This window comes from Antedon mediterranea, chromosome 3 (genome assembly GCF_964355755.1).
Source record: "Antedon mediterranea chromosome 3, ecAntMedi1.1, whole genome shotgun sequence".
NCBI classification, from domain to species: Eukaryota; Metazoa; Echinodermata; class Crinoidea; order Comatulida; family Antedonidae; genus Antedon; species Antedon mediterranea.
In genome coordinates this window covers 31628194-31862630 of record NC_092672.1, presented here as the reverse complement: position 1 = coordinate 31862630, position 234437 = coordinate 31628194, and the positions used below count along the sequence as shown (strand labels likewise).

General features: G+C 33.2%; 14 protein-coding genes and 1 non-coding gene across 22 annotated transcripts; 11 read left to right on the top strand and 4 right to left on the bottom strand.

Annotated features, from left to right (window-relative positions):
• The first annotated feature begins 955 nt into the window (after positions 1–955).
• LOC140045227 (nucleolar complex protein 2 homolog) lies at positions 956–11987 on the top strand. The gene is made up of 17 exons (XM_072090049.1): positions 956–1086; positions 1543–1659; positions 2011–2191; positions 2322–2447; positions 2778–2898; positions 3904–3991; positions 5125–5203; positions 5301–5411; positions 5565–5678; positions 6004–6192; positions 7953–8092; positions 8405–8516; positions 9160–9273; positions 9836–9937; positions 10065–10208; positions 10750–10863; positions 11232–11987. The coding sequence occupies exons 1-17, from the start codon at positions 1064–1066 to the stop codon at positions 11697–11699; spliced, it is 2343 nt and encodes a 780-aa protein (XP_071946150.1). The 5' UTR covers positions 956–1063; the 3' UTR covers positions 11700–11987.
• Positions 11988–12026: 39 nt separating this feature from the next.
• On the bottom strand, positions 12027–20631 carry LOC140045226 (uncharacterized). The gene is made up of 11 exons (XM_072090048.1): positions 20508–20631; positions 20066–20220; positions 19525–19633; positions 18750–18907; positions 17634–17963; positions 16472–16598; positions 16147–16222; positions 15955–16056; positions 15521–15601; positions 15259–15334; positions 12027–14678 (listed from the first exon to the last, which is right to left on the bottom strand). The coding sequence occupies exons 2-11, from the start codon at positions 20172–20174 to the stop codon at positions 12694–12696; spliced, it is 3153 nt and encodes a 1050-aa protein (XP_071946149.1). The 5' UTR covers positions 20175–20220; positions 20508–20631; the 3' UTR covers positions 12027–12693.
• A 119-nt stretch (positions 20632–20750) lies between these two features.
• On the top strand, positions 20751–33591 carry LOC140045224 (7SK snRNA methylphosphate capping enzyme-like). 4 transcript variants are annotated; one of them, XM_072090045.1, is made up of 6 exons: positions 20751–20797; positions 20924–22529; positions 23780–23998; positions 29210–29333; positions 30883–30984; positions 33004–33591. In XM_072090045.1, exons 2-5 carry the CDS (start codon positions 21120–21122, stop codon positions 30972–30974), a joined length of 1845 nt encoding a protein of 614 aa, XP_071946146.1. In that variant the 5' UTR covers positions 20751–20797; positions 20924–21119; the 3' UTR covers positions 30975–30984; positions 33004–33591. The 4 variants fall into 4 exon arrangements, with proteins under 4 accessions (XP_071946146.1, XP_071946147.1, XP_071946144.1 ...); XM_072090046.1 differs by having other exon boundaries at positions 23780–23992; positions 30883–33591; XM_072090043.1 differs by having other exon boundaries at positions 30883–33591.
• Positions 33592–33687: 96 nt separating this feature from the next.
• LOC140045225 (beta-1,3-galactosyltransferase 6-like) lies at positions 33688–36728 on the bottom strand. Its single transcript, XM_072090047.1, has 2 exons — positions 36591–36728; positions 33688–36278 (listed from the first exon to the last, which is right to left on the bottom strand). Exon 2 carries the CDS (start codon positions 36182–36184, stop codon positions 35183–35185), a length of 1002 nt encoding a protein of 333 aa, XP_071946148.1. The 5' UTR covers positions 36185–36278; positions 36591–36728; the 3' UTR covers positions 33688–35182.
• A 323-nt stretch (positions 36729–37051) lies between these two features.
• Positions 37052–48399, top strand: LOC140045223 (ubiquitin-conjugating enzyme E2 J2-like). Of its 2 annotated transcripts, XM_072090042.1 has the most exons (7): positions 37052–37178; positions 37634–37815; positions 42933–43076; positions 44028–44166; positions 44462–44542; positions 45258–45396; positions 46616–48399. In XM_072090042.1, the coding sequence occupies exons 2-7, from the start codon at positions 37697–37699 to the stop codon at positions 46639–46641; spliced, it is 648 nt and encodes a 215-aa protein (XP_071946143.1). In that variant the 5' UTR covers positions 37052–37178; positions 37634–37696; the 3' UTR covers positions 46642–48399. The 2 variants fall into 2 exon arrangements, with proteins under 2 accessions (XP_071946143.1, XP_071946142.1); XM_072090041.1 differs by having other exon boundaries at positions 45258–48399.
• Positions 48400–53718: 5319 nt separating this feature from the next.
• LOC140045221 (uncharacterized) lies at positions 53719–174960 on the top strand. 4 transcript variants are annotated; one of them, XM_072090036.1, is made up of 39 exons: positions 53719–54381; positions 55540–55677; positions 56731–56840; positions 110902–111006; positions 130398–130520; positions 131031–131153; positions 132848–132973; positions 133701–133823; positions 134252–134374; positions 135648–135815; positions 137734–137865; positions 138636–138758; positions 139239–139361; positions 140083–140226; positions 140785–140913; positions 146089–146217; positions 155872–156006; positions 156518–156652; positions 159451–159576; positions 160145–160273; positions 160795–160923; positions 161446–161574; positions 161690–161818; positions 162082–162210; positions 162741–162869; positions 163119–163247; positions 163615–163743; positions 163887–164015; positions 164232–164360; positions 164667–164795; positions 164918–165046; positions 165430–165558; positions 165868–165996; positions 168278–168406; positions 169191–169319; positions 169661–169789; positions 170215–170343; positions 170584–170649; positions 171660–174960. In XM_072090036.1, exons 1-39 carry the CDS (start codon positions 53936–53938, stop codon positions 171773–171775), a joined length of 5265 nt encoding a protein of 1754 aa, XP_071946137.1. In that variant the 5' UTR covers positions 53719–53935; the 3' UTR covers positions 171776–174960. The 4 variants fall into 4 exon arrangements, with proteins under 4 accessions (XP_071946137.1, XP_071946138.1, XP_071946140.1 ...); XM_072090037.1 differs by lacking the exon at positions 135648–135815 and adding an exon at positions 135272–135433; XM_072090039.1 differs by lacking the exon at positions 132848–132973.
• Positions 148257–150472, bottom strand: LOC140045222 (uncharacterized). Its single transcript, XM_072090040.1, has one exon. The coding sequence runs from the start codon at positions 150443–150445 to the stop codon at positions 148625–148627; it is 1821 nt and encodes a 606-aa protein (XP_071946141.1). The 5' UTR covers positions 150446–150472; the 3' UTR covers positions 148257–148624.
• Positions 150455–152421, bottom strand: LOC140043347 (E3 ubiquitin-protein ligase TRIM45-like; the record flags this gene model as incomplete). Its single annotated transcript, XM_072087850.1, has 1 exon — positions 150455–152421. A coding segment is annotated over exon 1 (1059 nt), but the record flags the coding sequence as incomplete, so codon positions are not given.
• A 1964-nt stretch (positions 174961–176924) lies between the features above and the next one.
• On the top strand, positions 176925–185645 carry LOC140045220 (WD repeat-containing protein WRAP73-like). Its single transcript, XM_072090035.1, has 13 exons — positions 176925–177102; positions 177456–177551; positions 177957–178013; positions 178589–178778; positions 179399–179502; positions 179587–179673; positions 180000–180134; positions 180513–180590; positions 180734–180827; positions 181136–181261; positions 181658–181741; positions 182087–182194; positions 182732–185645. The coding sequence occupies exons 1-13, from the start codon at positions 177034–177036 to the stop codon at positions 182836–182838; spliced, it is 1335 nt and encodes a 444-aa protein (XP_071946136.1). The 5' UTR covers positions 176925–177033; the 3' UTR covers positions 182839–185645.
• Positions 185646–193042: 7397 nt separating this feature from the next.
• Positions 193043–204105, top strand: LOC140045219 (uncharacterized). Its single transcript, XM_072090034.1, has 3 exons — positions 193043–193052; positions 199325–200712; positions 200962–204105. Exons 2-3 carry the CDS (start codon positions 199325–199327, stop codon positions 201065–201067), a joined length of 1494 nt encoding a protein of 497 aa, XP_071946135.1. The 5' UTR covers positions 193043–193052; the 3' UTR covers positions 201068–204105.
• Trnad-auc (transfer RNA aspartic acid (anticodon AUC)) lies at positions 197510–197581 on the top strand. The gene has a single exon. It is a non-coding gene; the product is annotated as a tRNA-Asp (tRNA).
• Positions 204106–207893: 3788 nt separating the features above from the next.
• On the top strand, positions 207894–209791 carry LOC140043857 (histamine H3 receptor-like). Its single transcript, XM_072088333.1, has 2 exons — positions 207894–207989; positions 208398–209791. The coding sequence occupies exon 2, from the start codon at positions 208408–208410 to the stop codon at positions 209431–209433; it is 1026 nt and encodes a 341-aa protein (XP_071944434.1). The 5' UTR covers positions 207894–207989; positions 208398–208407; the 3' UTR covers positions 209434–209791.
• Positions 209792–217959: 8168 nt separating this feature from the next.
• LOC140044308 (histamine H3 receptor-like) lies at positions 217960–219009 on the top strand. Its single transcript, XM_072088786.1, has one exon. The coding sequence runs from the start codon at positions 217960–217962 to the stop codon at positions 219007–219009; it is 1050 nt and encodes a 349-aa protein (XP_071944887.1).
• A 4528-nt stretch (positions 219010–223537) lies between these two features.
• LOC140044307 (histamine H2 receptor-like) lies at positions 223538–224538 on the top strand. Its single transcript, XM_072088785.1, has 2 exons — positions 223538–224004; positions 224250–224538. Exons 1-2 carry the CDS (start codon positions 223538–223540, stop codon positions 224536–224538), a joined length of 756 nt encoding a protein of 251 aa, XP_071944886.1.
• A 2975-nt stretch (positions 224539–227513) lies between these two features.
• On the top strand, positions 227514–229434 carry LOC140044306 (5-hydroxytryptamine receptor 1B-like). Its single transcript, XM_072088783.1, has 2 exons — positions 227514–228487; positions 229401–229434. The coding sequence occupies exons 1-2, from the start codon at positions 227514–227516 to the stop codon at positions 229432–229434; spliced, it is 1008 nt and encodes a 335-aa protein (XP_071944884.1).
• The last annotated feature ends 5003 nt before the right edge of the window (positions 229435–234437 follow it).

The window sequence follows — 234437 nt, the reverse complement described above, 5'->3', positions numbered from 1 at the left end:
CTAAACATTATTACCGAAAATTCAGTTACGGACTCCTCGACTGGCTTTATCAATTTTTTGATGGAAACCAAGATAGTTAATATCAAGATTTATAAAAGAAAACATAAAAAATATTTTGCTTAAGGTTATTTTGAAAACGGACTGAAGCAAAAGATCATTTGAAATAGGCCCCGCTAAGATGATTTTTTTTATCTTGCCAACCTTTTGATAAATCCCTTATTAGACGCAGGTAGAAATATTTTCATATCTTAATAATTTTCAGACGTCTTGTTGCTAATTTAATAACATAAACACCACAGACCCTGAATAAACTGGATTCAGTCAAGCTTCAATTAATTGTAACGAAGTTTTAGCTTAAATAACTTAAAATTGTAATTTTTTTTCTCACTCGCTGGATTATCCAAGTGTTTCACTGGTGTGAATTATGTATCAATTGCACGGAGATAATACTTCTTCAAACAACGTTATTTGTAATAAAACTCGTTCGTTATTAGTTTCCATCCAAGCGCAACGAAATAACTTTATTTTTATTGACCCGCGCTCCTGGAACTACGTCCGGTAGCGCCCGGAATGGTTATCGAAATACATGCTTAGGGCCTAGTCATTGTTAATGTTATTTTTGGATATTTAATTGTTCTTTTTATGCAGTTATTGCATTAATCTTTTTTTTAAATTAAAAATCCGTCAGATCATAGAGATGGTCAGATTAATTCCCAAACGCCAAGTCGCGTCATATTCAATGTGTGTAACGCGTTCCTGATTTACAATGTCACAACTTAAAATATTTCAATGGATCTTAACTTAATTCTGATAGATAAAATAAATATAATTGACACTTACAATTAACATTAGCTTGATTAACATTAATTCAGTCATTAGTAATTTTTTATTGGGTAAATTTGCATAAAAGAAACGGTTTAACCTGGCAACCTTTTCTACCTCGTTATCGAATTCACACATGGAAAATTGAGGGCCAAGAAATAACACATGTTGTGTTGTTGACGTTTGCTTTACTCTACCTTTTTGTTCGTGTTTTTGTGCTTACTCTCAATTATTTATTAAAATGGCGTCTGCTAAAAAGAAACAGTAAGACATAGTTATTCATATCTATACATTTTCTATTTTATTGAATATATAAGTTTAGCCTAGGTAATCGCAATTCACCAAGTTCATGCCATATCGCGACGCTAGCTAGGGCTAGGGCCAGGCCCTAAGCCTAGCTTGGACGAGCTAGGGCAGGCAGCTAGCCAGTGCGTGGTCGTTTCGTCTATCTCCTTGCTTCCATATTGGTTGAAGAAGAAGGTTGCTGGAAAGGCTTGAATTTCTTGAAGTTATTGTATACATCTAGCCTAGGCCTACTACTACTAGTACTAGCTAGTACTAGTAGGCTCAACCTATTTTATTTAAATATAGGTAGTAGATATATTTTTTAAATAAATAAATGTTATAAAAAAAATGTATTTTCTATTCCTAATTCTATTTCAATTCAGTTTTTCTTGTAAATTTGTAAAGCAATTTTTTTAAATTTTTTCAACCACACAGAAAACTAGAGGAAATGAGTGTCGATGAATTTCTTGAGAATGACTTAGACTCCAGTGACTTTGAACAGGATGATGGAACAGAAGAGAAAGCATCACACAAAACGACCAAGAAAAAGAAGTAAATTAAATCTCAAAAATACATTTTTTAAAATGTATTGTGTCCCCCCAAAAACATGAAAAATGAAGATTAGTAAAAAAAGACATTGAATAGACCATTTCGTAGGTTTTAATAATCATCACTCCTGTAAAAAAAAAAAAACTAAAAAAATGTTTTCAATTCAAGGCAAAATAAATGGTTAAATTCAACCAAAAACCCATTGACTTCCAGTCAATTTGACTACAGTATTTGTTGCTTTAAACTACAGATTTTTCAGGTAAATAATTTTTATTATGTGATATTAAAATTGCATATTCAAAATTAATCATTGTTATTTATCAATATGAACATTTTTGTTCTCATTATATTTAGGCCTAATACTGAGAAATTGTCTGTGGCACATAAGCACAAAAATTCCTTGGAAAACCTCAAGAAGTCTGACCCTGAGTTTTATCAGTTTCTTCAAGAAAATGATGAAGAGCTTTTGAACTTTGACCCAAATGATTTAAGCTCAGACGATGAAGAAATTCATAAACCGCCAACAACCTTAGAGGTAAATAAAACATTTTTTTTAAATTTTAATACCATGACTTATTTATCTGTGACTTACATTCAATTTAAAAATGATTGTTGTTGTTGTTATTATTATTGTTATTAAATTATTTTGTTCATTTCTTGTGTAGGAAGCAAGTGAGAGTGAAGAGGAGGAAACAGAAGTGGAAGATAAACCGAAATCAAACAAGAAAGATCGCAACCGTGGCAAACCTGTTACGTTGACTATGATAAGTAAATGGACACGCGCATTTAAGGTGAGCTTTTACGTTCCTATGCAACCAAACCCAGCGCCCTCGCCACCATGCATAACAATATTTGGAGTTTTAAATGACTCTTAAGGTTAAAACTTTTTTATTGGAATTTGGTAAATATTGTCCAAAAATAGAGGACAGTTAGTGATTGCACTCTGAAATGGCAGCGCCCTCAATACTACGTACAACCAAAAAATGTATTCATCTTTTTAATCATATTGTGGTAATTGTTCCATTTATATAGGGAACAGTTAGTGCAGTTTGTTGCTTTTTTTGGTTCAAACCCACAACTATAAATAGTTTTATGATAATCTAAGACTGGTCTTTTTGCAGGAGTCTCACTCTCTTAAAGCATTCCATGAAGTCACTCGTGCCTTCAAAGCAGCTGTGCAACAGACTAGTTCCGAGAAAGTTAAAAGAGGATTTGCCCGATATAGAGTTCAAGGAAGTGAAGGTTGGTTAATAGCTCTATCTACACTATCAAATTAGTTTGACAAAAAAAGTGTGACATGCTCAAATATGGTTGTCATATGTCCAAATATGGTAGTGATATGACATATATGGGCATATCACATTTTTTTCCACATAAAGTTTGATAGTGTAGACATTCTGTAAACTATTTGTTTAGTATGTTATTTCTCCCTTTAGCTATTCCTTTTTAATGACTACATTAATTACTGTATAATATACTTGGTTATTAAATGATTGATTGAACATTTAAGTTTTATTGATTGTTCTAAATCCCACAATGCTCTCTAAAAACATTGGGGAGCAATTTAACAAGTGGCCTCTCCAAGTATGCCTAAGAAAATTATATGGAACTCTTAAGTTGCCCTATCATTTTTTCAACTATATTTTATGAGGGTGGTCCATCTAGCTACTAGCTGAAGCTGATTATTAGACTCAATAAAGGTTATATAATTTAGATTAGAAATCATTATAACCTTTCAGCATTGTAGTGTTTCTTAAAATGACTGAATTATTCATTATTATTTAATATATTTTCAATAACACCATTCATGATATAATCCCTTAATAAGGGATTTCTTGATCATTTATTCTTTTTTGTAAAAGAATGAATATTTATAATTTGTAAGATTTGTTAACGTTTATTTTCAAGAATGATAAAGTTTTGAAATTTGGAACCAGTTTCTCATGAGGACAATCTCTTTTAAGCTCTGTTATCAAACTTGATTTGACAAAAAGATGATCTCATATCACTACCATATTTCGGCACATTACACTTTTTTTCAAACTAGTTTGATAGTGCAGATAGAGCTTTAGAAATTTGGCAACTACAGTGTAGTAACTGCACAGCCATTATGCTTATATTGTGTACCAACTGCTAGCCACCATGTAAATTTTATTTTAGTGAGAATATTTTACTCTTTATGGTTTATTTGCATTCAGTTATGAAATTGCCTTATTGTTTTAACTTAAAAAATGATTCTTTTGGCAGTTTTTAATGCTCTGATTAATTTGTGTGTTCGTCATGTTGCAAGAACTCTACAGAAAGCTTTAGATCTAAAAGAAACAAAGGAGAAAAAGTAAGTGAAATTTTATTGTGTGGTTAGACACAGAATAGGTTTTTTTTTTCTATAAAAATATACTATGTACGGTGCAGCCAACAACTTATAGCCCCATCTGAAGGACAAGACAATTAGTAAACCATCTTTCCTTATATTATTATAAGCCCTTCTACATAGCAGTCCAACTATTTACCATTGCGCCATATTGCTCAAATTACTATCTAGCTATGAGAGTCAGCACAGTTACTAGTTACTAATTCAGATAAAAATCTGCTAGTATAGTTAATCTATACATTAATTATATGTATTTATAATATAATCTAAATGGTTATTATGATAATTCCTAATATGTTATTATTGTATATGATTTAATACTAATATTGCATTCGATTATAAATCAATATTATAATATACTCTAATTTATTGTTAAGTGATGTTAATACAGAAAAATTATTATGATTATTTCTTAATTCAGTGTTTATGTAAAATTGTGTGTATCCTTGGCCGTAGATAATTTAACAAATGCCTTTCAAAGTGTCAGTATAATTAGGTTCTATTGCACTGTAAAAGTTCTATTGAATGGTTCTATTGCATGCTCAACATTTTGAGAATTTGAAATGCAATGTACATACAAAAATCAACATGTAGTTTAATAAAAAATAACTTTTTGAATATCGGACCGCTACCTTTTTTAATCAATACATAACTGTTCTTTACCTGATTTGTTTATATATTACGTGACTGTTAGTTATAAACTTTAAATGAAAAAGTCAGCAGAATATTCCTTCTTTGCAGGAGTAACAAAAAATTATTTATGAGCACAGACTTTATATAATATTTCTCTAAAGAATAATGAAAATTAATAGGAATATTTTAGAACTGATTTTTTCATTCGTTTTTTTTTAATTAAAAACGTTTTTCTTTGATATAACAAGCAATACTAAGCATTATATAAATCATTTTTGTTATTCTCTAAGTTTAATATTGGCAAATAAATTTTGGAAAAAATAGTTCAGCTTTAAATAGCATTCTCATCATCATGATTAGTTGCATTTTACTGTTATTTTAAAACACCATTTGTTTTCTTTACTCTACTTGTCTCATAAATCTGAAAGTCATTAGTAGAATTTTTGTTATTTTTGTTGTAATAGATTACTCCGTCCAGCTTTGTCACCAAAATGGAAAAAAGTCGAAGATGATGTTAAAACATATTTATCAGATCTAATAAAGGTATTTGATTCTTATAATAAAAACCTCATCACTATACAAACTTGTACAACGACTGTTGCGTACACAATTTCAACCTATAACCTTGTATTTATTTTAGCTGGTCAGCCAAATGACGGAGCCCTCTATTGTCAGCGTTGTTTTACGACACATCAACGCGATGATTCCGTATGTCGCCTGTTTTTCCAAAGTAGCAACAACACTCATAAAGGTAATTTTTTTGACAAAATCTCATTTTATGTTAGTGCCAGAATTATACTATAATTCTCTGTTCCTTAAAACATTGTGCTCTAAAGGCTTTTAAATTGATTAGCTAAATATAGAAATCAAACTAATGTATTTAAATATGCCTTTTTGTACTTAGAAACTAGTGATTATCTGGAGCACTGGTGAGGAATCTGTACGTATTTTAGCGTTCCTAGCGTTGTACAAAATTACAAGGTATATGCCAAAAGCGAGGCTAGAATTTATTTTGAAGGTGAGGACTTTTATTTCTATTTTATTAGGTATCTTGTCCAAAGTTGTTGAGTAACCGAGTGGTTAGAACACTTGGCTGTCATACAGAGAGACCGGGGTTAAATTCCCGATAACTCCCAGTCTACTCGGCTGTAAATGAGTACCTGGTTGAAGATAAGGCGGCATGGAAAAGAACTGGCCACCCTACCACATAATGCCGAGGCTTAGTACAATGAGCTCCTAACAGCTCATTCCCCTACCTTCAGAATGAACGGGGACTCGCCTTTACCATGTCCAAAATAATTTAAAGTTTTAAAAAAATAATTGTTTTTATATTACTGTTACAGCAAATGTACCTGGCGTTTGTACGCAACTCTAAATTCACGTCCGTCACCACTTTGCCACTGATCAACTTCATGCAGCGCTCGATAACCGAGATGTTTGCCGTAAACGTAGCAGTGACCTACCAGCACGGTTTTGTTTATATACGACAACTGGCAATTCATTTGCGCAATGCTATTACAGTGAAAGAAAAGGTAAAGTTCTTGATGTGACAAAAAAATGTGATGTGCACATATATGGACATGGTGATGTCATATCACTACCATATTCGGGCATATCAATACCTTATTTGGGTACATCTTTTTTTTTTTTGTCAAATTAGTTTCACAGTGTAGATATTGTTAATTAATTTCTTTCGTAGGTTAAATTAAGCCATATTTGAAAACGGCCATTGTCTGTACTGCACAGTCATGCCTGGTAAAAGTTATATATATTACAGTCGACGCCGCCTAAGTCGAATCTAATGGGACCGGTATAAAAATTTGAGTTACGTGACCTTCGACTTACAGATTTGCAAAAAAAAAATGCTAGGCCTAGGCCTAGGTTCACTCACTAGCCGCGCTATGGCTAGGCCTGGTAGGCCCTGTCGCGATCGCGGCCCACGCGATGAGTCTTCTTGACTTGAGTTTGCTTAGCTAGCTAGGCCTAATAAATGATAAACTGTATTTTCTTTTATGGTTTAAACCCGAAACAATACGAAAACGTATAATAAATACATTTCGGTTCTTATTCGAAATCGGTATCCATTGTTTATTGCCATCTGTCTAGCACAAAATGGGTACCCACAAAACGCTGCTCAAGTTCTCAACTCTGAAACTCATACACTATACACTAGCGCGAGTTGTAGGACGCCGCCTATACTATACAACCTGCTTGAGAGAACCGATATGGTCCCACATTATCTCCTCTGTCGTTTTTTTTTTTTACGTACGTTTCATCGGCTTTTTTAGCGCGTTGTTGCCGCGTGATTTGTGACTTCGACTTATACGATATAAATCACTAAAGAATGTGTGTATTCGGACCGCAAAAAGACGTCGACTTAGACGAATTTCGACTTAGAAAAATTCGACTTACAAATAAAAATTACACAGTAATGTATAGGAAAGAATTGGGACTTTCATAAAAATTCGACTTTCGCGATTTTTCGACTTACGCGAATTCGACTTAGGCGGAGTCGACTGTATATATAATAAGATTTAAAGCATGGCCTTTTTTTGTTGTGCTAAATATTACTATAGACTATTTGTTTTCACAACTCACCAACAGACTATGCTCCTATTGAAAATAAATTAATTCTATGCATGCTTATAAACTTTTAAGCGTGTGTAGAGCGACTGTTTGACTCAATAGTTTGTATCTACTTGGTGTGTCTCAAAACGAACTGTCACTACTATTCAACTATATTCAAGAAAAAATTAAGTTATCCAAAAATAAGTGCAAGAAATCAGGACATGTTGATGTGTATTGTGGTGCATTGTCTACACTATAAAACTATTTTGACAAAAAAGGGTGATGAGCCTAAATAAATATAATAGTGATATGACATCATCATGTCCATTATATGGGCACAACACATTTTTTTGTAACATAAAGTTTGATAGTGTAGACAGAGCTGAAGAGTTACTGAGATTGTGTTGGAATAAAGTGGAGTTGTGGCTTGGTGGTTATGATGCTTGGCTACCAATCCAAGGGTCCTGGGTTGAAGTCCTGTCATATGTCAGGATTTTTTCTCATGACAATTTACAACTCCACTCCCAAAGACTTGTAATTAAGTCTTTGTTTATGTAGAGCATCTTGTGTATATGTTTGTGTTGTGTATATGTTTGTGTTGTGAACAGTTTTGCCACCTTTGAGAGAAGGACAGTGATTGAGTTCACTTGTGGTCTTCCTTGGCTATAAAATGCCTAAAAAGAATAAATAAAATAAACAAAGACTTTGTGGTTTGTTCTTATAGGATACGCACCAGTCTGTCTACAACTGGCAGTACATCCATTGCTTGACCCTCTGGTGTCGCGTACTTGGAACCATTCAACCGTGTGATGCCTTACAACCTCTTATCTATCCATTGGTACAGACTGCTATTGGTATTATGAAGTAAGCTTTTGTATTGTAGATATATTGAATTGGCTCAGCTTAAAACTACTTTCACATCGACAAAATATCTGTCTGTCTAACCCTCTGAACATGTTTTTTCTTTAAGCATATCTTAAAGATATATTGTCCACCTAAACAATAAAAACAATGTTATTAAGTGTTCAATTTCAATAAAACTACTAAATGGCTAATAAAATTTCATTCATCTACATTTTTCATGTTTTTGGGTGACAATACATCTTTAATATGTTTAAACTGACTAATAACAAGGGCACAAAATACAGCTAATTTAAACTAATTATTTTTTAATAGGTTGATACCATCAGAACGTTACTACCCTCTTAGATTCCATGTGGTAAGGGCGCTCAATCTTCTGTCGGAGTCGTCCGGAACATTTATACCACTTCTACCATTCATATTAGAGGTAATTTTGAAACTGTTGGATAAATAGGAGTAGATGATTATTGTTTGTTTTTTGGTTGGAATGTTGATTGGGACAGCTGAATATTTTTCTTCTCGCAGATGCTTTTCTCATTTGTCGCTTTGTTTTACTTTCAGCATTATTTGCTGGAAAGTTTCTGCATGTAACGTTAACGGTAACGTACGAACATTGCCTAGCCCGACGCTGTTTAGTTAGTTTCTGCATTTAACGTTAACGGTAACGTACGAACATTGCCTAGCCCGACACTGTTTAGTTGCTACAATAATTGTCTTTCTGTTTTTGACAGAATCTGTAATACAAATTCGGGGGAAACCCAGTATTTTCGCTGAAATATTACAATTCTTGCATTTTTTTCACCTTTGTGAGTGAATCACAGAAAAAACCAAAATAAAATAAATCTGTGTGCAATGCATCCGGTTAATTATAGCGGGCTTATATTTCACATTCTTTACCGTTTAAAGACGAAACAAATTATCGCAATAGGCCCATATATTGATAAAGTATTTTATTTTACATAAATGCAGTTTGAGACCTTAAATTAGATTGAAAAAAAACCCGTAGGAAACATGTCTTTAAAATGTATATTCTAGTACTATGTTTTTAACATAAATGTGTGTTTGTTTAGATTCTAGAACACACTAATTTCAATAAGAAGAACTCGGCAGTCAGCATGAAACCCATTAACTTTACTGTTATCCTGAAACTATCCAAACCACAGATAAAGGAGAGAGCATTTACAGTAAGTGGGAACAGACATTTAGTGGTAATGTAGAGACTTTTTGTGTTACTAAAGCTTGGTTCCCACTAGGATAAAATGCAATGCAAGTAATTTGAAAAATCACAACACGATGGATCATACCAGCTGTTGCTTGTGATTGGTCAACTCACCTTCGTTGCATGTACGTCCTTGCGTTACGTTCTAAGTGGGAATCAAGATTAAGTCTTGGAAGTCTTCAGCACAGTTTGTGACTGATGCGCAATTCACACATACAGAGTACAGATATAACAATACTGTCAGTACAAACATATGAGTACTTTTATATTTTGCCACGATGTAATGTCTCAAAACTGGTGAACCTGAATGAAACCAGTAAAAATGTCCAGTCACATGATCAAGTTTTTTAATTTTGTGTTCGAGGGAGTAGATGAGGGAGACTGTAATTTTTATATTTTGACATTGTAACACAAATTCCGCTCGTCACGGTCTTGAATTACAGTCTCCATCCTACAACGGAAGCTTGCCAATGACTTTTAATTAAGTTGACTAATATAGCCACCATTTATATTCTTTTGTCGTTCAGGATGGTGTTATTGAACAAGTGTGTGACTTGTTACTGGATCACATGCAGATTCACAGTCAGTGTATAGGTTTCCCAGAGCTTGCTTTGCCAGCCATTATCCAGGTAATTATACGACAAAGATCTTATACTGACCAGATAGGACGTTCACCTATCAAAATGCATAATACTGCTCACATTTTATGGAAAAATGGTAATAAATTTATATTTAATCTGATTTCTTTTTTTATAGCTCAAGAAGTTTTTAAAATCTTGTAAAGTAACCAATCACAGCAAGCCAATCAAACTTATTCTTGACAAAATTCAAGAAAACTTTGCCATGATAACGAGGAAGCGAGAGACGGTCGCCTTCAGCATTGCTGATAGCCAAGCTGTGGTGAGACTACACGGTTGTATTCAAATAACACCTTAATGATTCGTTGAAATATTTTTAATGAAAATATTTTATTTATACTGAGTGACATCTTCACTTAAAGACTGTTCTCCCAGAGGACCCAGTTGTGATCAGTGACTGTGATGTACTAACACACCGGGGTAGCCCCCCCTACTCGTCTAGAAAGATGTACTAGGTTGTACATGAGCTAGATGTGTACACTGAACCTATGGTTTATAGTCCTTATCAAAAAGACTTATTCTACCACCAGAACCATGGAGCGATTGAGCCTCGAACCCTTGCCGATGTTATGGCTACATGGTCTTAACCACTCATTAGTTAGCTCAGTCTGCCATAGTGGCACTGTAAGCTTGAGTGTTAATATGGTTGCCTGTCAATCCCAGTGTTATTTGTTCAAATCCAACCAACATCATTATCTTATCATCTTGTCCCTCTGGCAAAATCTCTTTATATTGAGAGGCTTGTTAAGTCTTTCTGAAGGAACTATGTGTAGGTAATTTACTTGAATAATTTGTTTTTATAGTCTAAATGGGAAAAGAATTTGAAAGAGCAGTCAACGCCATTGATAAAGCATTATGTATCGTACAAGAAAAAGAGACAAGAGGAACTATTGAGAGAAGAAGCTGGTAAAGAAAGGGTAAGTAATTCTTGCTATCTATTTTTGACATAGCTCTTTCCTGTAAAATGAATGGCAATCTATATTGTAAATTCTATGGCAAACCTCTATTCAGGGGACACCCTATGAGGAAAGCACTTTCCTGTGAAATGAATATATTATATATATTTAACACTACAGCAAACCCCTATTTACAGAACACCCTATTAAGGGGACACTTTACTGTCAAATGAATGATGAGCAATATATATTTTAACACTACAGCAAACCTTCATTCAATCAGGTATTTGCTATTCTATGGTCCAACAGTGTGGTGCTCATCTTATACAAGAAATCATCTGTGCCAGATTCAATTTTGTTTTTAATCCAGTTTTAATTTGTCTTTATAGCTTATTGATGATGAGCTGCCGACAATTGAAAAGCAACGAAAGCAGAAGAAACAGGACAAGGTGGAGTTCAGTGACCTCTTCAACTCAACTGGTAGTGATTCTGAAGATGACATATTAGAAAGAGCCGAAAGAAAACTTCAAAAGAAGAACACACAGCATGATTCAGATGAAGATGATTATCTGAGTGATTTGGATATTGGATCTTCGGAAGATGACATGTCGGGTGATGAGGAGGATGGAGAAAGTGATGAGGGAGGAGAAAGTGATGAAGATGGAGGAGAAATTGATGAAGATGAGGGAAGTGATGAAGAAGAAAAGGGAACTGGTAAAAATAAAAACAGAAGTAAATCATTAACAAATGGAAAAATGAAAGGAAAGAAAGAACAAAGAAAGCCAATTGATGTTGGTGGTGATGATGAAGATGTTGTGGAAGATTTCCATTTTTCTTCAGATTCAGACGAAAATTAACATAAAATATTTTTTCAAGATTCTTCAATCATTTAATAAACTAAACTGGGAGACACATACTTAAACATTTTTCTTGTGTAGATAGAAGGATGCAATTGTGGCTGAACTGTAGATTTAGTTTGGCCGCAAGCTGCTGTAGTAGGATGGAGAATAACCTACTGTTAAACTGAATGCAAAATCTTCATCAAATTTTACTTCTTATAGAATCAAATTACAATTTTATTGTAAAAAGAAATTTTACATGACTGTTTAAACCATGAATTTTAAATATAGAATTCACCAAAAAGTGTCGTAATTTTCTCTTCTCTCTGTCTTAGTTCATCTTGCACAAAGATAATGGTTTATGTTCTGTGTTTGTGGCTGGAAGTCCTCCATCAAACTCTTTCCTATTTTAAAAATGACTTATAATTCAATAGAAAATGTATTTTGAAAAGTTCATAAGACAATCAATATCAAAACTGTTTAGATAATTTATTTAAACTAACATTTTCATTTTCCAGAACAACAACTATAACAACATTATTGATGTTTAATATCTAAGGCTCAAATTATCAGAACCTTTGGAAAAACAGTACACTATATATAAAGTATTTTAATGATTAAATCTAAATGAAATTTTAAATTGCACACGTTTTCTTTTCCTAATTAACATTGCTACTGATTAACTAAATATAATAAGTTATGAATATTATTATAATTAATAAACCAATTTTTTTGGGTTAATTCTTCATTAAAATTAAATTGTATTTTCAATTCATACAAAACTTTATTTTAAACAAAAAACCACAACTATATTTTTTTCCTAATTAACATTGCTAATAAATAAATAAGTTACGAATATGATAATAAATTTTAATAAACCCATTTTTTGGGGGTTCATTCTTCATTAAAATGAAATTGTATTTACAATACATTTCATACAAAACCTCAACTATATCAACTAAACTACTTGCTTTTCCCCATTATATAAAATGTGTAGAATTTACTTTTTGAGTTATTCTTCAATCTCAAATGGTTGTGAGTTGTCATCCTCGTCCAGCACCTCTAGATTATGCTTTCTAATCTCGCATGGTGTTAATTGATCCCATGAATCTATGTCAGTATCCAACGTAAGATCCATATCATTGTCGGTTGATGGCACCAACTGATCTTCAGCTCTTGGAAAGATGTTGCACTTTTCTTCTCTCAGGAGATCTGCAGTAACTTCTTTCTTATTGGCTTTGGTATCTTTCTGTACTTTCTCTTCTGCTGCTGTATTTAGGACATCAGAAGATTTGTCAATTAATTTCTCGCTCTCATGTTTACTCTTGCTAACCATATTAATGGAAGTTTCATCTTCTTTAGTTTCTTGCTCTTTATCTGTTCTTTTAGTCTGGTCTATTTCTTTTCCTTCACTCTTGTTTCCAATGTTATCTTGGGTAATATTCACTTTGTGAGTGTTTCCATTCTCTTCTCCTAAACTGTTTTCTTTCTTGTTACTGTTGTCTTTCACAGTAGGTGGCTTAAAGGGTTTGTTTGCAGTAACACTGTCTTTCTTCCGTGGTGCCTTGAAACTTGGTTTTAGCTTACTTGGTTTAGAAACTTCTTTTGTGATTTCTTTCGATTCTGCAACTTTCTTATTTAGGTTTGTCGTTTTAGTACCAAGAGGTTTGACTTTCTTTTCTTTACTCGTTCCTTCCACATCTTTAGCAGCCTTCTTTAATCCATTTGAGTTTTTCTTCTCTTTATCTTTTTTCGATAAGTCTGTTTCAACAGATTCTTTTGGTTTTCTTGGCTTCTTTATTTTCTTTTTCTTGCTATCTTTCTCTTCATCCTCCTTTGTCTTACTGTTATCTAGATTCTCTACACTATCGACAGAATCTGCATTTCCAGTTGTATCTTTCACTTTTTTCTGTTTCTTTATTTTCTTTTTCTTGCTATCTTTCTCTTCATCCTCCTTTGTCTTACTGTTATCTACATTCTCTACACTATCGACAGAATCTGCATTTCCAGTTGTATCTTTCACTTTTTTCTGTTTCTTTATTTTCTTTTTCTTGCCGTCTTTCTCTTCATCTCTTGTTTTACTGGTATTTAGATTTTCTAATCTATCATCATTTCCAGTTGTGGTGTTCACTTTTTTCTGTTTCTTTTTCTTCTGTTGGATGCTCATTCCATCATTTTCTACATTAGCATGATCATCAACTTCACTGTCTTTACTTAAAGTGTCTTCATCTGCCTGTTTGTCGTCACTATCTTTTTTATTTTCAGTTGTCTTCATTTCTTTCATCATCTTCTTTGATTTATCTTTCTTTGTATTACATTCTTCTAATTCTGTATTTTCAAATGTGACTTTTGACTTTTTCATCATCTTTTTCTGTTTACACCCTTCTTCCATATTTTGATCACTTTCCACATTTTTATCCTCAACTGCATTTGTTATTTCTGGTTCAGTTATATCATCCTTGTGTGTATTTTCTTCACCAGTACCATTTTGTTTTGTATCCACTTCAATCGTTTCAGTGTTTTCAGGTGTATCTTCAGTTATTTGTTGCTTCTCTTTCTGTTCTTTATCCAGATCATCTTTCTCATGTTCATTCATGCCTACATCACTTTTATCATTCGACTTGTCTACAGTTAAGCAGTTATCTAAATTATTATCATCAGTCTGCTTTTCTACATCCTCTTCATTTAATGAGTTATCAGCAAACTCGTACACATCATTTGGTTTGTCTATTTCATCCAGTTTACTGTTCCCTTCGTTTGTTTTTTCATTATCCGTTTTACTCTTTTTTGGTTTGATACCATCACTTCTGGCACGCTTTCTTTTTCTCTGTTTTTCCATTTTCATTGTGTTGTCCTTTTTATGTTTCACTCTTTGACTAGGAGCAATCTCCTCTTCCGTCTCAACGTCCTCCTCATCGTCTTCCTCCTCATCTTCTTTCTCCTCTAATGTATCAATTGTACCCACCTTTCCATGACCAGGCCACTTGCGCTCAAATTCTAAAAATAGAAAATTTAAAAAGACAATTATTAAACCTATTAATACAAAAAACAATAATGCTATGTGAAATTGAACTCTAGGTTGTACATATACACTTGTTTTTATTACTGTCTGGAATCAGCTTCCATGTTACATCCGTCATTTCCAAGTCACAATTTAAGTTCCTTCTTTAAACTTAAAGATATATTGTCCCCCTAAAAAAATATTTTTTTGTTGAATATGTTATTTTAATGTCACATAATAGTTATTCACTCTCACAAAAAATTGGGTCTGAAAAAAATTTATTTACCTGAGAAAAATGTAATTTAAAGCAAAAAATTGTCAAATTGTCTGGAAGACAATGAGTTTTTGGGTAATTTAACTGTTTATTTTGTCTTTTTATAGGTGAAATAATTTTCCCCCCCGTTTTTTTTTCTTATGGAAGTGAACAACTTCATTAAAACTGCAAAATGGCCTATTCAAAGTCCGATTTTAAACATCTTTATTTTTCATGATTTTGGGGGACAATACATCTTTAAAAGTTGTTCAAATAGACTTTGGTCTTATAGCGCTGTAAGATTGTCTTTAAAAACAAAATACCTTTTACAAGTGAGCGATCGGCTCCACCCCATCTGCCTGTGTAATGAGAACTGAATCCGTAAGCTGCGATACGTTCCTAAAATACAAGATAAGATACTTAGGAATTAAAATGTGAAGATCTTATGGTTATATTTCAAGATATATAAATAGGGCCTGTTTCCCTGAAAACTATACAGGATTGTGTATTGTAAAGTATAATACCACATGTATTTTGGTATTGGTACAGTGTGATTCTCAATCTCTGTTTTTAAAGATCTTTTACCTTTATTGGAAGAGTCTTGGCCTTTACTGCTGTCAATTTAGCTTCTTCTAGTTGATGGAATAGCTTTCCTTTCACTTTCACCTGAAAATAGTATATATTCATGGTATCATATCGATGCATCTTATTGATGCAACATTCATGGATATGCATGGTGGACACATCCACAAACTTTATGTAACAAAAAAAAGATGTGCCCATATATGGACATGATGACATCATATCACTACCATATTTGGGCACATCAAACTAGTTTGATAGTGTAGACAGAACTTTATACAGTCTAAAGCAAGACCAGCATAGAATTTTAAAACATATCACCCACCCATACTTTATCTTCAACTTACTTGCGTATTATAACAAATCACTATATTATACAGGAATGCCAGTATTTTACAAAAGTCTGAACAGACTGTGAATTAGTGTAGTGTACTTACACATCTTAAATTCTGGTTTGGACCAGAGAATATTTTAATGAATGATCTATTGACCCAAGCACGAGAAATGTTCTTGTCAAGAAACACCACATGATAGTCGGTCTGAAAAAGAATAGCGAGATATTATAGTAACAATAATTAATTTCTACTAAAATGTATTTTTGCATATGTATTTTGGCCGGCAAAACTTACTGGATTGGTTCTCCATGTATCAACGAGCCAAAAATATTCTCCAACATTTGGGTCTTCCTCTACCATAGCTGGCCACCTGAAAGATATATATATATATTCTTACAAAGAGTTTCTAAAAACAACAATATCATTTATCAGTGGTTAAATCTATGATTTTGAAATAGAGCCTGCAAATTGCAATTTGAGTGTAGTGCTGAACTATTATGTCCTATCTTTTACATTGTATTTTGATCCATGTTTCCCACCTTGAATCTATCTCTATTCTGTATTAGTGTATAAATATTGCTTACAGGATTTGCAGACAAACTTAAGGTAATGTTTTTACCATGGATATCCAGCAAGCTTAGCCCAAACAATCGTTCCAACAGTGAATTTAGTATCAACAAATCCCTGCTGCTGCTCCACATTTTTCCAATCAACTTCAGGCTTATCGCATGTATTGTACATGACATCTGGCGTAAAATAAAACATTTTCATATGTAAAAACTATTCAAATTATACGTTTTTTTAGCCCAATATGTAGGGGTTACACACAGGGCAGTCTTACTCCAAAAGATGTATTATTGGCCTCAAAAAACATGAAAAATGAAGGTTAATAAATCAGATTTTGAATAGGTTATTTTGTAGTTTTAATCAGGTTAATAACTTTCACCGAAAAAAACAAACAGTTAAATTCAGCCAAAACCCACTGACATGATAGCCAATTTTATAATTTTTTGCTTTAAAGGCCAGGTGCGGGCAAAAAATTTCTATTGATCATACATTCCAATAATTGTCGATCTATAGTTTTATATGTTTCATAATTTTTGGAATTTTATTTATGTTACACAAGCTTGTTGAAAATAAGCACTTTCTTATCAGTGGGGGGATAGTTCAAATTACACAGTAAAATCTCTATTCTTTTGTACACAAATTTTGTAAATAGAGAGGCATTTTAAAAAGCTATGAAAAATAAACGGTGTGGTAAAAAATGTTATCAGATGACTAAAATAGGTAATATAACTTGAATATTACATTTCTGATATTTTTATTTAACTTCAGATTTTTATTTTCATGCTATAGCAAAAAGTATCCACCCTATATCCACCATCTTTTTTCACCTTCTAGGGAGTCACCAGACATGTTATTACATTAAGTTAACTACCTAACTACTGAAAAAAGGTCTTGGTTTTTATAGAAGAATTTTGTCAAATTTTGTATTTGACCATATTAAGGGAAATTCATATTTTTTCATCTTGATTTCTGTTACAAATATTTTATTTATGTACAATTAACCAAATATTATATTTAAAATTCATGTCTGTACCTGAGCTTTAAATTAGAGTTTTTTCAGGTAAATATTTTTTCGATCCAGTTTTTATTATTATTTATTATCCATTCTATTATGGAATATCATGTTCAACAAATATATTTAAAAAAATATTTTTTCCAGGAGACAATGTATCTTTAATATACAAATTCATTTATAGTACATGAACTTTCTATACCTGAATTTTGGTCACAAGACCACAACTCCGGTACGGTTGATGGGTCTGTGACATCAGATAGGTAACGCCATTTGTTGCAGCCTGTACGCATACACTGAACCCATACACCACGCTCTGGGATCACTCGCTGCTTGAACGCATCTAGCATGGATTGAAACTTCTCCTTGGGTCTTTTAAATTCTTGTGTTTTGCTGGTGTTTTGCCTCTTTTGCTGCTTTGATCTTTGGATGTGGTTGTTAATTAGTTCCTGTTTGGATGGTCTTGGCATTGAGCTGGTAGAGTGTTTCATCTTTTTGTTCTTTGGAGGGTTGAATGTTTTGTTTGACTTTCCTAATAAAAAGGATGTATGTATACACATAATGTACACTTGTAATACTTTTAAGCTCTGTCAATACTATCAAACTTTATGTGACAAAAAAATGTGATGTGCCCATATATGGATACGATGGCATCATATCACTACCATATTTGGGGACATCACATTTTGTTTGTCAAAATAGCTTGATAGTGTACACAGAGCTTTACAGCTCAAATGAAGCTATACTGAGATTGTGTGCAGGTTAATCCTGATAGAAACAGCAGGCCCCATAACTGCTATTAACATCATTAGGGGATGAATTTCAACCATAACACCTACTCATCATAAAATATGTCCTGGGTTCTTTAAAGTGCACCCAAGCCATATGTGTACACTGTGTTCCACCACCAGAACTATGGACGAGGACAGCCGTTAACCTGCACCAATTTTATGGATGTAGGCTGCAGTGTGCCTGCTTTAATCACTCATACACTTAACTCATCCACACATTAACAACCTGAAGGTGAGAGAGAGATTATCAAGAATTTGGAGGTAGAAAAGTTAAGTTCCGCCTACACTATCAAAAAAGTGTGACGTGCCAAATATGGTAGTGATATAGCCAAATATGGTAGTAATATGACATCATCATGTCCATATATGGGCACATGAAATTTTTTGTCGCATAAAGTTTGATAGTGCAGACAGAGCTTAATGAAGTGGAGAGATGACGTAGCAGCTTGGAATGAGTGAAAGTCCCTAACTCATTGGAAGAGGAAGTCAATTGATTTAATAAAAGTATGTATTAATTAAATTGTTACCATTTGGTTGATGCACCTTGGCTACCTTGGTAGGGTAGTTCATCATCTGTGGTGGTCTCATATTAGTTTCCTTGTATGATATCAACTTAGGGAATGACATGTCCCCCATATCATCATCGTCATCACTCATTAAAGGTGTTTCAAGTTCTGCAGCAATTCTAAAGATTTATAAAAATAACATTGCAGGGCATTGGCTTGCAATTGTTACTAGGCCTAGCTTTTGTGTGTGTTAAAACTAAATTTATACAATTGGATATGTTTATATTAATTAGCAATGATTATGACAATAAAGAGGTACTATGCTTTACACTTATTTGCCAGCTAATTAGTTGTAAATAATTAGAGCTATTTGGTACATATTTGATAGAAGCCTTATTAGCTGCTTTTGAATGGAAAATTATCTTGTATTGTAAAGAGCATATACAATAGAACCGCTAAAGCTTGGTTCCCACTAGAACGTAACGCAAGGACGTAAACGCAACGCAAGCGTTTTAACCAATGACAAGCGAAGTTATAGACAGTTAGCAATCACAAGCGAATAAGCCATCGCTTGTGATTGGTCAATTCACTTGCGTTGCGTTACGTCCTTGCGTTGCGTCGCTAGTGGGAACCACGCTTTAAGGAGACCTAACAAGTATGTCCTTAAATTAGTGTTTTCTGAAAATGGTGTAATTGTGTAATATAATAATTAACAATCAAAATTTATAAAGTATACATTAGGCCTAAAATAAGGAGTAAATGTATCGATCAAAATGTACATGACACGAACACTTACAGCTGGCTTAGGTCCATGTTGTTAACATCTTCATAATACTCTGTGACGTCTATGGATTTCTTCATGACTACTGGATTATTAACATTATTCTTAACATCAGAATCTGCCTCTAAAATAAAATAGTCTACAATTTCTATTATGTTGATGGCATGTTTCTTCAAAATCCATTTCTCTCAAATGCCCAATTTGATTAAATGACATTTTTATTTGACAATCCCTTTTTTTTAAAGATTTTTATTTTATAAATTTAGTTAAAGATATTAATAATTATTATCATGAAAAATAAATGTGTAAGATTTCTTTTGTTGAATAGGCCTAGGCTATGCCAATTTATAATGTCGCAATAGTTTTTCAAGTTTACTAAAAATTGGATCAAAAAAAAAATATATATATTATTATTAATAAAAAAAAATTAGTATGTTTTTACATCTTCAATTTGACACAAACCCTCCAACATACAATCTATCCTAGGTCTAGGGCCAGGCCCTAGTCTAGAGCCTTTTTAGGCCTAGGCCTAATAATACTAGTAGCCTAGTACTACCTCTACTGGTGGTAGTACTTTGCTCGCCGCAATCCCATTCAGCCAGATCCTTTCTTGCACTTTCGACAGCTTTTTTGGCAAGACTTGCATATTGTTCAGTTGACAGCATTTTGTAATAGGCCTAGGCTAGGCCCTTGCAGTTCATTAATTGAAAACTGAAAGACAATGAATATAATATTTTAACGACAAAGCGACAAATTAATGCCACACCCCTGTTCCCCAACCACAGGAGGCCTAGGGCTAGGCCTATATTTAGAGAAAAAAAAACGGAGTTGCTCTCCGATCCATCGATCCGCCTCTTCTCTCCTCCCCCCGAGTCAGGTCCCAGCCCTCTCCTCCTCCCTCTCTTCCTGTTCTGATGGTTTGGCCTGGGTGGTGACCTCCACGCGGCCCAGTAAATAAAGTAAATAAAGTACAGTAAATCATTTTGTAATCAACTTACACGTGACAGTCGGTATACAGTATTCTTTTAAAAAAAGAGATTGAAGTTGAAAGTGCTTATAGACTCTGGTCTCTTGTATAAATCGCCTTTTTTACCGAAAGTTTCTGTTGCAGTCTGCCGTATGCGTACGACGTCTGCTGCTCTGAAAAAAAAAGAGTGAAAAAAGTTGAATCTCCCACGTGAATATAGAGGGCGCTTAAAAAACTGGAGATGACAAAACGATTATTTTTCGTCAAAAGAAAGCGAGACGAGAACGGTCTCAGAGAACAGAGCGTGTTGAGAGTAGCGAGGTAGTGAGTAGGTTCCAAAGGCAAAGTTTTCATACTTTCCCTAGTTTTTAGATCAAGATATTACACTAACAGAAAAACGAGTATCACAACTTTTATTTCAATAATAATTCTTGTGTATATTTTCAGAATCATAGCGAGACTGTAAGCCTGTGTGGCGCAGAGCTTCTGGAACAGATTGGGCTCGATCTGGGCAGCTGCTGTCACACATTGCATATTTTATGCAAATAAGTGGGACGTGACCTTTTTCGTCAACAAGAACCTCGTGTGTTTACATTTTTCAATCGGTGATTATGAACTATATTTTAAGATAATGTAAATAGTTATGTTAGAAATGGCTTCCGTAGAAACTCAAAGTTCCCTAAACGGAATTAGGGCTGTTGACTCATGTTCAAAAAGTGATCATTTTTCTGGAGAAGTGATCAGTTGTTCGAGAGAGACGACGAGGCAGAGACACTCTTCAGAAGTTGGTCCAGGGATGGTCTCTGATTCTTTGCCAAGGCAGTTATGCGAGAAATTAAAAGGTTTAGAGGAGAATGCCTCCGAAATTACAAACCATGATTCACGAACAAAATGTGATAATAAAGATGTGCGTTTAAAGAAACACGACGAGAATACAAAAGGAAATGTTCCGTATAATAACAACACGAACAGGGTTCGGTCAAAACGGCAAAGTTTGCACTACCCTTCCAAAAACCCAGGTTTTATTAGAAAAAGACGAAGAACAACAGAAAAGATTTGTCCAACAAAATTTCTTCTTGGTGGAAATCTTCACGATCCGTTAAATTTAAATAGTTTAGCCAATCAGGTTGATGAGAAGACACCAGCCACTTCACCGTTACCCCAGTTGAACAAAGATCCCGATCCAGTTATCATCCCACGCGATATTACGGACCCATTAAAATTGAACTCTGTTACAGCTGAGGATGAAGAACCGCAATTAACTACAACAATATTTTCTCGTAAATTTGGATCGGGAAAGAAAAAGAAGAGATTATCAAGAGATAAAAACGACGATGAAATATCTGACCGCTCGAAACGAAGAATGTTAGAACTAAATTTAGACACTGCATCAAGAATTTATGTTGTACCAAACAGAGTTATCGACAAAATAGTTTCACCTGTTCTTCCAGAGACTGTAAAAAGTAGAAAACGAAAACGAGTTGAGCCTACGAATAAAATAGCCAAAGCTTTATTGATAGAAACCGATGATGTTACTTCAAAAACTGATAATAAACGAAGAAAAATTTCACCAGAGAAATCAAAATACCGCCGACAGAACAGTAAAGATAAACAACAACAACCCAAAAAAAATCAAAAATTTAAAGAACAGAACAAGAAATTTCAATATGGTAATTATACGCGCTATTATGGATACCGAAATGCGGAAGAAGAGGATGTGAGGTTGGTACTTTTCCGCAAGGAATGGTTTGAAGGGAAAGCGTGTTTAGACATTGGATGCAACACGGGGCACGTAACGCTGTATATCGCGAAAAATTTATCTCCATCAAAAATCACCGGTATTGACATTGATAGTAATTTGATAGGCATCGCACGAAAAAACATAAAACAGTGTCTACTAATTGACAAAGAAAAAAACGAAATGAAGACGAAAGATGGCGGACAATTTCCTGATGCTTTGACGTCGACATTGGGTCCTGTGAAAGAGTTACCGAACGTTTCTGTTGGGGATGCATCAAGTCCGCGTTTTCCAGCAAATGTTATGTTTAGATGTGTAAGTATTTCACGGCAGTTTGCTAACAGCTTTTTTTATATTGTTGAATTTTTCTATATGTAGTATTTCTTGACTGATCATATGTTTTTAATTATTACCTTGGTATTACAGTATTATACTTTAACATTTAAGCACTTAACCATATTATTGTTCTATAATTGATTAGTGTGTCCCTATAAACACATTCAGGGACACCTTGTTTTTCGGAAAGCTGCTGTGCTAGAGAGGATCCCTTATTGATTAGGTTCATAGTTCACTACTATTATTAACTATTATAAACAAGCCCTAACCTGCCTTGCTATTGGTGGAAGAGAAAGACCCATCATTGAGCCTCCTTGATTGGAGAACGCCTATTGAAGTTTTATTGACCTGGCTAATACAGAAGAAATATTGGATTGATTTTGTATAGATATTGTTATAAGTTTTTATTTTGTTAGTGAGATTCTAGAAATTGAAACCCACTTTTCTTATACTATAGTACCTTGTAGTCAGGCTGCTTGTAGTGATTACATGCAATATATTACTGTACTAACATTCCTTAAAGCCCCATTCCCTACGTTTTTTAGATCTAATTTAAGATCACAAACTATATTTAATGTAAAAATAATACTATATGGTCCTATTGCGATAACTTTTTTCGTCTTTAAACGGTTAAAAATGTGAAAAATAAGTCGATTCTAATAATTATAGCGGCCCGCTATAAATCCCAAAATGCATTGCGCGCGGATTGATATTTTTGTTTTTCACCTGTAATTCGCCCACTTTTCGATCGATCGTGAGGCCAAAACAAATGGAAGACTCCTAACTTTTCAGCGAAAATACCGGGTTTTCCCCAATTTGTATCAACTGAGTCTGGCAAAAATAGAAAGACAATTAATGCAGCAACTATACAACGCCAGGCTAGGTATATAGCTCGCGTACGATGTTCGTACGTTACCGATGTTTACCAGCTAGGCCTACAAAACTAAGCCTAGCTAGGCTAGGCCTAAGACCGTCCACGAGAGGTCGATCGCCGCGAGCTACTTAGGTAGTGCATTGTTTCTCACTTTTTATCATAATTTACCATAAAACGTACATTTAAGACAAGGAATGACATGGTTTAATGTTTTTAAAGTGATATATATGTATTATTTTCCAAAAAACGTCCAAAATTGCAGGGAAGGGGTCTTTAAGCTATAAAATATTATTATTTCATTGAAACAACAAGTGGTTTATATTTTATTCATATAGATGTTTCAATTATTTTTTAGGCAAATTTTGTTTTGGAGAAAGATGAATATTTGTCGACGCAAAAGCCAGAGTATGATGTCATCATGTGTCTCAGTATGACAAAGTGGGTTCACTTAAATTGGGGAGACGCTGGTCTAAAGAGGATGTTCAGGCGTATCTTTCTTGCCCTTCGACCTGGGGGTCAACTGATTCTCGAACCACAGTCTTGGTCATCTTACTGCAAGAAGAAAAAAGTGACGGTTTGTATTGTTGTTATCACGCGCTTAGCTGCACAAGGGCGTAGGAAAATAGCGCACGTTTGCGTGTTACACTCTATTCATGTTGGTGTAATTTCTATAATTGATCATCATTTCCATACATTTTTATGGAATTTTAACATTTACACTACAAGCTATCATATCCCACAGTTGGCTAGTACTGTAATAATTTTATTTGTGAAGTTAGTTAGAATTTCTATGTTGTTTGAACTAGTTTTTGTTTGCAACAATGCAATGTGTTTAAACAAAAGTTTTTCTGGGTGTGTTGGTAGTAAGATGGCAATAGATAAGGATAGATAGGTTAACCAACCTGACGTTCAAATCAATTGTTGTAAGAATCTGGTTTTAGGTAATAGGTGTATGGAGTAGTGTTTTTGTGTGGCAGGGAGTCTTTTGAAGTGGTATCAAATTCAGGTGTGGCAGTATATCTTTTGCAGTGGCGCCAATTTTAGTTGTGACCGGAAGTCTTCTGGAGTGGCATCAATTTTGGGTGTGACATGATATCTTCTGGAATGGCATCATTTTCAGTTGTGACTGGTAGTCTTCTGGAATGGCATCAAATTCAGGTGTGGCAGGATATCTTCTGGAGTGGCGTCAATTTGGGTGTGGCATGATATCTTCTGGAGTGCCATCAATTTTGGGTGTGGCAGGATAACTTCTGGAGTGACGTTAATTTGGGTGTTGCAGGATATCTTCTTGACATCAATTTTAGGTGTGGCCGGAAATTATGTTATTCAAACATACAGTACACTGGGACAGCAATCATCAGAATGTTTATTAACTTTAAGACACTTTGAAAAAAATGCAAAATTTATTGTATAAATGGGCATAGTTGTATAAGTTTTATCGGACTCTCTTAGTACTGTATAATCACAAAGAAACTATTCATGATCATCATGTTCTCGTACAAAACTTAGTCTCTGCACATCTGAAAGTTTTTTACGTTAGATCTCGTTGTGCGATTCCACTGGGGTTTGTGATGATTGTTGACTTCCTGATCAAGCACAGGGACCTTCTCAAATTTCAGTTTCTTGCGTACAAAACATTCCACGAGTTATCCTGATTGCTTTCCTGTACAATTACTCATGCCTTTCATAATTAAGACGTTAGTAAACAAAGGAGGTAACAATTTGGCTTGCCAAGTGCATAATTTATTTTATTAATCTTTTCTAGGCCTAACTTAATTTTTTACAAGAAGCTAGTTAAATTGGATGATCCGTTTCTCACCTGGTTCCTCCTGGGAGCTGCTAATCTGATTTATTTAATTTTAACAAAAATTACAGAAAAATAAAAAACAATACAAAGTACTGTATATCCTCGGTTATAATCCCACTTCGGTTGTAAATCCCTACTTTATGTCTGATTTCACAAACAGGCATTGCCCGGGTATTAGTTCCAGAATTGACTTATGATCCCGATGTAAGCTTCTCTCTAGCCAGTTCAGATGAGTTTTTACAGAAATGCTTACCAATCTTTGTTTTCCCTGAACCAGACTTTCCCTGGGTATAGTCTAACCCCCCAGTCGGCCTAATTTTGTGTTTTAGGTGGTGGGATTATACCAGAGGATATACGGTAATCGAAAAGTGACGTAACCACTGCAAGAAGACCCTCCTTTATGAATTGCAATTTGCACAAATTGAATGGGCACAACTTTGCTCTCCCACATTTTTACTGTGCTCCCGACCAGTACTAAATGTAGCCATAATTGGTCTATAAATCTATATCGGTAGTAGCTCTATCTTGTACAATTTTTAGCTAGTGGTTGTATTATGTTTACTGTGTATTGTTATTTTTAGTAATTTTGTTCAGCATTGTATGTCAATCTAAAAACTCACACTTTTCCCTAATAACTTTGCTCCAGATAAAACTTGCATAGAGTCATGCATCAATTTACACTTTCACATAATAACAATATTATGCTGCTTGTCTGAAGCAGTTGCCGATGATTTTAGCCATAAGGGAACAGTGTGGTCAACAGCCTAATGTGTAGCCATAAGGGAACAGTGTGGTCAACAGCCTAATGTGTACTTTTGATCATTCTGCATGAGCCCTGGCTACCAGCAGTCTATTTGTTTTGTGTTCGTTTCGTTTATTTACTCAACCAGTATAACATCAACACCACAACATACAAATGAATAATGCTGGGTAAGAGCAAATGTAATGGATTGGGAGATTAGGGAATGAAGGCAATGCATTATGGGTTAACTTTACTGTAGTAGACAGGATCTTATGATTGATGTATCTGTATACAACTAAAGCAAAATACATTCAGTGTAAAGCTCTGTCTACACTATCAAACTAGTTTGACAAAAAAGTGTGATGTGCACAAATATGGTAGTGATATAACATCATTAGGACCATATATGGGCACATCACATTTTTATGTTGCATAAAGTTTGATAGTGTAGACAAGGCTTAACTCAATTGAGCAAGCTACCCCCTCTGAAATTGGGTAAATTAGACAGGAAATAAGTCAATGCAGACGTTGCATATCCCTCCGAAATAAAACACTGTAAAGGGACCACTGAGTAAATATGGTTCAGCAATAACAAGGCAGTCCTCTCCCCAGACCTAGATGAGTAATACGGTTTACATTATCTAAGAGTTTCTTGCACATAGTACGGATACAATCAATCACTTGACATTAATGTTCAATTTCGTATCCAATGTAGACCGAAGTAACCTATCTGCATAACAAATTGAATACATCCATAAATAACAATCATTCTGATGGGCATGAACTGGGAATGTTTTATTCCAGGCCAACTTCAATCAATTTTATCATCTTGAAGAAAGGCAATTGTATTTCCATCCACTCAAGGTTGTTAAATTTATTTGATACAAGTTGAAAAGATAAAAAAGGATAGATCCAATATAATTACAGGATCCAACAAAGTGTCCCATAAAAATATTTGTTTGTTTCATGGGCAGTGTCCCCTTAATAGGGTGTCCTTGAATATGGGTTGGCCACAGTGTTAAAACTTATTTTTCCCTTCATGCTTTTCCAAAAAATGTTCCCGTAATAGGGATGTTCCTTGAATAGAGATATACCCTAATTGAGATGTTCCAAAGAAGGGGTTGTATAACAAAGTTACAGAATTGCAAATATGGGATTTGAATGTACATTAATTTAAACAATTATTATTGCATGGAGTTTACTCCATGGTTATTGCAAGGATGATGCAGGAAAATATTATAATAGAGAGATTTTCACATCTCCCTTATTATTCTGATGGTGCAAGAAATAATTTAGGAGATTGGTTTTGTTTTTAAACAATACGTTAATTATGACCTTGTAGTAGGCTCCTTTAGGCATGTTGAACTGAGTTTGATAAAACCTTTATCCAAATGATTTTTGTGGGTAAACAACCTGAAAACAACATGCAATCGCCAATGTACAGGGAGCACTGTATTAATAAAATATGCTAAAACTTTTCTAATGGCATTCAGGAATCATGTGACTGAAATTCAATTCTTCAACTTTCTTGCCCCTAGTAAATTTATCCAAAAGAGTTCATTTCCAGTTTTCATTATGGTAATAGCGTTCAACCGTATTACGCAGCATTTCCTGTCTTCAGGCTATTTTAGATCATCAGTGATGATGATACAATAGACAGATATATCCTTGAAGATGTATTGTTCTTTCTTGTAACTGTACAACTGCCATAGACAACCTATAATTGTACAACCAAAGGTCAAATACTAAAGTTTTGCTTCTTTTTTTTTTTTTTTTTTTTTTTTCATTTCATTTATTTCAATATCATTATCGCAGCCTTAGCTGAATTACAAAGATATTTACATTTGTTCAATATTAAAATTTGTATAAAAGTATAAAAACAATGATAATTATATAAAAAAAGGAGGCAATTTACACAAGAAATACAATACAGGAACATTCAAAAAGTTTAGCTTAAAATATTAAAATTGAAAAAAAAAAAACACCTAAAAGCATCAATAAGAATCGCAAAGCTGTACAGGGTGATATATACTGATTATTCATTTAGAAGCGAGATAAGGTATGGTATTGCACTTTTTCTATATCTTTCAACTCTGCATTTGGGTATTCTAAAAATAGCGACGGACTGGTCATTTGATTTTGAATTTTTTTAGAAATAATTTTGTTAGTGAGGAGGTGGAAATTTAATTTAACTTTATAAAATGTACATTTTAAATAGAATATTGCTGGTACTGGTGGATATTTTTGTTCATTATCAAACGAAACTAGGCATTTTTGACAGCATCTAATTTTTGCTATTTCCATAAATTAGTTTACTTAAAAATTGCATTTACATTTGAAACACAGATTTTTTTGGTTTATTTTTTTTTCATATTCTATCTTTGCAACTCTTTGATAAGGTTATCATTGTATAGTAGTACATTAAAATGTTCAATTTCTGCTACATTTATATTCAAAATTTAATAAGTAAAGTCTGACATAAAAAATCTGATTCTCAGAGCATTGACATAATGAAAAATCCTACTGTATTAATGCACTGTTTAAAAATTATAAGACAGAGCTTAAGTGCGATGTTTCTTGTATGGATATTGGTTCGGGAAAACTTTTTTAATTTATATTTCAAAAAAAAAACTTGATATATTCTGTTCCAATTATAATAGATATTTCTAACATTTTTTTCTTGTTATGTCATAATATATATATTTTTTTTAATCCATTCAGAGGAAATGACCAATTTATTTCTGATAGGATGCTTCATGTTTATTTCTTTGTTTTCGTTGCTATCTAACTTGAGACTAAGCCTTTACATCCTGCTAAACTTGACTATCAATTTATATATTTTGTTTCAATTAATGAAAATAGATTAGTAAGAGGCCCTTCCCAAACCATAGGAGGGGCTAATACATACACCCTTCAAAAGCTGATACAACAATATAAACGAAATATAAGCAGGAGCGAACGAACTACAGTACATTGTTTATTGTACGTACATAACCCTTACCCTGATCTCTTCCAAAACTTGGCGGATTTTAGAAATGGTACACAATGTAGAAGGTGGGTGGGGGGGGGGGGGGGGGGCTGTTATCAAAATGGAAAGATTTATAAATAATTATTAAAGAATAATAAATCAATTCTTTCTATTATACTTTCTGTATGAAATGCAATATTCTTTAATATTTGTTGTCATTTCCTTCTGTAAATATTTACATTTGATGATTGTTTTGTTTTATATTCAGGAAACGACATACAAGAATTTTTACCAGCTTCAACTGCGCCCCGAACATTTCAAAGACTATCTGTTAAGAGACGTTGGGTTCATCAAATGTGAATGCCTAGGCACTCCTCTCAACCCATCTAAAGGTATTTTTTAATATAACTGAGCACTCGGGAAGCAATACTGTGTAACAAATATGCACTTGTCAATTGTATGACCCACCACACATCCCCAGGGATAGGTATCTGGTGTGCGTCATATTTTATGTATGTCATGACATGCCCTTGCATCACAAAATTGAGTGAAAATGTTGCACCCAGATTAAAATTAGTAAAGGACATTTTAGAGAACAAGGACGCACCATGACTGTCCTTTTGTGGTAAAGTGACAGACATTTACTCACCATTGAGGTAACGACGTACCACTTAGGTTTTTTGACGCACCCCTGTGTCAATGACACGCCCATAAAGCACCTCTCCCGGGGGTCGTATAGTGTCATACAATTGACAAGTGCATTATATAGGAAGGTTTTGATTTGTATTAATCTAGGGCTTACGCATTAATATCTTGCCGGTCATTGCAGAGTGCCAAAAATGTGTCAAGGAATAGAGTAAAGCTATATCAACACTATCAAAAAAAAAGTGTGATATACCCAAATATGGTAGTGATATATCCAAATATGGTAATAATATATCCAAATATGGTAATAATATATCCAAATGTGGTAGTGATGTCCATACATAAAGTTTCATAGTGTAGACAGAGCTTTAGGGAGAACGTCCCAACTTTGCAGCATGCAGACAATAAATGACCATGCCTAACTTGTTCTTGAGTCATTGCAAATGAAAGCTCTCTGTTGCTACTTATTATTGACTCGTTGGTACTGCTGATCTTTTAATATCATGTATTGAGAGATTTGAGCCGATGACCCTGTAAATGGTAATGTGTTTACCATTTTTAAGGTATGTGTCCAACAGCCCCTCTTTGGTGCAATCACAAAACCTGACACTCTGGTTAAAAGAAATTCTGGTTTTCTGAATTTGGGATAATAGAAAAATTGTATTTACTGTATTTTGAGGTGTCTTAACTTGTAATTAACTTTATGAAAAAGCATGGCTAAACTATAGAGTGCGCTGTATAAATGGAAACTATTTAAAAAAATCTAATGCATCAGCTTCTAACCTATTGTAAATCATATTTTGTCGATGTATTTTTTACCTTTGGTTATCCAAATTAAGGGGCTAGCCTAAATTTGTAATTACTGTATTGTATATCCAAAACTGAAAGAGAAAATGCCCTTTTTTTAGAGGTCTGGTATAATATTCCAACCAATCAGAATCCAAAGTTATCCTTGTTTTTGCAGCAGCTACTTTCATGTGAATGAACAGATTTATAGAATTCAATTTTTTTTTTAACAGTAGACTCCTTTGGGATACCTCTACTCAGGGACACATTTTTTGTTAAGTCAACATTTTCCAGTGAAAAATCAACCAGAATAAACAGTGTTTTAACACTACAGCCAATCACTCTTTAAGGGGCACATCTAATAATTGGACAATTTGTTGGATCCTGGATGTATCCCATTCAATAGAGCTCTACTGTACAGCCTTTACTTCATTTTCATTTCACTTGCTTTCATTTGTTCACTTTATTGAGATTTTATACTTAACTTTCTCCATTTCTTTTTGCCATCAGGTTTCCGAAGGCCGATTCTGATGTTCACTAAGGCGTCACAGGGACAAGAAGAAACAGAAGACATAAAGGCTGCGAGTACTTCAAGAATATGAATAATATAAAGTATTTACCACCCAAATTGTAGTTAAGATTTGTTAAAAGAACCACTATATATATGGTATACATATCAAGGGCAGGGTCGGTTAACTGTATGGGAAGAAAGATGAAACAAGTTTTCAATTGTTCATGGCAACGTTTGCTTTGTCGGACATGCGGCAGCGATTATTGTTTCTGGTCATTCCATTATGTTGATTGTTATGTTGTAGCGCCGAACTTCGTCCATTTTGGTATTCTGAAATAAATGCTGATATTTCGATCGAGGTTAGGTCTGAAATGTCTAACCTTACTGACCTTTGACCGACTTGCTGGGTTGCCGAATGTTTTGTATGTTCTTTCACAATCACATGACCATCTACATAGCCATGTCCATTTGATTGTTTGTTTTTTGTTTACTCCATCACCAAATAAAACGGGTGTTTTTGGTTCTTAAAAAGCATTTTGAAAATACACTGCCAAATAAAATGAAAACAATTTTCTTTCCCTACAAAATTATGTTTATTTTATGTTTAGAAAATAATATTAAAATGAAGATGCAAGCCACTAATTTCCAGATTAAACAATATATTTTGGTGCCATTAATAATTGTATTAAATTGTGTGTTTATTTTTAAATATCAGTACTTTTAATTATACAATTATCAATCAAAAATGAAATTAATCAAAATAACTGCAAATGAGTCGACTGCATAATTTTAAAAATGGGTTCGATAAATTTTATTTTGTTACACCAAAATATTAAGTTGGATATTTTTAATTAATTATCAGTACTTTTAAGTTAATATTTTCAGATCTTTGTTGGTGTTTTATTTACATATTGCATGTAACAATGCAAATGGCTATCAAAATTAATATTACAATTGAATGCTTTTCCCTTGTCTACTGTATGATTGAATTCTAAAATGGCTCAAATAAGTTTAGGTGATAGTAATGATCTGGTGCTTTGTTTCATTTGGCGTCATATTATCCATATTGTGAACTTATAATATACCATACTGTTCAGGCTAATTTACACAGACGAGCGGCAACGGTAAGCAGACAAGCGTGTAGGTTGTCCCGCGTATTATCTATGGCTATCCTGAGCAGGTTTCAGCTCAATCCACTTGATGTTTTGTGTAAGAAATAACAATTTAATATAGATTCTCTTTTGTTTTCCGCTTACCGTTACCGCTGATCTGTGTAAATTCGTCTTTACCAGAAATAGTGTAATGTTAAATAGAGAGTGGTATGTAATTAAGAGGTTCTTCTCCATGGACCTATAAATTAGATAGGTCCATGCTTTCTCTATTGGTACAGTAGTACCTTTTGCTCTTATTGTTAAGTATCCCACAATGCAAATCTCAAAATACAACCATTGGCGGTGTTTTGCGAAACAATACAATCAGGGGACGTCACTTATTATATTATGACGTCCTCATTATTAATAATAATAAAAAAACAATTTATAAAGCAACAAATTTTAAAGCTGAAATGTTCCAAAGATAAATATTTTTTTTATTTTAAGTCATAATTTCTGGAATAAAGATTCTGTAAATATTTCAAAATAATAGAAATTATAAAATTATAAGAAAACCTGGTGCTGCGCTCTGGGTTATTTTAGTATGTATTAATATGTTGACCTCTGGGTCAAAGTTCAAATGTCATCTCATTTGAATTTTTTTTACCAATTTGGCCACTACTGTAATGATAGTGTCTCAGATTTATTTTGCTATTGAAAGATATCATTTTAATTTAGTGTCTTTTTTAAAAACAATTCTCCAATAATAAATTATATCATTTTTATTGTGGGAAATTCCCTCAAATAAACAATATAATTTGAAACTGCCATTTTGTTTTTCCATATTAAAAATATTGTGATCAAACATGATAAAACTCCAGATCCAGATACAGTTTTTGATTTGAGTAAATTAAACACTGTATCATATTGAGTTGTAGACACTGTTACTGTATTCTTTCTTACCATTTATAATAAAGTAGAATTTCAATTACCTATCTAAAGTTTATTTTGTGTTTCATGTTCCTACAGGTGTGGAGGTGGGCTTATACCAACGGTGGGCTTAGACTGACCAAGGTAATCTAACAGGATGCTAAGCTATAGAGATCAAAAAAGTTCATCTGTGGCTGTGACATCATCAGTTCCACATCCCTTAACAGGAACCATGCGACACGAAGAATATGAACATAGTACAGTACTGTTGATATATGTCGCAGCCAGACATAAGATCAAAAGACTATATTAAGAATCTCTATCTTGGCAAGGCGAGCTCTGTGTCCTGTTGTTAGATTGCCTTGGACTGACGGTGGGCTTATACCCAAGGTTGACATCATAATTTGCATGGACTATGGTGAATGTTGGGGCCTAATTGCTATGCAGGAAAACAGGGATATTTTGATTTGCGATAACTAAAGCTCTGTCTACACTATCAAACTAGTTTGACAAAAAAGTGTGATGTGCCCAAATATGGTAGTGATATGCCCAAACACAGTGATATGACATCATCATACCCATACGTATATGGGCACATCACATATTTTTTTCACATATAGTTTGATAGTGTAGACAGAGCTTTAGGAATTAGTTAAGTCATGTCAATTCATTGTAAACTCCCCAGGATTCTTCTCTAGGTCCAGGTTACAACCAATGACACAATATGTGCAGGTCATAGGTCATCACAATTAAAAGCTCCCTATTTGATTAATAATGGTAGTCTTATATAGCACCTAATAAAATGTTTATACGCACTTTACACACAAAAATGATCCATAAAATAAATAAGATAACCAAGATATGAAGAGGAACCATTATGCCTGGTTAAAGTTGTGTACAGTAGCTTATCCATTGACTATAGTAAAAAAAGTCACCATTTCCTACAGAACTAGACAATACTTGATGTTACTGATACTTTAAACAAGTGCATAGAATCAATCTTTACCTCTTTATTTTCCCCAATCTTTAAATAAAAACATTTTTAAATCCCCCTTTTTTAATTTGGTTAATTCCCCTTTTTTTATTTGGTGAATTTGTTCATTGTGCCTTTGATGTTGGCAAATTATAAATGTCTGTATTTTAATATTTAAAAAACTATAAATAACTGATAAAAAACAGTTGTAAAATATTAATACTACTGTTTTCTGTTTAAATAGTGATTATAAATTATGCAATACTAAAAAAAATTCATTGTAATTTTAAAAAGATTTTTTAATAATCTGTTCAGAATTGTAACACTTGATTTTATTGGGCTGAGGGAGAAGGCAAACATTTTAATCACAATGCTTGAATTTATTTTAAATATCTCCATGAGAAACACCAGTTGTTTGTAGTAATAATAATACAGTTATATTGTATTGTTCTAAATGTGAATTGTATTGCAAAACTATAATTCAATTGTTATTTCAAACAGATTACAAATACTTTTATTGCTTGATTTATTAGATTTGGAAAAACATGTATTTTAATCTGTTTTTTAAATAAAAAGCTATGATTTAATTTATTTGTAACGTCCATTCCTCTCTCTTGAACTTGGAAAATGTTATTTTTGGTGGGAAAGTGGAGAGGATGATACAGAAATATAATATAAAAAAACAATACATTTTACAACAATAAAATTTATAAGTTGAAAATGGTTACATACTCCCATCCCAAATTAAAATGCACATTAAAGTATATTTTAGATAGCTAGCACACACGAGGATAGACAGGCTACAGAAATATAGATATAAAAACAGTACATTACAATAAAATTTATAAGTTGAAAATGATTACATACTCCCATCCCATATTAAAATGCACATTAAAATATATTTTAGATAGCTAGCACACAACATAACTTTGATTTTATAAAAAACTTTCTTATCCCAAATATAAATAACCTTAAAAAAAATAGAATACCAAAGCATAGCACCATTTAAATAAAAAGGGAAAACATAGGGCTTGTTTAGACTTAGTTTGTTACCTGAGTAATCTGGTGACCCAACCACTAAAGTTAGCGATAATTGACCTATGAAACCAGCTTACCTAGGTACATAACTTAAGTTTGAACTGGCCTTTTATTAAGCTCTGTCTAAACTATCAAACTAGTTTGACAAAAAAAAGTGTGATGTGCCCAAATATGGTAGTGATATGACATCATCATGTCCATATGTGGGCACATCACATTTTTTTGTCACATAAAGTTTGATAGGGTAGACAGAGCTTTATAAACAGTTTATGGCGTTCCTTCTGCCTTTTTACAACACAACGAAGGTAAAACGTCCCAATCATAAACATAGGATAATCTTGTTTGCACTTCAGTTTCACACAATTTTCCCGTCGTTAAAAGATTAAAATGTTTATTTCGCATATCATCTTGACTTTGTTTATGCGTGATGAGATATTGATTATTACAACCCCGTGTTTTATATTCGGTGTCGAACCTAACATCATGGATTCTGTTCACTTTTATGGCCGCGACCCACGAACCAAGCGAAACATCTTCCGCATTATAAACATTTAATTGCTTTGAATTCTGCGCAACAAAACTAACAATATCTTTTGATAGTATGTAACCGCCTCCAAGCGCATACGGTAGATAACGATCGCAGAGTTTAAAATCTTTTTCGGCATACTTTCCAGCTTTATGTACGTGCGCGCGCCCGTCGAAGTAACCCCAGTACAGCTGTTCTCGTTGTTTGTTTTTTAGCTCATCCACGAGTAAATTTAATTGAACAAATGTATCATCATCTGCTTTTAAAACATATGAATATTCAACATTTTTGTCTAACCATTCGTACATTTTTATAAGTTTGTACGTTAGCGAATTATAAGAATCTTCATGATTTTTTAAAAGCAACAAATCGTGATATTGTTCATTTTCAGCAGTTAATTCCATAACTTGATCATCTGGTAGGTTTGCAGTTCCAATCACGAATCGCGGGAGAACATCGTCCGAAGAAATACTCAACCACGTTTCTCTTATAACCTGTCGGTTCTCAACAAAATTTGGTCCTGTCATTATAAGCACCACAAGAAATGCACTTAGTTTTTTAATGTTATTTTCTTTTATTTTAAGTGATTCTGAACAACTGCAGTCGGTGGCGTTAAATGAGTTATTATTGATGTACAACATTAACACAACGAATGTTATGATTGGTGGGGCTAACAGAATTAGTTGCCATTTCCGTTGGCTCTTGGAGGTGCCTTGCCAAAAGGGTTTTTGTCTTCTCCTCATCTTTAGTGCGAGTGTGTACTGTCGTCACTGTACATCAATGTTTGGTTTCATTCTTTCAGCAGAAATTCAAATTTTGTGACCAAGCTCCGTACTCCTGAAAATAAAAGTTTATAAACCAAGTATTTTTAAAAATAATTAATTAATATTATATTATTATGATGATCATCTTGTGGCAAAATTACTTGCATCAACTGTTAAAAAAAAGAAAAAAACTGAAGTTACAATGAATAACAATTTAAATTGATAGGGTTTAGGTTTTTTAAATGTGTTCTTTCGGAACGAAACGACTCAGGAATGCCAGCATTCGTTTCTGTATCGCGAAATCGGACACCCAACTGTAAATATCATTAGCCTAGCATACGCACGGCATTTGCAGCCAATAATTTAAAGACGACGGAATGCATACCAAGTCGCATTACATTCTGAATGTTTTTATTTTATTTTTGTAGAGCTAATAATTTACAGAGATCCGTGTTCAAAAAACACAAAAAAACAGAGGTTTTATACGTCCCACGACGACAACTCCTGATGTACGACGTGTGTGTATACGTTGTGTGATGTGGATTTTTTTTAGCTGCGATGCAATGATAATGTATTGTAAATCGTCACATCGACACGACAAAACGTTTATAACGGATTTCTTCACACGCCCTATTGAAAACTATCTAACCTTGTTTTTTTTTTGGCGTAAGGTAAGTATTTCTTTTGTAATTTTCAAAGTGTTATATAATACAACTATACTTATTGTTTACTCTTCTAACGTTTAACTGATTTGGAATTCTACATTTTCTTATAATATACTTATGAAACGCATCTACAACAGATGCGACGCGATATGCCGTAAAATTGAATTCGACGTTAGTTAGCAGCTAGCTGGCTGAACGTTGACATTTCGGGCGAGACAGCTATGATTTTGTTCACAAATATTGAAAAAAACAACCAACTTATGCCATTCTGTTAACCTGGTCGTTGATATCATATTTGTCTGTCGAACGTAGGTATTATTGACATGGTTTTTTTGTTAAGGAATTAATCAATAAACTGTTATTAAAACTGTTTAAAACCAGTGGCTTTCTAAGCTTACCGGCCTACTTCCTTATCACCGGTTGTTTAATGGTTTACGAACGTGGGCGGTACGTGGCTGCGACCTGCTCCGGAGGCCTAACCATGGATACCTCCATGGCCTAACTTAACACTAAAGAGCCTTACTTAATTATGATGGTCGGGTATTGTTGAATATTAATTTTTGTTGTATTTAAAATTTGAATAATATTAATAATTAATATTTTTAATATTTCCATTTGTTGGTGCAATGGAATGGTGAATCATATTTATTTATGATAGAAAAAAAAAACAGAAAAATTAATTTATTGATTGAAACACCAACAAATAATAATTAATAATAAATGTTTAATATTATCCTAATTAAAAATTATGTTCTTGTTTCAGAGTCAAAATCGTCCACGAAATCATTTAAGTGGTAGATTTGCTGTATGATTGCAAAGTTGTAGCATGAGTCGGCGCCAACAAACCACCGCCACTGCGCGTCTCAAGCAGGACTATGCCCGCATCATTAAGGATCCTGTTCCTTACATCACAGCAGCTCCGATGTCAACAAATATTTTAGAATGGTAGGCCAGTGTCTTTAGGTTTCAGTATACAGGAGAACCCCTTGGAACATGACAAAGTGTCCCTTAAGCACTTTACGACCCCCGGGAGAGGTGCGTCATTTGTATGAGCCACTATACGACCCTCTTGAGATGACTGTCATACCTTATGAATACCATGTCGCACCTCTCCTAGGGGTCTTATATTATAGCGTGTCATACAATTAACAACTGCGTTGTATACTAGTGTCTCCTGAATATGGATTGGTAATTGTTAAAGCATATATTTAGTTATCCGCTTAGTAGCGGATAACTCCTTGTAATCGTCCTGTTTCATCATATTTTTTTTTTTTTTGGTTATCCGCACTTGGCGGATAACCCCTTGTTATTGTCAGGATCTTTTTTTTTTTTTTCTATGTTATTAGTTATCCGCTTAGTAGCGGATAACTCCTTGTAATCGTCCTGTTTCATCAAATTTTTTTTCTGTATTATACTTCTTTCTTTCTGTCATTTTTGTGCGTCGCGTTTCTCTAAAACGTGTGGACAGAACATATCGTAACTTTGTCAACATATCGACATTTACGTGAACTTGTGCACCTCCTATTTTTGAATGACGTCAGAGTTGCGCAACGTGACTTACGTGCGATTTTATGAATTTCAATGATTGATCATAGACTAAAAACCAAACATAATTTTGTTTTGAAACTTTGTGAAAATTTAAGTCATATCAAGCGCAAACTTTCTATGGATTAAAAATAGCATGTTTCACAAAAAGTTACGCGCGCACGCGCGTTTAAAATTTTAACGTGCGAAATATAAACTTCTAATCAACTTTCTATGCGTTTCATGTCATTTTGAGCATGTCAAAAATTCCCACGCGCGCGAACATTTTTACGCACGCGGTGCACACGTAGCGTTAAAAACATATTTTTTTCGCGTGATTTATGTTTTTTCAGCCTTTTCTAGTAATGTTACCAAATTTTAAACAATTTCGACTTAAAATTACGTCATACGAGCACGTCGAATTAGATAATTTGCACGCGTATTTGGTGAAAAAGTTCAAAAATTCGTCAAAATTATGCCTATTTTTAAACAGTCATAGATTCTAAACTACATGGAGAACTTTTTTTTAATTACATATTCTGGAAGTTGATGAGTTGTAGATATCGGATCATGCATTAATATGGCTAACCGGACATTGTGACGTCATCGTATGGCCACGCGAATATAAAATATAGGATTTTTGTCTCTTTCGTCATAGCTCATCACATTTAATAGAGCGCATCTCCACTTATTCGTTGTCCATTTTCATTCCGATTTTAATATATTCTAGATCTATCAACTATCTTTGGCATGAATTAAAATTTTTTTAATTTTTTTAACGTCATTATGCCTAAAAATTTAAATTACGTTGGTCATTAATTTCATCTTTACAGTAAATTTTAATCTGTTATGCCTCGTAAGAATAAAATGTGATAATCACAATTAAAACGTTTTCAGGAAGCTATTGTATTGTAGATACAAAATCATGTGTAAATTGTGCCAATTGAATGTTGTGAGGTCATCATATGGCCAGTTAAATAAAAAAAGTCGTATTTTCATCTTTTGCATTATATTTCATTACATTTAAAAGAGCACGCATCAATATTTCACGTATTCAAATTTCTTCTACACATTAATACGTTGTTGCTGAGATAATTTCATTCAGAAATTTCTACTTTTACATTTCATTTTGAAACCGTCAAGATGTTAAAAATTACAATAAAATACGGGTCCCGTAATTTCACCTATTTTACACTGTTTGTGATATGTATACAGATTGTACTGTGTATACTATATGACACAAAATAACAGAATTCAGAAATAACAACATATCATATTCTTCAGTTCAGGTCATAATGCCTTAATATTTTTCTGTGTGCAATATTCTAACGTATGACGTGCACGTGGCGTTTGTCGAGCGGATAACTAACTCGTCAAAGTGACGAGTTTCATGTCTAGTTCTTCTTTCTTTCCCAAAATTTTGTGTCACGTGTATCTCAAATTCTGATCAACATTACATCGTATAACTTTGTCAGAAGATTTACCTCTATGTGTAGAAGTGCAGGACAGCTCGTTTTTTTACTTTAGAGTCGCGCAGCGTAAGCTACGCGCGATTTTATGAATTTCGCGTATTTAACATAGACTAAAAAGCAAAAGTCATTTTGTAATGACACTTAGTGAACATTTAAGTCATATCAAGGGCAAACTTTCTATGGATTAAAAATGGCATGTTTGACATAAAGTTACGCGCGCACGCGCGTTTAAAATTTCAAATTGCGAAAAATTCATTTCTAATCAACTTTCTACGCGTTTCAGGTCATTTTGAGCATTTCAAAAATTCCCACGCGTGCGCATATTTTTTACGCGCGCGTGCGCACGTAGCGCAAAAACATCTTTTTTTTGCTTGATTTTTGTTTTTTCAGCCTTTTCTAGTACATTTAACAATTTTCAATCAATTTCGACTTAAAATCACGTCATACGAGCACGTAGAATTGAACAATTTGCGCGCGTTTTTGAAGAAAAAGTTCAAAAATTCGTCAAAATTATGCCTTTTTTAAAACAGTCATAGATTCTAAACTCCGAGGTGAAAATATTTAAAATTTCAGATTCTGGAAGTAGATGAGTTGTTTTTCTCGAATCATGCATTGATATGGCTAACCAGACATTGTGACGTCATCGTATGGCCACCCGAATATAAATTATAGGATTTTTTTCTCTTTCGTCATAGCTCGTCAATTTAATAGAGCGCATCTCTACTTATCCTTATTCCATTTCACTCAATTTTTTTATATTGTCTAGATCAATCAATTACCTTTCGCATGATCCACCATTTTAAAAATTGTGATGACGTCATCATGTTCAAATGCGTCAATAACTTTGGTCACTTATTTTCACCTATTCTGCACTGTATGTAGTGCGTATACAGTATATAGTGTTATACCGTATATACTTAGACGCGACGCAACATAGAGAGCGCACTAACATTTTTCAATGCCATAATCGTTTTATTTTTTTGCGCGCACTATTCTAACGTATGACGTGCACGTGGCTTTTGCACTGCGGATAACCTAACTCGTCCGTAGTGACGAGTTCAAATCTAGTTCTGTATTATACTTCTTTCCTTCTGTCATTTTTGTGCGTCGCGTTTCTCTAAAACTTGTAAACAGAACATATCGTAACTTTGTCAACATATCGACATTTACGTGAACTTGTGCACCTCCTATTTTTGAATGACGTCAGAGTTGCGAAACGTGACGTACGCGCGATTTTATGAATTTCAATGATTGATCATAGACTAAAAACCAAACATAATTTTGTTTTGACACTTTGTGAAAATTTAAGTCATATCAAGCGCAAACTTTCTATGGATTAAAAATAGCATGTTTCACAAAAAGTTACGCGCGTACGTGCGTTTAAAATTTTAGGATGCGAAAAATCAACTTCTAATCAACTTTCTATGCGTTTCATGTCATTTTGAGCATGTCAAAAATTCCCACGCGCGCGAAAATTTTTACGCACGCGGTGCACACGTAGCGTTAAAAACATATTTTTTTCGCGTGATTTATGTTTTTTCAGCCTTTTCTAGTAATGTTACCAACTTTTAAACAATTTCGACTTAAAATTACGTCATACGAGCACGTCGAATTACATAATTTGCACGCGTTTTTGGTGAAAAAGTTCAAAAATTTGTCAAAATTATGCCTATTTTTAAACAGTCATAGATTCTAAACTACATGGAGAACTTTTTTTTAATTACATATTCTGGAAGTTGATGAGTTGTAGATATCGGATCATGCATTAATATGGGTAACCGGACATTGTGACGTCATCGTATGGCCACGCGAATATAAAATATAGGATTTTTGTCTCTTTCGTCATAGCTCATCACATTTAATAGAGCGCATCTCCACTTATTCGTTGTCTATTTTCACCCCGATTTTAATATATTCTAGGTCAATCAACTATCTTTTGCATGAATTAAAATTTTTTAAATTTTTTTAACGTCATCATGCCTAAAAATTTAAATTACGTTGGTCATTAATTTCATCTTTACAGTAAATATTGAAAAATGTGATAATCACGATTAAAACGTTTTCAGGAAGCTATTGTATTGTAGATACAAAATCATGTGTAAATTGTGCCAATTGAATGTCGTGACGTCATCATATGGCCAGTTAAATAAAAAAAGTCGTATTTTCATCTTTTGCATTATATTTCATTACATTTAAAAGAGCGCGCATCAATATTTCACGTATTCAAATTTCTTCTACACGTTAATATGTTGTTGCTGAGATAATTTCATTCTGAAATTTCTACTTTTGCATTTCATTTTGAAACCGTCAAGATGTTAAAAATTACAATAAAATACGGGTCCCGTAATTTCACCTATTTTACACTGTTTGTGATATGTATACAGATTGTACTGTGTATACTATATGACACAAAATAACAGAATTCAGAAATAACAACATATCATATTCTTCAGTTCAGGTCATAATGCCTTAATATTTTTCTGTGCGCAATATTGTAACGTATGACGTGCACGTGGCGTTTGTCGAGCGGATAACTAACTCGTCAAAGTGACGAGTTTCATGTCTAGTTATACTTTTAATTATTTTTTTCTTGTGAAAGTGAATAGGGATGATATGTCCCAAAGGACTGGGTTTTACTGTATACAATACAAAATGAAGCTTTATTTTTTGTTTGCATTGAAGAAGAAAACAAACATAAAAACAAAATCAGAAACAGGTTGTACTAGAGAGAAAACAGTTAGTTAGATGGTGCTCAATTATTATAAACGGCATACGTATACATTATTTTATCAACAATTAAGAAATAAAGATAAGTTATAATTTAAGTCTCAGTGTTTCACTGTACAGTAATAAAATGTTGCATTTGTTATGGAAAGATTATAATCAATCTACAAAATATGAAATTCGATTCAATGTGAATATTTGAAATAGTAATAGTTATCACAAAAGTATTCTATCAATCGATACATTTTTCATTAAATTCTTTCATAATCTGGATTTCAATGAGATTTTAACTCTGTAAGTGATTATTATTTTTAATTGTTTTCCCTTTTTATTTTCTTCTAGGCACTATGTGGTATTAGGACCTGAGAACACTCCCTATGAAGGAGGTTTTTACCATGGAAAACTACTTTTCCCAAAGGAATTTCCATTTAAACCACCAAGTATCTTTATGATAACACCAAATGGACGATTTAAGTGCAACACAAGGTAAATGCACTTTGTGATTCAGCTGAAGCATTACACAGTAGACACTCTATTAAAGGGACACCTTTAGTACCTACTAAAGTATGCCCTTTTTATCTATAGGGGTGTTTCCTAAGGCTCTGTCTACACCATCAAACTGGTTTTTTGATGTGCCTAAATATGTTGGTAATATGTCCAAATATGGTAGTAATATGACATCATCATGTCCATATATGGGCACATCACATTTGTTTGTCACATAAAGTAAAGTTTGATAGTGTAGATAGAGCTAATAAGATAAACTAGTATCCTAAATAGTGGATGATAGTGTTAAAACCTATTTTTCCTGTCCTTGCATTCCTTGGAAAGTGTCCACGCGAAAGAGGGAATTCTGGTGTTTGTTGGTGGAAATGCTGTAAACCAGAAACTTTTGCGAATCGTTACATCGTCCATTTTCGTGACATAAAACATTCAGGATTTTGAAAAATAAAGTACAAGTAAATACGGTTACAAGATCATGTCAATCCTTCATGTTACAATGCATGTACTCTGTACTAATACAGTAACGCATTATTGTTGACCACGCCTAGGCATTATTGTACAGTACTTAACTTAATAATAAGAATACGACATCGTTTGTGTTTACCGACAGTACGCAATAAAGCAAACCAAACAGCTATCGCTTTATTAGTAAAAAAAGTGCTTTTAGTACTGTATTTTACGTACTCAATACTTCAATTGTTTGCGGCAAACAAAAATGTAATGCATGCAAACGTTTCTCATTTTACAGTACCCCTTTCACATTGCTTAACAAACACCATACAATATGAAGATGTTAACATCCTGATGAATGTTAACATCCTGATGTGTGTGTATAGACTCCAGAGTTTTGCTAGCCAATGTGAAAGAGGTATAAGATATGATCTATAAATTAGGAGAAAGCTTGATTTATTTATTTATCTTTTTTTTTTGTAGACTTTGTCTATCAATTAGTGATTTTCATCCCGACACGTGGAACCCAGCATGGTCCGTGTCAACGATCCTAACAGGCCTCCTCAGTTTTATGGTAGAAACAATTCCTACTCTGGGCAGCATTGAAACGTCTGATTACACAGTAAGTACTGTTATGCGTTCATGACAACAATCCTGAACAAACTCCCCCCTTAAGCTCTGTTTACAATTTATCAAATTTTATGTGACAATAAAGTGTGATGTGCCCAAATGTAGTAGTAATATGATATCATCATATTCATATGGGAACATCACATTTTTTGTCACATGAAGTTGGGTAGTGTAGCCAGCGTTTTAGTTAACTTTACTTGGATTATAATATAATGACTTCTTGACTTCAAGAGATTAAATCCTTTGTTTTTGTTCTAAAATATCTTTATAATTTCAATTTTGTTCAGAAACGCCAACTGTCGGCTCAAAGCGGAGCCTTTAACATAAAAAATGCAATTTTTTGTGAACTGTTTCCAGGAATCACACAGGTAAGCCTAATTGTTATGATATCTGTTAAGGCCAAATCAGACAGCTTCATACATGAGTCGTGACATCTTGACTTGTTGAAGCTGTCCAAGTTGAATCCCAAAATAGCGTCGGGCGTAGTTTTTAGGTCGTCACAAGAACTTTAAGCATGTTCAATTTTCTCCCGATGATACGGCTCGTCGTACGACGCTGTCCGAGTTGGCCTTTGCCCACAAAGTCAAACTACTACTATTAACTGTTATCTGTCTCTTTGCTGTGTCACTAAATCCTGATTTTCATACAAGTGCTCCTAAAGTTGAATATGATTGGACAATCCATCCCCTGTCTACTCTTTAGAGATTTATTTGTGTTGCGTTTATTCTAGATGAAAATGCAGTCAAACATACCAGCCTTTTACATTAAAATATTACTTTGTTAAAGCTCTGTCTATACTATCAAACTAGTTTGACAAAAAAGGTGTTATGTGGCTAAATATGGTAGTGGCACAGTATCTTGTCCATAGATGGGTACATTACATTCCGTACAACTCCAGAATGAACATAGCTACATCACCAGTTATTAGTTGTAGAAAATACAGATTTGTTAGCACATTTGTTTTGTCACTTAAAGTTTGTGCCAGAGGTTAAGGTTACCCTCCAGTAAAAAAATATTTTTAGCAAGAATAACAGGTTTTTTATTTGCCAGTCCAGTGTATTTAAATATATCTTTGTTTTTCAGGAAATTAAGAGCGAGTTAAAAAAAAGAGAGGAGGAACTTAAAGCCAGCATGCAGTCGTCAATCTCATCAAGTCGAACGATAGCTAACACATCCCACAATCCAATGGGCCAGCCACCGATAAACAACCAAGAGCCACAAGGTATTGTGGGAGGTGCGCTAGCCAATGTTCTGGTGATATTAGGTTTTGCAGCATTTGCGTATACAGTTAAATATGTACTAAAAAATATTTCACAGGAATGAGGATTATATTTTGATCTAGGATTATATTTCAATCTAGAATTATATTTCAGTCTAAAAAGATTATGTCAATTTAGAAGGATTATATGTCAATCTAGAAGGATTGTATGTCAATCTAGAAGGATTGTATGTCGATCTAGAAATTATATTTCAATCTAGAAAGATTATATATCAAACAAAGATTATATTTCAATCTAGAAGGATTATATTTCAATCTAAAAACTAGTTATTTACTAGCCATTTACATATGTAAGATTAAATTTTGTAAAGAAATGTTTTAAAGGGAAGAAAGTTGTATATTAAATTGTTTTAACTCTATTTTGGGTAGGGGTATAGCCATTTTCTCTTGGGTAGTGATACCCACAAACCTAAAGTTGTTGCAGTTATAGAAACCCATCAAAGTTTAAAAAGCGTTACAGATCCTAAACAACCAATTGGAATAATGTCTAGAAGAGTTAACCGGTAGCTTTTGAAAGAAGGTTTTAGATGGAAGGTATTGAGGTATGAATCGCAAGTTCATCAACCTTTTTTAAATATAAATTGAATATTTTTTCTATGGATTCATTTTGAAACCTGTAAAGTAAATATCAAGAAGCCTAAACTATGAAGAGACCAAGATCAGTTTTAGAGGTGTGAATTTTGTAATATGAAATTGGAATTTCCTGCCAAGATTTCCAGAAAGATGCAATAACTTCTGAGAATCTCCAACGCTCCTATCTTCTTCTTTCCAAAGATTTAGGATGTGTACATAAAACCGAATCAGAAATTACCCTTACGACTATAGTATATACAATGCAATTTTACACCTTGTAAACCTCTCTATTCCATTTCTTCAGAAATTTTGCTTATTCAATGTCTTTTTATAAACAACAGTTGCATGGGCGTCGCCAGGAATATTAGAAACATTTTTAAATTTTGATTAAACTACCATCAAGTATCATAATGAATTCCCATGTGAGCCAATTTCTCTGATTTATTGAAATTTCTTTTCTAATCTGTTAATTTTCTTGTAATTTGCAAAATAAAAAATATGTATTATTTGTGATTGAAAAAAGGGGGGAGTTCACAGAGCCTGACGACGCCTATGTACAAAGTTGTAACACAAAGATCCTTGTGCTCAGCTTTCAGGCAATGCATCTGTCTGTAGAACTACTTCTTCGTCTTGATTCCTTCGTCGTATAAAGTAAGTTGACGCCACACCTAAAATATGCCGCAGAACTGCAGAATGCACATACAGTAGCCACCAGTTATTATACAGATTTGTTAGACACTGGCGGACAGCAATAAAGGTATTACTTGCCAATGTGTTGTTCTGATGTCACTTGTGTTCGTAGAAAGATCAGAGAACAAGATTTTTAAGATGGTATGGAGGACAGCAAGGAAGATGGTAGTCCTTGACAATATGTTGTTCTGATGTCACTTGTTTGTAGAAAGATCAGAGAACAAGATTTGTGAGACGGTATGGAGGACAGCAAGGAAAATGGTAGTCCTTGACAATATGTTGTTCTGATGTCACTTGTTTGTAGAAAGATCAGAGAACCAAATTTATGAGATGGTATGGAAGACAGAAATGAAGGAATTCTTCGGAAATTTTTCTTATCAATGTCTCTCTTGTGTAGTTATTAGAAAGACAAGACAACCAGATTTGTGAGATGGTGTTGGACAGAAATGAAGGAATTCTTCGGCAATGTGTTGCTCACTTCTCTCCATGATCGTACTAAACAAAGTACTGTAAACACAGTGGTTAAATAAAGCCATAAAGGTTTAGAGACGTAGAGTTGGCCAATGAAAACAGTTTGAAAAATCCATCGCTTGTGATTGGTCAAACCAAGCTTACTGTATAAAAGGTTTATTGACCCTTTTAACACAATGTATCTTTCTGCTGTAAGTTATGTACCTGATCAAATTAAACATTCTAACAATACATCTACCTTATCATTTTGTACCTATATCTCCACTAATTACCCATGATCTCATAGATACAGAAATACAATACATAACAGCCTCTCAAGATTAAACAAGGGTCACAGATTACAAACACACATACACTTTGCATACAATTGTTTTGATTTCAAAATTCAAGGCATTTATTTTGTTCATTTGTAGACTAGAATATTTTTCATATTGTTTATTTGGTAACATAAAAATCATTATGAATTATGTGAAAGCTTTGTATATTGTTAGAATAGTATCCCATGGATTCATCATGACACCATGGACCTACAAACTAATTTACAGGCCCATGATGACACTATATAAAACTTAGCTGTATCTTCAATGTAATATATTGTAAATAACCAAAATGGATATTGTGCAGTTTTATTTTATTACATAGGCATAGGCATATCTAGGATTAGGTTTGTAGGTCTGGAAAGGGTTTTCTTCGGGCACTTGTGTATCCATAAATTGCCCTACAACTACAGTTGCGATTTAAATATTATTTTGTGATTTATTGGCTGGAGTTAAAATGCCACAATGTGTTAATGTTGCGTGTGTTTATTTGCTGTATGTTAAATTTGGTTGATAGTAGAATAGCTCTACTTATTGTAGTGAAGATAATGATACATTTTCGGTTGCATAATGCGGCATCTGAAACTAAGAAGCAATGAAGCGTAACGTACATGCGCGCACATTTTGCGGTTGTGCGTTAACTTCTACAACTTTGTAGTAGTCACACACACGAGAGGTGACGGTCATGCGCAGTTGTATTATCTGCTTCTTTTAGTTTTCTCATTGTATAATATAATCGAAAATTCCATTTATTATAAGCGTGTGTGTGCAATGTAGTTTTGAATTTAAATAGTTTCAACAGGACCACACTTGTTTTTTTTTTAATTCCATAATAATGTTTTACTGTAATGAAAAGGTTCATATAAAAGAGACAGAATAAAAAATGTAGATACTTTTTATTATTTTATATTTAATAATAATACACACACTATGTGTACTACTATTAATTACTAGATAGTACTTCCCAGTTTAATGATAGTTTATACAAAGCATGTACTTATGAAATATGACTTTGCCGCCCTCTATAGTTGACGGAAGTTTAATTTCGCTTGTGTGTAATCTCGTTTATAAACATTTAGAAATTGAAAAATTATCTAATTATTAACTTTAATTGACAAACATAGAGATCGTAAGCTATTTCATGAATAGAAGATAGACATCATTTCGCGTGCGCGTTCAAAATCCGATAACTATTGTACGCGCGCGTCTACTGTTTTGAACTTAGGCCTATAAACCCGAAAGTGTGTGTTTTATGTATTTTTAGAATAAATTATCGATGCGGATGCAATGGATTTTAGAGTAGTACTCGATCTAGTTTATCGGAAATGCTGAGGAGGTTACATGGCGTTATGAAGCTCTCCCAAGATTTGTTGTAAATTGTTTTATGTGAGCTTTGAAAAATGTTTTCGTTATAAGTAGCCTCGCACTCAACTCAAATTTCTGTCCGTTTTTCTGAAACTTTTCAACGTGTTGAATAATCAACCGTATAGAAGGGCTTATTGAATTTTGAATTGACATGCTATAGATCCAACAAAGTGTCCCCTGAATAGGAATTGTCCGTAGTTTTAGAACAACACATATACACCCTATTTGTTTCACAAAAGTTTCCCCTTAAATAGGTGTCCCAGAGGAGAATTTCTAACTGTAAGTTGATAAGACCAACCGTCCTTTATTTATGTGATAAAAGGAATCCATGATATGAATTATAAAAAACGTTTCTAAATTATTATTTTATGGTTACGATTCGTGATATTGCAACACTTATATTCTTTATGAACGGATGAAATAGACAAAAATAGCTAATCAGTGAGTAATGATTTCTGAATGGAGAAACTGATAATACGAAAAAAAAGGTGAGAAGTTTTTGTGAAGCTTGCTTACATAAATATGCAAAAAAAAGTTCGCAAGATGACCTTGTTAAAATACATTTGGGATGTAATAAGCTATTTTATGGTTACGATTCGTGATATTGCAACACTTATATTCTTTATGAACGGATGAAATAGACAAAAATAGCTAATCAGTGAGTAATGATTTCTGAATGGAGAAACTGATAATACGAAAAAAAGGTGAGAAGTTTTTGTGAAGCTTGCTTACATAAATATGCAAAAAAAAGTTCGCAAGATGACCTTGTTAAAATACATTTGGGATGTAATAAGCTAACGTTTTCATTAATTCATTCCGCCTAGAATTATGCTTAATACGCAATGTAAGGTTTAAAATTGAATACTTGGCGCCTTCGAAAATCCTCAGATTAAACAAGAAGGAGTGACGTCACTTGGTTGTTCCCAGTCTAGTAAATCGCAGCGTCATCATTAGATGGGAACGCGTTGAATAGCAACATGGGCGTCAGATTCATAGCATGTTTAAAAGCGAAACGAAGTTAAATACGGTACCAATCAATTTATTGTAAGAGGAAACGAGCTATCCAGGGTAAAGGCTTGAATTGAGCAGCAGTTGACGTGCATCATCACTCTTTAAAATACCCATATGGAGCCACATTCGGGACCTAAATGTAGCCTAGGTCCCGGTTCATTCATTCATGTTCCCATAGTGTGTTCCTTGAATATGAGTCCCATTATCTTCTACCAAAAATATATTTAATCGGACCAAAGTGTACCTTATAATGTGTCCCTTGAAAGGAGTTGGTCATGGTGTTAAAACATATTGCATCTCGTGCGTTTGACGAATAGGGGTGCCTAGGAGAGGTTTTCTGTATGTATGTGTGTCGCATAGTTTATTTTCTTATCCCGATTTTTCTTCGAGCCGCTTCCATACACCATTTCATTGCAATGCATTTTCTGCCAATTATTGGTTCAGAAAGTATCATACTAATGCTAAATCTTGGTTCCGACTTGGTGGTAATTTGAAATAACTTGAAATAAATTGACTAATCACGCGACGGACCATCCGAACAGTGTAGCTTGTGATTAACTCCCTTTACGTCGTTGTGTTGCGTCCCGTTTGTGAATCAAACTTTTAGCCAAGGTAATGCACTCAAACATACGTCATAGTACATAGGGTATATTGTCATGTCGTGATATATTAAATACTCGATTAAACTTGCTCAGTGTCAAGGTGCTATGTAAAGCCTATTACATCTACCTTCAGTCCGCCCTTGAGACAGTGGCCTACAGCTAATTGTGTAATATTGTCGAACATTAAGCCTACATGACTGAACCTCGTCAATTTTCATTCAGTTGATAATGCCTTGTGTTTTTCTCCGCCCACTACTTCTTCCGTACCACGCCCATGACATTGCCTTTTTGGCTACTTACTGAATGGAGAAATCTTTATATAATTATATATATAAAGACTTAAATTCATTTCTCCACTAAACGAGTCTTTTTCTGAGGTAAGGCCTACCAATTCCTCGTTTTTTCCGCAACTATAAAAATGAACACTCATGCCTATATAAATATAAAATGAATGCTTTCGAATCGGGAACGATTTTTATTTTATGGTATAGACTAATTCAATAACTTGTCTGGAAATTGATACAAGACATATATCAACCTCAACTGAGTCACGTCTGTAGATCGTTCTGATAAATTTCATCGATTAAAATCAGTTTCATTTTCTGATAGCTGTACGTATCGGACCTAAAGGGAAATATACAAAAATCATCTAGAGAACTGTGTGTGTCAGCTAATATAACCACCGATGAGGAATCTTGATGATTAGGTTTTATTTGTAGGCCTACACATGAGGAATGTGCCCCACTATCAAGCTAAAGCTCTGTCTTAAACTATCAAACTAGTTTGACAAAAAGTGTGTGATGTGGCCAAATATGGTAGTGATATGCCCAAATACGGTTGTGATATGACATCAACATGTCCATATATGGGCACATCACATTTTTTGTCACATAAAGTTTGATAGTGTAGACAGAGCTTTATAGCCTGTACATCGAAAACATTTTAGGCCTGTATATCGACACAGCAACGACTAAAATATTATTTAATATGGGCATGTATGTCGATTGTGATGTAAAGCCTTGTTGTCACACTATCAAACATTACGTGACAAAAAATGTGATGTGCCCGTGGACATGATGATGTCATAATTATATTTGGGTGTATCACTACCGTATTTGGACACATCACACTTTTTTCAAACTAGTTTGATAGTGTAGACAGAGCTTAAAACTAGTCTAATCAATTGTATTTAGGTCTGTATATATCAACATTATCTAGGCATACTTATTCCGTTGCCATTTGACAAAAACGCGTCACTTAGGCCTAATCTTCTGAAATATAACAGAGACCAGCATTTCCAGAAAGTTCAAAGACAAAAGTATCACCTGTGCGCATGCGCGAAGTTTCTATGAATAATAGATAGCCCTACGGTCATAGAGCCCGGATTTCGCTCCGGTGGCCGGATAAAAAAAAACACACCAGAAATGGTATTGTTTTAGTTTAAGAGAACCGACCCGTTATATGTCATTCCGAATTTCGTAAAAATCGTACGGATCGGAAAGCGTAACGGAGGCCGGAGTTTTATCCGAACAGCGAAACTGAATCTGGGATCGTGTGACTTACCCGAAAACATTTTTATTTGATGTTTCGCGCTTAAACTATAAAATATAAATATTTTCGGAAATGTTGATAAGAACGTGGGCTTTAGTCCTAAGTTTTATTTCTGGCTGTTAATTTATTTTATGACGTGTTATTTTAAGATTTAGCAATAATTAAAATTCATAGAATGTGTGATTGCCACGTGACATTCAGTTAAAAAACATCACGAATAGGATAATTTACTTTTAACCTAAAGGAAACCAACGCTAGCCCTCCACTCATAATACAATATTACACACGAGCTTAGGCCTAATAACGCAGACAGGAAGGGTTATTCATAAGTCTGCTTGCCAGGCATTCCATGAAGTTAAACGTTTTATTTTATTGATAATTCCTAGCGAAAACAAAAATAAAACTAAAATTAAAATTAAGATTTTATAAATTGGCGCGTTCCGTTAAAAATTGGACACGTGCCAAATGCAACTTTATGTTTTCCGCATCAATGTGTAAAGATAAAACAAGTGGGTATCGAGGGTTATGACGTCATTGATACGAGTACACGTGAGACCAACACTCGGACGTTACACCCTCGAAAAAAAAAAGTTATAATTGATTGAAATATATTGTTTTTACAAAATGTGTAATTTTTAATGATTGGTGTTATGTTGGTCAATTATGATAACATTTAAATTATGAATGACGTCGGACAGTGTCGTGTCGCGCATGTTACCAGTAAATTTGTGTTTGCTTTTATGGACATCATCAGGGAGGGAGACTTAAGTTCTGTCTAAACATCAAACTAGTTTGGCAAAAAAAAACGTGTGGTGTGCCCAAATATGGTAGTGATATGCTCAAATATGGTGGTGACATCATTTCCATATATGGGCACATCACATGTTGCCAAATAAAGTTTGATAGTGTAGACAGAGCTTAAAACTAAATAATTACTTTTTGAGAATGGAAGATCGGCGGCATAAGACGTATTCCTTCATCCTCAACTAATAATAATTATTAATTTTTATGGTTCAAACAAGGCTATCTAAGCTAGTTGTATATACCGAATTTTATGAACTTTGTGGCATAGTGGTTGCCTGCTATGTATGGAAAATCTTCAAACAAATCCGACGCCATTATTGCACTTTTGCGCCATAAAACAACTAAAAATTGAAACTTCCACGTATATACATACATCAGATACACTAATTTGACCAATCACGACACGATGGATCACGCGAACTCGCCTGTGATTGGTCAACTCACTTGCGTTGCGCGTACACCATTGCGTTGCGTCTAAGTGGAAACCTAGTTTTAGACCAGAAGTACTGTAAACAAAACTCTTATCTGGTTAGTTTTTTTATCTTTTTTGTGTGTATTGCAATTCGAAATTGCGCCCTCTATGCTTTACAAAGTTTAGACAAACTTTGAAAACTAAGAATTCAGTTACTGTACTTGAAAAATAAATCTAAAATGGTTTTTATTTTTTTTAATTGAGACCAGACAACAGTAACAATGTAATCAGATAAGATAATGCGTGCAGTGCTGCTAATCACCCTCCTCTTACGTGTTTAAGAAACTTTATAAACTAAAAAATAAATATTCATAAGACGTGCGCCCTCTGTGTTTATTGGAGCGTGAAGTAGATTGCAGAGACTTTACTGTACTTTTGTAATTATTTTTCATTGAGTACTGCACTTGACTAGATGACACAGCGACACATACTGCTACCTCTGAGTGTAACGGTGTATATTGATATATAAAAGTGGAATTTAACTTGTCGGATTTTTATTGAAATTGTTCGAAGTTAGTGGAAAATTCCCGGTCATTTGGGAATTTTCCTTATACATCGTTAATTTGTTTCTCTTAATTTTTGGAGGATTTTTTATCGTGGATTTTTAGGAATTAATCTATTTCAACATGTTGGGAAAATTAACCGTTTTAGTTTTAGTCTTGGAAATGAGTTGTCTTGTTTTTGGATTAACGTACGAGCAGCGAGACGCGTATCAACAATATCAACAGCATTACCAGTACGCAGAAGCTAAAAGTGGACCTACGGGGACTTATACGCAACCTAATAGCAACGCTGGAAGCAGAGCTTACGGAGACCAGCAGCAACCCCCATCCCAGACAGGGTACTCAAACCCTGGTTACACCACAGGCAACGCTTATAATCCGGGCAGTCCGTATCAGCCTGCAAGCGCCCAAAACGCGTACAACCCGGCGTCGTCGTCATCCAATTTCGGCGGGAGCTCTCCTAATTCAGGTTTTGGCAATGTTAATAACGGCCCAAACGGGTACAATCCACCGCCTCCTACAAATATAATTTCTGGAGGCCACTCATCTGGAACTCTCCAACCTGGCATGTAAGTGCAAAGTTAGCTAGCATGTCTGACGTCCCTTTAAGTTATCGTTAAAATCCGATTCAATCTGTGGACAATAAAAGAATGCGGTGGCTATTGTCTGCATTGCACGCAATCCACCCGATAAATTGTCCCCAGAATTCTTTTGAATAGAACCCCGTTATCTAGTTCATTAACTCTCGTGTATTGAAACCATTAACCAACTCCTCCTGCTCCTCGTATACAACTCAGGACAACAATTTGTTAAACTCTGTTACCTTTCAAATGTATTGTGACATTGTGAGTGACATAATTTGATTAAAAATCTACTCTAGTTCCCTAATTATAAAAAAATTACCTGTTATACCTGGTTATATAGCTATAAAATAGGTAAAGTCGGTTTTATGCGTTATGTAGATTTTAAGTAAGATTACCTATGTTTTTGTCTATCTTGTGCTTTCATTTATTATATATTGTTGTTGGACGCACCTTCAAAATGTGAAGTGTGCCACTGTTACAAAAGTGAAGTTCCGAAATGAATTATTACATTATTAATTATTATTATCAAAAATTGGTTGAGGGGTATGAGTATAATATAACTACTACTAGTATCTTGAAGAGGTAAACGGTGCCTTACTATAATAGTATGGGTCATAAAACCTTTAAAAAACCTTCACAAGTAACGGCACTAAAAGAAGTTTCTTTTTTTGACTGCATAAATGGAAATTACGCACTTTTTCACATTCTGCCTTGAAGTAATACAACATTGAATGTGATTGGTGGAAACTTAGCTGTGACGTTTACATTGCGGCTGTTGTAATTAAGATTGTTAGAACAAACCGGACAATGAACTATTTTAATATATAAATTAATGACTTTCGTTTACAAACAAAATCACATACAAAAATATGTAGTGAATGTTGATATTTATCGCGGTTTTTTCATATTTTCTTTCGCATTTTTAATTGCGTTTATCTTTAGCGAAAAAATAATGCAGCGAGTCAGCAAGGAAGGCTAAGTTCACACCACCACCACACCACCTTTAATCGTCACCCTAGGGATGATGGGACAGGTTGTATCGGTGTGGTGTCAGCGTGTTGTAGGTGGTCAACATTAGCAAAGGAAAATGTGTAAGTATTGTGTAAATTAATTTACAAATTGTTTATTATTACCGATTTTCAGGCCAAATGTCTGCCCATACCAAGAGGTAGCGATGGTAGGACATCGAAGGCCGTGCGTAAGAGCTTTCACTCGAACTGTCAAAGTATGGAGGCCCAACTGCGGTTACAGTGCTAACTGGTGTGTTGGATATGAACGCAGGTGAGTTTTTGGTTTGACTTAGCCCATCCTAGAGCTAGGCTAGACATAAGTTTTTGGCTTAGAAAAATAATAGGTAAATCTATGTAAAATCGTTTGGGGTTATTGTTGTGGGCAGGGGGTAGATACATGCTAGTTTATAGCTAGACAAGTACAGGAAAGAGAGAGGAGATGGCTGTGTCGATAAGTACTACATTATGCCAAATAAAAATAAATATTTACACAAGCCTAATCCTCAATTACCAAATGCCTGCAGTGATGGGGGTCTGTCAAGCCCTGAATGCCTCAAGTCTAGGGTCGTCTTCAAAAAATGGTAAACCTTACTTTTGACATGCCTAAGGCCATACATGCCTTGAGTGATTGGGACCAAATGCCTCGAAATTAAAAACATAGGATGATGGGCTAAATTAGTGAGAGGAAGAGGTACTGAATGGAATCTGTGCCTGTAAATTGGTAGCTTGCAATAAGGAATAAGGATATCTTGCATTTAAAAATTTGCAAAGTTGACACCTGGCATGTTTTTATTTATAGTGTAAATTGTGTATTTTAAAAATAGGTTAAATTTAATTAATGAAAATTACCAAAAATTAGATCTAATAACATAGTTTATCTAAGGAATAAATTCATGACAATTTTTTTATTTTAGGAACATTTTTGCTATAATTATACAAAATCTATAAGGTTTGATTAACTTAGTTAATTTGAATATATCTGAATGCAATTTAGTGAGAAATGCTGTTTCCATTTTATAAAAAATACAGTGCATTAAGGCATCAACCATTATTTTTAGAATACTTTATTTATGAAAGGTATATTAATAACAGAAGAATCCCATCCCTTTTTGAAGATGGAAAGTGTTAGAACCCAAACTTTAAAAAAATGTAAAAATGTAAATTATAATTGTCTATACTATCAAACTTTATGTGACAAAAAATGTGATGTGCCCATTATGGACAGGATAATGTCATATCATTACCATATTTGAGCATATCACTACCATATTTGGGCACCTCACTTTTTTGTCAAACTAGATATTATATTTTTCAACTTTTACAGAACTGCATATTATACATCATACCGCATGGTATACGAAAGTAACTACGTCACCAAGTACAAGTGCTGTCACGGGTGGTCACGCTTGAATGGCGAGGGAGGATGCATGTATCGTGAGTTACTGTTTTTTATATTCAATTTAGCTCCGTCTTTTCAGGGTTAATTTCTGTGATAAATGGATTGATTGATTCATACAATTACAATTCATTCAAAATCTTCTACTCCAAAATTTATTTCCCCAATTATTTGAAGTTGCAGAATTTATTGTAAACACATTATTTTTGTGTGTCCTTGATTTTCGACATTGTTTATTTTCGTGGAATCTGAGGGTGTGTGAAAATAAATGCATTTACAGTAGTCTATTGAAATCTCAATGACACGATACTGTTACAATTGCATGTTATACTGATGATTCGATTTTATTTGTTATGACTTAAAAAATTATGACAATACAAACATGCTTTTAGGTAGCAGTGTTGTATCTAGGAGGGAGTTTGATCCTCATAATATTTCAGCTCAATCTTAAAAGTTAGCACAGAGACATGTTCTTAAAGTAGTGTAACACTCTGACCATCAGGTCAACAACCCTTTTTCACTATTTCTCCCTACTCCATCTATTAACATTCCTAGTGGTTTCTTCCTATCCCTAGGTACTCTTTATTCACTCTCCTATAACCCACATCCTTAATCAATTACTGTTTCCTCATCATCATGGAATGTTCCCTTTACTAAATAGTCCCCTCCCAGTACATGCATATTAATTAGGACCGTTCCTTAAAATATGGATGTACTGGTAAGAGGAGAGAAGAGAAGGAAAAGAGCTTGGTAGAATAAAACATTTATAATAGAGAGAAGAAAAGGTATGTAATGTAGCCAGAACAGACTGTATTACATTGCATATTTAAATAAAACTGTATCTGACCATAAACCATATTTGCTGTTGGTACATTTTGTGACTGTGTGAAATCCTGCCGCTGAGACTATATGGTATAGTAACGGATACACTAAAATTACACCGTTACAACTGGTTCCCACACCAATTTGGACCCACAGAAGCCAATAAAACAAAAAGAAAAAAGAAGAAAAAAAAAACAAGAAGATGGATCAGATTTGGAATTTGTGGAGCAGCAGATGCTGATGGATGAATGAACACGGACAAAGAAGAGCAAAAGAAGAAGAAAAGAAGATTATTGGATGAAACAATTGCAGGACCAACCCCAGAAATAGAAAACGGAAGACAGAAGAAAAAAAACACCGAGGCAAAGAGACGAAGAACGAAGACCGAAAATAAGTTGATTTTTTACTATTGATCATTAACTGTTTTTGCGACCTTTTGTTTAACTTTCTTTTGACATTTTTTATTTTGAACGCTTTATACGAACTTTGATACGTATAAAATTTGTTTAATACTTTTGAGTCGCAGATGGAACTTTTTATAAACATTTTGTTTGTGGATGGCTTGGCTGATTTATTTTTAAACATTATTTTGGATAGCCCACAGTATATTCAACTTGATTTGAACACAATATTAACGAAGTGGTAAGTGATCCATCATTTCTAGTTCTTTTCTATAACCTCCTCTTTCTTCGGGTGATATAATATATGTATAGATATAATAATATTGTAACATGTTTTTACGTTCGGGAAATACGGCTGTTAATACCCCAATTTCCACACACTAGTCCTTTCTTTCTAGTCCATGGACGAAATGACCGCTTACCCCAACATATCCCCTCAGTTGGTGAAACCCCTATAGCTCATCACTCGCAGTCGGTATATGTTGACGATCTCGCTAAGCGAATACAAGATGCACACCAAATGGCCCTAGACAATACTTTACGACAAAAGGAAAGGCAGAAATTTACATATGATTTAGCCGCACGTTTTACCCCTTACAATGTTGGCGACAAAGTTTGGCTAGATGACCCAGCAAATTCTAGAAAGAAGTTAACACCGAATTGGATTGGACCCTACCTCATAACTAAAGTAGATAAGGGAGGCAGAACGTATCTACTCCAAAATTCCAACACCCTTAAACCCCTATCCCGACGCATACATCACGACAGACTGAAACCCTTTGTCGAACAATCCGTCAGAACAAGGTATGGCCGAAAAATTAACCCTCCTGCTAGATATGACATTTAATTCAACATGACCGACTTGTCATTCTGTTGTTTTTAAAGTTTTTACTTTAATTTGCAATTTCCTTAATAGGCTTAAAATTTAAGTTTGTGAAGAAGTTTGTTTTCAAATATTTTTTTTCGTTAAATGGATTTTTTTTAAAAATCTCATTGTAAATATCATAATATTGGTACATTTAGTTGTTTAGATTGTATAACCTTGTTTACCAGATTTACTCATTGCCGAGAACAGAGTAAATGTGAGAAGTTTACTTGTTTAATGCCGATCATTAATTCTATTCTTTTTTTTATTTACTCCGACTACTGTATGTGTTAGGCAATCACTTTTTCTTGAGTTTAATATTATTTTGTCTTTTACCTTGTGATTTATGTTATGGTGTCTTGATTAGATTATACACTTCATTGTGTTCTGATCATCATGCCGACTATTGGCACTCGATTAAGTTCCATTTAGTGTCGTTCCTGAACATGATATATATTTATCTAGGGATTAAATGACCTGCGACCAGGCAAATTCGAATAGCCACATCGATAGTCAAAATTTGTCATTGTTCTTGTCACGTTAGATTTATTATCCATAGAACTGTTTATTCCGACATTAGATCGTACCTGATCTTAACTTTCGCGATTATGGGTTTTAAACAACCGGCGACGAATGGAAATAAACGTTTTGGATTTTATTAATTACATGTATGTTTTGTTCTACATTTGGTAATTTTTTTCCTCTTGTTAAAATTTGTTTGCTTAATTATTACATTGTGTACTAACTCCGCCGTACTTGCCGACAACGTTATACAAATATTTGAAAACATGTTACGATGTATACTATATCACCATTCTTTTTACTCTCCTTCACTTGTGTTTTTCAATCTATACTTTCTATTCTCAATGATGGTTCACTTTTGCATAAACTTATTTTAATTAATTGCATGTTTTAAAACTTATAATATTTTATATTTTGTTATATTTCGTATACTTACGTAATATATTGCATATGATGACGAATTTTCATTACTTGTTTATTTTTAATTACTAGTAGCAGTAGTAATGTATTATCATCATTATATTTTTATTTTGGAATGATAGTTCATTCCCTTTACTTGATATTACTTGATTTTGTTTCTTAAATTTAATTAGCATACAGTTTTAATTTCAGCATTTACTTAATTACTTAATTTCTTTTATATTACAATTATCTTTTATTTTAAATATACGAAGTGGGACACTTCTTTGGTAGAGAGGGAATAATGTAACACTCTGACCATCAGGTCAACAACCCTTTTTCACTATTTCTCCCTACTCCATCTATTAACATTCCTAGTGGTTTCTTCCTATCCCTAGGTACTCTTTATTCACTCTCCTATAACCCACATCCTTAATCAATTACTGTTTCCTCATCATCATGGAATGTTCCCTTTACTAAATAGTCCCCTCCCAGTACATGCATATTAATTAGGACCGTTCCTTAAAATATGGATGTACTGGTAAGAGGAGAGAAGAGAAGGAAAAGAGCTTGGTAGAATAAAACATTTATAATAGAGAGAAGAAAAGGTATGTAATGTAGCCAGAACAGACTGTATTACATTGCATATTTAAATAAAACTGTATCTGACCATAAACCATATTTGCTGTTGGTACATTTTGTGACTGTGTGAAATCCTGCCGCTGAGACTATATGGTATAGTAACGGATACACTAAAATTACACCGTTACAGTAGCAATGGCGAGTGAAATATTTATATGCATTGATGGCCGTATAAAAACCACTTTTTAAATCACACCTTTTTTCAAAGTCAACTTATTTTATTTTGTAAGTGGTAGTCATTATCATCATCAGTTACGCCTCTCGTCTTGCAACATGACATTTTCTTTCGTTTTCTTGATATTGACACGGTGGTATCTTTTAAGTGGTAGACTAATTTTTACATTTTTAGGATGTTTCCCAATAGTCAAAGTGTAAATGTGAAATAAGGCCATATACGCTGAGCTGCCAAAAACAAGCTATGTTGTACAAACTGGGGTACATAAAGTACCTTTACCCACAGAAGTAAAAGATAGTTTTACACACAGTCATCAAATTATACAAATTCTAAAGCTCTGTCTACACTATCAAACCAGATTGACATGTGATGTGCCCATGTGCCTAAATATGGTAGTGATATACCCAAATATGGCAGTGATATGATATCATCATTTCCTTATATGGACACGTCACATTTGTAGTGTAGACAGAGCTTAGCTTTATTTCCCATTGAAAAGCATTTTCCGTGGATGTTAAAGAAGTGCATGTCATCCAGAAGGGACTGAAGCTAACAAAGAGCTATCTATTCACGTCCCACTTTATGTGATAACTACTAATGAATACTGTATTGCTTCTACTGTTTTATTGATAATTATTCATATTCCAGGATAACTTATCTTTCATCACCCACAGGGGTATAATTTAAACTTGACAGATGTCTCTTATTAGTTGTATGTTGCAATTTCTTTAATACAGTTTTTTGACAAAGCACAAAAAAAGATTATAATAATTTTATTATTATCCTTTTGTGATAGTTTAAAAGTACAATTCAATTTGTCATGGCATATAATGGAGTATCACACAATGCAATTTGTCATGGATACAGTAATGTGTCCCACAATGTGATATGTTGTGGGTATAGTAGTGTGTCCCACAATGCAATTTATGTCGTGGATAGAGTAATGTGTTCCACAATGTAATATATTGTGGGTATAGTAGTGTGTACCACAATGCAATTTATGTCGTGGATACAGTAGTGTGTCCCACAATGTAATATATTGTGGGTATAGTAGTGTGTGTCCCACAATGCAATATATTGTGGATACAGTAGAGTTGTAGACTATTTATTAGAACAGTAAAAAGGTAAATATAATAATGCAATATTTATTTGTTGAAAAACATTTTAAAATCATCTATTAAAAAAAAACATAACAAACTCAGAAGTTTGCAGAATGATGTATTTTACATATTAAAATAGTTGACATGTTTACTATTTATACCATCTGTGTATTGGCAATAAATAAAAAAATACATACTCCCACTTGGGAACATTTCTGGATTGTATCCTTGTTCCCAAGAAATAATATGTTTTCTTTATGGATTTGTAACCATGACGTAACCAATACAGATTTAATATTTAAGTTAACTAGCAATAGCATATTTCTATGCCTACTTTACTTTCCCAATACAAAATATTCAAACTTAAACATATAAACAATTGTAAATGAATACTTGTTTGAACAAATGCATATGTTTGAAACATATAAAAAAATGAAAAAAATTGAAAATGAAAAAGCATATTGGAAAATATAAAGCTGGTGAACTATTATTATAAGTTCTAAGTTATATTAATTTGACAATTATTATCACTAAACTTTACTTTATATTTTTTGTGAAGAGACATGTTTTTGTAGAAATCCTTTTGTCCAAAAACATGTTCTTTTATTGTCAGTGCTGTAATACATACTAACTACAATAAGAAGAATCTGTTCATACATAAAAACTAGTGAACTTGAAATGAAATCTTTGTTATGTTTGAATAATGTAGTTAGCCTTAGGCTAAGTTCAAACTACTTTTATAGTAAATCCTATATTGAAATACTCTACGCAGACACTTTACAACAAATTACCAACTATTATCGCGATTATATCAACTAGACAAAGGCAGTTACATTCATTGGGTGACAATACATTTTTGCTAGCGGTGCGCACGTTTCTGTCCCACTTTTTATTTAAACAGTTTTTAATGCGAACAGAGATGTAGTTTTGACTAGCCTCCATTGGTAGTTGATCGTACTTTCATGATAAAAGTTACAAAAGATGGTGTAATGGTATGACACCGGGCCTCTAAACAAAATGTTGTAGGTTCAATTCCTGTCTTTAATCCACTTTTACTTTAAACTGTTTTTATGCAAACAGAGTTGGAATTAATTTTAATGGCACTTAAAAAATAATTACAAAATCTGGTTTAATGGTTTGATACTTAGCCTGTATATAGAAAGTTACAGGTTCTAATCCTATTTCACACATTTTGAGAATTTGTTATGGAATTATACAGCACTACAGTATAGCAAGCCTAGTTTGAATGTTTTTTTTAGTATCTCCATTTGAGTGACTTTTAAATATTTGAATGACGTCTAGTACTGGAGACACAAGTCTAAAACCACTGGGCCCTGAAGTTTTGTTTCACCTGTTCTTTTTCTTTCAGTTTCCATAGTCTAGAATTTATTTTCATTTTTGCGAAAAAAAGATTGTTTTGTTTATCAGATTTATCAGTGAACAGTTCGCACGTTTGGAAATTATTAGCATTCCATACGAAAATTACAAACAGTAGCGGTTGTTTATTTGCCTAAACAAGACAATAAGTTGATAATTAGATAATTTTTTACTAAATTGTTGACGATAACTTTGTCCTTCAACGTGATTGCTTCCTCTAGACCAAAATATTTCAAAGTTTTTCTAATTTAAAAAATAGTTATTATAAAAGAATGTTATAAAACATCTAAAAGGCATTAAGATATGTTTTAAAAGTCTGAAAACGCCCCTTAGGTTTCCTAAACCAGGAGCCTCATATTCGGCCACTGTCAATGTCCAATTTACTATGTAATTTAGTAGAATTTCTAAATATAAAACATCAACTGCCTACTATTTATTATTACCAATTAGATTCAGTATAGACATTTCTTTTGTGTACATTTACTGTTTGAAGTTGCATTGTTGATATCAAACTACTTAAAATAAGTAAAATGCTGTTTATTATGTTGTTTTAGAAATAACGAAAGCTAGGAGGCCGGTGCCTAACATAGAGCAACAGGTCTGTTTCTTCGTTATATTTACCATCTTCTTAACTAATGTGAATAATTTCATGAAAAGAAAACCGGTATTTTCAAAAAGCGCAAATAGAAACTGAGCAGTTAGCTATTGTTTGCACTGTCATTACACGTCCTTGAGTTAAAGTGGCCAATTTGTATTGTTGGTAAATTTGATCGATCATCAATGGTATTTAGACAATTAATCTTCTTCAACTGTGTATGTCACCTGTAGGTTTTCTTTTTGCAAGTTTTTAAATGGTGTAATTATCAAATTTATCTTTACCATTTTTTACTGCCAAATAAGGAAATTGTTTAATAAATAAAACATAATAGAAACAACTAATTTTGATAGTACAGTAATTAGTTTTAAAATGAGTTTGTGTAGACTTTCTTTCTTCATTTTTTCAATTAACAAATTTCTCTTCATGTGTTTGCCAAATATATATCTATAAATATTGGGACCACGCCTAGTTTGTCATATCTTTGAGTTTTACTTTGTCAAAACCATAATATATGACTAATTTGTAATCATAAATTAATTTTGTCCATCAAGAATTTGCCTGGTTTTTTCACACAATATATTAATATAAACAAATATTTCTTTTTCCATTTTATTATAATAAAAATTAGTATATAATAGAAATATTATGGGGACACTTTTGAACCCCAAAAGTGTCCCCAAAATAGGTGTGTCCTAAAGGAGGGGTTCTAACTGTATTTATACATTTTTTTGAATTATAAAAAATGGACTCTTTTATATTCACACCTGTTTTAACAGTCAGTTTTTACATTCATCCAATTGGTCTACATTAAAAATGTCTTTGTTCAAAACAATGTAAAATTTGTGCCAATTTTAATTTCAATTTTATTCAGAAATGTCAACTTTTAAACTGTCTGAGCCATCACGTTATCTAACAAGTTGATTTATGATTTTATATTAATGATAATGTCAAGTAGATTCTAAAAGAAGAGCGTATATTATTTCAATATTTAATAAATGCAGAATCATAGCTGCTCTTCTTAGTCCCAAAGGTACAGCAAATTCCATTCTTTATAATATTTTCAATGACATAAACCTTTCCACGTACAAAAGCCCTAACCCCTAATGTATACTATTGTCATCAACTCACGTTCATTACATGGGACTGGAAAGAATTACGTTGTACTGCGAATTCGTGCATGACTCAGTTTCCCTCTTGTTAAGCACAGGTCGTACGTGTGAGCTTAGAATTGTTGTTTCTTGTTGATTTGAGTATGCATCACAAGGATTTCCCCTTGTGTCAGCGATATCCCCAAGGCTCAAGTCCATTTATAGGGTGCAGAGGGGACATCACACAAATATAGGAACCAAAATAAATTAACTTGCGTTCCATAAGAAATGAGGATTGCCATAAATTAAAGTATTGTCTTTAAGATATTAATGAAATGTAATTTAAAAGACATTTGTCATGTTTTCCATCAGAGAAACATGTGCGATGTGCCCAAATATGGTAGTGATATGACATCGTGTTCATATATGGGTAGATCAAATGTTATTGACACATAAAGTTTGATAGTGTAGACAGAGCTTAAGAATTCTGGAAGGTTAAAAATTATACCCTTCCATTTCCACCCATGAAAACTCTATACAAAACGCCAGTGTTGACATCCAGTGTGTGTGTGTGTGTAAACTCTGTAGTCTTACTAGGCGATGTGAAGGGGTAATAGACTAGCTCTCATATCCCTACTTTCCTGTTCCCTTTACCAATATTAATTCTCTCTCTCTTTTTTGCACCCCTTGTAGCCACCTAGCAAAGTACCTCTTGCTAGTTACTTTTTTGTCATTGACAGTGATAATCTTTACACAACCCGATTGTTTGATAAGGTACTGCCCTAACAATAACATTTGTTTACCAATGCTTGCTCTAATGCTTGCTCTACCTGTGTAGATTGAACAAACAAATTGGTTGTCAATGAACCCATGCTATATGATACCGTGTATATGGGAGATACCATTGCATTCCCACACCCTATCTTTTTTTTTCATATGCATCTAATTACAGGATGGATAAACTATTTTATAATTTATCGTGCTTATAAATAAGTCTCATTTGAGGCTTAGGGAGTGGAGTTTAAAGAGTCGTGAGGTTCAACCCTGGCGCTAGGTCAGGATTGAATCCTGGACCTTGGGATTGGTACGCAAGAACGTTGACCACCAAGCTACAGCTCCACTTGCATAATACAGTGGGTAAAACTACTGTTGTGAGGGCCTTGAGAGGTTAAAAACAAAGCAAAGATGGTTTAAATATAATTATTTGAGCTGCGCCCAGGATGGTTAGGGGAGGGGGAGGGAATTGTTGGGAAAGGTGTTGATGGTGTTTTAAATTTTGCTAAATCCCTGGTTGTTATCCTATGTTACCATTAAACAACTGATCAACTCTCTGGCCATATTTCCTTATGTTGTGAGTTTTACTAGTATTTCATTATTTTTATTAATTCAACCAGCACGTCAATATATAATACATTTACATATAGAAGTACTGGCCAGGGGAAGATAAAGTAACATAACTGCGACTCAAAAAAAAGCTAGTTACAAACAGTTTGTTGTGATATAAAAATATCATGTTGAAATGATTATTCTGTTATTTTGGAGTTAATAAGTGCAAGGCTATCTTCCTAAAAATGCAATGCGTACCGCTTTTAATGTTCCACAAAATACAGTTGTTGGAATTCAATGTGCGTGCATTATTTAGTGTAATATACGACAACGTTAGCTTTCACGTTTCCGGTTCGTAGTTTAGTATTGATGGCAGAACTAGGGTACTGTCCTTGACTCACCCGAATTAGAAATGAACAAAGGTATCTTTGTACTGTATCATGTATATGCTTAATTGTGCATCTATACCTATCGTAAAGTAGTACACCAGATTGGTTCACAGTACACATATCAATAGCAATAATGTCAGTATAGTTTTCATTTAAGAGAGAAATTCTAAACCGCTTTTGATAGATGTTAAAATAAATAATTTAAGATGAGAAAATATCTGCTTCTGCTTTATCTATTAGTAACATATGGGGTTGGTTTATATGTACACTATAGCAATTGATGTTAGAATAGAGGTAGACACCAGCCAAGTAAAAATGTGTTGGGCAGGTTTTTATTTGGTTATCGGATTTTGCTTGCCCAACCAATTTTCACTTGCCCAACCAATTTTCACTTGCCCAACCAATTTTCACTTGCCCAACCAATTTTCACTTGCCCAACCAGTTTTTATTTTCAAACTATATAACAGTAACACAGAAGAATGTGGCCAGGTAACGGATCAAAGCTTATAAAGGACTTGAACAATCGTAAAAAAAGAAAACTGTTTGTCATTGATAATTGAGACGCGTGCCGTAATCAAAAGTCTGTAGATCAGCCATTGTAATGATGTGAAAACTTATCTTATAATTAAATAGCATCCAGGGTTGGTTTTACGAGATTAACACCTTTCAAAGCAAATAACGATTAACCTAAATCCTATCTTTCATAGCTAATTAAGCATACTTCACTATCAGTACACTGTGCTATTAGTAGTATTAAGGGATTAAGCCTAGGATTATATCAGATTAAACCTGCTAAATCTAAACATGATCAACCTATGATATGATAGGTACATCTTCAGTAGTTTTATAGGTCTTTCTCTGGTATTCTATCTATTTGTGGATTCTATCATTTAGGTGAAATAAAGTAAAGCTGACCTGATTCTTAATTATCTTGTTTACACAGTCCACTACAAAAAAATCTATTTTGAAAATCAATTTTAAAAATAGATTTAAAAAATAAGGAAAGCACTAAATTCTGATGATAATGATAATTGATATACTAAAGACAAACCCGTTTTATTTGTTGGGACACCCCTACTTTCAGATATACTTTTGTTTTGACACCTCTTGTTTAGGACTCCTCTCTTTTGGAACATCTCTACTTTGTGTCACCCCCTTTTTCGGGGGACCACTATTACGGGACCAATTCCAAGTTAAACGCATGAAGAGCTAAGGTATTTCACCACCACTATTTAGAGGACACTTTGCTAGGTCCCAAAGGTGTCCCTTTTATAGATGTTTTACTATATAACAATTTATGATTAATTAATGTAGTTAAGAATTTTGTTCAAATGTTTGAACTATACTATAGTACACTACAATGAATTTTACAGTATGTTGATGTAGATACTATTTTAAGTATTGTGGTCTAGATATCTCTATTAGAACCATATGCTTAAATGACAATGCCAAGTGAAAATATAGAGGAATTAAAAGATATTTACTAGCAGGAGATTGGCGAGGAATTTTGTGTAACTGCACGCTGTGTTATTGTCTGTGTCTATTGGTTTATAGTCTGCTAAAGATTAGCGGGGATGAACGTTGTTGTCAACTTGACTGTCAACTTTCAACGATTGCTTTCTTTGGTATTTTGTTCAATAGTGTTATATCCAATTATTTAGTATAGTTGTATAAATGAAGTTTGGTTTTCTGTCTGAACTAAATAATAAATGAAAGATTTATCTTGGTCTCGGTTATCTCGGTTGTAATAAATAATAATAAAACTGTTTTTCATTGTGTGTGGCATACAGAACTACTTTAAAGTATGACATTTAACTGATCGACTTCTCGGTATGTAAAATTTATAGTATGGCGTAATATTATATTATAGAAGCATGAATCACAAATTGGTTCTGTTGACTGACTGATATCAGCTATCAAATAATTTACATCGTACAACATTTCTCTTTGGTTGTTTGAAGTATGGCGTAATGGTAAGTGCACTGGATATCAGATTGGCATGTGAAAGGCATCAGTTCGAGACTTGCCTGTACCATATTGTTATAGGCAAACTTTGCTCTCATTGCCTTTTCGTCAAGTGTATGTTGAATGTGTATGTTAAAGAAGTTGTTTCAATATGCAAAAAAGAGTAGGGATGTAGGAGTCGGGGGTCGTCTCTGAATGAATAGTCAATAGTAATTGAAGAGGTTTACACAATATAAAAAAATAAGTAAAAGTCTTTCTAAAGTTGGGGTTACCTGAATTTACTTTTGAGATATAGAAGTCAATGTACTTAGTTTGAGGTTTGGCAAAGTACAGTGGGCCATACGCCAAACTTTTGATACAGGAAATGTGGGTAATATTGATGGACAGGTGGATACAGTAGGTGGTTCCCCACACCTGAATATTGAAATAAATGTATTTATTTACATTATTAGTTAACTTTGAGCCGTTCAATTGTTTCAACTACTTTGAGAGTTTTCAATTTTGGGAGTGATAAATTGAAACAGAAACCAAACTTACACAACCCTTTTGAAATAAAAATACATTTGTTTTTAATGTGTATTTTATTTATTTTGATATGAAATTCTTGTAACATTCTCCAACATAGAAATATTATAGGCCTATGATATGTTTTAAGTATTCATATCTGAGGATACAGTAAACTAACGTCAGCTTCTTGTAGTAATAAAGTAAAAGCATTTATCTAACTCATGGGTGAATGAAGTATCTTACGGTTTAGAAAATATCCTATAACCTAAGCCTGAAAGATTAAATATATGTGATCCGTGTCCGCAAGCACCGCCTGATGGCTTTAATTTACATGGGTCGTGCAACCGTAAGGTTGTCACATAGATAAACTTAGTGGTTGCAGGAAGCAACGAGTTAGAACAGAGATTAGCTTCTCGGAAGGTGAGTTTGCAGTTTACGTGTCGTAGTTGAAACTGAAATATTGATAGGTTAGATGCTAGATAAAGAACAGATGATAGAAAATCTGAATTGATACTTGATATTTTTAACAAATTTTATAGAATTTAAGTACACTAAGTTTTGGCTAGTTTTTGGCCTCAATGCTTGGTTCCCATTAGGGACACAGTGCAAAGATGTTAAATGATAGTTCACAAATGATTTGACCAATCACAAGTGATGGATTATTTGAACTGTCGCTTGTCATTGGTCCACTCACTTGCATTGCATCTATATCTGAAGTTGATATTTCATCTTGGAAAATACTGGTGAAACCCTATAAGGGAACATCTCTCATGAAAAAAATTAGGAGAATATATGTTTTAAAACTCTGTCTACTCTATCAAGTTTTATGTGACAACAAAATGTGATGTGCCCATACATGGACACGATGATGTCATATGACTACAATATTTGGGCATATCACTACCATATTTGGGCACATCGCACATTTTTGTCAAACTAGTTTGATTGTGTAGACAGAGCTTAACAATAAAGGCCAACTCCTTACCCACTTTCCTTTGAAACAAATATATATGTTTTAACACTGCAATCAACTGCTGTTAAGAGGACACCTCTATTAAAGGGACACCTCTATTAAAGGGACACCGATTAAAGGGACACCTATTAAAAGGACACCTATTAAAGGGACACCTATTAAAAGGACACCTATTAAAGAGACACCCTTATTCAGAGGACACTTTGTTAGATTCCAATGTGTCTCTTTAAAATAGAGACTCTACAGTATTAAAATATCGATTCAGTCAAATTTTTATATAGATATTTATTGAATAGATTAAAATAAACTGGTTTTTTTAACCTACATTTTTGGTGAAACAACATTTGATTGTCATGTGTCTAACATCTTAAAAGTATACAGGTGTTTGGCTTATCCTATCAGGATCTGATGTGAAGCAGTTCATGGCCACAGGTGCCTGCGTTTAGGCTTACATTTAATCGCACCTTCAGTCTTATCGCACCTATCAGTCACAGTGAAAAGCACCCGGTACTTAGAAGGCGATTATATCTAATTGGTTGAAAGTATGTGGAGAGGCTAGATCAGGCAGGGGAACAAAGGGGGTCACGGATTGGAGCATGCTTCAGATCTTATCATTCCTACTATTTTTTAAACAAATAAACAAGGCTATAATTTTAGGAATTTCTTAGATAAATAGCTTGTTTTGGAAAATTTTAGATTATTTTTGGTTTTATAAAAAAATAAAATGTATTTATATTGACACCATTCAACAGCAATACTCACCAATTACAGGAGAGAAAACTGTTTTATATGAAGGTTACAAATTGGTGGTATAATTATTGCCTGTCCAAAAAAATCCTTGTACTGTGACAGAACTGGGAGTTGAACCAGGGATCTGGGATTTGAAAGCAAGCATGTCAACCACAAAGACACAATGCCATTAAAATATTAGTTATGTACTACTGTATCTTCATGATAGTCCTCAACCAAAAAGTGTTGGTAACCTTTATAAGTGGCACTGTGGCTTGGTTTTTGGCATTCTTGCTTAATAATCATAATTCATTGGTTCAAATCTAATCATAGTTCCAGTTTCAGCTAATACATTACCAATACCTAAGCCTTATATGAGACTTGGTTTAGAAAGTATGGATTTCCCAGTCCACTCATTAGTTCAACTTATTATCTCCGTTGATTTGAAGTATAAACAAAAAAGTACTTTAGTATAATTAATATTACACAAAATATTTTTAGCTTTCTATCAGTCACTCATATACTATTGTAACTGCACCATCATATTATTATCCTAATGACATAACTTCCCATAATGTAATTCCCCTGAAAGTTCCTTGGGGCAGACTATGATACCGTCGACCAATGGTTGTAATAGACATGCCATTTTTAGTGACCAGCAAAAAGCACATAACCCCTGTAATAATTGTTGTCCTTACAGTCAATTTGAACCTAATGAACATGATGGCTGAGGTAAATGAAACCAGTTGGCATGACATTAACTCGTAAATAACCACATACCCTTCCTGACTCCGATCTGTAGTTAAAGCCAGATGCCGTGGTTGGAATTTGATAGATGTTGTTAATAGTGTAATCATCACAGTCCAAATTTATTTTACCTATAATTATGAAAAATATTAAGACGACGTTTTCTTTTTGTAATATTATACAATTTTATTTAAAAATCACAGTACTATTCTTCATATGTTGTTTTTAATTTCTTGAATGTGATTATATCAATTAAATTGTATTTTCTGTAATTAATACTACAGTAAATTTCTTCTTTATTGTTTATTAATTTTATCCAAAATTCTTTTATAAAAAGATTTGACCTGTTTAGTGATCGTTTCAAAATTATTCTACTGTAGTTAGTGCAGTAAAACTACAAATTTAACAAGTTTTCAAAATATATATCAGCCAATCACTGTGTGTATGATTACCAAAAAGATTGCTAATGCATAAACAGTACAAACGTGTAGTTGCTGCAGTAACTGCAGTAACATAATTTTGACATGATCCCTTAGTGCCTTTTTTACATCTGAAATGAGTTCAGGTGGCAAAATATATTTTCAAAATGTTGATAATAAAACTTTAATGGATGTTTTAAGGGTGTCAGCCATAGAGTCCCCATCATTTAAATTTCAATCTTAACTTATTAAATGTAGTTTGACAGACAGAAGCATGTTGTCATGACGATGTCAATCACTTTAGATGTAAGGATCATTGAGTTCACAAGCCCCTCTTCCACTGTTTTAGTTTAGCTGTCTCTGACTGGTGTTACAGCTGGAAATGTTGTTATTCTCGACGATTGGTTAAGGTATGGACGCCGTAACACCCACAGTCGTAGGGCCTGTTGTTTTCAGCAAGATTTCCTACATAAACTGTTAGTAGCATAAACAAACTTTATCATGCACTCCAAACAATATAAACCCACCAGAGTGTCAAAGGTTGCATGCCATGTTTTTCAGGTGGGCTATAAACGCTTCAGTAATGTTGCACAAATGTTTTAAACATTTCATCATTCATTTGTCTGTTCGTTCGTCTATATTTCATTTCTTTACTTGCTGCATGAGCCAGATAAAAATGAAAATTCTTTGTTCTTTCCAAGAAAGCTGTAGACTTTTTTTCTAACTGTATATAAACCCCATACCATATACGGTATTGTACTGTTCTTTATATTAGTATTCTTTCCTGGTTTTATTATATCCTTTATCTTTCTTGCATTAAATCGGGAAGTTGAAATGTGTAGTGTCCTTATTGGAATTATTGAGCAATTAAGAGGATTATGCGGCATAGAACAGAAGCTGTGGTTTCCTACGAGGAACTTTAAAAAAAATGTGGGTCTTTTTATCTTGTCAGATCGATGTTTATAAGAGCGGCATTATGCAACCAATATTGTATATATTATTATAAACAATATCTACAACAACTATCAATTAATTACAATTTCTGTAATCTTGGTAAATTCTTATATACTTTAAAACAAACTGAAACATTTTTTTTTATTAAAAAGAGGAACCAATTAGGTTTTTTTTTCATGTTTAAAAAATTAAAATTTACTCTTGAAACGTGTTCCCCTAATATGAGTGTCCTAGGAACAATTAGTTTACTCTTTCGAAACCACTTTCCGAAATTCAGGATGGTCCCAAATTCTATCTTACTATTCAAACTCCATCTTGGAAATCAGATATAAAAAGCCAGTCCAAAGGACTCTAAGTGTAGAGGTTTTTTTATACTTTACACACCTGTGATATAGAAATTAACCTTTCATTTTGTTGTACCAATTATTAATGTTTTATGCAATATAACGTGTTCGTTTGGAAGGATGTCATCGAGGAAATAACTCGTTGTCGACGACGTTGATTATATCCGTAACGAGGATGTTGTTTTCCTGGTTGTTGAAAAGGTGGAAATGTAGCCGTTACTTGACATTGCATGATATATGGCACGTTTGTTTCCTCATATGTAACCGCTTTTTACAAACAAACCAGTAATTAATGGTTGTCAAAAATAACAAGTATACCACAATGTAAAAAGATACAATTGAATTTGAACCACAAATTGGAGTAATTTATTGTAATGTACACTCTTTTGTGTATAAATTAGTTGAAGATAGATTGTTTAGTTCCGATAGATCAGTTACTTACACTTTTTTTATTGTAATGGTAGGCCTACACACTTTGACTGGCTGTCCTTTGAGTCGTTTACTAACACTTTAATATAATAGTCCTGCTTTATAGCTATAACTATTATCATTCCTGTTATACTCTCTGTTAGAGAAAGCTGAAAGAAAATGTTAAAAATAGACTTTGATTGGGTAAAAGGTTTGACATAAAACCTTTTTATATTTTCCACAAAAAAAATGTTTTTGATATTTTTTAAATTTAAATATTCAGAGACCAGATATTTTGTTTTATTTAAAAGTAGTAACATTTTACGATTTGGTCAAAAACTGGCCACTTGCTTGTAGTTCTACAAAAAAAAATAATTCAATAAAATTCTCAACATGCCAGCCAGCCTGAGGATGATGGTCTAAAAGTTGATTTATGCATACAGGAAATTCAACCATACAATTTGTATGTTAAATTAAAATATTCGTAAAATTTTTTTTAAACTGAATACAACCTTTTAAAAAAATAGCTTATGGTAAAAATCATTTGGCATGATAACGAAAAAGACATCAAACTTAATTTATTACTAAGTGCAAAATAATTAAAATTAATTTCAGCAAATTTTGACTTGCTTTATCATTTATTATCAAATATTTACCCAAAAAAATCTAGTAATTTTGAGTCAGAGCCTTTGGGGCTTTAGTAAAATAGAACACAACAGAAAACATTGATAAACAAAATGTTCTGTCTGTGTTGGACTGATAACATCGATATTAAAAAGACAGTTAAGATTTAAAAGATTTAAGTCCGTATGTTGGAATCCGTTTCCAGGTAACATTTGGCAACTTGTTGGCTCAGCTAGACGTGTGAGGTCTGACTCATCTCCTTATGGACAGTTATAGACAGTTATAGACGTAATCTATTTCAACAATTATTATTTGGTGTTTGATATTTTAATATATATTTACCATTTTTAATAATTACCACATTTGTGAAAATTTTACAGTTTATTTCGTGCCTAGCTTATACCTGGATAAACCGAAAAATGCCATATTTCTCTTTGAAAAGCGAGATATACCAGAAAGGTAAAAAATTCATTCAACACCCCTTTCCATAAATGGTACAGTCCACAAACCATGTCCTCAAGTGGTAGCATCCCCACAAACCACTACAATTTCAACAGTCCTAATTGTACCCAAGTAGTACTAGTAATAGTATGGTTGCGTTCATTATACCCTTTAATACCTTCTGCTGCAGATGCGATATTTTTAGCTCTTCTTTGCTATTAAACTCATTGTCTACTACTTCAAGATTTGGTTTCTGGCTCAGTTTCTTGGTGGCCAAAACATTTGGGCCAAATTTAAGACGGGACTGTCTTTTATTGGGTTTTAATTTTTAGTTGCCCTATGAAAATTGTTGGTTGCCCAAGGACTGAGGGCAACTGATTCTATGAGCCTGGCCACGATTATTACATAACTCTGCTTTTGTTAAATGTTGTATTTTTGTTATAGAAAACTTTGGTATTCAAAAGGCGGTATCATTAGAAATACCTTCACAAAGGGGTATATACATTAATCTTTGCCACAACATATAACCCCTATTAAAGGGTTGCTCCCCTAGGTATCCCCTTATCATTGGTTGAACTATATTTTAAATATGATTTATTGATTACCCTATGTCACCTATCAACACCAAAGGATTGCTATTGATAAAGTCTACCACATGCTATCCCAGGACAAGTACTATTAACATCTTATGTTTCTTCGTGCACCTGTTAAATATGTGCGATATTGTAAAATAGCAAAACATAATGCAGCCAAGCATAATGTACCTATAATAATTAATAATTGTCATTCTTAATGATGTAGTTCTCTGATGGCTTTGACATTAAGATAAGTATGATAAACCGAACAAGAAAAATGGAGAAGATCATGGGTAAAGTCAAAATTTTTTAGGATTGTGTGTCGACATTAAAATGAGATTAATGCATTATAAATCTCATAAATAAATTTATAAAATCAATTGCTATACATAACCAACCTTTTGACATTTATGATTAGGTTCTCGAAGAACAACAAGTGGGTTATGCATGCATGAGAAAACTGCCATCCTTAGCCATTTCTACAAGCAATATTAATATTTTACATTAAAGATCAACTTATAATTGTACGCATTTATCTTTATGCAAGACATTTTACTCACGTTTGCATCTATCCACCCAGGTGTACAAATGAGTACTGTAACTTGCAAAGGTCAAGACACAAATTTGCGCTGATTTCTAGCTGTATTATGGGAGTACATGTTTGATTAAAAAATGACTGATAGTTAGTAGAAGTTTTCAGGAGTAGGTTCTAAGGAAAAGTTAGTTTAGCTTGACCCAGGCAAGTCTTCCCTGTCTTCCTAAAAGAGTAGCGGTCCATGGAAAACTATTTAATAACTTACTTGCAATATCCCACGTAAGATTTTATTTTTGAATGAACAAAGGGTATTTATCTCTATAAGAGTTATGACCTTCCATACAAACATAAAGACAGATAATAAAACCTGACTGACTTCTACTTCTGTTTGCGTGACAAGTCATGCATGTGAAGTGGGTAGCATGCGTTATCTCACACCAACATACTTGGTTATGTCAAACCCTCTTATCTACATGTTATATGATTAAATAAAAATTGTAGTTACTGTACGGGTGAAAGCCCACCCTGAAATTGGGGTAATTTTCATGTAAATTGATCCATTAATAGCCTATGTCTCCACTTAAAAGCCAAATTGAATTTTAAGGGTCTGTTTCTGCTGCATAACGCAATTTAACCGGTTATTTTAAAATAGATTAAAAATAGATAACAATAACAAGACCGCGTTTCTGCTCAATTTATGCTCCGAAATAACCGGTTAAATCTATGGGTGGTCTTCGAGCAAAACGTCATCATTACCCAAAATGCAATACACTCAGACGGAAGTAGTAAGTTGGCTGTTTGTTTACATCGACGTCGTCAATACACACGTGTGTATATCGCCGAACATCTCAAACATGTTAAAATAATAAAATGTTGTCTACAGGTCTACAAGTTTTGTTTTTTGTAAAGCCTACTTACTGATCGCTAATAAAATTAATTCTCATGGCGCCTTTAATAACATGGGAAGGGTCGTGCAGCGCCCGATCGCCTAGGATAATTTTTATCTAGCCTAAAATTCCTCAACAAAGGCGATGATGATACGGCCCTTCCCACGTGAACGAGCGAGCGCGGTCCTACAAAAAACCAAACGGAAACAAAAACGAGACTTAGAATGTTGCAATACCTACCAAACGAGAGTAGATAATTGTTAATTAATTATGAAACCCTAACTTTTAATTTATAGCAAAAATCGTCCGAATTTATGTTAAAAACGACGAGTTTAGCCACAAAAACTTAAATCAAACGAGAGTATCCAAGTCATAGAATATCGCACGCACATAGTGCCTTTAATAGAATAATGAGTATTAAACATTGTTTCGTATATTTATGTACTAACATAAATAATAACACATTTCTATGCTTAATAAAATCATATTTAATATATTATCAAAGGCTCTCATAACCTTTGTTTTCGGTCGATGTGATGTTTTTCTAAAAAAATTATATAAAACGATCAAATTAAGATTGTTCATTGTTCTCCTATTAAAGGCACTAAGGGCGTGCCATAAATACGCTCGTTTGGATTAAGTTTTTGTTGCTAAATTCATCGTTTATAACATAAATTCGGATGATTTTTGCTATAAAATTTGGGTTTTCATAATTAATTAACCATTATCTACTATCGTTTGGTAGGTATTTGCAACATTCTGAGTCCCTTTTGTTTCCGTTTTGGTGTTAATATAGGACCATCCATACCCTTCGCGAGCGTGTACTAACGCCTCAAATTGCTTAGCTTGGGTAGTCCCCGGAACTCCACCCCAAATTCCTCTTTACTTTCGCAAAAATGCTCTTATTTATTATCTGTGATTCTTTTCTATTGCCTTCCATCCTTCCCTGTACTTTCTCTCCCCCCACAACTGAATAACATATATTGTGATTTCATTCATCCACATACATGTTCACTTCTTCGTTCGACTGTCAAAACCATGAGGAAAACACGCACCGTATGCGACGGTATCTGACCCGGGGTCACAACTGTCAATCAAATAACCGTTATTTCGTGTTGCAGCTAAGAATTGCTCAGCGATAACCGGTTAAACGGCGTTCTAACACCGATTTAAATTGGTGTTTTTAACCGGTTATTTTGCGCTGCCTTTTAACCGGTTACCACAAATGTGTCCTGTTTCTGCTGCCAAGAAAATGGAGTTAATTTATTCACACCGATTTTAATTTATTCACACCGATTTTAACCGGTTATTTTTTATGCAGCAGAAACAGGCCCTAAGAGAGTTGACTCTATACAGTAGAACCAATCCCACAAGACATCCATACTTATGGGATACTTCCATTTGAAATAAACAGCTGCGGGATTGTCCCCATGATAGTATTAAATAGTGTTAAGCATAAATTGCTTAGTTCTTATTCATCTCACAGGAATATTTCCCCTTAAAAGTGTCCTCTTTATAGAGGTATCCCCTTATTGGTTTTGTCCCCTTAAGAGAGGTATCCCCTTATTGGTTGTGTCCCCTTAATAGAGGTATCCCCTTATTGGTTGTGTCCCCTTAAGAGAGGTATCCCCTTATTGGTTGTGTCCCATTAATAGAGGTATCCACTTATTGGTTGTGTCCCCTTAATAGGTATCCCCTCATTGGTTGTGTGCCCTTAATAGAGGTATCCCCTTATTGGTTGTGTCCCCTTAAGAGAGGTATCCCCTTATTGGTTGTGTCCCCTTAAGAGAGGTATCCCCTTATTGGTTGTGTCCCCTTAATAGGTATCCCCTTATTGGTTGTGTCCCCTTAATAGAGGTATCCCCTTATTGGTTGTGTCCCCTTAAGAGAGGTATCCCCTTATTGGTTGTGTCCCATTAATAGAGGTATCCACTTATTGGTTGTGTGCCCTTAATAGGTATCCCCTCATTGGTTGTGTGCCCTTAATAGAGGTATCCCCTTATTGGTTGTGTCCCCTTAAGAGAGGTATCCCCTTATTGGTTGTGTCCCCTTAAGAGAGGTATCCCCTTATTGGTTGTGTCCCCTTAATAGGTATCCTCTTATTGGTTGTGTCCCCTTAATAGGTATCCCTTTATTGGTTGTGTTCCCTTAATAGGTATCCCCTTATTGGTTGTGTCCCCTTAAGAGAGGTGTCCTCGTAATGGTGGTGTCCCCTTAATAGGTATCCCATTATTGGTTGTTTCCCCTTAATAGGTATCCCCTTATTGGTTGTGTCCCCTTAATAGGGGTATCCCCTTATTGGTTGTGTCCCCTTAAGAGAGGTGTCCTCGTAATGGTGGTGTCCCCTTAATAGGTATCCCCTTATTGGTTGTGTCCCCTTAATAGGTATCCCCTTATTGGTTGTGTCCCCTTAAGAGAGGTATCCCCTTATTGGTTGTGTCCCCTTAAGAGAGGTGTCCTCGTAATGGTGGTGTCCAATTATTAGGTGGTGTCCCAAATGAAAGTTTCTACTGTACAGTAACATTTTGCTATTTAGTCTTAAAGCAATGATCCATCAAATAAAACAAACCTTCTGTTTTGATGTATAACTTCTTTGTTTGAATTATAATCACCAACAATAAATAAATCGTACAGTATGATCAAGTACTCCTGTCAATATTTGTTGATTAATAAGAGCTATATACACTTAACTATTTACACTAAGCTATTTACACTTTTCTCATATCAATAAACTTAACTGCTGTTATTGCCTGTGAGGAAAGGTATGCACTGTACTGTAGTTGAAGTTAGAGACTTCTGAATCAGATCATTTCTTTTTAAATGAAAACAATCGACAGTACGTAGATCGATTTTATTTAGCATTTGCTTCATTTGATTGTATCTTTATTGAAATCCAGCCATTGATACCCACAGCATTGTCATTTTTCAGTAACTTGTCTTTGGAGTTACCATATACTTGATATACTTGTCATGAAATTGATTATTCTAGTTGCAAAACCGGTTTTAAATGAAGTGATCATAAGTTGGTACTTTCTTATTATGCATACTACACTGCAAAACATTAGGCCTATGATGTGTGCTTTTTTTTATTTCCTTAAATAAGTTAAGACCTTGCCCTATAATGTACATTGAATTTCACTTTCTAAAAATGGGGGAATTCCCATCAAGACATCCCACCATGCCCCTGACCCTGTATTCCACTGGGAATATGTATACTGTTCTCATGGGATTCAGTCCCGTTAACCTGTGCTATCGTGGGGTACATTTCTTGTTTCGCCATCCTTATCGAACTCCCCGATGGTCCAATTTGCAGAGTACAACTTGATTGGCTAGCATGTCACTTCCATTGCCAATTTCAGCAAATGTCCGCCAATATCCTGTCCATTCTCGTTGCCGAGAATTTTAATTGCCAATTGCCTAATTGGTCACTTCTGTCAAAACTCCCTGTAGCTTGTTTCCTTTTTTTCTGAAAAGAATTTCTATTTTTAGAAGAAAAAAATAGGTTAAATGCCCATCAGTCTTAAACTTATTATTTTTCTTTTTTTCAGCAATTTATTTCTTTCAACTGTCCATCTGTTTTCTACCCTCCTTTTACATGTGATAATCCTTTTTTTTAGCCAAACAATTTGGGTTAAATTGTCCATGAATTTAAGAAATTGTTTTTATTTTATCGGGAAGTTAATTCTTTCAACAACTGTCCATCGGTTTTGCTACCATTTTTGGAATCGATAACAGATTTGATGTGTATTCAATCGTGTAGGCCACTGTATTAAAGTTTGTCTATTCAGCCTAGCATCTTGTAAAGTACCTGGCTAAAAATAGGCTATAGGTACTTTGTAGGTCGTACTCTAATTAGGTTTCAATTAGTGTCCTACTGGTTTCACTTTTACTTAAGAAATTAGAAAATGGAAATTCATCAGGGCTGAATATTGAAGAGAAAAAAATGTTACTGCAAAACGATGGTTGTATATTCTTTTATTGGGATACTAAACAAAATGCATGTATTATATAATCCTCTTCTGAGTTGATATTTTATTTTTGAGTCATGATAATTATGTTTAGAAGAACTTAAGTGAAAAACTGAGACTTCATTTTTCAAACCATATTATTAAAGAATAGACTTTATCACCTAATATTTAAGTAAGAAAACATCTACAAATTATATGCTTATTTAAGTTATTTTGAAAACTGAATAATCAAAAATATTAACTTAAAACAAAGTTAAACTTTATGTGACAACAAAATGTGATGTGCTTATATGGACATGATGATGTCATATCACTACCATATTTAAGCATATTACTACCAATACCATATTTGGGCACATCACACTTTTTGTTTGTCAAACTAGTTTAATTGTGTAGACAGAAAAAGTTTTTTGCTAAGCATGTTTGATACATTTAACTTTGATTTCTCTAAAATCTCTGATCTTCTCATTTCAAATTTCACAATAATGATGACGCTTGTATGTCAGCAAGTATCAGTTATATAGAATCGCTATGGAGACAAATTTCCGGTCAGTAATCCGTGCTTGTAATTGAATTTGTACTCTCTGTTAAGTTATCTAGAATGTTGGCTGTGGTAATTTTTCCTGGGAATTGTGTGGGAATTGATTCTGATTGGTTCATTTATCTGAATTAAATTTTAAAAGTTTTGTAATTTGTTATCTCTGGTAGATTTAAACAGAACAGTACATATCGGTATATACAAAGATTTTCTACAAACAAAGTTTTTATTCATTTTCCAATACGCACATAAAATAGTAACAATTTCCTCGCCCACACAACTTCCCCCCCCCCCCCCCCCAGAAAATGTCAAGGTAAATTTTTGAAAAGAAATGTCAATTTATAAGGAAATATGATGATTAAATGTGCAAAAAGTATATTTTTTTATTAAGTTCATATTTGTATGCCACTGCCCTATAGCTGAAGGATGTGGTATATGTCAAAGAACACTCAGTATACATCAGTGATTAGCAGATGCTATCACAAACTTTATTACAATTTCAACATGTTGAAAATATACCAAAACCTGAACAGATTAATATTAATTTAAAAAGTGAAAGTTCTAGTGGATGCCGTCTAATTTTTATAAATTAATTACGGCAAAGATACTCTTGAATCACGGATTGTGACACGCTATGAATAGTTTTATTCTAATACTTGAAAAGGAAACCCCTAAATGGCGCTTAATTTCCATTAATTACGTGAAAGTCTAGCTAGGCCTATCCATTGTGTGTGAAATAACAGGACCAATCAGAATTTCAAGTCGCCACAGAGTCCTCTGCTGGGCTCTAGCACCTGCTAATGGTTAAAATGATAGCACGTGGAATGTAACTCGGTTTAATAAGTGACTTAATGAATCAGCCGTGTGTTCATTATACTTTGATGATATTCCAATATTGTCGTCAAAATAAGGATGTCAGTAGGTTATAGGATTGATATCTCATGCTGTTGCCTCCAACACCTAATTATTGTATGTTATATACAGTACATCTAATTAATGACCAATATATAGTTTATACATTGATAAACTATCCTGCTATTACTGCTACTAACACCTAATTATCATATACTATCCCTCCAATTATTGACCACTATCATAGCTAGTATAGGGTTGATATAATACCTGCCCTGCAACAACTTTCAATTATATTGTATAGTTTATACCTCCAATTAGGAACAACTATAGTCTAACCATTCTATAGTACCTTTAAAAAAAGACCACTCAATATAGGTTTCATGTATTATCCTGCTGTTGCTATTATTATAGCATGCCTCCAAATAAAAACCATTAGAAAGTTGAACCAGTAAATAATTTCATATTATGTATAGTATTATTTGACTGGTATTTCTAAAAATGTTTGGAAAATGCATATTCTTTATGATCTACAAAAAATATTTAGTATATTTAGTGTAATCGATAACACATAGCTAACTGTGAATCTTATTTTTAGTTTATGCATAACAATAGAAACTTAACCAACATAAATTAATTTAGCATGTTTTCCTTGCTTTACTTATCCTATTGTACATAAAGACTTATAAGCCAACATAGCAACTCTTGTTATCCATCAGTGGACCTATGGCAGCATCAGTCATCTCTCTGGCTTAAACCTATCTGACCTCCTTAAATTATCCTATTAGGATCGTACCCTGCGGACACAAGTAACTAATTCAAAAGATACAATACAAACATGAAACTCTTTAACTTTATGCTGAATCAACGGGAGGTGTCGCCCTAATATTAATTCTGCAATTTACTCAGAGTTTAAAAAAATTAGATTAAGATTTTTATCAGCTTCCGGAAATACGTGCTATACGTGATGATCAAATATTAATAAGGTAAATATTTGTTCCGGTAGTTATTTTACTGTTTACGGAAATTTGTTTATGATTTGGTTATTTGCTAATACAATTATTCCTTTATTGTTATTTTTTTGTTGTTGATATTTATTTAAAATTTATTTCATTTTGCACATTTTAAATGACTTATATTCTTTATGGCGTCTATACTCAACGTTTTGTCTTCCTTGCCATACAGGGAACTCGCAAAAGATAAGAAATAAAAATTATTGCTCGTTAATTAATCTCTCCTAAAGTATAAATTGTATAAGTTTTGCTTGTTTCATTGTCAATTTCAGTAAATATATTTCTTTTTTATAAGAAAATTTAAAGATTATTTAAAATATTTTGAAGATTAAGGCATGTACAGGGATACTGGTACCAATTACTTGACAAAAATAAAAACTATTTTAAATGTAAATCATGCTTGCTTTTGCTTGCCTATTCCAGGTTTCTAGAAAATCATTGCAATACCACATTATCCACTTTAAACAGTTACTTAAAGCTATGTAACAAAACTTTGGTATAAGTTTGATTTTTATCTTATTAGAAATTATATATTGTTATTTCTATTGGTTGGGATATGTACTATAATAAGTCTTGTAATTTATTTAATTACTGTGGAGCAGCTTTGCATCAGGGAGTTGTTTAATTTGTCAGGTATGAAGTACAAATTACGTCAGAGTAGGGTAAGACCAATTACATGTAAGTCACTTTCGAGAATTGGCTGATAATTGATCACAAATTCAGTTTAATCTTTTTTATATCTTGTTGGTATTTTATTCATTGATGAAACTTTTCACCAAGGACATCAGAAACAATTCTTTTGATAAAGTTCTATTTATTTTTATAGCTTGTTGTTTATTATTCACGCCTTCTGTGAAAATATTTACTGATTTATGATAGCTTGTAAGTTTCAATTGTTTGAAGAGAGGTGCAAACTTCAAGTACTGTTTTATAGTAAATTGTATTAAAATCGATACTATTATTTTCTAAGGAGAAACGCCTTGCCTAGAGCCGTCTCCTAACCTTTCAGTGAAAATTTCGGTATAAGTGTGCTAATTTTTTGTTGTACAATTTTGCAGTCTTTTGTTGCTGTGTAATTTGATCAGAAGGATTTGTTTGTCTGGTAACTGTAGTCATAATGTAGTTATAATGTTCACCTTATCTGTGAACTTTATGGTTTTTATGATATAATTTGAAGAGGCGGGTTAAATACACATTATACAACACTTGATATGTACAAAAGTAACAGTTAACTGTTAAAGGTAACAGTAAATAATATTCTACTACATGCATGATTTGTTAAGCTGTGGATATCAAAATTATACTTAAAATCTTGTGTAGGCCTTTAAAAATGTTTAGCGGTATACAGACAATACATAGTGTACAGTTTATATTCTATCAAACCATTATTTTAAAATAAAAATTGTAGGATTAATTCTGAGAAAAGAATGCAAATTCAATTATTATGTCAGCAGTGTCTATACAATGCATAGACACTGCTGATATACAATTTATCGACAGTAGATGTAATTACTTGAGCCATGTTTTCAACGTGTTTGCTATCCGTCGCCTGGTCGGTAGACACTACGTGGCTTCTGTTTTCCAACACGACATATACTTTGCTAAAAATTTAGTGTAAGCCATCTTCTCAACAAGTCTGCCAACCTGACAGACGACATTTTCTGATGACGAAACACAACTCATAAATCATAAATGATAATATAAATGGCCAACTATTAAATATGTTACTTTCTCATTTGGCTACTAAGCTAGCACATTGTAGAATTTTCTATTCTTAAATTTGGACTAGAAGAAACTGAAGCCTTGTTGCAAGTTTAACGCTAAATAGATTCAGACAATGTACGCTACGCTAGTATTAAAATATAAAATTGTAGGATTTTTCATTTATACCACCAAATTCTAGGAAACAAGTTCGTCATACCCTTCATGAAGATAACACTCGAAAACCTTTCATTTCTTCAACGTTATAAAGCGATAATACTCGTGCAAAGTTGAAGTTTCTTGGGGTTAATAGGTAAGATTGCCAAGTTTAGTGTCATCAAAAGAACATGGTAATAAAACCTTACTTAACATTAAGACATTTACAATTGTTTATACTCGCTTCTGAAGTATGCAGTGGATTTATGATCTTCTCTATCAATCAATGAAAACTAAATCAAAAGAATTTATTTTTCTATTTATTTAATTTTTTTTAAGAACAACAAACCGAACATGACATTGTTATTCCTTTCATGTTTCAACATTTTTGCAATAACATTTTATAAATTTCCTTCGGCGAACTGATGGTTTGATGATTGACAGAATAGTGATATTGTAATGAGTGATGAAAGTGAACATTTTCTAGGCTACTGTACAGTAAAATTTTGAAATCTTTTGTTTTACATTCTAAATATGAAGTTGCCTCTCACTATGTCATTACTTTGGCAGATCTTCGTATTTCTCTGTCAAAAGCCATCTTATGATACAGTATGATTTTTCACTTTAGACCAATTATAATTTATTTGTTTATTCTTTTTTTTTGTGTAGGGTTTTTAACTTTCTGAAGTTGCTTAAAAAAATTAATTTGCTCGCTTTTCTGATTCATTTACAGGATATAAACAAAATTAAGATGACAAAATTGAATTGTAATTTACAAATTCATTATGTAAATGGTTAATAGTTTAAATATAAATAATTTCTATCTGTAATCTTACAGAATGGGCAGGGAACGTTATGTTCTCAGTAATCCATTTAATAATAGCAATTATGTACAAAGAATTAGTTTAATGACACTATTTATTAACACTTCCTATTGGCTAATTACCAAACATGTGTAGATAATTCTTCTAAATTAATAAGAGCATTCTGTGATCTGAAAAGTGAAAACTTGATGATAAAAATACAGGATTATATATAATAAACAAAACAATACAAATTCAATACATACAACAGATGGTTTAGGTTGATATATTATAGAAATGTATTTAATCCACAAAGATCTACCACCCAGAATGGGAAAAAGTGTTTTAAGATGAATCTTATGATTAAATTCAAGGTTAGGGATGGATGTATATATTCTCTTTCTCCTTGGAAGATAAAAAAAAAGTTCAACAATACGATTGCTACCATCTGGTTTAAGATTACAATTTAAAATCAAATCATTTGTTCACGTTTTGTGGAAAATTCAATAGTTTTAGGATTTTCTTGAACATGATCTCAATGCAGGCTTGTCAATGGATGATCCTTGGCTTCTAGCAATGGTAATAAAATCCTTTGGACTGCTTTCCGAAACAACGATGGCTCTGAACTTTGCCGCTGGGAGCAATCCTGAGGATTATTATCTAGTTTACCGGGATGTAATGCTCATCATAAGTTTTAGAGAGTTTTTTTTTTCAAGATCTATCTGAACAAATTATAAGTTGTTGTGATATTATTTGATTTGGTCATTTTATGGAAGATTGAATTTTTCATAGCAACAGGTTGGATGGAGATAATTCTGAACTCTTATTTTTATAAACCTATAAAATACAAAATATAAATATGGTAGCAGAAGATATAACGTCAAAATAGTTAGAGGGAAGAGCATGATTCAGAGCATGATTCAACATTTTGATATTAGTTTGATCAGTTCATGTGTTGGTAAATATGGTATAGTATTTTAAACATGTTGTCATAATTCAATTAAATTTGATTTTAATATTTACTGATCTCCAATTGTGGATTTGTTTTGTCATGGATTTAAAGTTATTTTTATCATAATCATTTTGATATTAGAAATAAAATTTTGGTTTTCTTTGAATTCTGTAGTTTATTATATTATTTTACATGCTGAGTGTTACAGAAAATTTGAAAAAAAAAAGTCAATAAAAATCTGGAATTTGAATGATGAAGATTGGTCTAGACAGGTTGCCAAATAAAATGTGCCCAATTTACTGATAAGTAGCATATTCTTCTTTAAAAGTGTTCCCAAGAGGACATACTACTTCTGGCAATATCAGCCTGATTACTGGCTCTGAATTCTCTAGAGCTCAAACCTGAATGGCTAGACTAGGTCACATGATGTAAATACAATTTGGTGATTGGTAAAATCTCTTGAGAATTTGCATAATCAGACATGAATCAGCAGATATTGTAGATGGAGTGGAAATGAAGCATTTTATGAGCTGATAAAAACAGAAAATTGAAAGCTTTCTGATGTCAATCTTGTAATTTGATGAATGTTGAAAAATTGTACCTATTCATACTAATGAAAAACTAAATGCACAAGAAATATAAAATTACAATATAAATATGTATTTCAATAAGCTAGGTTGAATATTGCCAAGGTAATATTTTAGGTTATTATTTGTTGTAGAGTTTTGTATTTTATTTTTGTAGAATAATTTATATTTAAAATCAACAACTAAAGACAATGTCATCTACCGTATTCCTGTGATTCATTGGGGATCCCCAGGCATGTCACGTAATCTTGCATTTATATTTCATAGTTAATGAAACTATTAATAATATTGATTCATCACATGACAGTTTAACTTACATGAATACGAATAAATTATCTCTAAATAAAGTTATGACACACTTATTAAAACCATTGTTTAATTGTGGTTTTTAGTCAATGTTTCCTGTTAAGTTGACCTGAAATAGAATGTGGTCACTTGTTCAACAAATTAGCTAAAGATCTGTCTACACTATCAAACTAGTTTGACACAAAAAGAGTGATGTACCCAAATATGGAAGTGATATAAATAAAATGTAGACAGAGCTTTAGGCCTACTTTGCAAAAAAATTTAATATGACATTTTTTTATTTTTGTTTGTTATTTTTCTGCCCTTATATTTCACAAATGATTTTGCTTTTTGTGGATATCTATATATAGATTGAGTGCTTGTTTGCACTTATGTTGCTATGTTTAAAGCTCTGTCTACACTATCAAACTTTATGTGACAACAAAATGTGATGTGCCCATAATATGGACACTATGATGTCATATCACTACCTAATCTGGGCATATCACTACCATATCTGGGCATATCACTACCATATCTGGGCATATCACTACCATATCTGGGCATATCACTACCATATTTGATCACACTTGTCAAACTAATGTACAGTAGTTTACTAGTGTAGATTGGCCTTTAGTGTTTAAATATATTTGTGAATATACAATCACTATGTTTTATTTTATCTGAATTAACTATGTGGATCTTCTGGTATTTCAGTTGAGTTTGTTAGAAAATGTATACTGTAGTTAAAAAAGTACCATATAGCTAATAATAACTTTTAACGTAATTTTCTACTTATAAACACATACTCACAATACATCCTGGCAGAGGTGTTTATCAAAACGTGTGTGTTTGCAATGCAGTGTGGGATAATAACATAATGCTGATAACATTAGTGTGTTCATTCGGTCTTATCACGTACAGGAGATAATGAAATATTGCACAAAGTGCAGGCATCCTGTCCTTGCGTTTTTGCTGCCGTGATCTCCGTGATATTCCAATGTAGTTTCACTTCCATGCGTTGAATTCTATTAGGCTATGTTTACATGCTGTTTTCTCTATTGGAGTTAGAGTGTAGTCTATCAGAGTTATATAGCTTCACTAGTATTGATGTTTGGCTTGTCATTGGATGTAGCTCCAGGGGTGTAATATAGAAGGAAAAGGTCCATGGTTTAGCACTCCTAAGGGGCCCTTCAACGCTGAGTAGTTGCTTTGGGACTGTTCATCTGGGCCTCCCCTATGTTGTAGGGACCCTGGGTTTAGCCATTCAGTATTCATATCTGTTACGCCACTGTGTAGGTCTGAAACTTATCGGAGTTATAACGGTCTTAACAACTCAGAGTTATAACAGAGTTAACTGATCACACCCTTGGTAAAATATCAAGCACCCATCCCGCCTGTACCTTGGATATGATCTGGAATAACAACTCAGAGGTATAACAGAGTTAACTGATCACACCCTTGGTAAAAATATCAAGCACTCATCCCGCCTATACCTCGGATATGATCTGGAATAACTTGAGCATGCATAGATTGGAGTTATTACTCTTGTGGATATAAACATAACTCCAGCTTGCCATACACAACCGACAGAATACTGCACTAAGCAACGGATATTTTCCCACATTTCGTAATATTTATTGTGTTGTCCACCTAATTTTATTGTATTGGGTTGTCTACAACTACGAGACAGATTTGAGATAGTAAATCTAACAGACAACACCACCAGTAGACAACATAAATATTAGACAACAATAAAAATAGTTAGACAATACTTAGTACTTGTTAATAATGTGTTACCTGTATTGACTTCAAATCTGTCAATCATGAAAAATGTGAAAGACTTTCTTTTTAATTGAAGTAAATAACTTTCTACAACTTTAAATAAAAAACACCAAAATGTAATGTTAAAAATTTGTCCAAAAAAAAAAATATTGTCAAAAATTATAATTGAATTGTACATGTAGCACCATGCAACAATTGTTGTATCCCACAATGCAATGTGCGTGCGTCGCAAAACCAATTCTGATTGGTGTGTATTGATTGTTCTTTTTTTTACAATTCCATCATGTGCGGAGAGAAATTTCATTTAGAAACCCTTATGTATGGATTAATATTGAAGAATATAATCTAGGTTTTGTAATTTTAAACAATAATTATATTTAACACTCTTATCCTTACTTGTGGAAAGACGTTGCAATTTTAACAGAACCATGGGTAGGAAACTACTAATGGTTAAAAAGATGTGTAAGGTCAGGGGGAAACTAAATGCCAGCTAGCCTACTTAGTGATAAGCCTGAGTACTGAGCAGTGCTTATATCTTCCTACATAGTAAGGAAGTTTGGTACTGTAGGGATATGCCAGTAATAGCAATAATACGTTTATAACTACCGGTAATAAGTTAATTTTCTTTTTGTAATGTATACTTTAGTTTTGGACAATAATGTTTATACATGCAACAGATATTAGTTCAACTTAGTGGGGGCATAATTACACTACGCATTACGCACTCTAGCCGATTCTTAGTACTGTATGTATATAATTAGGCAAGTATCATAGGCAATTGCTGTAATACAGTGTCACATATTTATCACATGTGACTATTATATCATAGGATATAGATCCAATAATATATGCACATTGGACCAGGCATTATCAAGCGTTCCTTTATAGGACCTAGTTGGCTATGAACCAGTTTTAGCCAGAGGATGATTATTTAAAGATTTCTGCCGTTTATAAGTGGTACTGATAGTTGTTATCAGCTTGCGTGCAAAAAATGTGTAAAACACAGTCATTTTGGATAAAGTTTTATAGAAATTGCTCAATGCCAAATTCATAAAGAAATATTGAGCTAAGTATGGACTAATTTTAATAAAGTTTAACAAAAAGTCATGGGTATTATTTGCCCCAGTGCCAAGCCCCATTTTGATCTGTTTTAATATAGAGTCAGGAACCTTGATGTTTCCTGTTAAAGTGTTATCTAAATCATAAAAAAAATCATTTCATCATAGATTTGATAATTAGTTTTGTTTTTTTGTTTTGGATAAGTGCCAGGTTTGTTGACTCATAAAGGCTTGTAAAAATGATTCAACTTATTGGGGGAAAAAAGCTACAAAACTCAAAATTATTCTACAGAAAGTAACATGATTACAGAACAATCCCTATAAAGGGGACACTTCCCTGTGAACAAGGAGCAATATAATGTTTAATACTGTGGCTTACGGGGACACTTTTTTCTTGTGAAAGGAACGAGGTGCAATATGTTTTAATATTGTGCCCAATTCCCCTATTCAGGAGCCATCCCTATTAAGGGGCCACTTTCCTGCGGAAATAACAAGGGGAATATGTGAGAGGAAAAAAGAGCAATATATGTTTTGATAATATGGTCAACACCTATTCAGGGGCCACCTTGTTTGGTCTTGAAAGGTGTCCCCTTAATAGAGGTGACTGTATATTAATATATTTTAAAATCTACATTTTAATTTGTCCACATTTTTATGGATTATAGTCAAAATATAAACCACATTGTTTTCCTCCATAATGTCCAACTTATTAGTTTAAAAAAACCAAAATGATAGTAACTTTGTTGTCGTCAACAAAACCACCAGGGCACCATTGCTCACGTACAAGAAATGCGTTGATTCGATCAAAATACTTACAAAATCTTCTTTTAATTGAAGACTTCTTAATTTTTATAGACCTGGGAATGTAGTTTTCAAGGAAATAAAAATGATTGTTTGTGTATTTGGCCAGGTACCAAAACATTAACAATATTAAACTTGTATTTTGTTACTGATGTGAGAAAAGTTAGTTTTATAGCCAATAAAAAACTACTTAAGCTCTGCCTACACTATCAAACTAGTTTGACAAAAAAAATGGGATGTGCCCAAATATAGTAGTGTACAGTATGACATTTTCATGTCCATATATGGGCATACCACATTTTGTTGTCATATAAAGTTTAGACAAGGATTTTAGAATAAGATGTGAATTTGCTGGGAATTAAACATTTTAATATAAAATTAACCATATTCAAATTTAATAGTTTATTTGTTGTGTCTAATTTATTTTTAAAAACATGTCTATTCACATCAATATAAATATAACAAGTAGAAAATGTTCAAATGTTAATATAAGCAAGTTTTTTTTTATACCTGTTCATAAAATTAATTGGTTTGATTCGGGTGAATGAACTTCCAGAAATATAAATGTTCGTGTTAATTTAAGGTATAAGGGTTGAACTCTGAAACAAAAGTGAATTCACAAAGGTATACCAAACATAAGAGGCTGGCACAAGAGAAGAGCTGTAATGAGTTGTCTAGACATAAACCTAAAGAACCTCCTTCGAAACTCCATTCGCAACCCTGGACTTAACTGTCTAGGCCTAGCGAGGTGCTCATAGTTGCTTTGAGTCATAGGGAGACACCGTCTAGCTTCAATGTTGATTTTTGTGGCGTTATGATTCAACAAGACTACTGGAACCAGTTCCAATGCCTTGGGAATCCTCAACAAAAAGTAAAAAAATAAAAGTACAGTGAATACAATTACGTGCCAACAGTAACTCCATATGAGTTTGCTTATCTGTTCCCTTGGCTGTGTGTGGATAATTAAAGCTATCAGTGGATAAATCTTTGGCTTATATTATGGAAATCTGGAGGTCGTGAAAGGGATAAAGATCAGATCATGGAATTACGAAGGTTGACGGAGATCATCTGGAATTCATTCCTAACCAGTAGTTGTTCTGTAAACATCGAGTTTGATATCGATTTAAGAAGTCTGAATAATATTAGTTTGTTTTTCAACGGTAAATAGATTTGATTGACAGGACAAATGTATAGCATATAACTGTGATTCTTGTACAGAAAAGAATTGAATATTCATATACTGTACATATAAAACTCAAGATTGACAACATCATATCATAAAAGAAAATATTATTTATTAGCTAAAGTAAATCTATCCACCTCTTTCTAATTTGATATAGTATAGAACCTCTTCATTTGGAAGATTTGAAAATAAATTGAGAGAAACACTAACACTAAGGCCAATCTCCACTCAGAGGATACCTCCCTCGCTTTAGGGAACACTTTTTGGTGTCTGGGTACATCATATCCCAAACTGAACAATACAATTGCATATTTATTTATTTTTTGCAGATACATAACCACTTTATTTACAACTGTACTGTGTATAGTAAAATAACAAATTATATGGGTTGCAAAAAGCCTATGCTCCCAGTTCCAAAAGGTGGTTTAAAGGTTGACCATGAGGGAATGAGGTAGGCTTAGCTACAAATGTAAAAAACACTTTGTGTTGATACCATCAAAAGAAAAATTTAACTGAAGAATGTGTTGGTTCGGTCTCCAGATATTTATTCCCGTCTGTTTATAAGACCCAACTGATTAGATTTGGCAGGTGTAGCTATACTGAGCAGGTGGGCTATCGGGGTCTTCAACGATAATTGTTCTGCACTGAGAAGCTGAGCTCGGTGAGGCAGGCCTGGTAAGGCAGGCCTAGTAAAGCTTTCTGCTGGTCACATTATCTAACAGTATGTTATTTTTCTACAATCACAATGAATGTAAATTACCAGGTACATTAAACCCTGAATCATTTATTACATCCAAATTGCTTTATCAAATTTAATAGAAGGTTAATAATGTGTTACTCATGTTCTTTGATACGACTGAAAGGGCAACCAATCAACTTCAAGTACGAAAGTTTACGATGAAATGAACGCTACCATGAGATTGATATGTCATCATCAGATCAGATCATTCCTGCTTACAATATATCAACATTAATTATATAATCAGGAATGATACGATACTATTTTATGATAGCATAAATCTATTTTGTGCCTAGCTTACCTAGATAAACCGACATAGGCCCTTTCCTCTATGAGGGAAGAACATAACTCGAAAAGTAATAAAAACTTCCCTCCAAGTCCGTCTGTGAGTCGTACTCTCCAGTGAGTGACTATACCCATTCACACCTCACTATTTCTTTTCGAGATGTTCTCCCGTCAAAAAGGAAATGGCCTGTGTTGGTTTATCCAGCACTAGACTACCAACACCACTTTGGTTTGTGAATTATTGTTGTAATATTGCACCCGATCATGATGCTGTATATATTCCATTAACAGTATTCAAAGTTTAAAATTGTATAAGAGGAACAAAAACTTTTGGCAAAGAGCCCTGAATTGAAATAACATTCATCCAAGTTGACGAATTTATTGTAACACATAGCTATTACCCCATCCTTAATTCGTGTCAAATTCAATTGCTGGCAAAAAGCCCTAAATTTAAATTATATTCATTCATAAACTTATTACATTAATACCCAAGGTTATTTGCAACTCTTTTTTTTTGTGAAGTTGATTATTTCAGAATGTCCCAATTGTGAGTAAGTGAATTGCCATTGAGCCGGGAATGAACACTTGATATCATTACAATACATTTTGTTACATTAATTGCAATCAATGTCAATTTAATTTTGAAATTTCAGCTTTTACAACGTCGCAAATGCCCATAACTTGATTCAGACTTGGAAACACCTCCGTCAGACGCAAAGATTTTGATGCGACTATTTTCGATTTTAGTCTTGAATTCTTTTTTTTTGTCTTGGCATAGGTTAGAGACTTTTGTATGAAATGGTCTTCACCTATTTTTCTACAGGTTTTCTTTATTGATCATTAACACAAACACTTTTCGTTATTATATTATTCTCGCATTTAAAATTCCCAACCTAGATGATTTATGAGGCGTAGAGCTACAGGAATTAAGTTTAAATTTAATAAGAATTGTTATTTCAATGTCATATTTAAGATTTAATTATATTAATGACTTATAAATTACAGTAATTTCAATTCATTTATTGATTGACTTTCGAGGGGAAAATTAAGATGACATTGAAAACATTTTGATTATGTCATTATTAATTTGCAGTTTATTAAAAATGTTAATAGTGATTGACATAGCATGTTTTATATTGTCCGTTTCGCAAAACTATAATATTGCGAATTCTCACGAAACTGAATTAATGTTAATTAAAGGGACATAAATAAGATAATCATGAGGTCACAAAATTGTTTAGATTGGTAAAATTATTTAAAAAATAGAAGGCCTCAGTATAACACATTACAATATGCTATGGTACATTTGTGTTAAACCTTTAAAAGTAAAATTTTAAATATTAATGCTTTTTATCGCGGAGGGCAATAGTATAAAAATAAATTAATAAACGTTTCCTTTTTTCTTATCTTGCCATGACATAATTTTACTCACCTTTTATGTATACCTGGAAATGAGTTGAAAAATACATATTTTATTTGAGGTCAAAAGGTTTAAGTAAGGTGTGTTATCAGAGTGAATAATGTGGAAAATTACTTTATAAGTAGTTTTGATTGAAAACGTAATATTATTCTAAGCTTTTCTAAGTCGGAATGGGTTTATTTACAAAAGCAGGTTTATTTACACAAGCAACTGCATTTCTGTTCTGCATATTATTTTTAACATTGTAAGTTGAATTTAAGAAAGTTAGCAGAGTGAATTTACAGTTTAACTAGCTTTATTGTGAACCATGCATTTAGAAGTAATATTTTAATTACAGAGTAGAACTCCTATTAAGAGGACACCTTCAGTGCAAGAGGTTGGTTCTTGTTCGTTTTGCGGGAAAGTGTCTCTTAATAGGGGTCCCCAAAGAAAACTAGGCATAAGTTCCTTGTGAACCATGCTATCTGTTGTATTAGCATAGGAAAGTTTTTTGATGGCTACATTAAAATCGATATTTTCTGACGTACCTTATCTCGAACTACATTTATCTTTTAGATATACCCTTTCCTCTTGATAAACCCTTTATGTGAAGCCTCAATTGTTAATCTTGCATAATTTCAAAGACACGATTTATCTAAAGTTGCATGCCAAAATCTTAATTTGTTGAAGGAGTACATACAGTATATCTACATTCTCTGTACAAGAATCCATGTCTATAGAACTTGATTTGATAAGCATGGTATAATTGCTTTCTAACAGGCTGGTGCAACCAGGGATTTTGGCATTCTTACAAATTTGTTAAAGAGCCCCAATTGGGCAAGTTTAATTATATGCTCTGATTGTGTTTGAGTGATTTAAGTGACAAGTCCCACTTCAGTTATATAAGAATTGGTTTGTATTATATAACACTTCAGTTCTTCTTACCATATGAGTACGCTTCGAAAGGTATAGTAGGCTAACTCGTCTCTTGAGTGCATGATAAGAGGTACAGTAGGCCAATGTGACAATGTTCGTTAAATCCTGACCACAGATTTTGACAATGTACCCTGTGAGAGGTAATTGACATTGTCCCTAAATTGAAAACATTCATGGAAAGAGAAAAATCTAAAGTCATTAATGAACTAATCATAGCTCAACTTCCTTTCATTTAAATTTGTGTCATCCCGAAATTTGGGTTCATCTGGTATAGCACCATATCACTTGTTCTGGATTCTTTTGTTCAAATCTTTCAACAAATCTTGGGCTATTTGCCAAATTTTTAATAAGTAAATTAATTATTTAATATTGTGCAATTTGATGTATTTTTCTTGTAGTTTTATTGTCTTTATTATGCCAAGCAAAAATAATTTCCATTTTTAAGTGGATCAATAACATTTCTTGAATCCTGAACACTACATTATTAATTACAATATAGGACCATGACAAAACAATGACATTTTAGGTTAAAATCGTACATTTTCCAATAAATTGACCAATAAATGAATACAGGGTAATTTTTTGTTCTCGCTATTAAATATTTTTTCCCACGTCCCTTGAATTTTCTCTCAAGTAGTGTTTACTAAATTCCTTTTTGATCACGTCATAAAAACATCTTCACATTATAAACAGTACAGTCTTATGCAAAAGGGGTTAACAGTTGCTTATGGTACCCTTCTTGCAATGAAAACAAGTTAGGGGTGTAAATCATTCACCCGTCAATATGTCATATACACGAACATTGTGTCCTTTTGTTTTTTTATTTTGTTGTTCAAGGTTTAAATTGATTCTCATGAAAGATTTAACATGAAAGCATTTTAAAGTCGATTAAGGAACGTTAAACATTGGTGGTCTTTTTTTTATATATTTGACATCCTGTACATGATTCCTGAGTGACATTAGGTTTCGTGATAATGACCTGGTAATCCAGCTATTCAGAATTCAAAACGCCCAAAGTATAATCATTTTTGTTCAATAATAGGCGTATATTGCCAGTACATAAATATATTAAAGATGGGGTTAGGTCGACACGGAACTCAACTCAACTGGGGGAACATTGTGCTCCTGCAACTGGTGTAGCATACAGTTGCCCAAAATATGTCACTTCAGTTGATAATTGTGTTTAACAACTGCAGTGGAGTAGTTTTGCATTAGGCAGTTGGGCAATTGATCAAATGTTTGCCCTATTTGCCCTCACATGATATTGTACAAAATTACGTCAGATTAGGGCAAACATCAGTTCAATGTTGACATTTGTGTACAGTTCCCGTTTTACTCATTTCGTGTGCGATATTGGTAACCACCGGTTTCACTCGCACACTTTTCAATTCCATTCATCTCTGTCAGTACTGCCCATGAATCAGAGAAAGATGCTTTCAGCTTAAGATTTCATCCATGATTTACTACTACTATTACTACTACTACTCTCTGGACACCTTTGGGCTGGCCAAATATGTCTGGTTTTCCGGAAAATCTTGTATTCGGTATTGTGTTTTGAATTTGGGGCTATTGGACTTCAAGAAAAGTCTGGTATTGGGAGAGTTTCTGGTTTTAGAGACTGGTATTGGGAGAGTTGACTGTACTAGTCATGCTGACTATTAGGGTGGGCTTATTAGGTGTGTCAAAGTATTCTATTATTGGCAGCATGTAAAGTCATCAATCACCATTATAACACACTCACTCTAATTGCCTGTAGCATATTGAAATATTGTCAAAGTCATAATTAAACTTCAAGGAAATTGTCCGTTGGCTATGTGTACAATTTTGTAATTGTGGATTGTATTAATTTGTTAGGAAAGGTTTTATTTCACTTCTTTTATTTCTTTTTGTTTTATCATGTATTTGTTTTATATAGTGGAGAACAAAACAAAAGTATGAGCAGCTACTAGAGCCAAACTAGGACAGAAACACACAAAAGTACATCACTCTCCATGCCCGATCAGTTTAGTTTCTAACCTATAGGTTTTTTTTCTGCCTGCACTTTATTCATTTACAATTAAGCAGTTACATTTAATTGATATTACTTGTTTAATAGTGCATTGTACTTTTTCAGGAAATCTTTTGAGGGTTAGTATAGCTACTGTACAGCTTAGTATAGGCCTGGCTTAGTTAATATCAAGAAGGCTTTATGATTGCAGTAAAATCTGTATTTACAAATTAAACATTGTGTCCTTTACCATTGAAAATATTACATATAGACCTAACATTAGGACCTTGAAAACTTAGGGCCCTGTCAAATGGTTTTCTACACGTTGTCCTAGAAGCTTCCTTTAAAGTTTGCCTGTGGAACTTTTTAATTATTTAAATTTAGTTTTAACTGTCAGGACATCAGAACCTGCCAATGTGTATGATAATTGGCACATGTTGAAAATTGTCTTGTTCTGTCATTTGTCTAATTTTCGGGTTGTGTAATTTTTGAACGATCATCTTCAAAAAGTAACTGTGCCAGGGCTGAGAGAAGACATGAAAAATGGAGCATGAGAATGAATCACCAAACTTTCTGAGTTTAAATCAGCAAGCTTTCTGAGTTTGAGTCACAAGACTTTCTGACTTTAAGTCATAATTCTGAGTATGACAAATACACAACACAAATATTATTTTTAGGACGATAATATGGATGTTTACTTGTAAAGGATAAATATATACACACATCATCTAAAATCAAAAGAACATCGCACACTAGACCCTAAAAAAGTAATTATTCTGTTGATGGCCTCTCTATGAATATTATATAATACAGATACACACATCGCATTTTCAAATGATATTTTTAGCTTTATAATTTGTATAATTGCCCCGCTTACTGACCTTATCTTGTACTACTACTAAAAGATAATATATAATCTTAAGAAAACAAATTGCAATAACTATAAGCTGTTGGATGCATATTCTACATAGCTGTAACTGTCAGAGGAGCGTGCATTTGGTGTCAGTTGTTGGTGCGTGTGTTTGGTTTAGCTACGGCATTTTGGTATAATAAAAGTTGGCTTGATATTGGCCTTTTGCACCTACTTTTCCTTTCCCATCTATTTTTGAATATTAGAATTATAACAGAATACCAGCAGATTTTGATACGGTATCAAATCGAGGATAAATAGCTGTAATTGGTGGCAACAATACATGGATTTATTTTTAAAACGATATCTTGACTGAATTTGTGTACAGAGAACAGAGCTTGAACCGACAACCGGGTTTCCACAGCGGCTCCATCATTTCAAATTCCTAGTCCATAGTATAAACTGTTTGATCCAATCAGAGGTATTGGCTGTATGTCATTGATGCGGTACAATTCAAAAGGAAAACGGCACGAAAGGGAAAGCAATTTTAACTCAACTACTTTGAACTTTGAGTGTTGTCTCTTCCAATACACTAACCATAAAGTAAATCACTTTCAAAAATTACCGGTAATTGCAAAAGAAATTTGTAAATAGTAACAAACGTTTTTGATAATTTGATAAGTTATTAGACTAAATTGAGTTGAAAGTGTTTAGATATTGAAAACAGACTAAAATAATTATGTAAAAATTGTAATATAACAAATTACTTACAAATAGGCATTTTGGATTGTTCAATGGTTATTAGACTATATTACATTTTACAATGTCTTTTAAACATTTTATGTAATGAAATAAAATGAATTTAAAAATTATTTTCTAGATTGGTTAAATTCATTAATATTGCATTTTTCTGAAGGTTTCTTAACGAAATGAAAAAAATATACATTTTGTAAAATTTGGTTTTAAGGGCCTATATGGGAAGAAACACTTTTAACAGATTAAATTTGGCTTCTGTTAAGGTCGCTTAAAGAAATAAGAAAAGTTATAAATTAACTTAAAAGCTGGTTTAAAATTGGTGCATTAGAAGGCTTCCTCCTTCGATGTAAATGAATTTCCCGTTTTCATGCGACCTTTCTATTTGTGTCAGGCTTGCTGCAGGTGATAAGCTAAGAACTTTGCAAACTTCAAAGACCCAAAACCTAGCTTTGGATTCCTAGATAAAGTTCCCTTGTTGATGGAAAGAAACCAAAGCAGTTAATCCTATGCATATTTTAACAGAAATATATACAAATATTCAAGAAAATAGCATTGGAAAAATTACAGCGTGAATTAACTATAATTTTAAGTGTCATTTGAGGCTTGAGGCAGTGGAGTAGAAAGAATCGTGTGTTACTTTGACATTACGAATATCTTAATTTTGTATTAAAATATTTATTTTTATAAATATATTTCCGGTTGTTATTAGTATCAAATATTAAGAAATCAGATCATTAAATAAAATATTTATTATTGTTCCTTTCCTGTTTGATTTCTTCACCTGTTTTTAGACCTTGCTCTCAACAAATCCTAAAATCTGACTTTTAAACCAATCAAATTTGTTGTAATAATGGAAAAATTGTGTTTATTAACTGTTTCTGTTCTGGTTTAGTCGACTATGGTTTCTGTCAAGTCCCTAACTAATTTTTGGATGATTTTGGTCATAAATGCTTTAGGACATGTGTCAAAAATTATATTTGCAATAACCCCTTCTTCATGACATCCGTCTTTTTGGACATCCTTATTCAAGAAATATCTATATCCATGAAACAAACGAGGGGAAATATATGTTTTAACACTATATGGACCCTTTAAAAGAAGCTTTTCCATCGAACAAACGAGGGGAAATATATGTTTTAACACTATATGGACCATTTAAAAGACGCGTTTCCATGGAACAAACGAGGGGAAATATATGTTTTAACACTATATGGACCTTACTTTGTTGGGTCCCCTTTGGTTTCTAGTGTAATCAATTGATTCACCAGTCACAAACAATACACCCGTCATTTCAATTGTGACACAATTGTACTCTTTTGAACGAACGAACAAACGTATTCTTCAGTTTGTTTTTAAGTGAAAGTGTTTCCGACTTGACGATGTTTTAACAGATAGTTGTTGTAGATATTGGTCAACTGTTAACCTTTGCCATACCTGCTTTCTGTGTTGACTTTATTTTCATCTGTACATCTCCCTCAGCACATGTTTGTTTGCTTACTTAATCTTATTCTATCAACATCGAAATCAGACTGTTGGACATCATTACACAAATAATAACCTGTATTATATCCAGCAAATAGAATTAAGTTTGGGGTTGAGTTTTTTCAGGTACAAGAAGTAATGTGTCGGAAGTAGTTAATATGGTGTTTCCCCTTGAGAGTTGGCGTTAATATGTGGCATTTGTCAAGATGTGTAGTAAGGTCAGCTCAACATATTTCAACCTGATTAGTAGTACTGTTTTGGAACTCCATTGAACACATAACATCAATTTTGGGGTAAGGTCAAGGGTCATATTAAAGGGGTAAATCTGAAAATGTAATACTTGCTAGGATAGTTTTTACATAAAGATCTACTTCATTTTAAAATACAGTGGAAGTCATTTTAAAAGGGACATGAGAAGTAACAAAGTATCCCCTTATTAGAGGATTTCTAAAACATACATTGTCCAGATTCTCCAAATTGTTGTTGCTGTAGGTAGATTATAAGCACCTTTTATTAATTTTTGAAGATTTTATTTTTAACCTATATACAGGTAAATTTTTTAAATAGACCAGGTACAATGCACTATACATTGTCTCTTTTTCCTACTTCCTAACTTTTCAACACATGGATGGATGACACCACTCAATCAATAAAATGGACTGTACTCTCAACTTGTCAATCAATTTGACGTCTGTTTCTTTTGACATTCTTTAATATAGCTTGCCTGACCTTTTACCCTTCACCAAATTCTCTTATTGTAAAAAGTCACTAGCAGTGAAAAATTGATGACAAGCAAAAGAGCATCTTGTTTCTTGTTAAGTGTGACTGACGTCTAATCTGATGAGAATTGGGAACTGTGAATACAATGAATGTAGCACAATTAAATAATAGAAATGAACTGGTCTTTTTCATGATAGAAACTAGTCCACATTTGTGTGAAATGGGAAAAAAATGACCCTAGAGTATTAGGATCCTAGAAAAACCAACCACCCCTTCGTGTTCATTTGTGTTCAATCTTGTGTTCATTTTGTCTTTAATCTTGTGTTCATTTGGGTTCAATCTTGTGTTCACTCTTGTGTTCATTTTGTGTTCAATCTTATGTTCATTTTGTGTTCAATCTTGTGTTCATTTCGTGTTCAATCTTGTGTTCGTTCTTGTTCAATCTTGCGTTCATTCAATAGACTAGGTAGTGACTTGTGGGTCAATATCCAAATTAACAAATATTACAGCACTCTGTTTTCGCCATTGTATCTACTTCCTAGGGCCTACACTACAACAATGACATTTCAGTGATAAGTTATCCAAGTACAAAGACTTATGTAATTGCCTCCTGACTATAATGCATACCAAGGTCAATGAGCTAGGCCTAGTCAACAACGAACAAGCCAGAGGCCACTGACCCAGTAGGAGAACATCCCACATAGGAACACCCTAAATAGTACCATCGCTAGTTAATTATATCAATTATAACCGCAAATAAAGAATGCAATGTTTTTTACTTTTTCCCACTGCAGCTGTGCTTTATTTTGAGGCAATTTTGTACAGGAATTGTTACAAGAAAACGTTAGTGGTGTGACTAGGCAAGTTGAATTTTGAATACGACCTCCCAGTCGACGTGAATCATTTACTTTCTTGTACAAAAACAAGGATGAATATTATGTTGATAACGAAACCAGAACAAAAGAAAATATGTCTGTATTTTGATAGTACGATAGTAGAAACAATTCTTTTATTGTGTCTGCTGAATTTTACAAAAAAAAGAAAGAAAATTAGAATTAAATCTAAATTCATTGCTGAAAATATTTTGTTCTGATATTTGCAGATTAAATTGTAAATGTGTATATTCTTTCTGCGTAGTACATAACAATTAATCATGTTGGCTTCATTTATTTCTAGGTGTTGTGTAAATTTCCAAATAATTGGCTTGATAGGTAATAAATATAGAAATTACTTGTTTTCCTAGATTTATTGATTCGTGAACTCATAAATTTTGTTTTCTGACTAAAAATATTATTTATTCCTGTTGGTACAGTGTATGACTGAATTGTTCTCACATGTTGTAAATCTTCTCTCTGTGAATTATTAAATTAATAAACACATGTAATAATGTAAGTTAAAATGTATAGCTATCCTTTGAAATATTTAAAAGTCTTTATTAAATTTAAATAAGGAAAAAATCCAACTATGGGAATGAAGAAATCTCACCAAAAATGAAACATGAAAAGGTTTAAGCATATTGTATATTGTCTCGCTTACCGTAGGGTTTTTATGAACAGTAATACAAAATTATAGAAATATTTATTACATTATCAGAGAATATAAAACAGTGTGGTACACAAGTTCAATTTTAGTGTTAAAAATCTTTCAATTCTGTGGAAGATAGTTATCTGAATAGACAAGTAACCACGGACTTGTAAAAACCATGTGGGATTTTGTAAAAATAAAATTGAATTAAAGCTAGCATGAGTTGGCTGTCAGTCAATCTCCCTGTAGTCTACTATGGATGCAAATTATCTAGCTCCATGCTTCAGGTGAAAAAAAATAAAGCTCATACTTCATAGCCATTATTTACAAACTACCAATTTTCCTATAAACACAAAACAGTTAGGAATCTATTGAGGGAATAAATTATTTTTGACAAATCATTTGTTAATGCCAGATGATAGGATAGAATGTTCCATCAGCTAGCAGATTTTTTCTGCCTGTAAATGAAGTATTAAATGGTGTAATATAACATCGTCGTCGTCGCCGCCATTGCCATTATCTGATGATTCATCATCATGCATTGTCATCTTTATCATCATTTAGTTGTCATTATTGTTATCACTATCATCATTGCATCGGCGAAGACTCACTACATTAATAACGTCTGACAAAATATCATGCAACCTATTGCAACATTTTGATTCGTTTGCAAAAGCGTGTGTCGTCTCCAAGGAGAAACTATTATTAATATTATTTCAAACTATAAAAAAAACTTATCTTAAATCTTAACAATAAGTTTTACTGTGAAAAGGTTTGGTGATGTACTGATAATGTAACTTTAAGGTCCTTTGCCAATGTCTACATTAACAGCGTACGTGTAATGGAAACAATGTACTAACATTTTCATCAAGGGAAAAATAATAACATATTAATGCCAAGATGAAAAGCATAGAGTTAGACATTTAATGTAATTTGAAAAGTACAATTGTGAAACAATACTTGTATGTCAAATTGAATTAAGATCTTGTTAAGTTGCAGTTGAAGGATACAAATTATAAATGCAATGTAACGACTTTTTTGGCGATGTGTGCGTGTCATGTTTGTCTGTACGTGATGTGGAAATGATTATCTACATGTGAAAAAAATGTGAATGCTTTATGTGTGAGGAAAGTGCTCCTTTTTTATGATTTGTTTTAAAAAAAATCACCAATAAACATAAACTTAAACATTGCTTTGAAAAATATATTTTAAGTTTTTTTAAATTTGAATAAATTTGAACTTCAAATTGGATATTAAAATGACATACTTTGTGTACTGTTTCATTTTGTGTTCTACATAGTGTTCATCTTGTGTTCAACATTGTGTTCATTTTGTGATCAGCCTTGTGTTTATCTTGTTTTCAGTTTGTGTTCATCTTGTTTTCAACCTTGTGTTCATCTTGTTTTCAACCTTGTGTTCATCATGTTTTCATTTTGTGTTCATCTTGTGTTCACTCTTGTGTTCAATCGTGTTCAGATTGGATTTGACTCGCTCTACTTTGTCCCCTGTTTTAAATATCAATTAAATTAATTAATTGCTTCTCAAAAGATTATGATACACTATACTTTGCCACTTTTTTTGCCCATTGAATAGTAATCTTCACTTTGTTATTGTCTGGTTAGTTAATTCGGAAGTAAACTTCTCCGCTAGGAAGTTGTACAGGAGCAATAGGTGTCTATTATTACGATAATTATTGGGATTACCGGCTAATATTCTTCCTGATCAAAATATTTAAATCCTATTTACGGATATCCATATTTGATAACGATGTGATAATGAAGTAGAGTATGTACAAAACAAAACTATTTTGAGGTGTAGTATTAAAGAATTTTTATTTTGCTTGCGTTGAGGTCTTACCTACCGGTAGGTAGAATTTGCTTAGTAGTAGTGGTTAGGATGTTAGGCCCGTTTTTTATACTTTAATATGTAAGTTTATTATCTTAAAGTTATCCAGTGTCTGACATACATACGGTAATTCCAGTTTTCAGAACCTTATTTAGACTTTCTCCCATTTCTACTTTCAAGAACATGTAAATTATTCACATGTTATACAATCTGTTATTTTCTTGTAACAGAAACAGGCCCTTATAAAAGAAGGCCCTTAGAAAAGGTTAACTGTTAAGGATTACGACACCCACAATAATGACATATTTAAGGTGTACATGTACTTGTATAGAAGTGTTTGTCGAAATTTGTTCATCTGTGAAACTTATACCATTTGAAACCAATTGATGATTGTATAACCAATCAAGCGTATAGTTCATGCTTCACCGAATTTAACTATGATTATTTTATATGTTTCATTACTCTACAAATCAAGCAATTTCTTTCCAATTATTTTCTAAATTTATTATTGTCGTTCTTGTTTATATGTCAAACGAGTAGTGAACTAGATTTGTGTACATAGTAAAGCGTTATATCTATCAACCTTAAGTCATGTTTGCACTTGACTGGACGTGGCACCGTCCAGTATGAATGACCGCATTGTTTTTGTGACCATGGTAGTCGTTCAACGTGATTCAATTGAACGTGAATTATTTTAATTTGAAATTAAAACTGTATCTATTACGACAATCGAAGCGCCGATGTGACACCGTCTCGACAGAAATCGTTATCAAACCTTTATTAATTAGATTTTTTGAATACAAGAATTTGTTATATAAATCAGCTGAATTGAAAGTCTGTTATTATAGTTGGCACACACCAGACTGTTGTTTAACTACGTATTATGGGAAGAACAACAGCAATATCTGTCTAATTTCGCCAAATAAACACTTTATTTTAATGAAATCTAGTGAATCTTCCTTCCCACTTATTTAATGATCCACTTTTACATTTGCCTGACTGGATAACGTCCTTGTTCAAACCACAACTATCACCTTGTCAACTTGTTAATATCATTGGATATTATCAAGCTAATCTTAATTAAAGGCTTACAGTACATCAATTACTTTATCGAAAAAATACCTTTTTTGCAATTGATTTAAATTATTCGATTTTATAAGTAATTAATAACAATTTGGTTTTTTATACACTTTCAAAAATTGTGAAAGTTATTCGAAATTAGGATTTTTTTTGGAAAGATGAAATGAACAAAGTATTAAGATTGTGTCATATTTGTTTAAAATACATTTTAACAATAATTAATTTCTAATTCCTTCTAATTTAATCATTTTTTATTTCATTAAATTTTAATTTCTTCATTTAAAAGAAGTTTTTTTCATGTTCATTAAAACTTAAACTTGACATAGATTTTCTACACAGAAATTTATATCCAATTATCAAAACAAGGTCATGATTTAACTGCTAATTGTATTTTTTCTTTAATATTGTAGAATATATTAAATAAATATGTTTCATATTTCCATAAAAGTATCCATCATCATTCTAGAAATATTATTTTATAAGTTCATCCTCTGTACTATATAATTAAACTTAGATAATTGAAGGAATTCTTTGATAATTAAATTTAATTGCTGAGGAATTCTATAGATTTAGAAAACAAGAATTCCTGTCTTTTTCAAATACATTAATTCCTTATTTAATTTCACTATTAACAAACGAACATCGCAATGTAATTTGATAGATTTATGTTTCTGTAATGAAGAAGATAGTCGATAGAAATAATACAGCTAAAATGTCGGTTTTGAAAAGAAAAATCAAAACTTTGAATTTTTTTCTGTCTGTTTATGTCAAATTTGAATTTAACCCAAAGGATATATTAGTTATCTAATTTTGAATGATACCTTATTTAATACTGAAGACACTTTAAAACGAAGAATAAATAGGTATAAACCAAAAACAGGAAATGGAAATTGTCAGTTGGCCAAAGTCAACTTGTATGTCGAGCATCACTGGTCAACGAAACAACTTACAAAGGAATCAATTCATTTATCTGTAATTTTACAATTTCAATAGTCTTGGGGCATAAATATTCTTTCTTTCACATAGGTTAATATCATTTCCATTTTTAAGTGGTGCTGTATATCTCAATGGTATAGGTACTGTTCTAATTTGAAATGGTAAAGATGAGAAATAGAAAATGAGAAAAGAAAGAAAGTTGAAAGTTATCCAATAACTTACCTGGATAAACAGACAATAGCCTCTCTCTTTTCAAAAAGAGGAATTCATTTCTAAAATAAGAAACACCCTGGCTCTATCAGATAATTGTATCATCCCGATTCTTATTCTGCATTTGTTCAGTTTAAATAAATTAAATCTTGATTGCTAGTGATATATTTTGTTAAAAATCAGGTTTAGAATGACATGTAAAAGATATGTCGGTAGATCTAGAAGTACTGTTCGGTGTCATTTTTTTTCAAAATTTTGTCTTAATAATATTGTTTTTTTTTGTCTGTTTTATCTGATCTTGAACTTTAAACAGTTGGCCTTATTATTTCATTGCTATTAATGTTGTAGACGTTTCCTTGGTGAATTAGAAACAATATCTAATGTTATAGTTTGAATGAATAAATGAACTTATTAAAAAAACATACACTTTTATTCTTAAATAATATATGGAAAGGGTCCAGACAAAGTGTGCCTGAGTCCTTTGGGAACATGAAGAAGTAGAAGAGGATGATCCGGGAATAATAGAGGAAGCATTTAGGTATTAGAAAATGACTGGTCTAGGAATTGATTATTATATTATAGGATGTACAAACAGCTGTTACTCTGTAACACCAGATGGAGTCTAAACTAAACTTTTTTTTTTAAATCATCTGGACTTTTTAAAAGAAAATATAAATGCTATACTATTTATAATTTGTATTCAAATATAGTACACTAGAACCCCGTCTTTTATGGGGACATTTTCCTATGAAATGAACATTAACCACTACGGTCAACCCTTTTTACAGAGGACATTTCCTGTGAAACCATTCAGAGGATACCCCTATTAAGAAGAGGAAAGGTAGGAAAATATTATACCAAGATCAGTGAGCCTGTTTATAGCGTGTGTGACTATAAGTTGTTGATATCATTACACTTTACAGGCGTATCCTGTTTTTGAAAATTAAATATAAAGATGACGAGTTAAATTGAGCGTGATTACCTTTTTTTTGTCCTGTCTGTCTGGAACGATGTCTGTGTCAACCGGATATGTCGCACCATCATCCCTGTCTCATGACACAAATTTGGCCCCTACCTATCATGCTAAGAGCTAAACAAATCTTAATGTTTCAAAATTCACTGACATTTCTGTAGAAGGTATTATCACTTTTAAGATGTTAGTGGCTTCTAGATGATTTCTCTTTTTTTGAAAGTGCGGTTAATCCATGATAGGTCATACTATGTCTACAAAATTATACCTAGGCCTAGGAATTAAAATATATGTACAGTATCCAGCTCTTTTCCTGAGGGAATAACTTATTCACCCCTTTCCCTTTTACTTACCATTAAGAACGTTAGACCCCCTGTAAAGAAGACTCAGACACTGTTAAGATCCACTTCCTGACTATGTTAACTAAAAACATTTTGAATAAAGTACCTTCTAACCCAATTCCTAAAGGAATAAAGGTAATCCGTTCAGATTTATTTAATGTGACATTTTTATTACAAGTTTTTTAATCCAGTTAACACATTTTGACCTTTATTTTAAAATTTTAAATTAAATTATTTTTTTTTTTCAATGTAAAACATAATAATATATGTATTTTGCATATGAGACATTCTAAGTTTTAGGCCTACTGAATTATAACATTTCAATAAGTATCATAATCTTCTATAATATTTGACATCAAATTGTTCAACTTTTCGAGGTATAACGTAATCTTCATTTTTCTGGTTAAAAGTTAAAAGTTTCAGGTATTAAAGAATTTTTTTTTTCTGATATGATTTAGTATGAGACTTATAGTTGATTGAATATCTGATAATGAAAATCTAAATATGTCAAATATAAACTATTGAAAAATTAAAAGAAAAAATTGTAATCATAAACTACTTCCATTATGTCGTGTTGTATTTTCATAACTATAATTCTTGCAAACTGTATTATTTATTTTTGTAATATTTACAGTATTTAAGATACAGTACACGTTTTGCACTTTAACCATGAGAAAACAAAATGAATCTATTCCTTCACAGTATGACACAATATTAAAATTAACAACTACAATATATTTCTAGAGCCCCTTTCTCACAGATGTGCCTGCAATATACCGGTATGATGCTGGCGCCATGCCGGTATCGTTACCGGCATATACCCATTCTCATCGGACTATCATGCCGGAAATATAACCGGAATATACCGGCTTTCTGTGAGAAAGGAGTCGGGCATATTCGGCCAATAAAAAGTCTCTGACAAAATAATTATTGAGGGCGTCCTTTATTGTTATTATTTTTGTCTAGCGATATATGGCGGCGAATTATAAGTCACAGATTATTATCTTCCTTTATAGCATATTTATGCAATACATGCTATGTACAGTATATTGTGCATATATTATACAGGTACAGCAATTAATTAGCCGTCATCAGCAATCTGTAAAACACCTTAGAAGGCTGTACAATTTACAAGGCAAGGCGACGAAGGGTCAGGCACCAACAAACAAATAGCTATGAATGGCCTATGTCTATAGATTATGCTACAAATTTCTTCTTGTCCCCTTATTTTAAGCAGCTCTCTTATCTCATTATCCCTCCAGTTCGACATTATTATTGTTAGGCCTAATTGAATTGAATCGGCTCCAAAGTGATACACTTGACCGCGCAAGGTGTCAAAGCCTCGACAGGGAATTAAATATAACCCCGGAATATAACGGCGTTACGTTCTCACAGAATGCCCGTCTGGCATTGCGGGGAATATCCCTAGAATATTACTAGGTCTAAAGCAGGTCATGTCGATGCCGGCATGGTGCCGGCATGATGCCAAGACGGCCCGTTCTCACAGAAAACCATACCGGCATGGTAATGGTATATTCCCGCAATATTCCTGGCACACAGCTCTGTGAGAAAGGGGCTTATGTTAGTTATCAGAACTATTTTTAATTGAAGAATGTAAAGATAAACTTGTGAATATTAAATTATAGAAATTTGATAATTGATATGTTTCAACATTTGGTGATATCTGTGACAGTCTGTCAGCGAGTCCCTGGCTAATGTTTAATATACAAATCCTAACATGATTCATATCCTGACTCATATAGTGTAGAACTTTAGGGAACTTTTAAGTTTTATGCATACATGTATTTATTTTTATAGGAAATTTAATTTACATACGGCCATAGGTAATTTGAAAAATAGTACCACCACTGCAAGTTGTTCTATTTTGTATTACTGGTGCATGTACCTACTGCAGTATTTAATGTGTTTAGTACAGGTATTTATTATCCTGGCCTGGTCTAGTGCTCTATGTCTGCCAAATTGTATAACCATGACAGAAAACTAATACAGTCAACTTTCCCAATACCAGACTCTCTGAAAACCAGAAACTCTCAATACCAGACTTTTATCAAGGTTTAAAAAGCCCCAAATTCATTTTTACAATTTAGAAAAACATTCCGAATATCAGACTTTCCAGAAAACCAGACATATTTGGTCAGCCCAAGAGTGTCCGGTATTGGGAAAGTTGACTGTATTATTTATTTATTATTTATCTACTAATTAATATTGATAAATGTTCCTTTTTATGCCTCGTGTACATTTACTTAATACGTTTTATTTTTGTAACTCTTATTTCTGGTGACAATGTTGTAAAGTTTGTTAGTTTTCATCCACACACAAATTTTACTTTAGTACAACTTTGGTTTTTAACTTATGTGTACTATATATTTTGTGTGAAAAGTAAATGTTTAAACAAACAGTGGTAAAGAAACACCTAAAAGAAAAATAAGAATACTAATGAATAAAGTAATAAAATAGACAATTTAAATTTTCTACATTTTTAGGATCATTAGAAATAACAACTTAATTCGTTTATATCTTTCAGCTACTTGTAGTACGGGAGTGTGCTTTAATGGTGGTACCTGTACAGGAGGCTACTCGCAGGCTTGTCAGTGTGAATCCGGTTTCCAGGGACCTAGATGTCAATATGGTAAGTGTCTTCTGTATTGAGGATTCTCTCAGTCTCTGATACCAATGTAGAAAGTTTCATCAACATGCTTTCCATTTTCTCCTCGTCAAACCATCTACTGATGATACTTTCCCAAACAGTCAATTTGAACCAGGATGTCAGAATGGTTCCATTTTGTCTTGAAGTGTATTTTCTTCCTTTACCCTTGGGCTAGCCATACATTGTGGATACTATGAATGTGTCATGAATGCCACAGGATGTCAATGTAATAAGTTTCAACAACATGCTTACCATTTTCTCCTCATCAAACCGACTATTGATGATACTTTCCCAAACAGTCAATTTAAACCAGGATGTCAGAATGTGTTTTTTCTTTCTCTACTCTTGGTAAGCCATACATTGAATGAATGCAGTGTGATTTTGTTGCCCTCTTAATTTTTGGGCTTTTATTTGGTTGCCTATCACTTATCAAGGCATTGAGACCAAAGGCAACGAGTCCAGCAAATATTTCCTTTATGTATGTTTATCAGCAGGAAATATTTAGGTGCCTAATTGACTCACAAATTGCCCAAAAATGAAGTAGACTAGTTTTTTGAAAGGATTCAATTTGTTTTTCCAAAGTTATAGTACATCAATGCTTCCAAGGTAAAATATATATCAGTGACCTGTTTATTTTATTAAATTTTCTTACATGTCATAAAAAGATGCCATGGGACCGCTAATATAAAATCATGGAGTCAGATAATTGCGAAGTGTGCCAAATCATAGAAGTTGTTATTTACATATGTAAATAGTATGTGTAATTACTTAGTGCAGCTGTTTAGTATGTTTTTTGGTAGGCCTAAGAAGGTGGAGCATCAAGGGGGAGTTGATTACTTCCCTGGTTACCATGGGCAGTTGTCTCCTGGTTTCCTCTCTGGGGAAGGTCAACTTCACTGAAAGAATACAGTCCAGGAAAAAAAAACATTTTATGTCATTTTTTAAGAACATAACAGGTCTTTAGATCCATGTCAACTTACTAAAAGAAGTTCAAGGAAAAGTCATTTTATGTCATTTTTTAGAACATAACAGGCCTTAAATCCAGGTCAACTTACTAAATGAAGTCCAGGAAAAAGACATTTTATGATGATAACTGATAACAGGCCTTTATAGCCATACTAAAGAGACTACTTTAGCTAGCTGCAGCAACATCCGATAAGTATGATAAAGGAACCAGTTTAATTTATTTTAGTAGTGGCCCATTAATATAATACACTTAAGAGTTAAACAATTAATTTTTTTCAATCAATATTAACCACTTTATTATTTTATATCCTGCACTTAAAGATAAATTATATTTTTTTCCATAATTAATTCTTATGCTTTTAACTCAAATTAGTTAATAGCATAGCATTACTATTTTGATAGTTCAATCAGCATTTTCTTTTTAATAATCAAGATATGACTTCAAGTTTATTAGGAAAAAAATTAGATTGATTTAGTTATTAAAATTATCTTTTCAGACATGGAAATGTAGATTGGAATTTTTCTAAATTAATTTTAATTCATGTTTCAGACATTTCTCATGTTTCATATTAAAATATGACATTGCACATGTTCTTAAGATAAACATTTTACCAAATAATGTGACTAATAAAAGTCACATGTATCATACTATTTTTTAGAGAAAATGGACAGTTTTTCATTAAGTTTAATAATATATGCAATAAATTTAATTTAAAATAGAGGGTGCTGTGCTTGTTAAAAAATTCAGTTTTGTTCAATTGTGTAGATCAAGTTTTAAAGTATCATAATTATTTTACAATCTTTAAATTTAGTTTATTTTTGCTGTTTAGCTATTTCATCAACCTAAAGATTTGCAGTAAAAATCGATGGTAAAGGCCTAGCCTACTACTAGCCTAGCTCAAGACGATTTTTTCACTTTTGTGAAAAAAAACCCTCCTTACAAAAACCTTTGGCTAAAATTAAGTTCATGCTTTATTTTGATTTAAATTATATGGTAAATAAATAAATAAGCAAAAACAATGAATCTGGTATTTGGCCTATGATAAAAGTTAGATAGTTGAAAAGGTTTGTGCAATTATCAATCAAGTACTTATGATTGTTGGTCAATAAAAGGACAATGAAATAACCAATTTATTTAGATTAGTAAATTACTAATCCTTGTTAAACCCATAATCCTATAATTGGATTAGTGTGGATTGTATGTTTACCATCAACAATAGAAGATCCACTGTTTAAATAAAAAGACACGCATATTCTTTTATTGACAGATAGAAAGATACATACCAATTAGGTTGTTTTAAGATTGAATTGTATTTTTTATTTAAGTAATTAAAACGCAAGATCTTTTTCCTGTTAAATCACAACTGCTACTTCTTTTTCTAAGCTTTAATTGAAATTTATTTTTTAAGAACGATAAAGTTTATTCATCCTGTATTTAGTGAGTTACTTGCTGTTCGATGTGTTGAAATAAAAAATTTAAAAATTATTGAATTGTTTCCATACTACCAGTAAACTTTTGTTCATGTTTTTCTGATGTGATGATAAGCAGGAAATAGCTAAGTGGTAGCGTCACTCAGCAGTGCGTTTTAAAGTCCCATAGGGGATGTGCAAGGTATGTTTTAAGGTGTTGATATAAAGTTTAAAGCAAACTAGGTAACACAAATGTAAGCATGATTCATATGTTTTCATAGGATGGACTGATCATATATTTAATCTAAAACTATAATTGTCTGTCTTTTTTCGGTTTATCCGGTATTGGTTCAGCAACCGTGTGGTCTAAATTCCCAATCTTTATCAACATAATTCAAACAAATCATTTAATTAATTATATTTAAATAAAATAAACATTGTTTCGGTACTCATTGCTGCTAATGAAACCCATTTATCATAAGACAGCAGGTAAGTTGACGACAAATGATGCCGTTACACATTCTCAACATCTGTTAGGCCTTTAGGCATCCAAGTGTAAGAAAATCTTAAAGGCACACTTCACAAACTTAGGCCTACATCAATGTGCTCATATTACCAAGTTAGGCCTAGCACTTACTGCCCTACGATGTCCACACATGCTGGTATGCCTCTCTGAAAATCATCCTGCTAGGCTATCAAAGGGTGGAATTACAAAGAACTGTTGGTGGGTTATTGTAAGGAGGCAATGCCGTGGTTATTTGTAGACACCATTCAGTGATGTTGTCTGCCTGATGGGACTCACCTGGCACGAACATGTTTGGCACTCAACGTACTGTATGCCTATCATTAGCCTTTAGAGCAAAGTAATTATTTATCTCATCGAACGTTGTAGGCACAGGCTGCAATATAGGCAATTATTTCATTACAGAAATGACTGTAATGTTTATTTAGTATTATGAAGTACCAAACATGGTTGTGTTAAGGTTTCTATCATTAACCTTTTCCAGTACATTGAAGATTAAATCTTGGGCTTGATGACACAATACATGACAAAGGTTTTTGATTTACTTAACGCCAATAGCCAATCTTTTCTTTCAAATTTAATTCATTCCAAGAAGTTAAAATTGTATCCGTTCTATTCAAAAGTATTAACTTCTTTTTTTTTTCGTCAAAAATCAAAATTGTTTGAATGCAGTGCAATGTTACAAAATTACTTTAATTTCATTTTGTGACTTTTTAAATTTTAACTAAAGTTAAGAATTGTTCCTTGATATTAATTTGTTACTTTATTGAATTGTCTCCTATCTCATCAAATATTATTTTATTTTTTTATTTCATCAAAATTAAAAGAATCATAACCTTTTTCATAAAATTGTATATCGGTCATCAAGCGTTTTGAGATGTGTAAACGGTGACTAGAATTTGAACTATCTCGTTGTACAAAGCCTAACTAACTAACAAACTTTTTTATTTGGCCTAAAGTTACTTTGAAGTATTAACAATAACATAGAAATAAGTGTTCCCAGATTGTTGTCCCTAATGACTGGGGTTTGTATGGAGGGCCGTCTCCCAAGTACAAATGCAAATATTTACCATTTCTATATATTGCCAACGTTTCTTATTTATATAACGCTGTCAGCTGATTTATAGAAGGTCGATAAACTCCTTTGTTTACTTGGTTTATATAGTTAGACGTTATAGTTGCACTTTGTCAATTTAGTAAAATATAATTATTTTAATGGCTTGAATGATGATGGACATATTTATAAATATTAGAAAAAACACATATTTTATGGCATTGGTATACTGAAGGGGTTACAAAAATTGGTAATAAAATTGTTAGACTTTCCAGTCCTGAATGCAATAGAAGCCCTTGGGATCCAACAAAATGTATAGGCGTTGGTTGTAGTAAAAGATAGATTTACCCTAATTTGTTTCATTGAAAATGTCCCATAAATAGGGATGTTGTCCTAAGGGATAGGTTTTACAGCTATATTGTTAGAGATCTACAATAACATATTATTTTGTAGCGGCTATTGATGTGAGCATCTCAAATTTGTTACTATACTGCTCAAATTATTCATTTTTCATTATGGTGGATTGTGGTTCGTTATATTTCCAGCTGAGGGTTGGGGGGGGGGGAGTCACTAGAGCAATATGACAGAATTTTTAGCATGCATGAAATTGCATATTCTTGTCTGGGAATCTAATAACTTAATATTGTACAGTAACACATTCCATTGGTTTATTGAATTCATTCAATATGGGATTATAAAAATTTGTAACAAATCTTGCATTTGAATGGCCGTCAGTCAGGATAATCACAAAATCAATGAGTTTATTATAAAAAATACTTGCTTACAATTCTGTAAGCTCACTGAAGCCTAGCCTCTGAAGAACGAGACTTTAATGGCAAAAATTAAATAAACATGTAAGGTTTTGTAGGTCTTAGAAGTTGAAAAGTTCATCAGAGTTTGTGTTCAGTGGAGTAGAATAAGAGTGTTGATGCAACCTGGAACAAACAGCCTAAAGCTATGACTGTGGAAGGGGCACGTTCTGCTTACTTTAAAAAAATACAATTCACGTAGACCAGATACTTGACTTCTTTTAAATGACTAGTTAATAGTAGAGGTTGTTTTTGGTAGGGGTAAAGTAGGTAAGGATGGTGGATCTCAGGAAACGGTGTCCCCTAAATAGTCTCTCCTGAATAGGAATTGTCCATAGTGCTTAACCATATATGACCTCACCTAAAATTTCGATGTTCCCTGAATATGGGTTTGCTGTAGTGTTAAAACATATGACCTACTTAGAGGTGTCCCCTTGAATAGGGGTTTCAAAAAAGGAAGGTATCTCTTTAATGACGGTGGCGACATTTCCATCCTAAGTTGACACTTCTATCATTTGTGCTGTGAACGTCGAACTAGACTGTGCAAGGATTACTATCAGAAACTTAAAAACCCTTCCCATAGACTACATCACCTTCTGCCAAAAGCGCCTAAATCTAGATACAATTTAAGACAAGTTAAAGAATTTTGCATTCCAAAAGTAAAAACGGAACGATCAAAAAATGTCATTGTAAACTTTGGTCTCTTTCACAAGTGGTAGGCATAAATATCCCTGCACAGTCGTTTCTCCTCCTGTCTTCTGTTTTGTCTGTTCTTCGATGGTTTGTGTATTTTGATTGTTATTGTTGATGGATAGGATATATTTTCATTTAAGTATAAGTATATATTTTTAATATAATTCAACCCAAAAGTTGCAATAAAAGTATTTTATTATTTGTATATAGTTAACATTCTTCTATTACCACTAAAAAAACTACGAACAATGTTAAATTTACATAATGTTTAATAAATAATTGTGTATTATATGTAATTAATTATCCAAACATATATTATACATGAATAAGAATTCTATTTTTAGCAGCAATTTTCAGTAGTATACTATCATTTAGTTTTGTAAGGACAAGTTACAGAGTAAATCTAAAGGAAGAGAGAATTTGTGGTGATTGGTACACACAGCACAAACGCTAACGGTAAACACACACTTCCTCTTCTTTTAGCTTGTATGAGTTACGCTATTGCATTTCCCCCAGTTTGCATAGGAATATTGGATAAGGTATATACTGCTCCATTTGTCCAGTAAAGCAATATGGTTCTAGTACTGTAACCTTGTAATAATACTGTAACCTTGTAATAATCTTTTACAAAGAAAGAGTTTTTTTGTAATTTTCCGTGACTGTTATATATTTCAATGGGGTTTTTTTCTAAGTGCTTTGGGAAAATCTGCTGACTGTTAAAATTAATATTACCATTATTAACAAAAACAAAATATTATTCATTTTTCCAATTGGAAACTAATTATTGCATAAGTGTATTATGTGGTCATCACAGAAAAACAAAATAATATACTCTATAATAAAAACAAATGGTAATTGTTGAAGCTTACATCTGTAAATATGCTTACAAAAAAGATTTGTTATACTGTAAAAAACAAAATTGTTGGGTGGGCCATGTCAGAGGGTGTGATAGTGGATGTCAACACATATTTAATTCTAACTTTAGTTAATCACGAATCGGTACATGTTTTTTATCATTCTCGGGTGAATTTGATACAAATGGCCCTGTAAGAATTAAAGTATGTCTCACCATAAAGGTGTTACAATGACTAAAATATCACGAACGTGTCCGGTCGCACATAGTACCTGCAGGCAAACCGGATTGTTTAGATTTGCAAATTGGCCGCGATACAATCCGAGATTAAGTAATTTTTAAGTGAACGCACGCTCTTTATATCAAGTGGTTCTGCAGGTTAGAAAGTATACCGTTGATCCCCTTGTACAAACAATCAAGTCTGAAGATTGCAAAAGGCAAAGAATTAATTTGCTTTTCAGAAGTCTTGTATTGCACTCTGTCCTTGGATAGGTGGATAGTTTTCTTGCTTTATTTATTTATTATTTATTTCACCAATATTATGTGAAGGTGTTTAGTTGGAACTCATGCTGACTAGTCGGCACTCTCATTACATTATTAATGTTAAGGTATAATAATGCAATTGATTAAAAGGCATGGATAAAATGATAGATTGACAAGATAAGATGAAAATGTTTACGAGTTAGATACGTTTGTGTATATACCTTTGGCCATGCCTATGTGGTCTAATGGTAAGTCACCTGCTTATTAAAGTAGAAAATCAGGTCCAAGTCATGAAATAAATTAATTTATATTTTTCATAATTAATTATAATTATTCAATTTACTAATACTCCAGGATTAGGTCAGTGAGAGAGAAAAGAGGAGAAAAGTACTATTGAACAACCAATAGTGCATACTATTGCATGCCATGTGACCACAATCAAACAGCATTGTTCAAAATACAATATTAGGTCATCAAGTTTTCTGTTTTCAAATTCAATTATTATTATTATTATTATAGAAGAGGAGAAAGGTTCCTGTATTGAACTATAGGCATCTCCATGGAATCCCAAAACAATTAAATTTCTATTGTAAAATCTTTTTAGTTAGAATTGCTGTCAATCGTGAAATTATTTTCACAAAGACAAATAAAGTCTCTTGTATCTTGAGAGTTTTCAAGTACTCTATGATAGAACCACAGGTCCTTGAATTAAATCCACAATCAAGTAATTAATTAGTGAAGTCCTTTGAAGTAGGTTTATTGGTTAATGATCTGTTACTGATAGTAGTAAATGATCTTGATCAATTCTAAGATTGACACTTAGCGCTTACGCATCATTACTTTTGACGTTTACTGTCAATGTTTCATTTCACGCTTCATCACTCACGTTTTGTCATTTACTGCTATTTAAGTTACGTGTCCATGATACCAGATGCCAATTTTTAAGAGAGAAATTTACATTTGCATAATAGCTTGATATATATCACACACCTTCATAAAAACGTGATATATAGAATGATCAATTTGTTACTATTAGTATGAATATAAATAATTTAAATTAATATTCTGTAAGAAATATTGTTTTATTGTCTAACCTAATGCTGTCATAAAATAAGATTGATATTAGAACTTGTGACATAGAATGCAATGTACTTGTTTGTTGATTTTAGGCCTACAATTGTGCTGTCAACATTTTATGGACAACAGATTCAACAAAGGCAATTTAAACATATACAATGTGTTTAAAAAGTATATTTTGGTAAGAAAAATGGGCTTTGTAAAATTCTTTTATCCCCATAAATTGAACTTGTCAGATATGAATATATTTTTAAGTAACTTAGCCTAGTTTTAAACATTTTTGTTAACCTATAGAGTGTTACTCGGGATTCAATTTAGCATTAGAAATCGCAAATCAAATTTTAATGTTGGAGATTATGGAAACAAGCTAGGCTTTTATGATCCGGATTAAAATTGCAGGTTCAGTAATCCAGTAGCACAGAAACAACCCAGACTTCAAGGTCACCGAACAGAAATATCACTACAATCTATTCTACTAATAAGCTTGCAATATTGAAGAAAAGTCTCAAATTCACAGGAAAGTTACAATAAATTGTATTTAGAAAATGATTCCGATGAAAGAGGAACCAGGTCAAGGTGTTGTGAACTAATTGTTTAACACCTTTTTATAATAAGTTATGAAAATAAAGTATTTCAGTTTAGTCTAAACTTCAGATTTAGGAATTACCAACGGTCAGAACTTAACAATAAAAGTAACTTCCGCGCTGCTGAACTTTGTAATAGTGACACTGTTATATTTCGTTGAGACTGTTGTAAAAGTTTGAATAAACTTGTATTTAAATTTAGGGAAAGTTTTTTTTCTAAAACAAATGAGTTACTTGTGTCATATAATAATATTTATGCATGTTATATTTTATTTTAAATGAAATCAATATTATACAAGCAAGTTACATTTTTAGAATGCAAGCCATAGATTTATAGCACATTGTAAGTTTGTTATTTCTGGTTCTAGAGATAGGCCGACATTAGAATATATTTCTACTCCATGTTTAGTCTATCATCATTTTCAAATTATAACAAGTGGGCCATTAATCTATCTCATATCTGTCAAAGCATGTGTGTCGAGTCCATTTTTCAGCCTTTGCTTCGGGCATTAAAGTGTCCATCCTGGGTCCACGCTGTCTGAAGATGCGAATTATTTATTATTTATTTATTATCAAAGTGTATATATATCTTGTATTGTAATTCATCAAATCCTTGATTGGCATCCCATAGACAATTATATTTGTCCTACAAGGTCAAGTACTTGACCTTGCGTGACCAATGGACTGAATAAAGAAGTGAAACTTTTTTATTGAGCGAAATTGTAGTAAAAAGTTGCCAAAGTGGTATATTATAAATCTCTTTATTTATGGAGCATTATCTTTCTGCAACATTGTTTCAACTGATTGCAAAAGAAGATTCAGAAGTGAAAAAAAAATTGATAACAGAAACATGCTTGGAGAAAATGAGCTATTTATTTTCTTAGGAACTAACAGTTTTTGTTAAAGTTAATTAAAAGTAATTGGTCAAAACTCATTATTAGGTACAAATAATTCAAACTTTTATTATAACTTTGAAAAATTTGCTAGAAATAATTTTTTCCTTTGCTGATTGATTAAATATCTAAACATTTAAAGATATGTTTAGGACTAATTTGATCAGGTTGTTTTGTAGTATGGATTTACTGTTTATGTTAGATTGTTTGCTCATGTGTAGGCCGAGAAAATAAGTCATTTGGCAAATATTTGCTGCAACAATATTTGTAGGTTAATGCTTTTGTGTTATTGTATCTTATTTAAATACACCTTTTATACTTGAAGTTATCTGTTTACCTTAATATAATAACGGATGTTACCTGAAAAGTGGAGTGTAGCGATGTTTGAATATATCTCTCAGTTTATTCACAAAAAGAAAGGATCGTCAAACTAACAAATTTAATTTAAATAAACTCTCCTAAAGTGTTCTTCAAAAGTTTGTGTAGGATGAGATTGTCTGATGATTAGATAATCCGCCAGTGGACTAACATCATAAAAGAAAAGAAACCTAACAATAAGCATTGAATTAACAAATTTGATATTAAGTAAACACTATCAAGTGTGTGCCAAAAGTTTGTAGTAGATTGTCTGACGATAAACATTGATAAAGATCATTCAGTAAACGTTGGGTGGTTGGATCAAGATTTAGTGTCATTGAAGTGTTTCTTTTTAGTGTTTTTTAAGAGGGTTATGACTATAGCACAAGAGAATGTGTCGGAACAGTATCAACAAGTAGAGACTTTCAAACAACTCTTTGTTCTTTGTCAAATATCAAATTCTTCCGAAAGAATAGTGTTGCCATTCCTTGTATTATCTTGTGTGTCTTGTACTGAAAAAAAAAACTTGATAGTCATTGAACTTGTCGTCTTCGTTAAATTTAAATAGTTAGCAAAAGTTTTTGATAGTATAATGATTGATATTACTGTCATGGATTTTGAATTGATTCCAAATTGTCTTTTACATTTTCACATTTATTATAATTGTTAACAAAAAAAGACTAGTAAAATTGGGGGTTTGTGGTAGGTACACCATGCGTTTCCAAGGGGGAAAAAAGTAAAGAAAATGTCTCAATGTTTTAGGTTGTTGTGCCAACAACATTAGCATTAATCCAGAAGGTGGTTGTAGTATAACAGCCAAAATGTATCCGCAAACTTTACTTACTAGTTTTTATTCACCATGAAAACCTTTGAACAATATAGTTGAAAAGACATTGATGGCAAAGAAAAGGGCAAAGAAAATGCCAAACAAGACAGTGCCATAGCCACCAAAATTAAATTGATCAGGTTGTTGCAACAATAGGGAAATTCCTTATGCAAGCCATTGGTCAACCAAGAGAACTTGAAAGAGCATCCTTGAGAGAAAGACCAATCTTAGGAGAAGCCACATCCAGATAGATTGGCAAAAAAGACACTTTAGATCAATTCTTGGATATCATATTTGCTAATTGTTTCTAAAATTACTAATAACATCAAAGGCATCTTGCATAACTAGTGAAATAATAGTAGTAGGCCAATGTGTGAATAGCTAGTTGATAAGGTCTGGCGGTTCTCTGTCTAGAGACACTTACCCTAATGTCAACATTTACTGATAGTTGGGTCATTCGGCAAATTTGATTGAGTTTTGGCACCAATTTTCTTCAAATATTTCATTGATTATCTATTGAATTCCTTAAACCCTGAACCTTATGACATTTTGGTAATTTGTATAAAATTATCTGAAGAAATTGGAACAGAAACGATGAAAGCTAGATTATTTTTGTTTACTTTGATCTAGTAATTGTATAGAGATGTACAGTTGGAGATTCAGAAAGATTAAGGTTGGTGTCAAAGTTGATAGAAGTACTTGAAAGTTAAAGGAGCCGGTTGTGTATAAATGATGAAATTGGAACAGAAATAGATTATTTTTGTAATTTTGTTTACTGGAAGTTTACTCTTTGATTGATTATTATGATTGTTAAATTAGCATTTGTGAAGAGATGTGTTGTAGTTTGGGTTAGCACAAAGGAGTTAGCAGTGACAGATGTACTTGAAAGATATAAAGGAGGTTATGTTCTGTAATTAAATTATAAGATTAAAACAAAAGAAGTTTGAAAAATAAAATAGTTTGGCAGTCATATGCTTGTTGAAGAATTTTGTAAATTTTTCAATTTTCAATAATTCTGAAGTAAGTTTAAATTTATACTGGAATTAATAAAAGTAGAGAACCAGATTGGAATTGCGGCCAACTACTAGTCCAGAGTGTATTGCCCTTTAGAGCAATCATTCTTTTATATTTCTGTCTATAGGCCGAAGAGCACTTCCTCTTAATTGTCAAATGCATTGTGGAAAGATTAAACCTCTCCAATCTCCTGAGAATAAAAACTCCTTAGACATCCTTAAGTAGTATTCATGATTTAACAGACAGTTATATTAACTAAGATGTCCTTTTTTATAGAAAGTGTGTTTATTTACTTTTCTTATTGATTTTTCAGTAGGAATCTAACACTGTGTGTTTTTTCATATGCCTAGGGTTCATTGGGAACCAATATTGACAGTTGTATTTAGCATTGTGGTTTTAGACAAATATAAGATTATAAAAATTCTTTATTAACTTTCTTCTGTTTGTGGTGATGTTTTTGTCAACATCTATTTCTATCTACTGTTGTTTATAAAACCAACCAGAGCTTCTAACATTGAGTAGTAGAGACCATTTCGAACTAGGCAATCATCAATAGCATCCATGGCATCCATGGCATCACAAAGTAGTCCTCCTGTCCTATCTAGCTGCTGTCTTATGCTAATCTATATCTTTGTTCAGACAGTAAAATGTGTATGCTACGCACACAATGCTAGCTTTATTACCTGTAAAGTCTGGCAGCTGGATATGTACTTTGAGGAAAGACCTGGTAGAAGTAGCTAGCATAAAACAGCATGCATCAATTTGTTTCATTTTCATTGTCCTAAAATAATATTAACAATGTGGTTTTTGTACATTAATAATGAATTAAGTTATAAGGTTCGTTAAATTTTAATTCTGACCCAAGGCTTACAATAAATAGGTGGTGGAGAGTCCCTTAGGCAGCATTTAACATGTAGTACCCCACACCATTTAATTAGGTATTTGCCTTTCTCTAGAGATTTCTATCCCAATGGCCAGAATTGTTCAGGCTCTAAAATAACAAGGTAGGCCTGTGTTTTTATTTGGATAAGACTACCCTAGGAGTGTATATACATATTATTCCTACCCGATATGAAACGAGTACCTACACTAGTTATCGCTGTTGACTGTAGCTTGAACTATGTCACTTCTAATTAATAAACTACAGGCTATATAGCTGTATTACATTTCACCATGAGGTATCAAACATATAGTGAGGTCGTTAACCTGTCGTTGACAACTAAAATATCCATATTTCTTTCAGCGTTTTCACATGTTTTTTTTTTTTTTTTTTTGCATAAAGTATATAGTAATTTATATTATGGATGTAGGCCTAAAGGTAATACTTGTTTGATATCAAGCCAAGTGCCTTTTAACCCATATATGTGTATAGGTGATATAACATCTACTATGAAAATCCTTCTTTCTACAATAAAATTCTCTTTATTTATAAGATGTGCTCAAATAGAATGCTTTTATATGCCTCATACAAACGTACTATAGCAAAAATGAGGCTGTATTATAATATTTTCCTTTTTGACAATGTTAGCCAGCATTAATTTACAAAAAGAACATGTCATTCTATGGGGATATGTATACATGAGCCCTATAACAAGGAGAGGAGACCGTACCTTGTCTGTTATTATTAGAAGAAAAATTGGTTGCAGTAATTGTATGAATAGTAGCTGGAATTGCCAAAATTGTAATAAGTTAGGTATTTACAATATTTTGGCTGCTAAACAATAATCATAATAACAATAATTACAATAATTACAAATAATAATAACTACTACAGTAGTAATGACTAAAATATATGTGTTTAAATTTTAAATATAAATATGTATAATTATGTTTGTATGATGTAATATGTTTAAGCGGATATTAGCCCTTGATGGCATTTGCAGCAATAAATAAATTGAATTGAATTGAATTAAACTGTAGATTTGAAAAAGGCAAAAAGGGGTTCATAGCAAGTGTATGGGGTTTAATGCAATACATTTCTAACTTTTTCTAATATTGCATGTTCCTTGTCGCCACATAAATATAACACTGAGGTTCACCATCAATAAAAGTTCAAAGCTGTGCCTTGCATATAAAATTGTTGTTACAACAGTTCAGTTTATGTTGTTCCAGGGATTGCAAGTACCAAATGGTTAGAGATACAGTAGCCCCTGGGCCGTTTGATCAAAATGAAATAAATGAATGATTATAATTTATCTTCTATCACATTTAAACAAACTCTGACTCACTTACATTTGAATAGGAAGTGAATTCTTTTGCAAGTTATAAATACATATAATACAATTATTGCATTAAGTTTAAATTATAGAATAGGTCAACACTGTCAAGTATGTTCTGTAGTAGGCATTACTGTAATAAAGTACAAACATTAAAAAAAAACATATCTTATATCTTTGCCTAGGTATTATTATAGAATTGTATCTCACTTTGTATAATATATATTATTAGGGTCCAACAGGGTTTCTTCAAAAACAATTTAAAACATTGTAGCAAGTCAGATAGCATTCTTCTCATTGGTAGACACTTCAGTGGAACTAGATACGGTAGGAGTTTAGTTATAATGATATTGGTGCCCTATATATTTCAATTGGTCCATTAATATGTTGGTATGACATTCAGTTAACCCGATCCTTGTTAAATAACATGCTTGAATGATTTTTTGTAACATAATAAATGTTATTCTTTATGGAGGTAACATTAGTTTTGTTTAAATGGCCTTAAAATGGTAGACAACATTGTTTTTTCCTTCATGATGTCACCAAGGTAATTACACAGTTGACTGCTTTTCAATAACATTATAATGTGATCCCCTACATTGTTTATTTGACATTAATTGAACGATATGGATAAGTACCAGTGCCATACCTGAGTGTGACGCTAGTATGTCATCAATAAGGTAACATGACCATCTTTGGTTTTATTTCTAAACGTTACAAAAAGATTTTATAAATTTAGACAATTCAAGTAATTGAATAATATATTTGGCAATCATACCATGGTCAAAAAACCCCTAACCTTCATTTAAAATTGTCTCAATTTATTAAAACTAATACTATGTATTGAAGAATATTCAGATTTTATTATATTTACCAACAAAATAATTATTTCCTTTTCGGTTCGGTCTTTCCTAAAGCTTTGTCTACACTGTCAAACTTTATGTGACCAAACAAAAATGTGATGTGCCCATATAAGGACTTGATAATGTCATCACTGCCATAAATTTATGGCGAAGCCTAAGAAACAAAGTAAAGTATGAAATTAACAAAGCTAAAGAGAAACATTATAAGGATAATATAGAAGGACTAAAAAATGCACAACCCGGTAAATGGAATAAAACAATTAAAAACATCACAGGATATAACAAGAAGTCAGACAATGTTAAATTAAATAATTATGGTGAATCTGTTGAAGAACAGGCTGAACAAATTAATGAACATTTCTCAAGAGTATGTTGCCAGCTTCCACCACTCAGATTGGAAACACTTCCCTCGTACTTGCCTACAAAACCACCCCCCAAAATATACCATGGAGAAATTTGGAAGAGTTTAAACAAATTAAACTCCAATAAATCTGGCCACCCAGATGATATTCCGGTGAAACTCATTAAGCTGTTTTCTTTTGAAATAGCACAACCCCTGTTTTTAATCTTTAATACCTGTCTAAACGAAGGGGTGTTTCCAACTGTGTGGAAGACCGCATCAATTGTACCAGTACCTAAAGTTAAAAAACCGACAATGGTTGGCCAATTACGACCTATTTCACTAACTAAAATATTGGGTAGAGTATTTGAATCATTCCTAGCGGGATGGTTAAAAACGGATTTCAAACCAGTATTGGATTGTAAACAGTATGGTAACGTGAGAGGAACTAGTACAACACACTACTTAGTAGATATGTTGAATACGGTTATATCCAATATTGATGTGCCAGGGACCTACGCCACATTATGTACAGTTGATTTCACAACTGCGTTTGATAGGATAAACCATAATGTTGCTATTTCAAAGATGATAGAATCTGGTGTTAGACCGTCGATAATTCCAACGATTAGCAGTTTTCTGATGAATCGCACCCAGTGTGTGAAATTTAAGGGACATTGTTCTGGACTAAGAACTATAACGTGTGGGGTCCCCCAGGGTACCAAACTGGGACCCAGCATATTTACTGTTATGGTGAATGATGCGGGTAACACCACTGATAATCGTTGGAAATTTGTGGATGATCTAACACTGGGAGAAATAATTAATATAAAAAATAATAGTACATCATCAGAACTTCAATCCCATTTAGATTCCTTGAGTTGTTGGTGTAAACAAAATGACATGCTACCCAAGCCTTCGAAGTGCCATGTTATTAATATAAATTTTATGAAATCCCAAATAAACTACCCCCAATTTACTATAAGTGGTGAAAAAATTGATATTGTACATAGTATGAAATTATTAGGTCTTGAGCTACAAGACAATTTAGGTTGGGATATCCAAATCAAAAGTATTATCTCTAGAGCAAGTAGAAGAATGTTTCTTCTTTATGCATTGAGAGGATATAGTGCACCTATTGGTGACATGTTAAGTATTTATCAACTCTATATTCGGCCGCTGACTGAGTATGCATGTGTTGTTTGGCACTCTAGCATTACAAAACAACAGACCAATGAAATTGAGAGGTTGCAAAAGCGAGCATGCAAAATTATACTTGGCCAGGACTATGAGAGCTATGATACGGCCCTTACTCAACTCAAAATTACCAGCCTTGCTGAACGTAGAGAAAAATTAACATTAAAATTTGGAGAAGGTATCCTTAAGTCAGAGAGACATCGTAATATGCTGCCTGCTGAAAGACCTAATATATCTAGATTACGTAACCCCAATAGATTTACATTACCTAAAATAAAAACTAACCGATATAAAAATTCAACGATTCCCTATATTATAAACAAATTAAATTCCTCCTGTGAAAAATGAAATTTAAAAAATATATAATAAATGATTGTGCAATATTACCGCCTAAAATAATCAAATGAAGAGCACTGCAGACAACGTTTAATATTAATATACACTGTAAACTTTTATTTTCCGAAATTTAATATATTTTTGTAGATTTTTAATGTTGTGAATATTTTAGTGAATAATTGTGCAATGTTGCCACCTATACTAAAAGATAATAATAATAATAATAATAATCAAATAAAGAACAGTGCAGATAGGTTTTACTTTAGTATATTATAATGTAAATTTTTCGTTTTTTTTTAAATAAAAGTGCAATTGTATTTTCCAAAATTGTGTATATATTTTAAGATTCTTAATATTTTAAATTTTAGTGAATAATTGTGAAATTTTGTAATTGTATATTCCGAATTTATTATTGTAGTTTTTATAGATTTCATTTCAATATTTTTTATTGTAATACAAACGTTATTAGCTATGTGCTATTGTTTTTGTAATTTTATATATACCGTAATAAATAAATAAATAAATATTTGGACACATCACATTATGGCAATGCCCTGGATCCTGGCGTTATTCCATACATTACCAAGAAATTCGTAGTTCTCAATAACTTAATGTTTCACAGAGATGATAATACATGCTGTACACTACCAGCACCTCCTACGTTTACTAGAATTTGCTACAAGTTAGATGACCTCATGGTCTACTATATTTATAAAACATCAATGATATTCAAATTCAAATTCAAATTCAAATAAACATTTATTTCTTTCATTCATATTTGAGTAAAAAACATTATAATTTCTGATATTTTATAAATAAATATTTTTTTTTTTAGAGATATAATACAGTAAATCATAATGTATAAAAAGATGATTCAGTTATATACAAAATGAAAGAGGCAAAAAAACCCAAGAAAATATCGATCAATTGGAAAAAAAAAAATCCAATTGAAACTTGTATGTTGGGAAGCCATGTAAAAAGATTATATACTTATATATATAAATGTAAACATATAAATACACAAACACATATAGATCAACAGACACACACACACACACACCAACAGTAAAGGAAGCAATTTCGAAAAAGTTTCTAAAGTTAAAAAAATATTACAAAATAGAGAAAACAATTAGTTATAATTTGAAATATCATGGAAGTATGATGATATCAACACCCTTTCTTATGAATTCCTTTAGGAAACCAGTATAGAAAAGAGATGCATAAAACATCTGCATGGGTAGAAGTTCACTGAGTTAAGGAAGACGTATTTATCACCTAAGGCGTAGACTGTACGCCAATATAATATAATTATGATATAACTATATGGTTTTTGCTATGTAATTCATTTACAATATACTATTATTGGTTTATTGGCTCCAGGGTAGACTGTGATGTCAAATTTACCCCACTGTTTAATTGAGGTAAACCAAATCAACCCTAGGCCTGACTGAGATTTATACAGTTACACTCAAATTGATTGAAGTTTATAGATTTTTTATGTATTTTTAGGCCAATAGCTATATTTTATTGAGTCTCGTGGTGGGACTTGATGGAAATTTGAGTGGTCCCAAGATTGTGAAGCCCTTGAGTTGTGTCATGTCCCCAGGCCTTGGTTCTAGCTGGCCCCAGTGTGGCTCATTTGATATTTTGCAGGCGTCAGTCCCATTTAAAATTTTTTTGGTCTAGATCCTTTTTCAGAAAATCCTAGAGTTACACTTGTTGTACAGAAAAAAAAGAAAAAATGAAAAGAAGAATACAGATTATCTTTAAAGTTTGTACTTAATACTAGAAAAATTAACTTGGCTTCAAATTTTTTGTTGTGCCAACTTACCTGGATAAACCAAAATAAGCCCTTACCCACGAAGTGTAGGATAATGTTGAAATATCCAATGAAAACAGCACTCATAGATTAATATGCGTTTTCATAGAATTGGCAGCACAATGGAAAGTAAATGCATATGTGCAAGAGATAGATGGAGGGATGTAATGTATTCTCAACAACATAATGGAAATAGGTGTTAAAAATAAACTAAATAATTATGCATAAAAAGGAAATGCATATAATTATAATAACAAATTGGTACTTCCTTTGAATAGAATAAAAGTTTTAAATATTTTATACAAGTCACTATGATTATAATTAAAAAGTAATTGAAAACCAATAAAATTTACATCAAAGTTATCGCGTCTTTAATTTGCTTGCATCTAAATTTCAGTTACATAAAACACCCTTTTGTTTTGTTTCCTTAAAGAATGTTTATATTTATTATTACCAGGATTAGTAAGAGAGTGCTCAATTATTGTCAACAGACTAACTGTAGGTTTTTCCTGATTGCTTACTGCTGTTCGAAGGCAACTGCAAAAACAATAAAACCGATACCACTCCCAAAGTCAATACAAGTGTAATGTTGACTTGTGATTGGTAGTCTTAAAATTTCAAGATTATTATGTTTAGTTGCTGGATACCAATATAGATGTACTGTATAGACCTGTGTTTTGGCTAGACAATTGATTTTAATTGGTTTTTCCTTAAGCGCCTGATTTATCATTTAGCAGGATATAACTTTGATACTGTAGCTCATGCTTTGACTGATGATTCAGGCTAAGAGGTACATTTCCTATTTTGAATAAAAGTCCCAAATATTACACTCTTAGCATCATTGTGTAAAAGTCATAATGAACAGGGTATGATTTAGCAACCATCTATCTATTTTGCATATTGTGTCCTTTTTCTCCTATTTATGGTTCTCCGAATTCAGGAAAATATTAAATTGGCATTCTCTGTATTGAACCTTATGAAGACTGGACCAATGGCTTATCATCTCATCTGAAGGATGTGTATATGAATAATGTGAAGAGTTTAATTGTTATCATTTCAGATACGAATGAGTGTTTATTTAACAACGGCGGATGTCAAGGGTCATGTAGCAATACTATTGGCAGCTTCTATTGTAAATGTACACCTGGTCATGAATTGGCATCAGATGGAGTTTCTTGTATTGGTAAGTGGATAAGTGGATTCAAGGAGGGCCAAGTCAGCCCAGGTCAAGCCAGCCCAGGCCACCTCTTCCTCCCCCTTGAAAATTATAAATAATGCAACAGATAGGACATCAGTAGAAACTCAGTACTTTGTACATTTTAGGCCCGTGTAGTGGAACTGTAACTCCAGGATTTAATCTTGACCATGACTGTAACTCGCTCATTGTACACCTTATGCTCTATCAGACATAATGTGACAAAAAAATGTGATGTGCCCATATATGACTATGATAATGTCATATCACTACCATATTTGGACATATTACTACTATATTTGGGCACATCGCACATTTTGTGTGACAAAGTTTGATAGTATAGACAGACCTTAAGCCTTAATTGAGACCTGGTTTTAAGCATGACATAGTTTATCCATCTTATCAGTGGTGAGTTACTACTGTATGCTAATGGCTATGAACATTGAAAAAAGGTTACTTCAAATAAAATTTTAAAATATTTATTGCCTCTTTGTTTAGATATTGATGAATGCGAGATCAACAATGGTGGTTGTTCAGACACTTGTACAAATACCTTTGGAGGCTACCAGTGTGAGTGCCCAGAAGGGCAGAAATTACATGCCGATGGCCGAACATGTGTTGGTATGTATGTTTCACTTAGCATGTCTTAAATTTGCATGTTAGTGGAGCAAGGGGAAAAGCTAGCATGCTGAATGAAAACATATTGTTATGGACTTTTTTTATTTAATAACTTTCATAGAATTTGGAATTAAACACTTTTGAAATGATCTTCTAAAGAAGAAAAGGAATTTGAATTTACACAAGTTGACTGGATACTATGGCCTAGTTATATTTGACCTGTATATCATAGTTAAATATTAAATTAATAATTTATGCTTAGAAATACTTAAATAATTAACAAGTTTTTAGTTTAGAAACTTTCTTTTATGATTTTAAACGTATAGTTCAATGTGTCCTCTAGAGGGAGCTATGCAGTGTAACTGAAATCATTTCACAATGTTGCTTTAAGGTCCTCAAATTGCTTGTAAAACTCAAACCGTTTTTTTAGAAACAGCAAGGAGTCCGAGAAGCAAGATCTTCCCAAAATGGACTAGTCGAACATCAATCCTATTCTGTTTGCTTACCTGTCAACCACAACAAAAATTAAATGCTGAAATTTTACCCATAGCATCAATTATTCAAAAAAGAGTGAAAAGTTTACTTTTACAGAGTAGTGATTACGAATCATGGGAAAAAGATCTTTGCGTGTAGACAAGTCTCCCTGTTTTTCTTCTTTGAAGTACTTCAGTTTTATGAGTAGTCTTTTTCCCATAAACTAATATATCCTGTTTTGTTTATATTTGATAGCTATAATTTATAAAAAGGAAATATTGTAATTCTACTCATCCCAGTGCCAGAAAGAGGCAAATATATAGGTCTGTACAATTGGGCCAATTGCAGTTCTCGTCAATGATGCGTTGCTGTTTATCTGGGAAATGTTACATTACAATTGATACCAGAGTCAATGACCAATGAAGTTTACCTTTTCTTGATTGTTTTTTGGAATATATCCATTCAAATTTGTCTTCTAACACATAACAAATGCTAATTAAATTAAGTAAAAATAACTGATGGAAATGTGGAAGGTGTATCTCTCTGTTTTGATTGAAGTTTAAAAGATTTTAGTAATGGTTAAGCTCACAGTCACTATTGTTTATAGATTTAAGTTTTCTTCTATATTTAAAATATTTTCTTAATTAATTATATAATCTTTTTAAATATGTTTTTGATAATCCAATAATTAAGTATTTTTATGCAATTGCATGAGAATCTATGTACTAGTTATTCCAATGAAATATTTGCTCAGATTATAGACAACTCACTCCTCTGTCGACTGACATTAACTGAAAGAGACTGAAATGGTCTCTTACATATAGCACTTAAATTATAATATTTGAATCAAGAATGATTTACTAACATCTTTTTTACACTGATCTTTTGTTTTTAAAAAAATGTATTGCATGGCTGAATATAGTCCCAGAGAGCCAGGGCACAAATTTGGGGGGATTTTATAGAGATTGCCTTAAAAGATGGCTCCGTGTTTAACATTTCTATTGTTATAAAACAATGATAATAACCTCACTTATTTTTCGTTAGCATCAGCAATGAACATCTGAAGTAACGTTTATATTTTCAAAGAATATGAACACTTTAAAAATTTGTTATGTCCAAATTAAGCCTAATTTCAGGAGTGGGATTATATTCTGATATACTGTATTATTTTTTTTAATATCTTTTGTTTGCATGTTTTATTTTATTTTTCTTGCTGCATGTAGCTGAAGATGGCTGTCTTATTGATAATGGTAATTGCGAGCATCGATGCATTTCACTTGAGTTTGGTTCATACAGTTGCCAATGTTATTCAGGATATCGTCTATCACCCAATGGAAGGAGCTGCGAAAGTAAGAAGAGTAGAAGAGATACCCGTTTCAATCTTTTTCCTTCTTCACCATTTACTTCCTTGTCCCATTCACTTCCCTCTCCCATTCATTTATTTTCCATTCACTTCCCTCTCCCATTTTAATTCCCTCTCTCCTATTCACTTTCCTCTCCCATTCAATTCCCTCTCCCATTCAATTCCCTCTCCCATTCAATTTACTCTTCCCCATTTCCTTTCCTCTTTCCCATTCAATTCCTTTTCCCCTTATTCCCACTTTCCATTCACTTTCCACTTTCATAAACAAAGAGTTAATTCTTTACATCATTTTACACAAAACATATTTCATATAAAATGACAAATTACAAATATCAAATACAATTTGAAAATGTTCATCTGGTTTGAAGATACCTTATTTTAAAATTCTATTTTGACAAACTAAAATTAGTTACGGACCTGACTGACAGTTTCAATGCTCATTTCACGACCACTTTCTTCAGAGTGACGACTATATTATATTTGCTTAACAATATAATCGTCACTAAAGAAAGTGCTCATGAAATGAGCACTGAAACTGTCAGTCAGGTCAGTAACAAATTTTGGTTTTTCAAAATAGAATTTTAAAATAAAATATCTAATACATGTCAATATTTGCAATTTCTTTTTACTATATGTCATTTTGGTTCACTTTATTGAAATCTTTTATTTTCATCAAAAGTTTGTTAAAATAATTATTTTTTTTATATACATAGTGGCAAACCCGTGCCGTACCAACAATGGTGGTTGTGCTCACACTTGTCTGAACATTGATGGCACAGCTCTATGCAGCTGCAATGCTGGTTATGAAGTGGGTCAAGATGGTCGTGCATGCATAGGTAATTTTCATCAGGTTCTTCTCAAAAATATATTCTGCTGGTTCTCCTTTCAATAGGAAACTTGTATTTGCAATGACCTATGACCTACAGATGTTATGCCGTTGGTCGTTTGGATCTAGAATCATCCAAAATTTAGGTATTGAGTGAAGAAACATGTCCACACAGTGGCATAGCGCAGGGTAAAACGCCTCTGGTATAGCACTCCTAAAGGCCCTCCAACGCTTGTTTGTTGCATTGGACTGGTCATGCTCCCGGGCCCCTGGGTTTAGCCAGTAAGTGCTCATAGCTGTGTCTGCAAATGCTCATAGCTACGTGTCTGCAATATCTTGCCCAATTGACAAATTGTCATTTTACCATACACCTTCTAGATAATTTATTCAGTAATGAGTTCCAGTTTTTAAATATTGATTTTCTTGTTTATTATAAAGATATTGACGAATGTGAGAACGGCAGTGATCAGTGCGCTCAGATTTGCGTCAACACCGAGGGCTCATATCGATGCGCTTGCGAGGAAAACTTCAAGTTAGAAGACAATGGCCTCAAATGTTATCGTATGTTATTGGTTTTTATATATAATTTCAATTTAATAAACGGAGAGCCCTAATATGTAATTTATTTTTTTAGATTTTTCTGTTTAATCAAAACTGGTTCATGTTGTTACATAGATTTGTTTCTTATCCACCAAATTTATATCAAGCAATTTCCTGTACCTATAAAAATAAAATGTAATTATTCCTCAGGGTTCCTACTAGTCATTGAAAAATTTTACTCAATTTTTTCCAGGTCTAAAAGTCATTAAAAATTTATGAGAAAAAATGTGATAAGATGAAGAAACAATTTTTTTAAAATTGTAATAACAATTATTTAATTTTTTACTATGACATTCTAAGTTGTCATATAAAACTGTCTATGGAAAGTCATGTAATTTTGGCTGGAAAAGTTAGGGAAAGTTATGGAAATTTACTCTTGAGAAAGTGTATAAAATCTGGTTCGTTGAAACAAAGGATCTTTTTCATCACCCAGTGTCTGAAAGATTCCAATGACGGACCTCCATTATTTCCTATCCTGCATGTACAGATTTCTTCAACAGTATATAAGCCTGTAACCTTTTGCAGGAAATTCTTCCACATGTATCATTTGCCATGGGTTGGTCTTCAGATCACCAGCTCTGACACTGTGTCACCAGCTCTGACACTGTGTCACCAGCTCTGACACTGTGTCACCAGCTCTGACACTGTGTCATCAGCTCTGACACTGTGTCATCAGCTCTGACACTGTGTCACCAGCTCTGATACTGTGTCACCAGCTCTGACACTGTGTCACCAGCTCTGACACTATGTCACCAGCTCTGACACTGTGTCACCAGCTCTAACACTACTCTTTCCTCACTCTCTCTAATTATATCAGTTATACATAACCTGATGCTATTTGCCAAAATCTTTCTAAAGGAATTATGTTAGAAGTAGTTACGACTAGTAATCTGAAGGAGAATCCCTGTTTGACCAATAATGGTGGTTGTGAGCAGACCTGCGACATTGACACCAACGGCATTAAATTTTGTAGATGTCGTAAGGGTTATATGCAAGAAGCTGATATGAAGGGATGTCAAGGTTTGTACGGCGTAGAAATGTAAGCGTTTTGATTGGATAAAACACACAAACACAATGAATAACCTTTGACCTAATGACCTTTGACCAAAGAATCCGCTACAATAATAGTGGCTTTAATATTTCAGTGGTCATTGACATTGTGTTTGTGAGTTTTATGAAACAAAAATTAGTTTAAGAATGAAATTAGCAAAATGTGTGATTGATTTTTTTAAAGGAATTTACGTTGTGTCTGTACCATCATGTGATACAGCGAACGGTTGTGATCCGTGCGACCAAAATCCAGACATTTGCGACCATATTTGTCGTGGTGACGGGTCGACCATTCAGTGTGCATGTCACAATGGATTCAAATTTGTGGACCCGACAGGGGGCGCCTGTGAAGGTTTGGTAACACCAGTTGTTTTTCTGGTCTTTCCTCGCATATCATGCGCAAACCTATCCTGAATGGCGTGCATCGTTTTCTATGCAACTTAATAATACAATGCTATATTACTATTTATCCATTTTACCCCAAGCCTTCAGTAACATTGTAAATATTTTTCTAGTTTACACTTTTAGCTAATCAGTAAAACATTATTCCCACATATTAATTAATAATAATATTGTAAATTATTAATCATAATAATAAATAGATAAATATATATCTTTAATATCACACATAATCTTTATTTTACTTAATAAAAACTGACTTCCTACAGTATAGTGTGAACTGACAATAAGAGATTAGTTTATACCCAATGCAATGGTATGACAGTATGAAACCATCTTAAACCAATCTTGGAATTTAGATAAAAGTTATATATATCTAACTGCTTGAAAATGGCTTTCACAAACTAAAATGTTCCTTTACTAGCCTGATTGACTTCAGAACCTCTGTACTCTCACCCCCTCCCCCCTTCTTTTACCCCCTCTTTCCATATTCATTCCCAGTAACAGCTCATGTAGTGTGTCTCAATCAAAACAATTTCTATAAACTTAGTTTAATATTGCAGACTTGTCAAATTTTCCTCTTAGCTCAAACTTACCACATTTGAAAGTAGGCCTACTGGTATTCTTATTATTAATAAATTGTTATCAAGAGTGGCTTAAGTAGTCAGTTTGTCTGTCTGTCTTGAAATATATATGATTGAAGTGCATCTTATATAATAGTTATTTACTGTACTAATCACATTTTATTTATATGATTACTGTATAAAGATATAGTATAAATAGATTATTTTTTAGTCCTGGCATTCAATAAAATGATTATATCGCCCTCTGGTTATTCTCTCTTTACATAACTTCTAGAAAATAGATCGTTTGAATAAGACATAGTTTTCATGATCATTTTGCCCTCTAGATTAGGGGAGAGCTTATATTTGGTATGGAAAATTTAAAAGTGATTGCCAAATGTTTAGGACATTTGACCATCATACAGAAAGCCCCGGCTTAATTAATTCCCAAAAATTGAACAACTCTGAGTCCACTCAGCTAAAAATGAGTACCTGGTTAAAAAATATTAGTGAGAATAAGGCGGCATTGAACGGAACTGGCCACACTACCACATAATGTAGAAACTTAGTACAAGGAGCTGTTAACAGGTCATTCTCATACATTCACACTACCACATAATGTAGAAACTTAGTACAAGGAGCTGTTAACAGGTCATTCTCATACATTCACACTACCACATAATGTAGAAACTTAGTACAAGGAGCTGTTAACAGGTCATTCTCATACATTCACACTACCACATAATGTAGAAACTTAGTACAAGGAGCTGTTAACAGGTCATTCTCATACATTCACACTACCACATAATGTAGAAACTTAGTACAAGGAGCAGTGTGTTGACTACTGATCATGAGGTCTAGGTTCGAATCCAACTCTCGCCGCATTGCTTGTACCCTTAGGCCAAATACTTTACTTACGCCTCTCTCCAGCCAGGTGTATAAATGGGAACCTGGTTAGATCGAGACACAACTTTGCACTGATTACTAGCTGCATTATGGGAGTTTGTTTCCATAGGTGTTTGATCCAATCAGTACTGGGGTAATAATGTTCAGCACTTAGAGGTTTCACAACATTAGGCGCTATATAAATCCAGGATATTATTATTAATATGTGAATGACCTTTGTAAAACACCTTCTAGAATTACCATGAGCTCTCCCCTAGCAGATATGTTTGATTTTTATTATAGAATATCATTTTTTTTTACATTAAGCACATTTTTTATAACTTTACATCTTTTCAAAATAGACTTTATTATGCCTTTATTTGAATGACTTATTGTTACTATATATTTTATTTATTTGTTCAGATATTAATGAATGCAGTGCTGATTACAGCGGTGGCAATTGTTGTCAACATGGATGCATCAATAATGAAGGCAGCTACAGGTGTGGCTGTAATGTAGGCTATGTATTGAACGACGACAACTGTACATGTTCTGGTGAGGGCGCCCTTTCTTGTTTTTATTTACGAAACAACAGCTACCATACTCGGTCTTATTTATTCAATCCTTCAAATTCAAAACAGGTGTGGTGAAGTTGATGAACAATTTATTTCCAGTGTGTACTTTATAAAATAAATTTATCCATCCATCATAAAAGATTGATATAAAAAAATTGATTTTCTAAATGCTGTAAATTACAAAAATATACATGAAAAAATATTTTAGTTTTAAGCTAGCAAACTTTTTTTGCAAAGTGCGAGTTTGCCACTGTTTGGAGAAAGTTTTGTTACTTTTCTTCTGTACGCATCCAACAGCGAGAAACTATATTATAATTTATCATGTCTATAAACTAAGTCTCATTTGAGGCTTAGGGAGTGGAGTTGAATGAGTTACAACCCTGGCACTAGGTCAGGATTGAACACTAACCCTGGGGTTAGTAGGCAAGCACGTTAAACACCAAGCTACAGCTCGACAGAAAGTGAAACACAGTGGTTCTGAGATGAACACCTCAAGTAACACTCTCAACACAGTGGCAAACTTGCACTTTACAACAAAATGTTGTAATTGCTATGGGCGGTCATTGGCATAACCCAGGAGCCCCAGTGCATGAACAGCCCCAATACAACTACCCAACGTTGTAGGATCACCCCTTAGGAGTGCTAAACCAGGGATCTTTGCCCCATGCATTACCCCACTGCTAATGTAGATTAGGCTTTAAATTACTAATAAAATTCAGACAATTTATTTTATACTCTTTTTATTTGTAGATGTGGATGAATGCGCAGTAAATAACGGAGGATGTGAACAAGTTTGCCAGAATTACCAAGGATCAGCAGAATGTTCTTGCAAAGCCGGCTACTATATTAACACTGACGGGAAAACGTGCCAACGTATGTACTAAACCGTGGTTCCCACTACCAATGTACCGCAGCGCCGTATCAATGCAAAGTGCCGTATTGCGTAAACAATTGCTACGGGAAATAATTTCAGTTTGATTTCACCTAACAACGTAAAGCAAGCTCAAAAGAGAACATAGAACAGCGCGTAGTCAAGGACGCGAAGTGAATCAAATCAAGGTCTGCAACGAACGATGATGCAACCAAGCATGTTTGATTTCACGCAGACGAGGGCAAGCACAATTATTGAAAGGACACTTTCTTACGTTGCTCTGCATCAATAGTGGAAACCACGCTTAATGTTTCTTTTTTGTAAATAGTTTTATATACCAAGGGTATAATTGTATGAGGTGCCGGAGTCTAGAATGACCGGGAAACATCTTGGTTTAATTAGATTTAATGCTGCTTAGCAATAAGGGCATTTTTACACCAAAATATTGTTGGTGATCACATTTTGAAAATTATATTTTACAGAACAAGCTGGAATACAACCAAATTCATCCCAACTTGTAAGGTTTGCTGAATACGAAAACTCTTTCTTCGGGTCAGATTTTCAAGAAAGTTTGGAAGAGTTTGAAGAGAATAAACCTTTTGGAGGTAAAAATATAGAAGAATTTTATTTTATGTATATCAGTCTACCTGATTCCTCTTGGTTTATTCCCTACATTTTTTAGATCTAATTAAAGGTCACAAACTACATATAATGTAAAAATAAATACTGTATGGTCCTATTGAGATAACTTTTTTTGTCTTTAAACGGTTACAAATGTGAAAAATAAGTCGATTTTAATAATTTTAGCGGTCCACTCCACTATAAATCCCAACATGCATTGCGCAAAGATTGATTTTTTTCTTCTTCTGTAATTCACCCACTTTTTGATCGATCGCGCAGCCAAAACAAATGGAAGACTCCTAACATTTCAACAAAAATACCGGGTTTCCCCCAATTTGTATCAACAGAGTCTAACAAAGACAGAAAGACAATTAATGCAGCAACTATACAACCTCAGGCTAGGCAGCGTACGGTGTTCGTACGTTACCGATGTTTACCAGCTAGGCCTACAAAACTAAGCTTGCTAGGCTAGGCCTAAAGACCGTCCACGAGAGGACATTCAGAGAAATTAGCTACTTAGGTAATAATAATAATACAAAACGTTGGAAATTGTAGGGAATGGGTCTTTAATTTTTCAAAACACAAAGATTCATGACAAAGTAGTGGAGTTGTAGCTTGGTGGTAAGATCCTTACCGTTAGAATTTTTTCTGACAAAAATTTGTCTTTAAATCATTTGTTAAAACTGATTTTTATTCGTTTATAAGGAGCTGTTTGCTCGTTTGGCTCGTTTGGCCCAAGCTGTGAGTTCTCCTGTAATGATGATCCGTGTTTGAATGGTGGAGGATGTAACGTTGGCTTCAATGGTTGTAGATGTCCAGCTGGATTTGCAGGAATTATTTGCAATGAGAGTAAGTTTTCGGACGGCAACATCTATGGATGACTCGTTTAGAGCAGGAACTCTACCCTTTTCACATATGCATAAATTATTACAACTTGTAACCAGGTTTGATCGCCCGATTTATAACACATTTTCATACACGCATATGCAAACTCTGAGAAATCTCGGAAGGAAAGCGAAGTTGCATGCTATTTGATTACTATGTTTGAACAGTTTAATATCAAAGCAATGTGCGTGATGTAAAACTAGGAACATCTTGGAACAAAACAGGTCTCTCATCAGTGTGTTTTTCACAGGGGAGCTCTATGAAATCTTGGGAGATTTTTCACAAAATTGTGTTCACATTATACAAAGCTTTAACCCAAACATTTATGAAGATAATAAAGCAAAACCAGTAACTTTTTTATTTTGCAACGATATTACCTGGACCAGTATAAATGCAATATATCAATCATATTATCATTAAATACATACCTCATTTAGATTGCACTTGTATTGTACCCATATGCTAAAAAGATGTAGTTTTCAGTTTTATTAATTGTTTATAAAAATGTTCATTTTTTCTTAGCTTGTCCGCAGGGATTTTATGGAGATGGCTGTCAGAGTATCTGTATTTGTCAAAATGGAGGTAACTGCAATTTTATAACGGGTGATTGCAAATGTCCAGTTGGAGTTCATGGAAGATTCTGCGAAGACGGTAAGTGACCCTGACATTTTGTCATATAAACTGCCGGTAGTAACAGCACTGCTGACTCTTATGGCAGCTGCTGCATCTAGTATCTGCCTCACATATTGGATTATGCCTCTCCTCTGGTTAAGGTGGCACTGGACAATAGAAGCCCTTGGTCAATGTTGGGACCAGCCAAAGGTGCTTTAAACAGTCGTGGCTTAATCGTCATTCAGTTGAATGTCAGACTAATTGACAAGTCGGCCATTAAGTGACTCCCCAATCATCCTCAACCTTGTCTTCTTAGTTTTATAACTGGTATTTGTAAATTCTTACTAAGATACAAATGTAGTTTGCTAGAGAATTACAAGATGATAATAATGATTATACATTCAAGTTTCAATTTATTTCCAAAGTGCATATTTCATTTCATTTATTCGACCAATAAACATTAAAATAATACAGAACAGAAACAAAGCACAATAATCAGGGGCAACAAGGCAAAAAATTACTATAACGTAAAAAGTCAGTTGGCCCTAAGATAATAAGATAATGTAAGATAATATGATGATAAGTGGTTGAGATAAAGCAAAAATAGAGGGAAAAAACCAAAATAGCAAAGTTCATTGTTATGGCTACCCTTTTACATATAAAACGAACAATGACTATAAAAACATGACAATGACAGGACAATGCATGGACAAATAAGACACATTTCTATAGTGACCATGCTAGGTGGATTCTCAAAGAGTACCTCTTCAATTTTACAAGTAGGAAACAAGTAAGAATAATACTTTGATACTGAATTTGTTTTGGTTGCAATAGAAGAATTTAAAAAAAGGGATGCTTCCATGACCATGGAGGTAAATTAATCTTCCACCTTTGGTTATCCCATTGATGGTAAAAGGCACACAATAACAGACAATAAGTTAGACTCTACTATGTAGTTGTATATCACAGAGACAATAGCCCAAGCAAACACATTATTTAACACTTGACCATGATGATCACTTTAAAATGACCAATGGACATGATTGGTCATCCATGGCCAATGGACATGATTGGTCATCCATCCATTCTACTTTTTCTCATCAAGTTTGACCCCAAGCTTTAAGCATCAACAGTTACGACGCTTATAATTTGAATCTTCAAATAAAGAAATAACAATCAATATGTTTCTTACTGGTCCTATTGTACTTAAGATCTAATATTGATTACTTAGTGAAAAACAATTAATTGTTGTACGCAGTGTTACAACAGTTTGAATGGAGCACTGACTGCCATTTCATTATTGGTAAAATGGTCGTTAAATTGGTATAATTATATTAGTAAAACTTCTTTATTCACTATTAAGTAATATACAATAGTACAGGAAAAACATTTATTCCAGGTTAATATTGCTGTAGTTCTGATTTTGTATTACCATCATTTTTTTTGTATTGTATTTAAAAGTATAAACATATTTTTGTAAATGTACTAAAACTGTACTAAATGAATGGTAATCACTTTAAAAACTGTAATAATCTAGGTATTAAAGTTTCTGATTGAAATAATTCCCTGGATGATGTAAACAGGAAATTTACTCCCTGATATAAACTCCCTGGAATGAATAGACTCCTAGTTGAAATAAGCCTCTAGTATACAGTAAGGCCCCTGAATGAAATAAAACCCCTAGATATACGGTAAGTCTCCTTGGATAAAATAAGACCCTGGGTGGAAGCATCCCCTGGCTGGAATAATCGCCCTGGATAAAAGTAATCCCCCTGGCTGGAATAATCGCAATGGTTAGAAAATTATCCGGGATGTAATAAGCATATAATTTGATGTACGCCCACCTCCACAATTAAGTATAATTTCCATGCAAATTTATTCATAGGCCTATTGATTTAGGCCAATGCACTATTGTTTAATAATTATTGTTATAAACCTAGTATTTTGTGTTCAATATGGCGTAGGTTTTCATCGGTATAATTTTCAATGGACATAACATTCTTAAAGAAAGCCTAAAAATAAGATGCATAGTTGGTATTCACAAACGTAAATGTCACACATTCTTTTATTGAGCTTTAAAACATATTATAAATATTGCTTACAAATAAACAACTTTAGATTGTTTGCATGCAAATTAGGTATTGCATGGACATGTGTATTCTTTATAAAACTCACACCAACTTTATTAAAACTGAAATACTAAATAACAATGTTAAAATTACTAATTTCTTAAAAATCTTCAGAAATTTATTTTAGAATAAATAATTAGGTAGTTATATTTCCTATACGACAGTTTGTGTAATCCCAAAAGAATCGGTGATGACGTGAATTCCACGCACAATGCATTAGCTTTTGGCATTTTTCATACAAGCTTCAATATAATCAATACACATTGTCATATTATTATATTACATCCAAAGTATTATATTACATTTTATAATGTTTTATAATATAATTCTGTTGATTACATTACATTTTTCAATGTTAAAATTATAGTCATATTACAATATTTAATTAAATAATAATTAATATGTCATCTATATTGTAATGTATGTAATATATTTCAAAATAATACAATTGTCAAACAAAAGAAAACCTAAACTTATAAATGATATTATTACGAAAGTTATGTAAATCTTATTCCTTTATATTTACAAGTTTTAAATAAAAAACAAATGCAATAATGCCAATTTAAAATGACTAATGAAATTAATTAAATCTTATTCATTCATATTTATATAAATAATATTTTCAATTAATCAATTAAATAATATTTATTCATTATGCAGAGTATAAGATAATGAATTAGATAAAGAATTAAATAAATCCTAATTAATTCATATTTATAGGAAAAAAAATTCAAACAACATTTTTTTAAATTATCAATTCTTAAATAATAAATAAAAATGAAAAAATTGTATACTGTATAAAATCAATAATAAAATATTTCATATGCCAAGTAAAAAAAGAATAAAAAAGGAATTTATTTCTGTTTACAAATACAAGTAGTATTTGTTGAAAATTATAAATTCTTATATAATATTAATAATAATAATAATGATTCATTATGCCCAGGCAAAAAGAACATGTAGTCATAATATATACATTAGTTTGACAGTAATGTTGCGTTGTCAACCCCCAGACACGTCTCTCGTCGTTTTTCAAATCACTTATAAATAATTTTACATGACATCGCTCGATACAGATATTTCTCTACAATATCAAGAATTCAATTTCAATGCAACTGAATTTTTAATGATATATCTTGAAGCAATACAATTTCAATCATTAAGTTTACTGGTGTTTTTTTTTATTGATTGATTTTATGTTCTTGCTATTTATTATTTATTTTCTGATGATTGTGTTTTAAGAGGATGACCTTGCAAGTAAAGGTCAAAGTGGAATGTGAATAAAACCAACGGGACCCAAAAAAGTGTCCCCTTAATTAATGGTTGAACATTGAAATATATTTCCCTTAATTCGTTTCACTGGTGTTTACTTAATAGGGGTGTCCCTTAAATAAGGTACCCCTTGAATAGGGATGTCCAAAAGGAGGGGTTCCACCATATATTTAATTACAGTGGGACACTGGTTTAAACTAGACATTTATGAAAAAAATTATGGATATAATATTGGAAACAATCAACTTTTAGGCATATGCTCCAAAATGGTCTGTTTTTTTTTTTATAATATATTTATTTAAACAAAAGCAGATTGGTAACACAAACATCAAAAATTTGTAAAATAAACTAAATATATCATATTTGCTATTAATAAAAAAACAATTGTGATAAATAATATATTTTGCTTGTTTGTACTTGGCATGATTACATATAATGTAATATAATACACATCAAACATAATAACAAATTTAAAAATTTGTATAATGTATGACATAAATAATAACATATTTCATAATTACTAAAACAATATATAATGTAAACAAATTGATATTTTTACCAGTATTTAAATAATTTATACACAAACAAACAACATTTTAAATAACAATAAATAACCATTTTAACAATTCGATATTTCCATTCAAATCGTCACAATACATAAAAATATTATGTACATATTAAGTATAGGTAAATAATACTTGTAATTGCAAATAGTTTTGGCTCAGTACCAAACATCTCAGAAAGTTATGTGACCTGAAAATAAACTATAATTATAACCAACCTTGAGTCCGTAATTTTTGTAATTACCTCATAAATTGTGAATTAAAAATGCTGTCAAAATCAAGTCAAATTTGGGTAATTTATCACACTTAAACTGGTGACAAATATTATGTGTAAATTATGACTCAAAATCTTCCCAAATTTATTACAGTAATATATTTATTTATGGTACTGTATCAGCATGTTTTACAGTATCATAGCCAAATACCATGATACAACATCACATGTGAATTTTGTATCATGGAATTGTTTTTAAGCCTGTGTAGATACAGCATCACATGACTTCCTGATACATGTTTATAGAAACACATTTTCAAGCAATATTTTTTTGTATATTTATATGATTTAATTAATGTTCAGTCCTGTAGCACAATGTTTTCCTGTATAACAGACAAACTCTGTGATAAGTATTTTACATTTCAAACTAAAATATATTTAAAATTAAATAACAAATAAAAATTCTGCAAATATAAATTAAAAGTTAAAACATTCTTGACACAGATAATGCTTCTTAAAAATACTTTATCCTATCTTCGGTTATAAATTATAATATGTGATTGATTATTTACAACAATCAATAATAAAATACATTCAGGATAATAAAAAAAAAAATATACATTTCCATTTTTTCAGCATACAGTATGTTATTGTGTCATGTGACAACCTACATTTAATTGTCCCAGATCTCCTTATATGGTATCAATATTTGTATTATTTATCTACAATTTATTCATTAATTTTTGATGATAAAATTGAAATGTAACACAAATTGTTACTTAATACCATGAATGCTTTTGCCTATACATTGAGGAAATATATATATATTTCTTCCATGGCCTATATAACCACATTTACCATTCCCTCTTTCTTAAGCTAAAATGAAAACATTTACCCATAAATATATTTGGTTTATTGTTCACACTTTCCCCAATATAAGTTTATATTTTCACATACTTTACAATCATCTTTACAATTTTTTAATGTTTTTAAAACTAATATTAGCTGAGCTACATATATATATATATATTTGCAGGTTGTCCTCCTGGTAGATGGGGTGACGAATGTCTACGTCACTGCGAGTGCTCAACAGGCCTGACTTGTAACCGAGACACCGGTATCTGTAACTGCCCTCCTGGATTTTTCGGGATGTCTTGTAATTTCGGTAAGTTGATAATATGACATACATTTACTTTTAATCTTTGTTTTTCTTTAGTTCAATACATATTTGATGACTGAATTTTTGTTTTTCTAACCCAGTAATGATTTTATTAACTGAATAAAAAAGCAATATCTTGAGAATTATTGAGAAAAGGACAGTCTATTCTTAAATCTAATTTGCCGTCTTTTGGGATTTCCTAATGAAACCAGTTCGTAATATAATAAATAATTTAGAAATCAGGAAATTAATATGTTATATTGCATAGACATGGAGGTTACTTGTACTAGCTAGTTATTGACTGATATTGACTGCATTCCTTCTGTAGTGTTAGGTTTACAGCCCTGAATTCAATAAAAAAAAAAAGCTCTTTAATTTTAAATAAATTTATCATATGTATCTATTTTCGATAACTTCATTTAAAATAGAAGTTTTTAAAAAATGTATTGAAGCGGTAGGTTGGTCTTTAACATTTTTGTCATCCATTCCCGAAGTTCAAAGTTCAAACCTTAGCGTCAACAATAATACTTCATTGAATTTACAGTGTATTAATAAATATAATTTAGTAGGATAAAACAATTAAAGATTTAAAGATTAAGTTATATACCATACATATATTAAGGAATATTTAATGTTCTGCTATTACAAAAATTGCCGTTAAATTTTAAATGATTTTAGTATCGTCGCCGAATCTTAACACCTTAGTCGTTGAAATTTACTTTTAATTACAATTCATAATTCCTAGCAGAGAGTATTATAATGAATAATAGCGGTATTAAAACTTAATGAGAATTTCAAATGCACAATGAATAAATTTAGGAATATATGCCGTTGTATAATAACGTAATGGTATAAACCAATATGGAATTTAACAGTAATAATTTAGGTATGTAGGCTGCTATATAATAATACAATGATATAAGCATATTTTTTGTTTTAATATACGTATACTGTATAATACATTAAATCACCTTATATGAGATACTCCTATTATGGAAACACTTTATTTGGTGCCAAATGGTGTCCTTTAAATAGAGGTTTTTACTACAGATGTATAATATAAAAAAATCTCTCCTTTCAATCAATCAATCGTTTGCAAAAATATCAGAAAATGTGAGTTTTGAGTAGTGACTTAAAGGTGCTCAATAATGATGTTTTTATAAATTTACACTATGGTGATAACGATCAATGATAAATAGATAAACATACATTTTTCTTGCATAAAAAAAAAAGAAATTAGAAAAGTTTTTGTTCTAGAACTATAGGATAATCATTTATGCTGTCTTTGATAAAAGTTCAATAAAATCGTTGGATTGCCACGATATTATTGCTCTAACTGATCATGACGTCATTTGATTGAACGTGTTAAAATATCATTTTCATCAAAGGCAGCATAGATAGATAGTTCTAGTATGAAAACTTGTTTAATTTTCTTTGTTTAGTTATGAAAAATGCATATTTATCTATTTATCATCGATCGTTAACACCCTATAGTGTAAATGGGCCTTAAATTCCTATTTAGGAGACGCAAGGTTCTACTGTGTATGCAATAATAGTTGATCATAATTTGTTTAGCATCAGTGTAAACAAAGTGCGAAGAATTTTGTAAAACATTCTGTTTGTGTCGCAGGCAAATCAATTACTTGATTGCATTTATAGAAAACGTCTAACTTAATATTCATCTTCTGTTGCTCCAATGATCAATTATTGAGAATGTTTCTAGTAGACCGAAAAACTAACAAGCAAGAGAACACAAACCACGCTAACTATTGGTCAATACTATCTAGCGAAGAACATTTTGCCGTCGACTCTCTCAAGAGACAGGGACATTTGAAATTATTGATACTGTTTCCGGACAGTAGACTCTTAATTAAGGTCTTGCAATGAGAAGATTAGTAACTATCAGTTAATTAAGTGCGATAGTAATATCAATCTTGATTTTACAGTATAATTTTGATATTGATTTTCATTTTATAATTAAGATTTACTTTATTATATAATGATGAGAATAAATTAGTATTTAATAAATTATAATTTAAGCGCTATTTCAAATTCATCCCATAAAGCAGTAATACATTTTTTTAATTAAGTACAAGGAATTCTTACATTATGCATATCTCAGCATTCTATGATCAAATCCAAACTCTCTCTTAGAATCTATTAGACAACCTGAAAAGAACCCCAAAATATATCAAACTTTTATCATTTCCAATTCTTAAAAAGGAAATTTTAAAAACCTTGGACATTGTGTGCCATGCAGCCCTGGATTGTTTTGGGAAAGTTTATATCATAGAACATTATAGCAACAAGACTATACAACATATCGTGGACCAGCCTTGGACAAGTTTATGTCTTAAAACTAGCCACATACAACATTTCAGTTTACGATTCATTAATGCCATGTATGGTGTTGTCAATGACGTGGATCACCATACCTGGAATTACTTGATTTGTCATGTCTGTATGAGTAATGGGATGATGCCAATGGCCCGTTCATCGCCCTCTCGTTCATCGCCCTCTCGTTCGTTGGTTGCGAGTAATGAGAAGTATGGTTCCTGTGCTGTTCCTCCAGACTTCCATTGTATGTGCCATATTGACTGCTTGGATATCCGTTCTGCATACTGTAAGGAGTTCCAGCACGCAGATGACCGACTGTCTCATCTTCAGACTGCCAACCCATGTCCTCCACATACTTAAACTTCTGCAAACAATGATTAGTGTTATCTGTTTTTAGAAAGTAACCATCATGCAGCGCAAGGAGTCTGTCCGCAGATGCAACACTGTTGGTGTCGATCCTGTTGACAACACCTCCAGAGTGCAGAAAGAAGACAACTACGCTAAGATCTGATCGATCTAAGACCAGGAGGTATCCTTCAGTTGACAATGCAACTGCTGTCGGTTGTTTGAGATTTGTCTCAGATCCAAATATTGCCATACTTCTTCCTTGACTGTCTAGATGTTGTACGCGACGGTTGTCCATATCACAGACAAAAACTTGATCTTGGAGGTTAAGGCAGATATCCGTTGGGAACTTAAATTCACCACGGTTTTTTCCCTCTTTCCCAATTTGCTTCACCATGGAACCAGTTTGAAGAAAGACAAATATACAGTGGGCACCAATGTCACTAATCAGTACCTGTCCAAGAGAGTTTACAGCCATACCATGCGGGAATTGAAGCTGTGGCAACGATGAATGGTATCGAAGTTGTAAAGTGCTCTCAGATCCAAGACCGTATGTAAAAAGTCTCTTCTGATTCAAAAACAATATGTAAAGATTTCCAGCATCATCAAAATTGATCAAAGAGAAGTCTTTATAAGGAACCATATAAGATTCATTGTACACTCCTTTTGTCGTAATACGTTGTATACGCTGGTTCCACATTGTGTCAGCAACAAAAACATCTCGGTGGTGTTTCGGACTCAATGCAAGTGATGTTAAGCAGTTGAACTGCCCAGGGCGTGCTCCTTGCGTGCCTATTTTCTGATGAACTGCTATTATTAAAGGATTGTTCCTGATAGGATTTCCAATTATCAGAAGCGTTAGATGATGATCCCCGATAACCAATGGCGTGAACATTATTTCAAACTTTCCGTTATCATCATAATGCATGTTGATTGGAACAAGATTGCCACGCGGGTCGTGAAGTTCGGTCGTAACTTGCGCTTTACTAATAATATGCTGAAGACTATCTTTACTATTAAAAGTTTCAAACAGCACTTTGCTCGGTTCCCCAACTAGAGCAGGGAACTTTGTGTGTCGTAAGGCGCCAACGTGAATGGTCAAAGGCACATCTTTCCTTGCAACAGTTTGATCAAGAACATTTACCATCAGCTCGTAATTTCCAGGGGCAGGAGGTACGTATAAAACTTCATAGAGGCCGTTTTTCTTATCCATAATTGTCGTAACAAGTGATTTTCCTTCTGATGATAGGATAGTGACGCTTATTTTGTCGCCACCGGCTAGTTTTGGCCGAATATTGTAATCAACGGTTTGAACGAGAAGATGACACTCTTGACCGGCAAATGCAGGGTTCAGCGTGACCTTTGTGAGACATGGAGCCGTGTTACTAGCATCCAGTTCACCAAGCTTACGAACTATTTCTTTATAACTTTCCCAAGATGTGTTATGATCCCACTTAAACTTTACGTAACTATTTGCTAGCGGTTGAATGTTGACATTCATCGACGACAGCTCATCTAATGTTGTACGCATGTTGCGTAGTGTTATCTTCATTTGATTACGTACTTGTGCAACCTCAACATCATCTGTTCCTTGTAAGGCATGCTGCGTTATCTGATATGTAGAATCAATTCTATTGACGATTTTTTCAACGTTTTCTTTCTGTGTTCGAATCTGTAATGTCATGTCGTGGGTCGTAGTTGACAGTTGTTCACTTAAATGCTTTTCCCGTTCATACAACACTCGGTGACAGTTATCAAAAAACTCTTTCATGTCGCGTTCAACACGCATTGTATTCGTATTAAACTCGTGGAGCATTTTCTGGGCATTCTGCACAAATTTCAATAAACTTTCCTCTTTGCCAACCATCGTATCTACAAGTTTCTCTAATTCCTTTCTGTGTTCCTTTGCTACATGACTCAGTTCTACAATATCATGATTTGAAGTAGAATGCGATTCAGTCACGCATACGTTACATAACGGTATTTGACAGTCAACCGCTTTACAAAATAAAGTCATGCTTTGCGTATTATGTTTCTCGCAGTAAACAGACCTCCCGTGATTACTAGCGCTGTCGCGTAGTGCATATAATTTATGTCCAGATAACGATTTTAAATGTTTGTGAGCATATATACAATAACGACAGAGAAATATAGCGCAGCTGGAACACCAAGCCGTGGAATGCGCTCTTCTGTCGCAACTTTCGCATGTTGGTGCTTCACCAAGAATATCTTTACGTTCACCCTCATAACGATCTATCATATGATTCACATCAACATTATGTGGGACACTATCTAACCGGGAAATTGAGGATTGAGATAATTGTCTTTGTAACGACCTGTTACTTAATGATTTTTCTCGAGCTAGCGACGCTTGGTGTAATAATTCTTGCGAATTTGGCCGTCGTAAATGGCTTTCACTCGTATGGCGACATCGCGGACAAACAAACGGACGTTTACCATCGTTTGTCACTGCAGCTACACAATGACGACATACTGTGTGTCGACATGGTAACGTCTTGATCATCTTTTTACCTATTTCGTACTGCGTATTACACGAGTCGCATTCTAGATACGGGTTGATCCCCTTGCGCTCGGGAACCGGCTTCAAAATTCTAGACATTTTGATTAAGTTATTTCAAAATTGCTAAATATATAATGGTTTAGTTTCTTACCGATTTTGAAGTCAAATATGTTGTTAAGATACACTTTCAAAGTTCGTGGAAACAGATTATTATTTATGTCAATACTAATGTCGTAGATAGAAGTTCATTGAAAAGTTAACATCCTCATCGGTTACAAGTATCCGCAGATAGAAACATGTAATGTCAAAAATTAATTAAATCCGGTTCAATAGTTCATGATAGGTGGCATACAGTAGTTTTATTAGATAAAACATCCACAATAGAAATAGATATACCTCTAATGAAAGCTGTCTCGGAGAACAGTAGTGAGAATCACCCAGTGAACGACGATGACAAATGGCCAAATGAACCGTCAGGGAGCTTTAATAAACCCCAAGGTAAACGTCAATCAATAACTATGCTATATAGGCAGTGTTGTATCATCGCCTATAGACTGCAGACAAAAGCTATACTTTAGTACACCATACCGAGTCATTCATAAAACCAATCAATATTTGGATTAACTCTATGCCTAGGTAGTATTGCGGCTGCTTCCATCACAAACCCACTTGTTCTTCTGCGTTGGAATGCGTGGATGGCCGCCCCACGTTCTCTCATCCGTGACCGTCACTAGTCACTGCTGCTATAGCAGTCTCCTCACTTTGTTATGAAAATCAATTTTAAATTTCACAGTACAGTAAATTTCCTTCCAGTAATTATCACCTTCTTGCTATTGGTATGAGCAGGCAACCGGAATAAAGACCATTACGATATGTTGTTACTACTATATTCAATAGATGGAGAATTGACTAAAGTAACAATATTGAATTTAAATAGTAGTGACAGAGAGACGCTTGATACAATCAGAAAAGCAAGATTTTAAATAACATGAATGATCTTGTCATGTTCCGTCAACTAATTAAATGAGAGCAAATGGAAATAAATACATTAACTATTGATATTGGCATTTTTTAAGTAACGCTATATTTACATATTCTGGTTACTGTATCACAAATTATAAATTTAATACAATCTAAATTAATTAATTAAATTTATCACAAATTATAAATTCGTAAATATACACATTATTAATGTAATAAATTTAAATAATTTAGGGTTTTTTTCCTTCATATTTTAATGAATTTTAAGCATACAACGTATGTAAACATTTATGAAAATAAAGTAATAATTTAATAATAATTTTAGTTATATTATACCAAAAGTTAGTTAGTTAAAAATACAATATTTCAAATTTTGTCAATGTGTAAAATTTATCTGAGAGTTGTCATCCAGAATGAAATGTAATTTTAACATTAATATTTTTTGTTCCTATTTGGTTTCATCCCACTTATAATATTAAAATACATTGCACATAATAATGAAATCAATAAATATAATTAATATTGTATATAGTGTCATACAAAAGAACATTATTTTCAATCTCTATTTGTTTGTTTTTAAATCATTATACCTGAACTAACATTTTATACTTTTCAACATTGTTTTCTGTAACATTATTTTCTTCTATACATTAACACTGTTTTTATACCTATTTTCTAATTTCTTTAATCATATTGACATTTTTAAAAATCATTTGCTTTTTCGCTTAACTTTCTTTCTCTTTTGAGACATCACCAGAATGATTCATTCATTCATCTTTTAACAATGATTGATTTTACATGAACTTAATATCACCAACATCAAATTCTGTACTTTTTTCTGCCAAATGTTTAAATAAATTGTTAATCACTGAACATAGAAATGTGTTTAGTCCCTATAGGCTATAGGCGCTTGACCTTTGACAAGATCGCCTAAAATTTATAATTTAAAACTACGATACTTAGTATTGTATATTCAGGAATAGCCGCTCCATAGTCTCTTTGCTTTTCTTCCTTATATCTTATTCTTATTAACTCAAAATTATTTTTACTAACAAACATTACTATTTATATGCCTAGTGTGTAAACATTATTGACATAATTTCAATAAACATCCACATACAGTACAACTCTTCTTAACAAAATGTTTTCAATCTTCTATCAACTAAAAGTCGTAGTTAGTCATGTCTCGGGTCACATCCTATGGTCACCGTACAGATAGGCTACTACATCAGTACTTCTATGAATGAATGACTAGTTGGTGACAATAACGCTAGTTGGTCATACCCAGTACCGTTTTGATTTTACGATCATTCGGGAAACCGCCTCACGACGTTGCTACTAAAAATGTTAGTTCTTTAATTTTAGTTTCTTAATTCTGCACTTTGAATTTTGCATTTAGCAGCTTTAAATTATTTTCAGGATGAAACAACAAATTTGTCTTTTCAAAACTTTAATTAACGACCTATCTAACTGTGGCCTTATTACAAATGATTTTGATAAACTGAGAGAAACTGCAGCAAATCGTGCACAATGGTCACATTTATTTAATATGTATTAATATTATTACTTGTCTATGCAAGAAAGACATTACTTATTATTTATATAAGAGTAATTATTTATTATTCATTAAGAAAATATTTATTTCATACATGGATTAAAAGACTTGCTGTGTGTTTATCTTTGTGAAGAAACGATTGTGTTCTGTATATATTTGGAGAAAATATTTATCATCTGCTTGAAACTTACTTTTTTGCTACACGATTTTATCCATTGCATTGTCAATGCGCCATGAGAATCTCATTTTTTATGGAAACCTACGCAATATATGATTTTCTTATTATTATAAAGTACAAAAAATGACAAAACAGTAAATACAACCTAAAACCCATTGGCTGGCAACCAATTTGTCTATTTTTTGCTTTAAATTACATTTTTTTCAGGTAAATTTTTTTTTCGATCCAATTTTTGGTCAAAGTGAAACTATTATGTTACATTAAAATGGCATATTTAAAAAAAAAATTAAATAAAAAAATGTTCAGGGGCACAATACATCTTTAAATAGAATGATAATATTAATACCGCATTATATTATGGAAAAAAATTAGGGAAAAAATGGATTTTATCACACCTACTCTGTACTCTGGTGGAACGTAAGCAAAATAGCAAATTTTAATTATAAATAGCCAAGTCATAGAAATATTTAATGATTAATGAACTGAGCCCTTCGTGATGCTGTGATAAAATCAATGGTGAACTCGCAAGTTATTGTTCGACTAGGATTAGCTATATGCTTTATCAAACAGTGCATTGTTTGCCCAAATTTTAAGCTAATTAATTATTGTTTGTCTGTCACTTCTGGATGTGTTATAAATTATTTTCGAAATTATTAACAATTAATCATTTTCCTCTTAATTATTTTTAATTTATTATTTTTTGGGGGTGTGTTTTTTTAACTAAACTTCTTTTAAATATGTTTAAATAAATTTATCTGGTTCTGAATAATAAATGACACCAAATTTATGGTATATTGTCTAAAATATAAAAATAGCATTTTGGAAATTTAGTCCAGATACCAATGATATAGTAGTCTATTAGATTACTACAATTTTAAAGTATGTTTACGCCCCATGGTAAGCTGACAAAAACAAAACAGAATCGAATTGTAGTTCGTCAGTAAAGTTGAGAATGTCACAATGTTTTTATTGTTATGCTATCACTATTCTGGAAACACATAGTGAACTCAGATACATAGTTAACTCAGATTATTTCCAAAATATGTTATTTCTCATTAATTTAATTTGAATACAACACTGAAATCTCAATAGTTTGTTATCAAGAAGTGGAATTATTTGACATTTCATTGCTTATTGGGCCATATTCAGCCTCAAGTAGAACATTAATTAAGCGCAACCAGACAAATAGTATTATAAAACATTAAATTATGCAAATCAGTAACATTAAATGATGTCTATAAATACTGTGATTCTTATAGCACCACACCATACTTGAAAATAACAACTTTCATTTAACAAAAAAAAATAGATATGTATTTGTTTTCTAAACAGTTTTTTGATATGTTGTGTGATTTTTGGTTTATATATTTTTTTATATACGCTGTTACTTCTTGCTTATAATCATAGTTATTATTTAAGTTTTTTGTGATGCTTTTTTGTGTGTCTTTGAAAATTAAAAAAATTAATAAATATGTGACTTTTTTTGCATAAAAAGATGTATTTTTTCATGTTACTGTGAAGTGTAAGTTATTTTCATATTTGTACGCAATTCTATTTTGGTATTCTTTCAACCATATAGATGAATATAATTAGTATTATCTGTAGACTTCAGCATGCGTATGTAGACGCCATGCAACTGAAGTTACCAGCAAACAGCCTGTCCCAAGATGCACCCGTGCGTAATGCAGTTTAATATTCATTGTTGAAAGCAATTTGTAACATTTTGTTTGTATCCATTTACAGAGTGTCCAAAGTTCATGTACGGGCTTGGTTGTAGTAGAAAGTGTGACTGTCATCCAATCAACTCAAAGAGCTGCGATCATGAGACCGGTTTATGCAAATGTAAAGTGGGTTTTGTGGGAGAAAGGTGCCAGCGAGGTAAAACAGTTTTTTTATAACACAAACATGTCAAGTGACTTAATGAAATTAATTAAGCTCTGTCTACACTATCAAAGTAGTTTGACAAAAAAAGTGTGATGTGCCCAAATATGGTAGTGATATGGTCAAACATGGTAATGATATGACATCATCATGTCCATATATGGGAACATAACATTTTTTTGTCACATAAAGTTTTATGTTAAAATTGCATATTTGACTTACATCCCTTTCACATTGGCTTGCAAACTATAGGTACACACATAAGTAAGCACCAACATTTTGTTTGTTGTGTGTGAAAGGGTATTAAAAACTTATTTTGTCTAAAAACATCACTTCAAAATAAATTAATAGAATTCCAACAATATTTTGGAATATTTTATTCATATCAAAATACTTTATAATTGCAAAAAAGAAAACAAAAATACAGAATGTAAAAAAATTACAAAATAAAAAAAAAATACTACTTCAAAAATAATTATGAATTATGAGTTGTATGTTTTTATTTCAGAATGTGAAGATGGGTGGTGGGGTGTTGAATGTCGAAGCCGGTGCCGATGCAGTGACCCAACACTCTGCAACAAGAAGACGGGTGAATGTCGTCGACAGTGCCCCCCAGGCTACATGGGAGAAAACTGTGAAACATGTAAGAACTCTAACAATCCCATACTTTTTTTTAACCAATGTATATTGGATCTCTCTATAGGCAATTGTCAAGGGTCTTTCAAACATGTTGTGGCGCAGGCAAGTCAAATCCAATGTCAATGTTTTCACAACATTCCACGCAGCTATGCGCATGCGCGTACCCTTGGACATAAGCAAGTTGACCAATCACAAGCGACTGTTCAAATAATCCATTGCTTGTGATTGATCAAATCACTTGCGTTGCATTACGTCCTTGTGTTGCTGCTGTAGTGTTGGAACCAGCTTATATCAACTTTAAGATGGGTAGGAGACCCCATCCAGCACAATTACATCCATGATATTTATTGTATACAGATAATACAATTTTCTCATTAACAACTATGCGTGATAAATAAGGTGAAAAAAATATGCGTGAGGGGTTAATTCATCATAAATTTCTGTGATACATCACAATGCGTGGCATCACTCTCTCATTTAGTAAGTGTTAATTTGAACTTTATCTGGGTCAACATAAGTTAGTCGCTCAAAGGTTTGCGCATTATGTGACGAAGGAATTAACATTCAACCGTGAAACACACATCCATGGTTGATACTTTTTTTAGATCATTACTTTTTAAATTGAAACCGTATGCATGCTCCATCTATTTTTAAAATTAATATTTGTGCCCACGGTGGTACTTTTTTAGCAAGACTACATTATTATTACTAAATTATTTTATAACACAAAATCCGCATTTAAAAAATAAAAAAAATGATCAATTTTAGCCCTAATGACAATTTTCATCAAATAAGAGACCTTTCAAATTAGACTCTCCTCTGATATGAGACCACTTCCTATTGCCTTAAGCTCTGTCTACACTAAAAAGTGATTTTTCCAAATATAGTAGTGATATGACATCATCATGTCCCATATGTGCACATCACATTTCTTTGTCACATAAAGTTTGATAGTGTAGACAGAGCTTTAGGTGAATACATGCTATGGTCAAGTCACTGTGTGAATACATGTTAAGGTGAATTCACTATGTGAATACATGCTAAGGCCAAAGTCACTGTGTGAATACATGTTATGGCCAAAGTCACTGTGTGAAATGTTAAGGTCAAATCCACTGTGTGAATACATGTTAAGGCCAAAATCACTGTGTGAATACATGTTAAGGTCAAAATCACTGTGTGAATACATGTTAAGGTCAAAATCACTGTGTGAATACATGTTAAGTCATATCCACTGTGTGAATACATGTTAAGGTCAAAGTCACTGAATGTTTTATTCATATATCAAAAATCAATTTTATTTTGGATTTGAATTATGGATTTGCCTATTTTATCAAAGAATTTTAATAATTGGATGATATATTGTTTACCATTACTGACACTGTTTATAACAAAGAATTTGTTGAATTATGAAATAATAATGATAAAATATTATTATATTATATAGTAAGTCCTGTAGTGTCAAACTAATAACATTTTGCATACTTGTATTAAGCCTTAAAGGGGAGCTCCGGGTTTAAAATTTCTATTGTTATAAATAATATACATTTTTGTAACAATGATAATGACCCCACTTATATTTTGACAGCAGTTCTTTTCTTTTTTGTTCTACATTCACTCAATGTTTTTCTCAAGAAAACATATATAAATTGAAAGAACAATCCATCATTTACGTAGAAAAATACTATTTTTACCAAATTATTGTTAAAAAATAATATACTTTTTTGTAACAACATTAATAATGACCCCACTTATTTTTTTATAGCAGTTAAATAGATCGAGCATCATAAAGATGATTTGAAAATCAGTAATATTTCTATCTTATGAAAAATATTGATTTTTTTGTTCTCGATTAAAATGATTATTGGTTGAAATTATAATGAAAGTGAAAATATGGCAAATATTCAATTGATTAAAAAGTATTGCATCGAATTGCATGACCGATTTAGACATCAGCTCTTTTCCATTTTGCCTGAGAAGGCCGGATATTTTCTGTTACATATTTTATTTCATAAATATTTATGAGTTTTAGTTACAACCTTGATATTATAATACATCGTGATTAGGTCCCTAATGAAAACAAATTTCTATGCAATATTTTTTTATTAGGAATTTAAAGATGATTCCTAATTTGAATTAATTTGTTTTGCTAATAGAAATGGTCTTTTTGGAATTGTTCTGCCATCATAATAAACTCTCTCATTAAAAATATCGTTATTCTCATCAATTATTATCATCATCTGTCTACACTACCAATTTTTACAAAAATATGGACATGATGATGTCATATCACTACCATATTTGGACATAGAACTACCATATTTGGGCACATCACACCTTTTTTTTTCAAACTAGTTTGATAGTGTAGACAGAGCTTAAATGACCATCAGCTGTAGGCACTATGGTCATTTCGATAAAACACATTAATCAATTGTACACTATCTTACTCCAGGGTGGCCAGCTGATATCTGGATGTATATTATATAATACCTAAATAGATTCCCTGTCATGTGAAAATAGAATTTCACTTTTAACTCATGAAATTATTTGTACCATTGCATTCACAAACATTAATTCACTTTATTGGCACTATGGTAATTTAGAAACACATTAAACCAATGGCATACTATCCAGGGTCAGCTTATATCTGGACTTATATATATTATATAATATACCTAAATAGATTCCTGTCATGTGAAAATAACCTCATAAAAATATTTGTACCATTGCACTCAAAAACATTCTTTATATACTATTTAACTAAATCTTTAAACTGACTCCATGCTTGTTTTGCCTTTCTTCCAGTGTGTCCCGCAGGACGGTACGGCGAGAACTGCGAAGATGTCTGCCATTGCGGAGAGAGAGAGTGCAACTCAATCAACGGAGAGTGTTCATGTGAAGCTGGCAAAACTGGACCTGACTGTATGGAAGGTAGCGTATTACTAATACTGTATTATTATTATTAAGGACTTAGGGACACCACTATTCAGGTATTATTAAGGACTTAAGGACACCACTATTCAGGTATTATTAAGGACTTAGGGACACCACTATTCAGGTATTATTAAGGACTTAAGGACACCACTATTCAGGTTAAACCTCTATTAAGGGGACACCTCTATTAAGGGGACAATATGCTGTGTTCTACTGTACCAATAAAACTGATCTGCAATGTATATCTTACTACTAGTGGCCAGGAAATCCAATGCAACCCTCTATTTAAGGGACATGTCCCTATTAAGGGGACACTTTTCTGAGATACTAAAGAGAAATATTAGTTTTAACAGTGGCCTACCCCTATTTAGTGGACATTTTGTTAACAGAATTAATCTTGAAAAAATTGATCAGTATGGAACTATTATTTTGTTTCCAAGAAAATACTTATGCTCACTATGTCTACGGTTATATGCTTAAAAAATATATTTCAATTTAATTTGATGCTTTATCGTAGTCTTTTTGTCGAATTATTATGTAATAAATGTTGTTTATTTTGTAACAGAATGCCCAGATGGTCTGTGGGGAGTCGGTTGCCGCAGCGACTGCTCATGCTCTGACGATCGTAAGTGTGACAAGGCGACGGGAGAGTGCCAGTGTAGACTTGGATTCCAGGGGGAGACATGTCTTGAAGGTAAAGTAGATGAAAGGAGAAGATAATTAAGATGATGAATTTCTTAATATTATTTTCAATACACTGTATTTTTTTTAATTCATTTTAAAAGGCCTTTATACTCCTCACAATTATTTTCATCTTCATAATCAACCTCATTTTTGCATCATCATCATCATCATCAAAATATTCATCATCACTGTCATTGATGTCCTCATTCACCTGTGGTAACTTTATAATCAACAACATCATCATCATCATTATCAGTACCATCATTGTCATTCATATCCTGTTCACCTTACAATCATTAAGCTTTGTCTACACTATCGAACTAGTTTGACAAAAATGTGTAGTGTGCCCAAATATGGTAGTGATATGACATCATCGTGTCCATATACTGTATGGGCACATCACATGTTTTTTCACATAAATTTTGATAGTGTAGACAGAGCTTTAGTATCATAATAAAAATATTTTCATTAATATCATCAATATGATGTTAACCTTTAGTCAATTAGAGTTCTGATAAACTTCAATTTCAGAGTGTATGCAAGGTTGGTACGGATCAATGTGTCGACACCGTTGCCGATGTAAGAATGATGCGGATTGCGATAAGGAAACCGGAAAATGCCGTTGTCAGCCAGGATGGCAGGGACCAACATGTGGCGAATGTAAGTGTTGTCAGACAGACTATAACAACGCCTAAACGTTTTAAAACCTAGTTTAATGTGTACCACTATATTGCCAATTTATTGTAGGCCTGCATTTTCCCCTATTTTTCATATCTTTCTTTATTCTAAAAAACTCATTCAATACATAAGTACTGGTCTCCCATGAGGTCCAGATTTGTGACTTAACTACAAAATTAAAGCAAAATATATACATATTTTAAAAAAAAATACTTACTTTAAATACTAAAATTGATCTTAAATATTTTTAATTCATTAATAATGTTGGCGTAAATCAATTGGGAGGTTATTCCAGAGTTTTAAAGAACGGTAGAGGAAGGTTCTTTTACCTTGTAAATTGGTCCATGTTGGAGTATTCCACTTCTGGGTATAAGAGCCTGTGATATTCTTTGGCAAGTTCCTCAAACGGGTCTACATAGACTAGATTTTCTCTCTCTGATGTTACACAATGTTCATCTGCCATTTCTGAAAATAACTTACTGATATTATTTCATTTTTTTGTAGCATGTCCCGGCGGTTACTATGGTTTTAGTTGCGAGGCCAAGTGTGCATGTCACAACAGCGCTGAGTGTGACCCTGTTACTGGGGAATGTATCTGCGAACCTGGATGGCAAGGAGCTCAGTGTCAACAAGGTGAGACCGCCTTCTCTAACGTTATCAAATAGACAATCATTTTATTATCATTGTAAATAAATTTATCAACATACACAGTTCTACTAAGTTATTTTATGAATGTCTTTTTTCTCAGTTTGCGACAATGGATTTTATGGTCGTTTCTGCGAGAACAAATGCTCGTGCTTGAATAACGGCATGTGTGATCACGTAGGAGGAGGATGTACGTGCTCCGCTGGATGGAGAGGAGAAATCTGTGACAAACGTACGTGTTGTTCTTTTTTAAAAAAACAATAATGATAACTATTAATCACTTAGCTCTGTCTACACTATCAAACTACTTTGACAAAAAAAAGTGTGATGTGCCCAAACATGGTAGTGATATGATATGTCATCGTGTCCATATATGGGCATATCAAATTTTGTTGCCACGTATAGTTTGATAGTGTAGATGTAGCTTTATATATGTGTAATATTAATTTTAGGAAAGACAACTCAGTAAAAATGTTATTACTTTTTTTTGTATAGCTTGTCCAGATGGCTATTATGGACATGAATGCCAGAAGAGATGTCGCTGTGGTAACGGTGCTCGCTGTGACCCTATCAATGGAGAGTGTCTCTGTTCCCCTGGTTTCACTGGTGACCTCTGTTTACAAGGTAACCATTTCATTATTTAGTTTTATTTTTATTTCATATGCATCCAACAGCAAGTAACTTGCCGATTATTTGATGGATAAACTAAAGGAATCCAACAGGACACTTAGTTCGCCTTGCCAAGATAGGAATTCGTAACAGTCCTTTGATCTTATGTCTGGATGCACCAAATACCAACCGTACTGTACTATTTCTGTGGTGTGTGGTGTTTGTTAAGGAGCGTGGAACTGATTGTGTCACAGCCACAGATAAACCCTTTGATCTCCGGAGCTCAGCATCATGTTGTTAATCATCATGCTTGATATAAACTCCCCAAGTCTCATTTGAGACTTTGGAAGTTTCAATTACAACATTGGTACTGGGTTATTAACTAACCATGACACTGTTTGAAGATTGAACCCTAGACCTTAGGATTAGAAGGCAAACATGTTAACCACCAAGCTACAATTATTTGTTGTTGTTATTTGTAAATCAATTGATTGTTAAAATAAATACTGTTGAGAAATAATTGTTTACATTATATTCATTTCTAGAATGTGCTGATGACCGGTTCGGACAGGATTGTCGCGGCGCATGCGACTGTAACAACGGAGCAGATTGTGATCATGTGACTGGACTGTGTCTTTGTACCGCTGGGTGGATTGGACATGCGTGTACCAAATGTAAGAAAACAGTCGTTTATTGTATTGTATTCAATTTTAAACCAAAAAAATATAAATAAAATGTTAACTATTTCTTAGATGTTAATATATTGATTTTATTTATTACGTACAATGTATTTTAATATTTTAAAAGACAATGAAAAAAAAGTGGGAAAAAACATTAACTATATACACAATTGATACATTTTTTTGTTTTATAATAAATTGTAACTTTCGTGTTTTTAAAATTGCATTTTCTTTCTCCTCCAGCATGCATAAGGGGATACTTCGGCGTTGGGTGTACACAACGTTGTATTTGTCAGAACGGTGGTATTTGCAACCCAGAAGATGGTAGCTGTGACTGTATGCCTGGATGGATGGGTCGTGCTTGTGAACTCAGTATGTTTTTTTTATAAAGTCAATTTTATTGTTATTTGCTATTAAAGAAAGGAATTTACTTGTTTCATTGTGATAAGAAATTTAAATAATGCAGATACTGTGGCTTATTTAAAAAAAAATATTTATGTCTTAAAATCTGTTATGTAAATATATTTCGTTTCCAAAAACACAAAATACAATTTTTTTAAATTGTGTTTAGGATGTGTTTTTTAATTAAGTGAATTTTATTTTGCTAGTAAAGAAAAGAATTTACTTCACAATACTGTGTTTTTAAAAAACATATTTATGTTTCTTGGAAAATCTGTTTTTTGTAAATGTATTTTGTTCAAAAGACATGAAAAATACATTTTTTAACATTTTTTTTTAGGATGTGAAGCTGGCTTTTTCGGACCTCACTGTACACAGGAATGCGACTGCTTGAACGGTGGGTCATGTGATCGATTTAACGGGACATGTAAATGTGCTCCAGGATGGACCGGAAATCGGTGTGAAGACGGTAAGTGTACAAGAATATTGGGTGGGAGAAATGAGGTAGGGATTCAAATTTAGAAATTATGACTTAAACCATGATAAAACTAAATGCTGTACTAACCAATGTCTATGTATTTAAAATATGTGGGTTTTTTTGTTATTTAACAGCTTGTCAAAAGAACTATTTCGGTGAGAACTGCGAACGTAAATGTCTTTGTCAAAATGGCGCTAAATGTGACCACGAGACTGGCGAATGCGATTGTGCACCTGGATGGAGAGGCTACACTTGTGATAAAGGTTAGATCATTTTTCTATTTTTCGATAGATTTTGTACATGAAATGCGTGTTTTTTATATGTAAAAAAGTTCTCTTTAATGTATTTAAAGCTGGAAATCTTGTCTTTCATAGTTCCCTCTGGTCAACCTTTGTACCCATTGACTTTATTCCCCTTCAAATGCGACCCTTCACACCTCACTCCAGCTAGAAATTCTCATTATATTTATTTTCTTCCAGCCTGTGTTGAGGGATATTTTGGTGACTCATGTGAAAACCTTTGCCAATGCACCCTAAACACCCCATGTAACCATGTGACAGGTGAATGCATCTGCCCTCCAGGGTTCACTGGACTCCAGTGTAGTAGGGGTAAGTATTACTTTGTGTAAACACAGGATTGTAATATCAAGTGTAGTAGACTTTACTGATACTGAACGTTCAGAAAACTGGAAAATCTCTTCTAAAACCTAAAGCTCTGTTTACACTATCAAACTAGTTTGACAACAAAATGTGATGTGGCCATATATGGACATGATGATGTTATATCACTACCATATTTAAGCATATCACTACCAAATTGGGGCATATCACAATGTTTTTGTCAAACTAGTTTGATAGAATATTCTCGAGTGCTTTTCATTCATTGATAGACATGTTCATAATTTGACTTTTCAGCTTGTCCCGCTGGTAGGTATGGTCAGGATTGTGAAGAGCTGTGTCTGTGTGGACCAAACACAAATTGTGATCCAGTGGATGGGGAATGCAAATGTAAACCAGGCTATCGAGGAAAGAAATGCGAAAAATGTAAGACAAACATTCTGCAAACACTTATCCAAAATCAGTATCTAAAATGATTTGTCGTATTCGAATGAAAAATAATTATTATGAATAATAATAAAATGTTATATTGTTTGTTTTGATCACAGTCTGCCCACCAGGTCGTTACGGACCAAACTGTCACCAGAGATGTGAATGTCGAAACAACGCACAATGTAATCCAAACGACGGATCGTGCGATTGTCCCGCTGGTTATATTGGATCAAGCTGCAGTAATCGTGAGTACAGGAGTTTCTTCTTTGCATCGTGCACAAAGCGACAACACCGCTATTGAGTCCAATGGTCATTCTGCATATGCTTTTTGTGTGTTCAAAGAATGAATTTGTACTTGACAGCGAAAACACATCTGTTGAGTCTAATAGTCATTCTGCATATACTTTCTGTGTGTTCAAAGAATTACTTTTGTACTCGATATTGACAGCAAAAACACATCTATTGAGTCGAATAGTCATTCTGCACATGCTTTTTGAGTGTTCAAAGAATGACTCCTTTTGTACTCAACAGCTGAATAGTCACTTCAATATTATTCTCTACTTCAAGAATTAAATTAATTTATCTATAAATATTTCTAACAACCAAATTAAAATTTCTCTTTTTGTAGTTTGCCCAGCTGGTTCTTTTGGAATCGATTGTAATGAGAAGTGTTTCTGCCAGAATGAAGGAATTTGTGACCCTGTGTCAGGTCAATGCTCATGTCCGAGTGGTTTCTTTGGTGAATTCTGTCAAACAGGTTGGTAGAAAGTTTTTAAATTATTTTCGACAAACTGAAAACGCTAAAACTCTACAACTTCTAGAATCAGACTAAAGCTTTGTATACATTATCAAACTAGTTTGACAAAAAAAGTGTGATGTGCCCAAATGTGGTAGTATATATGACATCGTCATGTCCATATATTGGCACATCACATAAAGTTCGATAGTGTAGACAAAGCTTTACTAACAATGCTAGAACAAATTCTTCAAACTGCCTGCTTGCCCAATTCCAAACTAACAGTTGATTCTCTAAATTAATTTGATGTATATTAATTAAAATTTATAGAGTGCCCACCAGGATATTTTGGTGTGAATTGCGAAATGTCTCGAGAATGTTTCAATGGTGGTCAGTTGGATGCTTTGAGTGGTATCTGTAATTGTGGTCTTGGCTTCACTGGTGTCTCCTGCGAAGAAGGTAAGATCAGATGAATTTTTTTTTTTTCCACTCATAGATCTCGACGAAAACTGAAATTCCTATAAGGGACTTGTTTATAACTAAAAGTTTAAAGCGATATTTTAGACAAAAGTTCCACAAAATGAATGTTTTTTAAAACCATTTTTGGAAACCTATGCTTTCTAAACCAAGTCTCATATAAGGTTACGGTACAGTGGTAAACTAAGACAGGAATTGAACCAAGGACCCTGGCCTGTCAACCACTAACCTACAGTGCCACTTTTCTTATTAGGCGTCATCTACAAATTATTTCAGACCACAGAGACGCGTCTGAAAACTTGCAACCCATCAGACGCGTCTGTCCAATGCTGAACCTCATTAACGATCTATTATGAATATTCATGAGCTACCCAATCGCGGCGAAGACGCGTCTGTGTGATTAAAACCCGTCTTCGCTGTTTAGTAGGTAAAACAATAGAAAACGCGTCTGAGTGATTAAAACCCGTCTGTATTGCTTGTATGGTGAAACAACATTGGTATCATTTCACAGAACCAACAAATCTGAGACTAGGCCTAGGTTATCCTAATTTGGACGGAAATTAGCCGATGAGACGACATCGGGCCTGTGGACCTCAGCTCATGCAGAGAGAAAGAAAGTCTAGGCTAGCCTAGTTTCGGCGGCCTACACTAGGCCTATAAATTATTTAACGCTCCTACCTTGGGTTAGTGAATTATAAAAACAACGACACCTAGGCCTAGGCTAGGATATGAAAAATAAATATATATTCCATATTAAGATTTAACATAGGCCTTTTAAAATGATTACGACATGTGTAAAGAAAAAGGCTCGACCAGAATTTGGAGGGGGAAAACATGTGAGCAGTTTAGAGCTAGAGAGAGTATTATGTTTCATGTCATGTGACACAAAATCCAGGTACACGATCTTAATTACTGTTTTATCGTCGTCAGGCGGCAGCCGCCAGAGAGTATCGCGTTTCATGCCATGTGACAAAAAAACTAGGTCTGTATTTATTACGGTCTTCTGTCGGCAGTCTTTTTGAGCGACCGACTGAAAACGTTCTGATACTATATTTAGAATGAATTGTGTACGATCTTTTTTTCTCGGCATCGTTCTGGATGGACTGGACATTCGCTATAATATGTTTATTAGTTAGCTTGTTCGTTGAGGTTCACCTGTGTTGGATCGCGTGTCTCTACGTTTACATCGTGGGAAATTTATATTTATATTCGCCGTTGATTAGGTAAACACGCACGAGGGAAACGATTACGATTAAAAAATATTATATATTTACAACTTGGTCCTCCGCCAGTTAAATTTAACACATTAATTTCACACCTTCTTACTTCACTAAGAACATCGTAGGGTTGTTTATTTAGGTTACGAACTCCCTACGAAGTTCAGAACGTAGCTCATTGAAAGTTGTTTATTGAGGTTACGAAGCCAAACAATGGAACCTACGAAGCCAACAACGTAGCCTACGAAGCTACTTCGTAGGTAAAGTTGCAGTATTTTCTTTCTGTACTGTAGGTCAATAGTTTGAGTGATTCCATGTTCCAAAAGTTAACTTTAACGTTTTTGCATGTGGTAAATTCACTCTTTAGCACAAGAAAAATAAAATCGCAAAAATAAAAGGTCGCGAATAAATAGAAACGAAAATTTGCGCTTTACAGTATACTCTGTCGGCGGTTAAAGGGTATACTTGTACTGATTTGTTTGTCTTACTGCCGGTTGTAAATAATAATTTAATATCACGCTCTCAATGAATTCACTTGTATGTAGCGCGTTTAACACCAGTACACAGTATAACAATGTGCAGTCAGCCGTATATAGGGGCGGGGCCATAGTCGAACATGCATATTGGCGTCTAGACGCAGCCAAATCAGACGGGTTTTGAGACGCGTTTTTGGGTAAACAATAGAAAACGCGTCTGGACGCTGATTTGTGGTCTGAAATAATTTGTAGATGACGCCTTAATTATAAAGTACAGTATGATTATACTGTTTATTTAGGATAGTGTTGTTATAATTGTACATAAACTTATAGAATCAGAGTTGTGGCTTGGTGGTTATGATGCTTGGCTACCAATTTAAAGGGTCCTGGGTCATTTTTGACAAATGACAAATTAAAATTTCACTGCCAAAGAGCATCTTGTGTATATTTGTCAGGATTGCCACCTTTTAAGAAGGATAGTGAAAGAATGCGCTTATGGTTATCCTTGGCAATTTGCCTAAATATATATAAACAAAACAAACTTATTTAATTGTTTTTTCTCTATGATAGGTTGTGTTCCTGGTACGTACGGTTTCAACTGCGAACTTGAGTGTCCATGTCAAAATGGCGCATCATGTGACAAGATGACAGGCTGCTGTATGTGCGGTGATGGTTACTATGGCAATGTTTGTCAATATGGTAAGTAGACAACGAAATTGACTCAAAACATCAAGATTCCTTCCGACAAATATGTTTTATTCTTAAATACCATAACGTTCTAGTGTTGATGCTGTGAAACTTTCTCTTCCATAAAACTGTGATTTTTTTTAAAGATCATTCTACATTATATTTTTATACCTTTAGTTTGGTATTTAAGTAGCTATAAGAACAAAGTCAACAACAAGTCTTTCATTCATACATTTATTGTTAAAAATTTGATTTTAATATTGTACATAGTCTATTTTTGTAATTCTTTATTTTCTTTTTACTTAAATTGTTTGTCTGGAGTTGGAGAAACAGGCTCTGGCGATAGTCTTTAACGGCTTTCGTCTCTCCTCAGTGCCCCCTTTTTATGTTTCACTGAATAAATATTAATAAATTAACATAGCTTTTGATAGTATGTTATTCGAAGCTAGGCATGCTATTGCTTGGACTTTCCATTCTAATAATAATAATATCCTGGATTTATATAGCGCCTAATGTTGTGAAACCTCTAAACGCTGTACATAAAACTAATATGATAAAAGAGATTTCTACCATGCCAAAAAAAATCCAAACCAAAGTAAGGGGATACGCCCTCGTCGCAACCAGGGATCGGTCTAATTGAACCCTGGTCAGCACCATTTGTGTCTCGGTCATCCCGGACTTCTGCCCTACTTAAACTAGATCTTGGCATTGAAAGGGAGAAAAAAAGGGATTCTATTATACATTAATATATTATTTTTTAGCTTGTTTATAATTGTGGGTTTTTTTTGCATTGTAGAATGTCCAGAAGGCTTCTATGGCTTCTATTGTAGCAAACAGTGCGAATGTTTTGATGGCGCATCATGTGATCCAGTAACCGGCCAATGCCGATGCCCGCCAGGACGTCAAGGACCAAGCTGTGAACAAAGTAGGTTTCTTAAAATTGTAATAAATTTATTTGACACATAATAATAAATAATAGTACAACTGCTAAAAGTAGATTTGAAAAGTTTAAGAAAGCTCTGATACTGCATTGTTGATATAAACTCTTTAGACAGATCCCTTCAAATTAATTTATTTTTATTTCAATGAATATTACTATATGTAACTTTTTTAGTTTACTTTGCAATGGCAATGTTTGTATTGACAATGCTATTGAGACCATGCAACTGTCAAGGAAATTAGGCATATGTTTGGTACATACGCATAATATGCAGTAACAGTAAGGTTGGTAACCAGAAGACTGACAATGTTTTACCTTAATTCCAGCCTGTTCGCCAAATTTCTATGGTGCCCATTGTGAATTCTTCTGTGACTGTGGAAATGGTACGCAATGTCATCCAGAGACCGGTCAGTGTGATTGTCCATCAGGACGTACTGGACAAGGATGTTTAACAGGTATGTTAAAAGAAGGAGTTATTCAATATTTTATGTACCCATCTCATACTGTAAAATGGTGGTTGTCATTGGGCCTAGTGCTTTCTTGAGGCTGCCGGGTGTTGTCAGTGTATAAAAAATAACTACTCAAATTTTCTATAATCTGAGCCTAATTATTTGTTCTACGGTAACTATTTTCGAGAGTTTTATATTTTGACAGTCTTCTTCCATGTTTTTGATGAGTAAAGTTGGGCAAAAAATGGTTTTATACACTTGTATAACGGCACTAAATAGGGCGCTTATTTGAATGTCTACACATTAATTTTGTTTAATTTTTTATTTTCAGAATGCACACTTGTATAGCGGCGCTAAATAAGGCGCTTATTTGCATGTTCACACATTATTTTTGTCTATAAAACATGTTTCTTTCAATTGTTAATTTTCAGAATGCCCTGAAGGACGTTATGGTCCAAACTGTGTGTTTAACTGTGACTGTGCACATTCGTCAGCTTGTAACGCAGTAAACGGATCGTGTTCATGTGTAGATCAGTGGATTGGACCAACTTGTGAAAAAGGTGAAGAACAACAAACTACAGTAGTTTAAAAGCGATATCTACACATTTGGGTCCCAACAAATTAACCCCTCTGGATAGGGATTGACCATAGGGTTAAACCTATATTGTCTCTCGTTTGTTTAATGGGATAGTGTCCCAAAAAAAAGGTGTCCCTTGAATAGAGGTGTCCCAAAAAGGTATCCCTTGAATAGAGGTGTGTTTGTACAGTAGTTTCATATTACTATTTATATTTTTACACAGCATTGTTTACTACTTATATCCAAATTGTTCGAACTCAACAAAAGATGTCGTTTAAACATATATCAGGTAGAAATAGCATGCATGGGTGCACATGCCGAATGAACTTTGAACTCTGGATGAGATAAAAATTTGGAATGCGAATGAATCAATATTTTTGTTATTTTCAGTTTATTTTCTAATATTAATTTGAATGTAGTTTTCTTTCATTTTTGGTCAATTCGTTTCTTTTTGCATGCATATTTTTAATATTTAATAACGATATAAATATTTCTCAAATTAAGTCTGATCAAAATCAGATCATCAAACCAAAATCATATAAATTGGAAGATTTTTTTTTTATGGCTGACTTCTGTCGTAAACGACAATGTCAATTAGTCTTAAATTCATCTGAATGATGACTAAGCCAGGACTGTATAAAGCACCTTTGGCTGGTGAGCAATGCTGATTTCAAATGCCTAATGGAACCGAACCCCAGTTCCATACAGCACCCGATATTTCCAGATGGTCTCCCATCCAAGCTCTAACCAGGCCCAGTGGTTGCTTAACTTCGGTGATCTGACGAAAACATGTTTTTGAACGTGGTAATGCGGTAATTGAAGAATAAAACAATAAAAATCAAACACTCAATTTCTAATTTTGTTCTTTTGTGTTTAATATTTGGAATGTCATTTTCTTTTCTGTTTCTCTTATTTTAAAATTTTATTTTCACACTATATTTTCTCAAAGCATGCATTACATTTTTATTTTGTGATGATTATATCAATAAACAAACAAAACAGGAACGATGGGTTTTGAAATCATATTTATTTCACATTTATTATATTTATTGATATTAGGGAGCTTTCGACTTTCTGACGACCTAAGACCTAGGAATTGACTGGGATGAGTTTTCTAAATTTCTGTTCTGTACAGAAAATGACCCAACAACGCAATATACCTAGGTCAAAGGTCATCGCAATCGAAAGCTCTCTAATACAAGAGAATGAAGCATGAATGAGTTTATGTAACTATTCATATACAATTTCCAGTAAAATAAATACAACTAATTGATTTAATTATTTTGTTGTAATTTTCAGAGGGACCACCGCATTTCAACAGGAAAAAGCACCGTAGCCAAGACACTGACCAAACGCAAGCGAACCCACCAACAAACGCCAATCAGAATAACTACCGAGCTGGTCTAAGACAATAATTTTTCTTTTTTTGTACATTATTTGTATATTCTATCTATGTGAGACAAGTTCCACTAACGGTGGTGTCCCCGACTCTTTGCATGATGCCGAGTTGGCTATCTTTCGCAATTCCGCGTATCTGCTGGGTTTTTCCCACGTTTACACCATCCAGCTGAAAATGAGGTATAACTCGTAAAATTTCCTTTAAAGAAAGGAAAAAAATGAATGCAGATGGTTAATTTTTCTTGGGTAGTATAAATATCTATTATTTCTGTAAAAAAAAAATGAAATATGAGATTTTACGCCATTATGGCAAAGGGAAAGGTTGGTTTACCAACAATTTTTTGTAGAAGATTCGCGACATCATTTTTATTATAAATTATATTTTAGTATCAACTTTTTATCTATTTATATTAATCATCACCTTTCAAAAATGGTTTTATCTAAATAATAACAAATATTTTATTTAAAAATTGCTTTATATTTACTAAATGTTTTTTAAAAAAAGGAAAGTTTTAGTGGAAATTAAATTTGTATCAAGCATGCTAATTTTGATTAGATGCTGTTTTGTCATCCAAACACCAACTACTGCAGACCTGTTGCTACTTGACTGTAAAGCTAGCTACTTTTTATTTGCCACTTAACATCACAGGTTCAGTAAAAACTTGTAGGTGTTTTCATATTATAAACTATGCTGCTCAAATATTATACAGTATATGTTGTAAAGCTAGCTATTGAGTATTTTTCAACATCAGATCAAAAGTGCACTACAAACTTGTAGATGTTTAATACAGCAAGCATGCTACAAACTGTGTGCTGCTTGAATATATGTAACAACACCATGCTACATTGTATATGCTGCTGTGTTACCAGCATAAGATCACAGCATCACTACACACTTGTAGATGTTTTACAGCAAGCATGCTACAAACTGTGTGCTGCTTGAATATATGTAACAACACCATGCTACATTGTATATGCTGCTGTGTTACCAGCATAAGATCACAGGTTCACTACAAACTTGTAGGTGTTACGTAGCATGCTACAGACTGCTTGAATATTTGCAACACACTATATTGTTTTGCTGATGTGTACCAATATAAGATCACAAGTTTACTACAAAGTTGTAGGTGCTTTCATACAGCAAGCATGGTGTACAAACTGTGCTGCGTGAATGTAGCAAGCAGCATTGTATTTACTGCTGTTGTACTAACATAAGATCACAAGTTGATTACAAATGTATGTGTTCATGTAGCATGCTACAATCTGCTTTTATGTAACATGCTACATTATTTTGCTGCTGTGGTACCAACATAAAATCCCAAGTTCACTACAATTTTGTAGGTGTTTTAATACTGACTGTTGCTGCTTGCTACATCTTGTAACTGTGCTACAGACATACTTTAGTACACTAGCATGTGATCACAGTTTGTCTCCAAGATGCTACAGTTTTAATGTTGATGACCTCGCTAAAAGGTCACCAGCTATTGAATGCTAAGCTTCTACAGTACGGTAATAAGGTTGTTACTACTCTTTGCAAGACATCTCATAGCCATACTGTCATGGGTCAAAGTCAAAGGTTATAACAAGCTGGGGAAAATGTAGAGCAAGTTTATCAACATATTGTATAAAAGCATGTATTTTACAACTTCGTGGTCAGTGGAAAATTTTTTGTAAGAAATGGAAAATATAATTTGCTTTCCTTTTGGCAGCTTGCTTTTTATATTATTTGTATTTTTGTACTTTATTTAGATATTATGTTAATACAAAAATTGATAACTTGAGAAAAGCCATTTCTCACCTGACCTCGGACTGACTATATTAATATTATTTAGAAAAAATCACATTTGTTGTAAATGTTAATAATAATAATGATACAACATATTTAACAACTTGGTAATTGATAATGAAAAGAAACAATTAAATAATTTTTTTTATAGATTTTATACTCATTTGTTTAAATATATTTAGTTTTATAGTTAATGTTCTTTTCGAATTATTCATTTTTAAACTGTATTTATAAAATTCTCAAACAGTAATCACGACTATACTTCCAAAATACTGTAAAAAAAAATAACATTCTCCATTTTTTGTATATTGTAAATCATTTCTTTTGTAAATAATATTATCAATAACTTTTCTGGTACATTTAGAGAATTTGAAAATCGCTCAGCTATAATAATATTTCCCCAGTCTCTGTGATTCTTTTGTAATTTTATCAATTAATCTTCAACAAGTTAATACATTTTAGAGAATGTTGTTAAACTTTACTGAACAAGTATATCACAATTGTTTACACATGCGAGTGTATTTAAATGTAAAACAGGTGTATAAAACTCATTAGTTATGCATGATTAGGCTAATCCCACTTCCAGTTTTTTCAACAAACAATAACTTTATTGTGCATTCTTATTTATAGTTGTTTTTTGACCAAATTGCCGTGCCATAAACTGTTCCCAGCTGAGCTTTATTCATTCAGTTAAATTTAATATTACATCAGAAAATATGTGGTCAGTTAGTTTAGTACTCATAATTTTCTATTCAATATCAGTGTAAAAGTAAACCATATTATTAAGAGCTGGAAATAACCCTATAAAAGATCTACCTGTATAACATAAGCATAGACAATCCTAAAGTGTGTGATGATTGTTTGGGGAAAATAAAAGTACAAATGTCTATTTTAGCAAACAAGGCGGATCCCAGTTTGAGGAAGAGCGCACTCCTATCCCCCCACCCCTCCCCTCCCCTTGACAGTTAAAATGAAACTACTTTTTGTATCTATACCGACTATTATGTTACCACTAATCCTGTTTAAAATATCCTAGATGCGGCAAGCAATAATAAGCTTCCATTGTAAGCTCTCGGTATCAGATTTTTAAACAAATTTTCCAGATCTTTATAATGCATATTGATATGAAACAGGAGTTAATATTTAAATGTATTTAAATTTACAGGTGTACAAGATCACAAAACAATTTAGTGTAGTGAAAGATATATATAACTGTACATATATCTTTTGTACATGTAATTGTAACATATTGCAGGGTAGGAATATTTAATGAAAATATAACTATGTATCGTCAGTGTAATTGATAATATAATAATTCTATATAATTTCATACAATCTAATCATATTCTTGTTGAAGATCTTGATTTTAAAGTTAGTACCTGGATAAGATAATAAAAGTTTTTAAAATATCAACAAGGTTTGAGTTTGATTTCACTGTTTTATTTGTTGATACACATCCATGCATGTTTGATTTCACTGTTTTATTTGTTGATACACATCCATGCATATTCTATAACTATTTGTTGGACATATGGAAACTTTTTAAACAACCGATTACCGTATATCCTCAGGTATAATCCCACTTTATGTCTGATCTCACAAACAGGCATTTTTTTATTTTTTTTTATTTATTCAATTTCTGCCATAAACACCTATGCTAGTTGGTCAACCCTGAACAGAGAAAAATAAATAACGTTCTACAATAAAAGCATCGACAAGAAAGCGACCAACTACACACATTTTCAATATCAAAATTATTTTTTAAAAAAATATTGAGATAATTAAGTAATTTGGTTTTAAAAGAACTAACAGAAATATTTAAGTTGCAGATTTCACTGGGTAAGTTATTCCAAATTCTGGTAACACGTGGGATATATGATTGAAAAGAAGATATCCTCAGGTATAGTCCCAGTATTGCCTTTTGGTCTGGATGTAGGTCTCTCTCTAGCCAGTTCAGATGAATTTTTACAAGAAATGCTTACCAATCATTTTTTCCATGAACTACGTTTTCTAGGGGGTGGGATTATACTAGGATATACAGTACATTGACGCTTAAGCACTACACAACAATTACAATTTGAATATGTCAATTTATCTTTATTTTCTGTAATAATTTTTAATACTGTACTACTATATTTTTAATATGAGTAAGCATTCTCAATTTAAGTTTGATGATGTCTGTCAACAACAAAATGTTCGTGGTAATGATGAAATTTGTTAATCCCTCAGCCTTCCCCTTGTTGCATATTTATTGAAGCGTTTGTACAAGTACTTTAATCTTTTTCGTATGTCCTCATGCGCCTTTGGGCCTAAATGTGCTCCTTGATGATTCCTTTTTCTGATCAACCTCTGCATCTCGTTGCCACGCCAACCACGTAGCCATAACGGCCCAATTTTAATGTTTCTTTTCAAATGGTATGAGCCATCGCCTAAAACGTCTTTACAATCGTTTTCGCCAAAAAGTGCACGTTTTTCATTCCATCTATCTGGCTTTGGTTTTTTTGGTACAGGCAATCTATCCCAATTTATCTGTGACTCTGTTGAAGGCCTTTCTTTGAAACAAACTGATGCTGCAAAAGAAATAGTTTAGCGGAAAATTTTAAATCAGTTAAAATATTGTTCAATTTTTCAACAACAAAACATCGTTTATCACAGAGGGCGGTCTTCAGTTTCAGAAAAAACAGAGTCAGTAAATTTCATTTTTTTACAAAAATAGTATAATTAAATTTCAATATATTACATTACAATAACATTAAATATTATGTTTAGCATGTACTTGATAACATTTTATATCATAAGACCCTACCGGGCGATACCGGGTCGGCCCTATCGGCCGAAGATTACCGGCCGCTTACAACACATTCTCTTGCTGTCGTTTTACTCTTATTAGCCTCTAGACCTAGCCTAGCTACTAGTCTAGGGCCAGATTACGCCTAGTTAGGTAGGCTAGACCCTACTAGAGTAGAGTAGGTAGCCTGGAGGTTTGGCCTACAATTTACCTCTCCTAGTCTGACATACATCACATTGTTACATTCACAATTACTCTTCTAACTAACCCGTAGATATTTGCCTGCAATGAGGGGAGATTCCAACCATACAAACACGTGAAATACTTCGGAAAATGTTTTTAATGTGCAGCGCCATGTTTTTTCATTACAGTTTAAAGGTCAAAATCCTAAGCAATGTTTCACAATATAAATATCAATTAGGATTTATGTATGAATTTTCTACCAACAAATTACACAAATAAATATTTAATAATGTACCATTGATACTTAAATATTTATAGGGAAAATAACTATTGTTTTAAAATATTACACTGTGCGTCTTTTAACTTCTTATTGATAAGAAAGGTCAAAAGAAATCGGAAGCGCCAGGTTCGAAGAAATAAAAACTTCCGCTCCACTGAGCTGCTTAAAAATACCTTTTGCAACAGCTGTATTCAGCTAAAATTGATATCAACAGATTGTACAATGAAAATGATTAATAATGAATTTTTCGGAGCTTTTTAAACAAACCAATCAACTATGTAAATTTTCACCAAACGGCGAATATCTAGTAAGTTAGGCCAGTCAGTTGGCTCTCCTTTTTAATTGTGATTGTGTTGATTGTGTCCGAAGGCGACGGGACCACATTTAGGCCTAGGCCTAGGCATGATATAGCAACATAGCACCCTTTCGAGACGTTTGGACCCAGACTCCTGTGGAAGGGTGGGCCTCATTATTCCAGCCAACGGGCCCAACTTAGAAAAAGTTCATTCTAAACCTAATAGTTTGTGTACCTATATTTATATACTTATCCCCCTAACATTAACAAGCATTTATTTATAATAAGGCCTAACTTATAACTAAATAAATTCAATTTGTCTTTTAAAACCTTTCTTTTTTAATTTCTTTATTTATTAATATTAGGCAAACTGTGTCCAGTATCGGCTAATCATTCGAGATGTGAAAACTCTTCAGATAATTCAACTTTACACATGCTTAGATGGCATTCAGTACATTGAGGTAAGATAAGATATTACAGTAAATAGGCTAGTTTACTAATAAATACTAGACCTATAGGCCTACATGGAGGTATTATACCTCCATGACCTATACATATTGATTTATTTTGAAAGCCTTGTAAAATTTGGTATTGCAAACATTTTTATACAGACTGGTACTGCAACTCAGCTGGTATCATTGTAAACCACATTTAGTTTTTTGTACTGTACTTCTTAAATAAATAATTAATAGACCTAGGCCTAGTATTAGTAATATAATGCACCTTTCTTTCTTTTCATTATTTTTTAAATATTTCTTATTAATAACACTTTTAAAGCAAATGAATTAGCTAATTATTATTGAAGATATTTGTACCATTCGGTAATTGTTATACAAGCTGTCCAGTAATTTTTTATTTTATTTTAGTGGTCTTCAGATTCTAAGTTTGTACTATGTGGTATGTACAAAAGAAGTATAGTCCAGGTAAAAAAAATGTCTAATTTGCACTTAATATTTTACATTTAAAAATATATTTTAAAAATATTAACTCAAACTACTGTATTTTATGTTCTCAAATTTATAATATTTATATTTAATATTTATAATTTATAATATTTATACTGGATCCCCAGAAAAACGACACAGAAGAGTCACATAAACTTTAAGCTTCAAACTGACCCAACATTATATATACTAGTATATAATTGATTGAAATTGATTGAAATTTATATTTATACTGGGTAACCTCTTCAGTCAAAGACTGGTCTCCCAGAGGGCCCAGTTGGTGATCAGTGGCTGTGATGTACTAATACAGTAACACCGGGGTAACCCCCTACTCGTCTCGAAAGATGTACTAGGTTCTTTAAAGTGCACACGAGCTAGATGTGTACACTGGACCTACGGTTTATAGTCCTTATCCGAGAAGACTCGTTCTACCACCAGAACCATGGAGTGAGTGAGCCTCGAACCCCTGCCGATGTTATGGCTACGTAATTACGGTTCCACTGTCTTAACCGCTCGGCCACTCACTCACTCAAGTGTGAATTATTAAATTGCAGGTTTGGTCACTAGAACAAAGCGAGTGGACGTGCAAGATTGATGAAGGGTCAGCTGGTCTAGTTGCCGTAAGATGGAGTCCAGATGGCCGACACATACTGACTACTGCCGACTTTCATCTTAGGATTACTGTATGGTCACTGGTGAATAAATCTGTGTCCTATATAAAGTACCCTAAAGACACCAAGCAAGGTAAGTAAGAAAGTTTGCCCAATATGTACTAAATTCATTAATTCAATTTCAATCTCAAAATCATTACTTTTCACAAATGAAGGCAAAAGAAACAAAATATAGTAAAAGTGTATTAAATAATAAAATCTGTTAAAACTTCTTTCAACCCCTCACCCCTCTTTTCAAATTATTTAATATACCAGTATGTAGTAATGTGTATAGGTGAATCATTACAAATTTTCCACGCTCTTTTAAGGTATCTTTTTTTCAAAAATATTGTTCACATTTAATTAATTAAATTATTGACGATTTTTAATGATATTGCAATATATTTTAATTTATTTTGATATTATATGCATTTTTAATGTTTATACAAATTTTATTCTAATGTGTTTTTTATACAATCAGTGCAATAGGATAGATAGTGATTAAGTTCCCTTTTAGGAATCCTGTCTCTGCCTGGTTTTGTGTGATTTTTTATTGTTCTTTGTCCACGTTTTTATATTAACTACTTTTATGGAGACAAAATAAATGAAATGAAATTAATCTCTCAATATCCCAAAATATATTTCTTGTCTTGGAAAGTAATACTTTCCCAGAAAATCAGCCAGAGTTGACAGAATTTTCCTCTTTTTTTTCAGGTATTGATTTCAGTAGAGATGGTAAGTACATGGCCTTGGCCGAACGTAGAGATGGACAAGACTTTATCAGTATCTTTGCAGCTACCACATGGCATCTTGTTAAGGTATGGTAACCAGGCCAACTGGAATTGTTTTGGGTGGGGTCAAAGGTCAGTAAATTAAAGTTGATTATCACTGTTTTTGTTTAGCATTTTGAGTCGAACACAAGAGACCTTCAAGGAGTTGAGTGGTCACCAGACGGAAGAGTGCTCTGTGTATGGGACTCCATTTTAGAGGTAATTAGTAAGATAATTAGGTTAATTACGAAAAAATTAATTATATCAAGGTAACCCCTCCCTTAATTGAGCTTGGTAACCTTTTGAAAGAATTTAATATCTATTATGTACATAGACTTCTTCAAAAGCTCTGTCTACATCATCAAACCTTATGTGACAAACAAATGTCATGTGCCCATATACAGTATGTATACGATGATATCACTTCCACGTCACACTTTTTGTTGTCAGACTTATTTGATATTTTAAGCAAAGTTTTAGAGATTTAAAAAAATCCTCACTCTATTTATTTACATTAAAAACATATATTTTTATTGTTTTTGCAGTATAAAGTTTTGTTATATTCTGTCGATGGTCGATGTATAGCAACCTACAGTGCCTATGAACATGCTTTGGGTATCAAATGTATTGCATGGTCTCCGTCCAGCCAATTCCTAGCAATAGGCAGCTTCGACCAAGTAGTAAGTATACACTGTAGTCTGTAAACAGGAGACTACATATTACACTATGTAGTTTGCATAATGACCTGTCTACACTATCAAACTGGTTTGACAAAAAAATTTGATGTGCCGAAATAGGGTAGTGATATGACGTCATCATGTTCATATATGGACACATCACATTTTTTTGTCACAGAAAGTTTGATAGTGTAGACAGAGCTTAACTTAGTGCTTTCTACTCCTGGGTTGAAGTCCAAACTCTGACAACAAGGATATTTTTTTGATCCTTAAAGTGCCGAGTGAAGTCGCTGTTGGTTTTATGATGAAAAAACTTGTTCTTTCTTCTGTTTACAAAAATATTTTTCTCTGTTTCTTAAAGTTTACTTTATTTTTTTATAGGCTAGAGTTTTAAATCATATAACATGGAAGACTGTTGCTGAGCATACCCATGTGTCCACCTTGGACAACGCATCTGTTGTAAGTATTGTGTTACAATTGTTCCTTAACCCCAAAAAAATGCACAATGTTTTTACAAAATATGAAGAATGTAAAACAATTTGATGAAGGATGACAAACATTTATTTAATTTCTAAACCTTGTCTTGTCTCTTTTCTATTTAGGTCACTTATAAAGAAGTTGAAAAGCGGCCAAAAGTTATACGGCCAGACAGAACTTGGCCTCCAGTGTCCAGCATGTTTAGTGTTCAAAGCAAATGTAAGTTGTCAATCATAAGTATATTATATGCAGTGGGACCTCTTTAAAAAATAACACTTTATCTCAAATGGAAGGCAATATATATGGCGATTAATAGGGTCAACCCCTCTTTAAGGGAACACCCCTATAAAAGGGAAACTTTGTTTGGTCCGAAAGGTGTCCGCATAGTAGAGGTTCTATTTAAATTATTTGAAGCTTTATTTTCAAACCTACTCTTCTGAAACTTAAATGATTTTAATGTTTTTAAAATTATTTTTTAAGTAGATTTACAAAGTTAATTAATACTGAATTTGTTTTTCTTAATCCAGATGAAGTGCAAGATAATCCCGTCCAAATCCCAATGGTTAAGCCTGATCCTGATAAGCCTAATCCCAAGATTGGTGTTAGCATAGTGTCTTTCAGCCCAGACAATAAATACATGGCTTCGAAAAATGGTATGGGGTAGAATGAATAATTAATAATTATTTAAAAAATCTTCACACCATCCAACAACAAACACAGAACTTGCTAATTACAGGCGGGGAAGCCATGCTTTTTAAACCAAGTCTCATATGAGGCTTATGTAGTGTTGCTGTATTGAAACTACGACAGGATTCGAACCATGGACCCCCTGTGATTGGTAAGCAGTCATGTCAATCACCAAGCTACAGTACCACTGAAGATTTCATCTAAAAAACCCAAATATTTTGTATCCTTTTACAAATTAGGGTTTGGCTAAAAAGTTTTTGAGTGTGGTTTTAAAAAGCTTTTCGGCACAAAGAACTGTGCATTATAATATGATATACTGTAGTATAAGCATTACATAATCATTCTTTGATTTGTTTCTGTAGAAAATATGCCAAATGCTTTGTGGATATGGGATGTTCAGAAGCTAACTCAGGTTGTACTAATGCTGCAAGTGAACCCTATTAAGTGTAAGTATAGTTGAACCTTTATTAAAGAGACATTTTCTGAACCCAACAAAGTTTTATCCTAATAGAGGCGTTGCTTAAATAGGCGTTGGTCATGGTGTTGAAACCTATATTTTCCCTTGCTTGTTTCAGTAGGAAAAGTCCCATTAATAGTGTTGTCCCAAAAAAATAAAAAATAATATTTGTATAGATTTATTGTATTATTATAGGTTCCAAATTACAAAAATCCGATTGCATATATTATTAATAATATATGTATATATTGATATTACAAATAAAATCTTTTAATTTTCCATGATTAGAAAACTGTAATTAATATTTGAAAAATTATTTAAATGACATTTTTAGGCCTACAATGGGATCCTCATCATCCACGATTGGCAATGAGCACGGGCAATAACAAACTATACATGTGGTCACCGACAGGCTGTGTGTCCGTAGAAGTTCCCACCGAAGGTATGATCTCAAAATGGCTATTTATTTCTATTAGTAGTGAATACTTTGATGTGTACAAACTACTTTCTCATTGTCTGTCTTCTTCAACACATGAAGATTGCAATCCTTAATACTTTATTTACCATACCTAAAGAACAAACAATATCGGCATGGGTTAGAGGCCGACTCGCACATAGTTCTGGTGGTGGAAGTCTTCTTGGATAAGGTTAATAAACCATAGGTCCAGTGTCGAGAGATGGGTAGGGGGTTACCCCGGTGAACTGGTTCACAGAAAAGCTCCTGTATCAGGGGATTATTACCTATCTGGTAGGACAGTGATTAATTTACTATTGGTAATCCTTGCCTAAAGACCACAGAAATAAATGTACAATGTATGTAAACGAAGAATTAGAGTAACATATCTCCATTGAGGGTATAATCAATATGGCACAAAAATATCCCGAACCCATTCCTCTCGCATGCTAGTCTGACATCGCTTACCATTACGCCATACCATTTGTTTGTTATAATTAATTCTCTGCTATTCTGATATTTCAGCTTCATTCCAAGTGAACAACCTTCATTGGAATCCAGATGGCACTGCTCTTTTATTGGTTGGTAAAGATCGCATGTGTGTCTGCTTCCTAACTGATCCAGATGCCTAAGGAATTGTCTTTGAGGTAATGTCAGTCCAGACATGTTACAACATTCATTTCCAATGTCTCTTAACACCACTGTTTTTCAGATATTGACACAAGTTGTTGATGCTTATTGTCTTTAAGATAATGTCTGTCCATAAGACACATTACAACCTTCATTCCCAATGCCTCTTAACACCACTGTTTTTTATTGTCTTTGAGGTAATGTCCATTCATAAGACCAGTTTCAAAATTCATTTCAAATGATTATGGATGATTATTAATTAACACTACTGTTTTTGAGTATTGACATAAGTTGTTGACGTTTATCTCTAAAGCTCTGTCCACACTCTCAAACTGTATGTGATGTCCCCATACATGGACACGATGATGTCATATCACCACCATATTTGGGCACATCAAACTTTTTTTGTAAAATTAGCTAGTGTAGACAGAGAAGAAAAATTATTTCTATATACGTTTAGACGCTCTTTCTTAGAGTAACTCCATGTCTCTGAACAATCTTTGCCCACATAGTGATATCACTTTCTTAATGACATCAGTTCCTGATGTTATAAGAACATACTGTACAACTGACATTATTACTTCAAGTTCAATATAACATTTATTATATAATAGTCAATACAAAACATTAATAGTAACATTATGACAGTATCGTTTTCACCTTAAGGCACTGGGTTGTCTTTATAAAAATAAGATAAAGAGAAACTAATACATTGCGCAATTGGATTGTAATTTTTCTGCGGCAGTAGCTATGAAAGAGTGACACCAGTTTATGAGAGTGTCACCAGTCTTTAAGGACTTTACTCTTACTGGTAGTCTTTACACTGATATGTTTTGATGTGGTTTGTCTCTCAGTGACCTCAGACTGTTGCAAAGACAGTTACAGTGTGGTGACTCATAGTGATTCACTGACATTTGTATCTCTGAGACAGTGGCCATGAGTGCCATTGGTTAATGAGAGTGTCACAAATCTTTATCTTTAAGACGAAGAATGCGACTTTAGCTCTGTCTCACACTATTAAACTTTATGTGACAAAAACATGTGATGTACCCATATATGGACATGATGATGTCATGTCACTACCATATTTGGGCACATCACACTAGTTTGATAGTGTAGACAGAGCTTTACTCTTACTCTCAGTCTTATTGATCACACATATTTCCAACATTAATTTATAGTGTATAATTTCGTATCTCATTTACATGTTTTTTTAGGGGGTGGGGTGATGGTTATAATTTGGTTATGTAATTAAATTAAGGGGAAGTTTGTAAATATAAACAAAAAACGTGTGATCGCGCTATAGTATTTGTAAATGCAGCAGCGAAAATATATAAAGTATACGTAAATGTAAAAAATATTTATTCTGTGTGAAATAATTAATACAGAAAAAACCACTCCATCAATTCCTCCTTGTCTTGAATCTCAATTCTGTATCTCCACATATGACAATAATTGCACAGTATCATAGGAAAATTGCATAATATAGCATCTCATGTGTATCACATGTCTGTATCATGTAAGTTTAGATTAACGGTTAGGTTGTGGTCTGTCATAGTAAGCAAAACATGTGAAATTACGGAATTTTCCTATGGAACTGGAGAAATCTAGATACAGTACCGAGAATCAGGTGCTTGCCCTAGCAGAATTTTGATAAATAATAATAGTACCAGGGAAGAGTGAGGGATTACTTTTACCTGGTAAAACAAATACAAAAATACTTTATTTTTTTTTAAATGATGTGTGTATGTTTATATATCTATACCCACCTCCAAAATATGTAACATCGTAATGTCTTCCTTTCCTGTAGATAAATAGTTTGTGCTTAATTAAAAAACGTTTAGTAATGTTGCAATGACATAGTCATAATGTCTTGTATTTCACCCAGCAAAAAGTAAACAATATATTTGATACATGATTGAACCATACAGGTATAATACCTCCATGTTAGGACCTTGTAACTATTACAAGATGTTCCACTACTTTAAAGGAATGGGAAGGTAAAAGGGGCGTCGAATAAAGTCAATTTTAAGGCCAAATTACACAGACGAGCGGTACCGTAACGGAAATAAAATATAAAAATAAAGAATCTATGTTATTCCTAATTATTACCATTTACACACAACGTAGAGAAGACGGGCGGTTTCCGCTCAGGATAGACACAGATTCTACATTGGACAAGCTACGCGGTTTGCCGCTTGTCTAAATTGGCCCGTCTAACATTAAGCGGAAAACTTGTAGTTTGTCCAACGTAGAATCTGTAACTATCCTGAGGGGGTTTCCGCTTAACCGCCCGTCCGCTTCGCGTTTTGTGTAAATGGTCCAAAAAAAATGACAGATTATATATTTTTGTTTTCCGCTTACCGTTACCTCTCGTCTGTGTACATTGGCCTTTAGGGATTCGAGCATGGACCTATATAATCATATAGGTCCATAACACAATTTCTTTAACGTGAATCGGTCGAATGATGTGAAGATATTTTTGTTATAATTGTGTATTGGTCATACATATCATGCTGCAATTTTGTGTACATAATTATATATTCATAGTTAATTATGTGTATTTAATTATATATTCATAGTTAATTATGTGTACATAATTATATATTCATAGTTAATTATGTGTACATAATTATTATAATTAATTATGTGTACATAATTATTGTAATCAATTATGTGTACATAGTTAATTTATGTATACAGTATAATCAATTATTATACGCATAAATGTGAACATTCATGTTTATTTGCACATAATTCATTATGTCTTATTTACAACCTTGTTAAAATAAAAAAAAGCATGGAGCTCAGAAAAATGTATTTTGTAAATAAAATGTTCTGTTGCGACATCATTTTATATTTATAACATAATTATTAATATGCCAAACATTCCCAAGATCAAATGGTTTATCTGTGGCTGCGATACGATGAGTTCCACGCTCTTACAGACACCGCGTGCCGCGCGGAGAACATGTACGTAGTACACTACTGTTGGTATGTCTCGCAGCCAGACATGAGATCAAAGGACTGTTACAAGTTCCCCGATCTTAGCAAGGCGAGCTCAGTGTCCTGTTGTTAAATTGCCCTCGTCTCAACGTCACAAGAGAAAGACCAAACCACATATGCAGTATTAGTAAAGTGTTGCCCACTTCAATACTTTAATTTATTTCGTACCGTATATGGCGGTTTGTCGACATACGATACCGGATTCCTCTGGCGTTGTTTTTTTCCGCTGTTATGATTTAGTAGACATGACAATTAGCCTAAATTTGTAAATTAGTCTACAGTAGTAGTAGGCCTACACTAATATATCCTAATTAGTAGTACTGTAATATAAACTAAATTTTGACAAATCTGTCAATCAATCACACAATTTAGGATAGTCATTGTTATTTTCGATGTCACCACAAACAGCTCTAGTTTGGTTATGTTTTCTTTGGGGTAATTCGTTTTATATTGTGTTCTTGCGTTGTGCACATTGCTGTTGACGTAGACGATTGTTATCGTCTGATTTGTGTTATCTTTAAAATGTCGTTGGCGTTCAGAGAGAGTTTTGGATTACGAAACTGCGTTTCGAAAAAAAGAGTCTTTTAATCATGTTTACTCTATGCTGTTGTGTTGTTCATTTAAGCCATGTAGTCTGGTGCTTTCTCTCTCTAAAGCTTGGTTCCCACTAACGTAACGCAAGGACGTAAACGCAACGCCAGCGTTTTAACCAATGACAAGCGAAGTTATAGACAGTTAGCAATCACAAGCGAATAAGCCATCGCTTGTGATTGGTCAATTCACTTGCGTTGCGTTACGTCCTTGTGTTGCGTCGCTAGTGGGAACCACGCTTAAAGCATGGCTCCCAATAGCGCAACGTAACGCAATCTACGCAATGTAAGAAAATGCCCTTCTAATAATTGTGTTTGCCCCCACCTACGTGAAATCAAACCTGCGATGTTTACAGCACTATTGCGTCTTCGGTTCCCACTTGTGATTACGCAATACAGCACTTTAAAAAAAATGTTAAAGTGCCAGGAAAGACCTAACGATTTGGCATCATATCGTAACTTCAAATTGGAGAGCGTGAAAAAAGTGAACCAACGAATTTAGGCTTCTATAAAACCCTCCACAATGTCCTACCTCTTGCAATATTACAAAACAGAACTGGATACTAAATTACGACTTGTTCTATAAACAGGAGAGCGGATAATTAATTGTATAGCAGGAGGTGTGTCGCTTAATTAATAAATCATTTATGGATATATTTATTATTACCACTCCTATGAATGACGCCTGTTCGCGAGAATTGTTTTCGCTTTAGTGTACTTAAATGGATTATCTAAAGGATCTCCACCATCACTTTTTCCGGTGTATTGTTTTTATTCCCTGTGTGGACGTCTGGCAAAAACACGAAATAGTGCTGATAAATGGAGTGAAATGTCTTCAAATTGTTGCTGTTAATGAGGTACAGTAATATAAAAATACTACTAAATACGTTTATTTTAGTTTAGACTGGAGAAATAAGTTAAGTAGGCCTAATAAGTAGGTATGATATGACATCATCATGTCTATCACATAAAGTTTGATAGTGTAGAGAGCTTTTATAGTATTATCCAAGCCACCAAATAGTGTAGTTTTTGTTGCGTTATATAATAGGCCTACATACTCTATTTTAGATCATGTGTTTTAGGCGATGCTCGATCAAAAATCGGAGATCTGTAGTTAATATTCCTAGTTCAGCAACTTCGGGACCGTCTTTATTTTTGTTTATTTTTTATTTTTTTTTTTATTTTTTTTTTTTTTTATTCATACTCATCCAACAGCGAGTAACTCGCCAATTACAGGATGGATAAACTATTTAATAATTTATCGTGCTTATAAACTAAGTCTCATTTGAGGCTTAGGGAGTGGAGTTGAAAGAGTCATGAGTTACAACCCTGCACTTGGTCAGGATTGAACCCGGGACCTTGGGATTGGAAGGCAAGCACGTTAACCACCAAGCTACAGCTCCATTTGCCATTTTTTACAGTATACGTCCCTTTTTTACTGAACACGTATTGGTAGTGCCAAATACACTCTAGGCCAACTTAAATACTGTATAAATATGAAAGTTAAATTAATAACGATAATAAAACCAGCCAGAAAAATTATATTTAAGAAATCGGGGAAACTGTTTCTTCTTGGTGGGATGATTTAATTATTGTTTACAAATAAATTAACATGTGGGTTGTAGATCCTGCAAAAACTATTATTAAGTTTATTTTGTATGTAAAAATAAACATTAAATTTCTTAGAATATAAATTCTGGTATATATCAAGGTCATACATTAATATACAATTAGTAATCGTTATCGGAAATAAAACAATATCATGGATTAGTCTATTTATTGATAGTAGACACCAGTACGGTCAGTGATAGGCCTAGCTGTGTGAAGTACATCAATATACTAAATTTGGTACATTACACACCCTTATGTTTTAATGGAATAACCCGTTGGAACACTAAATAATTACATACACATGATTGGTCAATAGCATGGTAAATTTAGTTTTTATCTTTTCTAGTAACTAGTATTTTTATTCATCTATGTTTTACTGGACCATCCTGGATAAAGAGTGGGAGTTCGAAACACTCACGTACTCAGAATTAAACACGCGTAAATCTCATAAAGATAACGTCACACTGAACCGCAATTAGAAGACAGAGGGAGGGCCACCGCAGACAAAGAGAGTGGCTGGAGCAAGTTCAGACATCTCATCAGATTCACGTCACTGAAGTAAGAATTTTCCTGAAGTAAAAGGGGTAAGCTATCATCATTTACAAACGTTTTTTGTTTGTTTTTACACTCTTTACACAGGGAAGAGTGAAATCACGATCAAGGAAGAGTGCAATTACGATCAGGGAAGAATGAACTTACAATCAGGGTAGAGTGAAATTACGATCAGGGAAGAGTAAAATTACGATAAGGGCCGGTAGAGTGAAATTACGATCAGGGAAGAGTGAAATTATTATCAGGACCGGTAGAGTGAAATTACGATAAGGGCCGGTAGAGTGAAATTACGATCAGGGAAGAGTGAAATTATGATCAGGACCGGTAGAGTGAAATTACGATCAGGGAAGAGTGAAATTACGATCAGAGAAGAGTGAAATTATTAATAAATGAATTACGCTAGGTAAATTAATTACGTTACTTTACGTAAATTAATTACGTTGCGTAAATTGATTACGTCGAATCGAGAGAAAATGTCTATTCCTCCGTGTTCTAAACGGTGAACCATCTAATGCTCTGTCTACACTATCAAACTTTATGTGATGTGCCATATATGGACATGATGACGTCATATCACTACAATATTTGGGCACATGACACTTTTTTGATAGTGTAGACAGAGCTTTAGTGTAAACCATCACTGTTTGACTGAATCGAGATCAAAACTCTGAATATTTTGCTTCGATAGAATATCTATTTAAAATTGCATCTTTGACGACCTTGTGGGTTAAAATAACTTAAAACATTTTTCAAACATTTTAATTGCATTCCATATTCTATTATACTACAGTATGTACAATTATTACATTAAGCCTACTAGAGATTACATTACTGTGACTATGTTATATAAGCCTATACAAGGTCAATGATAAAATACCATTATAGAGATACTACATATCTTTGTGATTATGGTAAGTGACTTTTAAAAACAATTTTAAGTACAAAATTAACTTTAAAAACTGAAAGTGAATTAGGACTGAACAATCACTATACAAATATCAATTTAGTTTCTATCTACGGTATAATAGTTTTGTGTCAACAACGCTTTTATCTGCGAGAACACACTTTAATCTGCGAGGACACACTTTACAATCGCGTAGTCCGGTAAAATTGGCTATATCGTGATTGGCGTTTAATACACCGTCAAAATGACAAAGTCTCTCAATCAAAAATGGGTTCGACTTAATTTATTCCCCCAGAAAAGCGTTAAAGCAAACTAATTTAAAAAAAATGTGTTAATAAAATCTTCGAGTTCGATATTTCTTAATTAGTGGGGTGAAAACTCAGATCTAAGATATATGAAATACCGTCAATTTCAGACTACAAAACGAGTTACCGTTATGATTCTTGTCTCGTGGTATGTTAGCATACCATTTTACGCAATTCCTGATAAATTCTGAGGGAAATGCAAAGGTGTCTAGAAAACTCTGATACAGTATATCTGAGATCTGAGATCCGAGTTCCTAGATTTGAGTTTCTACACCCTGAGTGTTACTGATTGATACATATTCATTTTTGTATCTAGGCCTACGGCCCCTTCTCTATGCGAGATATTTTAATACACACCTGACATTTTTGACAAAATAGACTTATGCTCTGTCTACACTATCATCAGGAATAGTCCTGAACAGGGAGATGAGCGCCCCTGCCCACCGATGAGTTTCGGGATCCCTTTGACCCGGAGGGAGAGTACCCGTCAGGGTCCCTACCAAGGGTTACAGGTCCCAGGTTTTTAGTTGTTTTTAAAATTAATTAGTGTTCCATGACCTTCTCATCAAAATTAACGTCTCTCATTGTTGTGCTATGTCAACATAATGTCAATGACGGCGAAATGTCCCCAATAATGGGGATAGCTATGCAAACAAGTAACAAGTATCAAACTAGTTTGACAAAAAATGATGTGCCCATATATGATAGTGATATGCTTAAATATGGTAGTGATATGTTTAAATATGGTAGTGATATGTTTAAATATGGTAATGATATGACATCATCGTGTCCATATATGAGCACATTAAATTTTTGGCCACATAAAAGTTTAATAGTGTAGACAGAGCCTCTCTGAGCTTAAGATCGTATGTTGGTTACAAACAGCAATACCTACAAAAGAATATTGATACTGTTTTGTACATGCCTTCTAATAAAAAAAACCAAAAGAATGTCGACCAACCGGATTTGGTAAGCTTATCATGTGATAAATAAACAGTTACTTAAAGAATTTGTCAGGTGGTGTTATCAGACGTTTGGTCAGTTCAAATGTTTATACTCTTACGTAATAGTAATTCCGTAGCACATCCAATAAATCAAACGTGAACAACCCCTTTATAATATTGCTACGTCACTGATGACGTTAGCTTAAGTTTGTTTTGTTACGATCACTTATTTCTTTAATATGATATCTACAGTATATATGCTATATGTAGGCCTAGGCCGTTATATATATTTATTATAATTTTAACACAACAGGCAAAGAACATTAATTCTAAACCGATCGATGATACACTGAAATTTAAGTAATTAATTTGAAACGATAAGATGAGGAAATCTGTGAGAATGAGAAAAAGTCGCCCCAACCGAGAATCGAATACTTTTTCATTGTGCAATTGGGACTACTGGACCGTTTTTACCTTCACTAATATGTGTTTTTCTTTTCTGTTTAATTATGCACTTAAATTAGTGAGAAGTTGAATAAAAGAAACCATGATAACACCACCTACATCTACTTCCAATCGAATTTGGCATTTTACTGAGTTTTGAAAAAACAGAATATAACTGAAGCATGGACCTACTAATTTATAGGTCCATAACCGAAGCATAGAAAGAGAATTATGTTCTTTATGGTCTCTGTCCAATAATGTACTATGTGATTTATCAAAATATAAAATTCTTCATTTAACAATATTGGTCGAAAAGTACCACAAGGCACAAAGATTACATAAATAGTACATAAAGAAAATCGAACATTCCTGATTTATGATTGGTTCCCGAATGTTTACGTCACAAAAAGTGTATTGATCTATATGATGTTTTTAATTTGATTATAAATATTACATAAAGAAATCGATTCCTGATTTATGATTGGTTCCCGAATGTTTACGTCACAAAAAGTGTATTGATCTATATGATGTTTTTTATTTGATTATAAACATTACATAAAGAAATCGATTCCTGATTTATGATTGGTTTCCGAATGTTTTACGTCACAAAAAGTGTATTGATCTATATTATGTTTATTATTTGAATTTTGATATTATTAAAAAATTGGATTTTAATTTTTATGATTGGTTCCAAATTGTTTTACGTCACAAAAAGGTTATTGATCTATATGATGTTTTTTATTTGATTTTAGATATTATTAAATAATTGACTTTTTAATTTAATATTTCGAGGTAACAAAATATCGTATAACACAATACCAACTCAAATACGTGGGACACAAACCCACAATTAATTGATTAAAATTACTCAATATAGGCTATTTCTTCTTGATTTTTTAGAAATGTTCCGAGAAAATAAATTATTGTGAACACAGATCAAAATACGGGGAACATAAAGATCTGTCTACACTATCAAACTTTATGTGACAAAAAATGTGATGTGCCTATATATATGGACATTAAGATGTCATTACTACTATATTTGGGCATATCACTACCATGTTTGGGCACATTACACTTTTTTGTCAAGCTAGTTTGATTGTGTAGATAGAGCTTAACTCAATGTTTTGCATAATCCAAGTACATGAAAATAATCAAAGTAACGCAATATGTTGTGGTTTTAGTTTGTACTTTCATTAGTTTAAACATTCTATTGTTTCCTGACAGTCAGTGTGCAGTGTGTCTATTGCTATCATCCATGACGTTAAGCTCTGTCTACATCCGTATCAAACTAGGCCTACAGGTTTAACAAAAAAGTGTTATGTGCTCAAATATGGTAGTGATATGCCCAAATATAGTAGTGATATGACATCATCATGTCCATATATGGGCACATCACATTTTGTTGTCACGTACAGTTTGATAGTGTAGACAGCTTTACAATTTGTCACTACGTAAGGTTACACAGCGTAATACCAGGGAGTTCCCTGGTAATACCATGTCCCGCATCTGTACGAACAGGTTGTGGTAACAAGTTTCCCGGAACAGTGACCAATACATAAATAAAATACACCCAATGACAAACAAACTACCCAAAATATTGATTTATTGTGTTGTATTATCCCGTTATCTATCGCCTGACAAAATAGGTGACGTCACTTTAGTAATAGTACCGCCTCCTCCAATGGTATATCATTTAGCGCGATTCTTTTGTCCTCCATCGTTAATCCATGAAATTCGAGGCTGGTAGTCGTGGTTGTTCGCTGAATTTAGTTGGATTACGCACAATGACGATGTTTTAATATTCAGCTATAGAGTTCATTATACAGTAATTTGTGTTTATGATACTTGTCTGAACGGGTGAGTTACTTTAATGTTACTAATGTGAACGCGGTGTTATTTTTACGGACAGTTAATACGTTTAATTAAGGCATACCTTATTTGGCTATCAGCAGAAAACGAAAGTAGGTCTACACCACGCGTGTTTTGATATCAGTCGATCATAGATAGTTGGAAAGTAATTTACTGTAGAAGAGTGGCGTTTGGAATACTCGTCTGCTGAATGGATCTGATTTATTGAATGTTACAATGTGAACGCAGTTTTATCGTAGAAACATACCTCAGTCACTTTAGTTACCGAAACAATAAAGCGTTTGTTTTGAGACATAACCGTTGGTAGTAGATTTGTTGACCTCCATCTTCGTAGGATACTGTTTTTCGAAAGTAAGTACTATACAGTAAATACAGATTCGACAATGCATGAAATACCTACATCATACAATAGGTATAGGTATTCAATTATGAGTGTATTATTGATTCCTACTTCCTCTTAAGTATTATTTTCATGAACTCTTTTACCTTCGCAAGCCCCTTTCTTCCTCCTAACACGTACTGTGACCTATATGTTCTGTTTACACTTGTTTCGATTGGAGTCAGCGACCTTGACTTTGTTGGTTTTCAAAGGAAGCTACTGTAGTGTATTCTAGGGCCTCTTGAACATTATAGATATTAATATTTTCCAAATTTCATGTTTATCATTTTATTATATGTATTTAGGCACATTTGCCCACGGATTAAAATATAGTAAATTAATCACTGTCTTATCAGATAGGTGGTAATCCTCCTGAAAAGGGGCTATTTGTGAACCAGTTCACCGGGGTAACCCTATACTTGTTTCGAAATAATTAACTGAGTTCTTTAAAGTGAACATGTACAAACTGTGTACACTGGACCTACGGCTTATAGTCCTTATCCGAGAAGACTTGTTTCACCACCAGAACTAGGAGAAAACGGTGCCCCTGCCTAATTAACCGCTCGGACATTTGACCAGAATTGACATACTTTCGTTTTGCATGAGGTGCGTTGAATACTGTTTCTTTAATCAGGGAATAGTCACTCTTCCCTGCTTTAATAGACCATTCTTCTTTTGAACGGTTTATAAGTCAGAAACCCTATTTGATTAAGAGTACACCATCGGATGTGGCCGTAGTGATTATTATATTACTCTTCGTTCAATTGACAGAAAGTGTCCCAAAAAGAGGAGTTTTACTGTATTATTAATATTAATAATTTAAATAATATAGAAATATATAATTATTAATAACAAAATGATGTCGTATTTACAATCCGTGTTATAGTTTAAGACCAGTATTGTATTTACCTTTGTTTGTTGCCGCTGTGCATAAATCGTTTAATTTAGAATTTAATATCTAGCGATTCTTTTTAACGGTCGTTATATGATATTTCATGGTAGATGAATAAGCAGTTGGTAATATTTGCAATGCATCATTTTAACGTGTGCTGTCTCACATGTGGGGCTCGCGTTGTTTCGTATCACGGAAAGGAAAACGAGGCTCGTTAATACATTTTGTTCCGTATCACCAAACGGAAAAGGGCGGTTTTTTGTTGTTGTGGGAAATCATTATTAATAATAAAAAGAATGTAAAACGGCGTCTGCCGTGTGAATGTATAAGTTTAGTCATGAGCTGCCAGTTAGCTAGGTAAAACATTAAAAACAGAACTATTTAACCCATTCAATTGAAATAATAATAATAATAATAATAATAATAATAGGTATTGTTTATTCATGGATGAATTAGTAGTCCATTGTTTTCATTAGGCATAGTAATTTGACTATAGTACCTACAGTACTGTATATGGAACATAGAAGGTGTCAACACCGTAGGCGTATATATATAAATCATAAATCAACACTGTTTTTATTGATTCGCGGTCAAAGCCTTGGATATACAGGTGTTTATAATCTGAAAAGGTTGATTGTTTGTAGTTATTGATGTCCCCTTAACTGATTTTATTTTAAAAATTGAATTAAAAATTGAACATTCGTTGTAATAGAACCAATATAAAAACTGAATATATTTATTTTTTAGCATCTATAGGCCCTATGATTTTTATTTCTTTTGGATACAAAGAAATGATTAATTTAAACGCCAAATGAGTGTAACTTTTACCTCCATGACGTATAATTAAATATATTCCAAATATTGTGTGACATTTGACCCAATCGTCTGTATACTAACCATGTATAACAAAAAGGAGTATGTATATGAAAACAACAAGTATGTATACCGTCCTACTAAATATGTCAATAAAGCTATATTAATCTTTTTATTAAATAATTTTGTGTACAAGATTAGTACGCCATTTACTATTGAAATGTTGTATATCTAATGTTATTCTTACAACGAATTATTGTGGATTTTTAATTTAATCCGTTGATCTTTAGCAATGAAGAGATTAAAAAATAATCCAAAATCCTGTATTTAGAAATCGCCGATGTGCAATTTAATTTACAAGACGTCAGCGAGTGTATTATTAGCCACCAGCTAGTTCGTTTTTGTTTATTAAAATGGCATTTCATTGAACATTGATGTAGTTTATAAGACAACAAGTATAGAATTCTATCTAGGGGCCAGCTTCGTTACCAACTTAAAGATATATTGTCCCCCTGAAAAATAATTTAGCAATTTTTTTTTTTAATATGCCATTTTAGTGTCACATAATAGTTATCCACTTTGACCAAAAATTGGATTTACAAAAAATGTATATACCTGAAAAAATGTAATTTAGAGCAAACAATTCAAAATGGTCAAATTGGCTGCCAGTCAATGGATTCTTGTTTGAATTTAACCATTTATTATGTTATTTTATAAGTGAAAACATTATTTTGTAAGGGTTTTTTTTCTACGGAATTTATTAAAACTTACTACAAAATAACCTATTTAAAATCTGACTTAATTAATCTTCATTTTTCATGTTTTTGTGGGACAATACATCTTTAATACTACAAAAGTGTCCCATAAGTAGCGAGTGGCCACCTTCGTTCGTCTCACGAGGAAATTTGAGATTAATATGTCTCCTTAATAGTTGGTTCTACCGTATCTTTAATTTTCATATAAGTCTAGCACCTGAAAAAAACAAATATTCTTTCCCTTAGAATTGGGTATATATATTGGGTATATATTTGCATGTATACATGCAAATATGAATTCACAGTCAGCAGGGAAAAAATGACATTTAGGCCCATATCAAGTATTTTTGAATGTGTTTTTATATGACCAATTAAATGTGGTCTACGCTGCCGGATGTCTTTAGGTGAACAGTATTGCATGGATGCATTATGCATCAAGTTTGGAAGAATAATAATTTCTTTCATTGCAAATTGTATTTCTAAATTGTACTGGCATTATAAAGTGTTCGCAATTTACTTTATACCTAAATGCCTGTGTTTACGATTAACTATACAATACATACATGCAATGCCAAAGCATCTAAAATTGGATTAATGTACAAAACGATCACACGATATATAGAATCAATCAATTTTTATTTCGAAAACGTGTCCTATAGTAATAAATAGACCTATAAGTATATTAGTGGGAGGTCATCTCGTTCGCAAAAAATACAATTGAAGTTAGAAATATTGAATCCTAAAAGAGATTATTCGCATTAAATTAAAGGTCTTGGTTGACAATTCGCTTATAAATCAATTTTTATTATGTTATGTGTTTATATGCGTATAAAACCAATATCCAATCGTACGTGTTGTTGACGCAAGTACAGTGAAAATACTTATATTATTTTATATTCTGTATAATAGGCCAATAAATAGATATGAGAAAAACACTTCAGTGAAATGAAATGATTAAAATCATAAACAACTCTCGGCAAGCTGCCACAGATAAAACCAGGGGCCAAAAGCCAAACAGAAATTGATAGGTCCAACATAGAAATGGATGGAATATAATATAGATAGAATCCATATTCTGTACAACAAAACAGTAGATCGTGCAAAGATGAACATTCATATTCTAAACAATCAATGATTATTGTATGTATATGCATGGAGTGTATAAAAAAGAATGACTTTTTTATACCTCCATGGTATATGATAAAGACGGTACAAAAACATTCCAAAAAATACAAAATATTAACAATAATAATGTTCTATTAAAAGTATTAAATCGTATTAATTATTTGTTTATGTTATAAGTACAATTGACTCATAACATGTAATTTGTGGTTATGTTGTGATGGCCTACCTATGTATAATTTCATAGAGGACAGCTGTTACCATAACATTTTAATATATACAGTAATCAATATTGATTAATATAGTACTGTTTCTCTGCCTATTTATTTGGTTTCTATTTCATATAGAAAAGAGTTAAAATATCTACGGGTGGGTTCACCAAAATGAATCGAAGTGGAGTTTACACAATCTACGGACTGGTCTACAAATATATATATAATGTTAAAGAGTCGTTATCCAATCGAGTTCGAACAATACCATGAAAGCCCCAGTGGTCTAATGGTTAGGACATCTGCATATCAAGCAGGCGGTCCGAGTTCGAGTCTCGGTTGGGGCGACTTTTTCTCATTCTCACAGATTTCCTCATCTTTATCGTTTCAAATTAATTAATTAAATTTCAGTATATCACCGGGCGGTTTAGAATTAATATATATATATATATATATATATATATATATATATATATATAAACACATTAGGCAATGAACATTATATATATTGCATTTTTGTAGGCCTATCATATTTGTTGATTGGAACGTGTAGGTGCATTCATAATTACTTATTTAAATCCTCCATGTTCAATCATCCCCTTCTTTCCCTTTGTACATTTTTATGCATGATTCCATTTCACTTGTCTCTACTTTTGTATTGCATTTTGTTCCTTAGTGTATTGTGCAAATGTTTGATTTCCTGGTACGTATTGTCTGCGTTACAGTTGTTAATTTGAATCAGTCGCTTGTTACCAAAATGTACGGTGGTGTTACCCCCATTCGAGCAAAACCCGGATGTAGAAAGTCTATTGAACCCGTGTCACCCGGTCCATATATGGTTAATTGATATGGTTAAGCAGGGAGTTGTAACAACTCCCTGGGTTAAGTAAATTGGCATTTACTGTACTCATTATGGGCCTGAGGAGGACTGACTTTCCCCAAGTCACTATTTATAGTCTGTTCTTATATTGTTGTCCACCAGACGGCGCGGCGTTTCGAATGTTGTCTTATCAATCATTTTGTTTGCTCGAGCATTATTCGTATGAAACGCCATGTTGAGTGCCAACATATATAGTTTTTTACAAATATAAGTTGAATCGACTAGACTAGGGAACGACGTGTAATAGATTGTCCAACTTCTGCGCACCACCACAACCAACCTCACCAACTGATTTTTGTTTTCATCCGTTCCCGATTAGTCCTAAATAAAAACATATTGCCGCTAAACTTAATTCGATAGTGTTCAGGTTATGCTAACATTTTGCAAAGCATGGTACTGGACGGTGTTGATTTCGTCTGTAACAACAAAAACAAAAACCAAATTGAAATCTGCACGCGTAGGCCTAAGATAATTTCACTTTAATCGCGGATCAAATACCATTAGCATACTGTACCTCGATGGACGTGCTAAATATAATACTGTGTAAAGATTGTTTATCCTACCAGTACTTTGAAATAAAAATAATTATGCAAAGTAATTATGTCCATTAACAAGGTTTATGTTTAAATCAAGGACCTATTTTTTCTTTATACTCAATAGTAATTCCAGTTATATAATTCAGTGATTAAATAACGGCTGTGCGACGTCAATTAGCCAGAGTGTTTTTTAAACAGGATAAATTAATAAATTAGATTTTAAACAGTGGATATGTGAGAAAATTATAGAAAACGTATTCATGAGTCATTCTCCTAATTACCGTAGTCACGCGTCACTTTACGACGCGCGCGTGCAATACTCGTTGGTTATCATCCGTTATTAAACGCGCGCGTGCAACATATTGTGTGATGGAGATGAGGGATTATAATTAGGCCTATATGGTTTAAAATATAATGAAGACCACACGAAATTGTCTTTTCCGATCTAAAAAAAATAAAACCGGTGATATTGCCAATTAATTTCTAAGTTTAATCGGGTAAAGGTGAAATGAATTTCACTCTTTCCTGGTTTACTCTCGTCAGGGGCCTAGAAATTTGAATAATGTTTTATTGGTGTTTACTTGAGTTTTGTTCGATCATTTTGCCGAATCCTTCGAGTAGTCCTGTTGTTATTATCAATGTTGTTTATTCAGTGTTTCTTTTCTCATTTACAGATGGCAGACGCTGACGAACCAAACGTACGGGCTGAACCCGTACCAGAATGGGAAACGGCAACAGTCACATGGGACTGGGCTTGGGAACTTCATACTTTCGGAATTGGAGCGTGTTTCTTTTTACTTGGAATTTACTGCATATATACAACTCATCTATTAATAAAATACAATAAAGGGAAATTGAAATCATTTTTCATAGCCGTCAACGTACTGGTTTTCCTACTCTGTCTCATGCGAACTATATTTTTAATGGTCGATCCGTACCGCTCAAGAGAAATATTTAGCGAGCTCGGGGCACAGATTCTGTTCAACGTTTCGTTCCCGTGTTTGACTTCTGGGTTTTCATTGGTGAACTGGGCATTTTTAGAAAGTAGTAAATTCAAACTTTTATCACCGAAATTACAGAATTCACGAATTCTTGTTGGGATTATTATCGGCCATTTTACGTTTGTTCTCACCGCAGATTTCCTCGTGGCGTTTGTCGGCAATACGTGGATCCTTGTTATGCTATGCCAGGGTACGTTTATAATATGGGGAATGGTACTATGCGTTGGATTTTCATATTCTGCTTGGAAAGTTTATAACGTCAAAAGGCAAAACAGAAAGACGTTATACAAGATTAATAGCTCGTATGACGGTGTGTGTGGACGGTTTAAGTTCCGTAAATCGAAACAAGCCAGCAATAAGAACAAACAGAACAGCACCGTGCCTGCTGTGGTATCCGCAACTGATACCGAACAGAAGAAATTCAGTTTACCTGTTAATGGCAACATTACTGACACTTACAACAACTTAACAGAAGAAGCAATAAAAGTGAGCATATCACATGATCAGCAAAGCCCAATAGCCGATCAGAAACTATCAGTTACTGATACTGAAGTGTTTATAAAAACGGACTTAGAACCGAACAATATTATTGACGCGAATGGAACGCGTTATACCGTCCGCAGCGATTCTGAAAACTCCCATATTGATGACGTGTTTGATGGCGAGTCAATCACAGATAATGAAACACGTGTGCAACAAAATTCTAACCAATCAACTCATTTGGAGATAGATGTCGTTTCATTAGCCGTTTCAACGGACGCTTTAAGCACCTCAAACGGACGTGTTTACACGACGCGTGCGTCGAGATTTTTAACTTCAATAAAAGGAAACCGTTTTCTAAGGAAAAAACAATATGGTGTAAAGTCTATAAAAGGAATGAGTATAATAAACAAGAAAACATCATTAATTACAAAAATGATCCGTATAACCATGGCAACAACAACGTTTGCTGCGATAATTTGTCTGATTAGCACGTACGCCATGTTTGGAGTTTTCAGTGTTCTGGCAGAAGACAAACAACTAGAGCCATGGGGATGGTATTCGTTCCAAACGGTTATGAGGTAAGAAATTGGGCCTAAATTCGGACCATTAAAATGAGCTTCAGCAGTGGCGTAACGGCACGAGCGCCCACTGGCTAAGCCCCCAGAGGGCCAGAGCTAAGGGGCCTAAGAAACAGTGCGTATGAAACTACCCAGCGTTAGGTGGCGGTAATCCCCTGCGTTACGCCACTGAGCTTTATAAATGCACCTTTACCAGAAGAATAATCTTCGTTTATGATTAATCATATATATTTGTGTTTTCTTTTTTAGGCTATGCGAGTTGGGAATGGGAATAACAATGGCGTATCTTACAACAACGCCTCCGAGTGTAAGGAACAGTAATTCTCAGCGATTGAGCACAAGCCGAAACTATTGATGAAAAAAAGAAACATTTATATTTAGAATGATGTAACCCAATCAGTATTAAGGAGGACCAAACAATCGTGTTTCGGCAAAAAAGACGTCGAAATACAACATACAGAGAATGTATATGAATATTATATGTCCCATACAGCGCATACTATAATATTAAGTGTATCCACATAACGACAAGAAGTTAAAGTCAATACTTTATTTACAACACTAGTGGCCTGTAACAAAGTGCATGACAAACGCTGATCCACTTGTACCAGTACTGAACAATGAGTTCCCAGGTTTCTGCGTATTTATACCGTTATACATTACGCCATGACGTAGACGCAACGAACGTTAGTTGACCAATCACAAGGAACAGTTCGCACGACCCATCGGCAAATTATTTCTTGCGGTGGTGCTTCTATATAGGAACCAGTGTTAATGAGATGCGTTGGGGCGAATCAGTACACACGTATAATGATTAATTTGCATATCATACACCTACTATTCCGTCTTTAATATTGCATTTGCATTTTTTTTTTAATCATAGAATTATTATAAATGATAATAATAATAATAATTGAACCCTGAAAATATATTGTAAATAATATGTAAAAAAGTATGTAAGATTATAATTTATTACGTTGTAAAATATGGATGCTGTTTCTGTGTAATGAATACTGTATCAGGGTACTGTATATAAAAAGAACGAGTTATTTAATTGTGCAGCTATGTAAGCTAAGGAACAAAAATATAAATCAATTAAAAGGAAGGCATACAGGTAATCGATGAGTTCTGGCTTAGAGTTGGAAGCGGTGCTTTTTCTATAGCAGAAGTGGGAAACAACGATACCGCAGATGCTGCTTACAGCAAGATGTTGGTAACCGTGATGTCCCGGCGGCGCTGCATCACAAGAAGTGGAAAACACCGAAGCCTCTGACATTGCCGCGCCACAAGAAGTAGAAAACACCGGAGTCTCTGAAACTGCAGCGTCACAAAAAGTGAAAAACACCGAAGCCTCTGACATTGCCGTGTCACAAGAAGTAGAAAACACCAGAGTTGTGTCACTGCCGCGTCACAAGAAGTGGAAAATACCGAAGCTTGAAATGAGCATAACAATTAAAAACGCTATACCTTATAAAAAAAAGTAGTTGAGTCGATAAAACTACCAAAATGTTGATGTTCATTTCACAGCCTAGAAGAAAATTAGAAATGGCATATAGAGGAGAGAAAAACTCCAACCAGACTTTACGTCTGCAAATACCGTTACTGTAGAATTATAAGGAGAGTAATCTAAAACATGAATTCAGGTTCAAGCTACGGTTTTGTCATTTGAATGTACACGTCAGATGCACGGTATCATGTCCAATGACAACAAACATTCTGCAGTATCGCGTCTTCTGGCAGAAACATGTATGTCAATGTGTGTATACTGTATAGTGACAATTAGAGGGTTATGTTAAGTTAATTTTAGGAGTAAGATGCTATGAGCCTGTTGCCGTCCAGCAGACACGATACTGCAATATGTTTATTACCGTATCGCTAGCCATGATACAGTACCAGAATCGACTGTGAAACATTTACTCGATGACTTTGCATAATTTAACCAATATAATTTCTAAGTGATGCATGGCATGATTCCATTTAAATTTATGTCCTGTTGAGCTAACAGAAATCTACAAACAAATAAGAGCGTATTTATGTTGTGGATTTAAGGTATTGTTATGTGAAACACATAGACGATTCATGCATTTTATCCGTTGTCACGGTTTGTGCATAATTTATAATAAGGCTTAGAAATATCAAAACGTTCTTTGTTAATATTTAGGTGGTGTATACCAATTGCACCATTGTCAGCCTTGTTAGGTATCTGTTTAAAAGCACTGTATTTGAATAGTTTACGATAAAATAATCCATGACGATTTCCTACACTATCTGGTTTGATTTCATTTTTTTTTAAATTTATTTATTCAGTATAAATACGGTAAACCAAAAACATAACCGATAATAATATGACATCATCATCACCATACAATTTTTTGTCACATAAAGTTTGATAGTGTAGACAGAGCCTGTTTTCCACTAGGCGAATTTATTCGCGCGAATCGAAAACATTGACTATTGCACATGCGTATTGATATTTTCATCTACTTTCTATGATCAAAACTCGGGAATGATGTTCGATTTTTGCGAAAATATATGGTGACGGAAAACAGGCTTAAGACACAAACAAAATATCCCTTTAATATTAATATCCGGGTCACTCAAGGGGGTGGATTTGGTTGGTTGGTTCAATCTTTATAATAATAACGATTGAAATTGCCGCCACTCGATTAAAACTATTACGCTAATACCTCAATTGCAAATGTCCAGTGTGATCATTTTGCTAAATGTGTAGTGATAAATGTTGGCAAGTCTTTCATTTTAAGTGAATAATTTAATTGACGATGTACATTAAAACTATAATGTAATAAAACAAAAATAAATATATGTTTATTGTGTTGTAAGCTGTTTCCTTGAATGATGAACCATATTTCTTTACTTTCTGTCACTAAATTAATGATTACATATTCCTTCATTCATTTCTTTATTTGACAAGAAGAGAAACAAATACATGTACCACCAGAACAATATAAGCAACTTCCACAAAACCAACCACCTACAATATCCTAAAAAAAACAATTTGCACCAACGTTGATATAGATTGGATTGTGGAAGTACGTTAACTATGCTTTGAATCAGACTATTGCAACTGTCATGAACTCTGTTCTTAAAACTATGTATAGAGTTTCTCCAATATTCATAGAAAGAGGGAACGTTATTCGTTACAAACATCATGCTTGCGCTATTATACTATTAAATTCCAGTAGATTACGTAACCCGTTATTAAAGCAAACTCTAAATGAGTTCACAGTATTCAAATGTGTATGTTTTTACTTTAAATTTCCAGATGTTCTATTACCGGTAATTTTCTTCAAACTGTAAAGTCAGTGCGCCCTCTATGCGTAATAAACTTTTGTAATTGTTAGAGGGGTTCCGAATAAACTCTAGTAAACTCTAGTAGAGTGCTGTTCATTATTACTGTATTAAATAGAATATTTGGAGATTTTACCAAATACGCTATCTACAATTACCAATTAATTAAAAGGATTGACTATACTACGGGAATAATAATTTGGTAAATGTCGCCTTTTCATTTTCAATTAGTGCATTATTGGATAATGGAGAGAATTACTGTAGATAAGATAAATGCTGTTTATTAACAAAATATTGTGATAAAGGGTAAAGAAAGGTATGGCGTTTCCCCAACGCGAAAGTGACGCGTTTCGAATTATTTTGATAATTATCAAAATATTGTTTCAAATTGGACTCGAAATGAAGTGGTTCAAAGGTCATGTGTCAGCATATCATTTTGGTTCGAATCTCAAATCCAATCTATCAACCTTTTGCTGTATGCAGACTTTCTAATAACTTCAATACATATATATGGTATGTAAGATGTATACAGTGATAATACAGTGGTGGATCAAGGCAATCTACCAACAGGATGCTGACCTCCAAAGATCAAATGGTTTATCTATGGCTGCGACACGATCAGTTTCGTGCCCCTTAACAGACACCGCACGACGCGGAGAGTATGTACATAGTACAGTATTATTATTGGTTTTTGTCGCAGTCAGACATAAGATCAAAGAACTGTTATGAGTTTACGAAGTTATGCCTTAAATTGTAGGGGGACCGGGGGCAGGGATCCGCCAATGTAAGGGATGTTAAAACGTCATCTGAATAATTTCATTCTCCACTGGTATTAAAATATCAAGATGAACTGAAAACATTATGCTGGTTTCAGCAAGGTAGTTGTTTGTCTTGAGCCCAAATTCACAAGTGAACAAGTATAGTTAGGTTTAAACAAGTAAATAATAATGCCACAATACAAAGATCCATTTCTCTACAGTTTCGCTTTGGAGCAAGGCGCCCCCAATCACCGTAAACCATAAAACTAGTACAGTATAGGTATTTTGTCAACGAAGAGTATTCGTTAATAATATTTTGTGTCCATAATTAAATTTGGGCAGGGCTAAGGTACAATTAATTTTAATGTTATGATACGCATGTTATGATACGCATGTTATGATACGCATGTTCTATAGGCCTACATTATCATCATATTTAAACTGAGATGTCTGTACGGAGTGGCACCAGTATCAAAGCAGTACCAAAGCGGTATAAATGTGATTACTTCATTCATATAAAAGTAAGTTATTTCTTTAACTTTAAAAACTCCGGCTGTGTATTCAGATGCGTAAAATTGTCTGTTGTTGAATTCTGCAGAACGTGTGTCAACGCAAGCATATCATTTCGTTTTATTAAGGATTGGTAATTGATTGGGATGTGCACGGAATTAAAATTACATCGATTTTACCGTTTTAAATACCATGTTTAGTAGATTCGTTGTCGATCGTCTTTCGTAATTTGTAGCTAGGCCTAAGCCCGTCATTTTTCTTTGTTGACTCACAGATTCTTTAGCGGTAATCCTCCACTACCCAGTGTCGCTTTACAAGCATATACGGTAGGCCTTCTGTATTTCATGATATATGAACCAATACGTTGTATTGATTGTTATGGATTTTATCTTAAATAATATGAAGTACTATGTACTTGAGTGCAAAGCTCAACAGTATTAGTATCTCCGAGTGTTTGAACAATTACTAATATCTGCTTTGCTACACTTCTTTTAGATAAACTAGTAATAGTTAACTTGATAACCGATTGAATATTGAAGAATTATTATGCATTGTTTGCATTGTACTCGAGAAAAGACTACAGGGCAGGAATAGGATATCACGATTTATTTATTTGAAGACCGCGCGTATGATGGATACCTCCTTTATATATTAAAATAATTACCATTAGGTATGGAGAGCAAATATAATATAACCATAATATCACGATTTTCAACTACTTTCATCATGTTTGTTTGAATTAAGATTTATTTAATAAACATTGTTGATGCCGATAGGCCTACCAGCATTTGAAATTAAGCTGGTACAGAAGTAATAAAATGTGAGACAGGTTTACCAATTATATAACTGTATAAGTATCTTATTGATTCAAAGACAGTGTGTTTGATGGAATGTTGCGGTACTGGTCGGTGTGTTGATCATAACTGCTGTATTTCCATTCGTACTGGAACATCTATTTGTTAAAACATCATTGCAAGATAACGTTATTGATATAAGACTTTCACGTGGACTTGGAAGCGATAGTTGACTAAACCTAATTTTACAATTCTACTTGCTGGAAGCAATACCGGTAGTTGACCAAACTTAATATTACAATTCCACTTGCTGGGATATCTATTTATTAAAACACCATTGCAAGATATTGTATAAGACTTTCACGTGGACTTGGCAAAGATAGTTGACTAGTTTGAATTTTACAATTCCACTTGCTGGAACATGGAATTGTTAGTTTTTATTGTATAAAACTCTCCGTGGACTTGGATGTCTTGTTGCAGAAGGAACGATAGTCGACTAAACATAATATAATATTACAAACATTGCTGGAACATCGAATTGTTATTTTTTTTATTGTATAAAACTCTCCTTGGACTTGGATGTCTTGTTGCAGAAGGAACGATAGTTGACTAAACATAATATAATATTAAAAACATTGCTGGAACATCGACTTGCTAAAAACATTATTGTATAAAACACTTGGATGTCTTGTTAGAGAAGGAACGATAGTTGACTAAACATAATATTACAATTTTACTCAGCTGAAACATTAACTTGCTAAAAACATTATTGTATAAAACTCTCTGTGGACTTGGATGTCTGGTTTAGAGAAGGAACGCTAGTTGACTAAACATTTAAGTATTACAATTGCACTACTGGAACATCGACTTGCTAAAAATTGTATAAAACTCTCCGTGGACTTGGGTGTCTTGTTGGAGAAGGAACGCTAGTTGACTAAACATAATATTACAATTCCAATTGCTGAACATCAACTTGCTAAAAACATTATTGTATAAAACTCTCCGTGGACTTGGGTGTCTTGTTGGAGAAGGAACGCTAGTTGACTAAACATAATATTACAATTCCAATTTCTGGAACATCGACTTGCTAAAAGCATTATTTTTTAAGACTTTTCCGCGGACTTGGATGTCTGGTTTAGAGAAGGAACACTAGTTGACTAAACTTAATATTACAATTTCACTCAGCTGGAAGATCGACTTGTTATTGTTTATTGTACAAGACTTTTCCGCGAACTTGGATGTCTGGTTTAGAGAAGGAACACTAGTTGACTAAACTTAATATTACAATTTCACTCAGCTGGAAGATTGACTTGTTATTGTTTATTGTATAAGACTTTTCCGCGGACTTGGATGTCTGGTTGGAAAAAGTACTAAACACATAAATCTTACTCTACAGTATAGTTAAATACAATTATTACCACTTGCTGAAATTAAATTGATAAAACCATCATTATATCGGCCTCCTCTGCGTAATGTCTAGGCCTATTGTTTAAGAAGGAAAGCTAATTCAGGAAATCACTATTGTATCTCTGTTGGTTGATATCTAGTGCAGAGTTTTACGACTGTTGTTACATAACTAGATACTGTTTCCTTCATAGATTAGCCATAAAAGGGAAAGCTTCGTCAAGGTCGTTTTTGGAAATTTAGCAAAGAATTACCAATAATGATTTCCTAACAAAATACGCACTGTCACATATAAGGAAAGGATTCAAAGTCAACGTCATTTCCATAAGATTAGGAGATTTACAAGAACATAGAAAGTTGTACTAGTTACTACTACCCCTGGTAGTGCCATAAAACTGTATAGTCGTCGTTAGTAGATCATCAAGGTTGAAGAAACCATCTCGGAGATAAACCTCAAGAAGACAACTTCCATAGAATATAAAGAACGTGCACAGTATCAAAGGTATTTGAAATTTGATTACAATTTATACTCATAAATTTGATTATAATTTCCGGTGGTTATCGATACAAATTATGTTCAATCATCTTGAGATTCGAACCGTAATAATTCTATTATAATGATTATCATTTCCACAAAGAATCACCGCATTGATTGGCGTGCACTGTGTAATTGCATCACTCATCATTATCTCGATATAATATGACTGACTCGACTAAAGATGTATATTATTAATAAATGAAATGTTGACCACCAAGTCATAGATTGTTAACATGAGTTTCATAAAAATTAATCATTAAAATTAACTGGACTCATGTCATCACCTGGAGTAGCCTATCGTCAACTGTTGACGTCTTTTTGTTGATTTTTTTATCCGAAATTACGTAAATCTGTTTTTGTTTCATTATTCAGAAATTGCATTATGGAATCGGTCTCTGAAGGAAATCAAACTGACGATACTTTGATTATTGTATCCTGCGGAATCGTAATAACTTGGATTCTGTCCGTAGTGACCGTGTTCGGGAACAGTCTCGTCATTCTTGCTTTCATCACCGAAAAATCTCTTCGTTCAAATCCGGCTTATTTGTTTATTTTGAATTTATCTATTGCTGACTTTTTAACCGGTGCTTTCTCGTTCCCGCTTAACACTCTTTGGCTTATGTTTGATTATTGGCCATTTGGTGAAGGGGTCTGTAAGATGTGGTTGATCATTGACTACACGGCATGTGCTGTTTCTGTTTGTGGTATTATCTTAATCAGTTTGGATCGGTACTGGATGTTAAAATTGAAGTTGAAATATCGTCAATTTCAGACTACAAAACGCGTTACCGTTATGATTCTTGTATCTTGGGCTGTTCTCATACCATTTTACGCAATTCCAACTTTATTCTGGGAGAAATTCAAGGGAGAACAAATAATTGATTATTCAGAAGATTGTGAAATGGAATCAGAACAAAGTTTGGCGTACAATTTAGTCATCGTATTCGTCGAATTTTTGATACCTCTTCCTATCATTGTATATTTCAATATCATTGTTTACCGTGAAATACGGTCGCGTTCACGTACACGCCCTAGCCATAATATCAGCCAATCTGTAACACACGGCTGTGATTCTACCATCTCTACTGCTGTTGCCTTCTCTGTTACCTCTGAAAATCCGCGAAATATGCTTAAAAAGCATCGAAAAGCGGCAGTAACACTCGGCGCACTGGTGATTGCGTTTGCAATCTGCTGGACTCCTTACAACATTGTTTTAATTTGGAGTATCGTCTGTGATGACTGTTTAAGTGACACTCTCTGGGAGGTCGTCAACTACCTTTTGTGGACCAACTCTGCCATCAATCCGTTCCTTTACGCCCTCACAAATCTTAAAATCAGAGAATGTTATTATAAATTGTTGGGCGTGAACTATTTTAGGAAGAGCACACGTATAATACAAGTACATTGATAAAGTAATTTTAAAAGATAGTGATTGGAGTTTGTGTGGGGCGGGTATTCAACCATCCGAACCATTTTGTGTTTTTTGTTTTATTATACAACTTAGTCATGGTATTCGTCGAATATGTAATACCTCTTCCTATCATTGTATATTTGAATATCATTGTTTACCGTGAAATACGCACGCGTTCACATATAAACTATTGCAGCCAATCTGTAACACACGGAGTCACTAGTGTAGCCTTCTCTGCTACTTCTGAAAATGCCCGAGCTATGTTTAAAAGGCATCGAAAAGCGGCAGTAACTCTCGGTGCTCTGGTGATTGCGTTTGTAATCTGCTTGACTCCTTACTACATTGTTTTAATTTGGAGTATCGTCTGTGATGACTGTTTAGGTGACACTGTCTGGGACTTCGTCAACTACCTCTTGTGGAGCAACTCTGCCGTCAATCCGTTCCTTTACGCCCTCACAAATCTTAAAATCAGAGAATGTTTTTATAAATTGTTGGGTGTTAACTATTTTAGAAAAAGCACACGAAGGTAACTTATGACAATTTAATTTGTACTGATACGAGAAGCACCCCTCCGGCTCGTTGACAACCGGTTTTGTTTTTGTTGATGACTTCCAAGAATCGCCAAACCCAGTGATCACATTTTCAATAACTGTATTGTTACTAAGACCGACCGAGAAAGCATTTCTTATCGTCAACCAAAACGAGGTAACAGAAAATCGACTCGCGCGCACAAAAGTCTTATCAACAATATGTTAACGCACATGTTCTACCCAGCTGGGATAAGGCATTATAACAAGAAAAAATTTTAGATAGTTCTTTTTCCCCCTTATATTTATTTTAGGCAAGCCAAGATAGTTTATGAGCACTGTAATTTCCATTTATGTTGGACAATAAATGAATCTGTGTATAATAGTGTATCATCGTGACGTCACGGATCGGACGATATCAGTAATGAGACAATTTTTATTTATTTTTTACATTTGTAATGGCTATATGATTGAAAACAGAATAAGCATTAAATTGCATTTGCATTGATGATATTGATTATTATACATTTATTATAATACTTTTATTTTTACAAACAGCGCAATAACATTTAAATAATTGATTTAATGTATTATATATATAATTATAATAATATCTAAGTTTAGAATTTATTCGGTGCCTGTTGATGTATGAATATATTCTATATTTAGGTTTGGTTATTTTAATGTTGGAAACAATCGATCGAATAGATCCGTGTACATAGTTGTAACTTGTTAGGTTGACAAGGATATTGGAATATATGGCTGCTTCATTATATCATCTTTATTGTTTACGTACATGTAAAATAGATTAACGTACAGACATAAACGCATTTTAATTTTTTTAAATATATATAGTTGATCATAATATTATTTTATAGGCTTGGTGCCTTACCTAACAACCATCCAATAAATAACACAATTTAAATACGCCGCAAGTCAACGAACTTCAACATTGACAATATTTTATTTTTTCATTTTTATATTGCACTATTTGATACAAGCGTTAAATTTAGTCAGAATGAATAATAGAATCATCATTCATTTAAGCTTAGTTCCCACTAGGACACAGATGACGCAATTGACCAATGACAAGCGAAAGTTTTTATAATCCACCGCTTGTGATTGGTCAAGTTATTTGCGTTGCGCTTACGCCTTTTTATTGCGTAATAATAGTAAGAGTAAAATTATGAAGCATATCGGAGATTTAAAGGAAGAAAATTAAAGAAAGGTGGGAGTTTTGAAGCTAAAAAACAGTTTGAAATGTTTCAAGTGCATTTGGAGTCTGGGGATATTGAGTTCAGTCTATAAGCACTGTCTACACTATCAAACTGGTTTGACAAAAAAATAAGCGTGATGATGTGCCGAAATATTGTAGTGATATGCTTAAATATGGCATCATGTTTATATATGGGCACATCGCATTTTTTTTTTGTCACATTAAGTTTGATAGTGTAGATAAGGCTTTAGTTATATGTAAATGTAATACCATGATGCTGGGTAAATTATGTCGTACATAATGTAAAGATTACAGGGAAACGGAGATAATTATTAGGCCTATTATAGACAATCTTAATCAAGACAAAATGATTAAAAACATGAAATGCATCAATTACTCGTACCAATTTCAAATTAAAACGAAATTACTCGTACACACAATGTGACGTTGTTCCGTTCGGCGTCCCTTGATGTTTTATTTGTTTCTCTCTACCATTACCGGAAAATCACTGGTAAATGTGATTTTTCTAGTTCCGTTTGTTTATGTTCGGTCTCGTCAATTCCTTTGATCAAGTGCTCCCCCTCCTGATTTAAAATGATCGAGTCTTGGTTAACCTTATTGACGGTGGAATATTGAAGTTCCCACCTCCGCATACCCACTTCTGTTGCTTCGGTTACGTCAGGCTCAGAGATTTACGGGGCTAGTAGAACTCGATCTTTTTCTTCTTTCTCGGCTTATTTTGACGTGGAAGCATTCACTGACTTTTTATATCTATTCATTTGTTAATTGATTTTTAAAAGATGGGTGTTTTTAAGTATGATTGTTGACGGATCAGATTGTCGATGTATGTGTCTATTGCGAGCCGATGATTACATAATTTAAAATGTTTAATTGATTTTGAATAATTCTATTAAATTTCTTTTTGTGTAAATGGATTCTGTACTGTATCTATATACACTTTTCTATTGTCTATTGACACGGGGCCAAGTTCATATAAAAGAAGAACTACTATAAACGTTGTAATATATTGCTATTTGATGATTTCATTAACACATGGACCTTAACTAAATATGTGGATACACTATCCACCTCTATTAAAACCAATGAAATTAAATTTAAACTACAGTAACGTTTAAAAAGCGCCGAGAAACTGAGCGAAATGAAGTAAGCAACAGAGGGCGTGATAACTCGAGATTTGAATAAGCATTTGTGACGTCACCAATAGATCGTTTTTCCCCAATTCAATACGCATCTCAAGTTATCTTTATCTTCAGAAAAACATTGAAGTCATTGAAAAAATCCAGGTCGACACAAGAAATAATTTGATAGAATTAAAAGAGAGCTACGATCTAATGGATGGGAAAATTAAAGAGAGTGTTCAGGAAGGCATTGAAGAATATAGAGATAGAGAATCTCGTAAATTAAATATTGTGATCGAAAATCTACCTGAATCTGATAACCAAAGTTCTCAGCAGAGACTGAAGGAAGACAGGGTTGCTATTGAGAAATTATTCAATGAGTGTCTAGAGATAGAGGGAGTTGAAATAACAGAAGTGATCAGGCTTGGGAAATACACGGAAGACGGGTGTAGAATGGCAAGAGTTTCTCTGGATAGCCTGAAAAGTAAAAGGGAAGTGATGGTAAATGCAAAAAAACTTAGAAGCACGGATCACGCATTTCTAAAGAACATATATATTAATCCTGATAGATCAAAAAAAGAGAGGCAAATGAACTATGAGTTAAGACAGGAACTAAGATCAAGGAAAGATAACGGCGAGATTGATCTTGTTATAAGAAGAGGTAAAATTATGAAGCGGGATAGCGAACTGGCGTTTGATCGTTTTCGAGGCCCTAGTTCATCATCATAAAGAATTTTCAAATATAGAATCTTTTTGTTTTGAAGAAAATTATTTTAACTTAGAAAGAAAAGTGAAACAAAAATTTATAAGAAAAAAAAAATGTTCAGAGGACAAGAAAAAATTTAAAACTTTTATAGAAGGATTAAAGCAGAAGAAATCTAGTTTAAGAAACGATGATATTGTTGATTTTCATGAGAAGTCGTTGAAATTTCTTTACACAAACGCAGATGCCCTGAGAAATAAAATAGGTGAGTTACGTGATATTATGAATCAAAGGAAACCTGATGTGGTTGCAATAACTGAAGTAAATAACAAAACTTGTACAGACATATTGGAAGTTGAGTTAAGCATCAAGGGATACACAAAATTTGATTCTGGCAGAAGTGGTAGAGGTGTGGTTATTTTTGCGAAGGAAGAGCTGAATGCCAGTATCTGTAACGAATTACTGAATTTAAATTTTGTGGAAGCACTATGGATCAAAATTGAAATAAATAAAAGGCAACAACTATTATGCGGATGTATTTACAGAAGTCCTAACAGTATTGACGAAAATAATCAAGCGTTACTATCTGCTATCAACAAAGCAAGTGAACTAAATGGTATTTCTGATTTCATCATGTTAGGAGATTTCAATTTTCCTGAAATTGATTGGATTTCTTGGAGTACAAATAAAAAAGAAACACATAAAAGTAATCGGTTTATAGAATGCCTTAGAGATAATTTTCTATGCCAGTGTATACAGCAACCAACACGATTTCGAGATGGTCAAACACCTAACATACTCGACTTAGTAATCACCATGGATGAAACCAAAATAAGTGAAATTGAGATAGGTCCACCATTAGGAAAAAGCGACCACGTAACAATCTTGTTTTCATATGACTGTGTAACTAAAATACAAGAAAAAATGGAATACAAGCTAAATTTCAACAAGGGTGACTATATTAAAATGAAAGAACTGATTACTGAGGTGGACTACCAATTTGAAAATACAAATGTTGAAGAGGCCTGTGAAGCTTTAAATAAATCAATAAGAAATGCTGTTCAGATCTGTATTCCCAAGTCAAACATAAAAAAAGAAAATAAACCTATCTGGATGACTGGTGACGTTCAGAGGAAAATTAAAATGAAACATAATGCATGGAAAAAGTTTACAAGGTCTCGACAACAGAAGGATTATGACAGTTACAAAAAGGCAAGAAATATAGTAACAGGTGAAAAAAGGGCAGCAAAGATTGCACTGGAGCGGAAAATTTGCAATGAAGTAAAAAAAAATCCTAAAAGTTTCTGGAAATATGTAAGAGAGAAAACCAAAACAACTCAATCTATTGGATTGGTGAAGGATGGAAAGGGTAATATGGCTGATGACAATCAGCATAAAGCGGAAATTTTCAACGCATTTTTCACAAGTGTATTCACGAATGAAGACCTCGAGTCATTGCCAGAAGTTACACCAAGAGTTGACGTGGATGACCATTTGGAGTCAATTGAAGTGACAAAGGAGGAAGTGCTTACATGCCTTCAGCAGATGAACTCAAATAAATCAGCTGGACCAGATGACGTGCATCCAAGAGTACTGAAGGAACTTAAAGAAATTGTTGCAACTCCATTGACGTCAATATACAACAAATCACTATCGACTGGACAGTTACCGGAGTGCTGGAAATGTGCAAATGTAGTACCAATTTTTAAGAAAGGGGACAAGACGGAGGTTGGAAACTACAGGCCAGTAAGTTTGACATCTGTCGTATGCAAACTTTTGGAATCAATTGTGAGAGACAAAATTATACAGTTTCTAAATGATAGAAACCTTATTATAAAAGCACAGCATGGGTTTCGGAAAGGTAGATCTTGCGTCACACAATTGCTGGAGGTGATGGAAGAATGGACGAAATTGCTGGATGCGGGAGAAAACTTTGATGCTGTATATTTGGATTTTAGTAAGGCATTCGATTCTATCCCCCACCAGAGATTAATAACAAAATTGGAAGCGTACGGAATAAAAGGAAACCTACTGAGATGGATACATCAATTTTTGACAGGGAGGAGACAAAGAGTTAGAGTGGCCGCAGCATTTTCTGAATGGTCTACGGTTAAAAGCGGAGTCCCTCAAGGCAGCGTGTTAGGCCCTTTATTATTTATCATTTTCATAAACGACCTACCTGATGCAGTTAAATCTAAAGTATGGATGTTTGCAGATGACACTAAGATGTTTAATGTTGTGTATGAAAACAGAAATGATACTGTTCAAAATGATCTCAAGGCATTATCCGATTGGTCTAAAAGATGGCAGCTGAAATTCAACATTAATAAATGTAAAGTAATACATTATGGAAATTCAAATCCACAAATGCAATTCACTATGCCAACAGAGGAAGGTGACGAGGATCTGCCAAATGCCAATACTGAAAAGGACCTTGGAGTTACTTTTGATCAGTCTTTAAAATTTTCACTACATACGAATGAAGCTGTAAATAAAGCAAATAGACTCATTGGATTGGTAAGGCGATCTTTTGCTTACATGGATAAGGATATGTTCCTGCCCCTTTATAAAAGTATAATTCGACCTCATCTGGAATACGCAAGCTGTATATGGTACCCTCTCCTAAAAGGTGATTTGGATAAGCTTGAAAGAGTGCAGCGTAGGGCCACTAAAATTGTCAAAAAGTTAAGAGATAAATCTTACGATCAGAGATTAAAAGAGCTTGGATTACCTACACTGAATTACAGAAGAAGGAGAGCGGACATTATACAAGTGTTTAAAATTATCAAGGGCTTGGATGATATTGAAGCCGAAACCTTTTTTGACTTTAGAGAGGACAGTAGAACAAGGGGCCATCAATTCAAATTAAGAAAGCCAAGAGCCCGACTGAAAATCAGAAGCCACTCCTTTTCATGTAGAATCGTCAACACATGGAACAATCTATACCACACTACAGTACAAGCAGAAAACATAAATGCATTCAAGGATCAACTAAACAAAGACAGAGCAATGGGAGATAAATTTTGCTACCAATTCTAGATAAATACAGAAGAAATGGAGGGCGTTTAAAAGGCATTTGCCTTAATCAAGAGCCCGAAGATTCAAGTAAGATTCAAGTAAGATTCATTATGGGCTGACATATTATAAAATAGCACGTCCTCTGCTACTGTTTTTTTTGCCAAGTATTTCTCTCAGTTTCTCCTCAGCACATAATTGTTTATATCTTACCATATTTGATTATCGATCAACTTTACGAACAATAAAAACAGTAATTGTTTTAAATGATGCTTCGGCATACTTCATGCTTTTAATATTTCACTATCTTTGAAAACTGAATACGCTGTTAATGGCAAGTGAAGACAAACAGACAATACATGTGTAGGCCAAATCTTACCTAAGAAAAATAATTAAAGTAGACCTATTCGTAAAGTGTCGTTATAATTTGATTTAATTATCCTGCTTTTAGTAATAATTTCAATGAGCTTGTTCACAAAACAGTACCATTTAAAACTTTAATTAAATTATTTTCTAAATACATTGAATAAGTAGGTTTATAATGAATAGGCCTGCCGTTTGTGACACGTGTAATCATGCTGTGACACGCGAGTAATATTCGTGTGAAATTAAGAAATTAAAAGACTAAAATAGCATTTCTTTAATGCAGCTCTAGAGTTTTACTCGAGTATATCGTTTGCGCGCGCCCTCCTGATTACGGATGATATAATTGTAAATGCAAGGTTACTGTATACTGTTTTTTGTTAAAATGTTACACAGCCACTCGTTTATTTTGTTGTGTTATGATTGGTCTAAAAGTGTATATGTAGGTACACACACACCACATTATTGTAGTCATTTATTAGGATCGTAGCAACATTACAACTCGTGTGGACAAGACCTCATATTGCAGTCATTTATTAGGATCGTAGCAACATTACAACTCGTGTGGACAAGACCTCTTATTGTAGTCATTTATTAGGATCGTAGCAACATTACAACTCGTGTGGATAAGACCTCATATTGTAGTCATTTATTAGGATCGTAGCAACATTACAACTCGTGTGGACACGACCTCATATTGTAGTCATTTATTAGGATCGTAGCAACATTACAACTCGTGTGGACAAGATCTCATATTGTAGTCATTTATTAGGATCGTAGCAACATTACAACTCGTGTGGACAAGACCTTATATTGTAGTCATTTATTAGGATCTTAGCAACATTACAACTCGTGTGGACAAGACCTCCAGAGACTTAGGAGTGCTAAGATAATCAGCCACAGTGAGGAAAGTAAGTATATAATTATGTATGTTAATACTGTATATAAATCAAAACAATAAACATAAACATAAACATTTTTGCTTTTTCTAATGTTGTTTACACCTGTTGCATCACGATCTTATACTTTTAGTATTATATTGAAATTCACAATCATTCCAAAAAAAATAATCTTTAATCCTAAATGTCATATTTTAGAGCAAAGATATCGGAATACTTAGTCGAGGGCACGCCCTCCCCCTATATAATAATCTTGAATTGTTTGTCTGTTTGCCATAATAACCGATCAACGTGTTAATTAAAAGTGTTATTTAAAATTCAAATGTAAATTAGACCTACAGGAAGAAAATGGCAATGCTGTTGGTAACAGTAGCTGGATCTCAATAAAATGAGCAGAAATGCCCTTTAAAAATGCTAGATCCGCCACAAACGTTCACAAATCACTAGGCCCTGTTATCAATAATACGAATTTGTAATGCGCCAATTCCAGCAGTAAGTGATCAAATGCGCGGTGTCTGAGAGAGTTCAATTTGAAAGAAAAAGAGGAGTTTTCAAGGCAGATTTAAAGGCGGTAGTAGAAGAACATGACCTAATAGACACATATTCATTCTAACTATATTGTTTTATTTTAGGTTCAGTATTTGTGTAAGTCCACATCAATATGGAATCGTCCTCCTCCTCCTCCCACTATGACGTCGGAAATCAAACTGACGATGCTTTGATTGTATCCGGCGGAATCGTAATAGGCTGGCTGTTATCCATTGTAACCGTGTTGGGAAACGGTTTAGTCATTTTTGCTCTCACAACAGAAAAATCGCTTCGTTCGAATCCAGCGAATTTGTTCATCTTGAATCTTTCTATTGTTGACTTTTTAACTGGCGCTTTCTCGTTTCCTTTAAACACTCTGTGGCTAATGTTTGATTATTGGCCATTTGGTGAAGGCGTCTGTAAAATGTGGTTGATCATTGACTACACGGCATGTGCTGTTTCTGTTTGTGGTATTATCTTAATCAGTTTGGATCGGTACTGGATGTTAAAATTGAAATTAAAATACCGTCAGTTTCAGACTACAACACGAGTTACCGTAATGATTCTTGTCTCGTGGGCGGCTGTCCTGCCATATTACGCAATTCCAATTTTATTCTGGGAGAAATTCAGTGGTGAACAAATAATTGATTATTCAGAAGATTGCGAAATGGAATCTGAAGAAAGTCTAGCGTACAATTTGGCAACTGCAGTATTCGTTAAGCTGTTAATACCGCTAACCATTATACTGTATTTAAATATCAATGTATATAACGAGATACGTCATCGTGCGCGTATAAATCACAACCAATCAATACTTCAGGTTGCAGACAATAATTTATCAATCAGTGCAGGTCGTTCGACTTCAGATTCTGGCAGACAAAACGTTAATACGAAAATTTCTTCAGCGAGACGACATCGAAAATCAGCAGTGACTCTTGCGGCGTTAGTTTCTACATTTGTCGTCTGCTGGACTCCTTATTCTATTGTGCTTATATGGAGTATCATCGATGATGCGCCGAATCACATGCTTTTGGAGGTCGTCAACTACCTCTTGTGGGGCAACTCTGCCATCAATCCATTCCTTTATGCACTTACAAATCCTAAAATCAGAGAAGTGTTTTTGAAATTCCTCGGTCTAAAATGTTTCAATGTTACAAGTGGTACGTGTCATTGGTTTTATTAAGCCTCGCGCTTAGTTCACGTAAACGCAGCGCAAGAATGGCGTAGACAATATTTAAAAATAACGTGAATGCAACGTAAAACCGACACGCAAAAGAACAGAAAGTTATTTTATGTTACTCCGAAATCGATCATTGGTAAATCAAATCCAAAGAGTTGCAACAATCAATAACATTTTCAGAATTTAATAGCTCTTGAGCGTAATAATGCTTGTCTATACAAAAACTTGGTAATAATATTTTTCACTTCAGGCAGGAACAATTAATTTTAGAGAGACAGCTTTTGAGTTTTCTGCAAAGTCTGGCAAATCGCGAACATTTCTAGTAAACACACTTTGTAAATAAATCGTAAAAAATATAAATGTTGTTTTTTTTTAATTGTTTTTTTTTCCTTTTAAGTAGATTTTGCGATGAACCTGTGACGTCACAGCAATATATGGCGACGGCTGTACGGCGAGTGCGTGCGGCGATATCCTTAAACTCGCGATTGTTCTGAAATCATATGTACATCCCTAATACGTTGTAAAAATATGGTCCTCGGTCTAGTTGTCCTTTAATGCTCTCACTGAAAAGATTAAATAAAATAAAATATCTGATCAAGTGATAAATCTAGATTAGATTTACATTTTATATTTTTTATTATAAGAAATTCATTAAAAAGGTGTGTATATTTGGCAGGTATAGCTAGCTCCGTTTCTGCAACATCGACGCAGTCTTTTTTAGGCCTTAGCTAAGAATCTTGTTTCGAGATTTATCACGGAAACGTTTTCATACGTACAGTAATAAACACTGACTTATCGTTCAAACAGAAACAATTAGATATTCATTATGTAAATCGAAAAAGTGGGTTGCATTGAATACAAACTAACAACATGTTTTAATATAAATGTAAATCTAAGGAGGAAATCCTCTTTTTGAATCTTGGAAAAAGTATTGATAACCAGAATTTCCGAGCCATGCGTGCATAACAGTTCAATGAGCAAATATAATAGATACATTTTGGGCGGAGACCAGTACCATTTTTTATCTTTTACATAATATCTTGCATAAAATAAAATATCTGATCAAGTGATAAATCTAGATTAGATTTACATTTTATATTTGTTATTATAAGAAATTCATTAAAAAGGTGTGTATATTTGGCAGGTATAGCTAGCTCCGTTTCTGCAACATTGACGCAGTCTTTTTTAGGCCTAGCTAAGAATCTTGTTTTGAGATTTATCACGGAAACGTTTTCATACGTACAGTAATAAACACTGACTTATCGTTCAAACAGAAACAATTAGATATTCATTATGTAAATCGAAAAAGTGGGTTGCATTGAATACAAACTAACAACATGTTTTAATATAAATATAAATCTAAGGAGGAAATCCTCATTTTGAGTCTTGGATAAATATTGATAATCGGATTTTGTTTTCTTATTTCCTTCTCTTTTCTTGTTTTGTTCCTTTTCTTTTTTCCTCCCTAATTTGTCCATTTTTTCGATGAGTTAATAATCCATCACCTGCCCTCCAATGTTGCCGAAATAAGACCAGATTACGCCTGGAGTATTCCGTGAATAATCAGAGCAGTCAATATAGGGTAGAAGTAATGTTCATGTCGCCAGTCGGTTCAGAATCGGCAAACCAGACTATAAACCTCTACACATTAGTGGTTTTTTTTGCAGTTCAGCAAACTGAAGTTGTTTATATCTTACCACAATTGAATATCGATGAACGTTGAGCACAATTTATTCCATTCTGAAGTTTTTTAAATGATGCTTTGGAAAATTTGATTCTTTTAATATCTCAATAATCTTTGACAACTGAATACGCTGTGTTAATGGCAAGTAAAGATAGTAGCAGACAATGCATGTGTAGACCAAGCCTTATCGAAGGAAATTAGAAGTAGGCCTAATTTGTAAAGTGTTGATTGTATTGTATACTTTAATTTAATTATCATGTTTTTAGTAGTGTTTCAGTGATCTCGTTCACAACATAATTCCGTACACTAGACGAATTTGTTCACACAAATCAAAAGCGTCAGCTTATACGCATGCGTATTCATGAGAGATTTGGAAAATAGAAACATAAATACGTTTTTTTGGGTCCAGCAGCTGGGATCTATAAAGTATAGTCGAGTTTACAAAGTCGCATAACTGTCGGCCTTAGATACCATAACTGCTGTTTGCTTTAGCTTCTGAATGCGTAGTCATCATGGGACGTAGCTGACTGGAGCACCAGCGTGAAAAAATAAGCATGAGGAAGTAAGTACAGTACAATTACAATCGGAATTTTGTAAACTCGACTAATTTATAGTTCCAAACTGCTGGACCCAAAAAACGTCTGGGAAAAGAGAGTCTATGAGGGCTCATGGTTGAATGATTTTGGATTCTCGCCCTTTGATTGGTGGTTGACGCGAATCAACAGACTGCGGAAGAATTTCCTTACGTGTTCCCTGAAGGCACGTTGTCTCTGAGGATTGCATGTCTAACACACGTCTGATAAATAATATATTGAAATTCTTTGAATGAGGTTAAATAAACACTCTTTTTTATTTAATAAACAATGAATATCATATTTGATTGAATTTTACAATGTTGATATACAAAATATATTATTAACAAGGCCAACAGCCATTAAGTCGCGTGATACAATGCATAGTGATACCGTACCGACAGACAGACCGACAGACAGACCGACAGACAGACCGACAGACAGACATACCGACCGACCGACATAGTGAACTATACTGACCGAAATTACTGAACATGTTTAAAAATGTTGAAATGTTTAAAAACATTTATATTTTTTTAATTTACACGTGCGTAGCCTGTCACTTTCGACGTGCTCGTATAACGTAATTTCGAGTTGAAAAGTAAGTCAAGAAAACAGAAATCGGGCAAAAAGAGTGCGCAAAAACATTTAACGCGCAGTGCGCGCGCAAAAATATGCGCACTCATGGCAATTTTGTAAACGCTTAAAATTGCCTGAAATGTACTCTTATTTCATCGAAAATAAATTTTGAAAATTTTAAGCGCGCGTACGCATGCGTTACATGCGCTACGCACGTAATTGTATTGCCATATGATGATTTATGCCCTGAAATTTATGAGTACCAAATTTTATTTAATTGTGATTCATGGTTGTGAAGATATGATTACAAACGTGATTTCGTTAAATCGTGCGTAGACCGCGTAATTTTTTATTGCGCACCGTGAAAACATAACCACATTGATTCCTGGCCATTAGGAATATACTGTGAAAAATTGACCTAGCTAGATTAAACTGATATCAAGATAAGGGCAGAAAGCGATAAAACGCATAGTGATACCGGACCGACAGACAGACAGACAGACCGACAGACAGACAGACCGACCAACCGACCGACATAGTGAACTATAGAGTCGCTTCCACGCGACTAAAAACCGTAATTTTTAAAGTACATACAATTGCCTACTGATGACGCAATTTATTTATTTACTTCGTTCGTGGCTAAAAACGATTATTTTCGGCGATGCTTTGGACCGTATATTTCGAAAACTACAAGTCAGATTGTTGTAATATCTAAAGAAAGAACAATGATTAAAAATGTTAGTCAAAAAGTCGAGCGGCGTTTTTTGTAAGAAATTTTTTTTTGTAAACCTCTCGCTACGGCCTTGATAATACATGGCCTAACATGTATATGTTGCAATATAATTGTCACGTTCATATATACGTTCATAATATAGTATACACATCTGGAGGCCGTGTATCGATTTTCTTAAACATTTATAAAAAGAAGGAATTATAGATTCTTAATAAACTGAAAGATTACTTCGCTTTATATTAACAATGTAATTTTTACTTGTCATAAACTACCTGTAATTGGTCTAACAATATATATTAGGTACTGTAGGCCTACATACGACATATTGTATTCATTTAGAATCGTAGCAACCAACCAGTGTGGACAGAACTCCAGATCCTAACAAGTTTAGATATTTCGACTGTAAGTATAATTATTTATGTAGTGTTCATAATACAATATAACAAATACATTGTGAAACATTTTGTGGACATTCTTATTATTATTTATAGAAATATATACAGATTTTTCTGACAACACCGAGATCTTTTTAATACGTATGATTTAAATTCAAAATCACTAAAAAATTATTTATAATCATTCATAATTATGTTATTATTTAGAGAATTTTATTCGACACGTTTATTTTTTTCAGAAAGGATTTTAGGGGAAAAGGGCGTTTATTTGTGTGTGTAATTGTAACACATTCAATGTTTATTTTCAAATTAAAAAGTTCTTTATTGATTGAATTGATTGATTGAAATATTTATAAACATGTATAATCAATTAAATTACCCATAGATATTATGAACAAATACAACACAATTAAAATCAAGAAGATAAACAGTAGACACAGTATCAAAATGCTTGATAAATTGTAGATAGTGACGTCACTAAATTCTATAAAATATGAACTGAATATAATCTATATTAGAATATAATCATTCTAACTATATTGTTTTATTTTAGGTTCAGTATTTCAATATGGAATCCTCCTCCTCCTCCTCCTCCGACTATGACATCGGAAATCAAACTGACGATACTTTGATTGTATCCGGCGGAATCGTCATACGCTGGCTGTTGTCCATTGTAACCGTGTTGGGAAACGGTTTAGTCATTTTTGCTCTCACAACAGAAATATCACTTCGTTCGAATCCAGCAAATTTGTTCATCTTGAATCTTTCTGTAGCGGATTTTTTAGTTGGCGCTTTCTCGCTTCCTTTTAACACTTTTTGGCTAATGTTTGATTATTGGCCATTCGGGGAAGGAGTCTGTAAGATGTGGTTGATCATTGACTACACGGCATGTACTGTTTCTGTTTGTGGTATTATTTTAATCAGTTTGGATCGGTACTTTATGCTAAATATGAAGTTGAAATACCGTCAGTTTCAGACTACAAAACGAGTTACCGTTATGATTCTTGTCTCGTGGGCTGTTATCATACCATTTTCGCAATTTCAACTTTATTCTGGGAAAACTTGACGGGTAAAAAAATAATAGATTATTCAGAAAATTGCGACATGGAATCGGGACAAAGTATGGCGTACAATTTGTTTACTGTTTTCGTTGAGTTGTTAATACCGTTAGCCATTATAATATATTTAAATATCACCGTATATAAAGATATACGTCATCGTGCGCGTATTAATCACAACCAATCAATACTTCAGGTTGCAGACAATCATTTATCAATCAGTTCAAAGTATAAACGAAAAAACGTAAATGCGACCATTTCTTCGATGAGACGACATCGAAAAGCGGCAGTAACTCTTGCGGTATTAGTTTCTGTTTTTATCGTCTGCTGGACTCCTTATTGCATTGTGCTTATTTGGAGTTTTGGGGATGACTCGCCTGATTACATACTTTTAGAGGTCGTCTACTATCTCATTTGGAGCAACTCGGCCATCAATCCGTTCCTTTACGCACTTACAAACCTTAAAATTAAAGTGTTTTTGAAATTCCTACGTTTTAAATGTTTCAAATAAGTTTAAAAATAATAAGTGTATAGAAATCCTGTGTTTCTTCCGTGTTACTAAACTGACGTACAGTTTGGCAACACGTTGTATGCTTTGGTTTATAGAAACACTTAAGTTCATTATGACCCAACTAAACTACGACGTAAGCGCAACGCAACAATGACGTAAACGTAACGCAACGATTATGTAAACGCAACAACGACTTAAGTGCAACGCAACAATAACGTAAATGTAACGAAACAATGGTGTAAACGTATAGCAACAATGATGTAAACGTAACGCAACGATTATGTAAACGCAACAACGACTTAAGTGCAACGCAACAATGACGTCAATGTAACGAAACAATGGTGTAAACGTATAGCAACAATTATGTAAACTCCAGTGTAATTAACTTTGGCCATTTCTGTACGAATAATTAACATAAATCTGTAGAAAAGTCAATTCTATTATGAGTATCTAAATTGAAAATGTGGGTTGAAATAAATATACTAAGTCGACCAAAACAGTTTCGATTATTACTATCAAATCTAAACCATTTTCTTAGAGAGAGCGTTCAAATTGTGATGGCCTGGACGCGAATTTTTGGCGAACATAAGTTGGGGACCCCATGTGAAAGATAGCCGAACTACTTCCTAAATATAACTAATATTCATGTTTACTTTGTGACGTTTCACGAGGGGTCCAAGAAACCACCAAAATGTACTGTGTCGAATAACAGAATGTTGAAACTTCCCATGCATGCACACAGTGAATTGGAATACTAACTTTGTTTCTATTTGTTAATTTGTTATCTTATTATTGTTTTATTCGAATCCTCAGAGGCACATAATAGAAAACTATAAGTCTATTACGTGCCTGCTTACCTGGATAAACCCGACAATAGCTCCTTTTCCACCAAGTGCGAAACAATTATGAAAAGAAGAATTTTACCCGAATTCACCTCATTAAGAATGGTACAATCCGCTCTAGCGCCCTCTTGTGGGACCACTCCCACGTGTTACCGTCATCATTTCTTTTCGTACTGTCACGAAGACAAGTCACGAAGTTTGAGAACGTTGCGTACGTCACAAACGAGGAAGAAAATCGAACCTTGAGACGCTAGCCGAGGCTAAGTTGATCTCATATATATTATACATTGTATAAGGATTGATTGGAAAAGGGGCTATTGTCGGGTTTATCCAGGTAAGCAGCACTTATAGACTACCAACACCATTTCTGGTTTGTGTAATATGAATGAATGAAAAATTAACATAAATATGAAATATATACAAATTAAAAATTGGCCAGTGACAATAACATGTACATTTACAGCGGTCAGTACTTTATTACATATTTATTTATTTATTTTAAAATCCAAAAACAAATTACTGAAAAAATGACAATGATGTGGGTAGAAGTGGCTGGATCTCAATGAAGATACAAAATAATTAATAAGCAAAAATTGATAAATTAAAGCAGCCAGAGCTAGCTTTCGGGTAATATTGTCCTTCTATATTTTGAATTCATTTTTTAAACGCGAAAACAAAAGTTACTGAAGTGTAAAATGTTTGTTTATTAAATTGAACGACATTTGTAACATCGGCAACAAGTTACCAAAGAAAAAATATTGTGCACCAAGATCTTTTTAGGTATCCCCAATTGAGGAAACTCCTTGAAATTGTGTGATTGAGTTTGAGTATTGCGCCCTCATCCTAATGACGATGATGCAAGTATAAATGCATCATAATTACCTCGATTTATGTCAAAAATGTCAGGTTCGTCGTAAACACCCATTTTTGTTATGTGGACATTGATTGGCCTAACAATAGTATAATACAGTTCATATACGAAGCATTTTGTATTCATTTATTAGACAACAACCTGTGTGAATAAGAACACAAATGACTAATGAATGGTAACATCATACTATACAGACACAGTAACAGTAAGTATAAAGGCCAGTTTACACACACGAGCGGTAAACGGTAAGCGGAACACGCAACCTATAGAATATCATTTCTTATGACCATTTACACAACAAATGGAGCGGTTTAACAGAAAATCTATCAGAAGAGATACATATTTTACGTTGGACAAGCTACGCGCTTTTCCGCTTACCGTTACAACTCGTCTGTTTAAATTGGCCTTAATTGTGTATTTTTTATTCAAAATTATCGCAAACATGATCAAAATTGAGGGTAGAAAACTTGATTACCTTGTGTTTGCAAAGTGCAATTTTTGTCGCATGCAAAGTGACTCTATAGCTCACTACTGTATGTCGGTCGGTTGGTCGGTAAACACTAACTTAAGCACACGACTGCAGTCATGTATATGGCCTTGTTCTCGTGTAAACAGGCTTTACTATCAAACTTCAGTTTACAAACAGGCTTTACTAGAAAACGTTATCAACCTGTGTTTACAAAATGCGAGTTAGCTGCCCGTGTAAAGTTTGTTAGGCTTCTTGAACATTTATACTGGTATTGTATCGTTTATTTTATCAGCAAGGAAGTCAACATAGCCTATTGATTGATATAAATAAATATTTAATATGAACCAAATTATACGTATTGTAAAATAGAGGTATGTTAGTTAAAGAAATGATACTATCTGCAGCTTTATCACTACCAACTGTAGTAATTATTTGTATCTATTTTGTATTCTTAACAGCTCTTCATAGGCTTGCCCAACCCAAGATGTTACGCCAATAATAATGTCTAGATTTAATGTTTACAGATCGGAGTTTATCTTTGTTTGTTTAGTCACATAATAGTTATTCATTCCAAAAAAAATTAGATTGAAAACATATTATTTACGTTTAAACCCGTAATTTAACGGGGAAAATAGTCACCGGAAACCCGTTGTCTGGAAGTTTCGGATTTATGGTTAATTTTAACTGTTTATAATCGACATAATATTTTTTCAGGGGAGTTTATGGAATTGTTCTAACTCAAACTATTGTTTTATTCAGTTTCAGTGATTGTGTAAGTTAATTTCACGGCAACATGGAATCGTCCTCCGATTATTGTGACGAAAATCAAACTGACGATAGCTTGATTGTATCTGGCGGAATCGTAATAGGCTGGCTGTTGTCCGTAGTGACAGTGTTCGGAAACAGTCTCGTCATTCTTGCTTTTATTACCGAAAAATCGCTTCGTTTGAATCCAGCGAATTTGTTTATCTTGAATCTTTCTGTAGCGGACTTTTTAATTGGCGCTTTCTCGTTCCCGCTTAACACTCTTTGGCTAATGTTTGGTTATTGGCCATTCGGTGAAGGCGTCTGTAAAATGTTGTTGATCATTGACTACACGGCATGTGGTATTTCTGTTTGTGGTATTATCTTAATCAGTTTGGATCGGTATTGGATGCTAAAACTGAAGTTGAAATACCTTCAATTTCAGACTACAAAACGAGTTACCATTATGATTCTTGTCTCGTGGGCGGCTGTCCTACCATTTTACGCAATTCCAATTTTATTCTGGGAGAAATTCAGAGGTGAACAAATAATTGATTATTCGGTAATTTGCGATATAGAGTTAAAAAGTCTGGCATACACTTTGGTAGCTATATTCGTTAATTTGTTGCCGTCCACCATTATAATATATTTGAATAGCTATGTATTCAAAGAGATACGTCATCGTACGCGTATAAATCAAAACCAGTCAATACACCAGGTTGCAAACAATTTTATACCAATCACTACAGGTCATGCATCTTTGAGGTCTGACCGACAAAACGTGGATACTACCGTCTCTTCGATGAGAAGTCATCGAAAAGCGGCAATAACTCTAGCGGCTCTAGTTTCTGCTTTTGTCATCTGCTGGACTCCTTATTCGATTGTGCTTATTTGGAGTGTAATTAGTAATGACAACTCACCAGCTATAAATGTTGGGTCGTTTGTTGTCAACCTATTGTGGTGGAGTAACTCTGCCATCAATCCATTCCTTTATGCACTTACAAATCTTAAAATCAGAAGCGTGTTTTTCAAGTTCTACAGTCTACAATGTTTCAAGTGAGAAACTTAGTGTCCCCACCTGACACAAGTTTGGTACAACTTATATTTCATGTTTTGCATAATGAAAATGCTGTATTCTTTTAAAAAAAACAAGTACACACAATGACGTACGCAACGCAACGCAAAAACAACTTGTTTTACGCAATAAAACGAACCTACGTCCTGTGACTAAACTGGTGTTTTTATGTCAACTGTATATTTTAAGAAAAGCAGCATAATACGTAAATAAAGAACATTGTTGAAAGACATTGGTTTTATGTAGCATAGGAAGTATATTACCTCAATAATGGCGTATACGTAACGGAAAAATAAAGACGTACCGTATAGCAAAAAAGGAGACGTATACATAAAGCATTATGACGAAATACTAGCGTACTTAATAATTTAAATGGTGCCATAAAGCTTGGTTCCCACTAGGACGTAATGCAAGGACGCACGTAAGAGCAACTAAAGCTTGGTTCCCACGAATATGTTTAAAGTGTTTAGCTGATGGAATAATTGTCTTGTATGGAATCTTGGGGTACTCCAGTGCAAATCCTTAGAGCCTTCTTTTGAAGCTTAAAGAGACAGTGAATTTTGGATGTTGATGGACTATTCCAATGATTAGTCTGCAAAATGTTGTTAGGAATTGAATCTCAAGCAATATTACAGTAGGTTAAGTATGGTAAAATGAGAGTGTTGTAAAGCAAAAATAAAATATTTTATGGAAGAATATATTTAAATTTACTTAAAACACCAACATTTTTAGACACTGTTTTATTATTAATTGCAATGTGTGTTTGCCAGTTCAATTTTGAATCAATTTGAACCCTAAGAAATTTTAAATTGTTTACTTTTTTTATTGGGTTTTCAACGATTATAATATCAAAAGGAAAAGTATTATATCATGCTTGTTATTTTGTGTAAAGTAGATGAAGTTAGTCTTAGATGTGTTTAACAACAATTTGTTTGATTTAAACCATAAATAAACTCTATCAAGTTCAGAATTAACAGTATTAACAAGAGTGTTTATATTTTTGTGAGAAAAGAAAATATTGCTGTCATCTGCGAATAAAATGATTTGGAGTAAATTTGAGACATTGGGAAGATCATTAACATAAATAACAAAAAGTAAAGTAAAGTAAAAGTAAAGCCGAGTATAGACCCTTGATGTACATCACAATTAATAGGCAATATATGAGATTTAAAAGAATTAACATAAGTAAATTGGTATCTATTTGAAAGGTAAGATTTCAGAAGGTTAAGAGGAAGGGCTCTGACACCATAGTGGTATAATTTTGATAATAATACATCATGATCAATAGTGTCAAAGGCCTTCGACAAATCAAGAAATATACCAATAGTATGATTGCCATGTGCAAGAGAGGTTGTTAATTTATCATACATGTGTAGGACAGCAAGATCGTTCGAATGTGTTGAACGAAAACCATATTGGTTATCATGCAAAATATTTTTTTTTTTTGTAAAGAAAGAAGATAGACGACTATAAATCAACTTTTCAAGAACTTTTGAAAATATCGGAAGAAGTGCTATGGGTCTGTAATTGTTAATCACATGTGGATCATCTTTCTTGTAAACTTGTACAATTGTTGAGATTTTTAGAGCATTAGGGAAATGTCCAGAAATAAAAGAAATATTAAAAAATATGGGTCAGAGGCATTGAAATATAGTGTGAATATGTTTTATAACATCAGGATGAATATCGTCGGATCCTAAACTTTTTTTTTAAAGCCCGCTATAATATTAAGGATCTCGATTTCATTGATTGGTTCAAGAAACATTGAGTTTTTGTTGGATGACTAAGACATGATAGAAAGGTACAGTTAGTTGGGTTAATTGATTGTGAAATTCTAGAGCCAATTTCAACAACAAAAATGTTGTATTCGTTAGTAACATTTTGCGGATCAGTGATTTTGATGTTATTGTTTATGATAAAAGACGGAAATCTGCGATTATAATTTTTACCGAGGACCGAGTTAATGGTTTCCCATGTTTTCTTGATATCATTGTCATAAGTGTTAATGTTTCTGAAATAGTTTCTAGATGATACGCGGATTAGATTGGTCAATTTGTTTCTATAAGTTACATATTTGAGTTTGTCTGAGTTATTGCCAGAATAAACATATATTTTATAGAGTTTGTTGCGTTTGATTTAATTATACCATCTGTGATCAAAGGTTTGTTTTGTTTGCGAATATTCATTTTTTCCCTACGCAACGGAAAATGTTTATCATATAAAAACATGAGCTTAATATGAAATAAATTATAAGCTCTGTCTACATCATTAATAGATGTTACTTCAGTCCAATCAGTAGATTACAATTATGGTAATAAAGAACTCATAGAGATACAGATACAGATACAGATACAGATACAGATACAGATTCATTTATTGTCCAAAATAATAATGGAAATTACAGTGCTCATAAACCTTGGCTTGCCTAAAATAAATATAAATATAACGGGGGACTATCTAACAAATGTTTTGTTATAATGCCTTATCCCAGCTGGGTAGAACGAGTACTTGTAACGGTCCGTCTGCGCATTCACCGTCCTCATTTTTAATGAGTTATCATTAATTGATCTTTTATATATATGCTTAGGCATGTTAGCCGTAAGAGGTTTATATTTGGACGAAATGCAAAAAAAAAAAGGAAGATGATCTGTTATATCACAAAATAGGATTCCGGACTTAATACTATGATTAGTAAATATGAGCAATTAGGGTAGATGAGTTATTTGTTATACGAGTATGTTTATCTATAATGGGAAACATGTTAGCTGAATAAATATTAGAAAGAAAGTCAGATGTTAGTTTATGATCATCAAATTTTAGTAAGTCAATGTTTAGGTCTCCACAAACAAAAATACTTTTAATTACTTTATTTACCTCATCAAAAAATAAGGATAGTTGTTCATTGAAACAATTTAGACTTTATCTGGTGGACGGTAAATAACTGAAAAAAATAATATTCTTTGGCTTGGAATTGATTTCAATACTTGTAGCGTCACAATCGTTGATAATGAGCTATGTTAAATCATCTCTCACGCCGTGAAGAATTAAGCAATTACGCTTGGAATATTGTTCAGCTTCATCAATATTGTTTTCTAAAATCATGATTTTCTTCTTCAAGGCTTGCTATTTTATCGTTAATATGTGAATAATACTGTAGAAAGCCACTCCGAGAGTGCATAAGTACCTCCGCCTACTGTAAAATTCTTCTACATAAGATTTAGTCTCCGGAAAAAGTGTGTGTGTTTTAAATGCTGTGTGTAATTTAAGACTAATTTCACTAGAATCATTTTGAGGGAATAGATTTGATTTTATTTGAACTGACATTTTGCTTTTTGCAACTTTTTCACAAAACAATAGTCTCCATTGACTTCCCTCCATATAGCTACCAATACCAAAGTCTTCTGATGCAATGATTATTTTTTTCTTTTGGAAAGTGTTTGGTTTACACAATTTGACCGCATATTACTGCAACTGTGAATGATGTGATGATTTTTAAGACAACTTTTCCTAAACCAAATTTACTGACAGCCCATAATTATATTCATCAAAAACATACTTTGCCTTCACATAACGTAAGAAATATACATGGTATAATAAATGATTTTATGTAGCACTGGGCAGTGATATAAAGGTTTCTGAGTAGACTAGAAGTATGTATGGTGTGCAGGACAAAGTTTTTATTTCTATAAATGATGCATGTGTATGACTGTCTCTCATAATCATCAATACCGTCTTTTAAACAGTATCTGTGCAATGTGCAATGCTTCTCTATTAATGTCACGGCTGCTTCATTCATTGATATAACACTGTATGTTATCGATGGGGGAAGCACTGTAAATGCATTATATACATGTAAAGTATTTCCTTTGGGCCTTTTTTACATGGAATCCAGGGATGTGATACTACATCCCACCTATCCGGTATAGAAAAAGGTGTGCTTACAAACTGTGTAAAACTAAACTTCTCCAAAAAAGGAAATTTTCATTGGTATAGCTATATACTGTATGGAGGGAATTTGGATAACCTAACGTTATTAACGGTTCTGTGAGAAATTAGTCCTGAAAAAGCCAAGCGGCACCTGAAATAAAATCCTTTCCCCCAACAACAAATGTTGCAAAATGTCATTGCGTGTCTATTACCAGGTACAGCAGTGGAAGAAAATACTCTTTAAATGGCGTGATGTCTCTATTGTTTTTGCCATTTTCTAAATAATAGCACTTAAAATAAAATGCAGTTAAAATGTTTGAAACTAAAGAAACATAAAAAGCACTGCAAAAACTGCTATCAAGTGGTAATTAGATCTAATAGGCCTATTTATATTTGTTTGTCCTTGTTTACACATTGTCGGCCAATTTTGTTAAAAACCCTATTTCCCTTACCTGGATTTTTCTAGACTTTTAGTATGTTTATATATGGACCTTATCAAAATGCATTGTGGTGAAAACAATTCTGTTGCCATTTTTTCAACCTTTCATTAATTCTGAGCTTATCTTTCCTGTACTATATATACAATGTATTATAGCACATCTCTATTTGTAATAGAATTCACTGAATGACATGATCTACAATTTATCAAATTGTGTTGTATTTGTTTATATCTAAAGGGTGTATTTATTTAATTATACATTTTACCACATTACACCCAAGAAAATAAACGCCTCTCCACGACGATTACACGCCCCACTCCCTTAACAATCAACAACCAAGGGTATTTATTCAAATAAATACGGTAATTTCACTTTCATCTTGTCAGTATCTCATCCTCAATCTATTGGTGGGGGGGGGGGGGGAATTGAGCATGTGCTGATGCTGTGGCATTTTTCAAAACTAGTGGAGCAGCAGTTTAAACCATATTTTCTGCAAATGCAATTTATTTTACCACAACCTTATTTACAGGTATACATATAATCAACTTTAATATAGTTTCTATGGTGCTGGTAGTAAATTTGTCACCAATAGACACATCATGCCATCTGTAACTTTCCATCCCCCAGTCTGTGGGTTGAAGAATATTTCCTATCCACTGCTATACATGGTAATAAAGACTCACGAAATGACATTTTGCAGCATTTTGAGGAAATAGATTTTTTTAACTTACATTTTGCTTTTTGCAACTTTCTCACAGAAAGTCTCCATTGACCTTTCTCCATAATAGCTCTGATGGAATGTTTTTTTCATTTCTTGACATACTACTCCAACTGTGATGTGATGATTTTTAAGACCAACACCTTTTCCTAAATCAAATTTACTTACGGCCCATAATTATAGCCATTAAATACAAGAGTTTACTTTGCCTTCACAAAACGTAACAAACATACATGGTACATAATAAATGTCTTGAAATGTTGCTTTTTCGGGCCAAGAGTTTGATGTAGCAGTGCTCCCCCCATTGAAAATCATTTAATAACTACTTTATGAAACATAGTCAACTACATAGTTATAATACACGCAATGCAAATGATTATCTTTTACCTAAATGTACAAACAATGTGATCAAGGACTCTATTAAATACCAAGAAGCTAAATTATGGAATTGAATCCATGTAGATATTAAAAATGCATCTACAACTTCTAAATTTAAATTAGTATACAAGAACTATTTACTTTTAAGATATGATGAACGTTAAATATATATTTCATAAGACCAGTTAAGATTGGATAATATGGTTTAAATAGAAATTGTAACTTTGTTTTCTTTTATTTATTATTAGTTTATGTACTTTTTTTCTTAAACAATCTCTAGTTATAGTAATTTATGTAAATATATATGAATGAGAAACTTTTTTAGGTCCCATGGGTCTCCTTAATAGAGGCTATACTGTATTTGTAAACATATGAAATATATACATCATTTCGTACTTATCTATCGTACTAAATTAAAACATAAAAGTAAATTTA

Excerpts from the sequence above, each read along its gene's own strand:
- LOC140045227 (XM_072090049.1), top strand. The coding sequence starts at position 1,064 with ATGGCGTCTGCTAAAAAGAAACA. Across the intron at positions 2,192-2,321 it reads AACCGCCAACAACCTTAGAG|GAAGCAAGTGAGAGTGAAGA; the intron begins GTAAATAAAACA and ends TTTCTTGTGTAG. Across the intron at positions 6,193-7,952 it reads CTATTACAGTGAAAGAAAAG|GATACGCACCAGTCTGTCTA; the intron begins GTAAAGTTCTTG and ends TTGTTCTTATAG.
- LOC140045226 (XM_072090048.1), bottom strand. The coding sequence starts at position 20,174 with ATGCTGTCAACTGAACAATATGCAAGTCTTGCCAAAAAAGCTGTCGAA. Across the intron at positions 15,602-15,954 it reads CAAACCAGAATTTAAGATGT|GTGAAAGTGAAAGGAAAGCT; the intron begins GTAAGTACACTA and ends TACTATTTTCAG. Across the intron at positions 14,679-15,258 it reads CGATCGCTCACTTGTAAAAG|AATTTGAGCGCAAGTGGCCT; the intron begins GTATTTTGTTTT and ends TTCTATTTTTAG.
- LOC140045224 (XM_072090045.1), top strand. The coding sequence starts at position 21,120 with ATGTTAGAAATGGCTTCCGTAGAAACTCAAAGTTCCCTAAACGGAATT. Across the intron at positions 22,530-23,779 it reads CAAATGTTATGTTTAGATGT|GCAAATTTTGTTTTGGAGAA; the intron begins GTAAGTATTTCA and ends ATTATTTTTTAG. Across the intron at positions 29,334-30,882 it reads TCCTCTCAACCCATCTAAAG|GTTTCCGAAGGCCGATTCTG; the intron begins GTATTTTTTAAT and ends TTTTGCCATCAG.
- LOC140045225 (XM_072090047.1), bottom strand. The coding sequence starts at position 36,184 with ATGAGGAGAAGACAAAAACCCTTTTGGCAAGGCACCTCCAAGAGCCAA.
- LOC140045223 (XM_072090041.1), top strand. The coding sequence starts at position 37,697 with ATGAGTCGGCGCCAACAAACCACCGCCACTGCGCGTCTCAAGCAGGAC. Across the intron at positions 37,816-42,932 it reads TCAACAAATATTTTAGAATG|GCACTATGTGGTATTAGGAC; the intron begins GTAGGCCAGTGT and ends ATTTTCTTCTAG. Across the intron at positions 44,543-45,257 it reads TGTTTCCAGGAATCACACAG|GAAATTAAGAGCGAGTTAAA; the intron begins GTAAGCCTAATT and ends TTTGTTTTTCAG.
- LOC140045221 (XM_072090036.1), top strand. The coding sequence starts at position 53,936 with ATGTTGGGAAAATTAACCGTTTTAGTTTTAGTCTTGGAAATGAGTTGT. Across the intron at positions 135,816-137,733 it reads GACAGGGGGCGCCTGTGAAG|ATATTAATGAATGCAGTGCT; the intron begins GTTTGGTAACAC and ends TTATTTGTTCAG. Across the intron at positions 139,362-140,082 it reads AGAGAATAAACCTTTTGGAG|GAGCTGTTTGCTCGTTTGGC; the intron begins GTAAAAATATAG and ends TTCGTTTATAAG.
- LOC140045222 (XM_072090040.1), bottom strand. The coding sequence starts at position 150,445 with ATGAAGATAACACTACGCAACATGCGTACAACATTAGATGAGCTGTCG.
- LOC140045220 (XM_072090035.1), top strand. The coding sequence starts at position 177,034 with ATGAATTTTTCGGAGCTTTTTAAACAAACCAATCAACTATGTAAATTT. Across the intron at positions 177,552-177,956 it reads ATGGCATTCAGTACATTGAG|TGGTCTTCAGATTCTAAGTT; the intron begins GTAAGATAAGAT and ends ATTTTATTTTAG. Across the intron at positions 180,135-180,512 it reads TAGGCAGCTTCGACCAAGTA|GCTAGAGTTTTAAATCATAT; the intron begins GTAAGTATACAC and ends ATTTTTTTATAG.
- LOC140045219 (XM_072090034.1), top strand. The coding sequence starts at position 199,325 with ATGGCAGACGCTGACGAACCAAACGTACGGGCTGAACCCGTACCAGAA. Across the intron at positions 200,713-200,961 it reads TCGTTCCAAACGGTTATGAG|GCTATGCGAGTTGGGAATGG; the intron begins GTAAGAAATTGG and ends TTTCTTTTTTAG.
- LOC140043857 (XM_072088333.1), top strand. The coding sequence starts at position 208,408 with ATGGAATCGGTCTCTGAAGGAAATCAAACTGACGATACTTTGATTATT.
- LOC140044308 (XM_072088786.1), top strand. The coding sequence starts at position 217,960 with ATGGAATCGTCCTCCTCCTCCTCCCACTATGACGTCGGAAATCAAACT.
- LOC140044307 (XM_072088785.1), top strand. The coding sequence starts at position 223,538 with ATGGAATCCTCCTCCTCCTCCTCCTCCGACTATGACATCGGAAATCAA. Across the intron at positions 224,005-224,249 it reads GCTGTTATCATACCATTTTC|TTCAAAGTATAAACGAAAAA; the intron begins GCAATTTCAACT and ends TTTATCAATCAG.
- LOC140044306 (XM_072088783.1), top strand. The coding sequence starts at position 227,514 with ATGGAATCGTCCTCCGATTATTGTGACGAAAATCAAACTGACGATAGC. Across the intron at positions 228,488-229,400 it reads AATCTTAAAATCAGAAGCGT|TATTATATCATGCTTGTTAT; the intron begins GTTTTTCAAGTT and ends CAAAAGGAAAAG.